Below are 243793 nucleotides of genomic sequence, written 5' to 3'. Positions count from 1 at the left end.
CGAAGTATCTTTACAAAATATGTTTAAAATCTCAAGGTAAGTGTTGATGTCCTTTTTGACATTAATTAACATTGGTTTCCTTGTTAGGAACAAGAAGCACCTTAGTTTTTCCCCACATTAAATAAGGAGACTGGATGTTAACAGTTCTTCCTGATGCAATCCGAATAGGGAGCCCCTGCACCTAGCAGGACACTGCATCGTATGTATTTTTAAAAACTTAATGCACCCTTCTTAATGGAAAATAATAATGAAAACAACAACAAACCTTTGGTGGTTTTAAATTGAATGCTACTCCTATTTGTTTCCTTTAAATGGAAAATAAACACTTAAATAATTAAGAGTCGCTGCTTTTAATTTACTGCAGGCTCACCAGTTAAAAAAGAACCGATCACACCCTGTAATTTTCCAATGACCAAATCCAAACCTAGATGGGGGACATGAGGCATCTGATAAACTGGTCTGTATAATAAAATGAGTTAATGACTATATTTGCTTTTTTCCCCCGTCCTGTCACTTCACAGTGTAAGTGAAGCCTTTGAGTAACTAGGATTTTTGCTTTAGCATTTGAATGAAATTAAAATGACAAGACCCGTAAGTATGTGTAATGGAAACATGCAACAACAAAGCCTTATTAGAATGGCCAAATAGTATTTTTAAATTCCTGTTCAGTATCAGCTGAGGAAATGGGAATACACAGAAAACAAACCCCAAAACCTTCAGCCTGTCTCCAGCCTATCTCACTTTGTATTAAAATACCCTTCAGGAAAAGATCTATACAGCAGTATTGCATATATTGCAGAAAAAATATGTAGTCTCATTGTAGAATGTAAACAACAGCTTTCAATTAATTCTACAATTAGTTACAATTTAGTAACTTACTAAAAGAGCATAATTTAAAGAGCTAAAGGAAAACACAAGGTACTCAATTTAGAATACTGTTGAGAAACCACTCTCTGTCCTTGTTTCCTTTAAATAAGTAAACATCTTTTTACATGCAAAATAAAAAGCTGTCTACTTATGAGGTAATTTGTTCCTCTTGCTACCGTGTTCCTCCTGAAATCCAGATGCATCATCACATTGTTTTTTTCAAAACCAGTTTCAATTTAATATTTCTATCCAATTGCAATTTATGCATTTTTTTTCATTGCATGAATAAAAGGAAAACAATCTTCCATATTTACCTTTTCCCCTCAAACTACCTCCTCCGGCAGCTCATTCAGTAGAAACACAAGATTTCTTGCGTACAAAAGGGAGATGGGTACAATACACTTGTATTGTTTGGATAAATATTTCATATAAACACAAAAGCATTACTCTGAAATCTTTATTATGGGAAGTGCAAACCCAATATACGAACAAGGTGCCTAAGCATCCTGCGCAGCCCCAGAGTGGAAGAGGAAGGCACCTGACCTACTCCTCTGACTTGCTTTGTGGAGACTGTCCGGGATACCTCCAGTCTGACGGCCTCCGCGTACCGTACACTCGGTAATGGTTTTGAAATGACAGAAAGTCCCATAGTATTGTACCATCAAATGAAAGAAAATGATGGCATTTCTCGGCACTCAGCCTCTTTCATAAGAGTCTGTGAACACCGCTGCTAACTTAGATAGTAAAGCGCGTTGGTTTGGCCTTTAATTCAGTTTCTTCAAATTGCCAACATTGCAAAAGAAAGGAGAAACAGCTCTGGGTACCCCACACAGCAGAACCGTAAGGAAATACGGATCTTCTCGTGTGCACCTTACGAGTTTGGTTTGGAAAGAACTTTAGCACTTATCCAATCTGCGCAGGAGGAACAAAACTCTCCTGGACTGCTACCAATTTCTATTAGCTTTGCAACAAACCCCACGCACCGCTCATGTTCCAGCTTTCTCTGAATTTCCCTTTTTCTTAGCTTGCTTTTTTAGCTGGCTACGTACACCATCGGAAAAGAAATGTGACTACAAGCATATTCAATGACGGAATCAAACAGTCGTTCCATTTTCTGTTATCTACTTACATTTTATTACAGATTAATATGAAACCATCTCATATTCATACCGGAATTATTTTAATTACTCGTGAGCAAACTTAAACCGGTCTTGAATGTTTATATTTATTGCAAGCAGATTCATGTCTCCTGCTTATATATTCTACATTAAGGATCCAAAATGTGACTGAATATAAACAAGTTGCATTTGGTTATCTACAGAAATAAAAGTTAAAAATAGCACTGAAAAGAAACTTTACAGTAATGTATTCACACACTGACTCTTCAAATCAAATAAATGAAGTGGTATAGGATAATCTAAACATCAGATTTGAAGGCTGATTTATTTTCAAATAAATGCACCTATAATTGTACAATTAAAAGTAAGTGTCAGTATTTGGTGCTGATGACTACAGACATCCTTAATGTGTAATGCACAGATAACTACCCCCCCAGCCCCCGTACAGCAACTTTCGCAGATTCTACTTTACATTAGGTCATGAAAAGCCATTTAAAATGCGATGTGTACGTAGCACAGAATTTATGTCAGAGACAACGCAGATTCAAATTCTGTGAATTTTCATAAGGTAGAAAATTAAAGCTAGAGAGACTGATTTTTTGATTATTCTGCAAAGTAGAATCACGTACTTTTTCACTTTCATAATACTTTCACAAATTTCCATTAAAGCTTTTTTAACAGAGACAGTAGCATGAGCACAATGATCCCACTGGCTTCCAAAAGAAAAGCAGTGCAGTCGCTCAGTTAAGCTAGTTTTTCCTTTTATATTTGCAAGCCAGTTGGGTCAAGACGAACAGGCTAATGCACGCAAGAAAGTGAACTGTAAGCTTCTACGTTAAGTGGCTGAAGAAACAATTATTGTACATGGTAAAACAAAAAAAGATCTTTTGCCACAAGCCACTGCAGGAATATATGAACTTCAGTGGCCAAAAAGCTTCAAATACTTTCTAAGTCTTCACATAGATTTGGTTAGCGCTTACCAGTTTCAAGACATTTACAGAAGCAGTTATGGAGACACTACGCTGTTAAAGCTGCAACGATTTAAACAAGGCAAGTTAGGAAGTTACATAGATTTTTATACTTTTCCACTTTAGTTCTTTTTTATTTTTTTACATACATAAAAATCTGTCTCCTTTCGGTGTCCCATCCATAATGAAACATTCTAATGCATTTTGATCTAACTTCTGCTTTTTTATCTTTGTACTGTTGATCCATTTACAGTGAAACTCCAAGTTCCCACCTCCTGCAGTGGACCAGATTTGCGTGGCAACAGTGCCAGGGACTGAAGCAAAAACACATCAAGTGAAACCGAGGTGATGTTTTGTGTTTTGTCCATTAAACGGTCTATCTTAACAAACAAACAGTACCAACTTTTAAAGGAAAAAGTATTGCTAAATCAAAGCAGAAACTTCCACTTAAATTCAAGCGTTCTTTCTCCTGAGAGATGTTTAACTACAATTTCCCAAGCGCTTCTATCGGTGTATCAGCCTGAATAACACCGTCAGTAATTCCTAAGTGCGGGGCTACGTGAAGTTTGCAATGAACTGCTTCGTTAGGAGGCGGAACGGGAATGCAGCATTTTCAAAAACATCACGCAAAAATCTCCTTATTTAAGGCTAAAAGATGGAACTCAGAAAAGTAAAAAAGCAGGAGGCTTTCTAGAGTAAAAAAGCCAGCAGTAATAGTATAGCACTGAAAGTACAGTGCTCTAATCGCCGCTATCACAAATACCAACAAAACATCAATAGTTCGGGTGAGACTGACAGAGCAATCGACCTAGATTTCTAATTTGACATTCATTAAATTTTAACATTCAGCCACAACTCCAGTCTAAGCTAAATTTAAGTGGCCAAAACTCATAGGTATAAAAAAAGCCTTCAAAACATATACTTAAAAAAAAATAGAAATGGTGTGTTAACAAATGTATGCATAAAACAGATTTATAAATAGCTACAGTATGAAAAATATTTCAGTGCAAAGGCAATTTTAAGATTTCTAAAAAATACATTACAAATAATTTGTTAACTACACACAAGAAATTTGTCACTGCTACTGGTATAAAATTTATACCCATATTAACTTTTTAAAAATATATACACCAGTGTTTTATGTAGGGGACGGTTCTAACTGACCAACATTCATGTCTGCAATGGCAAGTACGTGCACACACACCCACACACATGTGTATGTATTTCAAAATGTTACTGCTATGAGGACATTCTTGGAAACGTAAAAGTGCTACATGTTAAGTGGTCAAAGTAACTTTGTCAGTGGTGCTCACCGTTAAACTTTTTAAAATTCTCATATCTTTGGTATACTAAAAATTTCACAACTCACTTCACAATCTCTGCTCGTCCCAGGGCTTTTTAATAATATTTCACTGTTTGTTTGATGCGAAAATCACTCGGAATATTGTGAGGAACGTTTCTTAGTAAGTCGATTTTTCTTTTATTAAAAATAAATCGATAAGTAAACTATTTTGCCTCTGTTTCCTTTTTTTCTTTTAAACACGAAGAGGGAGATAATTTTTCTCTGCCACGCTAGTCCAATCCAAAGACAGCTAGCAACGTCTTGGACAGGTCTTCCAATAAAGGCCACAGCTCTGGTTCCAAATATTTTGTTTTCACATTGAAATAAATTTTTAGCTAATGTCCTCCCAGAGGTATTTAATGACTATGGTTATTAACCAGTTCTAACCACCAGGCTGAAATTGACTGAAATCGGATTACTCCTTCAGGTATTCCTGCACCCCAAAATAAAACACTGGACTAAAGAAACCAGACAAGGACACAGCTAATAGCTGAATTAGCGCAAGGTAACATAAATGTAGCAGAGAAAACAGAAGCGCAAGTTGGCTGTCATTCTTAAAGCAATTCAAACAGAATCCTTGCAGTCAAACTAGTTTCTACATCAGAGCTACGGTTCAACTCTTAGTAAAGAGCTGCCTGCCACCTCGTGGTTTGCTTGCAAAAGTTAACAGTTGTGTGCGTCCTAATACATCTCCCCAGCCAATTAGCCAGTATTTAACCATACACACACACAAAAAAAAATATCAAAATTAAGAGGGTGAATCCAGGTAGTAAATGACGCTTATGTGGAAAAAAGAGCCTTTCTTCTTTTAAGGAAAAAAAAAATGTGTCAAAAAAGCTTCATATATAATACTTTCTGCTATGCCTATTTTACAATCACGGGGTTAGGACGTGGGAACGCCGGGTAACCTGCACCTTTGACAAATTCACAAAGACCTTTTAGGCAAAATGCTTACATTCGGTTTTTGAGTAGATATTAACATTGACGATATTTACCTATTGAACAGCCAACTTGCCTTCGTATAGCGTGTACATAATTCTACGCAAGGATTGTTTTGCCTATCTTTCTACGGGGGAAAACTAACTGAAAACCAGACATAGCCCTGATTTGGCCACTTACAAGGAAGTGAACATTAGAGAGTGTTTCTTGAAAGCAGATTTGCACAGAGGAAACACCAGTTTGTTCTACAGAAAGAGCAAAGAAAGAAAAAGGACAGAGGAAAATCAGAACCAGCACTCGTTAAATACGCTTTAGGAGACTTTCACTGGAGATAACTGAGGTCATTGCTTCTGGCTGAAAATTAAAACTGTTGATCTCAAAATGTAGGTCACTGACTGAAACTATACAATTCAAGTAACAAAGAAAATGACTAGGGATGACAGAAGCAGTAAATGCACAAAAGTCTTGACACAGGATGAAGAGAATTTTTAGTGCTACCAGTCTCACAGTACCAGACTGTGCGGATTGTTCATTGCTCCAGTAGTTCAAAACATAAAAAGAGGCCTATTGGCCCGGAAGGGTTCATACTTCTAGCTCTTGTTCCTGTTTGTCTGAACATTACCTCAGACAGCAAAAGCCACGTAATAGTTTAATATATTTCTGTGACATGTTTGTTTCCTGAAAAAAGAAATAAACAAAAATACAGTTTTTAAAGGCTTGACTTGGTGTTCTGTCATACAGACGTTTCCAAACCTGACCCACTGTAGCGGTAGCCTGCACTGGAACGGCAATGCTTATTTGAATAGCCAAAGACAGATGGAAGTACTGAATAATCAACGCCTCTCCAGTGCGTAAACATCATTTTTTTAGAATGAGAATTAGACCTTCTTGCTGGGGAATTGCTGCAGTCGCTGCTCCTGTATCTTGGGCTTTTCAGACAGGCAAGAGGTGTGAATTCCGAGATGTGCTCCCGACAGTGCCTCGATGCATTCTGTTAAAAGGAAAAAAAACAAATACACAGTGAATAGATGATTTCGGAGCTAAAAGTCTACAATTGTCTTCTTTCATAGGGCCATTGTGCCCTTGGTATAACAACGCCTTTCACTAGATCACCACTCTGGGTATTGTTTCACGTAAAGGTATAAACCCTCATGTTGTTGAGCAATCAACCACTTTCAGCGTGATTAGTTTTATATTAAGACATACAGAACCAGGCATAATTTCACATATAACCCTAAACCCGATAAGGAGCTCTTTAGAGAAATCTAGATGAGGACACAGAGGACTGCATTCAAGTCGAATTGTTTACAATCGGGTTTATATTTCATTTTGCAATCTCTCCTGGTATGTTTTTTTATCTCTGAACTTTTTTAGCCAGGATTTCCTATGAGGAATTTTAAGACGGAACAGATTCAAGTACTTTGCCCTGTACTTCCAAAGAGAGGGAATTCTTTATGGTCAGTTTGTGCTAATAGATGAAAGTTCTAGAGGTTTAATGCACTTGCTTTGTACTTTTAAGCAGCATCTGATTTTGGACTTGCTTAGGTTACATGTAGCACCTGTACAGGCAATTTATACTACATATCACAATGCTATCTTGGTCTAATTGTCCATTAAAGTTTATCTGTACCACAGAATAACTCCATACTCTGGCAGAATCAGCACTTCCACTCAGGAAATTCTCAGGACTACAGTAACACCATGGTTGCATGACAAGACCCTGGAACGTGGGCACAAACTGAAAGACCACCAGGACAGCACCTTCCCTAATGAGTTTATCTAATTCTTCTCACTGAATGCACATATAATTTCCAGGTATAGAGGTATGGCGGTTATGTGACTTTATTTAAGATATAAATGCATTATAAGCATGATTCAAATCAATGTTATCAATCATTCTCTCCATAAATGCTATATAAACCAGTCAATCCTCTGTTTTTAATCACCCCCTTCCTCCTACCCTGTGTTAACACCACAGTAGCAAAAGGGACAAAATCACAAAATAAATATTAACGATGTAGTGTATAGAAGTTTGGCTGAGATTTAATATTACACTTTTAATGCCAATCACAAGCTTCAAACACTACTCTTGCATAACCAAGAGCAATCAGAAAGCTCTGTTACAACAGTTACTCTTGGAAAAGGCAGTGAACTGTACCAAACTGCTCACTAACAGTGAGGCCTGGGTTCTTTTAAACACACATATAGACCAAATACCAACATTAATACAGAAAAAAATGTAGATATTCAGGTAAAAGATTAGCGGACTTTGTTTTGCAAATATCAGAGGAAGTAGTCATACACTTTATTGTAACTATTTTTCCTGTTCTTCCAGCTAGAAAGTGAAGCGTTTAGTTACCATATGTATTTCTAAAAATAAAATCATGTTTTTTCTACATGTATCTCCAAGGCAAGTGCTTTCAATCTGCCATGCTTGAAGATACTCAAGAAAGTAGGGGTTTTCTACTACTACTTGTCTAGCAGTCAGGAAAAGTGAATTGAAAGCACCCCTCCACCACCTTGAAGCCCTACAGCCCACAGCAGCTCATTACATTGCAGGTGTCCTCCTTCACCTGTTGGTACTTGGCACCTTCACTTAGTTCTTCAGGTGCTGCTTTTGGGGTCAGGAGAGCATGATGAAAAGGGCAAGCAGATGATGTAAAGCAGAGAACTTCATTCTGCTGCCCTGATGTTTGGAGGATTTAGGAGCTCACCACTCATGCTGCTGTCTCAGGTGTTTGGCAAGGCTGCCACGCTCCTCTCTTGATCCCAGGCAGGGATGCAGCGATGCACTTATCCATACAGAGCACGTTGCTCTAGTAGATGCTGCCAGATACACAGCCCCAGTCTCCCAACCCAAGGTCCTACTCACAAGTAACTCGCTTCCTTGTGTATGGTTCTCTTCCTCTCTTACTGTCTGCATTTGGTCTACGTGTGTATTCAAGAGCAGGAGAGATGATGGATAAACTGCTAGCGTGTGAGAATTACTGCCGACTTTATGTATTGTACACCCTGGTGCCACGTGAGTACACTCTGCAATAATGACTGCAGTTCTCATAGAAGAAACGTCACACAACACCTATACATAACACAGTGTATTTATAGGACTCTGAGTATATTGATTCATTGTTTTGCCTTCCACGAGTAAGTGTTTGAGACAAAAAGATCTTACCTGTGGCATGGAACATCTCTTGCAAAAACTAGTCTCTCCGAGTAAAGCAGAATGATTTTGTATCAATATTAGTAAAGTACATCAAAAACTCTGGAGGAAACAGTTGATTTGTAAATAGCACAGTTCACCAATAGAAATTAATCCAAACTGGCAACACGTACAGTACTGTTACCTAGCTTTGATCTAATTATGGCTCGGAAGCTGAAAGAATTCCTTCAAGAAGTCGCCCATCGCTGTTCGCCAGTGCATTTAGGGCTGTTTTATGTCTCATACTCTTCTGCAAGGATGAGGAAAAACAGTGAGACTCTTGCTGAATATGAAAGGGAAAGGTGAACGAGTGGTACCATTTGGTACAATGTAACTATTGTAGCAAAGTCCTGTAAAAGTGAGGGATTTTCCGATAGGTTTAAAAAGGAAAGGTTATCCAGTGCAAAACAAGGTTTCTATTTCTTGATCCTGAGACTAAATCCTTTCAGCCACTCTGAGGACGTTTTTAATTCCATTTCAAACTCTGTTAAAAATACTTAATTACTCTCAAAAGCACTTAACTGTACCGTGACCGAGTACCATGGGCTGTGTGCCTTTACCCTCTGACAACAACCTGTACTGAATGGGAGAGGTCCTCCTGAGAAGACGAGGTCAGATCGATTCCAAATTAAGGAGCGGCCGTCCCGCTTCACTACTCCCCAGAACAACCGGCACGCTGAAGGGAGCGCTGCACCGGGAGGCGAAGGGGCCAGTGCTGATGAAGGCTGATTTACAACTTAGCCATTACACCACAGGGAGAGAGGGCAGGGCAGTTACCACGGTAACTTTTTCCAGGGGATTCAAATATTGCAACAGCAAGATCCATTTCTTTGTTTCCCACAGAAGAGGAGCCCGACACATGAGAAAGGCAACAGTTTGCTGGCGACCGGTTTTTTTACGAGCCCTGCGCAGTTGCTGAACAGCAGCTAAGCCCATTGAGGAAGAGAAGAATGACGAATCCCCAGAGAGGCTCCCCCAGGCAGAAGTACCACTCTGGGTTTCCCCAAGCGCAGCAAAGGGTAGAGGTCTCGTAACGTGGCTGATGGGCCCATCGTGTGACTGAAGTGAAAGTGAAGTAAACAAAAATGATCATTCAGAAGCAAAGTGAAAAGGAAAATTTTTCTTAAAAAGGAATGAAAGCACAGAAGTTATTTACAGCTCAGAATCTAAACACCTGGTATTTCAGCTGCAAAATATTTGGGATTGCTGAAACACGATCAAAGTGACAATTATAAAAATGAAAAGAGGATAATTTAAAGTGAATTCATATTTTCCTTAACAGAGCTGCTGAGCTTCTGCTATTGATGAAAAAAGAATAAAGAAAAAGAAAACATAATCAATTAACGTAGATTGGATATAGTAAAAAAATACCCTATTGCTTTTTAAAAATAGAGGCTGAAAGAAACGCCACAGCTGCGTAATTTCCAGTTAAAGCACAAAATTCAGCTTCTTTCATTGAGCCAAAGAGTCACTGGGACTGCATGTATGAGAGACATGAGCAGATTTTGTCCGACATTACTAAAAGACAACAGATTCCTCCAAAGCTTTTGCAGAATTAGTGTTTTAGCCCAAGACAGACAAGAGTTCATACGTGTGTGTATAAATATACATGCATATATATATACTTGTATGTACATATATGTATGTGTATACACACGTAAGTATTTGTGTGTGCATGTATATATCTCGCGCTCTCTCTCTCTCTCTATATATATGTATATCACTGAAAAGTTCTCTCAAACAAAACAGAACTACATCTGTAATGTGTAAAAACCTCTCCAATGATAATGATGGTAAACAATCACCCACCGCACACTGGAATGACTCTCAAATAATTGAAAAACTCAGAAGCATAAGAATTGCTTCAAAGGCTTTATGTGATCTTACTGCCTGAGCAGGCCTAACGTAGTAACCTGTGAGGTGGCTGCTGGTCCTATGTTAATCTTGTCAACCGTTCCAGAAGCCCCTTATTAGAAAGAAAGCAATATAGCTTGTAGGAATGCAGTAAGTTTAAAAATAATTGCTTACAAGCTCAGTTCAAACCAATCCTAAGGCACTTAAAGGCCAATTTTAGCCAGAATTTTCAATAGTGAAAAAAACTTTGTGTATTTTCCCTATGACTTACGTAATTACAGTAATTTTTATTGACTATATATTTTTGAGGGGGGGAAAGAAAGAGGGAATGTATATTTTATCTTAACCAGTTAAGAAATAAAGATATGAATCTGCAATGGAAACCAACAGTCTCCTAATACTAAGTCAAAACCAGTTTTCTTGCAGAAAAGGAAGCTAAGATTAACTAGCTTTTCTTTTACTTCTATATTATATTAAATGCCATATACTTCTGGATGTTGAGCTGTTTTCTTTCTAGAAAGAGCACAGAATTCCACAGAATATAAGGAAAGCTCAGTTTCAAAATGCATGCTGGAAATAACTTATTTAATTAAAAGCTGCATTTTCTTCTGTCACAGAAGAGCAGATATACTAATGTATTCCAAAGATCACTTAAATGGCTTCCAGTACCACATTTTCTGTATTCTGCTCGTAACATCAGCATAATCAGAATTATCACTTCTTTGCGTGTTAACTATTCCATTTACTAAGGTACAATGCAAGCATGCCATGCATTCACCTACAGACAGACCCATGATTAAAATGGGGATCTAGGAATCCTAGATTCTTGAGGAAGAAACACTATGTAAAATTCAGTAACAACAGTGACAAAAAATGATAGTGATAGTGACGGATTGTGACAACAACTCATACAATGTTTGAGATAAAAAAACAGGAGGAAAAAACTATACTAAAAAGTATTCTTCCGAATATAGTTGACGTGAATCAGAAATGGAGATAATGAGTACAGTAAATAACTTCTGATAAATTTTTTACTGTCCTTTGAATGAAATGGCCAAGCATGCAGAAAGGCAGAAAAAAGTCACCTTTTGTTCCATTAGAAACTTAGACTGCTTGAAGTCTGAGAAAGCATAAAGATGGTGGACTGCTCAACAGAAAGGCACTGATGTTTAGTCTGATTTCCCCAGAAGATTGTAGGAAGGAACCGTGCACATCATTTATGTTTAAAGCAAGGTAGCAGTTATTTAGACAAAGCACATTGGAAGACAGGAAGAAACAAAGAGAGGGAAGAAGAAACACAAGGGATATATCTGGTTAAAAGTCAAAGATTTTCTGCTAAACATTAAAAAATGAATATTGCCAGTGTTAAGCCCAAAGTTTGCTTTACAATTGATTCATTTTCCAGCACTAACATACAACGTCTGTAAGAAATGCTGTAATACCTTTGTTTGAGGCTTTTGTTTGTTAGCTTGTTTCTCTGCATTAACCCATCCTCAGTCTCTCTCTTTACACTTTTAAATCAAGCATGCAGAACCTAGACTGAGATCAACTTCTTCCACAAGTAGCACATACAGCAAAAGAGACATCTACATTCAAGATATCGAAATAGAAAACCACTAAATGCTGATCTACCTGGGAATGCTTTTCTGATATTCTTTATTCTGTCCTGTCCTCATGAAGTGGGGCATTTTCACAACTGTACATTCAAGGAATACAAAACAATGGCAAGGGGTTTTACTTTGCAGATATGAAAGACGACTTTTTTACCTTTGCCAGAAGGGAAATTTTACTTTCCTTGGAAATAATGTTCCTTTATTCCTTTCCTCTTAATGCAAAGTATCCTCTCAAATAAACATCAAAATGCTAACTAATCCCTACAAACACAGTCACTGGTAACTCATTAATATATGAAAGTTTGTTGGGATCAAAAATACAGGTAAAATTTTCTCCTGGGGCTGGTTTGATGGCCCCAGAGTAGTACCATGCATCCCACAGAACCTGACTTCCCTTTCAGCCTCATCAGAGCAAGTCTTTACGCAATAGTTTCTCCTTTTGGGCTTATCAAAAGAAAGGTGACAGTAGATTTTAAAATACTCTTGGGCACAGCAAGACACATTTACGTAGAGATAATGTATCAAAACAGGCAAAATGTAAGTTGAAATATAAAAGAGGAAAAAATTATTAATAGAATATGAATAAGTTTTAATAGAGGTGTTTTGTAACAGGCACAGCATCAGTATAAAATAGTTTGCTAAGGAAGTATTATATTGCACAGATCATGCAATATGAATTGTTGGCATGAGTTTCCTACATATTCCTTACCAACATGCTATATACTCATTGCATTTATTTTCAGTGTACAATTTCTAGATTTATTCAATAATAAACACACATGCACTTGTAGAGTCCCTTGGTATAGGATTGCAACTGCTGGTGCAAATCCCTACTTCAAAGGGGATTTCAATAAAATGACATGCTCCCTTCCTACTGGTTTTATGTTGAGCTTAGCTTATTTTAGCTGGTTTTCCATTTCAGATTACTATGCTCAGCTTCCACGGTAAATGCTAGAAGTTTCATTTCTGCAGTAGAATGACTTAGTATGAAAGAAAATTACTTTGATTCAGGGGTGTGGGCTCTGCCCCTGAATACTGCACAACAGCAGGAACAACTGCCACCCAGGCCAATGTAAGTACCCCTCCTACCTACCCTCACTAAGATCACAAGCCCCTTCCCCTTCTTATCTCTTCAAGTCAGGAATCATGTCGAGCCATATGTCTGTCTCCCACCATCCTCCTCAGCTGATTTCCCTGTGGTTGCTGGTAGGGAGGCCCAGGGGTCGCCCCAGGGTTCAGGTAAATGCCACCACGTAAATAATAGGCAGCGTCTTCCACCATACCGCTCAGAAGTGGCTGGTGTACGACCAGGGACAGGCACCACGTAGGGAACCTCTGTTCTAAACTTGTCTCTAACCTTACAAGAGGTCTAATTATTAGAGATTTGTGATACAAAAAACTAACTTCACAATAAAAAACATTTTTACCTGGATTCTTTCTGTTGCTGTAGGCCACAACTGTCTGCATAAGACCTTCTTGAGAACATCTGGAAGAAGGCTGACAGTTATGAGCAGAATTATGCCCAGCCACGCAGGACCACTAGACAGCATTTGCATGAACACGTAATACATCCTCTGATAATTGAGAAAAGGCCTAGTAGGGAAAAGATTAAATAGATATTACACTTCAGTACACAAAAAAAAGACTGGCAATGTTAAATATAAAAATTATGACAGTGATTAAATACTTCAGGTTCAACTTCATAGTTTGTGGCTGTTGATCCATCCCAGTTTTCTCAAAAGGAGACCTAAATAAACATTCACTGACTAGAGAGAGCTACCTTCCCTTTGTCTTCCACGCTGCAGAAAACACCATGATGTCCCCCACTTGCTGCCTCCCCTTTGCAAAAATAAACTAAGTTATATTCTTATCCCATCTATGCTTTTCCATCTACTCCTTATCTTGCCCCAGATATTTTCCATCTTTCCTCTCAGTGTCCCACCCATCACTTTCCTCCCCTTCCCAAACGCACACCTATTTGTATGTATCCTCAGAGTAAGGCTTGTTGATCATATCTTTCTCCATACCTCTCAAGCTCCCCTAAGCATCTCTGATGGTTTCCTGTTATGCTCCCTAAGCTATTCAGCACGTTTTTATCTGCCCCCACTTCACTGCCTTCACTTCCATGTTTCCCTGTATCTCCATGGCAGTGTGTGGTCATTAAAATGCCATCACTGAAGGGTTAATGGGAAACAGAGGCCATGTTTACTGACAGCAAAGATCAATAGACAGTTTGTATCAACACTGCAGTGTAAAGCCCCCCCTACCAGTACGGCATTCTCCTGCTGGTTTCCAAAATTTGATAGAAGGCATTGCATTCTAAAAAAGTAATCAAGTTAAAATAGTCATATCTCTAATACACAGCAAGGCTGGCTAGAAAATGCTAGCAGGGAAAATGGCACTTCTATAAACTGTTTTCATTCTGATGCTGAAGAAACTGAGATCTGATCTTACTGAAAAAAAAAAAAAAAAAGAGGCTACTGAAGATCCAAGGAGTTGACAGGTAGTTAGTAATTTGCAAAGGACACACTGAAATACAAATCCTTACTCCAAATTAAATGGCACCTTAATCACCATGCAACAGCTAGCCTCTGCTTTCTCTTTGGTCCCTCAAAATGTTTACTTCTGTATACAAAGTAGAACAGCTCCAGAAGAAGAGGTTAGAAAACATATCTGGGTACTATCTACAGGAGACAAATGCAAATTCAAGTTCCTGTTGGCAATCAGGCATAGTAAGAACTTGAACCTGTTTCAACTTGATCTCCTTCCCAAAAACTTCAGTTTCAAGTACACAGAATTTTTAATAGAAAAAACCCACCGCTTACTTTCAATCAGCTATGTACAAGAATTACACTAATTCTTAAAAAGCTTCTTACCAACAGTAGAATAAGTAGGTGTTCAGACATCTACAGTAAACCTACTTTGATAAAGAAGGGAGCAAATAAAACACAGGACTCCTGGTCATCCACACAGCTTCAATGTTAGTTCCACGCCCTAGCTGTAGTTTAGACTGCTGCAGCTAGTTCCCCCCAAGACAAGCTGACTAGATGGGTGTCTAACCCCGAGCTGCACAGACGTGACCTACTCGGTGACATTTTGCCTCAGGCAGCCAGCCTCAGCTACTTGATTTGAACCAACCCTTGACTGCTTTTGACTGATACTACTGAGATAGCCCCAGTAGCAGCCCGAGGTCTGATATTCTCCTCTTCACAGTCTTCTCTAAGAATATTTTAGCAGCCATTCAGTGAAAGGGGAGCTGAGTATTCTGTAATCTGTGTTTAAAATGTGACTGCCATTGGGGGTTCTGCAATACATAAAAGCTTAATTTCATTCTGTTTGGGACAAAAAAGTGAAATACATAACAACTTTATATTAACTTTTTGAAATAACATTTGTGATGCAATTTATATTAGGGTTCATACCAAATAATTCCTCCCCAGAGCAGAGAAAAGATAATGTAGAATGCCAGTGATCCCCAGATCATGAAGTGATTTATCCACGTCCAATAGTGTGTATCTAGTGCAAGCTGAAAAAAACCCAAATGAGATTATATGGTGTTATTACTATCTAGCAGCAACAGAATACTCAGCAGGAGATGAAATAAAATGAAACCCTTTGAAAAAAACGGAAGGGTTCTACACAGAATTAGCTAAAAAACGTTTTTCAATTTTGAGCACAGTTAAGGCAGCACAGATAACAAAATCTGTATTTAAACTAATATGACAATGTATGGTCATAGAAAGAAAGCAATATAAGTAAGCAGCAATCGGAAAACAAGCTCTAAGAAAGTTTCAACGGAAAAAAATACAGTATACCTTACCTTCAATGTAACCGTGAATACAAGCACAGTAAACACCAGTGTCCCAAAGGTCCAGTTTCCAAACATCTATAAAAAATGGTCCAAAGCAGTTGTAGGTAATACTGCCCACTACTTTGTGAATTGTCCAGAACAAACCTCTTAAAGCTATATATTGCTTTATATCAGGAACTGACACTTAAGCAACAACACTGAATTCATACATGATCTATCCAGGACAAATTGTTTTGATTTCTCGCCCTTGTGTGTACATATCTCAGATTTCATACAGACAGAAAAAACACAATCAATGCACTCAACCAAAAGTTCACAGGTATGTTTCTTAGTAAAAATGAAGTATAGCACAGTTAACAAATCACTGAGATTTACAAACGAACTGCAATAATTTCATCAATCTTCTTGAACATCATCTTTTCTCTGTCTCCTTCCTCTGCTGTCCTTGATGTTCCATGATTTCTTGGAGGTTCAACAGCATGTTATACAGATGAGTAACAGTACAAGAAAGAATGTGATAACCACCAAAGCCACGCGAGTACATAAATGTTCTACGTACATTTTAAGATAAAACGCTTTTGAATTGGGGTTGATTTTCTCCCCACCTGCATCATGAAATAAAAACACTTCAGCTTTTCAAGTGGGCAGAAAAGATCATTAATGCTGATGGAGGGAAGAATCAGTGGTGAATATGGTCACAGAGGATTGTGCGGACTGCAACAGCTATGAGACAACCAAGTTTAGGATCCAGAGAAATGCTGTATTAATTTCATTTTATTCAGAGCATTGCACCCATGAATGAGAAGGGTGCCCAAGAGAGCTGAATGATTTTGAAAGAGAAAAATGGCGAGATCTCATGAACCCTTTTTTGCAGGAAGACATGAAATTTCAGCAGAAGACGCAGTTGGCCAAGCAGGATGCCTCTCAATGAACAAGGCAAAATGGAAGCATACAAGAGATGACAATATGGGCAGGCAGCAAATGGGTAGCGTAAAAGCATTACCTGGGTACAGAGGAACAAAATCACGCAGGCTGAAGCTTAGCTCAAACTAAGATGGTTTGAGGTGTTGAGGGTAACAAAAAGGATATCTACAGGAATCCTAGTTTCAAAGGGAAAATGCAAGTCCACTGATGGAGTGGTAAGGCATCCTAGCGAAAGGTGTTAAATAAAATGCTGAAGTATTCAATTTTCTGGACATTAAGTCTTCAAGAGCATAGCCTGCTCCTTGCATTTAACAGCAAAGCTTGGGAAGGAAAGGAACAGCCAACAGCATGGGAACAACAGGTTAAGGAGCTGTTAAGGAGGGAGAGCAATGGATACGATCTATTTTGAATTTCACAAGGCATTTGACACTTGATTCAGACAGCCCAGCCTGGGTAAACAGACTACTACTTGAGTTGAAAAGTGTCTGAACCACTGGACTCAAAAGTTTAGTGATCAATGACTTGATTTTTGGTTGGCTGGTGGTACTCAGTGAACTACACCAGGGACTGAGACTGGGGCTGATATTGCTGAGTATCTCTGCCAGTGGCCTGGATGGTGACACAGAGAACATCATGAGCAAACTGCCAGGTGGTACAAAAACAGAGAATAGCTGCCATAACGAATGGCAGAGTCTCAGTCCAGAAGGACCTCTATTGATCTGAGAAGTGGGATAACAGATATCTTAGGAAGTTCAATAAGGAAAAGTGCAAAGTCTTACACCTATGCAGGAGTAACGCCATATATTGGAACTGACTGGCTGAGCAATGGCCCTGCTGAAAAGGAAGCTGCAGTAGACTCCAGCTTGAATACAAGCCTATACTGTGCTCTCTCTATAAATAAGGGAAACTGCAAACTGAGCTGTATTGGGAAGAACATGGCCACTGAATCAAGAAAGAGTATCACTCCCCTCTACTCAGCTACAGTGAGGTTGAACCTGGAACACCATGCCCTGTTTTGGGCCCCTCAGTTCAGGAGAGATGTGAAAAAAATTGGAAAGGATCACGTGGCAGGCAACCAAGATGGTTAGCAGTCTGGAGCTCTCCTGTGAAGAGAGCCTGAAGGACTTATTTAGTCTGGTGGAAGGGAGGTTAAGGAACAACCTAATAGCTGTCCACAAATATTTGAAGAACAATTACAAAGATGAAGAACTGTAACAGAACTCTCTGCAGCAACAAGAAAAATTCTGCTTAGGTATTAGGAAAAATTTTTTCACCATGAAAGCAGAAAAACCTTGCAACAGGTTGACCATGAAGGTTATGAAATCTCCATCCTCAGGGATATTCTAAACAAAGTTGTCTGTGAGTCTGTTTGTTAACATCTAGTTTATTAACAAAAAATTTTCTGTGCTCTGCTCCCAGCCTATCCAAGACTTCCTTGCCTCCTTCTGCAACTGTATTTGTTGTATCTTCCATATTCCTATTTAATCCACTCTGCATCAAATATTAAAATAAATCACACAGGATATACATTTTATTATATGGGTAAACTAAGATGACACTTAGAATCTGCAATCACTTCTACAGTGCCTTCTTTTCTTCTTACCTTCCTTGTGTAGCTAGTCTCTGACTATATGTTTTTACAACACCAACCATGTCATATCCAAAGCAGAATACCATACACAAAGCAGTATCACAAATAATAAGAGATAAATCTTTGACATCTTAATTTTTTTTACATGTAAGTTACATATAGGCAACAAAATTGTGCCCAGTTTATTTTCTCTCACTTTGAGGGTCTTTTCTAAAGCCATTCAAGCGCTTTCTAGCATAAACTGTAACACATTTTCTATAGCAGAGAGAGTAAGCAACAAAATGTAGGTTACAGAAAAGCATAGAACAAAATAACAAAACACAAGGAAGCAAAAAGCCTACTTATTTTTTAAAGTTCGTGGCTCTCTACCACACCTCATATACCTTGATGTACCTTATATTCTATATAAGTTCTTTATATTTTAAGTACTTATAAAGTAGCAATAAAGAACATTTCTATCTATAGGTTTAAGTGATATTTTGAAATAATTATAGGAAATATTTAACTGCTCTTTAACAGTTGAATTAAAGAACAGTGAAAGATGAAATGGATATCATGACAAATCCACAATAGTCTTACCATGTGAGTGCTGGTTGTCATTAGCTGAGGATAGGAAGAGAAGCAAGTAGCAAAAAGAAAAAAAGCACACAAATAAAATAGACCAAAATATCAATGGGTAAAATAAATAAAATGCAAAAGTTCTTAAAATTTGCATTCCTGTGACTGCAAAGCAAGTAGAGATAGATTATTTTAAGCTGCCATATGTGAAAAGTAATTAAAATATTAAAAAGCTTGTTATATTTAAGCTCTTTCGTGATCATTCATAACAACTCTACCAACAGTCTTTTGATATGTTAATCAGATATTCATCAGACTTAGGTTAGGCATGAAACAGAAAAGTTACTATGTAAATTCTGAAGGAATACTTGGAATTTACGATACATGTTTCTCCTAAATTGTATCTAGTCCTATGCTTCTGTTTACTGATACACAGAATTCCTGTTGCACAGTTCAGACTTTGCTAAACAAATAACCCATCTATCTCACCATAACTCATAAAACAGTTATCATCTGTACTGGTTGACATCTTGAAGGAAACAATTAAAACTATGTTCATAGCATACTTGACATTAAAAAAAAATTACCTTTGATTGACCAAATCCAACACTAACCTGTCCATTGCTGGTCACAATTGTGTTTTCAAACAAGAAATAGGCACCAAAGAAAAATACCACAGCATCAAACACTCCTAGGAATGTCCAATAAATAAATGCACGCCAGCGCAGCAAAGCATTCTTGGCAACATCTCTGTGTAAAACAAGATATACGCATTCATTATCAGCATGTTCAAAAAGCCTAGACAAATGATGTCACTCTCGTTGGTTTCTGAAGGGAAAACAATTAAGAGATTGCATGCAAAACCACCAATATTCCACGTGACAACTGTCTACCACTTCATATCCACATCCTTCCTGAATGTCTCCTCTTTAAGAGTTTTATTTATTTTTACTAAATCCTTTCAACTGTTGCCTGTATTTCTGCCTATTTCAACCGTATGGTAAATTCTCCTGTGCTGCACCCATTTACTTTTCAATCTTTTTACAGAAGGTATCTTTTTTCCACTATTTGCTGTGCATGTGATGATCCACTGTAGATTTTAAATGGAAACACTAGAGGTCTCTGGAGACTTTGCTTCATTCCCATGGGGTACTTTTATACAGAATATTGCAACAAAACAAGATATTAATTTTATGTGGAACATGCAAAACAAGGATTTTGCAGTTGAGCTGAAGCTTCAGGTTAAATTCAATTTCTTGAATGTTTTCCCACTTGGCATACATCATAAGACATCTCAGATCAGAACACAGTTAAATGAAAACCCTGAATTACATAAACATTTACTACCAACCAATACTTTCACCATATTCACTTTAAAACCTGTCAGATGACCATATGAAGTCATTTCTCACCACAGTTACCAACGTTACCAACATACAGTGAAAACCATATGGGGCTAACAGTAGCCTCACCTGGCCTAGAACAACTGTGCTATTGCCCCAAACAGCTTAGCAATAGACTATGTTAGATATCAAAACCCAGATGTTTTTGATCAAATAACCTCTGCTAGGTTTCAGAAACCAAAAAGGTCTTCTGAATGACCATCTCTAAACTGAAAACATTTAAAACATAGAAGAGAAAAATAAAAATGGGGGGGTTGGGTTTCAACAGTAGTACCTTGTATTCCTCTTCAATTTCATAGGTAAAAACACATACCACTGCATTGATTAACCTTTGGTTATCTAATATTATCTCTCTCAAATCTTAAATCATCTACTGTTACCACTCTGAAATGTACTGGTTTTGCAGCTACAAGAATCAAAACTGGCCACTGTTCCTAATTTAGATGGCCATGTGCAGTTAATTGGCAAGAACTGTATTTCAAATGGCTAAGAATCTAAACCAGTCACAGCTGCAATGCCCAGAAGTGAGTCAACAACACGCAGAGAGCAATGTTGGACACCACACAGAATACATCCTATGATATATCACTCTACAACTCACTCCTCTTTTCTTCCTGAATAAAAAAGTGTATATAGAAGAAACAGTATGTCTTCTCTTTTTAAAATACTTCCATTCCCCATTGCTGGAAGAAATAGAGTATATTGAAATATATCATATTTTCATTTGTAGAACAGTGATTTCTATATTGCTCTCACTCACTAATGCAGCAAATGAATGGTTTGGACTGCAGTATGTAAATATACATGTAAAAATACATGTGTATCTATTGTAGTTTATAGCCTGTGCACGTGGTCTTCAACCCTTCTTCTGCAGCGTATCTGATGTTCTACTGTAACCTTGTGGTACAGAAATACTGAGGACTTTGATTATAACAGAAAAAGATCTCACAATTGAACAGTCAAACCTTGAGGCACAATGTGTTAATTTTACCTGTATAGGGAAGGCTCTCTCTTGAGTGTGTCTGCACTGACATGTTGCTCCATTAGACCATACAAGAGGATAGGAAGGGAAGTGAAGCTGATATTGTACAGTGTTAGATATGCAGTATCGTATAAAGTCTGTAGATGGAAAAGAATTAAATCAGCTAATTTTAATTTTAAAGCATGATCCACTGCATGACACTTGATTTAAAATGAATGAGTCAACCTCTTCAGAAAAAAACAAAACTATATCCCTTCAGAATGGAGGCAAATATCCACAAATAGCTGCTAAGCGATGTAAGACAGAACTCTACACTTGCACCCCATTCATCTGGAGGGCAAAAGGTCAACTAAAAGATTCATGTAATAGCCTGGTCCATATATTGGGCCCTCCTATAATTTCAATTGTAAGACCAACTCCAAACTACCCAAACTGAACAACAGCAGATTCCTGTAGAGGCAGAAATTCCTCTCTGGCACATCCATCCCCCGCTTTATCTCTTCCACCTCTACAGAATACGGAAACATGCAGGGAGAAAGGGGGAGAACTCCAGAAGTTCAGCTGTGGGTGGCTGCAACGTGCTGTACGAAGAAACACCCCAATATGTCTTTGATTCTTTTTCCCGCTGAACTATTTTTCCATGTATGTCTCATCATTATAATTAGCCCTCAAACTTACCACATCACCCCATAAAAACAGTTGTTTATTTCCCAAAACCTATTTGGTGCTCATTTATGCCATAAAAATTGCTGTCAAACCCCCCTTTTGATTCAGAATTGTATTTAGCACTTAGGTAACAGGAAGTTAAATTAAATTTTCATCAACACGTGCTTTCATATCTAAATCCTAATAATGCTTGATAAAAACCTACGAAGTTTTCAGCAGTCACTTGAAATTAAAGCCAAAACAGACCAAAAAAATAGTTCTGTCAGTTTTACTCATCCTGGAGCTTTCTTTTGAGACATTCCACAAATTCAAAGCAACAGAACTATTTTCTCCCAATTAAATCCTCCTCTTGTCCAATTTAATCCTGAAAATGTAATCCTCCTTTTGTCTAAGTCCGGTCATTCGTTCCTTTGTTATTTACCCCCTCATTCAAAAGAATGAAGAGGTGCATTTTTCTGCACAATTTAGATGAGAGCAAGGAGGAAAAGTAAATAAACAAAAATTTAGAGAGAGGAATACTGGATCATCTCCTGAATGATGGCACTTTTCTGGTGAGCAGCAGCTCAGTTTTCCTCTACCTTTCTGTGGTTTTTTTTTGTTTTGTTTTGTTTTTTTTTTCAACTAATTGAATGCCACTATTTGTCTGAATTTTGCAATTCATACCTGTATACGCCAGAGAAGACTAGTTTATTCTTCCATTTTCATTCTGAATTCTAAAAATGATCAATTAGTTCAATTACTTATCTTTCAGGATTTCCTCTGTCCATGTTCAATAAGCTTAAACCTTACAGACTCTACATTTCCCACGGACATTTCACTTTGCATTGCTGTTTCCAAATTTTGGTTTCTTGTATTCTTTGACTTTGAAAATAACATTGCTTTCATGATAATTCATAAAATTAATTTCTGTAACTTAACTGCAATTGCCACTGAAAACCATATGAATTAAAAGTGACACCCTTCTTCTCACAATGTGTAAAGTAACCTAGAAATTTTCTCAGCTTAACAGGCACAGTGTTAAAGGATCCATTTAAAAAAAAAAAAAGCCAAACAGAAAATGTGTTAGTGAGGGGAAAAAGAACAACTAACCTGTTGTGAAAACCCACAGAAGAACTGATATAAAAACTGAGGAAAAATGAAGCAGACATTCTGAAAGACAAAGTGACACAAGTCGTTAAATGAAATATACGCACTAATTTATATGCTATAGTTATGTATATCATAGTTTTATAACACTAGTAATAGTAAACACTGCAGGAACAGTACAAGGAGCTGCATACGTTAAACATAAACATTCTCATCTATGGTAGTACTGTTAAGAAAAATACTTAAGATATTTTGAAAGCAAACTTGTAAGACTACAGTTTTAAAATTCAAGGCCAATGAATTTTGTGATCCAGGAGCACAGTTCAATTAAGGCAAGGCAAATATGGCATAATTCACAGTAGGACACAAAACGTCATAAGCGATCTTGATACTTTGCACGGTTCCCAGCAAAGTAATTTTAAGATGTTTCTAGGTGTGACCCCAAACTTCATCCTCCCCTAACTACACATAGAGCAAAACACTAAGACATTGAATTATCTTCTGAGGGTTCCTTTCTACAATCTTTCACTGCTTACTGGAAGAACTTTGATTGGATCCCAACATTTAGACATAACAGAACTGTCTAAACAAGGGGATGAGCATTATAAACTTTCTCTACCTACACTATCCTGATGAATTTAGAAACTAATGTAAATTAAGTTATGCTAAATTCTCAAATACTATTTCAATCCTGATTTAAAAGGCCACTGTAGAGAGAACCCAGAAGGTATTGAAAACAAGTAGAACAGTGTGTTGGAATTTGTAAGAGAGGAAAAAAAAAAAAGGAAAAAAAAGACAAGACAAATTTTGCTTCTAAACTGTAGACTACAGAATATATCTACATAAAAGCTATTTTGCTTTATGGTCTGGATAATAATCCCATTTCAGCTTTGCATCTGGCACTCAACAACATCTCTTTACAGAATTATTGCTTTTTTGTACCATGACTGTGTAAACTGTATATTATCATGTAAGTTTTTGAGATTTATGTAATTAGAATAAGCATTCTCCTACCTTATAAAAGAAGTATTGCACAAGTTCAGATATCCTAACATAATAAAAATGCCCATGAACAAGCAACATTTTTTTCAAATGTTTAAATTTAGGTATTGCATAGTCACTGTTTCTCGCTGCTTGACGACCTTCTTTGCCAATGATTCCTTTGGAAAAAAAGTGATAAAGCTGTTTAATAACTGAAGAACTATTTAAAAGATAGCATTATTATGTAATTGGACAAATAATTGTATGACATTGATCTAGTAGGAGAGAACCACTGTACCTCAAAATTCCTGGGGTAAATTCACTAAAAGTTGTCTATGAAATGCATAACCTGATTCTTTGAGACTGCCTATTTTTAAGAAGTCAATGTTTTTGTCGTTCCATTCAAATTAATATTCTAAAAAACACACTTACCTATACCAACATGTGCTTCTAGAATCATACTGACATCATTGGCTCCATCACCAATTGCTAACGTGATAGGATGCTCCTTTGATAATTTAATCAATTTTACAATCTGGAAAAAAATAGTGTTAAAAACTCTTCTCTGTAATCATTTGCTTATTTTGCATGAGCGTACAATTAATTAAAAATGACCAACACAGTTGGTTATAAGGAATTCTGTGAAGGGACACAAAAGCAATATCACCCAATGCAACTACTAAAATGCGTAGAGATCCCAGTACTTTCTATCCTGCCAAACTATTTTGAGAGATGGACAGGAGGAAGGAAGAGCAGAAGAAAGGAAGATGTTGAGATTGCTTAATGCTGTGTAAGTGCATTAATAATTTAAAAGGGTTCCAGAGAAAGAGTGTACAATTTCAAAGAAATCCTGAAACTAAAGACTGAAAGATTCTGCTTTCTTGACCGCGCTGAATTTTTTTCTTACTATTTAAGAAAAGATAATAGGACTCTGTATACATCTAAACACTGTTGACACATAAGCTATCCAAAAATTGACTTCAAATCTCTCAATTATAACTCATTGCTTCTGTAAACTTGATGTCGAGTCAGCTGCAACTAAGAACTTCTACAAACTTCCAGACAGTTTAAAGAGTGCTGGCTTAATACATTTGTTAAAATGAATAAGGGCTACACATGCTGTACCTGAGCACTGAGAAAAAGGCATGACAGTTTGAAAGGAAAAGCGTGTATTCCAATGTTTGTTTCCTTTAAAAGTTTTTCAGCTATATTGAGATGATTCAGTAATGGAAGGATGTGGTTTTACTTGATGCAAACTAGTATACAACAGTCAAGAAGTACTTAAAAATGATAATGCACACATTTTTCTGTCTGGATTCTTCTTTCTTGGCTTCCCACTTATGTTAAAAATAGAGAAGGAATATCATTCTACAGTAATAAATAATGCAGGTTCTTGTAGTATCAACAGATAGTAGACTATTCAAAGCTTGTTAGGTTAAAAAGGAAGCAATTAGTTCAGTTCATTAAATATGTTCATTTATCAGCATGTACCAACCATAAAATTTGCACAATATGTACATAAATCAAAGGCAGGTGCACAGCTGGGTGCCATTTTAGCATACCATTATCTAAATTGCTTGCCAGTAGAAATTTTTTTCCCCTCTCCCTTTTTTTTTTTCCTTTTTCCATTTTAGAAGATACAAGAGTGAATGGTAACATTCAAAGTTATCGTAAGTCATACAGAATATTAAATTTCAATATTGACATATGTGCACAGCTAACAATTATGAAATGAAATACAAACCTGTGCTTTTTGTAGAGGTGCCATTCGACAGCATAACACTGCACTGCAGTTCCTGCAAATTTCAAGAAAGAGCTCTCTGTAGTTAGCAGAGCTCCCATCTTGTCTTGGTTTCATTATTAATGATAAAGCTGCTCCATCAATAATTAAACCATAATCTTGCATATCAGTTGAAAGTCTGTTCAGGAATAAAATATAAACTAAGAGTCACTGTAAAATTCTCAGACATATTTTAAATTGGGCAATAGGTCTTTTGTGAAAGTTAATTAATGAAAAAATAATGAATATGGAATACTGCAAAATTAATATGCTTCTAAAGGAAATTCCTTGTTTAGGACTGTTACTCGTGACATTTTAAAATTCTCGATTATGTTGAAAATATTCAGTGCTTCACCAGTTCAAAGACAGAAATCTGATACCTCAGTGACTTCACCAGCGAGTATGAGCGTATAATTAATGACCTTTCAGTTTGGTTTGAAAGGACTCCAAGAACTGCAGTGAGGCAAAGTGAGTTGCCGGAATAAAGTTAATTTTGTGGCACGTTCCACAATACAGAGAAAAAAAGTTCAAGGGAAAGGCCTTTGGTACTCTGAAATCTACTTCGATGAGGAAAATAATATTCTTTTTCCCCCGAGGGTCTACATTTAAGGAAATAAACCACGCTTTGAAGAAAATGCCTAAATTAGACTTGTTGGCTCGGAGAGATAAGGCCACTGTCCACATTTACAGTATACTGTATACTACATATTTTGCATTTAGTGTGGTGGGTAAGTCTGATAGAGGTATACCTGCAATCATAATATTGAAATATAATAATTATATTTGTTATCTATAATACTACAATATTATTTTATATATATTAATCTATTAGTGGTATATCTGTAATAATTTGGGCATTGCTGGAAGTGTAACTGTAGTCACATGAAGCACAGTTTACCACAGTAACACATGCTGAACAATGGGGGAAGACGCTCCGTACAAGAGCGGTTTTCTGCAGCATCCAAACTAGCTATTTCCCAGTACCCTTGCATTTGCCTGCATTACACAGCAGCCTCAGGCTCCAGCTCAGCGGAGTGTTGTACAAACATACACTGGGGTTTATTTGTGCTCCAGTTTCAGTGCTCCAAGGTTATACTACTGTGCGTGGGTTTTCACCAAACATGGTTTCACCAGGACCAATGTTTGTCAGGAAAAAGCATCTTTGCCTTCACTACTAGAACACAAGCTATTTTTTACAAATATTAAAATGTACTGTAAACTATATTTAATAACAGTTCACAGATATTTTCAGCACTTTGTTACCATTGGCACAAAAATAGGGCAACGCCATTAGTATACAATGATAGTATACAAGGATATCAACCAAAAATGTATTATTATGAAGTTCAGGCAACGTACTGAATGTCTGACGTATTACAGTGAAAGATTTTCAGCCTCGATTTGAACACCAGGCAGAATCCTGATATTACTATCTTAGCGTATTCTCCAACTCTGGAGCCAAAGAAAATTCAACTTTTTCCTTACCCTGAGAAAGTATCCCTGGTTAAGCTGCCATTATGTCTTAGGACAGTTTTGCTTAGGTCAAAAAGCACATCGTGTAAACTCTGTTCCTCGATTTTCTTTGTGGTTAGCTCAAGTATTTGTGTATTTCTCCGGAAGAGTTTGCAGGCATAGCAAGTAGCTGCAGCAGTCTCCATTTTGTCTCCTGTCAGAACCCAAACTTTAATTCCAGCTTTCTGGAGTGCTTCAATAGTGTCAGCAGCTTTTTCTTGTAGTCTGTGGAAGTCAATTGACAACATACATTGATAGATTGCTCGGAAATTAGAAATTCAGACATCCTTATTGAAAGATTTCCAGAACCAAATAAAAAATGTCAATAGAAGTTATCAGATCCAAGAATTTTCCCAAAGGTGTGAATCTAAAAATGTTTAGGGGAGTAGTACATTATAAATAACTAGTTTTGTCACTTTCAAAATGCTCAAAGTTTCACCTTTCATTTACATAGCCTAAAAGACAAGATGCTTCATTCCCCAGCAAGTACTTCAATTAAAACATTTGCAGTGCTTTCAGCTAATGACATCAAACAGTCAAGTAGTGCTGAGTTATTAAAGCTACCTCCCACTTTTAACAGACAGTTTTTGATTTTTTTTAAGACCTAGAGATTCTCCTTTCATTTCCTCAATACCCACTTTGTAGTTCTTTCTTCCAAAACTTTTTCCTACAATTTGTTCAGTAAGGTATTACATGAACTGCATGTAATGAAGGTATTACATCAACTTCTGCCCAGGGAAGTGGTGGAATCGTCATCCCTGGAGGTATTTAGAAGACGGGCAGATGTAGTGCTTAGCGATAGGGTTTAGTGATGGTTTTTGTCAGTTAGGTTGATGATTGGACTAAATGATCTGTAAGGTCCCTTCCAACCTAGGCAATTCTATGATTCTAAATAGCTTGAATATACTGATTTTTGTACAATTAGCTACTGTTGCTAGCTTACTAAATTATAAATTTACCACATGTAACTTTAGTAAGCTAAGGCTATGGAATTAATTCGAATAAAGGGTTTTTCAAATAAATCTGTAATCTAGAAAAGAGTCTTCAACCACTTTGGTAACATCACTAAAAACATAAGAAACTAAGAAATGTACTAACCGATCTTCAACAGCTGTAGCACCAAGTAAAATAAAATCTCTTTCTATCTTCTCATACACTTCTGCCAATTTCTTTTCCCGGTCCTGGAGGGCCAACTTTGCATTCTGGAGTAACTTCTGTGCATTGCTATATTCTTCTGCTGTGAGCTTTTTATATGCAACACACAATGTTCGCAGTCCCTCCTAAAGAATGTAATCAAAATAAACAAGATGCCTCTTAGAAAACTCTTCTTAGACTTCTTATTGGTGTGTATGCTGGAATACTTGAAAATTTTGAATGATTTTACCATTAACATGAAGAGTCCCACTATTCACTTTTACAGTGAAGTCAGTATAGTATAGAATAGCACAGTATAATCCAGACTAGAATATGGGTCAGCTTGATTCTGTGCTGCCCTGGAAGCAGTTACAACCTGAGGTACAGAGCTCAGTCCTCCAAAAGAGAAACAGCTCAGTGACCTAACTGGGTGTATAAGATTACCAGGGAAAGGAGAGTCAAGGCAGAGGTTTCCTTCCCTATGCGTATAATTAGGCAGGATGAGTCAGAATAAATAACAATAATATAAATAGTAGCTCTGCAAAGTCTGATATTGATGCTGTGTTGCAGCAGAGACAGGAACAAAACACCACAGACAGTACTGAAAGTGAAAATCCAACCGTCCCATTTCAGTCAAGTGTGGGTGTTTCAGATTGGATCAAACTTCTGGACTGTGTGATGAATAAAAAAGGGAGTATATAGACTGTGTAAGGCAGGAAAAAGCTGCTATAACACAGACAGGAAGTTTTGCCACTCAAATATATTACCTCTCAACACTCTATCTTCATAAACTTTAATCCAGAAGGTCTTTGTATAGTTACTTATTATCAATCCAAGAAGAAGTAGTATTAAAAAAGCTCTCTGACCCTTGCTATTGAGAAGGGCAGGTGCCAGGTGGCTGCCTGTATCTCCTTGAAGCTTCTCTATGTAGGAGCCAGCCCTATTTCTAATTACCCACGATGATATGATAGCTGTTGGTCTGGATTTCTCTCTTGACAGACATCGGATAGATATGTAAACACTTACTTTAGTTTCATTAGCCTCCTTCACTTGTAATTACCAGACATCTGTTTCTTACAGTAAAGCTTAACAAAGCACTTTGGCAACGAGTTTTGAAGTTTCCCTTCAAAACAAAAGCCGGTAACACTACTTTTCACATATCAGTAATAATACTTTGTTTTCAGTTTGAGTACGGGATGCCAGCTATTTTTATCCTATTTATAAGACTGACAGACATATTCCATTGCAATGGGTTCTGCATATTTTTGGATACAGCAAAATTCAGTATTTTACAACTCCAAATACTACCTTTTAGCTAAAACCAAGTTCTGATATTTTCTAAAGGTGCTCAGGCAGTTCATAGCTCATCTTTAGCAAGCAAAAGTGTTAAGTATAAGGATGATCACTGCATTGTTTCCCCATAAGAAGCGCATTTGTTGCTACACTGTGCTCTAATGGATTTTTTCTTTTAAGAGCTTGTAAAGCAATCAAAGGCAGCAAATCACAATTACTAAGGTTGGGGACTAAAAGCAGGGATGAGGTTTTCAGCGAAGTTTTTCACTTTTCTTTCATTTACTAACTAATTCAAACCACCACAGTGCCATACTAAAAAGCTAACTGATGACCTCTGGTGTAACATACAGCTATACGTATCTAATGCACTCATATCTCACCACATCTACTATTTGGAAGACGAGATGGAAGATAGATCCAAATAAGGGAGTAACACAGACTGCCACCCACACAGCCTGTGTGCACTTTGGCACAGAGTAACCTCAGTGCCTGGGAAGACAAGTATGTTATCAGATCAAGCAGGAGGTCAGAGCAATCAATATTTTCTTTGACGCCAATATCACATGAACAGATCAATAAAATGGAATCTTACCACTGCATTGCGTTCAACTCTGGATCGTATTTGGTCAATTTTGCCTTCTTTAACTCTAGGAAATATGGAAGAATCTGCTCCCTTACAAAACAGAAATATATCACCTAAAAGAGACAGCATATGAAATTCAAAATGGTCAAGTATATCTTTCTTCAAAAAAACATCTAAATTACTAAGCCTTCAGAAAAATTTCTTCCAACTTTTTTTTTTTTTTTATAACATTTGCACTCACTCTGGTACCCAGCCCCCTTTTTTATAAAGAAAGGCACAGAGACTGTGATTAATACTTAACTCTTTGGTATCTGGCATAAATTCAAGTGAAACAGAAACATCTAAGATGAAACAGAATGTGACAGCCCTACCTGTTGAAGATTTAACAATTACACTCATTCGCCGTCTCACAGAATCAAAACTCAAAACCTCTAACAATTCAAACCTGAAACAGAAACAGAATATTTTTTAAACAACTCTACTTTTCCAGAAACCTAAACTAGTTATTATGACTTCAAGCATATCAAACAAAACATGACTTCTAACATGGAAAATTATGTTGAGTACTACGTAATATGGAACTAGTACAGAAAGAAACAACAAGTTACAAATAATAAAAAGGGGAGTCCCTCAGCTTCTAATTACTTGAAACAGAATTTGTCCGCATGACGTTCTTAAGTATCTTTGGATGTATAGTCAATATAATTTTTGTAATCAGAAGACTAGAAATCTTGCAGTAGAGCACTATATTGCTTATAAAGTAAGTAAATTCCTACCTACAACACCTAGGCATAGCCTTAGAACTTAAATGTGTAGGTGTTTACACGGAAGTATTTATTTAGTGTTTTTCTAATTTTGAATATTCCTATCTCCCAAAAGTGCCCACCTAATTTCATGAATCTTGGCTCAAGTGTTGACTGACAAGTTATTCGAGTGAAAAAAACATTTTATTAGTTTTATATTTTCCATTGGTTTTATGATTTGCTTTTATCCCATGTTTCTTTCCTTTCTAGGAGGAAAAATGAACACAAGCTCATGTTGTACTGTTTCTGTATAATTCATCAGTTTATATACTTTTATCATTTACTCTCTTACCTATTTCCTTTTATCTAAGAGACACCCCCTCCCCCCCGGCCTTTTCCCACCAAAACATAAGCATCCCAATCATTAATCCAAATCTCTTCAGGATTCATCTCTGTTAATATTTTGCTTATAAAATAGATCTGCTTATTTAATTAGATCATTCAGTTCTAAGTCCTTAACAACAGCCTGGAATTCAAACTTGGGCAAGGCCACCGTGTTGATTTCATTAAAAGTTACAACAGATTCTAACAAGGAATCATTGCCTAATAGGGCAATGAAGAAACATTTCAAGACCCTGGGACAACTGGTCAAGGGATCAGGAGCGCAAGTTGTGTTCTCCTCTATCCCCCCAGTTGCGGGGAACGATGAGGGGGTAAATAGGAGGAACCAGCAGATCAATGCCTGGCTCCAAGCCTGGTGCTGCCAGCAGGACTTTGGGTTCTTTGACCATGGCGTGATTTACAAAACGCCAGGCGTGCTGGTAAACAGGCGGGAATAGCTTATCTTGCAGGGGGAAAAGGGTTCTAGGACAAGAGTTATCGGGGCTCATTGAGAGAGCTTTAAACTAGATTCAAAGAGGGGTGGGGATGGTACCGGGCTTGCCGGTGAGGTGCCTAGGCATAGTTGCTCGGCACTTGTGGCAGAGTGTCCCAGTATTTCTGAGAGCCAGAAGGCACACCACATCTCAAGGGTGAAAACTACACGCACAACTCCCTCTCTGAAATGCTTATACACCAATGCACGCAGCATGGGGAATAAGCAGGAAGAACTGGAGATCTGTGTGCGGTCGCAGGGCCACAATCTCATTGCAATTACTGAGACATGGTGGGACAGCTCACATGACTAGAATGCTGTCATGGATGGCTATGTCCTTTTCAGGAAAGCCAGGCCAGCGAGGTGAGGTGGTGGAGTTGCTCTTTATGTGAGAGAGCAACTGGAATGCATCAAGCTCTCACTGGGGGCAAACGAAGAGAGGGTTGAGAGCTTATGGGTAAGGATTAAAGGGCAGGTGAATATGAGGAACACTGTTGTGGGCGTTTATTAGAGGCCACCTGATCAGGATGGGGAAGCTGATGAGGCCTTCTACAGACAGCTGAAGGCAGCCTCACAATTGCAGGCCTTGGTTATTCAAGTTATTCAAGTGAAAAAAACATTTTACTATTTCCCACCATTTTATGGGGGACTTCAATCACACTGATATCTTCTGGGAAGACCACACAGCCAGGCATGCACAGTCCAGGAGGCTCCTGCAGCAGACAACAAGGAGAGGAGCACTACTGGACCTAGTACTGACAAACACAGAGGGACTGGTGGAGGACGTTAAGGCTGGAGGCAGACTTGGCTGCAGTGATCACGAGAAGATAGAGTTCAGGATCATGGGCAGTATTCACAAAACAACGAGAAGTAAAATCACAACCTTGGACTTCAGGAGGGCTAACTTTGACCTCTTCAAGTAACAAGAGATCCCGTGGACTAGGGCTCTGGAAGGCAGCGGGGCTCAAGAAAGCTGGTTGGTATTCAAACACCACTTTCTCCAAGCTCAGGATCGGTGAATCCCTAAGAGCAAGAAATTGTGCAAGGGACACAGAAGACCTGCATGGCTGAGCAGGGAGCTTCTGAAAAAGCTCAAGTGGAAGAAGGGACTGACCACTTGGGAAGATTACAGGGAAACAGGAAGACTTCCCCTTGGTTGAGGAGGATCAAGTGAGAGATCAATTAGGTCAATTAGATATCCACAAGTCCATGGGTCCTGATGGCATGCACCCGAGAGTGCTGAGGGAGCTGGCGGAAGTCATTGCTGCACTGCTCTCCACCATCTTTGAAAGTTCCTGGAGAACAGGCGAGGTGCCTGAGGACTGGAGGAAGGCCAATGTCACTCCAGTCTTCCAAAAGGGCAAGAAGCAGGACCCAGGGAACTACAAGCCGGTCAGCCTCACCTCCATCCCTGGAAAGATGATGGAACAGCTTGTTCTGGGCGTCATCTCAAGGCATGTGGAGGAAAAGAAAGCTATCAGAAGTAGTCAACATGGATTCACCAAGGGGAAATCATGTCTGACTAATCTGATAGCCTTCTATGACGGAATGACTGGATGGATAGATGGGGGGAGGGCAGTGGATGTTGTCTACCTTGACTTCAGCAAGGCATTCAACATGGTCTCCCACAGCATCCTCATAGGGAAGCTTAGGAAGCGTGGGTTAGATGAATGGACAGTAAGGTGGATAGAAAACTGGCTGAAAGACAGAGCTCAGAGGGTCGTGATTAGGGGCACAGAGTCTAGTTGGAGGTCAGTGACAAGTGGTGTTCCCCAGGGGTCAGTACTGGGTCCAGTCCTCTTCAATATATTCATCAATGACCTGGATGAAGGGATACAGCACACCCTCGGCAAGTTTGCTGATGACACAAAGCTGGGAGGGGTGGCTGACACACTGGAAAGCTGTGCCCCCACGCAGAGAGACCTAGACAGGCTGGAGAGTTCAGCATAGAGAAACCTTATGAAATTCAATAAGGGCAAGTGTAGGGTGCTGCACCTGGGGAGGAATAATCCCATGCACCAGTACAGGTTGGGGGCTGACCTGCAGGAGAGCAGCTCGGTGGAAAGAGACCTGGGAGTCCTGGTGGACAACAGGATGACCACGAGCCAACAACGTGCCCTTGTGGCCAAGAAGGCCAATGGCATCCTGGGGTGCATCAAGAAGACTGTGGCAAGCAGGTCAAGGGAGGTCATCCTCCCCCTCTACTCTGCCTTGGTGAGGCCACACTGGGAGTACTGTGTCCAGTTCTAGGCTCCCCAGTTCAAGAAGGACAGGGAAGTGCTGGAGAGGGTACAGCAAAGGGCTACCAAGATGATTAGGGGATAGGAACACCTCTCTTATGAAGAAAGGTTGAAGGATTTGGGTCTCTTCAGTCTGGAAAAAAGACAACTGAGGGGGGATCTTATCAATGCTTATAAATACTTAAAGGGTGGGTGTCAGGAGGATGGGGCCAGGCTCTTTTCAGTGGTGCCTGGCAACAGGACAAGAGGTAACGGGCACAAACTTGAGCATCGGAAGTTCCATCTCAACATGAGGAGGAACTTCTTTCCTTTGAGGGTGGCAGAGCACTGGAACAGGCTGCCCAGAGAGGTGGTGGAGTCTCCTTCTCTGGAAACATTCAAAACCCGCCTGGACACGTTCCTGTGCAACCTGCTCTAGGTGACCCTGCTCTGGCAGGGGGGTTGGACTAGATGATCTCCAGAGGTCCCTTCCAAGCCTACCATTATGTGATTCTGTGAAGAAGCTGGATCAGGCCTATGTCTACAAACCATTATGCATTTTGGATAAAATTCCTAATAATTATAGTGCTTTTATAAATCACCAAGTTATATTGACTCCAGTTCTTATGAGTTGAGACTCAAAAGTCTGAAGTAAACTTTGAGAAAATCCCTCCATATTCCCCTTAAAGGGGTAAAAATAACAGCAGGGTTCCTATATTCATGTCCAAGAGTCCCTGTGTAGTTTGCACAGTACACATCCAGACACACAATAGACTTAATCAGGAAGGATCAACAAAAGCGTACAGTAACGTTTTCAAAAGTATGTACATCCCAACAACAAATGGGGTACATACCGTTTTCTATTAAGAAAAAAATATTTACCATATAACAAAGGAAAAATACGCATAGTTCCTGAAACTTAGGAACTATTAGATTGTCATGAACCACTACATCACACTTTTGTTGTCGTACTAATATTTCATGTTGCATATACTGTCAAACTAGCAGACTAAGTGAAAATATAAAACTACAGGGTCTATATAAAATTATCAATATTAGTAGCTCCTTTATTTTTCTACTAAAATGTACAATTTCTGAATTATCTGAATTAAAAATTAATGTACAGGGAAATAATGATTTATTAAACACAACAATAAAAATTCCTTGTCAGTCCATTTTGTATATTTTTAACCACTCACTTCTCTAGGTTATTTTCCCGATTTAAGATCTCCATAAAATTGTCCTTCAGCCTTAGATAGGTGTAACCAAGTCTGCAAAACGAGACACACATCAAGAGAATGAATACAACAAATAATTATCCAGTTTAAGCATGTCCTAAGGAGTTAAGACTGAGTTTATTTTCTGAAAGAAAAAAAAAAAAGCCCCAAACTGTTTTTTATTTGATTTATGAATATGAATAATCATGAATATATGTTAAGAAAAATTATCACCTCTATATGTTTTGGTGTTTGTTATTAGGATTTCTGTGCTGAAAACAATTTTGAACTTCAGTGATTGGGATCTCCAAATTTAAAAAAGTGTAGTACCTAATTACACACATACCTCTGTATTCCCTCAACTAAAGCAACTTCATCAGGTGATGATGATATATATATACAAGATCTTCTTGAGAGCTGATTTTTCTTCAATCCATCTACACTGTCATCATCTTTTACCTGAACTGTGTGGCAAAGACAAAGAGCTCGGAAAAATAGTTCTTCCCTTTCCTAAAAAATAAAAGAAACGGTCGTCATTATGTGTTATCACTTTCGAGTATTCCTTTGAAAAAAAATTTTTTTTGAAGGTTAGCAGTGTCATTGATTATGACTGTATTATCAGGTAAAGGCAGTGTCACCTGCCTTTCGGGGGAGCCAAGTCTTTCCCAGTGGTAACCACACAGCTGCTAGGCCGTGCAAGTCAAGCCACTGATGCTCAAAAAAGATCGTGCTTCTTTTGCCTCCTCTGAGTTCCCAGATGTAGCTAAAGGATTTTTGCTTTACTTTTGTTTAAACTTTAACAACATATATTAAATACTAGTCAAAGAACAATTTTAGGAGCCCTGAACCCAGACAGAGGGACGCAGCACCTGGAGCACACGTGTTTGCAGATTTCAATTTCTTACACAGTTTGAACACCTCTCAGAGCTACATAAAATAAAAAAATTGTGGGCGCTTTGGCAGCTGGAGCCAACAACTTCTATGAAGTTTCAGATTATTTGGTAATAACGGCTTATCCATTTCTTTTTTCTGGCTTAGGAATCGCACCAGAAAGAGATCTCTATTTCATGGATAATTGGCTGTGTTCTAACTGTATCTTTGCATTTGAATCTTATTCTTTGCTCTTCAATACAAACTGTGTCACTGTAATTCCAAGATAAAAATGCAGTATACCTTGGGACCATCTTCTGAGGGCCACAGGTGAGAGCCATAAGGCTGTTGAATTACACCAGCATATATTAAGAGGCGCCTTGTTTTGCTATATTGAAGGGTATGGCCAAAGTATGATTTGCAACATATTTAAAAAAATATTGGCCCTTGGCTAAGATTATCCTGCACATTTACACACTGCTCACTGGTTGACATTTGAGGTCTCTTTAACCTTCAACTAACTTATTTTGCTTTACATAGCAAAAGTGCCACAGCACATACATGCTGTCTGTAGCACATTTCAGATGTGGCTATATTCAGTCACATTTAAAAGTAAATTAATTTGATCAAAAACCATTCTCTGGCACCATCTTCACTTACTGATGACTAAATAAGTGTTTGTTTGCATTGAGCACTCATTTTCCCCCTCAAGGAGTTTCCTGCCTTGCTTTCTCAACTCTAGCTAATGTTAAATGGAAACCAGCTATTATATTTCTTTAGCTATTAACAGAGAAAGTTCTATTTTGGTTTTTTTTTATTTAATTCTGTTTTACAGCTGCACTAAGCTGGGAAATTTCCTATTCAGCATCAAAATCTTACTCTGAACTAGAAAAGGAAAACGTTTATGTCGTGATGCTTTTCTTGCAGGTATCTACTTTGATTAAATTGAAGGATGTTATATGTCTAATATTCCCTTCATTAGCATAGTTACATTTTCATGCTTCATTGTAAAAAACAAGAACCTAGAAAGTCATCATACCTTTCCACTTCCTCCTGGAGAAGAATCGATCATATCAATTCCTGTACAATTGTGGAGAATTTGGCCATTACAGATAACATGTGGTACATAAACATGCCCTTCAATGCAACATTCTACGAATTCCATGTTGTTCTCAGTTAATGTTCCTGTTTTATCTGTGAAGACATACTCAATCTGCAAACGAGCACAAATTAAAAACAGCAGGAATATGAACGGAGATTTTCCAAGGTCTCTTAATATAACTGAGATTATTACTGGGTTACACCTTCTTTTAAAGATCCTTATGCAGTCTCTTTCAGAAAAGGAACAACAATTTCTTTTGGGAATCATCTTCCATGGAAATGTGGTCACGGAAAGATTTTAGCATACAAGAGTATCAGCAAAGCTATCTTTTGCCTCGTAACATATATAAAATAACCTATTTTCACTCGTCTCAAGCTCCTTTCTGGTTTTTAATATCTTTCCATGAATATATGTCTTGCAGCAAGAAACAAAATGCAAGCAAATTCCATTTGCCAGGGATCATTATTTAATGTATGTGTCTGGATTCAGATCCATTACTGTCAGAACAGTCCTTGGGATAATATCAGAATTCCCCACTACAATTATGTTAGCGTAAATGAGGATTCTGGACTAATGGTCACAGTTATACACATACACACTGTGATTGCCCTGGAAACATTCCTTTTGTCTCAGTATTAAAGTTTTCATTAATTTTATCTTTTACAATGAGCCCCAGCATTTAAAGATAACAACATAAAAAATAAACCCAAAACCTGAACTATAAACCAGAACAGCTAGATCAGCATAAGCTCAATTTGGATATTTGATACAGCTATTGTGTACAGACTGCATGTATATATTTGATAAACTAGGAACATTATGTAAGGTTAGAAATTAAACACTGGAAGTAAGCTAATTATTTACTATTTATCAGGTTATTTAACAAACCTCATTTACCAAGTGAATCAAACAAAATAAAAAAAATAATTTTTGGTCTCAGTTGGAAAAAAGGTTATTAAATATTTGAACTTTCCTCCTAGACTGACTTTTCTAATATTCATTAATCTGAAAAGGCAATTTTCCAAATTTTCCAGTGGTTTGTTATCTATGGACACAATACCCTTATTTAAGTCTTTTCAAAGTAGACAGAATTTATATGGATTTTCTTTCACCTCAACTCCTATATTCTGTTCCATAATACATTTATAACAGATATAAAATGTTATCAAGCAAAGGTCTTTTATATTCATTCAGTGTGTTGTTTTGGGATCAACACCCATTACACACACAAAAAAAGAAATAAAGCGTCTATATGACACTATTTGCTACAAGCACAAATAATGATGCACCATCAAAAGCCTTAGAAATACAATACATAATATCTTTCAAAATGCAAATGCAAAACTTAGTTAATTGGATTGGTACTGATAATGCCAAGTACGATGAGGGTCCCATTCTTGGGAAGATGCTTAAATCAAGTACTAGGAAGTTATTTTTTATAACAGCACCGCAGAATGGTTGAGGTCGTAAGGGACCTCCAGAGGTCACGTCATCCAACCCCAAAGCTCAGGCAGGGACACCTAGAGCCAGCTGCCCAGAACCATGTTCCAACAGCTTTTGAATATCTCCAAGGAGGGAGACTCCACAGCCCCCCTAGGCAACTCAGTCACCGCCACAGTAAAATAGTGGTTCCTGATGTTCAGATAGATTCTCCTGTTTCAGGTTGTGCCCATTGCCTCTTGTCCTGTCACTGGGCACCACTAAAAAGAGCCTGTCTCTGTCCTCTTTGCACTCTCCAGGTGCTCTCTTCAGGTATTTATGTACATTGATGATATCCTCCCTGAGCCTTCTTTTCTCCAGTCCCCATCCTGTCATCACATGAGAGATGCTCGAGTCCTTTCATCATCTTTGTGGCCATTCAGTTGGACTCACTCCAGCATGTCCATGGCTCTCATGTACTGGGGAGCCTAGAACTGGACACAGTACACTCCAGATGTGGTCTCACCAGTCCACAGTAGAGGAGAAGGATCACCGCCCTCCACCTGCTGGCACTACTTTGTCTAATGCAGTCCAGCATACCATTCATCTTCTTTGCCCTAGGGGCACATTGCTGGCTCATGCTCAACTTGGTGTGCAGCAGGTCCCTGGGTCCTTTTATGCCAAGCTGCTTTCCATCTGGATGGCCACGAGGGTACCCTATGCCCCATCATTCAGATCATTAATGATGAGGACTGAACCCAGTACTGAACTCTGGTGTACACCACTAGTTACTGGCCTCCCACTAGACTTTGCACAGCTGACCACCACCCTCTGGGTGTGGCCATTCAGCCAGTTTTCAATCCACTTCACTGTCTGCTCATCCAGTCCATAATTCATCAGCTTGTCTATGAGGACTTTATGGGAGACAAGTGTTGACTTCCATAATAATAAAATACTTGGTACCTTGTTTTATCCAAATAGATATGTGCCCCTAAAAGCTTAATTACTAGTCTGGCTGTACAAAAATGAAGAAATATACCATCTTATTTATTTTATTTGAAAACCTATGAAAACATTTTTACTTTCTAGAGATCCTAAAGATTTTCTCAAAAATGTACGTCTGTATCATTGTCAAGGTGATGACTTTCTTAAGACTGAACACTAAAGATAGAATTTCTTTTGGAAAAGGAGAGGGACAGTCAATCATTTTACGTGGTATGGAAATTTGGTGTCAGTCTAGCCAGACAAAAAAGGGCTTTTTTCCTGACTTTTAATTTAAGGAAGTTAGATGCTTATATAATCTCCCTCTACAGTCAATGGAGAGAAATCGTTATCTTCCTAAGTGTTTATCTTTTACTAGTAAGCAAAGCTAATTGAATTCCACTGACTGGCTGAGAAACTAGAATTTTTGATTCTGAAAATCAGAAGATCTCAAATTTTATTTTAAAAATTCATCAGCACTAAAGAAAATGCACATTAAGCTGACAAAAAAAAATTTGAAGTGAAAATTTAAAATAAAAAATTATGGTAGAAACAGCTGAAAAATTTATCATTTGATGAAATTTACCTGTCCCAACTCTTCATTGAGGTCAGAAGTATTCACCAGTGGTCCTTCACCTGTGTCCTCATCAAACATTTCCTCATCCCATGTAAGGAAATAAGAACCAAGAAATTTCTGCATTTCCACAGTGACATACATGGATACAGGAATAATGTAGTTGAAAAGAACCATGAACGCAAGGAAGTCCGTAAAAGCTTGAAGAAACTGCCAAAGAAACAAGATGAAAATACTGATTTTTCATGTACCATCAAAACCCAAAGGTTAACTACATACATTTGCAGGTTTGTTTTTTTTTCTAGTAACGTTCAAACAGCAAGCAACACCTTACACAGCTCACAGTTTGGCACAGGATGGATATGTTCATGATTTATAACATCACAACTAATTCAGCATGAAGAAAAAAACCTTTTAAACTTTCTATTTTTCTTTACAGACGTACTGGTGTAGAGTACACGTACACATCCTTGTTGTAAAGTTCTAGAGCAAATAACGGAAGTGATTATATACGAATGGTGAACATTTGTAAGAGAACAAAGGAAAAGAATAAAATGTATGCTCGCAAATTACCAGAATACCATAGAACTACAGGCAGCATTTCATTAATAAAGGGTTTCCCTTCCTTTTCTCAAGACAAGTAGAATAACCTGGCTCGATTTTTTCACTGGTGGAGACTAGCTGGAGGTATAGTCAACCTGCCAAGCAGGTTGCGATAGCGTTACTGGTGGTGAGAGAAATATAGAATATGCCTGGCTAGTGTGTGCTCATCACTTAAGATAAAGAAGGAATTTTCCCCTAGGTGGATAAGAAGGTTTTAGTGAAATAACATTATGCTTTCTGTAGTGCTGGGTTCAGTTCATTGCTTTGGATGACCTGGGAATCCATTCTGGACTATGTCCTTGCTCCTGTAACGCCACTGGACACTGGCAACTCTGCTGCTGGTCCCTAGTGCTCATGGCAGAGTTACAGGGCTATACGAAACTAAACTTTTGAGGGGTATTTTTAGAGATCCCTACATCAGATTCTTTTGAAAACATCCATTATATAACTGCCAATAGTTATGGGACTCGTTTCAGTCCTATATTTCTCTGCAAGAGGTCAGTTCTTTCATAATTCACATCAATGACAAGAAACTCCAGAACACTTTCATGAGGCTTTCTAGACTAAGACAGATATTTTCTCATCATTTCACACATACAACTTAAGTGCAAAAATTTAATATACAATCTTTCTACAAATATACTATCACCATTGTTAGCAATAAAAGCAATAATTTTTCATTGGTAACTAAGCAGGCTGTATATACTTTTCTAGTAGGATTCTTATAAATTAAGTGTTTAGTGAAACTTTTTTGGTATTTTAATTTATTTCCATACCAAGTTTCTTTTCCTTTCTGGCTCTGTTTTCTGATTATACCATGGCTCATCACGAAATGGTTCACTCTGCCAGACATACTTCAGGACAGTATTTATTAGTGCTTTACTGATGAGAATGCAGAGGTATACAATAAGGAATACATTCATTGATCTAAAAAAAAAAAAGGCAATATAAAATTCCATTAGCATATTAACTACATAGTTTATTAAAAAATGTTATACTTGTGCTTCAGTCTAACGTTTTCTGCAAGTCTAACAATGCTATCATGTTAAATGACTATTCCACAGTGTTTTCCCAAAGAAGAAAAATATTATTGAGGACCATTTTCTATTTAAAATGTTAACTGCTATATTTGTTTCCAAAATGTGTGTGATACAGTACCAAACCTAGTACATTAGTGAAAACAACAGCATAGATGGAATCATAACAGAATAACCAGGCTTGTATCTGCAGACCTTTTTATGCCATTTTCCTGAACCAATATAAAAACACTGAAATAAGTACTTTTATAGAAATATAAATCTGTGCTATGTAGCTGTAATGGTTCAACTGTTTCTAGACAGATCTAAAAAAAAGCAAAGCAAGAAAATTTCACATTTAAAATTATATTTACATTAACGATAGGCATGAATTAAAAGCCATGGGTTATACATCGGTAACAATAGAAAGAGACACATCATCATTGCTCAGTCACTGTATAAGAGAAGGGCTGTCAGCTGGTCAGTACGTCTTGCCTTAATCAATGACACCTTTTTTTTTTTTTTCAAGGATGGACATTTTACTCGGACCTGATGATTTCAGATAGCAGAGTAGGACTAGAAAATAATCTCTATTTTAGAAAAGTAAGCAACCAATGTCAGCTGATCCCTTGAGGACAGCAGTGCCTTCCTTTCCCATCACCTATGCCTCTATGAAACTTTTAATTTTAACTAAACCACAGAAAACATGCCACAGCCAGGCTCTGTGTTACTGCAGTTGATCTGAGGTCAAGTGCATGAATAGAATTATTTTTACTGAATTCAAGACTTAATTGCAGCAAAAAGGAATGTTAGGATATTGAAGCACACGGTCTTGAAAAAAGCGTCAGTAGGTGTACTCCAACCAGTGAAAGAAGTGTCTTGCAGAACAGCAGCAAAACACAACATATCTTGCATAGGTAAGCATTACATTAAGCTGGCTTTTTTTTTTTAACACTTAACATTTAATAATAATTCAGTATTGAGAATATCATTTATATGACTCATTTTTATAAGTAAAAAATAACACACCAAAAAAGCAAATTTTAAGTCCCTCTATCTCTTTTTTTGATTTAAATCAATGGAACATACACTTTTTGCAAGAAAAAAACATCCCCTTTTTTTCCACCATTCAATCATGTGGTTTTCCACACACCCCCCTGCCCCCCCCCCCCCAAAAAAAAAAAAAAAAAAAAAAAGAGAAATTTTACTTTTCCACAGCAGATCGCTTCTGTGATTTTGCCTGGTAATTTAATGCCATCTTGGTTTCCATGCCAGTGTAGATAGCAACACCTAAAATTAGACGACTTGTTTTACTAAAGATTTCACAGTACAGTAACTTAATAAAAGTACAATTCACTAGATTATTATACTCTGTCATTTCTTAAGTCTCTGTAGTTTGAGGAAAAAGAACACAAATTTGCATGATACTCAAAAACTAGAAACGGCTTTAATACCTTGGTTCTTAGAGGGAAATTTTAAGCAGCATTTACATCCCGTTTCAGAGTCACAGTTTCCAATTTCTAACGTTTGCCATGTACTAAAGCCAAACCAAAGCTGGGTTTTGAATACATTCCCTTGTGGTTTAAAGGTTTTTTTTTTGGCTTTAATTGTAGAATCCAAGTCATACATTGTAAAAGAAAATCCAGATAGGGCTACTACAGGATACTTCCAAAAAGAATAAGAGGCAGCCATCAATTTTGTTTGCTTCATGAAAATTTAATAATTCATGAAAACAGTGATCTTTTGATGTTATCAATTTCCTATTAATAACACAGATTGAGAGACTAAACTTCAGAAGATTAAATACACCAATTGAAAGAAGCTGTAAACAAGAAGATGGGTTTAAAATACTTATTAAACCAGCACACCTGTACATTGCTAAAATAAAATAATTTAGGTTATGAATTGTACCGGGGTAATGGCAACCACTCCATGTATTCGGCAGAGCAGAAACAACCATTCCTATTAGGAACATCTCTGCCCAATATACAAGTTAACAGATATATTAAAACCATCCTCCAAAGTTTACAGAAATACTTACTATAAATTAATTATATTAGTTCATCTATTTTAGATTACAATTAAAAGCAAAGAGAGCAAGTTTTAATTAATACATACTTTTTACACTCTTTTTGTAGAAAAAGTTGCAAGATTTTTCTATTTTAGGCTAAGTAGTTCCTGGCTATCTATGATCTTTCTTGGGAACAGGGACGTTGTATATGATAGAGGATGACCTGTATCCCTTTCGTCACCAGCAAAAAGTGACTCGTAACAGAACTACACTCCCACTACATTTTCTCAAAGAATTTCCAAAAAATGTATCTCTGTTTCTGCTTTCTATTTCTGCTAAAATATTCAAAATATTCCAGGAACAAAGACAAGTCATATACACAAAATACACTGGCCAGCAGAAAGTCCAATTTTAACCAGGAACTGTTTAAGTGGATATTTTTTTTTTTTATAAGCTGTATTTCTATCTGGTTGGGTTATCTGTTCCAACAAATAAGCAAAACATATTTCATGTTTTTTAACAGCTCATTAACTGCTTTAAGACAACAACATTAATTCACAATGCTTGTTCAAAAGCCATATATTTACATGAAGAATTTGAGTCACCTTCACTAATCCTTGAAGACTAAACTAGAAAAATCCCCCTCCCAAAAATCTCTCTAGTCATTGTACACCACAACAACAGTTAATTTACTGCAATTATAGCCACAGTAAACCTTAAAAAAAAAGTTGTAAATCAAGTGATTTAATAGAAATCCTATGTTCAGTAGCAACTGCAGGGTTGTAACCTTGTTTGATGTTTGCTTATTACTTCAGCACCTGTTTAAATAATCAATAGAAATATTTACCAAAGATTTTTTCTGTGTTCTTTAAAGTAGCTCCTCTAAGAAGCAGATTTTCAGATCCTAATGGCCTGGAAAAGATAAGTATTACAATATAAACATTTAAAGAGAAACAGCAGGCCTTAGTGGAAGCCACATAAACCACAAGCAATTAGTTTTACTCAATTATTTTTGTGTAACAAAATTACTAAGCAGAATTCAAAGCGAAAATAAATAAAGTAAAAATAAAAAAATAAAAAATAGATACCTAAAATTAAGCTCATAATTTCACAATCCAAGTCTTAAACCCATCTAAACCCCAAATACATAGGTAACTAAATAAAGATTCATCATCTGGATTGTAAGGTGCTTATTTTTAAAAATACTGATGCCAGTCTTTTTTAGGCTTATATAAACTATAGTGTCCTGCATGTTAAGATTACTTACTAAGGACAATACATCCTTCCATTTTATTTTAGGTATAAATGGCATACAGATTTCTTTGATACTTACCATATACTTTTCAAAGCACAAAGATGAATATAGGTAAAAAAAATTATTGAGAAGTAGGGGGAATTAACATAAGTATCCCCATGCAGTTTAAAAATAGTATTTTGGAGCATGATATGTAATACAAACGACTACACGAGCGAAAAATCAAAGACTACTTTACAGACAGTCGGAACGCACTTTATAGACAGTCAGAACACAAAATTGTCAGACTCTTATTTATACAGCTATGGAAAAAAACCCAAGCAGTAAATTCAGTATTTCTGAATGTTATTCAACATGTTGTTGTGGCATGAAACCCGCCCAAAAATCAAGAAACCCCAAACAAACAAAAACCCCAGGGCCATAACTCTGATGTAAAACCTGAAACTAGTTCCATTTAAACCACTGGAGTGATGTTATATGAATGATTTGGGTTACTATACTCCAAAATAGCAAAAAATACCAATTGTTCTAATAGTGTTGTCCAAGGAATACAGTGTTATACACAAATCAATATCATGCTGTTGAGATTAAAAAGGTATTTTCTGCTTATTTTCCTTTCGTCTCCCACCTAAGTCCATTTCCAACCAATATTATTAGTCAAAAGAATCCTTAAAGTGAAAGAAGCAAAAAAGACTGTTCTCGCAGCAGACTGTAGCAATCTACTATTAAATGATACATCACTCAACGAGGAAAGGAGAGTAGGATCCTCAGGAAATGATGCATACTCCCTGAAAGTACAGCTCACATGGCCAATGCTCTGCCTGACCCTCTTATCTGAGGAACCCCAGGAAGAATACAGCCCAGAACAGCTGAGAGATGTTCACTGTGGATGGTGACAGAGATTTTTGCACTGCATTGCAGTGCAGTTAATACAGGTATTTCCTGGGAGCTATGATGCTGACACAGCCAGCAGCCAGATTTCCCCTCCTCTTTGCTTATTGAGATAGAAAATCACATCTCTACAGACACATTGAGGTTAGGAAGGCACTTATAGCCAGAATGGAGTAAGTTCCCAAATGCTGGGTTCTAGGACATCACCTGAGCAAGAAGCCTTTCTCTCCTATTGCTTTGCCTCTTTGTGGCAAGGTCCTGAACAAAATCAGGTACAGCAAGTCCTTGCTGGGTAGACAGAAGATCCGAGGCAGAAAAGACAGAAAGACTCGTGCCTCTTTTGTACTGCTTCATTTTGATTCTCTATTTGCTGGACAAGGAACGTCCTGGGCTACAGACTGCTCCTTGAGCAGAATGCACCACATTCACTTCAGGATGGATTTGCAGAGCCAGCAGATCCTTCTAGGTGCCAGACCCAAGGTAATAGACCACCATTTCCTACACCACAGACAAAATGCATTTCCTTGGACCTTGCCTTTCTGAATACACACAGCATTGTGGACATTTTAGACAAATGTAAAAACATCTCTAGTAAAACTAAACATGATGTTTGACATGCTCATTCTCCTCTAAGATGAAGAAGAAAAATAAGCAATACACAAATGATACTATTCATACCGTTTGGGGCAATACCAAGACCCCATGATAATGGAGCAGTATTATCTAAGTACTGTCAAAATCCTATCAACATAATTTACAAACTAAATACATATCAAATAAAAACTGAAGTTGAATGAAGACATAAAATAAGCGAAATGTAACCCATCAAAAGATGAAATATTTATGATAATGAAATTACAGTCTGTAAACGTTTAAGAGAAAAATAGTCTATCAATAAGATAATGCAGCACAATGTTGGTGAAACAAAGGTAATTCTCACTGTTGATACTTACTTAACTCTAAAAATCAATAAATGAGTAGAAAACTCTGGATTTTTCCTACCTTGCAGTAGGCTCATTCCTATCGTGGTAAACATTTATTCGACCAACAAATCTGCAAGGAAAATACACAAGTAGTTTAACAGCACTGCTAATTTGTGTATTTTTATGTACGTGTGTCACAGTATTTCAGTTTTTCAAATGTACACTACAAGGACATGTCACTCTCTCTATACACAGATGTATATATACCACACACATACTTAAAAAAGCAAATTACTCTCACTTTTAAAAATCTTTAAAAGGTATATGTGAGAATAGTTTATTTTAGAAGCATTTTGTAGAAAGTATTTATTACACCGAGCAAACAGCTTCCAATTAAACATGCTCTGATTATTCAGGAAGTAAACAAGAATAGAGAGACACCTATGGATACATTTAGAACATGTAGATAAAAAAATACACAGAAGAGTAAGTCAGTGTAAAGTCTGCATACAAAAAGATATAAAAGGTTATAAAACTATTAATAAATCTTCTAATTACACAAGAAATCTTATTCTCTGTGCTACCTGAGATAAGTAACGGTGTGATTACTATCCTTTACAAAACTTAAAACCTACAACTGAGTTAAAAACAAAACAAAAGTATAAAGCCAGTAAGAAATTTTCCCTCTGAAAATCTCCAAGTACATTTTATCTATATTTGGTGGATTCATCCTGGATAGCAACTAAGCACCCACAAGGCCCCCTCAGCAGGACAGGGGAGACAATCAGAAGAGCAAAAGCCAGATAATGACAATTTAATAAATAAAGGAAAAAACCAAGCGATGCAAAGGCAACCACTCACCACCTCTCATAAGCCAAGTCTGGGCAACTGCAGCTGCCCTCCAAGTAACAGCTACTTTGGAAAGACTACACACCCAGTTTTATTGCTGAGCATGACATTATATGGCACAGAATAGCTCTCTGGTCAGCTGTCCCTGCCTGCGTCAACTCCCAGCCTCTTGCCCGCCCCCAGCCTACTTGCTGGGGGGGCAAAGTGAGAAGCAGAGAAAGCCTTGACACTGTGCAAGCACTGCTCAGCAATAACTAAAACATCATGTGTTATTAGCACCGTTTTACTCACAAATCAAAAACACCACACTGCATGGGTTGCTATGAAGAAAATTCACCTCCTTCCAGGCAGATTCAGTACACTGTATTTGCAATACCACTGTCCAAGTGGGTAACCTCAAACCAAACTGGACATTAGCATTCTGGATAGCAGAGGAAAATATGGGGAATTGGTGGGTCTGCTTCCCTGGAAGGGTAATGATGTAAGTGATGTAAAATGACCATGTGCCTTTGGAAAGAAAGATTCACCACTGTGCTTTGTTGAGAGGTAAAGTGCCAAGTCAAAATTAGCAAAGATAGAAGCTGTCTACTGATAAGTGTTCTCATTATTTCATTGGTCATCAGTTGTCCCAATAAATTCCACCATCTCTAGTAGCACGAGCTTCAACTTCCGGCCCTTCAATTTGTGAGCCAGGTATTTAAAAAATGATCAAGCCATTCATGGAATTGGTTTTCTAAAGAATCTGTTCCCTTGCAGATTTCTAGACCAGTTCCTTGTCACTGAGATCAGGGAAAACAGATACCTCCACACCTCAGAAATAAGCAATGTTTTCTATGCATCTTCCAACAGTATTTGCCCACAAAAGCGTGCATTTTAGTTTGTAACCATATTGGCTTTTGTGTATTATTTCACCTATTTTTACTGTAGCAGGAAGAACAAGTGTTTCCCCATAGTATGTGGGTTTTTGTCTTTCACTATTAAGAAAGAAACCTCAAAAGAGGCTTCTAAAGATTTATCATTAAGTTTAGTGAAATCTCGTACAGTACTTTTGTAAAATACTGTGTACTGCAAGACTTTAAACATTGCTAAAAAATTGTAGGGGCTTTTCTTCATGTTCTAAATGCTTAGTTTTTAAATGTCTTGCTAATAATAATGGCATCATACTATCATTAGCTAATATCTCAAAGCACGTAGGGTGAGGTTGATTGTTAATGATAACAGACGTAAATCTGTATTTCAAATAGTCTTGATATTTTCAAATTTTTTTAGCTGACTTCTTGTCACATCTGATTAAATTGGCATTGTTTTTACCTCGTAATGTGGCTGATGAAGAGCTCATATGAGGAGAAGAGTTTGCCTTTTTCTTGTTGTTCACCTGTGCTTGCATTATTAGTATCTTCAATCTGTGGTTTCTTTGCAGGCATCTTTTTAAGCCACTTGACCATTTTGTGACGGTTACTTTAGTTAGAACTAGATAATACAATCTGTAAATCCACTTAACTGGGCACACAAACTGCAATGCTTTGCAATACATTGTAAGCAAAGGAACAAGTGAGGACGCCACTGGCAACCTCTCCGCGTTGTAGAATGCCTTTTATTCCCCCAGGCACTCCTTGCAAACTGCATGTGACATGGGACACTGACATACAGACTGAGTAAGGGTGTCAGTGTCAAGAAATATATTAAATATTAGTAAAGCTTACTTTTTCCGTATTTTTTAGATTAAAAAAATAAATAGAAGTCCTAAAATTTTTGTCACGCACCCCAATGGATCATCTTGTGCACCCCCCCTTTGTAGACCACTGGCCCCTACGGCAGACCAGTGAGCTACTTGCAGGAAAAGAGCATGGATGGAAGACTAACCTGACTTCCAAGCTCACTCTGGGGCCCACCCTAACCAAACAGATGTAGCCAGTGTCTTTTCATTATGATACTTTTATAATTTATTGCTAGGGTACCTTAAGTGAAACAGGTAAGAATTATTTTCTTACTTATAAAGGTCAGGCTGAGGTTGTTCACATTCAATGGTAGCATGTAGTGCATCGATTTCTTGTTCATTGTGAAATGCCTTTGTATCTTGAACAGCATAGTAAGTCTGGAATAAATAAAAAGGTGTAAATAAAATCAAAGAGAGTAAGGACAGATATACAAGACGTTAATCCACAAATCAGTTCAACACAAAATAGATTTACTATCCTTTACAAAGCTCAAATAAGATGTACTTTAAATGCTCCTAATTGGGCACCTTCTTACATTATATGCAAGTACCTTGCAGTGTACTCACAAATCAGGTCACTATGAAAGCAGTTAAGTACAAAAAAGTTTGTGTATTATCACTATAATCTGCACATCTATAACTGGACACAAACAAAATCACAAATAAATACATTTAAAACTTTCCATAAAATAATGATACTTTAAGAGAAATGAAGTCAACTTGCAGAAATGTTAAGTTACACGAGTTAGTATATCTGCTCAGACATATAACATGAAGTCATATTGCAATCTGTAAAAAAATTAAATGCAAATTTTGCCTTAAGAAGAAAACATAAAACATTTTATTACTTTATGACTGGATTCACCATCCAAACTAGCTGTTGTAACAAAACATGTTCCATCTCCTCTACTACTTGATAGAAATATTAAGTCACATGGGAATGTTTCATCTTCTTTTACCATTACGATATCTCCAACCTAGGGAAAAAACAAAACAAAATAAAATGCATTTATCATTTATGTAGCAGCCCAAATTTCAGGTTTCAAACCCAAAACCCAGGTTCACTGCAATATCTTGAAAATGTATCATTTTTTATTTACACCAGGATTTTACTACAGGAGTAAAAACTACAGAAATATCCCTGAAAAATTGAACTACACCTTGTGGAAAGACCGAGGTCCACTGTGTACTACCTTTCCTCTCAGGATAACCATTCTGCACGTACTCTCTTACTAAGTTTTGCAACATTATTTGAGAGATGGAAGATACTGTAACTGTTTTAAGACTAAGTACAACAAAAAATTGTTTCATAACCAGCTCATAAAGACAAAAGAGTCCTCTTACTTTTGATTTTCACAGATCACAGTGTTGAATGATCCTTATTGTTTACAAATTATTATTAATTATCTAGAAAGAGTCTCTCTGTAACCAATGGCATACAAAACACCCTGCAAGCCAGGAACAATCTATAATACAACAGCCTATTAAAACAAAAGTTAACAACACAAACAATTTGCAGAAGAAAAAAAAGGCAGGAATAAGAAAAAAAAAAAACCCAAACAATTAGAAGTACTAGCAAAGAGCATCTTCTGAATAAAATTTAAAAGATGTTCTGACAACATTTGCCACTGTGTCAGCTAAAGGTACAAAAAACCCAATGGAGCCAGGCTCCATTGTGCAGTGGTGCTCAGTGACAGGACCAGAGGCAATGGGCACAACCTGAAACATGGGAGGCTCCACCCCATTTTCACTGTGGGATGACCGAGCACTGGCACAGGTTACTCGGGGAGGCTGTGGAGTCTCCATCCTTGGAGACAGTCAAAACCTGCCTAGACATGGTCCTGGGCAACAAGCTCCAGGTGATCCTGCTTGAGAAGGCAGTTGGACCAGGTGACATCCTGAAAGGCCTGCCAACCTCAACCATTCTGTGATTCTGTGAAAAATAAGTTTCTTTTAGCAATTTTCTTTTTCCTTTCTTTAATCAATGTCCACAGCCTTTAGGTGCAGAACAGTCTACCTTTATAGGAGCTAGTCTTGTTTTCTTGCATAATGCACGTCAGAGAATTTTACCTGTTTACCCATACATACAGATATCCCTTTACATGCAAATATTTCCTATGCCTGTTTCTCCTATCACTTAGTTGGTCAAAATACAACCTCTGAAAGGCAAAGAATAGGGGAGAAATTGAAAAAAAATATAAGCAATAGATTAATTAATTGCATACAAATTCCAGCTATTTCGTACTTTATTGTTTTTTATTTGGAATATTCAACTGTTTAGTTGCACACATGGAATACTCAGCATGTGATATCTTCATTATTTTTATTAACAGGAAGCCCTAGGCAGAAGCTATCACACTCAAAGGGAGGGAAGGTCACAGCAGAAAGCCTGTGAATACTGTAGAGCCATTTATGTCCAGACAAGGCAGACAGAAAAAGGCATCCCTCACAAAGATACTAGAAACAAAGAAATTCCAAACAAATATCTATCAAATTGTCTGAGTTCTAAAGAGAATAATGACGAAAAGTTAATCTGCTCACAAGCAAAAAAAAAAATTAAAAAAAAGAAAAAAGCAGCAGAAATTAATTTCTGAAAATAATCTTCAAAAAACCACGAAGGGAATGTAGCAGCATTCAGAAGGCCAATGAAGAGGCTGCAATTTGATGAGTAACGAAGAAAGTATTCTGAATGCATTATATATGTATGTATGCATATATACATGTCGTACACATAGGAGAAATCAGCAGCATTGACTATCATCATCAGGCTTAAATAAATTACAAATGTGCATAACCACAGAGGAATAAAAAATGGAGAAAATAAAAAAGACAAATCAGAGTGAAATTCTATGATAAAAAATGAAAACTGAAAGGAACAGATATGAGAGGGGTTAACAAAGCAAAGATAAAGCAGAAGCATGTCTAGGTTCTAAAAATACTTTATTCAGAGGCATTAAATTAAAAATCAGTGTATTGTAGGTCTAATCTCCATTAAATGTAATAAGTGCTACAACATCGTCACACTACATTTCCGTATAATTTGTTTTACAAGAAGTGTGAAGTAAAGCCTGACTCCTAAAATCTGTTCAGTCGTAGTTACTTACTCTTAATTTTCGGCTTTGCTTTCTAACCAGTTTACCATGTTGAATGAAATGAACAGGGCATTGGTTCATTGCATTGTCAGCTTTATGTCGAAGCCAATCTTCATAACCCTAGAAAACAGTGAAATGGAATGACACACTGATGCACATTTGGCTATAAAGACACAAAACAGCTCTAGCTTGCAACAAAAATTTTAAAAATTATCCTTGATCAAAATAAGGAGAAAAAAAAAAGAAAATATTCTCACTAGAACAAATGAAATTGTGACACATGTCAGTAATACAGTCATGGGTGACCTATACAAAAAAGAGCATTCAAGTTTATAATTAGTCAACAAAAATATATATTTTAATCAAGACATTTTGATGAATAGGCATGTTTACAATGTGTAGAACAACTTCTGATGTTTAAGTGATCATCTCTTGCTCATACTGTATTGGGTCTTGAGTAAGTATTATAGACTGAGAAGATAAAAGCATAGAAAATATATTTTGGAAGACTGGGACTCCATATTGAATGATAAGGTGATGACATGACTGAAGGTGGTCATATTTCCTGATTGTCATACAATTACGTCAAACTTCTTAACATTATATGCAATATATATAGTCCTCACAAATTTTGTTTCAAGAGACTTTGCAGAGTAACCTATTTTGATTGCTCAATTATCCTATGCATTTGTGTTTTATACAAAGAGATAAAGTAAAGGACAGGGAATCTGCAACTTTCCATCCAAAAGGTCCCACCGTGGGATAAAGACTGGGACTGACAAAGACACCAGTGGTTAAGAGATGGAAAATACCACTTGTATTCCATAGCATTTTTACATCTAACTCTCTTGAGCACATTTGAAAAGTCAATGGAGAACAAACGCATCACTACCTTGGATGCTCTCAGAGACAACATGGGACCTCACAGAGTCTTTATAACTTTAACGTAATATACTTCCAAGGGCTGTTACAACTCCTCAAGCAGGTCCCAAAGTCTACACCAGTTGTCGAAGAGATAGATAGAACTGCAGTGCTAGGTACAGCACATCATAATCCAGACTTTGGTAGACCACTACCAATTATAGTAAGCCTCTAAAGTGTAACATTTAATATCTTAAGAGTGGGAAAGCCACGCATAAAATACTAGCTATTGCACGTATCACAACTTCCGCTCACCAGCAGGAGCTGAATTCTACTATAGAATATACTCAATTGTGTATAGTTTACACTGTAAAGAAATGGAAACACTGCTTTCCATAGTTTATTTGAAAAGTAATGAAAGAAAAGTCTGCATTTAGCATAAAGACTGCAAAGGTCTTATCTGCAAAGTTATCCTATTAAGGGACCATCAAAATCACGGGGCCTGGCTGGGATGAAGTTAATGTACTTCACAGCAGCCCATGTGCTGCTGTGCTTTGTACTTGGGGCTAAACCAGTGTTGTTTACACCCCAGTGTTTCAGCTATTGCTGAACAGTGTTTGCACAGCATCAAGGCTTTCTCTCCAATCTTCCCCCACCCCAAAAAAAGGCCAGTAGGCTGGGGGTGGGCAAGAGGCTGGGAGGGGACACTGCCTGGACAGCACACCCAAACTGACCAAGGTGATATTCCACACTGTAAGACATCATACTCAGCAAGAAAAGCTCAGAGAAAGCAGGCAGAAAGGGGTCATTTGTGGTGCTGGCATTTGTCCTCCTAAGCAAGTGTTACATGTGCTGAGGCCTTGCATGTGCCCAGGCCTGGGCATCTGCCTGACAATGGGAAGTAGTGAACGAATTCCTTACTTTGCTTGGCTTACATGAATAGCTGTTGCTTTCCCTATTGAAGTGTCACTAACACGATACACAAGTCTTTTCACCTTCTCTGATAACACGTAGATCTGATCATAACATCCCCATATGAATTAAAACATTCTATATTAATCTGAGATTCCATTAATTTCAATAAAATCTCATCTACATTTTAAGTGCTCACGTCAACTGTGGCACTGCAGCATTTAGGGTGGCAGGCAAAAAAAACCCACCTTAATCTTTTCCTTTTGGTAGTACTAACTTAAAAGTGAAATGGCAAACCTGTACAATTCCATACCTGTATTAGGCAGTTCTATTTTGACAGAACAACTTCTATTAGGATCTGTTATACTCAATCATGTAGAAAAAAAACTAATTCCGAAAAAATACTTCAATTTTATGGATTAATTTTCACATTAAAAAAATCAAGAGAATACAGTAACACCTGTTCAATGCTAACCTGAAGAAAGCACTGCAGCAACCGTTATGAACTGCAGATTATAATTAACATATACTGAAGGCTAAGGAAACCTCAAAGGTAAGAGCAGATTTATCTTGAAAGTTTTTATAGTTCTTACTAAACTCATTTTCAGTCATTACAGAAAAACATAATAGGATGTGTACAGCTATTTAGAGAGAAACAAACAGAAGTTGAACTGTGTTGAGTTAACACAAGAATGTAAATGATTCCTTGGAACACAAGGACATAAAAATTAGAAAATAATTCAGAAGCTAGTGTTGAATTGGTGAGACATCACCACAGAGCAACTAATTAAACTACAGAAACAAAAGTAAAATTACTTTGTCAAAATTCATCGCAGTCATTCTTTAGGCATTGCCCTAAGACAGTCTAACACAAAAAGGCAGGGAAAATTGAAATGCAAACCAAATAATAATGTTCTCATTAGTTTTAATTTTGCTCGCTAAATTACTCACCTGTTTGATAGCAGTTACGGTGATGACAAATAAAAGTGGAAGTCCACTTGTAACTGGACTAGTAGGTGTATCAATAATTAACTGCAACAAAAGGAACAAATATTTCTTGTTGTATTTTTGAGAATGTAAGCAGTCAATTTTTCAAGCAAGATGCTTCAAGAAATCATATCACCAACATGTTACAAAGCATCAAGGAACTTTAATTAAAAAGAACAGTACTTTAATACAGTTTTAAGAATATATACTATACAAACAAAATTTTAAAAGTATCTATATGCTACATTAAGACACAATACTATATTTAGATCACATTAACATTCAGATGTTAATGCCTAGTAAAAATATACACTTGCAAAAGGTTTAAGTACCAGACTGGAAAGTTGCAGCTTTGGAGGGAAAATTACTGAGCAGCATTAGAAATTAGCATGGCACTACTTTCACACGTTATACAATACAGCTGCTCTTATGCATGCAAGGAGTAAATACTGAAATATGGAGCTGTGGCTTCTGCAATTCTAAACAAAGAGGCAGAATCCAGAGCGTGAGTTCAAATGATAAGAAAATCTAAATTGTCCTGGAAATCTACATAGCTTTTTTTTCCTACACAATCTGGTGTGCAAAGTAATATAGCTTTTCACTTAAGTTTGTAAGATTTTTACTGTTTAATACATTTAAGTGATTGAGAAAGATTCAGAATGAAGACAGCCAGAAAGCAGCAAATTAGTTATCTGAAATAGTAATTAAAAAACCAAATATTTATGTATTGCCCTAAGCAAGCATGGTGTAAGCACCTATATTTCAGTTTTTCTACAGACTTTGATAACAGTGTGTCATGGTTTAGGCCTGACTGACCACTGAAACGAACGGCATCATTCTGTTACAAGAAATATAATATTTAGCAAAACTAACAGAAATTTATCATCAACATAATCAATAAGAATGGCTTTACTGATCTGGATGTTTGTTTATTACAAAATAAAAATAAAAGTTACACTCATTCTTTTCAATTTTATCAAGAGACATCTTGCCACCAAACCACTGATTATGTCAATTTCTCTTTAGTTTAGATTCAGGTTTACAACATGGACATGAAATAAAACTCTTTTTGTCACATCATTAGTGTAAAAGGCTGTCCACGCTCAACCATTTACCTCATCAGTCATCAAAACCACTGCATTTTTAAAACTTTGTCAACTCCTTTTTTTTTAGGACGAGTCCAGAAGTGTACTGAAAAATGGGGATAGCTTACCTGAACAAGGAAAATGATGAGAAAATAGAAGTTAGCTATTCTTCTGAATTGCTCAAACAAATTTTTCGGTATAAAGTTCCAAAACGTGTACTGAAAACAAATGTACAGATTATCAGTGTTCGCAAGAGAACTATTATACAGATCTGTGTTCTAAAAATCAAATAAATCCATAATTCACAATTCAAAATTAAATTATAGAAGAAGCAGGAGTATTTTCGTTACTTTGTTTAATATTTGACTGAAATGGAATTTTAAATTGGCAATCATGTATTCTTGGAATCATATCAATTCCCTGAACTGTGATAATCTTGGTATGAGGGACTGACATAATTTTTGACTAGCAACAATGCTGGTTGTTCATTCAGAGATTTATTACAGAACAGTTTATTTAAAGCCATCAATGGACTTTAAAAACATCTTAGCCACTTCAAACAGCACTTTTAAACCACTTCCATTTTGTATGCATGGCTTGAGGAGGTAGGTGGCACTCTAGGAGTTAACTATGCAGTCACAGCAAAGTTGACCAAATAAAAGTTGTCGGTGCTTCTTCTGTTCCTTGGCTTGGACACAAACATGCTCCTCAAAATAAACTATAGCAGTGTATAAGAGTAAACGGCTACATATTTGGTGGTGCCCGGGGACAGGACAAGAGGTAATGGGCAAAAACTTGAGCATAAGAAGTTCCATCTCAACATGAGGAGGAACGTCTTTACTTTGAGGGTGTCAGAGCACTGGCACAGGCTGCCCAGAGAGGTGGTGGAGTCTGTGTCTCTGGAGACATTCAAAACCCGCCTGGACGCGTTCCTGTGCAACCTGCTCTGGGTGACCCTGCTCTGGCAGGGGGGTTGGACTAGATGATCTCCAGAGGTCCCTTCCAACCCTATGATTCTATGATTTCTCTACTGATCTTACAAATTATCTAAAGATTAATAAAATTACATAGGAAAGAGTATATAAAAGTGCAAACAAAAAATGCAAAAACTTCAAAGAAAAAAAAATCATATAAAAGTGAGAGAGAAAGGACCTTATGCCACCTAGCCCCTTCCCTGCAGCAGATTCAACCATACTCTCTTTACACAGCTCACTCTGTAGCTCTCTAAAAAATTGCAAGGACTGCTTATTGGAATGCATGTAAAAACATCAGCTAAAAATGTGTGAAAAGGTGAAAAAAATGGCTTGAGAAAACTAACACTGTATCATTTTTTTATCGAAATCATCATTTGACACATAATAAAATGACAACTCCAATGTAATTTTCATTTCAAAAAAGATGGGCTAAGAAGCTTCTCCTCATTTATTTGCTCTGCTACAAATATGCCTTGTCTCTTCTTGGCAGGTTACACTGATACTTGCTGATATGCAAATTATGCCATGAGTTAGACATCTTCTGCATTTGGCCCTGAAAGCAAAGGCACACAGAGATCTAAAAGAAAAATACTACTGCTACAACTACAGATGAAGAGGATCCTGAGGAAGCATGGCTTAGTTGTATATGAGACCCCTATTACGTAGAGCAACTTTTTTACCTGCTGGGGGTTAAAGCCTGGACATGCGTAAGACAAAAGAATGAGATGTTCTTGTACTATCATGTGCCAAAAATCAGTATCTACTCTAAATATGGCCTAAGCAAACACTTATCCTGCTTAATAGTTACCTCAATATTAAATCACCTCTGAGCAAGCCAAAACTCAGGCAGGCACACATGCAACAGCTGGAAAGTCAAGTGCTCTCGTCTTGCAATCAGAATACTTTTCATCAGACTGGAATGCTGCTTGCACTCCCTGCTACCCAGCTACTTAGCTTGGAATTTTGAAAGAGAACTGGTTAGACTGGATTATTTTTCCTCACACAACAGTCCTGATCATTCAAAACTGCTGTTGTGATATATGACGATACAGATTGTATTCTATGATAATAATTTTGTATTTTCATCATTAACTTTGTTTATCAGGCAAATTATCCCTGTTTTCTAATCTTACGCGCTTATTTTTATTAATCTCTGCCTGCTGAGAAGGAAAAATGAATAGAGGTTTCAGTGAAAAGCTTTTGCTTACATTTTTCTGTTTATCTTTTTTGATAGAACAAGTGTTTATTCCATGTTAAAGGGTTTTTTTGCCTGTTAACGTCTGATGATTTATACAAGCTCCCCAAATCACCATTCATAATATAAAAATGTAATCTCTTACGCAGTAACTTCTTGCTTAATCTCCTAGAGGGTTATTTGACTGAAAGTGTGGTGACAGCATGTTGTTGCCAGACTAACTAGATATTTTAAACATTTGGTTGAGGAAGTCAAGTAAATTAGTTAAAACAACAGCCTATATAAAGGTCGAATGTTCATCTTTACCCTTAGTATCTGATTCTCCTCGTATTCCAACCTCAGTTCACTGCTTTCCCTGTCAAGCAGTGGTCTTTCCCACAGCTCCACCTCTGGTCAGCAACTCTTCTTACCTGAACAAAAATGAGTAACCTGGGAGCAGATCACTTTCATGGTCTGAGAGGTGTCACTTAAAATGGATGCTTCTTTAACACAAAGAACTTCTTAAAACTTTATTTTCAAAAAACCAGACAGACTTTTAGCACTTTATTACACTGGGTTTCAGACATACAAAGTACATCTTTATTCTGCCCATTCTTCTTCAAAGTAGTAACAATTTTTGAAGGAGTTTAGGCATGAAATAAAGACCACTAAGATGTCTAGACAGACTTCCTCCTGCCCCAGCCATCAGTAGCTCAGAGCAGTATCTACAAATGGATGATTAATATTTAACCACCATAATCACTCCCAGGAGAAACAACAGAGTGGCAGCCACTCAACAAAATTTATCTCAGGACTGCATTCAAGGCAGTTTCTCTACTCTAGTTAGCTTGGAACAAAATAAAAGTCTTCAAAGAGAAGACATTAAAAATGAAGATATTAATTACATCAGATTACCATGCCCAGATAGAGAGTTAATACCACCTCTCTTCCTCAGATAATTTCTACTCATGCTCTTTGTAAACTCTGAAAAGCAGTTTGTGTACATTTAACTACCTTTTGTCACTGTACCTCACTTGAAGGAAAATAAGGTTATCCAAATAGTTATGCATTTGAAGCTTTTAAGTTGGGAGAGGCTTAACTGATCTTTTTCAATTGCTGCAAAAGACTTAGAGGCCAGAGCACGTACATACATTTTGCATACAGGAGATAATACATCAGACAGCAAGTAGTAGTTACGTATTCATCCAAGAGATGAACACGTTGTGCGAACAGATGCATCTGAAGCACTGCGCAAAGAACTGTAAAATCAGTCTGTCTCAAGTCAAAACAGCATAACTCAAGTATACCAGAATGCTCACGTTTCAGGCTTCTCTTTCCGTCCTAAGAGGCAGATATTTTCTTAAGTAAAAGGAGAGTTTCTTAAGTAATCACTTGACATCAAAAGCTGGAGCTATAAGAAAAAAGCACTCCATATTGCATTACTGAGTTCTGTCAACACCTCAGTTTCTTACAGTTTATTTGTTTTAAACAGTGACCTTGCTTCTAACCTGCTCTGATTTCATTCCTTGCCCTCAACCTTTTCCACTGTTTCTTTTAAATGCTTAAAATGCTATTCTGACAAAAATATCTACTATATTGCTATCTTGCTATGCTTATTCTCATCCCATGTGGAAAACAGAATCCATCTTGAGGATAATAAACTCAGGGAAGAACAGATAAAAGCTGAACAATAACCTTGTAGTCACTTCTTAAAAGTTTTTCCATGTTTTTCTTTTAACAGATCAAGACACACATACACACAAAACTTGAACAGTCCACAGTGATTTTAGTATTTTTAATATACAGATTTCTATAGTACCTATCAATTGCCAAGAGACAATATATTCTTAAAGCTGCCAGCTTAACTGGACTGTATGTATACGCACATAATATTATATATATAAAAATACCTTATTATACTATTAAAACAACCTAACTATTGCATATATTACACACATATAGTTATCCCTCAGATAACAGAATAGCTAAAAAAGGTCTGATCAAAAGTTTGACAATTTCTTTAAAATTCGTTTTATTTATAAATATTTTTTTAAACCACAATTTGCCGAACTCCAAAAGAGAGCTGCCAGAGAAAACCATAGTAAGGGGGTGAAAAAAGGAAATCAATAATTCACTCAAATCCTAAGAGCTGAGTTGAGAGTATGGCTTATCTATCTCAAGCAACTTGCTTATAACCACATAGGATGTTTGTAGCTGAACTGATCTGATCTATGTTCTTTGATGTATTAAATCAGTCTCCACTAACTTCTTCAAGCAAAAAGCTTCAGAATTCTTTGCTTATATATGACTCAATAAAATTGTAATAGTAATATCCATGAAATTTTGAAAAGCACTTTGCAACATTTAGGACAATTTGGAATTAATGTAGAAATACAGAATTAACTATGATTTGATGAAAATATTACCATGTACACCACCTGCACTCCATTGAGGACGAGACCCCTGTTTCTCCACACCACATGATGTAGGGTGGTTCACATGACAGGGATCACTGTAAACTCTGTTATGCATGGGGCTTTTGCACATGACTCAGAGCCACTTGTATGCTCAGAGTGCAAAAATGAAACTGATTTGGCAAAATTAGTTCAAATGGTGCCTACACATTTGAATGCATATGTATTTTGTCATAGGGTTTCTTAAAAATAATTGCAGGTAAAACAGAATTTCCACTACAAACAAAGCAACCTATCTTTTTATCAGCCCTTGTTCAGCAACCCTCAGTTTTATCAAATAGGGGCTATATCTACAGGAACTCCTCTGACAAAGACAACCCCCAGCATCTGGAAGATTATCTAATTACAATTAAAAAAAAAAATTACAGCAAGGATGACTGACTACAGACAAAAGTTGCAGAGAGCATTAGGAAAACAGAAGCAAGTCTGTACAAGAGTGAGCGAGTAATGTGAGGAGAATTATGCTTTTCCTCCCTGGTGTTGAGTTTGGACCTGCTTGCTTTCCTTCCACTTTTCTCTCACTCCATGCAGACTCCATACTGATATGAAATACTTAAAGGCTCCGTTAGGGGCAGTACCGGCAGAGAATAGAAGATCGCTAATAATCCTGGTCTAAGTCAGGAGAATGGTAAATGGCTTCTCCTGGGAGCACAAGAGAGGCTGCAGAGCACTTTTGTCCTGGAAATCCCACCCTGAGCAGGATCATCAAGAGCTAACAGTTCTTCCTTGTTCTCTCTAGGCACTGGCAGATGTCCACAGAAGGAAATTGTATTATCATGCCTGGAAGGAGAACTGCATGCTCATGCACTCTCATCCCATCGCAGGTATTGCTGTCCCTGAGCTGGCACCAGGCACACTCCAATTGATTCAGAAGCATTTGAGTTTGACTGCTGATCAGGCTCATTTACTCTTCTTCATTACTAACATCTCCTGTCCCTTTGACATGGATGGGCAGGCCTGACTATTTAACACTTGCAGTGTCAGATCTGACCTTCTGCTTCAGCCAGTATGGCTGTGAGTCAGTGGACTACCTGGGCAGAAGCTAGGAGCTCCATGTTTCGGCTGCTTTTAGAGCAGATCAATATGTACACACTAAAAGGCACACACAACATTCCCTGTATTGGTACCTGTCCCATATGCATTTGTGTCTACCCATCCTCTCTGCCCCCACACGGCACGCTACACAAACATTGATCAGCTTCACAAACACACGACCATGATGGTTCCCACTGTGGGCTCTGGATGCTTTTTGACTTTCAAATGTCATTGCTTAGAGCTGTGTTTGAACTCCTCTTCTTGAAACTGTTACAGTCCTAGAGAGGCCAGACAAATCCTTACAGTTATGAAGCATCACCTTGGAGAGGTGTGGGTTCCAAGTGGCTCATCTTGGTGGAGGCGTTTTAGTTCCTTAAGCTTCAGTATTAACATTACTTCGAAAGGTGGCAATGAAATGAGAAATCAGAACGCCTCAGTCTTTGTGTTTTTATAATGACACTAAGAGTGAGTGCTGCAGGGAAGAGGTACAGCACAAGGGCATGAACTTCTGCTGGAAGAAAGGAACATTTCAACAACATCCACTGAAACATGTCAAAATTACTTAGTTTTATTTAACGATTAGTCACTGCAATTGAGATGACTCACAATTAATCGGATTAGCACTGAAGGTAGCTAAGGTCTCCCTTGCAATTTATAGGATTCTCAACATGCAGCATTATTGTTTCAGGCCATTCTCATACAAATCAATGTTTGTATCAGTATTTGATGAGAAGTCAGAGTCATAGAATGTGTTGGGTTGGAAGGGACCTTTAAAGGTCATCTAGTCCAACCTCCCTGCAGTAAGCAGGGACATCTTCAGCTAGATCAGGTTGCTCAGAGCCTCATCAAGCCTGGCCTTGAATGTCTCTAGGGATGGGGCCTCCACCACCTCACTGGACAACCTGTTCCAGTGTCTCGCCACCCTCATTGTAAAGAACTTCTTCCTAATGTCTAATCTAAACCAACCCTGCTCTAGTTTAAAACCATTGCCCCTCCTCCTATCACTACATGACCTTGCAAACAGCCCCTCCCCAGCTTTCTTTTACCCTTCAATACCTTCAGGTACTGGAAGGCCACTATAAGGTCTCCCCGGAGCCTTCCCTTCTCCAGGCTGAACAACCCCACAAATGATACTATCTTCTGCTTGTTTCCTTGGGACTACCAGCTGATATTTTGCCGTGCTGCATCACTGTCGTATGATAAACTCAGTGATGGGCACACAACAGCTACTTTAAAGGCTAACACCCTGGGCAGCTGAAGTAGCTAAAAGTTAGATCATCATAAGGATCCACCTTACAAAGGTCACTACCCTCTAGAACGTAAGCAAACTGCATGCACAATCCAAAAGACATAAATTTTTGTCCCTTATTTTTTCAACGCAGCTTTTTTTGTAATGCATTGTTAAAATCATTAATTGAATTAACACATCAAATCAAAACAGCATTTTTGTCTGGCCAAGGTCTGTTTAGATATAATTTTTCATGACCAGGGATATGTCATTAAGCACACAGAGCATTAACCACATTTCATAGTGACACTGCAATATACAAGAAATATCCCTCTGTACTGGAATCAAATTACTATCTTGCTGACACCAGAAAACCTCTGGTAAAGCACACTAAAGTTTACCTTTGTAAGGAAATAATGTGAAGCTTAGACTTTCCTAGTTATTTCAAGCTGCCATCTTTTTTCAGGGCTTTATGACAGGACATTTGTTAGTATAGCAGAATACAGATATCTAATTGATAAGGTAGCCTCATGGTTTTAAACTACCTTTTTTAGAAACTCAGTTTGTCTTAAATTGGTAAAATCTGTACTTGGAAGATCAGAGTTCCTCATCCTTGAAGAGCAATCATATACTTTCTTATATAAGCATTAAAGACCTATAAAAGCATAGCTGAAAGTTACTGTCTGTCTTACTGATGAAAGATGAAGGAAATATCCTTCATGGTTGAGGTAACATTACACAGCGTGCTTGCATGCATGTGTCTTTATTTTACTCTTGACAATTATGGATTTTCCATCTTAATTTTATACATTCGATCATTTTTCAGGAAGCTTACATCCATGTTTCCTAAGCTATGGCAGGTGACCCTCCAGAGCATTCATAAGGCAGCAAGTGACAAGGACAAAGTGGAAGGTTAACAGCTAGCTAGCTTACGGAACCAGAAGGAATGCAAGTCCTTGCATAAAATGTATTTACTCTTCAATAATCCAAAAGGCAATACAAATTAATGCGTAGAGCAAAGGATTTCCCACTGTACTAGTGTGACTGTATTCCATCTGGACTATTTACTGCATTACCTTTTGAATATTCTATCTAATTAAAGATGCCTAGATAGTGTGCTGTTTGTTATTATACTGTCTTTGAACAAAGTACAGAAAGAATGTAGTAAAAACGGTAGTGAAGGAAGATAGTAAAATACAAAAATTTCACATAAGTGAGACACGGTTTAAAAAAAGCGTGGGTTTTATTACAGCTTTGCCATTATATATAATGGATGGCAAGTGTTCAGATAGATGAAGAGGAGCTATTCTTTTGAATTTATTATTTCTTAATTGGTTGAAGGTGCGTGCTCATGAAGATCAAAATCTAAGCACATTAAACATTTGTATGTTCTTGGGGTGTTAGCCATACAATAAGCTGTAAATGTTCAGTTTTCCATGCCATTGCAGTACAAACCTTTGGCTAAAGCAAGCCAGTCAGTCTAAACAGGTGGAGAGTACCAACAGCCCAACTGCTCACAGAAAGTTCCTGAAGCTTACAGAAAGATTTACTAGTTAGAGATAACTGGAAGGTTTCTAAAGGGCACGAATGCATCACAATACGAAGAGTTCAAGAATGATCCACTTGTACGTGGATAAAAAGAATATTATTTCTATGGGAATTTGTCAACATGAGCTTCTGAGGGGAATGGCACTGTTATTGTGGAGATGCTTCATTTGTTGAGCACTTCTATCGATCATGCCATTTTATAGTACTTTGAGGTATTGCTTTAGACTATAAAGGACGCAGTCTTTCCTTGGGAAGATTTTCTTTACTCCAGGGTTGCCCCAAATGAAAACTGCTTTCTTTATGATAGTAAACATTGGAGCAGTCATTCTATTCCTATTTATGGTGGAGGCAATTTGGCAATTAGTTTTTGTGGAAGAAACTTGAGATACCTTCATTTTACCTTTGCCAGTCATGGTAAAGGAGAAATATATAAGAAGTATAGGAAGAAAATCTTGAAGAAAATAAACAAAAGCACAAAGAATAACTTACTCTGATTTATGGAAATAAATAAAAGAAAATACTACTACCTTTGATGAGACTATTCGGTTATCTGGAAACCTCTGTGGAATGTACGCTTCCGTGCCTGGAGGTGGTTCACGATGCCCAACATAAATAGTCCGACTGTCCACCCAATTTTCTTCTCCAGCGCACTATGGGGAGAAAGAACAGCCATCATGTCAGTTCACTCAGTATTTCCGCAGTAAGATGAGCCACACACTGAATTAACTAATCATGTGTCTGATCATCAACACATATATAGGCATCACTGCATGACCCCACACACTTCTCTCTATAATCTCAAGAGCAGTAAAACAAATAAAACTAAGTAAATAGTCAAAACTTTGCCTAAACTACACCGCACTTTCCCTTAAGACAAAAAAAAAAAAAGAGGAATCCATGAAAATTACTATTCTGACTTTTTAGTTTTATAACTTAAAAAAGAAGAATGGCTTAAGATTTTCTCAGTCAAATTAGATATTCAGTAAGTGTTGTATGTAAGTTTAGTATGTGGTTGCTATTCATCTTACCACTGACAAAAATCAGTGCTAATTAAAACATTTATATATATGACAAGTACATCTCATTTTTAAGACCAGCCAGCCATAACTTGGTACTTCATTCGCAGCAAAGTGAAACTCTGTGTTCTCTGAAATACTAGTAATAACAATTTCCCCAAACACAAACAAGTTTAGGAACTCTTAAGATTGCCAGGAAAAGACCTCAGCTTATCAACTCAGATCCCTTGCTCTTCTATGAAACCTATGTCTGCAAGTAGAAAACAAGTAGGTGAGCCAAAGCAAAACATTCATGTATTTACATCATGAAACTCCACCACACCTACAGCTTGTCCAAATTTAGCACTTCTATGCTTTCAGTTAAAAAAAAAGTCCAAATCACTGTACAAAAGTATTTAAATAAAAACAAAATGACAGATTTTTTTATTATTATCATTTAGAAGTTAGTGCTTTTTCAGGGACTTGGATTACAAAATGCTCATCCCTTAGTCAACAGTCTTCTCAATTCCCATCTACCATATGAAAAATACTTCTCAGGTACATCATACATTCCTAATACTTTGTCCTACATAGCGAAGCCCAGGCACCAGCTCTTCTAACATAATCGTTAGGTCAAGTCTGGAGTAATTTAAATATTTAAATATGTAATCAATTTAAACTCAAAAATTCTGCTTTATGTTGTAATGATGCATTTACATATACTTCCATTAAGCATATTAAAGGGAAGCTTCTTTTCTGCATTTTCAACAGCTACATCTATTTAGTATATTAAACATGTCCTGAAAGCGCACCTGGGCACTGATGCTTGATTGTCTGTCTCTAAGGGTAAACTGTCAGCCTGTTACTTAGCAAACTAACACTAAATAAATACCAGGGGCGGTTTGGTAGTGAACACAACCAAAGCATCACTTCCCAAAGCAGCTGGATGTAGCTGTGCAGTTCCTGACAATAAGAGGGAGTTTAATCATATAGACATGGTATGTTCTTTTCTAGCTAGTCTTGCTGTCAATAGTTCTGGGCCCATTTACTTTACTAGTACAGCAATGGCTAATAAGTCTAAAATAAAATTTAGTTCTCAAAAATATGTGTACCCTAGCATTTCCTTCATTGGTTCATTTCATGTGATTATTCTACAGCCTTAAGTGCAACCCATAAGTGAAGAACAAACTTTCAACATACATTGTTGTTGAAATGTATGTATAAAATCTTGCAATACTCTGAAAATATGGATTGGTTAAGCTTATAGAACAATTATTTATGTGATGTGCATGACTTTCTTGGGGGTGGGTGGGAACATGAAAAAATATAGAAAGAAAACCTACTGGACTCAGACTATTAACTACAGAATAGCTGGGTAGTCATGAAGTAAAATGTAAAGCAAAGTAAGAGGCTTAAAAAAAAGCAATTTTTGCTGTCCCAAACATTTATACTAGAACTAGTTAAAAAGGATCCTAAATCATTACTAATTCTTGCACAATACAGAAAAATGAAGGTATTATGTTCAGAAGCTACCAAAGGCTAAAATTACAAAACTAGGCATAAAACTAAAAATAAAGGTAAAACCAAAGTTTTTCTTAGCCATTTTAATGTGGTATTCTATATTCAATAATTTGAAAGAACCACTTAATTATTATCATAGAATCATAGAAAGACAAGCTCCTTATAAAGGAAGTAAAAGTGACAGCCATTCATAAGACACACCAACAGCCAAATCACAGCTTATGCTAAGCTCCGTAACTATCCTGACTTAGCGGGAGTGCACATACAACATTTCTCACACGTCAGATCCCTCCAATATGGACCTGAAATTAGGACATGGGTTAGTTTAAAAATTACACTGATTTTCCAGGCAGACAACTTCCTCCCATATCATTGATTATACTTGTCACAACCCAAAAAGCAAACTGCCATTCAGCCCACTTCTGAAGAACAGGTAGGATTCTTTCAGCAAGCAAAATATTTTGGAAGGAAGTAAAGCAATGAAAATTCTTCCATATTCCACCTTCCTTCTATGCCAAGAACAAAATGTGGTATCTTTTACCATTTTATTGGAACACAATATATTTTTACCTTGTCAGTGCACTTGAATGTACAATGCAAAGAAATGATTTATTGAGACTTGTGCCAAGTAATACTCTTAGAAATGCAAGAGAGTGAGATATTCTCTAGTAGGTAAAATTGTACACTGTTTATTAATTTTTCCTTAGGAAGGACATTCCAGAAATAAAAGCAACACAAAGATTACTCCTGATACAGTTAAGTGTCTGAATTCAAAGACGATTGCATAAAGGGCTAATGGGAATTCAACACATGAATGTTAAAGAATATTTAAACATAAACATCAAGAAGAAATCCCTCGGCTACTCCTTCCCTCTAACACAGGCCCATTCTGACAATTTATCTCTTATATTTATTATGAGACAATCTAAGACAGCTTGACAAGGATATTATTAGTTAAAAAAAAGCATTTTTTTTAGATTTCACAGTATAAACTGATTTTTATCATGACTCAGTTAAAACAGTCCTCTGTGAAATTACTTATCAAGCTAGGAAGTACAAAAGTCAGAGCTCTAAACAGCATTCTCCTGTACTACTACCAGTTTTTAAAGGTCTGATGGCCCTGGAGTATTGTGTTAACACACTAAGTAAACCAACTTAATGTCACAACCTGGAATTTGTATCCCTAAATAAAGGCTCTATAAAATGTACTTTAAGTATGGATATAAAATCAAGATGATCTTATCTGTTACCTTAATTGGATCTGGTCTTATCATAAATTGATAAATTTGCCACAAAAATACAAAATCATATCTAACATTTTTAACTATCTGCTAGCACAGAACATTTTGTTTGTTTGTTTTCAATATGTTAATAGAGACTAGAAAATAAATGCGCCTGACCTAATTCAACAGCTTCAGAACCCCAAAACATTCACAGTCCAAATATAAAAATTTAGCAGGGAAGAGTAAGGTTATGCTTTTCCATGAAGTAAAAGCACAATGCAAAAAGTAGCATGCCTTATTCAGTACCACCACAAGGAAACTCACTCGCATGAAGCTTCTGCACGAGTTGCAGAAAAAGATGCTCTTAGAAAAATAGCAGTAGAAGTCAGGACACATGCCACAGAGAAATCAAAACACACCAATTGAACGTCTGGTAACACTAACCTACAAAGCCAAATACATTGATCCAGAAATCTTTTAATGTTCAGGTATTGCACATGAGAGATCATTAACAGAATGACATCAGGGTAACTGAAAAAAAGCAATCTGATGCTGCTGCCAGAACAAGGAACTATATTCACTTTTTTTTTTTAAGTTCTATTACTTAAGCCCATTAAGGATATGTCCAAGAAACCATAAATAAACCTTAGCATTATCTGCTTCTATTTATAGTATAAAGCTCAATGTACTGAGACCTAGTTTCATTGGCACATCAATGAAGAAGCATTACTTAGTTTTCAGTCTTTCAAGTAGGGTCAGCAATACAGAAAGCAAAGACCAGCAAAAGACTAAGTCATCTTTACGTAACACTAAATAGAGCCAGTTAACAGGATTATACTTTATAAGCTCAAATGTTCATGCAGCTTATTTTTCTGATTGAAAAAAAATCAAACTGAAACTAGCTTGAGATTCACCTTCATGCTACTGTGCTAATTTTTCTCTAAATTTAATTTAAATAAAAATATATTATCTAAAAAGACAAGGGGGTATTGTATTCAACAGGTGACAGCAAAAGGATGATAGGAAGATCCTAGCAGTAGGCTCCTGGAAAGGTAGCTGACCTTAAAAGCATCCAAGTCTTTCCAAGTATTTTTAGTAAAGAGATTTGACTTATGGTTTGGAACTCAATGGAAACAATGAATGACATTTCCTGAGTCTCCAACTGAGCTGGTAATTTGGGCATAATAACTAGCAACAATCTTCAGTTCCAAATTATATTCTCTCACCAAACAATGTAAACACAAACTCTACTAAAATAAGTTAATATATCATTAAGTACAGCTGAAAACTTGGATACAATCTGGCCAGGGCAGATTTTAAGTACGCTTTGTTGAACGATATTCTCTTCTACTTTTTTGTTAAATGCTTTCTCAGAAAGAGTCATAAACGGACAGTATACTCTAACCACAGATTGACAGCAATGAATTCTCAGCATCAGCTATAGCCTTATTCATCCAGGCTGTAACTCAAGTTCTTTCACGCTGAAATACTTCACACATGTAGAGGCAGGCTGTGGCAACAGCCTGGTGTTTCAAGAAAACACTACTATTTGATCTCAATAAACCAATTATCACCATTGTTAAAAATGCACACCAAACACACAGCTGCTCAATCACTTTGGAGTTTTAGGATAACAGATGCTGAGAAGCTATTATCACTCAAAATCTGCATGAAGAACTAATGGTGCATAGTGTGGAAGAAAAGCTTTTGCATGTAGAATATTTTGCTCATATTTAATTGGATACATTACAACAGCTCTGCACTAAAAAAATGCTCTCAGTTTCTAATTTTTCATTCAGTGGAAAGAAACAACCTCAATATCTCAGGAAGCTGTAATTCACCAAAGTGAAAAAAGGAACTAATTTTCCTTTCTAATATCTTAAGAAAACTGTCTCCTTTATTTGTCATACACTTTTTACCAAACCATGAGATCATATAATCTCATCTCTGTCTTCATTTGTCAAATGTACTGAGTACCTCCTCTTCTATACTTACTCAGCATCATTCTGCAGGTAAATGTGCTGCCTTCCCCCTGTGCAAACCCTGGCGCAGTGTGCAAATTTTTACCCAGCCTTTCCAAATACAATCAAATCCCAGTCTCCTTTCAAAGGCAGATCTGACCTATGAATCATAAAAGGCAGAATCTCTCTAAAGAAATAAAAAAATGAATAATCTACATTCCTGTCATAATCTACATTTCCTGCCAGTAAAAGACATTAAGAATTGAAATAGCCCACGTTGCAAAAAAAAACCGCATGAATTTACATTTATTTCTTTGTGGAGATAAAGGGTGAAATTCTTATCCACTCACTTAGGCAAACTCACTAAGACCTCTACAAAGCACTTAAGATTTACGTTTTGTTCACAGCATTATATCAGCCCTCCATATGAATGAACCAAGTTCAGAATGAAATATAACTTTAAAAGCTATTAAGATTGTTTTTAGAATTTTCACATGAATATAGAATGGCACAGACAAAATAACTCCAACATATCATTATCAGATAAATTCTTTATCAAGTTTTATAATCTGAAAAAGGATTACCTCAATATTAGGCACTGTAAACAGGAAGTAAATTATTTCATGCACCTATAAGCCATATGGATATACACCATTAAACCACTAACTTAATGGAATAGCAAAATGCAGTACTTCAGAAGCAAACATATAAAAAAATATAAAAAACCAGAAGAACTCTCTCCAATAAACTCCTAATTAACCCATTTCCTATGGGAGATGCCACTGTCATGGGATCTGTCGCCTTATACTGTTGCTACAGAATATTTACTACCGTATTTCTTTACTGCAAATGCATTTTAAATCCTTGCATGGTGATTTTCATCAGAAATAACATTTGAAATTAAAACTCTCAATACAATTGCCTAATAAATCACACAATGTTGGACATAAGTATATACAGAGGGAGAAAAAAGAGAACATAATAAACATCTTTTGACTTCAAATAGGTTATTTTATTTACGAATCTCAGGTATGGGATGTGATTAGAAGCAAACCTGGGTATACATTAACTACAGAAAACAGTGCTAGGTCCACAAGTAAATTTCCTGACCAAGCCATACCCATACCATTTGGTGGATCCTGGTTTTCTGATCTTTCTTGCCATCTCCTGCAAGGGTCTTGTGCACATGGGCAAAAGGGGAAGCAGCTTCATAGCAATAGGCTGCATAAAGTTTTGTGAAATTGTTGGAAATTGTGAAAGAGTTGGAAAGAGGAAATGCAGAAATATGATGATGATGATGGAATCATGTAACGTTCTGTAATTCACGGTGCGTTCTGATGCACTAGCAAATATTCTGTAAAATAACAAACATTTCTGCATGTGTACTTAATATAAATTTATCTCAGCCTTCCAGTTCATGCCTTCTTGAGCACTGCACTTCAAATAAAAGGTTTCTGAAGCTATCCTAATACAGCTATATTCCAACCATGTCACATCAGTTTGCACAGGGACATTCCAATATAGCACTTTGTGGGCAGTCCAATTCTCCTCACTGATTTCCAGTTTAGAACATCACCTTTAACTGAATTTCACACACTCAAGTGGTTGAATCATTTGACTTTTTGGATGACAAGGCCAGTGATTTGTGTTCCTCCTAAAAAGAGTTACAGTAATTCTTTGTTTCAAATACATAAAACCTAACCTAATTTATTCAAACAAGACTAAGGTCTTTCATAAATGGTCAATTTAAACTCCAAATATTGCTGACATACTGGCTCATTAGGTATACCTATTTGTGATGCTTGCAATTTCTCTTCAAGAGAGAGAATCTCGTTTAGTCTCCCTGTTTATTTTCATGAAAAGTAGCAATAAAAATGATACAGATAAAAGTCTCCTATTCTTCTCACAGATGCAATCTTCAACCAATTCCAAGGAATCACTGGGATGATGGTAAAAAGGTGGATCTGTGAAATAGGTAAATTACTGGACAGCTAGAAAAACGTTTTTGCTTCATTTTTTTTCCCTTCCTCCCACTGTACTGGTTCTGACACATTTTGCTCCTTGCTGCCAGCGGGACAGGGAGACAGTGTGCCTCCTTGCATGTCTCCCCAGCCCCAGTCAAGAAGAACTGCTACACGGAAATCCTTTCAAGTGTCTCACTTGCAATTAGAAAGGCAAATGAGAAAAACTATACTGCAAATAGAAGTGATAACAGAAGCTAGAAGGGAAAGTGTCACATTAAGACACATGATATTTGACATCCTTAGCACTTAAATCAATTATAAATCAAGTTTATATCTCAAGTTTATATCTCAGTATCTCCAGACCAACAGTGAAAATTAGGGTTTGTGGAGAAAATTTACAGCTTCCTTAGGTGCTAACAAAAGCTGCAATAGAACAAGAGCAATTTTATTTTTTGCAAGGCAACTAAACACCACTAAGATTTGCATGCAGTGCCAAACTCAGAAAGTATCTGTAAAGATACTTTTTAAAGAGTGTTACTTTAAAAAAAAAAAAAAAAAGAGCTATACAGATACTTCAGGATGCAGGGGTTTTTTGTTGGTTTTTTTTTTTTTTTTTTTACTCAGTTGCCAGGAAATACTTCTATTTGTAGTAATTCATCAAGAACATTTCTAAAGAGATCAAAATTTTTAGGTCAGAAAAGTAATTAAAATTTTTGAAAAATAGTATTTTTACAGACTCCAAAAGAAACAGGAGGATGGAGGGAGGTAAGCAGCATATTGTCTTCATTCATGAAGAAAAAGTAATAAAAAACAGATACACCATACTATTTGTTTTGTTTTATATGAAGATACTAAATGATTAAGAAAAACTAAGAAGAAATACCTGCTGTCAACATTTTCAAAAGCACAAGTTAATGCATATGGAAACAATATGCACTGGCAAGATTGACAAGATCAGATGCAACTAAAAGTCATTCCTAAGTGGTGTTCTTACAGGAGCTTCAGGTTATTCAAAAGGAGACATATTCCAAAATTAACCTTTAAATTTAGAGTGGTAAATCACGCTACCGTCAGCCTTCATGTGGTCATAATCAGAACGTGCAAGAGTGACAACACCTTCGATAAGGATTTTAGCAAACAATGAACCTAATATTCAATTTATTGCCTATCTTCTGTTCACTCTCTTTGCTACTCTTCTTTAAGCAAGCACTAAACAAAACTTTTTTTTTTTTTTACTATACCTACCATAGCTGCAACATGGTGGCAGTCTTGCCAGACCCTCAGGCCAAAATTGTGCTATAACTACACCTAAATAAAAAAAGCAAGGGGAAGAGTCAAAATTCTGGCCTGGATTACAGAAGAAAGATAATTATCCTTCTTTACACTTACTTAGTACAAGGGCTGTCAAAATGCCTCATCGATGTTAGCCAGTTTATAAATTGTTCAGGTGAACTATTTTGTTATTTACTTTTTTTTGTCCATAGCTAACTCTATCACTCTGCAGTCCACCGACACACAGCTGAGAGAGAGAGACCTCTCTATTCGTACTTTCGCTAGAGAAATATAATGCAGTTTTCCTGCCAGGAAAATATCTTCTTTCTTCCTTGTTATCCCTTGTCATCACGTTTATATCTATAACACAAGTTCACCACAAGCAGTAACTACTCACTGTCCTGGCAGTTGTTGTTCACATTTAAAAGGATTTTCATTCCTAAGTGAATACAGAGCTAGTGAAACTATGATTCTAGCAGAGAGAAGGTGGGGCTACTCTGTGGTATCATCATATATTCTAACAAGTCTAACAATGTGTAAAACGCTGGTATGCAGGCCACTGAGTCAGTGGCCAAAGAACATCCAAACATTATTACATGAACTGTTCCATCCATAACAATCTAGGGCTCTAGTCCTCATGTTATGTGTTTGTACTGGAGATTTACAAAAGTATTTATTGTAAACTCATGTATATCCCTATATATCTTTACATATTGATCTATTTATACTTACCTGATACTGTACTGAACTACAGCTTCTTAATGAACAGTGACTTACTATTTAACACCTTTTTGGGTTTTTTGCACGAAGACTAGTTTAAAAAATAAGCTTCCCAGCATATGTCTGTAGCTATGCTACAATAGTACTTGAGGTCAGGCTGTAACCTTACCAGAAGCAAATACCCCAAGAAAAGTGAGAGAGAGAAAACAAACTATCACATGGGTGCTGCAGAAGGCAGTACAACTAATGTAGTTACTACCTGTTAGTCTTCTACACCTACAAGGAAAAACTGTCTCTAGCAAAATTAGCAGGTGTCATGTTTTGAGAAATTTTCAATTTAAGATATTGCTCGCTTACTCCAGTCCTCAACTTATTCCCCCTGACTAATGGCAGACATAACTACACACAGAAGTAAACAGGTAAGATACAAATGGCAAGCTTTCCCTGTGTTACTAAAAAATTTGTCAACAGCCTGGAAGCCCTGGCATTAGTCAATATTAATAATCGACAGTAGACAATAAAATACACAATATTAACAGCCAAATTTCTACTGTCAGTAATTATATTTTGCCATATTCCTTGCAGCATAACTGACAAATTATATACCTCACTTTCTTTTATATGTTATTGGTTTTGAGAGCTATTTAAAAAGCCACATCATAACCCCAGCATACCTACGCTTCATCTTGAAGAAATCTTGTATTTATAGTTCAAAAATAATTTGGCTTTTCAAAATAACAGATTTACTATATATCATTAGAAGCTACCTAGCATTTTCCTTCGTCTCCGTATTTTTTTCTGCACACCAGCACCAAATCCCATGTTATACAAATTCATTTGGTAAGCACCACCACACAGACACACACACTTTGCTAAGAGAAAGGACCCTAACTACAGATGGTTATAAAAGTCAATGAAACATTTCTTTGGAGCTATTTGAAAAACATACTTTCAAACTCTTATATAATTATACAATGGTATTCCAGTACAGCTCTGGCACACTAAAGGAATATAAAAGATCAATCTATTAGTTCTTCCAACACTGCAAAGTTGACTGTTGAAGGATTTGAGGTAAAAGGTCAGATACCAATTCAAATAAGAGCTCACAAATTGTATTTTACAGCTTTACCTGTAAAATATCATATACAGGTGTTGCTGTATGATATCACATTCAATCCCCATGCATAATAGTGAAGATCTTTTAAATGTTCCCAAAGTAGCAGGCATCAGGATCATAAATATGACTTCAGATAAAATCAATACTGACAAAACCCAAGACTTTTAAACTTACAAAATGGCACGAAGGACATTCATCACCTTTGGGTATTCATGGCAATAGTATGAGTAAGCCTACTCATGATGCATAAAAAAAACTTTATGACACCAATAACCACAAGATTTTAGAAACCCTTTTGTTTTCACTGCACTTGAGGAACCTGAATTCCACAAAGATTAAGTATTACTTGACAATTCCTTTGATGTACTGAGCTTTTTAATATTTACTTTTACTCTGAAAGAACAACTCTAAGGATTTCCAACTGAACAATATGAAATACAGTAAATATTTCACAACTCCTTCCTTTTACAGACATCAAAAAGTTTATTTCAAGAACAAACACTTCTACAGTAACCAGTCAAATATTTATAAAAAGTAAACTCCAACAGTATTTGCTACTATTCATGGTATTTTAAAAGTTAGATATTCATACCAAATGATTATTTTACATTACAGCTATTTCATTTGTCCTATATAGTCTCAGAAAAAAGTAAGTAACATTTCAAAAAATTAATCACAACACAAAATAATGGAAATTGAGTTGACTAGTCAGTTGGAAGCTAGTACCAGTTGCTGTTAAAAAAAAAATCTAAAGAGTCCAGGACATATATTAGACAGTAATTAAATAGCAAACTTCAGAAAACAAGACAGCCAGTGCACAGTAGTCAAAACTGTGAAAAGGCAATACTGTAACTAAACTCTTTGGTAACTAAATTCAGAGAAACTCCAATACCTAACTTAAATAGTTCAGTGAAGACTAGGTAAAGTTTAAACCAAAGCATCATTAATAACGCAGAGGGAACTTCTGATATAACAAAGGTCAGGAACATTTAAATAAAACACTCTTTTTTCCAACATATATTCAATAACCTGTAAGGTACTAGTTGTTGATCCACAAAGACTGGCCATCCTGAGTAGACATTCCATGTTTGTAAACTACTACTAATAAAAGTATTAACAATAGTGAGGGAGCTCATAGTAAAGTCAACAAGTTCCAGTATACTCAGTACAGTGTCAATGACCATCTCTTGATCAAAAGTAGAGAAGCTACAAATGCTTTTAGTAAAAACTGTAGCTACTTCACACTTTAAAATGCAAATCACACACTCTAGTGTTTATCTATAGCTCATCAAGCAAGGTCCTAAATAATGCTGGTATCAATGTAATCTTAGAACACAGGGAACATGCTTTTGAAAGCTTTCAATGCTCCATGTAACTTCCTTTTATTTATACGTGGAAGAAAAAATGTCCACATTCCACTTTAAAGCATCAAAACTGTTCTGTCTCCTTCATGCAGGAAAGAACAGATATTTTTAAAGAAAGATCTGTATAGCAACTCTAGAACTGTATTGTACGTTAAGATTAATATATTCTGAGCTGCAATGATTTTGATAATAAAGGCAAAGGAGGTTACGTAGCTTTGTCTGGGATGAGATGATAAGTGTAATCTCATCCTCCACATGCCTGCCATTCAGTGATACAGAAAAGGTTAAACAACCTTTTGATGTTGTGAGTTTCTATTCAGCAGCAAAAGCAGACATAAAAACACAAGAGAAGGCATCTACTTCCAGGCTTTGATTTACTGCTGTGATTTCTTTGATGTGGGAAGGGATGGAGGTTAGTAGTTACAATACATCACCCTCTGAAAACAGCTTGTGATGGGACAGTCTCTTTTTCTCTGTCAGGACTCTAGCAATCTAAAAAAATACACCCCACATTTGTGGGGGTCAAACATACCCCACAGCATTAACTCACATCTTTAACAAGTTGGTGAACTACTCCCGACAGAAATCTTTCTCAGACTTCGAAGACTGATCTGCCATCCCTTCCCTTTGTCAACAATAAGCAAACAAAAAATAAGAAAAAAACCAAAACACTAAACGTATTTTCTTCTCAATAGAAGACCACAAAGGAAACCATTAGCCAAAAGTAGCTGACAGAAGGCTGACAGTCTCACACACCCCACATATTGGGAACCCCTACCATACGTAAATTCCCAGTACAAAGTACGTGCTGTCAGGAAACACCTTTATTTAGCAAACTTGAAAAATATGCACTTGAGGACATCGCAGGCCCTACGGGCCCTTCAAGAACGAAGTCAAGAGTATCAGGCTCATGGCAGGCTCTATGTGATTTTTCCTTTTGCAACATTTTGTTGTATGTAAAATGTATACACATACTTAAGAAATGGAGTTATTACAAGACCAAAGAAAATATTTTTAATAGTATTTTTTTATTTCTTTGTGTTACCTTTTTTATATCAGTCCAACAGATAGATTTAAAAAAAAAAAAAAAGAAGATTCAGCTTTTATGCTCAATAAAACTCATATATTCCCAGAAAACAGTGTGCCCCCCATGTGTCTCTTCCTGTTTGACTAGGAATTTCTGGGACCAGTCCAAGGAAGAAAAAACAAAACTGCAAATCCTCAGTTGCTGCAAAATTGGGTTAGGAAAAGCAGTGAGGAACTTTGAACTAACTTGTCATGCTATTTTTTTTACATCCCTGTGTCCACAAAATAAATGAAGTCTAAAGTGAATATCCAATATTCTTATTATACTGTAGCATATATTCCAAATATTGCTTATTTGGAAAATACATGACCATAACAATTCTGTACTTTGATTCACACTTCCTTATTCATGGATCTTCTCAAATGACTACATATTTACTGAGCAATCTGATCCTAGGTCAAAGTTCAAACTGTAAAACTGTCCATATTCTGAGCAGAGGGTTGGACCAAACAACTTGCACAGGTAAGTTTAATTGGTTGCATAAAGTGCCAGACAAATGCCTACAACTCAGTGATTTTTAGGAGATGTAATTTTATGCTATGTCTAAAACCAGCTAACATGATTTTATCTCTACCAGGCCAATTTCAATAACAATTGTGTCTGTAAACACAAGCCTGAGTATTCAAGACATTTATTCTATCACGTAATTTTTTACCTTACCCCTTCAAGAACATTGAAAGCCAAAGGCAAAACCCAAATCAAGACAGAAACCATAGTTCTAGACTCATTTTTTTTTTGTTCTCCCCACAATGCAAAATCGCAGAGGATAATACAAATCCTACTTCAGCCATATCACAAATATACATTCATAATGAATGAGACATATTTGGCTCCTGCAGAAGAGCGCATTATCAGTTTTGTAAAATCTGCATGTCTCCAAGTGGTTTTGGCGACATGCTGCACACTTCAGGACATGTATCCTACAGGCAGGATCAGCTGTCCCAAAGGCAGAGAAGACACGTCAAGATACCAAAATTATAGTGCCAAAAATAAAACTTCAGGCAATAGCCCAAGAAGCATTACTACAAATGAGATAACTAATCCTTGGCAGTGCCCTGGTTGGTAGCACAATGTCTTACTGGAGTTATTTCTGTCTGCTTCCTAATACTTTCCTTCCCCCATCCCCAAATATAAGAAGATTTAACCCATAAATAAGACAGGTAATTTCAAGTGTGGAAAGTCATCCACTTTTGCCTTCTAGAAACAATTACTCTTCCTTGGCTTTAGGAAGCATTCCTTAGAAATACAATTCCTTGGAAATTCACCATTTGGTCTTATAAATAAGCAGCTATAACTAAAACCAAGGAAAGCAGAAGATATCTTCACACTTATTTTACTTTTTAGGATACGACTGCATCTGAGGCCTTGCCACAGCAAAAATATCAGTTACCATAGTCCAACAACCATGTCCCTGGAAGTGGATAGCTGCTGAACGTCTAGTGCAGAGGAAGATCATGAGGTCTACCAGTCATCCTGCTAAATTTTCTAGTCCACATGGCTCCTAAGGGGTGAATTATACACTGTAAGTTGAATTCAAATGGAGTATGTATGCTGATTGTAAAAGATAATTACTTTGTTTCTTAATGTAAGTTGATTATGTGCTTATGCAAGAGGCTATCCAGTGGCAGCTGGAACATTTTACTTCAGCTGAGCCACTGCTTCTAGTCAACAGGGCACTGTGAGGTGGAAATGGCACTGGACATTCCTTCTAATGGTAGGTTAAGTCATGTTCACACCAGTTTGACGAGTTCTGGCACACACAAGGAATAAGGATATTATGTGGCAAGTTCTATCACAAGTGAGTTAAATATGCTATTGTTTTGAATAAAAATGAAAGCTTATAGCTCTCAGGGAGATGTATTACAGACAACATTCAAATAGTCAAAGAACATTGGGTTTTGTGTGGTTTTTGTGCTTTGGTTTTTTTCGGGGTGGTTTTTTTTGCTAAGCTTATTGGCTTAGCAGACTGAAGTACTTTCAAGGACAGAATTATTTTATACCAAAGCCTGAAACTATTTCACTGTTGAAAACATTTTGAATAGATTAATAGTCAGCATATAAACAGGCTATAATATTTTTCAAAAATAACAAATATTACGAAGATTGATTTTAACTCTCAAGGTATTTAAATCTCATATAACACATTAATACAGAACACTCAGATAATACTCAGATCTGGATCTAAAGATGGCACATAAATTTTACTCTTGTCATAACTGTGATGCTACTTGCTTTAGGTCATGCATTATACGGACTGTACACTGCTTCAGCAGCCTGTGGTTCCATGGCATGAAATATTAGTGTTTATGCTTTTCTCAATTTAATCAGTGTAATGTAATCCTTCTAATTCTCAGATGCTATCTTTGGCTTTTTATTGCAGTCTCTCCAACATTTAAACAGATTTCTTACAATGTAGATACCAGAACAAGGAACAAATAGCATACCAATTTCATCCTTAATAGTATAGAAATCTGCCTACTCCTAATGTTTCCATTTTAATGTTACACACTTATTGGAGGTAAGTGAAATATTATTTATAAATCCTTTTGTGCTTTGTTTATACATCTGCACAGATATGAAACTGGACAGATGGAAAAGGATTTTCCTCAAGTGTAATGCTAGCTAGAAACCTTATGGGTAAAAAACAAAAACAAATTCCATCTGCTAATAAATATTTTGGTTTCAAGATGAAACTGAGCATTTTTTCCCTTTTAATCCCCTACCTTAATATCAGCCTCCTTACTGATATCTCCACTCTGGAAGTCTAGGCATTTCTAAATATTGTCAAGATTAATACAGCTTTTCATTTGCCAAATATTCAATAGTTAGGAATGACAAATCTCATGACAAATACATAGTTTTGTCTCAATGTCTTGTGAGGTACACAGTCTTGGCTTACCTCAGGTACACGTCAAAGAGAAAAGGCCATGGAGAGGCCACCCACGCTGGTGAGCTTTTCAAGCTCTCCAGTTCAAAGAAAGGGAAATACCTACACTTCATACTTCTTCCTAGCCCCGTATTGCTACCCTGTTAGTCTCTCACACTTCTATTAGTGTTTTCAGTTCTAAGCTTTCTAAATACCGTGGATCTGTTCATACCACTGAATCAGTTAAACTATCAATATTGTAATAGATAACAAGAAACAACGCAGTCCCTCTCTCAGCATCTGAAAAAGGTGATGCCAATAGTAGATGTGATTTCATCACTTTCTACTTCACATGGTAAACCTGGAAAAAAAAATAAAAAAATCAGTAACTGCTACTCTTCGAGAGTCCTTTCCTTTAAGCAGAATCACAGTTAAGTCAACTGACAACTGGACAATTTGGTTTGTGTTTTTAAAGCAACATATTTAACCTGTATTCACGTTCTTTTAAAACTTATTTACACTGTTCTTAGATTACCTTTGTTTTTTGTACTGGTACTCAAATTGCCACAAGCCAATGAACTCCCTAAATTAAAGTTTGAAGGTATTCTGATATTGTATTTCACTTTGAAGTACTATATACCTAACTGCAGATAGTAGCTTTGATCATCTTGCAAAAATCTTAGATCTCTCCTATTTCATATAGAGCCTACATTTAGCCAGCTTTCTGTTTTGGTCTATTCAACATTAGTTAAGTAGTTCCAGTGTCTCTGAAATGATCACACACCAAAAGATCTAAGAACACTGTTATTCTTTTGAAATCTCTCCAAAAAGACTGTTCCTCTTTTATTGCTAGCTTGTCATTATTGGTTGGTGCCATTTCCTTCAAAAATAAGTAGCACTAAAACCTATTGATTTGAGAAGTTCCGCTCCAGGGAGCTCACATTAAATTCAGAAAAATGATGAAATTTATTGGATTGTCCCATCGCCTTAGTTAAAAAAAATCTCTAGGTTACAGGACAAGGCTAGGCTAAGAAAGTTAATTACACTGGTGATTCCTTAGAATTAATAAGTGAAAAGGCCCATATTAAACACTCCTTCAAGTCACAGCAAGTAACAGGAATCAATACACATCAAATCTATTACTTTCATTATTTTTTCCCATTCTCCTATATTGCACTATATTGCAATCACGGTTTTTGCAAGTTAGCTCTAATTACAACAACTGCTTCCAGTGATGCAAATAACAAAGTTATGCAAGGCTGGTTTAAAGGGACTATTACTACTTGTCCAAGCCCCAAAACTGAAAAAATGACTAGCAGATGTCCATTTTGGGACATTTTGAAACACACACCCTCTCCAGACACTTTCCTGTCCTTGCCAAAGCCCTCTAGAGGTGTTCAAGATTTCTCTTTAGACATCCCTAGATGGACATTAAATACCAATACACCAAGATTACAGATCACCACTGCCTCGTGTAGTCCAAATATGATAACATACAGGTGCTTCCACACACAAGCTCTCTGTTGCTGCTTCTTCCCTTCAGAGAAATGGAAAAGAAAAGCACTAAAAGGTTCGATTTGCTTAAAACTACACCCATACCCAAGGTAAGGTTTTACAGGTGTTTTCTGAGTTTTAGTAATTACTGTGACTGTGGCAAACACAATACCTTTTTTGTCCTCAGAAAAAACTCACCAATTTCATCACTTACATTTGGCTAAATGTACTTTCCTGTGTTTCTTCCGTTACCAGACATAGCCAAGAACCAACACTGCATATCCACTTTCTGTTAAAAAGTGCCTATAATAACCACATCAGCCGGCATCTAAAACAAAAAATAACTTGGTCAGCTCTGCCTGTTACATAGGTTTCCTTAGCTACATCCAATATGAAACCAAACAGTCAACTAAAGAGAAATGAAAAGTCAAAACAACACAGAAAAAGAACTATACATGCTGAGCAATGAAACCTCACATCAGGATATAAAGGTTCCCCAGCTCAGGCTCTAGAGAATTCAAGTGGATCAATTTCCAAGGTCAGAGGACCTTCAATATCCAACCTTCAAGCACAAACAGAAGTCCAGCAGAAACCAGGAAAGGAAATCATGTCTGGGGGAAAGGTTATTTCGCCAAAAATTCTTATAAAAACACAGCTAACCTTTTAAATCCAGCAGGTTGTGAGACTTGCCGAAGTACTATGCTGTCATGCAAATCCTGTCTGCTCAGTGACTCTGTTTCTACTTAAGGTTTTGAAGGTTCTGAAGCATGTTAGGCATGATAACAAATGTATTTGAAGTTGACAAAATGTGGGCAACACAAGAATAAAGACCTACCATACACAGATGGACGGATGTGTTAGTTCATGCTTCCCTAAGGTCCTTGTATTTGGCTTGTTATGATAAACCCAGAAAAAACTACAAAGAAACACCCAAAACACAAGTAGTCTCAAGCACAGATAAAGAACTTCAGTCTTCTGAAGGTCCTCACACTTACCAGCACCACTTCTACGTTCTACTAGGGATCCATATACTGCTGTACAAAATTAAATCTGGTATCATTCTTCACTGAGAATTACTGTAAAGCCAGTCAGTGACACAATATTAATTCTCATTCCTTATTGGACCAGAGGTCATGAGAACAACTTACCTACGTAATGTCATTTTCACAAATCAAATCAACATAGACAGCTTTTCACTGCACATCACCAAAGGCATAAAACAAGCAGTGTAACAGATATGATTTTTATGCCATATCATATCTAAGTCTATAAGCTAAAGAGACAGAAATCAAATCATTTTAGGATGAACAGTGACTTGGCAACCACTTCCTTTATCACCAATGCCTTCCTTTCATGTAAGAAACATACCAATCAGCAAAAATACTTCACTCTTCAGTGAAGTATTCTACTCAAGAACATCAGAAGTCTTACATATCTCAGGTCATTTATATAGAATAAAAAAAGACCCCATCAACTTTTTCCCCCCATCATCACTTTTCTCTCCATAACGCACAATCTCTAAGTGTAGCAATCTTCATTTAAACATGGCATGAACAAACAAACAAAAGGATTCTAGAAGAGTAAATGACTGCCTCAGTGTGCCTAACTTTACCTGGACTGATGAAAAGCAACTTGCATCTCAGATTTCTGGTTTTAGCTTTTGTGTTATGTATATGAATAGTTTCCTCCCTCAACAGTTAAACTACTAAGCCTGAAGCACCAAAAGGAAAAGATTTAATTCACAACAAAAAAATTTAAGTGTAGTAACTGATTTTCATATATATGATGATACTATAGAAAAAGCAACATTCTTTCCCTGGCAGGCTTTGCCACCATCCCATGCAAATTCATCCTTCACTCATAAGACTTGTTATTGTCCACATGACACTTCAATTGGTTGCCTTGCAGTTAAAAAGGCACAAGCTCATGGACGCTCTGTTTCAAGATACATGCAGTGTTATTTTATTGTGTATAGACTCTTTCCTAAATATTGCTCCATTTAGAAATCTAAAAGAAGCTTTCTACCCCTTCACTCTATGTTAATACAAACAAAATAAAAATGCTTCATTACAGAACTATGCTGACGTTTTTCTTCTTTGGAAAGCAAAGCACCTGGAATTTCAAACTTCAGTTTCTGTGTTCTGTTAGTAATCGCATAATAAGAGATTAGAGGTTAACAATACACCAGTTGTTACAGATAATAAGACTTACTTGTTGGAACAAACAAGGTATCTACTAATATTAATGCATAAATCCATAACAAACATTTGCAAAAGGAGAAAAAGCAATCTATTTACTTGCACGGACAAATTGCAAATACTGCAGGTTTTGCTCTAGACATCAGAAAGGAAAACTTTTGACTTGGACCATCATATTAAATATAATGCTACACCGTTTCAAGTTAAAAAAGAAAGAGAGGGGTTTATGTTTCCAATACAGCTTCACTCCTAATTGTGTTCAAAGCAACATGATCTAAGCAGCTGTGGGAATTATTCAGGATTATTCTAGAAGAAAAAGCTTTTATTAATAAAAATGATTCCTCTTTCATGAAGGAAAAGTAAGCCATAGCATAAGCTGTTAAGTCACCCATACATAATACAATAAGCAGCATCCTCTTATGTAATGTGTCACTTGCTCAATCTTTAATATAGTTTAAATTGCCATAACCTAGATACATGGAAAGGGAAATAAAGCATACAACACATCCTGAACAGAAAACCAGTTTCTTTTATAAAGACATATGAAAAGATCTCTAAACATTTTTTGTAGTTTCATCTCTACATTTTTGTTCTGTCAAGTCTGCCACACAAGAGATCTCTTTTTCCCTAAAGAGTATCAGCATTTTAATAAAATCCTCCTCTGCTTTTCCACTGTTTATATTACTCATTTCAGTTATTAGAAGTTTCTTTCTATTGTCATCCTCTTGTGAAAGCATTTTTCCACATCCACACTGATGAAAGGCTTCCATTGAGAAGTCAGTTGCACACTATGTTCTTCCAACTAAGCGGGCTCATCCCGTTCTTTACTGATATGCAACTATAATAAAAGACCCAAAAAAATCTGACCATATGAACAGTTTCACCTTGAGAATCTTTGCACTAGAGATTAGAGTGAGTCAACACAAGAAAGCAGCCTTTAGGATATCATTTAATAAAGAGTAACAGAACCACCAGCTACGTCCAAGATCAGACCAGCAGGAGGACCACACGCTGCACTGTAGCATGTGTTATTTTTGTATCAGTCCCCCCAAAATGATTAAGAGTGCTGCATGAACTGTGTGTGTGGTCACAAATAAAGAATCTCAAGTCTGTTATCTTTTCTTCTGAACCACAGCAAGAAAAGAAATACGGCCTTATAGTCCTGTATTTTACTACAGCAAACCAAATGAAATTCAGAGCAGAACAACAAATTCACTTTTTTGTGGAGAACCGCTTGATAATGAAAGCCTGGAAGCTGTGATGTGTCTGGCGGATGCTCAGCATAGCAAGCACACAGACTGGCCAGCAAAACAAAGGCTACATCTATAGTCGTGCACTAAACAGGGCTAGGGCCTGGGTAAAATCCACACCATCATTCATGAATAGCTGTGGAACTACCTTACAGAGGAGCGGTAAATTTTGATGAAAACAGAAGTTGGGCATCAAAAGAGGACTGGGATATTGTACCAGGACACCTTGAAGACCATAGAAAACAAAAGCAGTAAAATTTAATCATACAGAGTACAAGCTGAAGCACTTCTGATGACTAAAAGCAAAAGTTGTGGCTATAAACTGGCAGTTCAATAGTTAGGAAAGAGCCAGAGGATGAGATGTTGCCTGTAGAGAAAGTACTGTATTGATGTCATTACACAAGGCATGGGTGAGATCTAAAAGACATTTATGATTTTGGTCCTCCTTATTAAAAAAAAAAAATCAATGCAAACTAAACAGCAGGCTTATATTAATAACAACAGAGCCTTTTTAATGAGAAGAAACTAACCTATCTTCGTCTAGGAAGATCTAGGGAACCCAGGAATCTAGGAAATTAAAGTGTGAAAAAGGTGTAGCTGTCCTCTAAAATACACTGGAGTAAGAAGTAATCAACACTAAGTAACAGTAAAAGTTTGGTTTATGAACAGATGTGTATAAATTAGGTGGTGAAACACTGGCACAGTTTGCCCAGAGAGGTAGCAGATGCCTCATCCTTGGCAACATTCGAGGTCAGGTCGGACAGGGCTCTGAGTAACCTGACCTAGCGGAAGATGTCCCTGCTCATTGCAGGGGGGTTGGACTAGATGACCTTTAAAGGTCCCTTCCAACACAAACTATTCTCTGATTCTAAATTGTCCATTAAGTTTTATTAGAAACCAAAAGAAGGCTTCCAAATGAAGTGAAGTTTGGTAGGTTTGGGGTTTTTGGGGGGAGGGAGATTGATTGGTTTTTTGGAGGGGAGGGGAGGAATCAAAAAGCTCATTCCCACAGGGGGGAAAAGTTCTAACAATTCTTAAGCTTCAGCTTGATAAATTGATGACAAAAATGCCTGGATAATTCACAAACAAATGCTGTCTGTCTAAATTATGACACTTTATAATCTGAAAGAATAAAAGTAAAAAGGCATCTAAGGGGGGGAAGGTACTGCAAATCATTCACCCACAGACACATGCCCTCTCATTGAGAACTTTTTTAAGCCACCACCAATCTGCATATTTTTTTCCACAGGAAAAATGTTAATCTTCTAAAATATTTTTCATTACAGAAACATATTCACTAGAAATAGCGACACTTTCATTAAATCAGTCTTTGGAGAATATTTCAGAACAGAGCTTAGAAAAAAACCCACCTGACACATCTGTTTTACTACAAAATTCCTACCAAACCTAACATCCCAAATGGCTCGTTTAGTCTATACTTAAAATGTTCTTCCATCCTAGAAAACTTTCTGCTGACAAACACGACTAGACACATGACTACACCTATATATCTGTATTTACTGGATATACCTATTGTGCAGTCAACAGAACTGGAAATAAGTCAGAATTGAAAACTAACGCACTACTGAAACAAATGTAAGCAGCTCAGACTTTGCTTATTTCTATTATCTAAGCCTAGCAGGGTGCAGCCTCAAAGTTGAAGAGCAGTACACTTACTTACATTCTCAAAACCATTTCAACACTAAGAAGTAGTACGGCCTTTTCTAATTGCTATGGAACAGCTTTGGATACCAAGCAAGACAGCAAAACACATTAAGAGAATAGCACAATCCCAGAATTTCAAATTTTCAAGCTGCAGAACAATAACTACAGTTATTAAAATACCACTGCCTATCAGTGAGGATACTCCATTTGTGATGAGGGCCACCATAGCTAAATTTAACCTTTCTATAGAAATGATTTTTAAGTTCCTGGACAAGTGGCAATATTCAACTGAACAATAAAGCCCAGGGTTAAAAACAAGTGCAAGTGACGTGGCCTTTCTTTGCTTAAATAAAAAGCTGTCCATAAGGTACCAGTGGATTTCTGTCCAAGAAAACAGTGCCTCAGACTGGGAGTATCCCCATAGTATCATATGGGGATGACGTGGGATGTCAGAAGTCTCATAAACATCTTCCTGTAATTATACTCATGTTGTAATTACATTAGTTTTGCAATACGATTTCTGCAGAACATTTTCAGGGCTAAAAAGGTGATGAACCAGAAGAGCCCTGAAAACAGTCATCACTCTGTAAGTCAATCTGTTCTTCCCTCCCAATTCCTTGTGAAAGCATTCATAGCCTGCAACACAGATAAATGAAGCAACTTCTGTTCTTGCTCCTGCATGATCAAGTCAACATTGCGTCATGGAGTCAGTACAGACAGAAAAAGTGCTCCTGCTGCTGACTACACAGCCGCTGCCCCGATATACAGACAAGGAATGAGAGGCCAAGGGCAATTCCATAGAAGTTTCTTCTGCCTCAGAAGGTGACGGTGCCTCTTGGAGGAGACATTTTGCATGTGCTGGAGTCACTGAATTTAAGTGTAGCAGGTTAATCTGGTGAAGGAAACCAGAGCAAAAAATGGCATACCTGTCTAAACTTGCTCAGCTATAGCTAATGGAAAGCTACCTACTTCAGCCTTGGAAAGACCTACAGGTAACGTTTTGGGGGGTTGTCATATCAAGATTAACACGTTCAATGTCCCACAAGCCTCCACTGTAACAACGGCCTACCTGTAAATAACAGGTGTAACCAGTGTACTTAAAATCAATAGCTGGCTTCTAACAGTATTCGATTCACAGGCCACCAAACCCTAGTGGTGTTACAGGCAACAACAACTAAAGTTTTAGTGCTCCCTGAACTTTTAACAGTTACCGAATATGGTACTAATGGTATTACACAGATAGGCATCCTCGATGGCTCCCTGGGTATAGCAAGCCATGTACTGCAGAAATTGAACTGTGTTCAAAACTGAAAGGCAGACTATTCTTGGGTCATAGGAAATGAGTGGAAAAAGGGCAAGAAGATTAAGAAATGTGGGTTTACACTAAAGGATTACCTAACATGAGTTTGACTGCACATCCTCTCTACAAAGTGTCTGGGTCAGAACTTGCCCTGAAGTGTAAAGGAGGCTTTAAACTGTATCTTAACTGCACACGTAAAGCACCCAAAAGCAAGGCATAATATCAGCATGTATGACAAAGGGAGCTGGAAAGACAGTAAGAATGCACGGAAAGTTTGTGGTGAGGACACAGAAATAAATATAAAAATTATCTTTTAGAATTTTCACAAAAGCTTATTTAGTACTCAACGGAGACAAAGTTTACGAAATGCTGCCTGATGTTATTAGCACAGTTAAGTACTCTTTAGACATGACCATTCACTAGAGATAGCCATCAGGGAGAAGAATTTCAGTCTTCTGAAACAAGAAGAAACAGACTGACATTCAAACCAAGCTTCAACAAAATATATTCTGAACAAAGAAAATAGGTTAGCATGGGCATAGGAACAAAAGTACATCGTGCATAGAATGAGCCAAAAGAATTAATGTCGAAGAAGGGAATCATCTCAAGAGATAAAGTGTGCTCTGATCATATGAAGACCAGTAGGCACAGTATTCTCATTTCCCTAAGCCCTTCCAGGCAACAGTAATATTTGTGAGATAGCACCATATTACTGAATACCAGAAGCAATAGAGGCTGGAATGAAGAGAAAAAATTGCTGAAGGAAAGGAGGGGTCATGAAAAGCAAAATGGAAAATAGGTAGAAGTCCTTTGAGAAATGGCGTTTCTTCTGATTTAGATCTGGCGTATTTAGATGTAACTGAAATAAAGTTCTTTGTAAATATGATGCTATACTAAAAAGAGAATTGATACACAACACAAATAGAGAAGCTATTCTATTCCTGACAGAAATCCATTTAAGAGAGATGTGCTCTACTAGCAAATTGCTAAGTGGCACTGACAAATGATATGCAGAAAAAAGTATTTACTTCACACTCCATAAGCACCTATAAAATTATCTGTCATTTTCCAAGGACTTTTTTTTGTTCTGTGGTAGTAAATAGATAGCAACATTTCTGCCGCAAAGGAATAGATTTTCTGTTTATAAGGACTGCTACAAATACCGTAATCCACTTGCACTGATGTTTCCATATCTTGATTTTAAAAAGGGGCCCTAGAAGTTATCTCAAAATAATATGAACACACATTATTTCCACACATTAAATGAGAGAATAATGACGACTTCAGCTTTGAGAGGATATTCTCTCACTGTGAAATACTAATCCTTCTGTGAACCACACAATTTTCCAGATAATTTTCACTGCACTGGCATGAGCAGAAAGTCATGCAAACCTACTTGCTCCAATAATAATACAGCTACATAAACTGACAGAATCACCAAGACTTATTCAGAGTTGAAGAAAAAGAGAACACTCCTAACCCTGTCTTTATAGGAAGGTATTTTGAGTTTAAATCTCAACTATTCAATGCATCCAATACCTTAAGGTAAGGAAAAAAACCCAAGCACAAAGAATGCAAAAACTGTTGAAAACCTGCTTTTCAGGAAGTATACCAACCTTCCCCTCTTCATACATCATTCCTCCTGTTCAGATAATAATTAAGCTGTATACATCATTTTAGCCAGTGACCCATATCACACAGTATTAGCTGCTCTAACAATACTTAAATAGGAAAAGGGATTAAGTAGTTTACTGTGTAAATGGTAAACCACAAATAAAAAAAGACAAAAGTAACAGAGCAATTTAGTGGTCATGTTTCAGTATAGTGTTAGACTTTGCAAACAAAACAGAAATAATAAGATTTTTAATTATTTAAAGAGACACATTTTGGCATTTCAAACAAATAAGGAATTACCAGGGGTTGATTTCATGAAGCATTTTGCCTAGAGATAAGACTGGCACACACGCAAACAGCAAATGAAGCCAAACATTTTTACCTTTAAATAAATGATTTCCAACAGTCATAGCCCCTAAAGGCAAACCTGTTCCAGCCCTCTGCAATCTTAATCCTGTCATAACCAATTTCCACACGAATTCTTGCACAAACTAACAAAATCTTCATATAGGAAGAATCTTTTAAAGTTGCAACAGCAGAATAGCAATTAATATTTGAACTTACAACTCAGAAGCTTTTGTAGAAAGCTTCTGCAGAAAACATAACCATTACAAAGACAACCATTTTTTTCTTCAAAAAAATACGGACCTCATATGGATTAGGCTATGTTTTAAACTGGAGTTTAATTTCCCCCTAGCAGAAAGCCTTGAAGAAATTCTACACATTCAAAGGCTTAAGAGCAGTGCTGTGCCATTACCGTTCTTGCAACTGCTCTGAAAGTCCAATCATGATTACCAACAGAGGAAACATTTGGAGGCTTTTGTAAAAGCTGAGTTTTCTTTAAACGGATAAAAATAGAATAAACTCCAGAAGAGTTCACAAGAATTTTAATTTTAGAGATAGCTGTGTCTAGCTTTCTTAGCATTTAGGTAGCTTTTCACTATTGGGGTATAAAATCCAGTGTATCAGTCGTTAAAAGGGGAGAGTGGCTAATTCTCACCTCCATATACAAAAATTGACTATTGTCTCAGTTGAATAAAAATTAAAGTGAAAAAATAAGTTTACAACAATAAACAGACATCCAATTCAATGAAGTTAGATCAGGAAATTATACCAAGTTATTTTATTGTTAAGTAATTTACTCCATATGGAAAAAAGCTAGTATTTCATAGAACTACAGATTATCCTCAGTTGTAATAGATTCAAGCATATCAGAAGTCTCAACCAGAACTTTAATTTCTTTCACAGATTTTAATTTAAGAGAGAAAAACCATAATCTTGTAGAAGTAGTCCTCTTAGGATACAATTTCTAATGCAGTAAACAAAAATCCTCAATTTGTAACAGTTTCTCCCTTTCTGAGTTTGTGGCTCTAAACATAGCATAACATTTTAACCAGACTATCCCCGATTATGTCAAACTTTGTTTGTTGTGGGTTTGTTTGGGTATTTTTCACTAAAAAAAAAAAGTGACCTCCATTTTATTTCCCTTAGTGCATTTCACTAAAGACTGTGTTCAGAAATCTCCTTCATTAGGTTAACTATTTAAGTGCATCTGCTTTAAATAATCAGTTGCAGAAAGCATTGAAAATAAGATCTCTTCCACATTTCCAGCCCATTAAAATTATGTAAATTCAAAGTATAACTCCCTCCATTTTTTGCTGCCCTCTCTGCTCCTCCCTGTTCGTAAAAGCAGGCCATAAAAAAAAAGAACAAGATTTTGAAAGATGAGGGGTTTTAAAACAGAACATTTACTATAAATGTAACTTTATATCCTGCAAAAAGTGAGGAGCACTAAATTGCTATCAGACAAGAAACAACCCTAAACAATTCCCTCAGAAACGATATAATGGTGAAAACAAAGAGGAGAAATAACCTCAAGCCAAAGGGTCTAAAAGCAGTTGCCTCCAGCTGTCTCTACAGCAGCCTACACCTCGGCATTTATCAGTTTTCACCCTCTCTCTGTATGGTTCTGATGTTTATGTACAACAGCTACTGGATAACTTCTCTTTTGTTTGTATTACTCACACACTCCAGCCTTGTGCTTTATAAGGTATTCCCCCTTGTGCTTGTTGTGCCCCTTGTGCTCCAAAATGTTTTTCTTTCAATCCTAAATCAATTAGAAAGTAGTGAGAGAGATACAGCAGAAATATCTATTTATATACTTAATGTTCTCAGGTTGTCTTACTTACCAGAAACAGTTACTCTCAATGAGCAAACAATATAGTCAAATGAAAGCAGATCAGTAGAAAGTTCTATTCTTATGTTAAGAGCAGCGTGCATACACATTACTTTTCACATTAGCTGCAAAAAACCAATTATCCTCCTTCCCATAACTAATACATTCCAAGTTATTTTAAAACTTACATCTCCACTTCTGACCCCAGCTGACGTTGGGAAAGAAGGTGACAAACAGAACCACTCATGTATGTGACAAAGAAGAACAGGTCAGACAAACAAAGAGGAAGGGCTCAGTTAAAGGATGTCTGAAGTGGAGAAGTTACATCAGAGGGGGAAGTGTGAAATAGAGATTAATTGATAAAAATGTAAACAGAGAAAATCGACAGTTTCAGAGCTGGTTTTGAAATATGAGAAAACTAACCTACCCCATTTCAAAACTCACACTATCTTGTTAGATTATGGAATTACATACTGTCAGTGGGCTTCCCATTCTGCTCAGAAAAGACTGAATATGTGAGAAAAGAAAAAAGCTTAATACGCACACTTACACAGCTCAATACAGAAAAAAAAATCATTTCCATCAGTTTGAATTTGCATGAGATACTGATGTGTTTTAAAAAAAAATCAACACATTTTTCTTTAAAGTGAATCATCTTGGGAAGAAAAAGAGTTTTGAGAACTGTGTTGGTACCTTGTAACGTTTACTCAATCGCTCATATGACCTTTTTTATTTGACCTTTTTTGTTCGGAATAATATAAAAAAAATGGGAGGTCTATCTGCCCCTTTTTTTGTAATGCATAAGCTACAGTTTATTCTATGTTGCATGGCACTTAAATGCAATTACAGACAACATTAAGTAGAAAATCCAGAACTTTAAACAGCATTCCAGTCCATAAGAGAAGAGTTGCCTAATTTTTTTTTTTTCACTCAGCTTGCAGAGGTAGACAAAAAATAAAAATAATATCCATGAAGTTGTGGTAGTTTTCTGATAGTGTTTTTGGGAAATGAAAGGAAGCGTTAATATCCTCACTTCCTTACATCAAATTTAAAAGGAAAATTAGTTTCTGGCAGTTTACATTAGATGATCAGCTTTCTCTTCTACTACCCATAATACGCGACAGCAACCTATGGCGGATGCTCATCAACCACCACAACGTACAGGGAGGAGACTATCCAGCTTGTCCATTTGATGAGCCATTCAATGTAACAATACAGAAAAATCTCCGTAAGTGAAGTTGTAACACATGTATTCCTCTTCACAAAAGCAACAGTGCTTAGCCATAAACCTGACACAGAAACACTCACCTAAGGTCTCTGAACAGAAAACAGTATCATCCCCTTTGTGAAGGTGAAAGTTATGGCCAAAGTTGTCACTTCAGGCCTGAAGGAAGGTGACTAAATTGAAGCTGCTCTGGTTTTAAAGAGTTTTCACTACGGCTTCTGCTGTTGTAGATAGTCACGGCTGTGGGTGATTAATACCTCTATTAAGAATGCTGGTTTTCAGGTTTCAAAGTTCACAAGCCCGGGTTAGGCCACATTTGTATTCCTGTGTGTAGATAATTGAAACCAAAACTTTCAAAGTTTTACAGAGGAGACAATTGTTCACAGACAACAGAGCCTTGAAAAGCTGGCTATTTTTGCAGTGCTTTATTTTTTATATTTAGCATCAATTCTTAAACTGATCGGGACTTTTCTCTAAGATCTTCTGTAACCCCCTCCATAAAATCCACTCTGGAAAGTATCCTTCTGTACTCATACAGCAACCTATGTATTGGAAATTCCCTTGCAATAAAGTGGTGGGACTTGCTAGTAAAAAGCATGGAAGCACACCCACCCTTTGGGCCCCTTTTCCAGGAGAACCTCCTGTTTAAGTTTCACCCACAAACTTTCCTTTCACCACTCAATACTGTTTAGCTTTCCCTCAAATGCAAGTCATGCCACAGTGATTATGCCAGCCGCCATTACTAGATTTACTCATGGTCTGAGGCAGTGACCAAAGATGCATACAGTATCCAGTACGTTAAGGAGTAACAGCAACGATGTTTTCTGTTCCATCTTCTATTACTTTCCTAAACACTTCTGCCTCAGTTTCCATTTTTTACAGCTACTGAGCAGAAAGCTTATGCCTTCAAAGAGTGACCCACAATAATAACAAAATTTCTCCCAAAGCATCACAACTAGGACTCCATTAAGGCAGCCACATAAGTAGAACTGTTTTCATTCTCTTCTGCAGTAGGCATTACTTTGCATTTAGCAATGTCCCATCTCAGCAGCTACTTATTGTCCAGTTTATCTGTATTTTTAAATTCTTCTTGAACATCTCACAATTAATTTTGCATTGCGTGATTTTGCATTCCTAGCTGAACATCAGCACAACTCTGTTCCTTTGTCTAGAACATGTATGAATTTGCTGAGGGCACATATCCTTGAAGATTCCACTAGAAAGATCTCTGTGGAAACTGATCATTTAGTCTTACCCTTTTCTCATCTTCTGGCCAGTTATTAATACAACAGGAGGCTGTTCCTCTTAATCCACAACAGCTGATTTCCTTTAAAAGCCTTTGGCAGGAGGCCTTGTCAAATGCTTTTTATAAATCGAAGTGCATTATAACAGCCATATACTGTTCTCCCCTCAAAGGATTCTAACTGCTTTGTGAAGTACAACTTCTAGCTAAAAAAAGCCATAGTGTCTTTACTGTATTTATGTGTTTACAGAATTTTTATGATACTTTACTTCCTTGAAACTCCCAGTTCCACTTCTTTCCTAGGCCCCTGTGGTGCCATGCTTGCATCTTCCATTCCTCCAGCACGCACAACCCAATGTAAGGGATTGATTATATTACTTACGACAAAAAATCTGACACTTCCATATCTGACGTATTTTACAACTTGAATGAATCTCATCTGGTCTGCATGATGTCCTCCTAATCATTTTACTGATTCACTCTTAACACATTAATTAAAAGACAGTTCCTCTTGTCCACACCTGCAAAACTCTTCAGTATGAGAATTTCTCTACAATCCTCCAAAGCAAACACTACTGCAAAGAATTCCTGTGGCTTGTCTATTGTAGCAGAACATTCCTTGAGAATTCCCTGACATGCTGGACACTTAGTCAACTACAGCCTTCCTCACATGCTTCCCACTGTCAGTGACAGGGATATTACCTTAGGGTTTTAAGTTTGCCACTCTCTTCCTCCTATTTTCTTAGATAAGAGTTCTGCTCTTTGAAGGATTACTATCACCAGCTTTCTTCACTCTACTTAACCAGTAGATTCTTTTATTTTTTTAAGTGTTGTTTTTTTTTTTTTATACATGTTATTTCCAAGGTCCAATTTGCTGTCTTTATCTGGTCTGTGACATATGCAAGACTCACCTTCACAGCTGCACCTCTTCATTGCATCCTATTTGCCTTCACTGAGTCTATGAAGCCTGCCTATGTTTTCAGGAAGGGAGAGGCTAAATCTTATTAAAAAAATTTGGGGGGGTGTTTGTTCATACAGGAATTCCAAAAAACAGTAAAACACAGGTAATGTTTACAAGATAATTGCTGAGTAACATCTTAAACCAGACCTCCTGCATTGCTTAAGAATAAAATTTCCTCTTTCAACATTGAAGCAGATGATCGAAGAGCATCCTTGACAGTCTCTTCATCACTTTTGGTTGTGAGATTTGTTCCTCCTCCTTCCTCTTGAGAGCAAATGAAGTTTACTTTTTTTAGCTATATATGAAGCTATTACCATAACTTTTTCCTTATGTTTTTTCATGTCTTCTGGCATTTTACAAAATTTTCAGTACCCCAATTATGTGGTCAACAGCATAGCTACAATCTCTATCTCCTACAAGGCATATTTCAATCCACATCAATTAACACATCTTACTTTATCCCACTTTTCTTAATCATAAAGCACCTTTCTACTAAAGCAACTCATCCGTAATGCAAGTCCTTCACATTTGCACCCAGATACTGCAGTCTCATTGATTATCTTCCTTCCATCAAGTTTCTCAAATGCTTATAGGATCAGCATGCTCATTTTAAAACAGGTAATTCAGTCAATTACTACTACCTGTTTTAAAAGGCACACAGCATTTTGATAAAAGCACACAAAGACTTTGCGCTTTATCAGCTTGCCTATTTTTATATGCACCATTTAAGAGGACTTAATTTGCTGGTACATTAAAATTCAGGAAAGAGGCAACGAGGGAAAAAAAGGGACAAAAGTTTTTTCCTTGGGCTTTCGTCACTCAGTGAAATATCCAAAGCAACTTTTCATCTACAGCTTTCAATTTTCTGTTTAAGAAATGATAAGAAATTATTACAATAAAGCCAGAATTCTTTTTATATTTTATTACAGCAGATTTTGACAATAGGTAGAGTGCATCTCCAATCCCAGGGACTAAAAAGGAATCCTTGCATTTTTCATTCACCTGATCATTCACTGCCTGCTCCTACACTTCCCAGTAGTTCCTCACTGAAAAACAATTCAGCTCCTTTGCAAGTTCCTGGAAAGTCTAACAGCTCAGCGCACCTTCACTTAGCAATAGTGTCTCTCAAACACTGCCTTACCAGCTCCCTCTCAGCCAAACGTTTTTCATTAACCACTTCAGTGTCTCCACCAGCATGCTACACCCGAGCACTCTACATTCATCTTCTCCAATACTACTAGACTGCTCCTGAGGATGCCTGAAGAGCTTATTTCTTACCCGGGGCTTGTCTTTTCCTCAATTTTGGCTCCTGTTCAGGATTTTTTTTTTAATTCCCCTTTTCTGTCATCATTGCTTAACCCTTCTCAACTGCAAGCTGAGACACCTGTTTGCACACTGGTCTGTCTTATTTAAGGTCTGTTTGAACTTTTCTGTCTCTTGAAATTACTAACACCATGGCATTAATACAAACACTCCTACTTTGTCTTAGCATAACAGTGCAGAGAAAACTAGACTTGCTTAAAACAAATCAGCAGACAAATAACTAACCACACTAACAGCCAGTGTTCGCAAATGCCTAAGGACGAGCGAGAATATGGCAAACAACAATCCTCACTTTGTCTCAAACTAATTTCAGCTCAGATGTTCTCTGGAACATATTTCTACATATTTAGATGTATGCTTCCATAAAAAAAAATGTTACCATACAACGAAATACTGACATTCCATTTATTATCACATCAAATTGAACTACAGTGCAACCTTTCAATTCTGTTTGGCATTTTTGATGTAGTTCACTAGCTGTCAAAGTCTCTTGGTGCCTTTTGTTGCATCCTCTTGAAACGTCAAAGTTTTATAACCTGCAGCTACTCTGTCACTTCAACTGACTTTGTATATGAAATAATGTAGTGGCCATCAGATCACTGAATTCGGTGTGCTTGAAGGGTGAAAAATTTAAGTCACAGCTCAAACTAGGTAATATAATGTGGCAGCCTTTTATTAGTAGCATGAAAGCAAGTAGAGCATGGAATGGCTTTCTTATTACACTAAGAATGACATATTGGATTACAGTATGCTCATTTTTTTCAGATTATACATCATTGCTTCTAGAAGGACAGAGAATTACAATCTTTGTCTGGCTTTTTAAGCATGAAAATTTTTTTCAAGAGGTTGGAGACTTCTTGGTTGTGGTTTTAAGAACTACCACAAGTAACAAACTACCTCTAATAAATACACTGCTAAACTAAATTGCTTAATCATAATTTTTTATTCTTGTTCTATTTCAGCTTTCTGTTGTGACTAGAAGAGTTATTTGAGTATTTAAAGGTTTAGGAAGCAACCAAACAGAGCCTTCAACTTCAAAATTACAAGAGTTTCATCGTTCTTGTGACATTGTGCTCAACCCTGACAGTTTCTGCTTTCCTCAAAGTACTGTTTTCCTCCCTGCTCCTTTAGAAAAAACACCTTTGCAAGCACAGGTGGTGCCATAGACACCTCAGCACACCCCAATATATAAAACCTGCACCTGAGCCTGTGAAATCATGCGGAGCCACAAGAGAAAGAGTGAAGTCTGAATATAACTACCTAGCAGGTAAGCAAAGTCAGACTGCTCACCAACTCTGCATGGCGACTGTAGCAGAGAGGAAGCAAAGGACTGCTCCCCTGCTCACACAGACTCCTCTACCGTAGATATTAAAATCAAAGCAAATCAGATGAACCTCATGTGCTCACCCAGGAAGGAGGTCTCTTAAGGAAACCTATAAACCCAAAGTTACCCCCACTCCCACAAATAAAAACAGAGCGAAAAAAATAGCTTGAAATTGCTTTAATTTGCTTATTTAAATCAACTAGTAGATTTTGGAGAAGGGAAAACATAGTTATTTTCTATATAAGCATTCACTGCATTTCGCAGTTTCTTTTTCTGCTTCAAGCTACAGTTGAGCTGCTAAGACTAAGTGCTCAACACTTATTAAAATGAAATACTTTACTCTGTGCATTATCACACCACCAAGTGTAATAGGTGCACATACTGCCAAGCATAATAGGTACCACACCACAGAGAACTGAGTACAGTTTAAGGACACAAACAGACAAATCAGGAAGATGTCTAAGGTCCTAGATTTACATCTTGTGAGCGTATCTTCTCTTCTTGTCCATTAGTCAACATAACCTGGTTTTGGTTTGTTGTTCTAATAATATGCGAGTCATTGGCATGAATATGAACCAAAATATGAAGAAGGAAAAGTGCCAGGCAAATGCTAAAAGGATACTTCAGAAAAAAGTGCACCTAGAGTAACACATCCATTAGGTAGTAGACCAAGCCTGAAGAATCTCTAAATTAAGTTATTTCAAGTACATAATTTTGCATGGTGGCACTTTGGGTTTCACTCATTGACCAGTGCTACTCAGCTACACTATGAAAGTCAGTTTCTTGCAAGGGCAAATTTGATTTGTTATCTCTTGCTACACAAATTTTAAAAATAATACTATGGGGGTTTTGTCAAAGTTGTCATTATTGACAGCTCTCTCTACAACAGTGAGGAAAAAATCCAAGATTACTAAAGACTCTGGAAGGGACTTCTCTAAGAGGCTTTTCAGACAAAAGCACCCTCAGAATAAAGGCCAACTTGGATGATGTTAATTTATCTCCTTAAGTAACATCTCACTTAAACTCAGTACATAAATTCTCAACATGGATGCAGCGTTCCCTTCAGAAGACTGCAGTTAAGTTTAAAAATAGTTTTATTTCATAGGACTACATTCATACACTTGACTGGACATAGCTTTAAAACAAGTAATAATAGAGTATGAGTTTCAGTGAGCCACGGTAAAAGCCATGCAGATGCAGAATTCTGTCTGTGACATTTCTCACTACTTACTAGTTTACAATAACAATTTAACAGATGTTGCATAGCATTATACTTCCCATCTTTGCATTAGTGAGGGGGTTGAATCTGGCAGCTCAGTAGAGGGGAGGCTGCTGCAGCTCCAAGTCCCCAGGTTTAACCAGGAGCAAGGCTCAGCTCACACTCCCTGTTGGCACACACACAACACATGTACAAATTATATGCCATGGTCAGCCAGACAGATCAACACACTGAACACTTGAACACACACACACAGGCAGCACCACAGCCTCATCCTGCTCCCCTTTCCAGTCTGAACAAGATGAAGGTCCACTAGTGAGGATGTGTATATATATATATATAGGTACAATGCAGAACCCTCCAGCAGTCTGCCCAGTAGCCAGCCCCTGGCTTGCCATCTCTCCAGTTGTTGCCACCTGGATATAAGAGCCCCCAAGACCATAGTCCTGCTCCAGTTACTGGTACAGACTGCCTCTCACGTGCCTGCGCACACAGCTGGCTGGAACCCCCTGGTCCCCCGGTAGCCAAACACCCATTGTTTCCCCTTAGAGACAAACATACCAAAGTGTAGGTCTCAATCCTAAACACCTTCAGATCTCACCAACTCTCTGGCAGCTGGTATGACTCCCCTGGTCCCACCAATAGCAAACTTCTCTTGTCTCAACCATAGAAACAGAGACAGACCTGCCTTCCAGGCTTGATCTTTGCTAGTGCTCACACACTCCCTGGCACACCCACACTCTCTGCATCTACTGGCACCACAGACACAGGGGCCACTGCGACCTGAGGTCTGCTGGCACTTACATCCTCTCACTGCAGTGTCTGCAGGTGCTAGCACCATGGGCACATGGGCCCTTCCAGCTGTGATCCCACTCCAGTCGCGGCACTCAGATACCCATCACACACACCCAAGCAAAGAATAATTTAACAGAGACAAGACAGGCTGCACTGATTAGGTGAAGGGCATGGACAGACTACCATACAAACCAATACATGCAACCAGCCTTTTTTTATCCCTTTATCCCTCTATTTTCCCACACACTTGTCCTCCCCAAATGACCTAGATCCCTCCCTCTCTGCACATCTCTCCCATCACTGGATGTTAGGTTCACCCCCTAAACATCCCGTACCAACCCCTGTCCTATCCTGAAATGCTCTTTTCCCCTCTCAGTCCAAACGGTGCTCAGGCAGTGACCCACCTTGCTGGCTTTCACTTGTGGACATTAGGGCTGAGGATCTCCTGGGACAGCCCTGGGAGGGACCTGGGCAACGTTTTCCTTTCCTCCAAGTCCCTAATTTGGGTTATGCCTGCGCACCATTTAATCTCTGTGCTCCTCCACTGGCTTGTGGACATGGGCCTTTGAGGGGCCAATGCCTCCTGGAATGGACCTCCAAATATAGCCAGGCAAGGTGCTATTCAGGCACCTCCAATTGCCATCGTCTCTCTGCACTCCCCCGTCTGCATGCAGACAAGCATTTATCACATAAGATAGCTCTTTGTTCACCTTTTGAACACTTAATCTGAAAGCTCCCGGAACATGCAAGATTAGAGTAGTAGAGTAGTGTTGATACATTGATGCAATTGCTAATAAGAGTATCGCATCATTTATCTTTTAAAACCTTACAATTCAAAATTAGGCATCCTAAGCTTGAGCTGTGTAATTCGCCAGCCCCTTTTAAAGTAAGCAACAGTGGTAAATAGGAAAAATTAAGTTACTTGCAGCTGATCTGAAACCTCAGTGGGAACACAGGTTAAGAGTCATTTTAAAACATCAGGGAAATGTGTTTCCTCTTAACTTGTCTTCGAAGTACAGACTTCCCAGTGCTAACTCCTGGGTAATGGTTAAATGGAAGTCAGGTAGGGAGAAAGTGGTAGCAGCCAAATAACTCTGCAGTGCTTTGACTGCCATCACCGACTTCACCCACCCTGCAGCACACTGGGCCACTTCTGCCAGTCCTGACAATGGACATATAACTTGCTGGTGCCCTGCAGAACAGATGGTGCTGAAAGATTAGAACCTTCATTCTAGTTGACCAGTTTTATCAAAAAGCCCAATCTACTGGGATCATTCACTAGGGAAATTCTAGGTTTCACTGTTGCCACTAAGTTCGAGGGAGCCTGGCCAAGTTGCTTATCCTGTCTAGAACTCAGCTTTCACATTGCACGTGCAATAAACTTGTCCAGCTCACACAGATCTGGAAACAGAGACACCAGTTCCCTAGTACTTAATTCCTTGGTAAGTCTTCAAGCATGCCCAGTACTGACCTTACTGATTTCCCAAGGTCAAAATTACAAGAATTCTTGAATGTATTAAATGAGTTACAAATTTGAATGTATTTGAGGGGAGGGAAGGGTGTCTGTTTCTAAAAAGCTTTAATTCATCTGATAGTAATTGTATATATGACAGCTTATCCTCTCAAGAACCAGGCATATGAATAGCTACCTTCTTACAATTCAGCCTACAAACTGTGACACAACCAGAATACCAAATTGAAGAAGATTAATAATCTTGTTTTATAACAAAACTATTTGCCTCATAATTGCTAATTAAATGTCTAACAGTTTGTTCTTTTAGTTATCCTACTCACCAGTTTTTCATTGGGAATGTAAAACTATTAGTTGTATGCAATTTTCAGCTTTAAGATACTCAGACGACCTGATGTGATACCTCAATCTTTGTTTTTGTCATTTACTCTTAAGGATTAAACCAGTACAAACTTGTTCTTGAAAAGTCTAAACTGCATGCCAGACCCCACTGAGTGCCCTTCATTCATTTTTGGTGGTTTAGACTTGTCTTTGCTAAAAAGAAATTGAAAAGATAAAATAAAGAACAATTCAGATACAAACCCAAAAATTTCAATGAACAAATGTTTATTTGTCATTGAGAGACATTTGTCAAGCTCCACTTTCTCAGTTACAGGCCTGATGACTGGAGAAATGAGACCACCACTTTTCTCTTGAAGCAAACTTAGATAGTGTATAATACTAGTTAAAAGGAAGGATGCTTTGAAGACTGTATCGCTGCTGGAGAACAGAAAGGGAAGGCCATTCCATAAAACATTAGAAAGCTGTACCAATAATGTAGAGAATGAAGTTACTTATCCACAATACATAACAGCAGCATACAGGATGGATTACAACATAAAAGCTTCCAACATGCACACACGAGGAGCAGAGATTACATTAGAGGCACATCCTGAGATATCTCTACAGTAAAAGGTGTTTGTTTTTTTTTTTCCTTTTTAATACATAGAAGTAGGGTAACATCTATATGTACCACCAGAATACGTTGTGAGGGTTTTATTCTCTAAGATTAAACACAACTTTTTGAACAGTGCAATACTGAATAAAGGGCAGTAACTGCCAAGAAAATGAACAAAGCTTCATTCTAAGTTCAAACAATTTACTTAACCATACTTGAGTGAATCTACCTTTTATGAAATAGCACAGTAGTACGCAATACCACCAGATTCAGAAAATACAAAGAGCCTTAAACCGATTTTAGAAAATATTTTTTAATTCTTTATGCAGGCGACAACTTTCTCCTCCATTTATTTCTACCTCTACTGCAGCAGTATCAGATCAAGAGTCACATTACTCTAGGTCAATGTTATAAATATGACACTGTAGGAAAGAGTCATTACTATCTGAGCAGTTGCCTCTACTGATTAGGCTTTTTATCAATATCTCTGTAGTAGCAGATGACTCTAATGTTAGCACTGCAGTACACAGTAATATTGCTAATCAAGAGAACAAAACATACTTTACAGTGTATTCATCAGGGAGACATCTTTCAAACAATCTGTGCTGCAACAGAAGCCTTCAGGGACTTCGGCAGAAACAACCAGAAAAGCACTACTTACTTCTCTTAGTTTCTCACACTTCTTGACTCCTGATATCTTCCAGATTCCTAGATATCAGAAAGAGTTCTCTTCATGAAGGGAACCACATTTTTCAATAACTGTCCTAAAAATAAACAAACTGTGGAGCCTAAGCATTCGCTTGGGTTTAATTTTTAAGTTTACACTTAAACTGATTAACACTGACAAGAGTTTTATTCTTCAAACATTTTAAATAGTTGCAGTATAAAATTAAAGTCCCAGTCCACAACATGATATGCTCTGACCGTTTTATATCACTTTTACAGTTTTACTCTCTCCCTGCTTCTCCTCCAAAGCTAACTGCAGCTCTTCACTTGCCTACCACTTTTCCATGAGAATTGTTTTTATTATATTAGAATTGGAAAAGTACATGACCCACAGCCACATTAGACCACTGAAAGCATGGAGAGAGTTAAAGGACAACACAGAAGTTTGCATGTGCCTGCAACTAATCAACCAAGAAATATTCAAGAGTATTAAGACCTTCTTCAAGAAAAGCATTTGCTCAATGGACAAATGGACAACCTATGTCTAGCTTGTCTGTCTTCTCTTGAAAGCACAGCTTTGATGATCATGGACCATTTTGGAAGAATCTGCTTCATCACCCCTTCTCTAGGATACTTTTTTTAATCAGAAAGCTAGGCTAGTAATTTTCCCCTCTTACTTTTCTCCCTCCGTATTTTGAGGAGTTAAACATAGCATGAACAGTACTTTATTTCAATGTTCCTTTCTTACATCAGTCTCCTTAAAAAAAAAAAAAAAAAGGAACAGCTCCACTAAAAGAGGAGCATATTCTGAAGTTACTCTGCATACAAACAGAGTAAAACTCCTGGAATTTATGTTTGGCTCAATCTTATGAGAGAGTTTCAATACTTCGTTCCCTAACAACCACCCCTTTTTAGCACTTCAAAGAATCACAAGTATACTCAAGGTTAAAACTCAAAACTTGACAAAGAGAGTGCAGGCCACTTCAGAGCTGAAGTCAGATCAATTCTGCTGTTAGCTTACCAAGTGATAAATGGGCTTTGAAGACAGCCCTGGACAGGGAGGCTCCTACATAAGATACAGGATTTTCTTCCAACCTGGAGGAAATAACAAGCCTTCCTACAAAAGAGCAAACTAAGCAGAGCATAATAAAAGAACTTCCAGGAGGAGGTCTCAAAATGCAGACAGGAAAGGACAGCAGAGATCTACAAGCATTTGCTTATAAAAGGCTCTTGAGCATGAAATCCAGGAAAGAAACAGGTTTCTCAGAAGGTCAGACACAGAGGCAGGAAAACCCAAGTGTGTATGCAACCAGACTGGAGTCAGAAATTGGCTGTTTGTTTTGTTAAGCCATTTGCCTTTTCTGCAGTGGACATGGGAGGTAGCATTAAAAAAAAGCAACCACACAAAGCAAAACCAAACACATTTTGTTATTTGGCAGAAGGACAAATTATTGTAGAAGCACAAGAACTGGGGCATTCAAATAAGCGAGGTGGGAAAGGCTACTCGAAGGAGGAATATGAAGACTTGAAATGGTGATGCATCTCTCTTTTGGTCACATTTCATTTCCTGCTCTGAACATCTATATCCTTGGTATCCACAACACACAATTTGTTTTCATAAAAATATTTTTATATGTATATGTGTGTAGACATATACATACACACACAGTATACAATTATATACTTATTCCCCCCAAAAAGAGACAGCTTCAAACAAATTGTCAAGTCTATTCCATGGGATGTTTCAGAACACAAAATAGTCCTGTAACTTCTTCCAGGTCCAGAAATATTAACACACAAATCTGCTATCACCTCTTTTATTAAGGATACGGCATGCACAACAACTGTTAGAAAGTTAACTAGCAGGCTCTATTTCAGTCCCCCAAGAGACATCAGAAGTTGGCAGAAAGATTGCATATCATTGGCAAAAGTTGCTTTCAGGCCTCTTCTATTGAAGGATTACCACGATAAAAAGGTGAGTTCAATTTAATCATATTTTTTGCATCTAATAATATCGACCACTTAAATGCACCCCACCACCATATTCTGAAGCAAACCACAGTAGACTTAAGTCAAACCTAACTACCAATTAAAAAAGGAAATAATTAAAATATTTTTAATGTTGTTATAACATATTTCATGGTATTCCCGTGTTTTTATTAGGACTGGGTTATACTCTAAAATGTAAAAAAAAACCAAAACAAAACTCAATAGCAAGGATTTTATCTTCCCATCTTACCTAAAATAGAAATATAACAGGCTCATAAAACAGAGTAACTATCAGCATTTTTAGAGGTGGCATTACTTGAAGAGCAACGTCATGTCTGTGCCTTGAACTACCATTTTGAAAGCTCACTTCTGTAGAAGTAGAAAACAGCCTGATATACACACACACTCTAATGGCTTTAGAATGGCTTGATTTTAAAGGAAAACAAAGGAAGACAGTACTGCAATTCCACTGAGATGCAACATAAAGCAGGAACTTCATTTTTATGGAGCTTAACTTCCATGGGTGTACTTTGTATCTGTCTTTCCTCATTTGCAAAAAAGTGAATTTGGATAATTTATGTTAGAAGTTGCTAGACACATTCATGTATTTTTAAAGAGAATAATGTGGTTTCACTCTAGATACACTCAAACTTATAAAAGGCAACTTATATTCTTGTTTGGGGCATAATAAGCAAGAAAAAATTAATACTAGTACACAAAGTAAATCCCAACATCAAAAGTAAACTGCAGAGCTGAGGCACGTTTGAGCTTTTTACTTAAAAAAGGACTATTCTTCCCAGGCATATTCCTTATTTGTTTGCCAGGCAGTCTTGCTCATTCTCTTTTTTAATGCTCTAAAAACTACAGTGGCTTCTCACCAGACCAGGATTACATTTAAAAGCCTACAGTGAGCTGGGTAAAGACCATTTCAGTACATTTCTCCCATCGCTAGCACAGACTCAGTTTTGAAATAAAGATTTATTATCCCTGATGAGAGCTGTGGTTCCCAGGAAAAAAAAAAGAAAAAAAAAGAAAGAGGGGCCAGGTAAGGGTCGTCCCAACCAATTAAACATCCAAGGGTTTGTGCTTCAAGTTTTGTGTCTCAGGACAGAGCGGTACCCACACCTGTTTTGGTTTTCTTCTGTAACAGCTTTGGTCTCCTTTACCTTATATACTTCACAATTTCTGTTCACCCCTTTCCCAGTCTCAAACAGCCCGCATACTTTACTTTTGCATTTGAACAAAGAGGAAAGAGGAGTTTTCACATGCTCAGTTGCACACCCAAAACATCAACACACTTGCTTTATGCACCTTCCACTTCCATTGAAGTTGTAGTTACATCAATAATTATTGTCATCTTTAAATACTAGTAAATCGCAAGGCAAATTCATGTTCCCATGCTAGTTGATAGCCATGTATACCATCTTAAATAAATTTTAAAAAGACAGTTCCATTCTTCAGATTTTCAAGCAACCAGTCCATGCTTTTCAGAAAAACAATTACATAGCAAGCTCTCCTAAAATTGAGTCAGCTCAAGTATGGAACAACAGGAGAATTTCCAAAATCCAACTTCTACCACAGCTACCATCCTGGATGAAAATATCACCCTCAGACATAAAAGTGGGATTACTTAGGTTTTTATTGTGTTATAAACCTACCTAAACCATTTATGTCTTAACTAAACTCAGACCATTACTCCTGCCATCTATATATCATAAACCAAACAAACCCAATCTCGTTATGTGCAGCATTTCATAAATAATTTAGAATGGCATTTTCATTTCCTTTAGATCAGGACTTCAGCCTGTTGAGAACAAGAAATCTTTACTACTCTTATTAAATATTTACTATATGGCTGTTCTGGCATCATCACAAGAAACACTGCATACAAATGTTATGCATTAGAAAAATACAAAAGCTACATTTAAAACATTTAAAAGATGCTGGCAAGCGGACAATAGCTCAGAAAGGCAAATAAAGCTGACAGCCTGACTTTCACTGCTGATTCTTTCCAGGACAAAAAGCAGCCACACAAGACAGCTTAACCCTTTGCTTTAAGGTCAACATGTGTCAAGTAGTTTTCCATAATGTAGACATTTGTAACTACCCAAAAGAAATTAAGTAAAAACATTTTTAGTGAAGCAAAAAGACCATCAACTTGTTTCCCCATGCAGCTTTCCATCAGTGTGTTATACACTTAGAAAGGTCACAAGTGTGCACCAAATTCATGTATGCAATAAAAGTATATCCACCCCCTCTGCCTGCAACATTTCTGCCTTCAGAAAAGCAAATCTAATGGATGTAACTAAGAGTGTAACATCCACAAGTCAACCCATAAGATGATGCAGAATACAGGGTCCTTAAAGTAACACACTATCTTCAGTATGCCATCCCCTGTCAAAGAAAAGCTTCAACATTACATTAAACATACTGTTTTAGACTGTTTCACCAAGCTTTTACACAGCTGTCATAACAGTAGTCATATAACCATATATCAAAGCAACAGGCAGACAGCACAATTAGGAGACTTCACAATCCCATTGCAACTTTCAGATTTAAAAGCACAACTGCCTATCCCAATCCACAGACCTACAGCTTGCACTGCAGCAATAACCACCACAATTCCTGGTTTCTGGCAGGACTCAGCACACCCTAATACAACAATTTTTCCAAGTGAGTCTCCAGTAAGACGCCAAAGGAACATGCTGCCCTCAGCCACCTGCTCTCTCGACACAACTGTTACAAGAGAACATTAAGTACCACAGTCTCCTGCAAACCACTGCCCGTGATAGCAAGCTTCCAGACTTTGTTTGAAGTGAAGCAGTAGCAACCAGTGCCCCCACAAAAACTTCTCAGCCTAAGCACCAGAGCATTATTTAGATAAACAAAAATCTTCTGAAACAGATCTGGACAAAACTAAAATAATGCTGGCTGGGAATGTTTTCAGGTGAATCTCCCACGTATAAAGCTTGCTTTCTAGTTAGTAGGCCTGACTAAAGTTCCAAGGCCTTCAGTCTCAGGACAGCAAGGCACCTATTCCAAAAGATGCCTTTATTTTGTAACCCCTTTCCTAGCAACAAGCAACCAGGCTGCAACACTGACCATTCTGCAATCCACTTCTCTGAGAGCAGAGTGTGAACACACTAACATTTCCCCATTGTAAAGAATGCAGTCGCCCTGAGCTACCCTAAGCTAATTGCTGCTGTGCTCAGCACCAGCTTCCTTTTGCTGCCAGTCTGAACTGCCACTTTCAAATGCATCAAATCAGACAGATACCCACTAAATTAGGAACTGCACTTCTTCCTAGCACAGCCTGCCAAGACAGCTGCACTGGCTTCTGTACTAATGACTTGAGAAGGTACTAAAATAAAGTATTGGCACTGATGTCCACCAAAAGAAGGTACTCCCATCATTACTAGAGATGGCTATCATTGTGTTTTTCTTTTTAGTATAAGAGAGTCATACAAAAATATATTTAGTAACCTAGTACGGCATAATCCGTTCGATCATATGCTTCAGCTCAGTTTGAGAGTGATAACAAAAACATGTTTTGTTGGCTGTAGTTTTCCAAGCACCAAAGGCAGTTAGATTCTTCAAAGGAAGTGAGGGTCAATTTATCCCTCCTGCATGAGGCCCACCGCACAGCAACAGCTGATTTGGCTCAGCTGGGGATCAGATGACTCAGATGAGACTGTTGGGAAGGAGGGAGACAATTTCTCTGTTAGGCTAGGAGAACTCATTTGGAGTTCACTATGCCATTTCCTGTAACTTCTTAAAAGAGATGCATATGAGAAAATAGCCAAGCTAGGGCAAAGAACCACAGAGAAACCCTACTGGTCTAAGAACACAGGCTCAAGGAGGATAACTGTGGAACTATGCACCAGGAGACCTGAGCAGAAAAAGACCTATATGAAAGGCTTTTCAGAAGAGACAGGAACCATAGTAAGATTAGGTGAGGCACTGGAATAGGATGCGTTTGGGCTTAAAGTCCAGTATATTATTCTGAAGTAGTGCACAGAAGAACAGAGCATCCTGAACCACCTGCAGATGACGGAAAGCTGGACAAGTAGTGGTTTAGCAAGCCATGTAAGGCTGTTAAGATACCATCCAGAGCAAGGGTTGTATACTTTCTGGTATTCATTACAGCTAGAGCCAGACTCAGAATTGAAGCCTTTTCACAAATGTCTCCAGTGTTTTAAAGGGCTGCTGCAAACAGACTGCATATCCATCAACTGTGCAAGGTGAGACCAGATGTTTTAACACATTTGCTAAAGAAAAAAAATTTTGTTTGAAGAGCAACAGCTCAGTTGTTTTATGTAAATGGATGGAAAGGCTGAGGCTGGTATGGAAGGAGTATCATTAATCCCCTCAGTAGACTTCTTCAGAGAGACAAAGAAAAATCTTCCTCATGGAGTAGTCTGTCAAAGCTTACAGATCCTCTTTTTAGAACGTGCACCTTTTAAGAGCACATCCCACAATTTAAACCACTGCAGCTGGTAGATTCAATTCCCCCCCCCCTTTTTTTTAATCTAAAGAGCACATACCAATCAGAAGCAGGAAAGCTGGCCTAATTTGCTAATTTAGTGGTCAAGTTCTAAATAAAAGTTCAAGCAAACTTCAATTAACCACATAAGTGGAGAACAGAGAAACATTTATAGCTTGCTCTCCCTCAGCCACCAGCTCAGAAATCACAGAACACATTACAACACATGACTTCAGGCATGTGATATCAAGTGTAAGCTTCTCTTCCCACCAAGGACTCTTTCTCTTCTATGGAATATTCTTTCACCTTCCTTCTCTCTTTGCTATTTTAAAACAGATATAAATCCATTGCATTAACATGCCCCAAACTATTTTAAGAAAACATAAGTCAGGTACACTGAGACCAAAGGTGGTTTTACTTCCACACTTACCTTCCAAACAGTCAAATAATCTCTACCACCTTTTACTCAACTTAAGGCCTCAGAACCTTTCCAGAACTCTTGTCAGCCTTAGCCCAATAAGAAGTCCCTCAAGAATAGCTTATAGACCATTATCATGATAATATTTTTTTATGGTAATGACATTGAATAAATAAGTCTGTTCACATAGACATCCAGACTTGATGATATCTTTTATCTTCTTTCTCTCAGTCACACACTCCCCAAACTGAACACATATGTAGTTTCAACACCTAAATGCAGCTCCATAATAACTTCTCAGAGCACGTGCACCCAGCAGTCAGTGCTCCATGGTGACACGACTATCTTGTCATGAAAGCTGAGACCAGCCAGCTTAAGTCTCAAGGGCACAAGCGTTTTCACGCTTTTTGTTACTAATTAAAGTCTAGTAGCTTTTCTATTCCAGTCTCTCAGGTCACACTTACACATCAGCAGCTTCCAAATTAAGTTATAGGCATGTAGGGTCCTTTAGGCTCCGGAATAGTTCCCCATCCACAGCTCCCTACCCACCTAGCTACTCACTACCATCCTCTTTCAAAAAGGGTAGGGCTTCCTCAGATGTTATGAATATCTGAATTAAGGAACACAGATCAGTCAAGCTTAACAAATTACTCAGCAGTTTGAAAGTATGTGTTTTTTTAATGGAAAAAGATGTCAGAATAGTTACATGAGCCATTAAAGCCACTAGGGAGCGATCGCAATAACTGGGTATGGGCTGACTGCAATAACTTTTCTTTAACTGGAACAACAGGAGCCAGGAGAAATACTTTAAACTGGACAGATCCACAGCTATTAAAGCCTCAGCTCCACCTACAGTAGTTTTTACTGAGCAGATGTACACAGGGAAGTTGCTGTGAAACTCTGTTATGGCAATCTTAAAGCATGAATGAACAAATGCACCACGCAGTATAATTACTACTCACGATAACAACCTGTTGAGTCTGTAGGTTATCACTTTAAGATGTTATGTAGCTTTATCCACAGAGCCTGTTTTAAATTAGAATGTTATTGTTACCATCTGCTCAGAGATGAAAACCAAGATGGCTGCAAAACAGGCAAGAGAATATCTTCTCCTTTAAATTAACATTAAGCAGAAGTCAACAGTTCTTATTGTAGAATCAGAATAATGCAGGTTAGAAGGCATGTCTCCAGATCATCTCGTCACTTCTTACAGAAAGAGTTAAGAAGCATGAAGCATTTTCAGACTAGTCTGACATTATCAAATGTTTTGTTGCTTATTTTAGAAGTACCAAATTTAAAAAATTATTTTCAGAACAAATTAATTCCAAATACCCTTAGTGAAACAGACCATGTACACCTTGTCTTCATGTAGAGAAAACATTGGGTTTTAAGCATTTGACACTGGCCTTCACACTAGAACAAAGAAACTTTCCGTTACCAGTCTCCTACAGTTGCCTGTGAAAGGGTTAAAGGTGCTACAGGCTTCCACAATCTTAAAGGATTCCTGTGCTGGCTAGCATCCTTATTTCAATAAAACATGTTCTAATACACAGATGGGAGGAAACGCTAAGCATATAATGGCTGTTCCATTTTCCCCTCAAGTCACTTTCTTTGATTGCACTTAGAACTTTGGGAAGATTGAGCTACATGACATGCGAGTGCTACAAGAGAGTGCACATCACAAGGTTAGTTTAGGGAGGAAAGGCTGGAGTTACTTCCTGGTTGGTTGGTTTATTTTTAAGTAACATTCCCTCCAGTATATAGTCCCCCAAATGCTTCTCTTCATTCCCTAAATTGTTAGGCTTCCTGACATATATGTAGAAGTTTTAACTCCCACCCCTCTCACAATTACTCCTTTTCTGATGCCCAGATGCTACTCACAAAACAAGCCAGTGTTCCATGGATGTCAGCAACTTGTTAAATCAGCCCTGACTCATCAGTCATCACTCTGGGATATCACTGCATCCCAGTTAGAAGCGCTATCTAGAACTCGGGTGTTTGGCAGCATTCTTTCCCTCACAGTGAAACTTGCTACTACTTTACCCATTTCAGTTTAGAACCCAGAGCAACAGTTAACCTTTTAGGAATGCATTCACATATACTCATTGCCCAAAGGTTTGTCACTCAGAGTGAAGTAAAAGAGATATTTTACTCTATCAACAAGCCAACAGCACATCCAAAAAAAGAAGGGGGGGAAAAAAAACAGCAAACTGGTCATCACTGCCAGAGTCCCTTCTGACAGCTCCTCTAAGATTACAAGAGCTGCATGCCGCTGCATCAGCCTGCTGCACATTTCTACTTTGGTCTTTCTACATACTACAAACTGAAGAGAAGATCATACCTTTAATCAGTTTAAGGAAGAAGTGACATGATGCGGCTGCCTGCGGCCAGCAGCAGCACCACAAACATGCTTTTCCACTCCTGTGCTGATCTAACCACCCAACGCCAGGCAGGAAGTTCCCTATGCTCCAGTCCGGGAGCTGCAAAAACCAAGTTTCTGCTTTTCTCTTGTGCATCTCCAAGACACAGATGTGAATTGGACAGGGAAGACTGCAGTGGCACTTTTTCCCTTCATCATAACACTCTTCAGCTAGAAGCCACATAACCAAGCATCTGCTATTCTGCAGTAGAAAGAAGTCATTATAAGCAAAATTAAGTGGTGCAACTGGGGGCAGAGGGAGAAGGCAATAAGAAAAACTAATGCTACAGTCTTACCAGCCTTAAAGGTTTAGAAATATTTGCAGTTGTCTCACTTAGTGACTCAACTACAACCATGACTCAACGAAACTTTATTGGCTATTGTCATCATTTTTAACACAGAAAAAAGCAAATGCATGTGTAAAAGCATTATTGTTTTCAGTCTAAAATACTTTATAATTTATTATATGCAGGAAAATAGCAAAGGAATACTGATATTTTAATTCTACATGTCCAGCAAAAATCTAACCTCAAGTCACCTTTTTAACATATTTTTTTAAAAAAAACTTATTTTATATATATGCTGACATAAAAGCTCTTTGAACAACTTATAGCAGATACCATTAACAGAGTAAAAATGCTTATGGTAACCTTTTCACTTCTTAGGAAGCAAGTCAGAGGCTTCAGAACCTTCCTTAAAAAAAAAAAAAAAAAAAAAGATAGGCCTTTCAAATTTGAAAGAGACCGCAGATGCAAGACCACAATCCAGATTGCCCCTTATAAACCTGTGTTTATACCTGCCTGTGTTCGCTGTGCGCTGCTTCACAAAAGCATGTGAAGCTTTCCTATTGCTTCTACGTCATTACAGACATTAAGTATGGAAGCTTAACTTCTTTATGTCAGACAAAAACTTATAGCATAAAGAAGTCAACATATTCATGAATCATGTTAAAGTGATCATGCAGTTCAGGGCTGAGGACAGACTTCCCCCCCCCCCCCATTTCTCCCCTCCCAGTGACAATACCCAGGCACCTCCTACCAAATTAGGCCATCTGGTCACCTGACAGCTATAAATAGTAAACAGTCAGATAACACTGTTTAAGAGATTAACAATACTCCAGCATTCACAGGTTTTGTTTGGTTTTTTTTTTAAATCTTAGAAGCTGAAAGAATGTTGTAGTTGTGCCCAATGACAATTAAACAAAATTCCTATCTCAGATTTAACCCACCTGCACCCATCCTCCGCACTATGATATTAAAAGACCAGCCATATATTTAAGTGGCTATATATCTGTTGTATAGAGAATATACATTCCTGTGAAAGAGCTTAAAGTCAACAAGAAAGAGTGGATTTGTTTAGAACCCCTAGAACTGCTTTAGGTCAAGACAGTCAGGAATTGATTGAAAATCTGGTACAAAAGGATAAAAATACTAAACATTCTTAAAAATGAGACAGTATAAAACATTTTAAAATCCATATATTGGATTTCAAACATTAGATTAACTCGGCAATGTTTGTAATAATTGAAGTTACCTGAGAAATCTGATTTTTTTTTTTTTTATACCTAGATGAAAGGAGGTTTTCATTAGAATTAAGCTTTCCAGAGTTCATACTGGTGGTCAGGAGGCTAGAATGTGAAAGATTTTTAAGATGACTTAAGATCACACTTACTGTTAAGGTAATTCCACTGATAAATCAAAGAAAAGGAAACTATACGTAATTTACTATAAAGGAGTTGCAACTATTCTGTAACACACACAGAACACCAATGAGTAACAACAGTATTTCAATACATTCCATGTTTACAGAGAAAATGCTGAGTATTAAACTAAAGAAAAGCACTAACAATCCATCAAAATCTGCTTATAGTGTAAGGAGTCTTTTTGACCAAAGCAAGATGTCCAGCCTGAACTTACTTACATTATATTTCTGATAACATCAGCATAAAAGTTAAATATTCTTTTAGTTATGACTTGGTCAATAAACTGTTTTGAGCCTACCTTTGCAGTATTCTCTCTCATACATATCATATTTCACATAATGAAAGAGTCTGTTTCTACATAGGCACATTTTATAGTAAGACTGAATGGCAGCCTGGTTTTTAAGAGCTTTCATGGCAGTTAAATTCTAAATAATGTCCTCTCCCTCTGAACAACAAAAAAAATAACCGCAGAATAAGCAGGACGTGAACTTTCCCAACATTTCCTCCACATTTGTTATACTCTACCCAAAATGCATCCAGTGACTGATATGCCATTTCTGTTACTGACCAGCAAAGTTTGATACTTGGCCCATCTATACAGCTAAAGTCATAATGACAGCCTAAGATGTACCAGGATTAAGACATCTGAAGATAGGAGGCATGCAAAGGCATAACATCAAGCCAAAGTCACGGGCAAAGACACCAGATGTATTTTAACAGAAGACCACAACTCTCCTTGAAGTCAGCTTTGGGATCCCAGAGCCAAACACTCCACTCATTCAGGAAATAGTGTTTATGCCAGTTTGAGAAATTACAGTTTATTCAACTCCAAGTCACCTCATGAATAAGATGAAATAAATAGACTTCAGCTTTTTCTGGACCACCCTTCTTCAGGTGTATTATCATCCAAAAATAATATTAGCTTAAACTTTCTAGACTAGTGTTCTGCAGGAAACAAAGCTAAAGAAACTATGATAATCAGTAACCTACCCACAACTGATAGTAATAAACTTACGACTCCAAGAGCAATTTCTCAGAGGCAAGTGTAATTCAACTATCATCTTTGTAGCTTCACAGCATACTACCCATACTTCATGGAACTCAGTCAGTTCTATTATTTACAGGATGAATTTAGCTGCCCAACTTTCTCCAAAATACCGACAGCCTTTTTTTCACCTCATGTTAATCATTATGGCATCTTACACACACCATTATGTCTCAATAGCAGTAGTATTTTTCGCGATTTTATTTTGTAATGACCTCCTGACAAGTATAGCAGTTTAATGTTAGCTATCAAATGCCATTGCTGATTTAGATCCACCTCGAGAGGGGCCACTTATATTCATTACAAGTGGCATAAGTTATACAAGCACAGATAATGGATACTAGTATTTATACTTCATTATAATCATTTGTGCAAACAACTCATTAGTAGTATTTGAAAAGATGTGAAGGGCTATGTAAAATGCTAAGCATGAACTGCAAGCTGATAATGCAATTCAGATAAGAAATCCATTTCAGTTCATCTACACGTCTACTTCACAATCTAAATTGGAAGCATTAGACATAAAAAACTACTCGGTAAACAGTTCAATTCCTTCCCTCTCCCCAGTTCATCCACACAATTCTTTCCAGACAAGTACTTCACACACTGTTTTTTTCTATTTTGATTATTAACATTAATTTTGCAAAACTTTACTGGATCATCATCAGATGTACTTTTCAGAGGATTTTGCAACATGCTACCTTAGTGGTAAAGTAGAGGAAGAGCCTAATTGTCCTTAATCCTCTATTTAAAATAGGTTAGATGAAATCCTCTTTCGACTGAAGCAAAGAGATTAGTCAGTGCCACCAGGAAAAAGAAACACTATTCCCCCCTCACCCTGACCAGTATCTAGATGAGTTTAATGATTAATGAAGGAAACAAGTTAGCCAGTCTCCTATTTCAAAAAGGGAAATGAGCCTGCAAGGAAGAGCAGAATAAATGGAAAAGTGTTCCTATGAAGTCTCCAAATTCTAAGTTTTCATGCTTGTAGTAACTTCCGTGACAACATAAATAAGAATAAGCATCCCAGAACACAGCTTCACAGCATACCTCAGTAACCAGACAGAAGAGCTAGTATGACATCCTTTTAAAAAAAAATACCAATACACATCTGGATCCCTAGTAAATCTTGGCATAATTCTTGACACTGACAAATGAAGCACATACAATTTCAGGAAGTACATGTGCACACATCAACATGTGAACGCATGTGCCTGTAAGCAGGTGGAGGAATAAAGGGGGGAATTGGTGTAGCAGAAGGAGCAGCAGTGTAGAATACTGTTAAGTAACAAGAAAAAAAAACAACGCTAAGACACAGTCATTATAGCCTTATGTCCACACCCAGTTTTCTTCCTGTGACATAGTAATTTTATTACCTGAAAGCATTAAACTGCCCTTACAACATCTCTCTATGGAAGAGCTGGGTAATACTCTCATCCCTGTCCTAAGGAAAGACGAATGCACAAAGACATTAACATCCAGATCTGCAAAGATATTTAGGCGCTTTAACAGCCTGTGGTCTTCTGTGATGTTCCAAACAAACTCCCCAGCCACTGTCTCATCTCAGTCTCTTAGAAAAATCCAGGCTAGGCTGCCAGTTTCTTCCTAGAAAGAGTGCATTTTTAATATAGCGTCACAAATACTCAATGCTTACAAAATTAAAAACAAAGTTAAATTGAAAAAAACCAACCAAACCAAAACACTTTTCATGATGACTCAGAGCACGTTTGTGCCACAGGCTTCTCAGAGTCATTACTGAGAGGGAATTAAAGAAACAACTGGTGTCTGTGTGATACAGAAAAAGAATCCTTGGTTTGCCTTGCCTACCTGCAGCTGTTGCCATGGCAATTATAGCAGAGAAGATAATAGCATTCCAGTGTCATTCTACCTCATAGCTCAGGATGAACTTCAACTGAAATGTCCCTTGACAATTATACAAATAGAAATACTACATTATCCTCTGTAATGGTAAACCAGTTGAATAAGAAGCATTATTCTGTAAAAATATAATCTGACTAAAAGACTTACATGAGGAGAGGCAGGCTATTTTGCCCAATAAAAACCCAGTAAAGTTGAATCTAGTTGCATAACAGGTGCTAAAACATCTGCTCAGTCTTTTCTGTGGCGCAGTTCAGCCTTGGTTTCCTCTCCCTGCCATACCTGCACGTGACATGGAGGATGCATCTCACTGTCAATTAGATTGCAGCTCCTCAAAAAACACAACTGTTTTCTAGTCACACTTAAACCTAGTTAGGTTAAACAAGTTTATTACCCCCATCTTGATAACACAAACAGTAGCCACCTATGATATTCGTGGAATGTTTTACTTGTCAGCTCAGTTACTGTTTTCTAAGCGTTTCAGGTTTAGAAAGCAGATACATTAGAAAATCCCATTCCACCTTGCCACTTTTCTTGTTTCAAGTACTACTGCAAAGAACGAATGAGAAATGATGATCAGGGATGTTAAGCTATAAATGCACTACGCTGTACGTTGCCCTCTTCCATTCCCAAAAACGATTTTGAAAAGGCTTCCTGCTATCAGTATTGATACTCTGGTGCTTTAGAAAAGGCATAAAGGCAGAACAATATTAAATCATTTAAAAAAAAATAATCAAAACACATGCTATCAAAAGACAAAAGCAACTATGCAATTCTCGTCTCAGAAGACAGGCATTTTTGATGCTAAAAATGTCAAGGTTAAGAGTTCTTGATCTATTTTAAGTCACTGAAATACTTCTACAATTTAGATGCTCCAAAAGCAATGTTTTCTACTATCAGAGCGCATCTGATGAGTGCAGATGAGCAATATTTTGTAGTCAATAGCAACCAGCATGTATTATGTACTCTGGCTTCCTTTAAGTGAGCTGTTTTACATACACAATGTCCTATTTTCATTTGTTTATTCTCAAAAGAAAAAGGAAATAATGTTTTTCTTTTGTAAATCAGTTAATCGATGGGGTAGGGGGAAGGGACAAACAAAGCCCATGCAATTCTCCATGTTTATTGCCCCTCAGCAATAAATAATTGATGGGGGAAGGGAAAGCGTCTGGGGGTTTTTTTTGGCCTCAAATTATACTGAAACATCTTAAGAGTATGTTACAAAACCAGAATGAACACAAGAAGAGTCACTACTAGCACACAAGAGCTAGTTAGATTTGCAGAAGTGACAAACCCTGACAGCCACGCTCGATGTTCAGCAGAATTAACTTCCAAGGGGAGCTTTCAAACTTTGCCTTTTTTAAATGACAAGCTGAAATGTATGAAGGCAGCACACCATACAGACTCCCCTCCCCACCCCCCCCCACCCCCAAAAAAAAAGGCAATTAGGAGAATAACAAAGCAATGGTGCTTGAGGAAACAGGAATTCAGAAGCTACCCATGCTATTAGACAAACTCTGTCACATCTTCCATACCAGAAAGAACTGGTGCCCACAGCGAAGCAGATATGCGAGAATGGAAGCATCTCAGGTTTCAAGAAAACATTGTGACACACTGACTTCCACAAGAGATAACAAAAATGCATTACATATCAGGTATAGACACAAACACTTCAGAAATGCAAGTTACCAATTGCTGACCTGTGAATACAGGCATAGCCCCTATTGGGAACATCTTTTGTACAGTCAGAACGGTTTGCAGACAAAGAGTCAGTATATAAACGTATTTGCATGATATTTAAAAACAGCTTAATATTTTGTCAAATTATATTCCTGGAATTAAAAACAAACAAAAAAAACCCCACAAACTGACTTACAAAAAGTGACAGCTAGGAAGAAAACGGTGTTCATTTTAGCAGGCACCCTAAGAAACATCTAGACAGTACCAGTTTGATACCAGTCAGCAAGGGTGCAGAGAAAGCTGAATGACTACAAGCAAGAACTGGAATGCAAGGGTATCCTCATATGTATTAACTGAACTTAGATTAAAAACAGTAAGTCATTCAAAACACTTGATAAATAGACTGTTGTTTTAGACACAAATAATTCCAGACTACCAACATTTACCAAGTCTCCAACTTTCAGGTCAAAGCAGTTATCAACCTTTGCTGTATCAAAGCTAGGTAAATGGAGAAAAAAAAACCCTAAAACTCAAAATTTATTTATTTAAACTAAGACTATATACACAAGTAAAATAATACTTAGGAAATCTAATTAGAAAACAGTTTTAGAATTATACTGCCAATAGAAATGACAAAAATGTCTAAAGAGATAACCAAAAGCCGCAGGCTGCCATGAAATTTAACAGAGAACTTGCTAAAAACTCCTAACATAACTTCCTGCTAAGGCCAATCACCTTCTCAAACTATCATCAAAGTTGACCCACTTCTATAAAAGTGAAAATAAAGCATCCATTTGTAAACTCATTTATTTCAACCTCCCAAAAAAGATTTTTTCAGAAACATCTGAAGAACTAATAGGCCAGAAGTTTCCCAGAGGCCAGAGCTGTAATAAATCACCGTTCCTTCTGGAAGCGAATCTTATCTGCTGCTGCACACATTTAGAGATATTTACACTAGCAACAAATACTTAACATCCAGATTTGTAATCCTGAAGTAATAGAAGAACATAAAAGAGAAGGGGCAATAAAGTGACAAGATCTCTAAATATAATACAGGCAAAACTGTTCATTAATACAGACCTCTGACCCACTAGTATTTGTTGTACAACCCAAAGCTATCAACCTGGGCAGGAGCATTTACTGATGAGGGCCAGCTGTCTTACAAATACAGAACAGACTGTCACCATAGGCTGCAAGATGTTTAGCAACCATTTAGTGTCCAAACAAACATATGCTAAAGAGTGACATTTTTCCATATTGCCCAGATATACTCAAATCCATGATATTCAGGAATATCCAAATCCATATTCAGCCATAAACAGCCATCGTGAAAAGACACATGCACCTGTTTTATTAAGGAAAGTAAATTTTCATTTAATGAAAGATGTAATCAAGACTTGTTTTAAGAATATTAGCCATCTCTTGACTATAAAGAGGAAGAACTTCAGAAGTCTGGCAAGAAATAAGCTACCAGAGAAAAATAATGCAACCGCAGCTATATGGGCAAAACACATTGCTTAATGATATCCACACAGTGTCCCAAATAATGTCACTACAAAACAGATGCTAATCTTGTATGGACACAGTTTTAATTATCATTGTATGTTTGTTTTTTCCCTAAATAGCGTACTGCTTAACATTACGCTAACAAGTTCCTCTCATTACTGAGCACACAGCAGGCTCTGCATGACACTTACAGGACAGTACACACCAATTCTGTATTCTCAGGCTGTGCAGCTGCCCTCCCGCGGGTAGCACACATCCTCTGGGGAACGCATAAACAATCCAAGGAGAAGACAGAGAAAAGCATGTTGTCTGATGCAAAAACAACATCCAGAAAAAGAGGTTATATTTTCACAGAGTATGTGTCAAACAGTATAGCCCTCCCAAGGCAATTTTCATGCTACCCCACATAGCTATTATTTCCATTCTCTGAGAAAGTAAATTAAACAATACAGTTGTCAAAATTGACCTTATTTATCTTATTGTAGAAGGCTTATTTAGATTCTGTGGTTACACATAATGGAAAAGTTGTATATAAAGATGTTTCTATTTCATTACTTAAAGATACCTCTTACTATAGCTCATGCTATAGTTTTAGGCAGTTAAATATAAAGAATAATCTCATTAGATGCAGTTAAAAAAAGTTACGTTGCTATATTTCAGCTTGAAGGATCACAAAGCATTTAGAATACTACACAGAACTTCATGTCAGCTGCTCTGCAGTGAAACAAACCCCTTTTATATAGAAAGTTATTCTTTACCAACAGTCCTAAAAATTGTGTATGGCTGCAGTAATGGTAAGGGGAAATAAAAGCTGAAGTGAAAAAAAAAAAAAAAAAAAAGAGACATTTGCAGGGTGTGTATAAAGAGGCAGAACAACAGACAGTCAAATTAGAAATTTAGTAAGAAAAATATCACCACCTCTGTCCTTCTAAGAGGCTACACCATCTCTTGGTGAAGAGATACGAACTACAATGTAAGTAGCATGCTGAACATGCATCTTATTCAATGCACATCAATGAACTGTTCCAACGCCTGGAAGATATAAAGACAACACTCAATGCAGGTAAAACAGCAGACAAATATTTGAAAATGCTGACCAGGAAACTGACTTCAATATGAACTGACAGCACCCAGTCATCATTACACTTCCATAGGACCTTGGAGATACGTGCTATTTTGCATTTCTTCAGGACAATGACTTCAACAACTGTAAGGTAAATGGGGAAAGGACAAGAACTTATGCTTTTTATAGTACAGGGAAAGGAAAACTACGCAGAACTCTTAGAAACCATTGGAAGTCTCCATTCATACAACACATACCAACCATTTTTTATCCCAAGATCATACCATACCACTGGCAGCTCCCAGCTACCTAAAGAGTATCTCCAGCCTGCATCGGCCAGGGTTCTGAGGATAATCCAGGGACCAGTCTACTCTGGGAAGGTCCTGCAGCTGAACAAGTCCAGGACACAACTTGCAGAACAAAAACTCATAGTTCTAGGACCCTGAACATTGAATAGTTTCAGTATAAATTTTAACTGAACCCAAGCTTGAGCTAACTTTGATATAAGCACAAGATGGACTTATCCTCTCTGACTCTCCTGCAGAAGTGTCATTGCCTTGTCTCCCTTATTGAAAAGCAGCTTGGGAAGAGGGAAGCACTGGTGAGGCATAGTTGGTGTGCAAACAACTACAGAGTGATACTGCTGATGTGTGTGTGCTGCTCATATACAGCAGTCAGTTTCGGGCCCAGCATTCAAACCATTAATGTTCATTTTCACTGCTGTAGCTGTATAAAAATATCTGAACCATGCAGATAAAAAAACAAAACAACAAAAACCAAAAAACACACAACACACACAAGCATCAGCTTGTCAGATCTTAATGGCCTTACTCAAATGATAAGCACAAATTTACTTACAGCAGCTTTTTTCAAAATGATCTTCCCTTGGAAGAAAGGATTCAAAAATGATCTTCCCTTGGAAGAAAGGATTCAAAAATGATCTTCCCTTGGAAGAAAGGATTCAAAATTAAGAAACCAAAAGAATGCAAAAGAACAAGAAGTAACAGGTGAAAATATACAAGGCAGCCTGGAACAGCTAGGCAATTATCTAGACATAGCCTATTGGCATACATACAATACAGAAAGTAGTGTGATCTAGGAAATAGGAACAATTCCTCACATGGGATATAATAATGTTTCATTTAGCTATTAGCCCGCTGAATTACTCTCATCAGCAGTGCAGGAGGGTGATGACAGCCCACAACTTAAAAGCTCAAGTGCCTTATTTTCAGCATACTGTCTTCTCATGTACATCGTCATCTTGTAAAATAACCTTCGTAGTTACTCTCGAGACTGTTTCTTTCATATTTGACGGTTAAACCTACTTTGAAAGAGAAGTTAGCAATCATGTTATGCAGAAGAGATATGGAGACCACAGTATGCTCTGTGCGCAATGAATGTGCTATTTTGTACAGACTCCACATGCAAGCACAAAGAATATCTTAAACTGAATCCAACAGTTAGATCAGCGCTGACAGATCACTACACCCAAACTGATCCTGCCTGCTTCCAAACAGAGCTCAGCACAGTTTGCCTGAGCTTTCCATATCCACAAAGACTTCTGCTTCTCTTATACCTCATTATATTCTGAGCATTCTCCTCCTTTCCTCAGGGCCACTTTCTAAGGATCCATATACCCACAGCTGCTTTCAGTACTCACCTCTCCAGTCTCTCCTCAACCCACAGAATACTCTAATGTGAGCAAACAAAAAAATCCAGTCATTTTTTACCTCTGCCGTTTTTCTTTGCCTGTACTTAAAGAAGAAAGTTCACCCTGTATTACCTGGCGATAGCTCTTGACACACACAAAACTAAGTGTATTTACTTTTGCTTGGTCAGAGCACAAAAGTTTCCTCACTTACAGTATTTCCTCACTCACAGTACTTCCTGCATGGGAAGAAAAGGTATATCAATTTGGAAATTCCAACTATCCTTCCCCACCTTTTTAAGATTCCTTCTACACTCAAAAGCAGAAATTTGCAGTTTCCTGGTATTGGTGGTCCCCAACCCTTATATTGTGCAACCCTGCACTTACTGACATACCACCTATTTACTAAAGCCATTATCCTGAACACTTGTTAGGGATTCAACGAAACCAGATTTGCATTGACACACCTCACCCTACACTTGGCTCCACTCTAACGCACTACTGATTTGCTTTTTCAGGCGGTACGTGTGGGAGGAAACATGCTGACCAACAAGCAACATCAACTCTCTTTTCCCAAAGTACACCAAGTTTAGCGTGCTTGAATCTTACCATGCACACCTACAAAAAACTTGGGACTATTCCAACCATTCGTCAGTGTATTTAAATTGTGGCAATTCCACAAAGCGCAGCTTGACTGACACAATATAAGAAGGAGAAAGAAGAGGAAAAAATAAAAAAAACCCTAGAGGTTTTATCCGCCCTGATAACTACGTATCTCAGCACACTGTAAATTACAGTGTTTTGAACTTAGGTCAACCCGTTCTGGTTTCGCGAAGGACAGCCCCGCAGCTGCCTACACGAGGAGGGGGCTGCAGGGAACCCATTAACAACCGCTCCGTTTACACGGAAAATCACGAGCCCCCCAGCCCTCCCCGGGCCGCTGTGCCAGTCACGGGACCGCCAAACTCCTGACCGAGTCCTTTCTGCAAGCCCGGGGGCCACAAGGCGCTGCGGAGCCTCACACGACTCCCCCTCGTTCGCAGCCCCCGAGCTTCCCCTCCGCCTCACAGGGCGGCGGGGGGCTCTCCCACCCTCCGGGGGACGAGCTGCACTTGGAGGGGTAGCCCCGGAGAGACGGCTCTGGGGTCAGGGGGCCCCGCCGGGACGGGCCCGGCCAGCGGTACTCACGTATCGGCTCACGAGGGTCCGGAGGAGGCTGCAATCCATGGCGGGCGGGCGGCCGCCACTGCCCGGGCCCTCAGGACCGCGCCGCCGGGTGCTCGCCGGTGCCGCCGGGCTCCCTGGCTCGCCTCACTTTCCACATGCAGGGAGCCGCGCTCGCCCCGCCGGACGGCTGTCACCCCGCCCCGGCGCTCGCCGCTGTCCCTCCGGCTATGCCATGTGCCCGCCGCCGCCGCTGCGGCGCGGCGCCCCGCGGCCCCTCATGCCCCCCCACCCGGCGGCGTCGCCGCCGCCGCCACAACACTTTCACGGAGGGGAGCCGGAGAAGGAAGCCGGCCGGTTCCGTGAAGGGCTCGCCCAGCTCCCGCCCCCCGCGCGGGACCGCACAGGGATTTATCCCAGCGGGCGGGAAGGAAGGAAGAGCGGGGGGGGGGGGGGGGGGGGGTCGCCCTCGTGGCCGCTCCCCCTCACGCGCGCGCGGACCCGCCCGGTACCGGCCCGGCTCGCGCCGCTCCCGCTTTGATCTCGCCGGGCGGCCCCGGCAGCCCACGTCACGCGCGGGGCGGGCGGGCATGCGCGCGCCGATACCACCTCCCTCTCCCTCCACTTCCCCTCCCCCCGTCTTTTTTGCACATGGGGCGCCGCGCGAGGCTGCCTGCAGCTGTTAACGGCTCCCCGGTTGGGTACCGTCCGCGCTGGTGGCTGGCTGAGGGGTGAGCGGAGGGAAGGGGGAGGATAAAACCTGATGAGAGGAGAAAAGCGTTTAAAAACTTCCTTTCCCCCGCTCCTCCCTGCTGCTGCCTGCCCATGTTGACCCCCTGTCCCCGTCCCGCCCGGCCCCGTTGCCTGCCGCGGGATGGGAGAAGGGAGGCGGGCGCCCCACGCCAGGGAAAAAGGGGGAAGGTGAGGAGGCAAAGAGCAACAGGGAGCGGCCGCCGTGCCCTTCCGGGGAGCTCCGGGGTGGAGGTGTTGGCGCCCCGCCGGCGCCTAGCCCGCCGCCGGTCCCGGGCACCGTCGGGGCGAGAGGCGGCCTCCCGCGGATGACCCGGGTGAGGGGGCGCTCGGTCTGCTCGGGCGGCCCGGCGTTAGGCGTTCCTCGTGTTAGACCGCAAATACCTTTAAATAAACTGTTACCGGCAGGTCAAAATTGTATTAAAGGTAAAATCTCCTTCGCACGGCCCTGCCCGTTTTATTTTTTAAGTTACCTGAAAGAAGACCTTTAAAGGCCTTTGTTTTCCTCAGCTGTTGTGTTTTCCTGCCATTCATACCGAAGGACTCGCTCAAGTTTGCAAGGATCTTGTAGGTAGCCTCTGATAATTTGTGTATGACTCTGTATGACTTAATAGAAAACCAAGACTTTAAGCTAAATACGTTCTCCACAGTTAATCGGAACTTAGTAATGTCATAAAATTCAATATTTTACTAAAAGAGTTAAGTTTAACAAAAGCAAACAAAATCTAAAGCGTTTTACACTTATGAAAATCCATTCCCTCATTTAGCAGCACTCACATAAGCTGTTCTTTATCACCTAGCTCATGGCCAAGACTATGTAATTTTTGCTCCTTTGTTTTTTGTGTTGACACAGTTCAGTTGTTCTCTGGACAACATAAAATCTTCTAACCTAAAGAGTATCTGAATTTCTAATACAACTAACATACATGGAAAAAACAGATTACGCTATTTGAGATCGTCACATAAATGCTAAGGGAAAGGACATGTGACTGACTCTTTACAGGTCACCTTTAATTTAGATGCATTATATATGTTCAGCATTTTTTATTACTGGTTAGATTGCAAAATGTATAATTTAATGTGCAGTAAGTGCAGTGTGGTCAAGCTAATGTTGCTGTTCAAACCCTAAAGTGATGTTGGTCTAAAACCCAGTTTTCTTCATCTCAGTTACTACTTATAATTTATATTCATTTTGCAGCACCTTCCATTTTCATGCTCCTATTTACAGACGTAACACTTCTGTAACATAGGGGTTTGTAGTTACATTTTGCTTTCAAGAAACTATCACTGAAACTGAAAGGGAAAAATGAATTAAAAGAGCTAGGAAACAACACGATTTTTTTCTCAGAATTTGCATTTCTGCATGAGTTAATAGAAAACTACTCTCTTATCTGTTTATTTACATGAACAATTAAATACTAAAATTACATTCTGTGTGCATATCATTACTCTTTAGGGAATTTGTTTATTATAAAAGCCATAAAGGAACCTCATTCATGAACATAAAGTGATAATATTATATCAAAATACACAGATTGTGAAGCTGAAACAAGAAATTTTTTCAGTTGCTTTTTAGTATAGTTCTCTGTCTAGCCATTCCATTTTCAAAGAATTTATGGAATATTCATACTTTGTAATATTTTTATGAGTTATTCCACTTTTAGTCAAACTTTGCCGTTTAATCAATCCAATGTCTTCAATGACATTGCTTCTTACCCAGACTTTGAATGAAAGCAAATTTTCAAATTATGCAGGAAACTGCTTTTCAAAGTTTTCTTTCTTTTAATGCTTTCAGTAGTTTCTTTCACCCAAATACTGCAGTATGTTTTCCACATAATTAAGTGTCATTTCTTCACAGAAGCAGGTAATGACTCCTGGAGGTTAAAACCTGCAGTGTCTGTACACTGTTTCCACTAGAGAAACTGCGCGAGGTGCCCACACTGCTCAGTGCAACGCACAGAGCATTCCTGAAGGGAAGGACATTCACTTGATGAGTCGGTGACAGTCAACAGCAGCTCAGCACTGAGTGTGATCATCACAGGGATATTTCTGAGCTCCTTGAAGCTCCGGTAACAAAGATGGGGCTGCAAGAACTGTTTTCTTCGGATCCAGAGCCTGGAGCCTGCTGGTAGGTGTAGGTCCCACCTGGATGCAAAGGTTGGCTGTGTTCCCTGAGGTGACAAGGAGACCACGGCTTCCGCTCTCACTGACTTTTTTAGTCAAGGGCAGGAGGAAGGGACACACAAGCTCAGATTCGCATTTGCCATTTCCAGGCTGCTGCTCAAGCTAAGCTGAGCAACATCTTTCTGCCCTTCCCGTTGAGCCTGTGGCACTGTGCTGCCGAGAAAAGGAGCACAGCTGGATCCTGGGCACATATCGAGGTAAAATCCCAGTTGTCCTTTATGCCTGTATTTCCACAAAAAGGAAATCTAAATGTGCAGCCCAGGAAAGAGCACTGGTAAGCCCCTGAAAGTTAGCACAGCACATCCTTTGCTGACAGAGCGGTGTTTGTGCAGTGAGAACTGAGTGGCAGATATATATGGCTTTTTGGAGTGACAGGTTCCTCCAGGGTTAGTATGCAACTGAGCAGGGTGTTTCGGTCATACATTTAGACTTAGGTACCTCAAATCTGCCTAAATCAGGCTTAAGGTGCCTGAGTCCTTCATTGGATCTAGCCTGAAGTGACTTGCCAAAGGTCACATTGTGACTTAAGAGTCAAGCCAAAAGAGGAGCCTTGATCATATCGGCGTGGATCTGTTCTGCCTATTATGCAATGTTTCACTTTTAAGCAATTTATTAAACTAATCGTCTTCATCTTTGAATATGCCATCGCATTTATTTAACTCCTCATTTCTTGTTTTAAAAGTAAATTCCTAAAATTACCTGTATGCTGTCTCTACCTTGCATGACCTCGTTGTCTTTTCTAAATTTCTTGCATCTTTTCTGACTGCAGATTAAACCCCCTGTTCTCTTGCTCTCCGTTTCTCCTTCCTATTGTTACGGAATGATTCCTTCTGATCCATTACTGGCCTCTCAGCCTACCCCTACCTGCCCAGCTGAATTACCAAATGCTCTAGATCTTGCTACTTACCACAGAGTCTCATGTCCCTTCTGATTTACTTACTGTATCAATACAGCTCTGCTTGAAACATCCTGCTCGTTGTTTAAAATAGCATTAGACATCGAGGTGAATACGTTAGTGTGGAAGAGATTTACTCTTCTTGTGTACAGGTGTATTTTCTGCTACTTTGCAATGCTTATTGAGTTAACCTGTTTCATAATTGCAGTGAAAATGTTGAGAGACTGGTCCAAGGGCAGCAGCTCACGGAGGCAGTGATGCTCTGTGGTTTAGTCCACCTCAGCTTTGGAAGGTGGGAAGGCAGGATTTAAAGCTGGGCCCCAATAAAGTTATCATAGGCACAACGCAATAGAGTATACATTTATAATTCAGTTGACATCAGAGGCACTAGAGTTCTAGATTTTAAGATGTTTAACATCTATTTAGATTCCTGCTTCCTATTGCATTAGTGACTATGTACCTCTAGTAGTTCTGGTCAAAGTGACTAAATACTTCTTGAAAAAACTGTAAGTGGTTAGAGTTGACTCGAGCACATGTGAGAACAATGTGAGGAGAGGGAAACGACAGAGATAGATTGAAAAGCCATTAGTTGTGTGCAGGTCATCTGCTTGAGAAACTGCTCTATGCTTTGAGTGAAATCGCTTATCCTGCAGCGTTCCTGGCTTTTCCCCTACAAATATATCACTTCTTAATTGTGTCTCTCCCTCTGTTATATTTCTGAAAAGCTAATAAAAAGAACAACTTATCTTTCTTGCATCCACACCATATATTTGAACTAGTTAATTTCTATTAACAAGAGAAATTATTCCCTCAGTGGAACAGATGTTTGTGCTTTGATCTATTGCAAATAATATTTCCCCAGATCCTTCTGAATATTGTTTGTCAAAAGAGATACCATCACTAGTTTTGAAGTCTTTGTTTCATGTTAAAAACATTTCACTGCCTGGTGTTTATGACAGATGTACTTCATTTGAAGAAGAATGTAATTAATGGTTATTGTGGTACTCGGAGGACTTACCTGCCCGGGACAGTTAACAAATTGAAGGTGAAGCCTAAGTGTGAAGCCAAAACAAGTAAAATGGCTGGCATCAAACCACCGTGATGATGATTTCATTGGAAGTAGAGTGGCCAAAAGGACGGAGGATTAAGCACTGGAGATTGAAGATCACTTCACTCTTGCTTGACATTCTTTGTCTAGGTCTGTTTTTTTCCCAGAAAGTACATGTGAAACTAAGACATATTTCTGACTCTTTGACCTCTCTGTTTCTGACCGCTGGCGATAATGCATATCTTCTCTTATACTCAAAAGCTAAATGCACTGTCATTATGACAAAATGTAATGCCCACATCCTTGCTAGCGAAGGTGACCTTTGTTGTATAGTTTCTTAACAAAGTCTTCTAAAAGAACAGAGTTTGGCTTCTAGGTACCCAAGACGATCAAATAGATGTACGTCAGTTAAAATAATTTGGCTGCAATCTTCTGCCAGCTCAGGCAGTTCTCTGCAATTACAACCAAGATTTGTTCCTCTGCATTACCTGTGTATGTGTAACTTAATGAATCACAGGCAATTTTGGTCATTAGCAAATACATCTTTGCGAGAGATCCAGTCCCTGGCTGCTGAAAAGTAATCCTTTTCATCAGGAAAGGCACGGCATTCAGGAAGGTCTTACTAGTGACACAAAGCAGTAGAAGGTCCAGTCACGTGGACCCTTTGGAAGACTTGCCCCATCCCTGCGAAACAGTGTATTAAACTCATTAAAAGGAAACCCAGCCCCCACCAGAGGAAGCTTCTCTTGGGATGAAATGCTGCTGGCTGCCATGGTTACTAATGTGATCTTCCATTTACTCCCTTGTTCACTCACCTGCTTTCCCATTGAAACACCACAAACAAGTACCTTCAGAGATATTTGTTGTTGGAACAGTGACAAACCTCATTAGTGGCAGCCATGCATAACCAAAGAGAAAAAAAAAGATACAAATGAGCAGCGAATAAACAGAAGAAAGGGAAGTGCTGGAATCTATAGGTATCGTGAATAATATTCTGTCCTTGCTGCCACGTGAACTTTGTGTTCTCTTTGCTTTGGATTTGCATTTATGTTAGTCTTGCCTTATGTCTCTATTTTACACTTCAGTGCCTCGACCTGGCGATGAAGTCCCCACAGTCAGACTCCTGTGACTATAGAGCTGAGTGCAGTAGCAGGATCTAGATAAGGAGAGTATTCTGGTTTATTTTTGGTATCTTAAAGGGACAGAACATTATTTTGCTATTTCATTTTATTTTTGGTAGCACTTTGCAGTCTGGTTCCCACCTTTACATACAATTTTTTAATCTTTTTCATTGTTCTGATCAGCCTGCCTAACTGTTTAATGAGTTAGAACTCATTTAACATGGTGAAGCTGTCAAATTTAAAATAAATCACATGTCTTGGGGCTACTTTTTTTTTTTTTAAATATCAAGGAATGGAGAAACAAGAGATTACTTTTTAAAAAATCACATGAAAATTCCTGTCATATTTCATGATAATAACCAGATGGACTCTTAGTACAACTAGTATTCACCATAACGTACTTCCAGGTTAGGCAATACTTTTGGACAATATTTTCTAGTGATAAAGGCAAGCATCTGATCCTCAAAAAGGATAGTAAATAAAAAGGATATCACTTTCTGGCTACTTTAATGTCATCTGTAAAATTACTTTTGTTCTGATGTAGCATTCAATCGAAGCTGAAAGAAATCTTTTAGTGGTTTGTTCTTTCCCACCAAATAAAGCTCTAAATATAGCAGTATCAGCATTCTGGGCTTCAAAAAAGCTGTGGTTCAGGTTTCTCAAGAATATCTGCTTTTTCTCATGACTGTGTCCAATTTGTTTTATAACTGTTTATTTAGGAAGCATGAGTAGTTACAAATCAATACATAAAGTACCAGAAATATTAAACACTACCAAAATGAACTTTTTGCTTAGATAAAAATGCTGCAGTGATACAGTCATCAGATTTTCCAGTTTGAAAGGTACAACCAGCTGGAGGACAAATGCCTAGGAAAGGGACACAGCGCTGCAGTCTCGGGCAACCTCACTTGTCCCACAGAGCATGGCCCGGGTACCTTTGCATCGTTCTGCTTTTCCCCTCAGTCCCGGTTATTCTTAGAAGCTGCATTCTCAGGCACTGGGAGTGGACACAGCAGGGGTAGAGTGGTGGGTAGGAGGAGGGTGTCCAGGCGGAGGTCCTTTCTTCACCCCTCCAGGCCTCCTGACGGCCCCCCGCAGGCGGTAGGGATGGAAGTAGGATGGATACGGTCCATATTCTTTTCTTTCCTGTAGGCGAATCCCAGGTGACAGTGACACAGGCTGCACCTCTTTCATTTCCTCTGTCCAAAAGACATCAGCATTTTCTCTCAGATTAGCAAAACTACCAATATTCCAAGAAATGTTTTCAAAATAATTTTTGGTGATGTTTTAAATATTAATGCTTGGCTTTTTCAACTGTATGTAGCTAGTATTAAAACCGGCTTCTACGGCCACAGCTTATTCGATTGTGAAGTGGTTCTTTAAGATGCTGCTATGTTTTCCCTTACTGCAGCTCTGTCTGCCTGATCTTCTTGAGCACTGCAGAGGCTTGGCGTGATGAGCATCATGTGGCCTGGGAATCTTGCTGTGAGGGGACATGGTGAGACTTAGCGTTTTGTAGACAGAGTCAATGAAGTGTATGAGATCCCTGAAGCTTTCAACCATGACAACATTCAATTCCATCATGTCACTTGCTGTGAAATGTGTAATGGTCACAGTCATTGCTATTTTTTTCCTGTGGGAGTTTGCCTGTAGTTTCAGTAAAGTTGCTGTTACAAGTTTGTTTCAACTTGTCATTTGTATATTACCAGAAATTGTTTTAGTGAAGTAGGTAATAATAACAGGAAGAATGTTTCCTCCTGACAGAGATGTGCTAACACAAACTTTTACATCCTTACAAAGGGGCTTATAAAAATAAAAATTAGAGTTGCATAAAAAGCCAAAAATAAAAATTATATTAGGGTTTCCATTGTCTTACCTTTCCTCTCCAGACTACAGCCTACATCTCTATATTATATATAATTACAAAAGTTTGAATTCCATGTTCTCCCATAACATTCCGCTCATTTAAGTCCTGTGGAGGGGAGCAGGAAGGGGAGCCAGGCTGGTATAGAGGCTGGTGTTCTCTGTGGACAGAAGTATTAATTGGTGAATCTGGGAAGGAACAGAGATCTTCTGGTCTCTTCACAGATTTTATAAGCAAGAGGAAATTTGTGTAGCTTGCTGAGAGTGCAGAGGTAGATTTGTATGACTACAAAAGTAGCTTGCTCCCACACAGTGTGTGTGCTTTTGTTGTACTGGGAATTTGGTTTTTTACCATGTCTGTCTATTTCATGTAATGGGCATACGGATTCCATGCTAATTGGAAAAGGATTAATAAACCATGGAGACAGCATTCATGCCTTTGTCATGATACTTCCCAAAGCTGTCAGTTCTGAAAGCAGGAAACCCACCTGAGTTACAGCTGAGTAGGAAGGACAGCTGCTCAACAACATCTACAGGGTGCGAAAAGCCTGGTGAGGGACAGATTTTGTCAAGAGTCTGTGGTTTGCAAAGCACCCGTCTCTTCTGAGATGTTAAGCCTGTGCAGACTGAGATGACTTGTTCTGAGGAAGCTCATGTTTCCATGTAACTGGGCTTAAGTTCTGGTTAAGCAAAATGAAGCTTTTCCTCACTTTGTGTTTACTCTGATTCTAACCTGAGATGTCTGTTTGCCGGAGCAGGCTGTCCTGGCAAAGGAAATCAGTTACCATCCTGTCAGTGGGTGAAAGTCTCTGCTGGACTCAGGCAGCGGCTACTGAAAGAGATTTGACTTTCTAGTGTCCAGAAATGTGGGACAGAATAAAATACCCTTAGCTGGGAATTATTTGAGGGGAATTGATGCTTAATAGCAGTGAACTTACAGTGGAGGTAGATAATACTGCCAGAAACCATTTAAGAGGGATGTATCTGGTAGTAAGCTAAATACTATGATTAAGTGCCACCAACAGTATTTGATGCTCTATAAATAGAGACATATACTAGGGCAGTCCTGCAGCAGCCATTCAGTGTTGACTGATTTTAAGACAGTCAAGGCAACTGTTGTTTTACCCCTTTTTGATACTACTGCTTCTGCAAAGCTGGCTGGTGCTGGAAGAAAGGGCCGAAGTGCGTCAAGTGCATGATTTGTATCCTCCACAACTAATGCCTTAACAGCCCCAGGTGAAAGGAGAGAACACAAACTATCTTATTTCTTGAGTATGCCTCTTTCTTTGGTTTCCTGAAATAATTGTTTACTGGCAGTTTACTGCCTCAAATTAGGCCACCATTACAAATATAGACCAACACAGCTGTAGTCACTCCTGATCTCCAGTGAGGCAACAGTCGTATTATTATAGCATCATCACACAAAAACCTGGGTTCACTTTTCTGTAATCACAGAATCACAGAATGGTTCGGGTTGGAAGGGACCCTAAAGATCACCTAGTTCCAACCCCCTGCCATGGGCAGGGACACCTCCCACTAGGCCAGGCTGCTCAAAGCCCCATCCAGGGATGGGGCATCCACAACTTCTCTGGGCAACCTATTCCAGTGCCTCACTACCCTTACAGTAAAGAATTTTTTCCTGATATCCAATCTAAATCTACCCTCTCTCAACTTCAGGCTGTTACCCCGTGTGCTATCATAACACTCCCTGATAAAGAGTCCCTCCCCATCCTTCCTGTAGGCCCTCTTTAGGTACTGGAAGGCTGCTATAAGGTCTCCCCGGAGCCTTCTCTTCTCCAGGCTGAACAACCCCAACTCTCTCAGCCTGTCCTCATAGCATAGGTGCTCCGGCCCTCTGACCATCTTCATGGCCCTCCTCTCAACCCGCTCCAACAGGTCCATGTCCTTCTTGTGGTGAGGACTCCAGAGCTGGACGCAGTACTCCAGGTGGGGTCTCACCAGAGCAGAGCAGAGGGGCAGAATCACCTCCCTCGACCTGCTGGCCACACTTCTTTTAATGCAGCCCAGGATGCGGTTGGCTTTCTGGGCTGCAAGTGGGCATTGCCTGCTCATGTTGAGCTTCTCATCCACGAGCACCGCCAAGTCCTTCTCCTCAGGGCTGCTCTCAAGCCATTGTCCGCCCAACCTGTATTTTTGCCTGGGATTGTCATGACCCAGGTGCAGGACCTTGCACTTGGCCTGGTTGAACTTCATGAGGTTCGTACAGGCCCACCTCTCAAGCCTGTCAAGGTCCCTCTGGATGGCATCCCTTCCCTTCAGTGCGTCGAGTGTGCCACACTGCTTGGTGTCATTGGCAAGCTTGCTGAGGGTGCACTCGATCTCACTGTCCATGTCACCGACAAAGATGTTAAACAGCACTGGTCCCAGTACTGACCCCTGAGGAACGCGACTCCTCACCGGTTTCCATGTGGACATTGAGCCATTGACTGCAACCCTTTGAGTGCGGCCATCTAGCCAGTTCCTTATCCACCAAGTGGTCCATCCATCAAATCCATGCTTTTCCAATTTAGAGACCAGGATGTGGTGCGGAACAGTGTCGAACAATTTGCATAAGTCCAGGTAGATGATGTCAGTTGCTCTCGCCTTATCTACCAATGCTGGGGCAACACCATAGAAGGCCACCAAATTTGTCAGGCATGATTTGCCTTTGGTGAAGCCATGTTGGCTGTCACCAATCACCTCCTTATTTTCCATGTGCTTTAGCAGAGTTTCCAGGAGGATCTGCTCCATGATCTTGCCAGGCACAGAGGTGAGACTGACCGGCCTGTAGTTCCCTGGGTCATCCTTTTTTCCCTTTTTGAAAATGGGGATTATGTTTCCCCTTTTCCAATCAGCGGGAACTTCACCAGACTACCACAACTTTTCAAATATAATGGAAAGCGGCTTGGCGACTTCATCTGCCAGCTCCCTCAGGACCCGTGGATGGATTTCATCTGGTCCCATGGACTTATGCACCTCCAGGTTCCTCAGATGGTCCCGAACCTGATCTTCTCCTACAGTGGGCGGTTCTTCATTCTCATAGACCCTGCCTTTGCATCCTGCAACTTGGGTGGTGAGGTTGGAGCCCTTGCCGGTGAAGATGGAGGCAAAAAAGTCATTCAGCACCTCAGCCTTCTCCATATCCTGGGTGACCAGGTCTCCTGTCTCCTTCCTGAGAGGGCCCACATCTTCCCTAGTCTTGCCTTTGCCCTGACATACTTATAGAAGTTTTTCTTGTTATCCTTGATGCCCCTAGCCAGATTTAATTCTATCTAGGCTTTAGCTTGCCTAATCTGGTTCCTGGTCGCTCGGACAGGATCTTCAGTATCGCCGCAGAAAGAAGAATGTAGCTGAATTTTCCTGTACATGGAGATACAGCTGTGATTCAAAGCCACATGAGGTATGAGTGCTGTCCTGAATTGTGCAGGCCTGCCCTGACGTATCTGATCTGGGAAGTGTATGTGCATGTGTAACATTTCCAGAACTAATCATCCTGGCAGAATGAGTTGTATAATGGATATTGATTTATAACTGGATGCGGGAGAGTTTGTTCGCGTTTTCATACTGCTGTTGGAATTGAATTCTATCAATTAGTGACCACTTTGCCTCCTTTATACTGAGAAGTACATGAGCAAAGAGCAATTTCAAATTTTTGCCTTAGTTTTCCGTATTGCTTAGAGAAGAGAGTAAGGGAAATGTCAGCTTGTTCCACTCTTCCCTGCTGTGCCCTTCCTCCCCCTTTGGAAAGAGGAGGTGGCTCAGGCTACTCATCAAAGGCAAGATATTAAGGGGAGAATCCAGTAGCGGGAGAAGTGATTTATGAGGGCTTCCATGCTTTAAGGTCATGAGTCAGGGATTCCTTCCTGGCAATACTTCACCCTTAGGCTCCCTTCCCATCTTTGCCTGCTACTGTGTAGCCCCATTGACGTCAGCGGGCTGGCATGGGTGTAACTGAAATGAATTTGCTCCTAATGTTCAGCACAGGTTATCAGCCTGAGCGGCTTCTTGGATTCCTGAGGAGCTGCTTCGAGGGTGAAGGGTGGTGGCGGTAGAGACAGAAACAAAGCCTTATGAAAAAATTTGACCCAGACTTGGGTAACTGCTAGCCAAAGAGAAGAGAGATGAGGGGAAGGGAGGAGATGAAACAGAAGAGGGATGGGTATTTGATATAGCTCTTTATTTTACCAATTAATTCCTGACCTAATTATTTCTAAATGTGTACACAGTCACATGCATACAAACTCCTTTTTTATGTTTAACATTTTGATTACAGTGAGTCTCTTTAGTACTAGCCACAACATATACGCACATGGTGATACAAAATAATGGCAGCTTTCTAATAATGCATAACCCAGTGGCTGAGGCATTACATATGTGTATATATAGCATATATTCAGGATGATGAAATGCATATGCATATGCATTACACTATTCAGAAAGCAGAACTTGCTGCTAAAAAAGAATTGGAATACAGCGGTAGCCGAAACCGTGTTACTACATTAGGTTACATATCCCTTAAGTGTTAGAGTTATGGGACATATAAGCTAATTTTAGTCAAGCAGCAGCATATGTTGTCTGAGTTCCATGACTAGAGTGCTGCCAGTACCCAAGCTAGTGAGTGTAAAGAGAATTTGGATGGCCCCATTACAGCTCTGTAGTTTTTAGACAAGCCCTTAATGGCACCGAAACCCTGGATAATAAAAGCATTTGTTAAGTCATCGTACTTTCTATTCAGTCTCACAGTCAGCGGGCAAAAAAAGGCTGTGGGAATACTATGTTACACGCAGAAAATTTTAAAAAGCAAACAAACAAAATTTTATCTCACGTCTGTGCATCTGTTGGTATCAGCAGGACCTATTTAGCTGTGTTTATACAGAAAGTAAACATGTAATTGGACTTCAGCAGTAGTCAGTGAAGTACTCTGATGGGATTTTTTTTAAGACATTTTATTTTTCAGTGAAAGCATGGTTGGTTATTCTTACTGCAAGAAACTGGAAACTGCTAGAAATATGAGTATTGAGTTGGTTTATTCTTATGTTCATCACATAAACAAAATACTGTAAAAATAACCTCACTGAATAATGCAAGAAAATAGTAATAAAACTATAGTCATGTTCAAAGGCCTAAAGAAGTATTGTGATGTGGTATATGCCAATAATGTTATACAACTGCATTAGAAAGCCTAGTTTAGAAGCCTGGATTTTTAGTTTGTGTTAATTAATGGTCAAAGAATAGCAAAGAGCAGATACCATGAGACCACCCTACTTTTATTACACTTCTAAAGATGCTCTTATTCCAAATACACAATCATTATTACTTGAAATAGATACTAGTTATTGCTGCTTTTACTGAAGTATTATTTTCAATGAGAAAAGCCTAACTGTGCTTCCTTTTTGCCCACCAATTTTCTTCCTTTTGAGACACAGTGATATGGTTCTGCATAACGTCCTCCACTACGTATGGTTTCCAGGTGTTCCAGCCACTACTGACAAAATGTAACATGTCTCTTTTTTCAATGTAGCCTGCTGAGTTTGCTAGGAAAAGGTGAAGACAATGAACTTCCCTCTATGACTAAGGTAAAAAACGTGCTTTCTGAGGAAATATCATTTCCTTTTTCAATAAGCTCGCCTGTTATTCTTCCTATACTGATAGGCTGCCAAGGCTTTTTTATTAAAAGCTAGAAAATTTGGCAAGGTTTCCTTTCAGAGCTCAGTGGATTGTTCATGCATCTGATGTAGGCACATGTGAGGCAACTGATTTATCATGCTTGAGGTTTTGTGTCCTTGACATTTATACCTTAAAATCCAAATGGCCTGGAATTGCACAGCACTTCACTGCAAACAGGGAGGGGTGTCCCTGCAGGCTTCAGTTACTTAGCGTGGGCTTAATGATAACGGGCAAATAGCTGTAAAGCAGCATAATAGCACTCTTCTCACTTATGTGTTGTATTTAAAACTCTGGGGATGTATTGCTTCTGATAGGTAGGTATCAACAATATCATAATCTGATGTCAATCACACTCAGATTACTTTTTTTATGATCTGTTTCAGGGCAGGATTCAGCACCAACCTGACAAGGGGGAGGTAGGAGACTCCAGTTGTAGCAGCTGCAGAAGATGTCAAATACTATGCTACATTATTTCTTAGCTTCTATTCAACAGGTGAAGAAACTCTTAGTCTGTCCCAATCTACAGTGGTAAACTGAAATGGGAGGGGAAGGGAAAGCAGGGGCCATCAGATATCTCAAAATGGCCTGACTTCCCTAAATCTGTCCAGTAAAAGTCATCTTTTGTACTAGCGAAATCATCTCAATTGTTAGGTAATGAGAAAGGATGCTCCATAAATGCTCCAAAAGACCATTTTTGTCCTATTTGTGAAAAAGGATTATAAAAAAAATCTGTCTCCACACTAGAAAAAGGAACAGAGTGACTTTCTAGGATGCTCTTAGTTTGAGATCACAGCGCCGAGAAGCATTACAGAGCCAGGAATACAAGTTCAACAAAACTTTAAAGGACTTGGCCAGATTTACAGTATCACTTACTGAAAGTAAATCTCTGACGGAAGGAAGCACTAAGAAGGCAAAACAGTCTCCTGACATCTAATAGGCACTACAGTCCTTGGAAAAAATGTTCTTTGTGCTAATATGGTTTATAGTATACCATCAGAATTGATATTGCATGCTAAAAAATCTGATGCTAAAGTTGTGATGATTCTTATGTGACAGGCAGAGGCCAAATGCAGATTAAAAATGCATCTATATATTAGGGCCAATAAAATGAGAAAGAGTCAGTTCTATAGTAATATTCTAGGGACACATGGAATTTTATTAATCCTGCATGATGTTGCCAGTGCAGAAATATCACTGGAAAATACTACCGTGCTTTGTCTAGAATGAATATGCTAGTCCTGTTTAGAAGAGACAGGTGTAATGATAAGCAGTTAAACAGCATACTGGCTGTCAGATAAGAATATTACAGCATACAGTCAAGAGACAAACAAAATTTCCTTGCTTTTACAATCTTTTACCTTGCTTCCATATGGGATGCTACCAAGGTTTTGCCTTTGATTGGAGCTAGAGATACCAAGAGCTGTAAGTAACTTGTTCTATGAAGAGTGGTCAATCTTGAAGAAGACAGGAGGAACAGGAATAGACGTGTTTTTTCAGCCTCTGAACTCACTTCCATTATGGTGAGGTTTTGTCTGCTGTCTTATTTGAGGACCTTTCCTTTGTGAACATATCTGGATCAGGGAAGATTTCAGAGAATAGAGAAAGCAATCATAAAAGCAATTATTTTTCCAGAGGAAATATATTTAAAAATAATTGTTCTACATAAGAACATAGTGAATGTATAAGTGTAAAGGACAGTTCTTTTCCTCTCTGTGCAACTTCAGAAAACATGCCTATTTCTGCTCATCTTTCTCTGCCAGTGTTTCCATTGTTCTGGAAATACTTGCATCCAGTTTTGTTCCTACTGTTTCTACATATTTCAGACTAAGTACATAGCTGCAAATTTCACATATTCTGTGTTCTCTAATACCCTAGATATTAGGGTTCAAGAAAGAATTATTAGGGGACCATTTCCTTTAAGGTAACTCATTTTGTAATGTCTCATGTTGAATCCTCAATTCCAGCTGTATCAAAAATTTTGGCTGTGTTTCATGTATATGGCTTGATTTCAACCACGTTTTACTAAAATTAGATCACTGAATTAGATCAGAAACTTCTGCTTCTTCAGCCAAATGACAGCTTAGTGAAACCAATTTAAAAATATGCTGGTACTGCCAGCAAAATGAGTGTATCTTCACTGCTCTACATACTATATATACTATTCAGGCTTTTCCCCTTTTTTTTTTTTGGCTGTAAATTAAACTTTTGTGACCTTTCCACATCATTCTCTCTCAGTTAGGGATGATTTTATATGTTTACTGGGTTTAAATTGATATCATGCAGGACAGAGAGACTTCAAGAAACACAGGGTAACAATCCTTGCCTGGAATTTCATCAGATTTGTATGTCTGTTTGCACTTTGGCTTAAACACGTAACAGTTGAACAAGTATTCTTTGCATAACTAAATATGCCTAGATTTAATAAAGGAAAACAAAAGAGCTACTAGTGCAGTTACTAACTTTGTTGTGGGTTAGTGCTCTTCCAGTGCCCTGTTGGTCTACATTGATAGGGAGGTAATTGGATTATGTGCTAAGAAAGCTGATTATGTTGTCCAGACCCTTAGGGATCTAAGCAGGGGGAGGGACTGAAAGATGTAGAAAAGATGTGGCCGAGAAGGATCCCCAGGTGGGAAGATACCTATGACCTGTACAAAATCTTCATTAGTTTCAAATCTACTTTTCTCATACATACTTCCATTCCCACCATGCTCCATTACCTATAAATGCCAAAGATGATGTGTACTGCTGTCTTATCTTCCAGGGAAAAGCAAATCAGAGGAACTAAATACATGTTAGAAAGGCTGAAGTCACTGGGGTTGAGCATGGGACCCAGCAGCCTGAAGCGCAGACAGAGAGAGGGGAAAATCATGGACTGTAGCCAGTGAAGGCTACACGAAATCAGGAGGGGTCACAGTTGTGTCAGATAGAGTCTCTTGTTTTCTTGATCTCTCTCTTCTCACACAGACAATTTGGAAAAGAGTGATTCTGTAAATGGTTGCCTGAAAAAGCAGGCCTGGGAACTGCTATTCCCAGCAAAGCTCCAGTGTAACGCAGAAGGAAGCCAGGCACACCTCTGCCTGCTAATTCAGGTAAGGCCCCGCTGGGAGGAATTCTTAAAGCCAATCAGGCCAGATGCTCCAAGCACAAAGAAGAGGAGGACATCTAATACACTTATATCCTAACCATTGCCCTGCTGTGACAGATAGACTTTAGTCTGTCAGTTCGTATCTAGTTAAACTGTGAAAAAAAATTCAAATCCTGTTGCTTCAAAGGCAGAGTGAACTTGATACTGTCTGATATGCCATGCTGGAATAGCTGACATGCAAATCAGGAGCCGAAACATTTGCTCTTTTATGCTTAGCCAGGTGCAGGCAAGATCAAAGAGGCCCCTAAAACCTTTGATTTTATTGAGGGGAAATTGGGAAATTTGTCCCGAGCTTATAGAAGAGCAGAGAGGATCCTGAGTAAAGAGATGGGCAAGAATGTTATAAGATGCAAAAATCATAGTGAGTAAAAAAAATTAGACACCTTTTTCCTCACCCAAATGATATCTCTGATTCAACATTGCATTACTGAAATTCTGAAGAATCTTTGATCTCACAACTTCAAAATTATTCACAAAGTATGAAGGACTGGGATATGAGGGTCTTTGGATAACATAGGCTGTAGGCTCTTTCGTTTGGTTGATACTAGATGTCCCAGAGAGTCAGAATACTAAGTCTGAAAGTTGCCTAACACTGTGTCTTTCATTGATAGACCACCAAGAGAAAGACACAGGGAAGCAAGATAAATGTCTTTGTGTTATAAATTATCCAAACTTTTAATCACCTGCTCAGTTGTTATGGAGCTCAGATAGGTATATTTTGCTTACTGTTCCTTCTAAACTAACAAGATTTTCAGTCTTTTAATAAGCGTTCTCTTGAGCAAACCATTTGAATCACACTCTTGGATTTACAAGTAGAACAGTTTCAGGAGTGAAACAGCACTTGATTTCTAACAGGATCAGACCTTAAAACTTTGAATCTCAAAACCTTAGATGCTAAGCCTTGGTGCCTCCCACCTGGCAACAGGCAAAAAAGTGCTCTCTCTTCAGTATCTTGTTACAAGAGCATGGGCTAAAGGACATTAATAAGGGTTTAACCATCACTAACACAGGATATTATACTAAAAATACTTTCAAGAATACTTTGATGTTTCCTAGACTGTTAGCTTTGTCTCTCCTAGCAGTGACAAGCAAGAACACTATATTTGGTTCTATGGCAGCTGCCTAAGAATAGGCTAATGGAAAAATCGATAAATGGTAACCAACAGTGTTCATTCAAATCTGTATTATATCAGCTTTTATTTAACATGCAATGACTGAGAAAATAAACTAGAAATTTCTACGACTTCTTAAAATATTCGTCCCTTTTATATATAAAGATGTACTTCAATGGTCTACAATAATTTTATCTTTTTGTATCACTGCCTGGAATGTACTTTGTCTTAGAACAGCACTGTGAGGCAAAGAAAGAAAGTACTTTTCTCCTCACTTATCAAAGGAAACGGAGAACAGACATCCATGGTGCATTTCATGTGTCATCCAATGTCTTGATTTTAGCCCATACTTTCCAAATTATTTAAATGCATGTACACCATGGCATGAAATCTAGGGGTGCAATTAGACTTGCTCTAAGTGTCTGCTTAAGCATCTGCTAAGTTTAAGTGTCTCTGTAAGAATCTCCACCTGAACAAAATGCTCTAAACTCTTACTATAGTCAACGGAGAGCTGGTCAGTACAGGCAGGGAACTCAGAGAGGCTTTTAGTTGACCAAATGTACTTCCTTTAGGATGAGATAAATTCTCTTCTGCGTGTGTTTGACCATACCGGCTTGTTGACATAACAGAACTATAGACATCTGTTTATATGCAGACATTTCTACTGTAGAAACCTAAAGTCTGATCAAGCTGAATCCTGCCCCACGTAAAATGTAGGGCAGACTGGGGAAAAAGGTACAACTAGGCTAGGCCTTAACGCAACCCCAAGTGCAGTTGGATATGCTGGCATCACTGAGTCTTGGTGAATCCATCACAATATTCAGCAACAGCTCTTTTCAGGGCATCGTGTGGCTGATCGACAATGGGCACATCAGCCAACAAGTCAGTGGCTCCCGTGGGAGTTGTGGTGGCCCTACACCACACGTGGTACAGACAGGTGGGGTTTGTAGGTGGCCAGAGCTCTGGTGAACAAGACGGTCACAGGCCAAGCACCAGGCTGGGTAGATAAAGGAATGAAACTCCATCAGGAAGTATTCTGGCCATTACCCCACTCTCTGCCCTATGGGGTAATATAAAGAGTGTGATTCAGACCAGACCCCACAGGAGGCAGGCCCTAAACTCCTTTGGGACTTTGTCTCCACATGAATTACTACAGGGTACGTAGGAAGTCTTTGAGGCAAAATGTAAACAAACTCTGGCATCTCAAATCTTAGGCTAATGTTTTGATACCTAGATCATCCATGTTGAACTGTCTCATAACTATTTTTTATTTTCCTGAAGTATATTAATTTCATACACTAACATGAGACTAAGAAACAAAACTTGAACTGGCCATTAACTCTCTACCTCTGTTTTCATTGAACCAGGAATCATTTTGAATGCTGCCATTTTGTTAAGGAGCACTGATCTGCCACAAAAAGAAAATACTGGGTGACGGAGGGGGAAGAGAGACAAAATTATTGGCAGTTTCAGTTTAATTTCTACTTGAAAAATCTCTTTTATATTGTGCCTAAACAGGAGACTATTAGAATATACCCAAAACTTTAGAAGAGATTAAGAAAGGTGGAATTACTGATTTGTTCTCAGTGATGTTTGTACCTTTTCCTACTTACCTGATCAAGTCTGGAAGTGTATTTTAAATGTGTATTTATGTATTTCTGGTTCCTTCATCTCAAAAAGGGTATAGTGGAATTAGAAAAGGTACAGAGAAGGATGACAGGGTTGATCCAAGGTGTGGAAGAGGTTGTGAAAATGGATTAAGACACTTCAGCTTGCATGACAGATGACTGAGTAGTAAAAATAAAAAAAAAATTCATGCATGACAGCAATAATTTTGTACTTATCTTCTCACGACACAAGAACAAGGTGAAAGCAGATGACATTACCCAATAGCAAGTTCAAAACAATGCTCAAAATGCACTTTTTCACAAGGCATACAATTTAAGTGTGGAAATTATCATGATAGGCTGAAGCAAAGACCAAAAGTTCAGATTCAAAAAGTGATGCAAGAAGAATTAAGAAAGCGTATAGAAAAATGATGGAAGAAAATCCCACGAACACCTCCTAAACAAAAAGATGGAGTCTCTGATTCAAGAGGTAGGAAACATAGGGTAGGAGTCTTGCCGTATGTTTGCTGTGTACACCATGGATGGTGTTTGCATCAAGGATATTGCTTGAGTTTAAATCGGGTACAGAATTGCATAGAAGAGACAGACAGGTGTTAGGTGTTCTTTATGCCTCTGAGGAAAGATGCTAAGTTTGATCAATCTCGGGGAAAAAAGGCAACATGTTGCGGTATCCTGGTTGTAGCGTAGGTAGACAGAAAGAGCGTATGCCTCTGGCTTAGGTTGGGAGGGGCATGGAAAAATCATTGTGAACGGACCTTGGGAATTCAGGTCAGTAGAGGATGCCGTGGGTGGTTTGTGAAGAGTTCATACTTCTTGTATCATGTAAGGCAGATGTAAAAAAGTTTCATGCTCATAGCCCTAGAATGAGCAGCAAGGTGGAGAGAGACTTTGTAAGTAATTTGTGTTATTTGATATGATGTGTGTTCCCTAGTGTGGCACAATGCCTTAGGTGCCTTCCCCTTTCTATTGCTAAGGGTCTCCTGATGGCCCTTCTGGACGCCGTCTTTCCCTCCCAGCTGTGTGCTCCTGCCCCAGGCTGCCCCAATGCTTCCGTCCTTTTCCCTTGGTGCCCCCACACGGTTGGTGGTGTCCCTGCCCATGGCAGGGGGTTTGGAACGAGATGATCTTTAAGGTCCCTTCCAACCTAAACCATTCTATGATTCTACGATTCTCATGCTGTTATTCCCACGGCCTCACCCCAGCAAACCCACTCCTGTGGTGGTGGCAGGTTCTCCTGGGGAGCGACCAGCACTGGCCAAGACTGACCCCTTCACGCCCCGTCTCCCGCCCCTCGGTTGTAGTGGCTGGCTGAGCCCAGGAGACCCATGACTGACTGCACAAAGCTTACCAACTGGTCAGCACACAGCACTCAGTGCGCATCCTAATCAGCGCTGACACCTTCATATGCAGAAACAACCGACAGGGCCCGGGGCAGGTCCTGAGGTCACCTGGAGCATTACTGCAGGGAAAGCGGGATGGTGGGCGGTACCAGCTGTCCAGGGGAGGATGCTCATCGGAGGATCTGCCATCCCTGCTTTTCTCAGCTGGCCAGTGGGAACTATTTTTCTCCCTCTCCTCCACTCTCCTCTTTCCAAAAAGTAACATTCAATGTGATGTGCATGTGAGCCTGTCTCAGCATCCTCTGTGCAACAGACTTAATCTTTGGCAGTTTAAGGGCATTTTAGGTCAACATTATTAACAGCCTTTGGCTTTGTGTTTGGTAAATACATTTAATGATATATTGATGCCCTAATTACTGAGAGGGAAAAGTATTGCTTTTAAACCTCTCATCATATCTATTTTTTTTTTTTGTTCTGCACTTTTACATAAATGTATGACTGCTCTCACAATCACGTCTAATTGTCTTCTAGTTTTTCTACAGGAAGAAACATTGTCTTCCCTTAGCACTAGGAACACGGAGTTCCCTGTCTTCAGTTACAGAAGAAAGAAATGTAAAAACTCTTATTTCCTGGGTTGGTTGCCTGGCTGGGATTAGAAGACCAAGTCTATTACATTTGCCCTGGCATTGCCTTGGAAGAAGCTAAATCCCAAAGAGGTGTAAACCTACAGGGTAAGTGCAGGTTAAATCCATTTTCAAAGTAACTTCATGCTGTCAGCACTGAGTTTTCTATTTACTTCAGAAGTCAATAGATGTTTAGGTCACTGCAGATTGGATTTCAAATCAGTTTCACATCACAGAAGCTCTATATTGTGCATAACAGGGTATAGAGTCTTGGACCAAGGCATCTTGATTTTATCTGCTATGTTAATCATGAATCTTTTTCTATAGAGAGCATTTATACTGTTGCTGTAGGAATGTATAAGTTGTGCCATTGTAAAGGCTGAAACGAGCCACGTTTCAGATGGATAAACTTATTTTATTAATATTTGAAAAGGATTATATTTGAAAAGCTATGATATATAAAAGAGTAGGAAATAATCATATCAATTGTTATGTAATGTGCAATCATTTTTGTATCTAATATCAAATATAATTCTTCATTAAAGTCAGGTCAGTGCTGTATTATCAAATATAAACTGACACTTGAGAGAGGGGTGTTGGCTTTTTTTAAGCACAAGTAAACATGATTATTTGGAATACTGTTTTTAACAAGATAAAAAGATTGAATTCCTCATCCATGAGAGCAAGAAGGTATTATTTTTCTTTTATTGGATATATTTTTCTGAAAACTGGTCATACCCATAAAAAATACTTGAAATCCAACACAATGGCAAATGCAACAAAATTAATTAATTTTAAGAATATGACTTTAATACAGTAAAATTGTTTAAGTTTTTGTCCTGTCTACTGCAGCTGATATGCAACTGCCCAGCATGAATAATATTCTATAGACATCTGTGGCAGTTAAAAAAAACTAGGGATTACGAAAGCTATGCCAAAGTGGTGAAATTAATGGAGCCTGCTAATTCATTTTATCTAATAATGCAATGACAAGTGACAATTTGACCATGCATTTTAACTGAGTACTCATTTTTACTTGTACTTTCATGTGAATATCCATTCAAGTTTAGTTTAAAGGAGAGGACTACATAGAACAGCCTTGAAAATATTTGCTTTGCTCTAACTATATTTTAAGGAGAAGTTTTTATCTTGCATTTTAATTCATGCTGAATGTCAGACATGATGTTTTACCTGATATTTGCCACTTTTTCCTAATATACATCTTGTTTTCCTGTGTATCATAAAAGTATATATTCTATACCATTGGGCTGCATACAATCAAACAGCTTCAAGTTATTGCCCGGATTTAAGGCATTCCATTTATGACACAATTCTGCACAAGTTAGTGCTCCTTCCTGACAGCCCAGGGCAACTTTTATTTCTTTGCGCTGTGAAACTCTTCAAATCTTGGTTAGCTTAAACACCAACACAACCCAAGAAAATTGCTGTAAATCCGTAAATCCTAGAGGTAAGTTTGAGCCACCCTCGAATGGTACTAGCTGTAATCAAGTCATAGAATCATGGAATCACTTAGGTTGGAAAAGACCCTTAAGATCATCAAGTCCAACTGTTAACCTAACACTACCAAGTCCACCACTAAACCATGTCCCTAAGTGCCACATCTACACTTCTTTTAAATACAAGTTATTGAAATCTTGATTAAAAGTGAAATACAAATAATGTTAGAGTTACAATAGCAAACCAGTTTTTGACACACCATGTCAAAGAGGCACCTCAACTGACCCTTGCAACGCCTTCGTGTGAAGGTGGTTAGGAAATCATAAATGTAATATAGAGGAGGAATTAAATTAGTGTTTAATTAGGAATTAAATAAGTATTCAAGACATAGCTCCACTTAGAATTATTTAACATGTGCTACTAGTGGCAGCCACCACTAACATAACAGGTGAATCTTGGTATTAATTTAATATTAATATCATATGGTTCTCTTTTCCTCTCTTACACATTTTCCCCGTTTAGTACATGAGTAAATCCAATTAACATAATTTAGCACTCAGATAGCACTTCGCAGGATCAGAAGGCCTTTGCAAGAAATGTTGACTTTCTATGGCAACAGGGCCAAAAAGGGGTTCCCTCTCCTTGCTAAAACCTTTAGGCACAACAGTTAGGATAGTAACAGTTACGGTGACCTTCATTTGACTTCAATAAACTCAATGACGTGCATTCAATTTGCTGATACGGAACTGTTGAACTATTAGGACTATAAAATAATCCCATATATTGAATTTGTGGATTTTCTTCTTTGAAATATGGATACTTTGCTACTGGTTTATTGGCAGTTAGATCCAATATAAAGAACTGAATCTCAAGATGCTATGAAGGACTAACTGGACAGGAATTGCATAAGTGACTAAATCTAGTTTTTCAAAGTCCAGATTAACTCCTTAAATTGATCTATATTTGGAAAAAAAAAATCATGGGAGTGTGGTTTTAGAGGAGAAAAAGAATTTGTTTCACCTTGTTCTTGGTACACAGTGGAGAATGGTCCAGAAAATTACCATATGCTGCATTTTTTTCCTTTGATACCTTTTCCACACTGGGAACTTTTTAAAGGCATGCAGTTATGCAGGTACCTGTAAGTGGATAGCTGGTACTTTTAACTGTGTTTCTAGGTAGGAGTAGATGAGTAACAGGAAGGCTTATAGCTCTTGCAAAGGTGCAGGATCTCCGTGGGATTCCACAGACTCCTGTGGAAACTCAGAGCTGGAACCTCATGTTCTTACCTGCAGTACTGCTATTCCTCCAGAAAAGGGTATAAAGTGTTTAACTTGGGAAACTCCTACAGGCACTGACTCCCATGACAGAATTTTTCCTTTAGTGGAAAAGAACAATATGGTCCTTTGGGGAGTTTCCACCTTGGCTTATGAGTCATCTGGGCTAAGTTGGCAACTTGTTTCACTACATTTACAGTGCCGTTAAATAAGGTCATTCAGAAAATGTAATTGTACTGGTGTTAAGGTAAGTTAACCCTAATATTCCAGATTTAAGAATTTATGTTACTTATATCTTTACATTTAAGGACGGAAAAATAAAATCTCTGCTAAAATCATCATACAGGAAGAACTCTGCTAGATTGTCATATAAGAAGAACTGTGTAAGTTCTTCTTACATTTTTCTTCTAGATTTTAATCATAAAATGCAGTTATTCTCAATGCTAGGCTTTTTTGTGTGTATTTTCATAGGGAGGTAAATATTTCCGAGCAATGTAACTGCCTTAGTGTAGGAATGTGTCTGAGAGAAAATGGTCACGTGAGCCAGCCTCCCTACTATGAGAGATTAGATTAAGAGCAAAACAGGTGGTAGAAGATGGAATTAGTACATGGGAAAAACGGGAACTGAGAAGGTAGAAAACATGTTGTGCTAATGACTAAGTAATTTACTATGTGAATTCTTGTAACCAATCTGATCTGTGAATGAACTGCATGGACAGTGCGTGAACAGAGACTGTAAGCCAATCCTATAGCTGCCGCTAGCGCGTGCTCTTATTGCCTGTCTATATATACTCTGTGAAAACTTGAATAAAGGGAGAACAATCATACTCATATTGAGATTCCATCGTTACTCCGGGTCCGTCTCCCACTCCGACATCCTCCAACACCTTAGAGTAGCGGGTGTGGGTGCGTGTGCGTGTGGCCAGGGCAGGAAGCAAGACCTACTTCAGAAGACGATTTAACACATCTTCTTCCAAAATATATAAAATAGATATATGTTGTTTCAAAAGCCTATAATCATAATCATGGGAAGACGTTCAGAATTAATTTAATGCAAAATCTTTCTTATTAGTTGCAGACTTCTAGCAGCTGGAGTTGGACATTTTCATTTTATATGAGCAATTCTCATTCTAAATGAACGGAATGTGGATCAGTGCTTCCATATTAAGAGATGGTTCTGCCACAGCTCATCTCTTCCATCAATAATAGATACCTGCCACCCCTGGGAGTTAAGAAATCCTAGCTGGTACTGGCTGCTTTCAGATGTGTTTCAAAGACTCAAGCAAAGGTTCTTCTGTTGGCAGTTTGAATCATTATTTGACTTTACTCAGTTTGCAGACGCAAGCAGGGCATGTTGTAAATACACAAGCATTTTTACACTGTACTTTATTAATTCTTTAAGTTAGAGATCGTCTGTCAGACTCTGTCAGAGGCAGACTTATTGGGATGGGCTAAAGGACTTTCTTCTCACAGCCTACCTCATTAGCACTGTCAGCCTTCATCATGATGGTAAAAAAAATACCTGTACAACAATGTTTCTCCCACAGTCACATCATGACAGTTAAAGCTGTCTATAATAATGCTTTGATTTACTCAAAACACTTTCAGTTTTCCGTTAAAACCTAATGATACTTCTTCCAGTCTTTTCTTAGCTCTGACAACGCACAAAGCATGACTATAGTGTATCAGCTAAGCAGTTTGTAGGAATCCCAGAAATACACTCATATATTTGGTTGGCATTGTGTGACACTGCTTTCATAATGCTGGGGAGGATGGGGGTGTACTTCCGACCACTCTAAGCTTGTTTTCTAAAGGATTCCCAGCAAATACAAGCACACATACAATTCAGAATCAGTTTTGCAAGTGTTTTCACTTTCCTTGGAGTAACCATGGTGTTGTTTTACCAGTGACTTGTCCCTAATCAGTACCATCAGGCAATAGCAAGTGCCAAGCTGCAGAAGACAAACATCTCTAGGGGCCAGAATGGAAGTGGAGACTCCAGGACACGTGTATATCTTCAGAGGTGTTCCTTAGAGGAGGACTAGGTCACAGCAGAATTCCAATCAAACGGAATGAGCCATATCCATCCATGGCATGAGTGAGAAAAACCATGCTGAAGTCCATGGAGTTCATTCAGGATTAAATGTAGACACTGAAACAAAATGAGGTAGAGTCCCAGTGCCGTAAAAAGTTAAAACAGACTTGTGTGGTATGTACCTACAGTCTTTATGGCAGCAGCTGTACATTCCCAGGAAAATGACCAAGGACTTTATAAGGACATCTCTCAACTATGCAAAATGCATGCGAACCTCTTCCTAGCTGTAAATAAACTTGCTCATCTTGTCTCTGAGTCATCAAAACCTGTCTGTCAGCAACCTCCAATTAAAGGTCTTTGAACTCTTTGTCCTTATTCTTGCCTACTTTTCCTATTAGTGAAATGTAACAAGCATATATAAATAAAATAATAAAATAATACATATCCAGAAAAATGTATTCCTATTCTTACAGGGATGATCTGACAAAAGAATTCCTTCCTGAGCTTTTATCTGCAATGGTATTGTTATCGGTCAGCTTTTTTGCTTTTTCTCATGCGTGCACACAACTGCTCTTCAGAACATGATCATTTCAGATCTTCAGAAAACATTTCACCTACTTTATCCAGCATGCAGTCTGAAAATTCACATGAGAAGAAGTACGTTTCTAGTGATGTTGGTTGCTGAGATATTTACACTATGGGTTAGCAAGCATGTCAAAAGAAAGGTTTGGGAAAGACAAACGGCTGCTCTTGTGCCTTTAGATTTCTGAAAAATTTAATTATTTTTTTAACTTGTCCACCATTTTTATATACTGATATGTGTGAAAGGTTAACACTATTTCAATTGTAGAGATGAAGGGGAAAGAACAGAAATCTTGTGATGGAGAAGGACATATTCTCCAATTACTTTGCAGATCTCAAGACTAACACAAGGACATGGTATGTTACAAAAGGGAACTAAAATGTTCCTCTCCTTCCTGCCTCCTTCTCCAATTGGCAGCCAGGGAGGTTTTTTCAGCCAGAAAGTCTTTACCTGCAGGGGAACATAAGATCATGAATCTGTTTTGTCATGAAAAGCCTATGGGAACATGACTTTGCTAAAAGTTCTGAAAACGGTAGTGGATTATCCTAACTGTTCATTTAAATTTGTTTCATCCTGATCACGTCACAAACAACAGAACATTTCAGCAGAAACATACACATGGCAGATTGTCCAGATATATAGTGGGTTTGTTGAATGTAAAGGAAGTTTGCTTGACCATATCAACAGTTTGGGACGCGACTACCGCTTCACCTGTGAGAAGCCTGAGTGTTGCTGCAGAAGCTCACTGTGATAATGACAGATACAGACCAACTACACGTCTCTGTGATCGCTACTGAGATGCATGTAGCTGTTTCTCAATGCATAAAATGCATACAATGCATACCCTGCCTTGCACAACTCTGTTAGCACGGAGCTGAGCCTGGCATGATGGCTACAGAGGCTTCTCCGGCCAGAATTCCTGGCAAAAATTTTAAGGAAGGGTTTGCTTGCAATTAGTGGGTAGAAGGATGTAATCAATGATTACTTGCAGCAGAGCAATCCACTGTCAAACTGTAATGGGAAAAGAAGATGGTATTTGTGAAGAGAAACTAAATGTTGCCGAGGGAGGTTGTGGATGCCCCATCCCTGGAAGTGTTCAAGGCCAGGCTGGATGGGGCTTTGAGCAACCTGGTCCAGTGGGAGGCGTCCCTGCCCATGGCAGGGGGTTGGAACTAGATGGTCTTTAAGGTCCCTTCCAAGCCGAACCATTCTCTGATCCTATGATTCTATGATTGTGACTGTTCTTTATTCTCAAATGTTTACAAAATTAAAGCAAAATACAAATGCTGTGGGTGGTGGTGTTGCCCTTGACTTTCAGTTAGCATTAAGCTATGTCTTTTAACAAATGTATAGGAAATATAGGTAAAATATTGTTTAAAACTATTCTAAATTTCATTTTGGGCATCACCGTGATGAAAGTCTGGATCTATCTCTCCAAAGAGGCAGTTTGTTAGTAAAGACTCATGGTATGAAAATAATCGCTTCTGGATGCATCATTTTTTAAAAGTACTTGGCAAATCAGATATCACAGAGAGTTAGATAAAAAGTACATAGCGAGGCCTCTGGTCTGGGCTGCATCAGAAACATGTGCCCACACTCTGGAGCTCTGAGTTCAGATACCATTGGATGTGGGCACATTATGGTAAGATAACTAAATAGTTTGTGCCCATATCTGTCTGTTCTACTTCTTTCCTGCAAGCTTGTATTTCCCTGATAAGGGGAGGTGAAGAGCCTAAAAGTGCCTTTAAAATTGCATGGGCTGAAGGTGGAGAAGGTGTCTGAGGTGTCTGTGTTCCTTTGTGAAATGCGTGTCACTAGACAAAAGGGAGGAGGCAACTGAAAACCAAACAAGGTCTGAAGTTCTGCACAGCCTTCGCTTCCCCTCTGGTACAGGCCAGATAGATCTTATTTCATTTATTATTAAAACTCCTGCTGAACCTCTGGAAATTGATATCAGGGAAGAACATATTTTCCGTGGAAAAGCGCTGTAGGATACCAGTGAGGAGCATGTGACTGCGAATGACAGTGGGAGTGTTTTTATTTCCTCTAAGTTTGAAATAGGAGAAGAGGATAGGCTGCTGAAAGCAACTCCAGCAATGCAATATCCAGTATCGGGAGAACAAAATCCTTTTGTTTCCTGACCTCGGCCTCATCAAACAAACCAAGAGAAAAGTGTTATTGAGCTGGAGGAATCTGTTTACTGGAAAGAATACTGAGGCTCTACGATGGCATCTTACAAAACTACAGATGCTGGAACAGAACAGACCTACTCTGGAAAAGTGAAGCAGCAACGATGCACAGATGACAGCAAAGTCAATGGAAAATGAACTGGCGTGAACTACAAAGTAAACCCTGTCAATAATTTTGATTCCTTTATTTAGCTGACAGCTGTACCTAAAATTGATCTCAGTTACACTGGTGTAAGATGTTTTAAGGACTGTTTAATTGACATGTGCATTTAATTCTCTGTGAAATGTCCCAGTTAAATATGCTTGTGCCTTCAAAAATGCATGATGCGATTGAGTGAATAATGGTGAAAAATATCAAAAATTAATGGTAATTTTCTACATTGTAGGGCTAATGAAGCTGTTTCTTAGTGCTTTCCTGCAATGAGCTCTGGAAACTCCCAATGATCTTTCTGTAATATCAAAGCTTTCTTTAGTGTTTGTGCCTTGTTTTCCCTACCAAACAGGCTTTAGTATATGAAAATTCTTATACTCTTTATCTTGATGTCCATTCTTTGGTATATGCAATTAATCATTTAAGCTACATACTCTGGCTCTTGAGTAGATGATACGCTTTCAAAACAGGAAAAATATAGTGTATCATAAATAATGCATTTTCACATTATGTTCGTGTATTAATTTCCTTATTTGTATTAAGCTTTACGACTTTTTTGGTATCTGTGACTATTTTTGAATACTTATGGATTAGTGTAAGTAACAGCAGCCAAGTGAATTCTCTGCTTTTTTTCAAACTCACGTCTATTATTAGTGAAAATATAAATATATTAATTTTAATATGATTCTACAAATTCTATTCCAATATATTATCAAGACGTTTCCATTATTTTATTCATGTTTCTAAGAAATATGTAGAAAAAGACGTAAGACAAAAAGAAATTTTTGAATAATAGCACAAAATTTATAAAATGCACTTCTGATTTACCTTTAGTGAAAACAAATTGCTATAAATTACAAGATGGAAGCCTTTGCCTGGAAGCAACGATACATGTTGACTTTTCATAGACCCATTTCATCCTGCGGGTGAGCTACACACACCAAAAAAAAAAAATCACCAACTTCAACAAAACGCATGCAATAAATCTTACGACCCTTCCTCACACCTGCAGAAAAGAGCTGGGTAAGCAGTTGAGTCTTGCAGAATGTCCTGAAGGTCACCATCTCAACCTCAGGCTCTCGAGCACCAGAGCAGTGAAAGCAAGTGTCCTGCATAGCTCGTCTTATTCACCTGAATGTGACATTGTGCCTTTTTGATTTGATATAGCTCCTTTGGCATGCCTGACAGCATCCTGTCCTCTCATACACTTGGGGAATTTGTCGATCTAGGAGAAAAAAAAAAAAAAGATCAGTTATCTGCAGCTCCCCTGCATATCCCCAAACGTCTGGGACATGACGCGCTGATAGACTCAGGGGCTCAATCCAGTCTAAGCAGCATGTCATTTTATCAGGCATCTAAGTAAACAGGTGTAGGAGGTGTACAGTTTTATATTTTCTATAGTTAGATCTGTCTTCTGCAAGCCCTTTGCTAGTGTCTGAAACTGAACATCCTCTTGATATTTAAATTCTAAATGTTATTGTCTCTCCTGACCAGCACAGATGATTCTTTGGATTCTGAACAAATCTTAATCCTCCAAATTTGTTTTTTGTGCTCGCTCTCTTTCCACAACCTGTTCTCCTCCTCCACTGCTACAGAGTCCTGTTATTCTGGGTTATACATGGCAAAAGAATGGAATGGCAGATGGGACTGCTCCATATTTAATGCCTTCGGGGAGAAGAAGGCGGCAAGGCCATGCGGAGCACACGTGTGGTCCAGCAGCATTCTGTCAAGTCAAACCCTCAGAAATGTGGGAGGCTGGTGCCCCAAGAATGAGAGTCACATAGACACAACACCTCAAAGAGCCACACTCCTGGTGAAAGAAAACTCACTATTCTCTTATGAATTTACGAAGTATTCAATCTGATGATTGTAAATCAGTGATTTTGCTCAGAAGGCTTGGGAAGGTTTGGAAGAAGAGGCATGTGAAGAGGGATACCATCACCTCCCTGTTTCTCCCATGCTGGGGGGTGATACCGTGCATGGGCAATAACAATACATAAACTAGATCACAGCTACATTGAACCTTTGAAGCTGTACTTCAATGTGACTATCTACTCATTTACAGAGACACTGAAAGCAACACACTTTGTATAATGACCTGTTTTATTACGTTCATATATCCCTTGTCCATGAGTGTTGTTGCCCTGTTTAGCATTCATCACAAAATTGGTCTTTTGCCTTAAAAGCAGTGATTTGGCTGGTGACCCAGGGTAATGCAGAGCCTTGAGCAAGCTGTAGAGAGGGAAGACCTTTTCCCCTTCCAACTGCAGGCACCGTAAGCAGAACTTCTCCTAGTCTTCAGTCTGCTCTCTCTGCCTAGCTTCACTTGCTGGGAGAAAACAAAGGAACTTAGCTTCTGGGCCAGTCATGAAGGGATGACCCGTATTCCTCCCTTAGATGAACAACAGTAGAAAGGAAAGGCAGGCATCTGTCTGCTGCACCACACTTTATTTCTTTTTAACAGCTGAGACGATTAAGCGCAAACCTGCAGAGCTAAGCTGCTGCTGTGGTGTTTGCCTGAGCAGAAGTGGAAAAGCTTTGGGAAGAGCCCATGCCCTGGGGCGTGCGTAGGGAGGTTAGTTTGGTGTCTGGACAAGTCTGAGCTGTCTCTAGAGTACGCACAAACAGCGGCAGTCTCAGACAGTGGGCAGAAACCAGGAATATGCGGTGAACAGTTAATGCATCCTGTAACAGCAAAGCAAAACTGAGCAGCCCTCTTCTTCCCAGGGAGAGATACAGTCTGCATTAAAAAAAGAATAAAATATATATATATATTAAATAAATCACATAGGCCCTTTATTAACTAGTACGTGATGTGCAACAGCCACTTGAGATAAGTGATACGGTAAGTGCCGATGGCCCCCCGCAGGGCAGTGCCGCTAAGGCAGTGGCCCCGCGGGTGGCGGAGGATCCCTCCCGCGGGTGCTGGCGCAGGCTGCCTGAGCCAGCACCAGCGTTTTGACAACGGCTAAATCCTCTCGGCCTTCCCTAGTGCCACCTGGCGTCGGCTTCTTGAACGGGGATGAACTTCCAACACGCTTTTTTTAGAAGACCCTGTGATCTTCTGCGTGTAGATCTTTTGACGGCGCAAAAGAGCGGCCCTGCCCGGCCTTTTGGACGGATGCAGGCATCGTTTATTTCCCTCTGCCGCTGCAGACACACGATGAGTGATCTCCGGTGTTCGGGGGAAAAGCACATGGTCCTGCAAACTGAAGCTCTCCTCCTTTCTGCCGGCCAGGTAACTTCAGCTAAATATTCCAAATAAACCAGCTCTTACGTTCTTACACCATCCTCCTTATAACGTTACCAATTTCACTGTTTCATGCTGATAAGCAGCAGCAGGTTTGTAACGCCGATTACCAATAAATTGCCACGTCAAACAGAGAAAAGGTCTCTGTGTGCTCAGACAGGAGCTGGGATCTGGTTTAGCATTGTTCTGTTTTCTACAGCAGGAGAATATTAGATGCGGAGCCTGATGCTTGTTTTACCAAATGTCATGTCTCAGCGTTTGTGTTTTACTTGTCCCATTTCTCTCTCTGCTCTGGTACTCTTCTGTTCTCGGGTTGCAGTTGTTCAGCTGCATCTTCTAAAGCTAGCTGCTAGAGAAACATAACGTGGAGAGCTCACCAGGAGAGATCTCTCCCAGCCATCTATAACTTGTTCTTAACATGCGGCCAAGTGGCCTCATGTTTTTATGAAATTACATTCTAGAAGACCAACTCAGGTTTACACATCAGAAATGCAGAGTTTGCTGATTATGTGCTTTTTCCATCATTTCCAGCTGAGAGTTCTATTTTTAAAATGTTACCTTTCTCTGGACAACTTTGCCCATTTCCAAACAATGATTAATTTATCCTTAAAATGTAATAGGTGATTAAAAGGAAAGAGAATTTATGATTAGCAGATGTCCACAATATATAAGCTGAGCCAGTACTTATTAACATAGATAGTTCCCTTACTAAATTAATTTTTTCAAACAGCCCCCTCAGAACTTCTTTCCACTACTCTGCGTGAAGACGTGGAGTCCGTCATCTGGAATTACAGTTACATTGACGTGTAAGACTCAGAGTCACTTCTCACAAGCATTAGCCTCCAAGTTCCCAACTCCGTGCTGGAACAAGCCTTGGGCACCCAGTAGCCTCCTCCCTATGCCTGGCTTTCCACGTAGGAGCTGGCAATGTGCGGGACCCAGATGTGAGCGATGCTGCACTCCCGAGTAACCAGCACTGCCTATAGATGCTCTATAGGCGTGCTGCAGCAAATGTCAATGGATAAGCACAGGTAAGGCTGTAATGCTGTGGTACATCATGAGGAAACACCTATTTTCTCATACTTATCTAACCTTTTAGAGAGGCAACACCAGTGCCACACAGGTAATAGGTATGGGCTAGACAGATGCAGTGGTGGTGTTGTATTGTCTTTGTTAAAGAATCGCTATAGCTCCCCATAACATAGGGCCTTACATAGTCACAGCAAACGGAGACAGAGAACCCTGAGCCAAGGTTGCATGTGTAGCGGTGCTCCTGCCTCACATATGCTGGATAGTCTATAATTCCACAGCTACAGACTTTCTTTTTTTCCCAACAGCTTCAGATACTGTGAAGTCCTCCCACGATAAACATGGCTAGCTTTCTCTTAGGCAAACATAACCAGGCACTTGGAATCCTAAGGTGCCCATAGCTGAATGCAGATGCCTCATGTTGTATTAGACAACTCAGGAAAATGTCTGCTTTTCAGCTAACACTGATTTTTCAAGTATTAGCTCATACAGGGTTTGTTGTTGAAATTCTTGCTCCATTCAGTAAAGCAGACTGTGTTGGAATTACTCAGTGTAATGTTTCGGTTTTAACTGCTTGATGAACACTTCTGTCTGGTTTCTGTTGTGTTTCTGACCAGCAGAGGAAGCGACTGGGAAATGAAATGAACCTGCACAGTATCCTGGACTGGACTCTGCTTTGTCTGATTATTTGATCACAGATTTAGCTGTCTCAGAGTGTCTGTATAAGGCAGGACAATAATCCTTGCTATTCTGTTCTGTAAGAAATCAGAAACAACTGAAGGCAAATCTCATTTCTTCGAATTACCAGCCAACTCACTTTGGAGAAAAGGTATTCCTGAACAAGATTATTAGAAGTCTTTTACACAAGGATTATGCCACTGTTATTATACTCTCTCCCTCATAAAGCAGTAATGATCACTGTAGTCATAATCCAGTGAATTCCAGTCTTCTGGAACTGTATAAAAACTATTCTTTCTAAATTATTTGGAATACCACGTTCACTATTTTTTCTTATGCTGAGGAGAAGAGAGTTCTGACTTTTAAAATGCTTTTGGCATTAGAAAGCTAATAATGACTTCTTTCTTCTGGTTTAGGAAACCTGAACAATCTGTTCACAACAAATGCATGCTGCTGGTGTGCCTTCTAGAGATGTGCTGAGTACATATCCCCGTCTTTAAATAGAAAGCAGTCAAAGGATAATTGCAGCATTTAAAAACAGTGAAAGCATTCGAAGTAGGAAGGAAAGATGCTTCTGTGGTTAAAGTATAAGGAAAAGAGAATATCTGGGCTATATTCCCGGGCTGGACAGATATTTCCTTTATAACCTTGAGCAAAATGCTTCATCTGTGTCTGTCCGCATTTCCATATTATATTCCGTGTAAAATGGGGATTCTAACTCTTTTCTGCCTCAGAGAATACTAAATTTTTTTGTGCAGGGACGGACATCCTGAGATGGAAGGCGTTATCTGACTGTTATTATAAATGGAAACACGGGATATGTCTACATAGGCTCTCAGTTAAGAGCTGATCTAATTACACACAGGAAACCCAAGAAACAGAGTTAACAAACCTCATTCTCAGAGGCTCCAGTTACTATCTGATTGTATCTCTCATGCGTATTTATGTCTGCCTCTGGGACCCTGACTCTCCTAGAATATGCTTTTAACTGCCTCAGATTTTCAGGAGGGAGGAAGTGTTGAGATTAGTTTGTAATCCACCAGCTATCATATTTAAGAAACCTTTGAACAGCGTAACACAAAAGAAGTTACCTGCAGAAAAACTACCCTGCCACAGGGCAAGAAAACGTTCCTGCAGTTAGGAACCAAACTTGGTTCCCCTGCTAAATCACACACCTAAGAACTGGCAAATCTTTGTAGCTCCAGTGCTGCTCTTTCTGTCTATAGCCCCTCTGTTTGCTACTGGTGCAACAGCAGTGATAATAAGCCGTACTTTGAAATTCTACAGCATCCTCTAATCTGAGCATCTGGGAGCAGGTAACGTAGGCTTTGATTCACAACGACATTTACAAGCCTAAAACCCACCTATGTTTTTAACAGCCATGGGCACATGCATTCCTACGTCCCTTTGTAAATTCAGGTCTTAAAAGTCACTGTGTTAGACCAAATTATTGCACCTCTTAACTTTAAAGAATACGGGAGCTTTTTAACCAGGCAGAGCAAAATGATTCAATAGTTTAATGCAGGAAGCAGAGAAAAATACCGGATTCACTAATTTAGATACACGGGATATTAATCATCGGGCCAGAATGTGGAAGCAGGAACACTAGGAATTGTTCTGATTCTCTTAAGAAGGCTATGGAATGAAGTTTGTTTATGTCTTTCCTTACAAATACACAGTAATACGCACAGGCTCCTCCAAACACTGCGAATTAAACCAGTAATCTTCAAGAATGGTAATGGAAAAAGGCTCGGGCTGGTATGAAGTGGACTTTAGGACATGGATGATCACTTAATGAATAGGAATTGTTCACTAAAGTGAATAGCAATTTTTCTTCCAATATTTTTAGGAAGATGAAGCTCAAGATGTATTCTGCTGGGCATATTGTTACTTTGACAGTCATTTTTGTCTGGAAGTATGGCACATATTGTTGCAAAGTGACTAATTACTGTACTCAAAATAAACCTGCAGGAAAGAAAATGAAAATGTTTTCCTCTATTTTTCAAATTGTTTAGCCTATACATTTAACACAGTTAGAGATATAGCTAGTTTCATAATTTTCTTGACCAGTTCATTGCAAAGGAAAAAATGAGTATCAGAAAAACTCTTCAAACATTGAGAGGAGAGCAGAAAAATCAATAAACACTTTAAAAAGCATTAGAGTGAAATCTTCAGACTGACCTCCTGAAGAGTACACTGTCAGAAAACCGCCTAAATACACCCAGTTTAAATACAATCACAAGATGACATTTGCTTATCAGTTTATGAATATTTTTGACATTTATAACAAAAGCATGGGAAGAATTACCAACCGGTTGCTGTCTCTTCTCCCCTGTGAGATAAGGACAAACCCAAACCTTGACCTTGAGGCTTTCAGCTCACACAGATGTGGGGGTTGCTACTGGCATGAGAAATGTGCACCTGGGGAAATGAGTAAACCAAGTAAGGCTAATAAAATAAAATACAAGAAAAAATCTCTTTGTTGCTTTATAGTGAAATGAGCTAAAAATTAGCTTGTCATTCCTGCTTGAACAGTATTGCAGTGCTCTGCAGAGCTTTGTTATTGACTTATGCTAGATTTAATGAGTTACTTTTGCCTAGTGATATTATCACATTTATAGAAATAATCTTCTTACAAATACATTAGTACATCTTTTTTGATTGGTCTGCTACATACCATTTTTGTATTCAGTGTCTTAATTTGATAGTTTCTCCCCCTCCTTTGTCTAGGGCTGAGAAAGATCAAAAGCCTTTGCTCTAAAATACTGATGCCAGATATGGTCAAAGCTCCTGTTGAAAAGCTGTTGTTGTATACAAAAATAAACATATATTTGGAAATATTAACTCGGTTTTATTACAGAGCTTCATTCTCCAGGCTCCCTTCCAAAATTATTGCTCTGCTTTTTAAAATGAAATAGTTGTCACAAAGTGTCTTTAGCTTTCAAAAATATTTTGACAGCATTTTGGGGGGTTTCGACAGCATCGAAGTGTTCTTTCAAAACATTTTCAACGAATCACTTTCTGGTAGAAGATGATTTGATGTGTATTCTTTACTTCAGCTCCATATATGTAACATGACTGTGATACTACGGGCAGCACAGGAACTTAGAAAACGTCAGGCAGTTTTACGGAGCTTGTTGGAATGCCTGCCTGCCGGCTGCAGTTATACTATTCATTAGAAAGATACATAATGCTGTCTGTCCCTGTGTGATCAATAACATTTAATATTGAGTGGGCTTCAATATGTGTGTCTGTATATCTTCATGTTGGAAAGGAAATCTGTTTATGGCTAAGAAGTATTCGACTGATAAAAATGAAACTTATCGGACAGTGGAGGCACCACAGGAAGAAAGACAACTGTTCTGAGAAGCAAAACATTAGTACTGCTTCCAGTTTATAGGATAGCCAGTATTAGTCATCTAAAATTGTTATTTTACCGCAAATGCTGAAAAAAATCCAAAATAAAAAATGAAAACGTCCTTAGTTGAGCCCTTATATATCTTAAAGCATAGTTTCTGGCATCTCTTAAGTATGTCAACACACAGGTTTATTTTTTGATATACATGTCAATTCAGTGGCCTATCTGTAGGGACATGGCGTTATGGAACACACTTCAGGCTCCTCAGTCAACAGAAGAACAGCTTAAGTCAAGAGTTTTGAAAATGGTGAGGTGGTAGTAATTTTGTGAAAGTTACAAGATGTAGGCCCCAATGCAGAACTAACACACTCAGTAGGGTTAAACTGTTATAAACTGTTTGGATGAAACTCCCTCTTCATGTGAGCCCTACGCGTGCACAGGCAAAACCTCTGTCTGCAATCAGGTCACAACCCCTCATCCTAAAATATATGGCCTTTCCAAAGTTAGATCTGTGGGCACCTTTAATAGCCTTTTAATACTGCAGACTCAGCACAGCAGGGCTCTAGGCCATTATAGGGTTGCCTATGCGGAAAAGAGATGCTTAGGTACAGAAGCCAAATGGTGCTGGAGCCAGAAGAGATCCAGCTGCTGCTCCTCCAGGGCTGCCATATGCTAAGTAAGGCACAGACAGTATCCTCTGCTGTCTCCAGCCACTATAATTCTTGACATTGGTTATATGACACAACGAAATATGTCTATCTGGCACAGTGAAACGCTGGAGGCGTCAGCGTGATGCTCTACTGATTTCGGTGTATCCCGCCAACAGCTAGAGCTATCTAAGGTATTGAGCCCTGTAGACAGAACCACAAAGGAGTTAAGAAAACCAGGGCAGTTAACCCTCAGGGTTTTTATAAGGGTAAGAATCTTTCCTTAGTGTTATTGCTTAGATTTAAAAGCTTAAGACTGAAAGGGACTACCGTGCCCTCCAGTCTGATCTAGTGCACAACATACACACAGCTCAATAGCTTCTGTGTCAGTTTGTATCTGGTCACTAAGCCTGTAACAAACGGCTGGTTTAAAATGTTGGAGATATGGAGAAAGTGTCAGGCCCTTAAACATATCTCTCTACTGATTGAATATCCTTATTGAATTAAACCCGTATTTTTTTCTAGCCTTATTTTGCCAAGCTTCAGCTTCCATCTCCCGCTGGATCTCATTGTACGTTCTTCTGTTATAAAGCTATTTACCACCAGAAATATGTTCTTTATGTAGCGGCTCCGAACGCAAGTCTCTCTAAGCTTCTGTGAATAAACTAAATTCCTTGAAAGTCACTGTCATATTTTTAAAAGCATGCATTTAACTATGCTAACTGATGGATGTTCTGCACTGTGAAAAATCTGAATGGCAATTATTGTTTTTTTTATTGTCCAATGCTCAGAGGCCAAGCACCAAGGTGAACTGAGCTTATAGCTATACAGTAAGAAAAAACAGTTGATATCTTTTCTTTCTCGCTTTTCAAAAATGAAAGAAATTAAGACATGATTCTGCATGCCCATTAAAAAGCAGGGGGATATTTTAGGCTGATTTATGTGATCATAGCTGTACTGCAGCTGGTAGAGCTACGATAACCTGCATACTCTAGTAACCTGCCTTACCAGAATTAGCATTTCTAAGAGAGGATTGCAGGATTAAGTCTTTTCATTGAGAAAAAAGCAAGGAGTTCTGTGAGCAGCAGAACTAATGAAGCTTAATTTCCTGCATTTCCCAGCAATTTGCAATTTCCCTCCTGCCTCTTTCTGACTGCTTCCCACATTACTCCCAGAGCTCTGTGTCCCTTACGCCTTCAGTTCCTGCATCCTCCATCCGTCAGGCTGGGCAAGAAGTAGCCGGTACTGTAGGTGGTTCAGAGCTAGGTATAGCGTGCTATCCAGTGTGTGTACACCGATTAGCTGGTTTGCTAATAGCAAACACAATAGGGAGAACTAAGTTCTTTTCAAGGGGCCACTAACTTGGACCTTAGGACACTCAGCCACTGAATTCCATAATTTTTTTATTAAGTCATTATCTTTAAGAACTCTATGCCTCTATTAAACTTGGTTGAAATTGACCAAGAGATCCAAAAGCTATGAGGAGGTGCTGACACACAGAATAACTGTATAAGCCTCATTTCCTTAGGAAAAAGAAGCTAGAAACGAAAGGACACATTCCCAGTAATGTAACAGAATGAACGGCTTATTACAGTACTTCAGACGCATAACGTAGGATGTGGTTTTGCTGAAGCTGAAAAGCTTAGATTAGTAATTGTACTTTTGCTTGCAGGCACACACGCATGAGCCCATTTTAACGACATGTTCTTATTGTGCTGCTCCGTAATGTGTTCTGATTCCAGAACGGTGACACAATTGCCACAGGTAAAACAGCCAGCATGACCAGAAAGAATGAGTAATATCCACAGTAACAGGATATTTGTGAGTGACTGGATTCCCTTGGAATTTAAAGATACTGTAAAGCAGCACCACTTCCTGATGTTATTGCCAAAGTTTTCTTCTCCTGTGTGAGCAACCATATGTGCTGCTTGATAGATTAACACCTTCCATGATGGAATCTAAACCTGAAGTGACCGTCAGCAGCAGAGAGTCACTGGCTCTTTGTAGAAAAACAACTGCATTTGCTTTAGGTGGAGAATGGAACAGAGATTCTTCTGATGCTCAGTACAAAAAAAAAGTCACACCATCTTTGAAGTCTTTCCTTCAGAATTATTAGAGATGCAGTTTACACCCACATGAGATAAAGTTACTTACTTACTCACATGAGATAAAGTTCTGATAACTTTATTAATTTTGGGTTCTACCTTGCTTCTCAAAAGACTGTAAAGAGAGCATGACTAGGATTTGAAGAGCTATAATGGGAGTAGTAGGACTATGATGGTCCTACTACAATATTCCAAGTAACAAAAAACCATACATCCTCAATGAATTTCAGTTCTTGGCTTGCCATCATTAGTTTCTATCAGTAATGCTAGTGATGAGCCATTGTTTACATCTATAATGTTCCCATAATGAAAGGCCTGCATGTATGTGTCTGTAGACGTCATACACACAAAATTGTGACTACCCATAGATAATGAAGCCAAAACAGGCTGCCAAGAAGAAATGGGTTGCACAGCAGAAATGTATTTGTTTACAGGCAATGGTGCACCAAGCCCATGTGCCTGCTGCAGCATTTCAAAGCACTTTGTATGGGACAGAGCAGAGGTGGATCAGACAGAAAGCTCCCGCAGCACAGGGAGAACAATTATTCCCTAATTATGTATTTTGGACTGGACCAAGCATGAATTTATCATAGAATCATAGAATGGTTGGAGTTGGAAGGGACCATGAAGACCATCTAGTTCCAACCCCCCTGCCATAGGCAGGGACGCCTCCCACTAGACCAGGCTGCTCAAAGCCCCATCCAGCCTGGCCTTGAACACTTCCAGGGGTGGTGCATCCACAGCTTCTCTGGGCAACCTGTTCCAGTGCCTCACCACCCTCACAGGAAAGAATTCCTTCCTGATATGTAATCTAAATCTCCCCTCTTTCAGTTTAAAACTGTTTCCCCCATCCTATAGCTACACTCCCTGATAAAGAGTTCCTCCCCATCTCTCCTGTAGGTCCTCTTTGACTACTGGAAGCCTGCTACAAGGTGTCCCTGGAGTCTTCTCCAGGCTGAACAACCCCAACTCTCTCAGCCTGTCTTCACAGGAGAAGTGCTGCAGCCCTCTGATTATCTTTGTGGCCCTCCTGTGGACCCACTCCGACAGGTCCATGTCCTTCCTATGCTGGGGACTCCAGATTTACCAAAGAAAAGAAACGGAAGACGTACACCTTGGAAAGTCGATGCCGGTGCTGTGGGGTGATAAGCCTGAGGAGCAGCTCAGTGGGAGCAGCACGGACCAACCATGCGCCTGCCATGCCCCGCAGCCCGCTCTGCCTGGACAGATGGAGGCCAAGACCTCACCAGGGGAGCGGGGCTGAGCGGCGCAGGGAGGTTGTGGGTTGAGGATATTCACACATTTTTCCCGATCTGCATTGATTTGTAACTACTTGGTGTGGAAAAGTTACCGACATCACAGCCAGGGCAGCCACCCCACGGCTGCGCTTGGCTTGTTCTTCTCTGGGGAGAAACGAGTGAGCCTAATCTCCCCGGCGTTTTGAGGGACGGATGGGAGGGCATTTTCCAAAAGCAGAAGGCTGTTGCCAAACGGGAATTTTCTATTTCCATTTTGGGGGACATTTTTGGCCTGGGCTGGCACGCATCACCCACCTCACCAGCGGTGGCCGAGGCCCGGTCCCCACCGCATTGCCTCAGGCCACCCTGGGGCCCTGCGTGCCGCCTCCCCGGGGTGTACCGGGCCCGGCGGCACCTCGGCTCCGGGCCCGGCCCCGGCCCCGGCCCCGGCCCCGGCGGGAGCTCTGTGTGTGGGGGGTCCGGCGCTTCCCCCGGAACCTCTGTTCGGCGGCGGCGGCGGCGCGGCGGAGCGTGTTGGTGGCGGCGCGCAGGGGCATTGTGGGTGCGGGGCTGCCGCCGCTGCGGCTTTCGGCGGGTTCTGTTAAAATGGCGCCCTAGGCGGTGGCGGGAGGTGTCGCCGGGTCCTTGCGCCGCTGAGCCGGGGGGGCGCCTCTTCTCCTCCCTCCTTTCCTCCCTCATCCTGCCGTGCCCCCACCCCCGACCTCCTGCCTCACGGGCGGCCATGGCGACTCCGGACCAAAAATCCCCCAACGTTTTGCTGCAGAACCTCTGCTGCCGCATCCTGGGCAAAAGCGAAGGTAACGGCTTTCTCCCGCCATTCCCTCCACCGACAGCCATTGGAGCCCCCGAGGGTGGAGGGGGGGAAGGGAGGCAGGAGGGGGCGATGAGGGTGTGCGAGCCCGGAGGGGGTGAAGAGATGCCGGGGCGGGCGGGTGCCGGCCCCTCCAGGGCGGCCCCCTCAGCCCACTCGCCGGGGATCGATCGTGTTGGTGCCCGCCCCGGCCCGGCGGGGCTTACGGCGAGGGGTGGGGGGCTAGCAGCCCGGGCCATCCGCCCTGGGCCTCCGGGCGGCTCCGGGCATGGCAGCGGTGCCGTCAGCCGGAGCCGCGGGCGGCTGGGTGGCGGGAGGTGGGCGGGGGGAAGGGGGATCGTGTCCTCCTCGTTTTCCTCCTCCCCCAGAGCGCTTCGCTGGCTGCGAACGGTGCTCGCCTCTTTGGGGAGGGGGGGGGTGGGGGCACCGCTCCCGGGGTGTTTGGGGCGAAAGGTGTCTGTTCAGGAATCTCCACCTTCCTCCGATGCCTGGTCAAGTCCAGCCATTGACATCCGCTAGGTCCTCTACAGCTCCTCTGCATCTTGGTGCTGCTGCTGTCATCCTCCAGCAAGGGAATTAATCTCTTTGCCCGTTTGCGTAAGTTTCTATCTGTTGCAACCAAGGCAAAGACTCTGTTTTTAGTAAGCAGTTGGAGAGTGGAAAGGAAGAGGTGCATCTGCTAAGTCTCCTTTTTGAATTGCTCTGTTTATAAGCATTGCTCACCAGACAAATTCATGACATAGCTTTTGTTCTATTTTCTTGAATGAGAGATGGCTTTCTTCCTTATTAGCAGTGGCTGTAAAGTCTTTTATTTGTTCTTTTCTGGTTCCATGCCACTCTCTTCTGACAGGTCACTCCTGGTTACCTTTAGGTGTTTCCATGACAGCAACTAATAATTCCGAGTATTGAGTTGTCGCAAAGAATTGGGGTCAAACCAACTAAAACACAGCCTTTAAGTGAATTGCTGCTATCTTAGAAGTCTCAAAAATTAGTGACAAGGTGCAAATATACTTGTTGTCTCTCTCAGACTTTGTTTACACCTCTTGGAGACAGCACCTCACGGTCTCACACACCATCCTTGTCTCTAAATGGGAAAGATACAGGTTTAATGGATGAAGTATTTGATGGATAAGGAACTGGCTGGATGGCCACATCCAAAGACTTGCAATCAATGTCTCAATGTTGAAATGGAGATCAGTAACAAGTGGTGGTCCCTCAGGGGTCTGTATTGTGACTGATGCTGGTCAATATTTCTATTAATGACACAGTGAGATTGAGTGCACCCTTGGTAAATTTGCAGGTGACACCAAGCTGAGAGGTGCAATTGGTATGCTTGAGGGAAGGTATGCAACTAGAGGGACCTTGACAGGCTTGAGGTGTGGGTCCACGTGAACCTTATGAAGTTCAGGTAGGCTGAGTGTTCCTGCATATGGGTTGGGGCAACCCCCAGTATCAGTACAGACTGGGGGATAAATGGATTGAGAGCAGCATTGCAGAGAAGGACCTGGGGATATGGGTGGCTGAAAAATTGGACACAAGCCAGCAATGTGCATTTGCAGCCCAGAAAGCCAACCATATCCCAGGCTACATAAAAAGAAGCGTGGCCAGCAGGTGGCGGGAGGTGATTCTGCTCTGCTCTGGTTAGACCCCACCTGGAGTACTGTGTGCAGCTCTGGGGTCTCCAGTACAAGAAAGACGTGGACCTATTGGAGTGGGTCCAGAGGAGGGCTGTGAAGATGATCAGAGGGCTGGAGCACCTCTCCTATGAAGACAGGCTGAGAGAGTTGGGGTTGTTCAGCCTGGAGAAGAGAAGGCTCCAGGGAGACCTTATAGCGTCCTTCCAGTACTTAAAGGGAGCTTATAAGAATGACAGAAAGACTTTTTACGAAGGCCTGAAGTGACAAGACAAGGGGTAATAGTTTTAAAGAGGGTACGTTTAGATTGGACATAAGTAAGAATTTTTTTACTTTGAGGGCAGTGAGACACTGTAACAGGTTGCCCAGAGAAGTTGTGGATGCCCCAGCATTGGAAGTTTTCAAGGTCAGGTTGCACAGAACTTCAATCAGACTGATCTAGTGGGAGGTGTCCCTGCCCATGGCAGGGGGCTTGCACGAGAAGGTCTTTGAAGGTCCCTTCCAACCCGAACCATTTTGTCATTCTGTGATTCATCTGAGAAGCTTGAAGAGCTCATAAGAAGTTGGAATTTTTTTGTCTTCACTGAAATGTTGAGTAGAGACTTCTTCACAAAAACACTTACGTTGATCAGTTGAACTCTATAATCTTAAGGGTCTTTTCCAACCTAAATGATTATATGATTCTATAGTCAACAGCTCTTAACTGCTGTGTTTTGTTTTGTTTTCGAAAATCCTTTCCCTCTCCATTGCATGTCTTCTGCAAGGCCATATATTTCCCATTTCCGGAATTGTCAATCTGTAGTAATTCTGTGACAGGGATTCCTGGTATGAGATTTTAGCAGGATGTGGCAACTTCCTACTCTTCCCCTGTATTCCCCAAATGAATGGTAGCTTCTAAACTGTTTAATACCTCTTGTGTTTTTATGTAACCACACGTTTCTTTTAGCAACTGGTTTAATTGTATATTAAAGGGTATTTCACATCAGCTTACAACTCTTAGGTGCTATTATAACTTTGCTTTTATAGCTGTTTATTGCTTTTTAACATCCCTTGGAAACTTCTTCTAAAACCATTGGTATATGTTCTTATTTAAGAGCATTTCAAACTTTTTGCTACCAGAAATGTCAAATTATTATGCTAGTTCTTCTTCAAACAGAAACAAGAGGGGGAAAAAAAGGTTGAAAAAGAGATTGTCTTGCTTTATTGCAGTAGTGGAGGCCTCTGTGAGGACATTATTTCTATATTGCCTAATCCTGTTTTCTTCGTGACTCCCTTTCTTAGATTTGAAAGGGACTGCAAATTAAACTGAAGCTAAGCTTGTTGTTTGGTATTGAGTATCTTATCCACGTCTGTGACATTTGTTAAACTTAAGCAGAGCATGGGAAGAAACCTCTGCATTTATCAATGCGGGTATGAGTATTGAGGAGAGGTGGCTCACTTCCTTTTTGAAGCCTATACATCTCCATCTCCATACATCTCCATCTCCTCTGACTGGAATAATAAGTTTATTTGCAAACAGTATGCGTGAAAACATGGAGGAGAACTATGATTTGTGTTATTTTTTTAATTAAATGTTAAACCTATTCCTGTATGCTGGGATTCTACTTGTGTAACTAAAATCTCATGTCTGTGTGACTAATGAAGGGGGAAATTTTGAACCACATCATGGTAAGCTGCTGTGTGCAACCTGTAGCCCACTACATCTGTTCACTTGTGGGTTGTCTGAGGGCTTCTTTCAAGAAGCAACTTAAAAAAAAAATAAAAATAGTGTGGCTTGTCTGCCATGTTTATCATCACCTATATTTTTATGTGTGTGACAGATAGGAAGCCCATCATTACACTACTCTCTATTCCTGTGTTAAGAGGGACTCTAGCATTGAAGGCTCAGCCCTCTAACGTGAGACTTCTCTTGAAACACTCAGCTGTAGTGTGTGTGTTAGTTTGTCATCGGCTCAGCTATTGATTCAAAGGGCATAGAGACTGATAAATCAAAAAGTCCATGAAAGAAATCTCAGTTGTGACAGGTGTGTGTGGTGATTGTTTCCCCTCCCCTGGTTTCTATGTCCAAAGAACAAATGAAGACAATAAGGGAATTTTGTTAGTACCAGCCTCCTCTGTGTTGAGGCAGATGCATATGTCCCTGGGTGGTAAGGAAACTACCAGACAAGTTATTTAGCATCTCACTTGTTTTCAGGCTTGTAACTCTAATTTCCTTTCAGCACAGGATAAGTTTGAAGTACAGTATTGGTGTGTCGTTAGTGGTCTACATGCAGCTTCTCCCCTCCTTGTGTACTGATGAAGTGAGGCTGCTTTGTGTATGCACATTCTATTTTTTGAAGCAAACTTTACAAGTATTATCACTTTAGTCTTTGGTAAGTAATTTATGATGTTCAACTACTTTTACAGAGTTTAGGGAAAAAAGCTTAGATACTTAAGAGATCTTTAAATTTATTTGAGAAATTATTAGTAAATTTTAGTAAAAAGAAGCTGAAGCTAGGTACAGACAGCCATCTTTAACATCTGTTTGTGTAGTTAGCCTGCTGTGAATTCTTGAAATCCTAGCTTTTGATATCTTCCTGGAATAAGTAAAATCTAGTAAAATACAAGGTACAAATGTAATTGGGTGAAATGTAATGGTTAAATAATAGAAAGGAGTTGAGATTTGCGGATCTAATTGTTCTTCCTGCCCATGTGTTCCCTGAGTTTGTACTTCAGAAGGTTTGGTGTACTTGGCTACATTCCTTCTCAGCACTTGTGTTTTATTATGTTTGTGAGGAAGCTATGGCTTCAGAAGGAGCTGAAGGATTCAGTTTATATAATGTGTGTATCATAATAGTGCACTTACAGCTAATGCGGGATGAGTGGTCTTACTCATCTGTGTCTATGTTCTGCGATCCCATGCCTGAAATACTCTGCAAACGTGATGGAGCCTGTCGTCTGCTGGGGATTCCTCTGCTTCTGCCTGTGATGGCCTTAGAAGGCCTCCACCTTCCCTGCTTGTTAAAGATTGATGTTGAAGTGAATTTGTGCTATGGTGGAATGTGACTGCAGAGGCTCCCAGTGATAGAGCTGTCCTCTCTTCCCACTTTTTTGAGACTATCCGCTAAGTAGATGGCTTGCTTAGTTTCCAAAATCAGTCAGCTGCATAGGCCTAGTTACTGTTGTTTGGTTTTTTTTGCAAACAGCTCTGCCGCTGCAAAATTCATTACAAGGTCTGCTGAGTTATGTGGAAGAACTCTGTTTAAGATAATAATAAAAAAAAAAAAAGTCTACATCAACTTTTTTTTTGGTAGAACTAAGGTTTAAAAGCTCTTTGTTCCTGTGCTTTAGTGAATTCTCAAGTAGGGGCTCAAAGCTCGCTTTCCATGGCGCTGTGTGCGTGCAGGCACCCACTGTGGTTCGTCGGGAAACTCTGCAGTTGGAGCCATTGCTCTCTCTTCATTTTGTCCTCACAGTGTCTAAGAACTAGTGTACTAGTGTTGCGTTATCAATCTTTCTATGTTTATCCAGGCTATCCACCTCACTTTTACACTAATATCTGGTCTTGCAGAGAGCTTGCCTGCCTGTGCAGTAATTTCCATGACTTTTCTTTTCTCCCTTATTTGTGGACTCCAGGAGTTATACAGGGTTGTGTGCCTCTATTTGAACAGTGAATTTCGTCCTTCTGACAAAAAGCTTCTTGTTCTTAGCTGGCTTTCGCAAACCTCTGGTAATCTTAGTCAGAGACTTTGCAGAGTGCTGTACAAGCTTGTCAGTTGTAAGAGCTCTTAGTGCATCCAATGGAATCAAATGGTTTTGCTGTAGATATTCAAGCTACATCTATTTGTTTTTGAATTCTAAATAGATTTTTATGTGACAGAGTGCTGCTGGACGTGCATGCACTCTAGAAAGTGATATTTCAGTCTTCAGAGAGCGGTTTGCTACATAAAGTCCATAGTATGGCCATAACTTAATCTATGTAATGTCAGTGGGGCTTTTGTTACTGGTGTTTGTTTTGGCTTTTTTTTAAGCTCTGAACTATATGTTAAGATTTCATGTTGGGGGGTAAGCATAATGTTCATTCAAAAGGTGATATGGAGGGGTTTTTACATATGTTAGTAACAGAAGCAAGTGCAAATTGTCAAGTTAGGCAGAAATTCACAGTGCAGGGGAATGTTCCGAGAAGGTTGTGTGACCATGTTGCTGATAGTCCAGTGGGACATTCCTTAAAAAAAATGTCTTTACTGACAATACAACCAGAGCTAGCAACTTTAACAGAATTAAAGAATAGTTATGTGTCCTGTGCTGTGCTTCAAAATTTGTGGACAACTTTTAAGTAAGGGAAGGCATGGGAATCTCTGTGGTTTGGGTTTTGTCCTTTGTTGGAGAGGAGTGTGGAGACTGGAAAGATGGCTAATTAAAAATAAACTTATAATGCTTCAAATAAAAACTTGCATGAACAGAATATTTTTACGTTGACACTTTATAATTTGTTTTTACTGTTATTTTTCCTTCTGAGTGAAATGAACTTACAACTGAGAAGTTTAAGATAGTTGACTAATGAGGAAGACTGATGCAAAATTAATTTTTTTCAGGAATTCTTCATAACTGGGCTGGTCCTAAAATTAGACTTCTCAAAACCAATGTTTTCTACAGGAACAGGCGGTTTTGCTTACGTGTGTAGATTTTTCTTAAAAAACAAAACAGGAACTCTAATGGCATTCTAGACTAGTATTTTAGTTTATCAGTATGTGACATCATGTTAATGCAATTGCTTTTCCTGCTTGTAATAATTCATACTGACGTAGAAGTTTTGATATAGTTAAAACAGAGAAGATACAGCAGCATTACTGTGTTGATAAACTCGGTATCTGCTCGTGGTATATGTGAAAAGGTTGTCAGCTCTTACAGCTTTTCTTCCAGGCTTAGTTTTACAACAGTAGCATGTTAGGTGTTTAGCAAACACTTTGCTACAGTAAAGAAGTCTGGGTTTGTGTTGGTTTTTGTTGTGTGTTTGGGTTTTTTTGCTTTTTTTTTTTTCTTCAGCATGTGTTAGATGGCAGCATCTGTGTCTGAGTAGTTTGCGGCAATAGTTGTTAGCCGGTCAGTGCCACACATAGAGCGTTGAACGCAGTTCAGTGTGTAACTGTTTTACAATTATTTTGAATCTGCATTTGAGCAAAACTGTTTCCTGGGATAACAGACAGCTGACTGCAAGAAGAGATAGTGGAGAGAGTTTGCTGGTCTCTGAAGTCTTTCAAGAAAGAAAGTGTTTGCTGTCTGGTTGAGATAAGCTTTCTTGAGAATTGTCCTATAGTTTAGAAATTATACTTACAGACAAATTAAAATAATGTGTCTTATTTCCAGGAAACCAGGTTTATCACAATTATGATACATTAATGTTTGGAAACAATGTTTCAATGGGTACTTTTAGGACTCGGTTTTTATTTTCCTCTGTAAATTTAAATAGATCCATAGCTGATGGTGTTTGCAGAAATGTATAAGACTGTAAAGTGAATTTCAGTTCACTTCCTAAAATTATAGATAATGTCAGAAGCTTATTTTTAGCAAAAGACTTGCTGAATTTCAGCATTTCCTCTGAAATACTGGCTTCTTGGAAGTACGTTGGCCAAGTGTCTCTTTGTCATCTGAACTTTTCCTTTAAACTTCACCTTTTGTCCTGTTTCTGCCTGCATTCTTTACAACCAAATTCTTCCTGTGCATTGCTCCTGTATTTTTTGCATGTGCTACACTTGTATTTTCTTCAGCTTTAAAATGCTGTTACCTGCCTTCTGAAGTGGTTCAGTTTTAATACTGCATTGTTCATAGGAAAGTGTGAATGGCTACGTGGAGTATAGATCTTTGAATTATTGATAGACTGCTCTACTCAAAGGAGAGGGTTTTAAAAATTTTTTTCTTGGGGATTTCACCAGTGCCGTTTCTTTGTTCAGTTGTATGGCTGCTTACCAATATCATTAATTGTATATGTATGTGTGCAGTACTTAAGATATATAGTCTGAGGGGGAGTGTCTGTCTTTATCTGCATTCACTGCTCTGATCAGACTCTGTAAAACAAATGATGACCAGTGTTATTTCCCCTCTTACCCTGCAAACAGCTGCATTGATTTCACGCATCAGATATGTTGAGCTTGCTGTTACATAATAAATGCATGCTGTAATCACTTTTTGATGAAGAAGGATGTACACATATATATCCGTGTATTTTAAGCCTGTCTGCTGTCATAATGGCTGTTCTGTGAGGAGGGAAGCAATTAAATATGTCTGTTAGTTATAAACTGTGTGAATCTTTATTTTACTGACAGATATCCGTATTAAGTTATATTTAATCGCTTTAGGTACTGAAGTTATTTTACAGACTTACAAGAAATAATCTGCTGAAGAAACTCCCCCAGCAGGGAGTTTTGTTTGTAAAAGAGAAGCTGGACTTGATATGAATAAAACATGAAAATCTGAATAAAATATAATATGGAAGCAGTCTTGCTATGATGCTATTGAATTGCCAGTATAAATCTGTATGTGTAAAGGCCAGGTAACTTTATTCCATGTCATTAGTAGTATAACAGGTTTGATAATCAGAATTTTTTTGATGGAATCGCAGTCTTTCAGCTAGAGATCATTTTCAGATGCCTTGTTAGGGCAGTATGGAAAGGACTATACTAAGATTCTGTGCTTTAACTAGTCTTGCTGTGGATGGGGTTGAATTAGAAGGTTATTATAGAAGGTTATATACCTATCTTAAAATTTTCCCATTACACGAAAAAACCCTGTTACTTACTGTTAATAATGTATCTGTTGTGGTTTTTTTATTAGATTGAGGACTTTTATTTAAATCTTCAAGGTTTCTGTCCAGAAACCTTCATGTGTGTTTCTTTGACTGTCAGTCTTGCCATCAATACTCCCTTGTACCACAGAACTGGAAGCATAGGTAGTCTTTTAAAAGCTGTAGTGTCAGAGGCAGGTTGGAAAGCACACAAATGGCAAAGTCCATGATTTTTTTCTTTTATTTTGAGGTAAATGCTTATTTCAGCATCAGCAACCAAAATAAACCCACCCAAACCTGTGGCAACATATAGCCAGTTCTTCTGGAGAAATGAAGTTCCAGAGAGTGTCTAGAGACTTTGTACACATCTTGCTGGATTTTGTAATTATCTCCAGTTGACTAAAGACAATAAACCCACTTGACTTCTCATTATGGATTTTGGTTCACTTGAATTTAATCTAAACCCCCCAAAACACAGGGGGAAATAGAGAGGAAGCATAGCCCTCAAATCTTTTTTTGTTATGAAACGTTTTGTTCAGAAACCGAAGAATTTTTTAAAAATTAATAAACACAGTAAGTACAACATTGCTTACATGAAGAACTGCGCATTGTCGTTCAGTGTAAATAAATAAAATGTAATGCTCTGATTTTTAAATTTTTCTTCAAGTGTTAAGCTTACTGATAATCATAGTATAAATCATAGCATGAAAAGTTAGCAGAAGCAGCTGAATGAACAATGGTCAGTTGTCCAGACATAGCAGAATTATTATTATTTTTAATCAACTAGATATTTTCTTATTCAACGCTCTTATTGAGATAAGCATACTGTGATACACTGCACAGTCATAACTGCATAGGAAACAAGTTAATTCAGTAGAGTTAAATATGTCTTTATTTCCTGCGGATTTGTGTCACAAGTCTTCTCTTCGGTAAACCCCCTGCATTCCTCAGCTGTAATACTGTCAGCTTTACTCTCGTTCCCTGTAGCTCTCTTCAGAAATCCCTCTTCATTTATCCTCCAGGTCTCTCTTCCTCCGTGTGTGCTGGCTGCTGTTGGGGCAGGATGCAGTACCTGATGCTGCTAATTCTGTGCTGGCAGACCAGAGGGAATGCTTAACCACTGAACTTTCCCTGCAGTCTCTCCTCCAGGGAGAGCTGTTTGGATGTTTGTTCTACCAGTCCCCAGTTTCTATGAAACCTGTTTAACTTGGTATTCCTGAGATGTCTATGAAATTTGTGTGTTTTTTTTTTAAAAAAAAAAAAGAAAAAAGTTAAAGGGCAATTTCTAAGGAATAGGGTGAGGCAGGTGGACATAAAAGTTAATTTCAGAACACAATTTTCCTTGGAAAACAAGGGTAATGTATCTAATGAGCGAGGAGGAACTGTAGGGGGAGGTTCTCGTGGCTTTGTTGTGGTTGGGGGCTGTGTTTCTGTCTGTTTGTTGTGGTTTTGTTGTGGATCGTTGTTTGTTTTTTTTTTCAAGATGACATCTATGTATGTGGTGTTTTTTAATTGCTTCTTTCTTTTTATATTTTTCTATAACTTGTTTTGAACTAGTTTACTGGAGATCCATTTTCTCCTGCTTTTTAGTGGATAATCAGTGAGGGAGTTTATTATTTAATCTAGATATATGTCATAATTGGTAAAGTACTTTTGGTATCAACCCTCAATCTTTCTCCTGACTTTAGTTCATCCAAGGTGCTTGACCTGGAACTCCTTTAGCAATTTTATTTTTAATTTGCAGCCCACGTTAAATCATTATAACAACATGCCAAAAATATGTAAGAATTACTAGAAAAGCCTAGCTTTTGCCTCACTGCTGCTAGGTACGCAGTTGAGAAATTAACAAAAGATAAAACTATTACTATTGTCTGGGATAACTTGGTGCCAATATTTGACTTTAATTGGCCTCTCAGAATCCTCTTGGAAGTCTTGAATTGTTCTGTAATGCCATGCATTATACTTAAGAATTACTCAGAAACACTTTCTCATACTTAGCTCTTCTCACCTGGTTCACCAGTTCGGTTTAAGCTGCCAGTATCTGCACTATTATTTTACATTTGTATTTACAAGTCCTTATTGCAAATGAAAGATTGCACAGTCTAACAGTAGAACTATTCTTTCTGGGAGGTGTTTAAGTTAAGCAGATTTGTGGCCTTACAGTAGTCTGGATGTTGGCATTTTCTTCCCTGAAAGCAGAACGATACTGTTGCTCCTTTTGTAGTCCAATATTTTGAAATACTGTTAAATACTAATGATTCTGTCTGAGCAAACTTTTTTCCTGCTTGTGTGAAGTACTGCTTTGTAGCAGTTGGCTAATGTTTGGTGGTCTACAGTTGTATTCTAGTAGACTAGGACCAGTGGGTGGCACTTATATCGTGAGACAGTAGTCGTGCATTCTGATTTCAGATTTCTCCTTTCCATAAATTTCTGGAGATTTTCATATGTGTAATCAATAATTGACTCCTAGTATCTCCCAGGTGATTTTTTTCAATTGTAAATATTAGTTAATTTAAGAGATGATTTAACTCTTAAAATATTTCTGCTTCTAGCAGACCTTTAGCCTATTCCGTTTTCCTGTTCCTTTTGTATGTATTTGTCCAGGCCAGCATCCTTTCTTTTTCCCTCAGCTGAACCGTTGCTGCATTTACTCTACAATTTTCTCTGAAAATTGGCTGCTTAACTGACTAAATAAAACACACGAGGAGTCTGATGCATTTGCACACAAATCGTTACATACAAAACAGACTTAACGTACAGAATTGCTTGGTTGTGGTGGGTTTTTTCCTTAAGTCAGGAAATGCAAGGATTCAAGTAGCTGACACAACGCGTTTACACTGTTTCTTATGTACCTTTCCATTCATGTTATTACAATTATTCCTATATGAGGAGTAGAAACTTATCTGACACTTTGTAAGGGCCCTCGGCATGTCTGTAGGGTTATTGCTTGATTGATTTTTTTTTTTCAGGTGAATAAATGGGAACATGACTATGCTGTAGAGGCATTAATACTGAGCTGGCCCTAACTCAGCGTTACCAGACTATTAATCTTCCTAGAAAGCAGAGATTCTTGCACTAAAACAATACAGTTCAGCAACAATAGTAAAAACAGAATTATTGCATGATGGAGCAGCGGAGGGAGGTCAGTGGCTTGTGACCTCTCTATTAGTATCTCTATTATGCATTGGTATATGATGCAGGTACCTCTCAGCAAGCTTTGAACATAAGTAGTGAAACCATGTAAACAGATTTAAAAACAAAACACCTAAAACAACGTGCAAACTGGTGAAACCACTGTTGTGGATATCTGAATAAAGATTCACAGGTAGGATAATCCAGTTTTAATGCCTGGTGAGAGTGTGCCTGGTGGACGCGGCTATATTGTTCTGTGTGTGAGCTGAACTGCATGACTTTGTGCCAAGTCCCGCAGCATTTCAGTCTGTGGAGAAGGGCAGAGCCAGTTGAAGTGTGCTGATGCTCTCTCATAACTGGGTAGGCCTAAGTGTCTCTTCTGTCAGCACAGAATAGGAGCTTGTTCACAAATTTAAGTGCACGCACAAATTATTTTGTGGAGTGTATACAGGTGAGTGTTTTGAGGATTATAGTGTAACATTATTTGATCTAAGCCAGGTACGTTTATGCCGGATTCAGCCATAGCAATGCAATCTCATGTCTAACTTTTATTTATTTTAATGGAACTTTAACACTCTGCTTAACTTAGAGTTTTCCTTTTTTCTTTCAGCTGATGCAGCCCAACAGTTTCAGTATGCAGTTAGAGTTATTGGAAGCAACTTCGCTCCCACCGTTGAACGGGATGAATTTCTTGTAGCGGAGAAAATCAAGAAAGAACGTAAGTGAATCTTTGTTTCTTTCTTAGAAATAGGAATGGAAGTTTTTCAAGAAGTTACATGATCAGTTTATTTCTTGAAAATGGGACAACTCTGCCTCACAGGTAGTTTTCTAATCTGTTATTATTGCTCACCCCCAGAAATCTCATGATGGAAATTCCATTAATTCCCCAGTTAATATTCCTGAGTGGCTGTTTGTGTTCTCAGCTCAGATTTTTCTGAATGCTTAGCTTAGACTTCCCTTACTGCCACTTTCTTCATGTTTTAGCCACCAAGAAAATAAGAGACAATTAATATTGCACTTCTTTCACTCTAATAGTACTCAGGCTTCATGAATTCATAGTTCTTTTTTGAAGACTGATATTTTTGTGATGTGCACTTTAGAAAGATTACACTTTGACACAATTAACTTAATGAGCACCTGTGTGAAATTTGGTGAATGAGTGTCCTGGGAATTGATGGAATTGTTTATGTGACTTACCTGATACTTTTTGCCTTCAGTTTCTCTACAAGTTTATCTGCAACCACCTTCTCAAAACCAAAACATTAGACCATAACAGTGTAAGTTATGTTGCAGTTACATTCCATTGTGCTCTGTGCTGCTCCGAGTCAAGTGCTGCACCGTATGAATCCAAGGTGGATTGATACATTCTTCTTGAAAAGCCAAATACTGCTTTCAGCAGATTATCGGCTTTACAGTAGAATGTCCAGAAACAATTACCTGAAGTATGCTAATTAAATTAAAGCTTCATAATTGAGCTTTGAATGTTCAGCCAGGGAGATTGAATTAGGGTAACTCAAGTCAGTGGTTGTAACTGTTTTAAGGTACGTGTGTATTTCTTGCTGACGTAGAGCTTCCATGACTTGCTGAAAGGCAAATAAGCCCATCAGAATTTCTCTAGATGCCACTCCAAAACACTGTTCTACAGCATACACTTTTTGCGTGATGAATTTCTATGTGCTTTGGCTAGTACTAGCCAGCACAGCATATATTCTTTGGGTCTATTGCCAGGAGTTTTAAAGAGGGTTATCTCCCTCATCTTCTTTCTCCACAGCTTCAGCTCATAGGCTAATGTTAGCGGTCACGTAACAAGTGACTGGATATATCCTTCTAACTTTACACTTATTTTGGAGTTACCAGGCAGGAAGTGACTTACTTGGCAAAATGCACTTAGCAGTGGCTCTTGATGCTAATTAACACTTCTAACATTTAACAGCAATTTTTTTTTTAATTATTAAGGTTTCTTCAGAGGTTTGTTGTTGTTTTTTTTCTAACCATGACTCTTTCTTATGTAACATGGCTTTTCTGAAGACATTTGAAAGCTTGAAGATTTTTTTCCTGTTAGCAAAGACTGCTGTTGTGAAACTGTCAGTGATTGAGACTGTTATTTTTCTTAGTATTTAAAAGTTGTGTGACCCTGAATTCAGCTTGACTTTGAGCAAGTGGCATTACTACTTTTGTTTCTTGCTTTTATTGCTTAAAATAGGAACAATTACACTTAGTTTTGTGAAGGGCTTTGTAGCATTCTTTAACCCGTACCTGCTTTCAGTTACATTTTAATTCCCTAAACCTAGAGAATGGCAGACTAGTCTTTAAAAGGGCACATATTGAGGTGTATATTTTTATTGCCCTAAGAAAAACAGGTACTTACATTGCATCACTTTTGATGCAAGAGTTTTCAGGGCTGGAATGCAACATAACGTGAAAACAGATTAAACTGTATGAGTAGAGTGAAATAGTTAAGCATCATTATACTTTCTTGGGTACATTTTCTGATTTACCACAAATATGTAGTTTCAGATATGACTATTATACTTCCTTCAATTTTTTTAATCTATATTTCTTCTTTTTTTAATAGTTGTGCGACAAAGAAGGGAGGCAGATGCTGCTTTGTTTTCAGAACTCTACAGAAAACTCAGTTCACAGGTAGTGTAATAAATGTATAAAGAGTGAAGAAACTGAAAGCACACATAAGCATCCTTCTGACATTATAGAGTTGTTTTGGAGAGTGCTTGGGTCATTAACAATACTTTTCCTGAGAGGATGGCTGAATACTGGAACAGGTTGCCCAGGAAAGTTGTAGAGTCTCCATCTGTGGGGACAACCAAGGCCTGACTGAACACAGTCATGGGCAGCCTGCTGTAGATGACCCTGCTTTGAGCAGAGGGGTTGGACTAGGTGATCCTGAGAGATGCCTTCCAACCTCAACAATTTGTAATTTTTGTGAAAAAGTTTATAAGTTACTTTTTTTTTATACTATGAGCTGTTTGCTATTAATTAGAAATTCATTTGGATTTAATTGTAAATCAGAAGAGAATAAAGGATACATTTTTTTTTTTAGTCCAGTCCACGAATTGGCACTTAATCCAGTCCATGAAGGGACCCTGCTTTGAGCAGAGGGGTTGAACTAGGCGATCCTGAGGGGTGCCTTCCAACCTCAACAATTTGTAATTTTTGTGAAAAAGTTTATAAGTTACTTTTTTTTTTACTATGAGCTGTTTGCTATTAATTAGAAATTAATTTAGATTTAATTGTAAATCAGAAGAGTAGAAAGGATACATTTTTTCAGTCCAGTTGCGTGAAGGGGCACTTCGTATGAAGTAAGGAACTCTGTAAAAATAAAGTGTTCATTTTTTGATTATGTAAAACCTGTGAATTTTCTTATTGTGATTTATTTTACAGCAACACCTTGCAAGTATGTTAATTTTATTAATCTAGGGTTTAAACAGTCTTCATGCTTCTTAATTTTTTTAAGTGCTCCAGGTCTTTAGTGTTGAAAGTTAAGAGTTTGCTGACTTTGATTCTGCTAACACCAGTGTTACTGGTGTTGGTAATACTGCATTGGTTTGTACCGTGAAGCAAGTGTCACTGGTTTGCAGACATCTGTTCCGATAACCTCAGCCGTTGGTTTCAGCCTCTTACCTGTATTATACTATGTGATCTTGCTCTTTTAATACAGATTTTGTGTAATGTGTTTCTGTAGCTTATGTACTATGTTGCCATAGTGTTGCATTTGGCAAGCATCGTAGCTGCAGAGCATGGTAGCTGTAAGCTTTGAAACAAAATGCCTTATCTGTGTTAGTAGCAGTTTGGTTATTCTTCTGAATGTAATACAAAGTTCCATATCAGCTATCTCCTCCTATTTTGCTGCCTGCTCAAATGTTTGAGGTTCTTTTAACCTGCTGTTTCTTTTTTTTTTCTTTTTCTTTTTTTTTCCTGTGCAAGCGTCTTGTGTACTTGAAATGGTGTCATCTGAATACTGCCTTCTTTAAAATTCACTCTAGCAATTCTTATTCAATCTGCTGTTTGGTTTATTACTAATGGTGGACAATCATTTCTTTTCCCTGTGAGCTTAGGGAAGGGCACAGAAGGAATATGTGTCTTCTGAATCAATGTGCCTTTTTCTTCCTCTGGCAATTATCTTGAAAGCGAATAGGAGAAAGAAAACAGCTTGTGTGAATCTGTTTTAACTTTGTTTCATCCATTACTCTAAGGAGGGAAGGAGGTCAGTGCTTATTTTAGCGGCAGCTTGCCAGTTGAGCAAAGCCATCCTTCTTGAGGCACTTAGACTTATTCTGTCCTGGACAGTAGAAGAAGAGGCGATGTTGCTGCTCCTTCTTCACCAGTTGTTAATGAGTTGTTGGATTAGTTATGCAGCAGAAGATAATAGACTTCTGCTCTACATAATAACATAGAGTGTCTCTTTCTAGACCTTTGGTAGGTTTGGTTAGTGGGCTCTGTCCCGAGGAAAGAAATGTTCTATGCCAAAATTCTTATACCATGTAACATATACACACAAAAGGCATAATTTGCGGAGAAACAGGAAAAACAAAAAAAGGTGAGAATGATAATGTGTTTAAAAAAGAATTTCAAAGTGACCTTGAAAGTGCTTTTTGCAAGACTGATAGCACTGAATTACACTGCTTCATAAGGGATGCAATCTTTGAATCTTGGTATGACTAAACTTTCCTTTATATTCACTGCTGCTTAGTATTTCAGACCATAGCTTGATCAATATTGTGAGGGAACTTGTATGTCAAGTCAAAGAAACTTACTCCACTACTTAATCTCCTTGATCAATTCAGGTGCAAGCATTAGTGTCACAGAACTACAGAGTAACATATCTAGAAACATCTGCGTATCTAAAATTAAACATTTAAATGTTTGCCATAACTCTTCTCTTCAAAGCATGCTTTTTGTAGCTGGGGCTTTAGCATTGTTCTGTCTTCTGCTGGTAAGCTTTTTGCTGAGATCTAAGGCTACTGAGAGTGTTATTCTAACAGTCTGTATGTATCTGCATATCTGTCTGTTTGCTAGAGACTATATTGCATATCTCTCAAGTTTCCTGTTAACAATGTCTCTATAAAGCTGTAGAAGTTTTGGTAGCTCTCTTGATGGCTTTTAAAGCAATAGAAATTGAAACCCTCAAACTTTTGAAGCCTCACTGTAAAGGAGAGTGAAGGGAAAAGTGGAGAAAAGTTGCTTAAAGTTGTACCATAAGTTTTCCTTCTTCAACTTTAGGTTAGAGTTGCACCTGTGTCTGAGGTGTTTTAAATGGTGAGAGTGTGGGGGAATGCTGGTAAAAGTTCAGTTCTGTATAAACATCTTTCTTAGTAGGTATGAATTTTAAATTGAGTGTATTTGGTGATCTTAGAGCAGGTGAGAGTTGATGGTTTGAACGTAGTGGAGAAAATTCATAAAAATTAGCAATACAGAGGCTGCATTTCGTGTTCCCAGTTTACTCAAGACTGTGGCTCTGAGTTGGTCTTATTTGTGTGGAAAATTGATTTGTATGTGTACGTGTTAGTAGGCTGGATAATTAAAAAAAAATCCATTATTATCAAGAGTTGAAACAAACTCATTTCTGTTTGTCTTCATCTTTTTTAAAGGGCATTTTGAAAAACAAATGGTCAATACTCTACCTCCTGCTTAACCTTAGTGAAGATCCACGTAAGCAGTCTAACAAGGTAGGTGAGATCCTTGTTACTTCTGAGAAACAGTAAATGTGTGTCAGTTATTTTAGATGCTATTCAGACTCACTATCCAAACTTAACCAACACTTCAGGTTGTGTTTGTGGTGGTTGTGTGTGAGGCTGAAAGGAAGAACACACCTGAAAGAAGTGTCTGCAATTTTTTTGTGTAACTTTTTAATTCTAAGTAAATGTGAAATTATGAGTTGTCTAACATTTGAGGCCGAAGTTGTGACTTTATTAGATGGGTGGGGTTTTTGTTTGCTGTCTGCTTGGTGGTGTAATATCTGCTCATGTGCTAAGTTACATTGCTAAAAGTACTTTTGCTCGCTGTAAGGGACTTGCTTTTTTGTCATTATAGTTGTAACAACAGATCTTTCTTTGCATAAACATGGTCTTCAGTTATTTCTTGCGTTCTTGAATATTACATTCCTGTTAAGTAAAGACATGACTTGAAGCAACTCACAAATCTTTTCTTTTTATTCTCTCCTTTTCAGGTGTCAAGTTATGCCACGCTTTTTGCTCAAGCGTTGCCACGGGATGCTCACTCAACCCCTTATTACTATGCTCGGCCTCAAAGCCTTCCATTGAATTACCAAGACCGCAGTGCTCAGTCTGCCCAGAGTTCTGGCAGCATGGGGAGCAGTGGAATCAGCAGCATCAGCCTGTATGCCCTGAATGGGCCAACGCCAACTCCGCAATCGCTCCTTCCAGGGTAAATTAAACTTTTACCTTAAAAATAGGTTTGGAGAAGATTAGACAGGATCTGCTTTTTTTTTTTCTTCTTCTTTTTCTTTCCCACACCCTCCCCATTTGTATACCATTGGAAATCCCACTATAGTTGCATAGAAACCGTGTTCCTTAGCTGAACAGTTCTGAATATCAAGTGCTGTCATATGACCATATGAAACCATAAATGGCTGGCCAGGTGTGTCCATTCTTAAACTTAATCTTGGCTATCTGTTGAATAGCTGATATTTTACTGGATCCTCTCTTTTGGATTCTAGTGCCAAGTCCTTTTACAAATTTTTCAGTTCTCTGAAATACAAATAGTTTTTATTTTTCTTCTGTAAACACAGTGGATTTAGAGTCACTCAGGTTCCTTTTATGAAGCATTCCTCAGCCAGCATCAAATTAGTAGACTTAATATCCTCTATTGTCAAATGGGTGACCTTTCTTGCATGGCCTGACTTTCTTTTAAGTGTGTTCACAGCAGGTTGACGGTTATATTAGAGCAGTCTTGCATCTTGAGTGGGCAGGGTTGTTTTTTTTTTTTGAGGGGGGGAAATATACAAGAGTTGATTTAAAAAAAGTAAATTACCTATTAGAAAAAAAATCCTAAAACACTTACTGTTCAACAGTGGTTTAATTGTCTGTTCATACCAAGATGAATCTACATTTGAAACTGAAACATTCATTTACCAAATACTTCAGACTTTTGATGATTAAAAGCTGGCCATTGGAAGCCGTAAGATGATTACCTGAGTATTGACTTTGTTAAATAAGCCAACACAGACAGTTACGTGCTCAAAATCTGAGCTCTTCTTGTGCCATTGGGTATCGTGTTATATTACCCCAGCAGCTCTTCAAAACCAGACAGAGATGCACTGCACAGAATCTGTGTTCTGTGGAGGGAAAATGGACGTCTTCAGTCTGTGAGAGGGAGTGGTTCAATGGTCATTCTGTAGTGTATACCTGGAAATACGTTGCTTCATAGAAGTTGAGCATGGAAGAGTAAACAGAATGTTACAGAACATATAATAGTGAAGACTGTGCTTATTTATGTGCTTATTTGTTTAGCCTTGAATGGAGAAGCCTGGAAATAAAGCCTTTGTCCGAAAGCAATGGGAACATTGCTTTTCAAAAAACTGTGGTTAATGTCAGAAAAATTCAAGAGACTATAATAAAAGAAAAAAATCATCTAAAGGAATGCAGAAATGAGCAAAGCCCTATTATTTTGTCCTAACAGGAGCTCCTTAGGTTATGATTTGACCAAATTCCTAATATAAGGCTAATTTACGGAAATTTTTATTAATTTCTTTCCTTTCTCATAATCGGAAAAGAGAAAGACACCATATTCTTGTCTCTTAATTCTTCTCCCCGCCTCCAACAATCACAGAACAAACACAAAATTGGAACAGCTTTATTTTGAGATATTTTTCTTTTTAATACAGTGTACTTGACATGATGCATACAATTCATATTATGGAACTACTAACCAGTGCTGACACAAATGGATTTTATTGTTATAAAAGGCTTTACAATATAAATACTTACTTGACTTTGTCGGTACTAGATTTGTACGGTGTATCTTGGATGCACAAGTAGAGGATACCATTAAGCTAGGAACACTGGGGGAGGATTATGCCCCACAATTGACTGAGGAGATGGCAGACCAGCTAGTAAGCAAAAGGTACAGGGTGAGGTACTCAAGAGAGACCTTGAAACCAACAGAGCAGGGCAGAAGGGTGTCCACCCAAGTGTGTGCACACAAATGAGGAATGGGGAGAGGACGGCCTTATAAGGGAAGTTCTCATACCTTTTCTGGGACACCACATTTGCTGGAGTGCCTACACGCTAACACACGCAGCATGGGTAACAGACAGGAGAACTTAAGAGGTCTGTGTGCAGTACCAGGGCTATGATCTCATTGGGATCGCAAAAACATGGTGGGATAGTTCGTACCACTACAGTGCTGCAGAGGGTGGATCCAGGCTCTGTGGAAAGGACAGGCAAGGAGAGGAAATTGCTGTTTACATGAGAGAGCAGCAAGAATGTATGGAGCTTTGCCTAGGGACAGGTGAGGTGCTAGCTAAGACTTTATGGGTTAGGATTAAAGGGCAGACCAACATGGGTGATGCTGTAGTGGGCATCTGCTGTACACTGTGTTATCAGGAAGAAGTAGATGAGGTCTTGAGATAACTGGAAGAAGCCTTACGTTTGCAGGCCCTGGCGCTCATGGGGGGCGTTAGAATCATAGAATGGTTTAGGTTGGAAGGGACCTTAAAGATCATCTTGTTCCAACCCTTGGCCCTGCCATGGGCAGAGACACTCCCACTAGAACTGGTTGCTCAAAGCCCCATCCACCCTGGCCTTTAATCACACTATATTTGCTGGAGGGGGAGTGCTGCAGGGTACAAGCAATCCAGAAGGTTTCTGAAGTGCACTGATGATAATTTTCTGACACAGGTGATTGAGGACATGATGAGGAGAGGTGTTTTGCTGGACTTGACTTTTTTTTACAGACAAGGAAGAACTGATTGGGAAGTCAAAGGTTGGGGGCAGCCTTGGCTGCATGGATCATGAGATGGTGCAGTTCAGGATTCTGAAAGAAGGAAGCAGGGCAAAAAGCAGGATCCCATCTCTGGTCCTCAGGAGAGGAGACTTGGGCTTCTTGTGGTATCTGCTTGGAGGAATCCCACGAGAGACTTCCCTGGAGAAAGGAGGACTTGAGGAGATAATAGAATAGTTCAGTTTGAAGGGACCTACAATGATCATTTAGTACAACTGCCTGATCTAAGAGCTGGTTGATACTGAAGGGTCACCTCCTTCAAGATCAAGAGCAGTCCACCCTGACAAGCAGAAATTCAAGGAAAAGTGGCAGGAGGCCTGCATGGATGAACATTCTCCTGACAAAACTCAGACATAAGAAAGCATACAAAAGATGGAAGTAGGAGAAGGTGCAGAGGGACATCCACGGTGCAGGGAAAGCCCAAACTCACCTAGAGTTAAATCTATCAAGGGACATGAAGGGCAACAAGAAAGAATTCTACAAGTACCTAAGCAGTAAAGGAAGGCTAGGGAAAACATGGGTCTGCTGCTCAAGGGGCAGGGGCTGTGGTGATAGATGACGCGGAAAATGCTGAGGTACTCGGTGCTTTCTTTGTCTTGGTCTGTGCTGCTAAGACCAGCTCAGAACCCCGAGACCCTTGGGAAAATCTTCATTGCTCCCCATTTACCCTTGGCAGAGAATGATCAGGGCCCATGGGACGTGAGGGAGCTGACCACTGTCATTGTGAGGCTATTCTTCATAATGTTTGAAACAGGGCAACTGCGCGACGTTCCTGAGGACTGGAAGAAATCGAATGTTGCTACTTTGTTCAGGAAGAAGGAGCCAGGAACTACAGGCTGGTTAGCCTCACCTCAACACCTGGGAAGGTGTTGGAGGAGCACCTAATCATGGAAATCATTTCCAGACAGATGAAGGACAAGAAGGGGACTACAAGTAGTCAGCACAGACTTAAAAAAGGGAAGACGTATCTTACAACCTTCTATGATGAGATCACTGACTTGGTGGACAAGGGGAGAGCAGTTAATGTTGTTTGTTACAACTTTAGTAAGATTTTTGACACTGTCTGCTTGTAATGTCCTTATTGACAAACTTAATAAAATATGGACTAGATAAGGTGACAGTAAGGTGGACTGAAAACTGACTCACCTGCTAGGCCCAAAGGATTATGATGAGTGATACAAAGTCCACTGAGAGCCCGATCACTAATGGTGTAGCCTGGGAGCTGGATCCTGTACACCTTCATCTCACTTTATGAGACAGAGCAATTTTGCAGATGATACAAAACAGGGAGGAGTGGTTGATAAAGCAGGTGCTTTAGCTGCTTTTTAGAAGGACCTCAGTAGGCTCCAGAAATGTGCTGACAGGAGTCTGAAGTTCAACAAAGTCCTGGACCTGGGGAGGAATAACCCCAGGCACCAGTACATACCGGGGACTGACTGGTTGCAAAGCAGCTCTGCAGAAAGGGTCCTGGAGTTCCTGGTAGGCACCAAGTTGAACGTGAGTGTGCAAAGTGTGGCAGAGGCGGCCAACAGCCTCCTGGGCTGCATTAGGTAGAACATCACCAGGAGGCTGAAGGAGGTAAACCTTCATCTCTGCTCACTACTGGTGAGAACACATCTGAAGTGCTAGGTCCAGTTATGGTACAAAAAAAGACACAGACAGACTAAAGAGAGCCTGGAGAAGGAATGACAAAACTAGTTAAGGGGTTGGAGCATCTGATATATGAGGGGAGGCTGGGAGAGCTGGGACTATTTAGCCTGGAGAAGGAAAGGCTCGGGGGATCTTAGCTGTGTGATTATACCTGACCAGGGGAGTAGAGAAGACTGAGCCAGACTTTTCTTCGTAGTGCCCAGGGAAAGATAAAGAGGTAACTGGCAAAACTTTTAAGGCTGGGAATACCAGTTAAACGTAAGGGAAAAAAAAAACTTATGTGGTGATGTCAAAAGAATATGGATAAAAAGTTACATAAGCACTTTGTATAAAATTGTAATTGAACTTCAGCTGAACTCCTGAAATTAAAACTTAAGTGGGCCTTTTGCACCTGGACTACATGCAGAAATGATTAAATTAAACTTAATTGTGTCCTTGCACATCCACCTGGACTACATGTAAAAACAATTAACCAAAACTTAGATCAAAGAAATTGAATTGTTGAAGGATTACCATACCGAGAGCTTACTGAAGGCGAACAAGACCCACAGAGGGACCACCTTCCTCGCCTCTGATCTAGGTATAGGATGACGAGACGTATAGTCTTTGGAGCGGAGTCTAGATAAGAGTGTGTCCGAGAGGACTCTTAGGAGATTATAATGCTAAAACACATGCCCACTTGTAAATAATGACCACTCTAATTAGGGGGATCTCACAAAATGTTTAAAACATTGACTTGAATGCGTATGTATGATGAGGGGTGGTAAAGGAACTGTAGCTCACCGATCAGCTGTATCTTATAGAATGGTTGGTTTGGAAAGGACCTTAAAGATCACCTAGTTCCAACCCCCTGCCATGAGCAGGAACACCTCCCACTAGACCAGGCTGCTCAAAGCCCCATTCAGCCTGGCCTCGAACACTTCCAGGGATGGGGCATCCACAACTTCTCTGGGCAACCTGTTCCAGTGTCTCATCACCCTTACAGGAAAGAATTTCGTCCTAATATCTAATCTAAATCTCCCTTCTTTCAGTTTAAAACCGTTACCCCTCGTCCTGTCGTTCCACTCCCTGATGAAGAGTCCCTCCCCATCTTTTCTGTAGGCCCCCTTTAAGTACTGGCAGGCTGCTATAAGGTTTCCCTGGAGCCTTCTCTTCTCCAGGCTGAACAACCCCAACTCTCTCAGCCTGTCTTCACAGGAGAGGTGCTCCAGCACTCTGAGCATCTTTGTGACCCTCCTCTGGACCCGTTCCAACAGGTCCATGTCCTTCCTGTGCGGAGGACTCCAGAGCTGGACACAATACTCCAGGTGGGGTCTCATGAGAGCAGAGTAGAGGGGCAGAATCACCTCCCTCGACCTGCTGGCCACGCTTCTTTTGATGCAGCCCAGGATGTGATTGGCTTTCTCACCACTATAAATATTGGACTGTCAGAAATGTGTACTGTGCTGGCTGTTAAATGCCTGACGCCTAATTCGGCAGAACCGAAGACAAATAACTCAGTGTGTTGATTGGTTTTTGCATACTGGGTGAAGTATCCTCATTTAGGGAAAACAGCGGGATGTGTGTTTGGGGGCAGGGGGGATGTTGTGAAACACTGAAAGGGGTTGCCCAGAGAGGCTATGCTTGAAAATAGTCAAAACATGACTGGACAATGCACTGGGGAACCTTCTCTAGTTAAGCCTGCTTTAAGCAGGAGGGTTGGAGAAGGTGATCTCCGGAGGTGCCTTCGAACCTCAACCATTATATAATCCTGATACAGTATAGAAAGGTATGTCAGTGAGGTTATTTCATATATCTGCTTGCTTAAAAATATCACCCTGTTCCTGAAATATTCTTGGTCTGACCTGTTCAGACTGTTCCATTTTATAGCAATTCCACTGCTCTTTAGTCCTGCAGACTATGAGCTGGGCAACCCAAATTAGATCTTTTTGTGTGCTTCGTTCCTCCTGAACTTCTCTTTGTACATGTTTCCCTTTGTTTCTAGGGTACATTCTTCTTGAAGGGCAACAGCCTAAATTCAGTGTTTTATTCTAGTTGAGGTGTTACAAATGCTAAGCATAAGAGGGTTGCTCTGTCTTGCAGGCTGTGTTCTTGTTCATTAGCTACGGTCATGTAAGTACGATGTGTGACCATCCCATGAGTTATGATGTGGTGGTTGAGAGAGGAGAGGCGTTCCTCAACTTTTTTTTCCATGGAGAGTTCCATCTCTCCCTGCAACTGTGCTTTCACAGCTTTGTGGAATTAATTTATTTTTTAAAAAATATGTGTCTGTTTCCAAATGTTTATGTTCAGCTGGGGGAGGAAGGAGGAATGGTCAGAAGCAAAAATCCCTTGCAAATTTTTCTTTGCTTTATTTTTCACTGTCATGATAAGGAAATAATCAGAAAGTTAACTTCTAGTCTTAACGTTTTTCACATTTAAGGCTATTTTTGTGAGAAGAATTGACAAATTTGAGAAGGAGTGAAATTGGAACTTGTCTAGATGTCCCTCCTTGATCACATCTTCAGGCACTTCATACAAACTATCCTAAACAGTAGACTGGCAGGAAAATGAACTTTCTCCTCTTTCTCTGTTTTCCTTTAGTTGTTTGGCATGTAACTACAGTTTCAAGTAATAACAAAACTTAAATATTTGTTGCTTATTATGACTGTTGTTTATTATTATTATTATAGTTGACTTCACTTTTAATCCATTTCAGCATATCTACACATTTCAGTGGGAACAAAGTCAGTCTTTGGTATGAAATTGTATCTGTCAAAATTGTATCTCCTTTCTTTTCTACAGCTGGGTTTTTTTTGAAAGTGTAGCCTTATGGGAAACAATAAGTTGCTTGTATGTTCTGCACCCTTTTTTAAGGTCCCTTCATAAACAAAACCCACAAATGAAACATCCACAAAAACCAAACTCAAGCTTGGGGCATTTTTCAAAATTTGCATACCCCAAACCAGGTGATGTGTATAGAATCGAAGTTTTTAAAGGTGTTTCGTCCTTTTGTCTTTTTAGACAATCCTATCAAGCTCCAGGCGTTGGAGATTGCCTCCGTCAGCAATTAGGGTCCCGTCTCGCGTGGACTCTGACTGCAAGCCAGCCTTCTTTACAAAGCGCTACCTCAAAAGGCTTTTCAAATGCTGTCTCCCGTGGTGTACCAAGGTCAAGGCGAGAAGGAGATACAAGTGGTGAGCAAAGATGCTTTTGTTAAAGATAACTTTTTACAATTGTCATTTGTATGCTCCTTTTTTTTTAATGATTTTGAAATGGTTTTATAGTATGTTGAATTTTTAGAGGAGCATTTTGCTAGAATGTATTCGATAGAAGGATAGAGGCAAATATGCAAGAGTAATATATTTGGCCACAATCTCTTTGGCTGGTTGTTAATTTCTTTTTGCAGTGATTGGTTTGGTAATGTGTTCTGGTCCTCTTAAAAGACTGACTTCATTGCAGTGTTTGTCAAAATCAAGTGATTGTGGTTTGTGAGTAATGATCACTTTTTCGTTGATCAGAAGATGCTGCTGCTTTTAGGAAGTCAGAAAGTGAGCTCAATGAATAGAACTTGTTGATATAGACACCCGCTTGTGATTCTGTCTTTTAAAGCTTGGAAATGTGCACTGGAATACAGAGCTCTTAAAACTATTTTTTCTTAAAGTTAGCGCACTGTTTACGGTGGTTGTATTTAGAGCAATTGACATAAAATACTGTCAATAAAATAAAAAAGATATAAATATTACTGCTTTATTTCCTTCATTAAATGGCTGTAGACTTGAAACTGCTGCCTGGAGGATCTGAATTTACACAAGTGTAACTAAGGAGAAATTGTTAAACATATGATCTCTGCGGCAACTGTGCAAGTTTCAGCCCACTCTACTTTTACTGTAAAAGTGGCAGACTTTTCTAAATAAGAGAGCTAACGGCAGATGATGTCATCCTACAGTCCTGTTACTCTCTGGCAAAGAAAGTTAAGAGAATTTTTTTTTAAATAACTCCTATATAAAGAAGCGTGGATACCCAGAAGCTAAAATAAAGTCTATCTGCCAGCCCCTGCATCTTTGAGTAACAGTGCACGAAGCAACAGTTTACAGACCAGAGTTGTACTGGTATATCTGAGGGCAGCATTTGGCATTTAGAACCTAATTAACAATACTGCTGATGTGCAAGAGGACTGTGTATGTGTATGTGTGTATATATATAGAATACATATAAATATCTATTATTTTTATATATGATATATATAGTATATATAAATACAGAAAAATATATAAAATTATATAAAATCTAGCACTGCCTCTTATTTTTGTTGTACTAATTGCCATAAAGAACAGTATAAATTTGTTTCATTCAGTCAGCCAGCAGCTGTGATCCTGATTCTTATGTGGCTGGGTATAAGGACTGACAGTTATCTTAAATGTAGTCACTTGTTGATGTAGAAATAGAAGTAGGAGTGCATTCAGAATATAAAAGGCTATTGTCAAGAAGATACATTTCTATGAATATGAAATTCTTTTAACTAATTAAAAGTGGGGGTTTTTCTTCTAAAGTTGGTTGCTGTTAATTGGAGCTTTCTTATTGCTGCACCTACACAGACAGTATAATCAGGAGCATTGTATGGTTGATATTAAAACCTGTTGTATTATTTACCAATTAAAGAAACGTGCACTTGAGTCTTTTGCCATTTCACTAAGAGCCCCTAAAAGGGGCCAGCTACTCTCATGCACGTCTTGGTATTATAAGGGGAGTCTGAGTTTTAAACAGCATCTTGAGGTGATGGCTACTTTTGTCAAAATAAGAAGAGAATTTTTTTCTTGTATTTATTCTGGGAAAGTGAATTGTTGGGGAGGAAAGCAGTTAAGAGAGTGCTGTCAAATTTGGGAGAAGCAAGTTGTAGCATCTCAGTTTCTGGATAGTCGTCGTTGAAATTGTTTCATTCTTGATAAGTTACAAAAGCAGATGGTGCTCTTTCACTCTTAAAAGGTGGGAGTAGTTTCAGTGACCCCCACAGCACGTTTTTCAGTCTTCTGTTTCCTTTAAATCAGTGAATATCCTAAATCTCAAACATAATCTAACCTCTAACTAGAGATATGAGCCAGAACCAAACTGTATGCTGCAATAGCAAAAGCTTTACTAAATAAAAAGTATATCTGTCTTCAGAAATGTAATTTACGCTTTTCTGTTTGCCAGCTCTATAGCTGTTCCGCAGCTGTCAGTCTGGTTTTGATCGATCTTTTCATTGAGCAGTAGCATATGTGATTGAAAACCAATTTTAAACAAGCAGCTCTTCCTGCAGGATTAACTCTTGTTTTCCTAGCTGAATGTTGAAGAGATTGTTCTGTAAGTCCCATTTAACAACTTCAGCTGTTTGTTCAAAGAAAGGTAAAGTTATGATGATGCTTGTTTCAGAACTTACACTGGTGATTGAATCAGAAAAGATAACAAGTTTAAGAACTGGCTGAAGTGTTGGATAAAATAGAACATGCCCTGTATCATACAAGCAGACCTGATCTGAGAGTATCCCAGGTATCAGTAGAGGCCGGTAAAATGAATTCTTGGCTTTCAGGTTGTTAAGAGGACTTAAAACATTTCTTTATAGGTTATAAACACAGGCTTTCTGTTTTCTTTTTTTTGGCTAGGCTTCTAAATAGCTTTTTGAAGTTGTAACCAAAACTAATTGTCCCAACAAATCTAAACACTGGTTGTCTTTTTTTTTTCTTCTTCTTTCTAGGCTCTGTTGAAATAACTGAAGCAAACCTTGTAAGAGATGTTTTGTATGTCTTCCAGGGAATAGATGGCAAAAACATCAAAATGTGCAATTCTGAAAATTGCTATAAAGTGGAGGGAAAGGTACAGTATGGTGACTTGTATTTCATTTACACTTCCCTGTAATTTTACGATGACTTTAGGGATGCGTTGTGGAGGGGAAAATAGAAAACTTAAATCTTGTTAAATCAGTTACCTCTTAAAATTTTTAAGGATGTCATCTTCTGCCCCTGTAGATGCTGCAGAGTTTGTAATTCCTCAACACCTGCACTGAGCTAATTATGTTCCATATATATAGGTTAGATTACATATGGCAAAGGAAAGGTAGCATAATATATTTTTCGAGGTGTATGTGGAGGAAACTTAATCAGTGATTGCAAAATTGCACTATGAGTTTCAGTAGTTTGCTGTGTAGTTTTCATATCAAGTAGGTGAAAACCTGTTTTAGTTTGTACTCCTAATTCTGTTAATACAGTGAGTTTGATTATTCACATGGCTTGTGGATAGTATGCTTTTTCCTGAGAACTTTATGTCTTCAGTTATTCTTGTGAAGTCAGTTGTCTTCCGTCCTTTTTCCTTATTGCCACTTGTCCTGAGATACTGGACCCAGTGAAGATGAAGTTATTTGACTGCCTAGAGCTGCAGCTTTTTCTGAGGAACAAGGAGGACCAAGGTCATACCTCCTCTAGCTGTGTTGACTGCATATTAGGCAGAAAAGTAGCCAAAATATGTAGTTTTCCCTCAGCTGCACAAAGAAGATGTCATTGTACACAGTCTGCTTTTTCCAGAAAGAAACACACTTTCCAAGCTCTTACTCCTGCCAGAATGTGTTCTAATGTCAACATTAATATTAGGCCTGTTGGTGACATTCAGCACTGTATAAGCTAGCGGCTTCTGATTTGATCTAGGAGATACAGGTGTAATAACACTAAGCCAATTTTGCTTGTTCCTCATTTGATTCCAGCGGATGTGTATTGTACTTAATGCTTGCCAAGCACTCTGTAGTTGCAGAATTCTAAATAGTTCTTATGTCATCTCTTTAGTTGCGGGCAGAGTTTCTGTGTCCAATTGTGCTTCTTTGGGCTAGAATTTATCCTATAGAAGTTGTTCAAGAAGTTAAAGCTGTGCCCGTGTATCTAAACAGGAGGGCCAGGGACTGAACTCTGGTCTTACAACCAATTGGTGGGGCTGGTTCAAGCCCACACTGCTGTGGCTGACACACTCTGTAGCTGATTTTTATCTTGGAGAATGCCTGGACTGCTAACTAGAAGGCTGAATGAATGAGCTTGATTTCTCGTTCTTTGGCAATCTGTTTAGCTTGTTAATGCACTTCCTTGCTCTGGTTTGGAAGGTTCCAGCTGGCTCTCCAAGTTAAAATTGTCTGTAGAGATGGAATAGGACCAGTTGCTGTGGGCAAGAGTCAATCTCTGCCGCTTGGCCTAATGTATCAGTCAGATTGTTTGTTTTATCAGTCGGATTGTTTTGTCTTTGCCCAATAAAATTTTGAAAACTTGATGGTGGTTGTCTTGGGTAATGTGACAACATGTTGTAGAAGCAAATCTCAAGTAAGAACAAGAGGAACAAGATGAATGTGTTGGTAATTTAAAGGAAGAAAAATGCTGATTCAGATTAAAATTGTAGTAGTAGTTAAGTAGGGTGTTGGGACTAAGGCAGGCTTGACGGGTGAAGTGAGATACCTGGCACAAAAAAAGGTAGAAACGGACTAGAAGAGCTCAGAGGGACATGTGATTAAATAGCTTATAAAAGCTGTTACTGGTGGATTGGATTTAAACTTGGAATTTGGATTCTGTAAGTTTTGTTTCCTGATACCTAGTCTGGCATTGTCTTCTGTTAAAGGTTTGTTTCACTTGTAGTAGTAACCATTTTCTTTAGGTCTCTTCATTAGTTTCAGTCCCTGACTCCCATAGCTCTGTTGTTTTCAGTCTTCCTGATTATCAGGATAAGATGAAGTGTGATTCTACGTCATAAAATTTCAGATTGCTTCCTCTTTTTTGAAGACTTTTTTGTTACTGACATAATTGCCAAATGTAAAAATGTATAGGTCAAATGCCAAATGTATAAATACTTTTACATGAAGATTTCCAAAAGGGAAGGTCACAAAGTTTCCAGGAGTTTGTTGCTGCTTCCTTTTCAGTGCTTACGTGTATAAATTTAATGACAGGTGCATGGTTGTCTGCTTTTTTGGTACTGTCTCCGCTGTAGAACGTAAAATGATTATTTCCTGAACTGGCTTGTTTTATGAGAAAGAGGGGCTTTCATGAAGAAACAAGTATTGGCATGGTAGATTTGACTTAATTGCAAGTTATTGTTTCTGTTAACTTTGTAGGTGAGCTTGTCCAAATCTCTCAGAGATACTACAAGTAGACTTGCAGAATTGGGATGGCTACATAATAAAATAAGAAAATACACAGACCAGAGGAGTTTGGATCGTGCATTTGGACTTGTGGGACAGGTAGGTCAGCTAAAAAATTGGTTTTGCTACAATGTTTTGGTCTTGTTTCCCTTAGAAACTACTGAGTAAAATGCAGTACTAGAATGGTGCATAAACTTTTGAGCTTGGATCATTCATCCTTTGATTTACTCCTTTTATGGACTGCCTCTTTTGGTATGGGTCATAGTCTGAAGGCAAGGGAAAGGAATTTGCTCTTTTTGGTCATAAGAAGGAGTTGCCCCCATCATTTGTTGCTCAAAAGTCTCATGTATAGCTTCCTTTTCTTAATCTCCTTTTTTTTTAATTATTTTTTTTTTTAAGTACTCATGCATGTTAGTAAATAAAAATATTGCTTAAATGGGATGGTGACATCCCTGAGCTAATTAATCCCAATTCGGTTGTTAGTGACCTCTACAGGAGACACTCATGTTAGCTGATGTTGATGTTCATGTGTTAATACTGCACTAACTTACATAAAATGCAAATAGCCCATTATCTTCTGCACTTTCTTTTGAATACAGCATGAAAAGAATATTAATTTTTGTTTTTATAGGTTTCATCATCATGATTTGTAGTCTACAGTAACTTCACAGCTGCTGTAATACCCAAAACCACATTTACTGCTAAGGCATTCCCGTTTCCTCTCACTTGCTCCCTCTGTAAAACTGGATATTATCCCTTCTGAGTCGACAGAAATGTTATCCTTGCCTCTAGCCATAACATTCTACCTAATCTGCCAAGAAATTGAAGTGCTTCTCCCTTCAATCTTATTTTTCTTAAGAGGTCAGTAGAGACACTGTAGTGCTTCCTACTTTTCTAATGTTTTATTCTGTTCCCTTCTGTCTCTTATTCTAAGTAACCCTTTTAGTTACATATAAATAATTACTTTTATAGTAATCCAATGCTAATTTCCATGTTTTATATGGTAGTGCTACTGTATATGCGTTTTCTTCAGACTCTCCCCCTTATATCTGGGTGAAGTGTCCTATTCTTTATCTAGTAGTTTCCTGCTTATGCTTATTTTTACTGTTCTCTGGCTTTAATCTCCAAGTTTACTGCAAGGGGAGAACTTTAATTCTTCAGTGAATTTAAATGTGCAATATCTCAGCTACCCTATGCAGGTTTTGGATCCTGTGCAGAAGGCTGTGCAGTTAGTTAGCTGAATCTGCATAGCTCTAATGCTGTTAATTTTGCTTGTGGCAAGCACTTACTGTATTTCTAGGATGTAAGCGTACAAATAAAACCATATATTCTCCTCCTGCTGTCAGTATCTGGGCGAAAAGAGTATATACCATTGGTCTTCATGGCTTTAATAGCTGACAATTTCAGGTGCTACACACTGCATTAAGAATTTAGCACAAGCTGCATTCTAAGGCAACTTTCGCTTAATGTTTTTAAAGAATGCTTGCATAAACCCTTGTTCAAACTACAGGTAGGATAAACTGTCTGTCACCTTTTTTATTATGATTCTGGTGACTGTTTTCACCATGCAAAATGTCAGGTATTGACAATCATTAGGAGTAGAGATACTACACTTTAACATTATATTCTTCTACCTTTGCTGCTTAGTATTGAAGGTCTACTTTGTTCTCAGAAAGGAAAAAGTCTCAGAAATCAGCTGCGAAATATAAGTTGCCTTATAGTTTGACATTTTGCCCATTTAGATCCAGTTGAGGTAGTGGGCACTTTACTTTTTTTCTCTTAAACAAGCATTCTGTTTCCTTCCTGAATTCTCTTTTGCTGTAGACCAAATCAGAATTCTAGGATAATGTCCAGTTTTCTGTAACAGTTTGGGAAACAAAGGATCTGTAGTTTGTGATGCAGGAATTGGCACTGGTTGTAAATTTTAACTTCTAAAGCTGCTCTGAAAAGTTGATGATCATTTAGATCCTAAATCCTTTTGGCTACTAAAGTCAGTGATTGCTGTTCTAACTTTTTGAGTAGATGTATAGTGCCTTTGAATGTTTTTTTGGAGGCTCTACTCTGCCTACTGTCTTGGCAAGTGCTACTTTAATAGATTCGAAAATGTACTGAAGAAGCAAGTGAGAAGAAATGAAAAGTGGCATTACATGCAAGGTTTTTTGATTCTTTTTTTCCCTTCAGTATCCTCTGGAATAAAATGAATTTCAAATTTCTTTCTAACGTATAATGTTGAGTTGAAGAAAGGAACCCTCTTTCTTTATAAAGGATACAATGGCAAGATTAATGATTTTTTTTTTTTCTTCTAGGCTTCTTAGCCTCTTAACAGGTAGGCCTCTTAGCAGAAAGAAGATTTAATTTCTCCTTGTGCTTGTAGTAATGGTTTCTCCCTTGTACGTACTCCAGTGAATCAATATTTTACTTTAAGCTCTTGGGTTCTTTTTGTGAAGTTTTCCATATTTTTTCCAAATTGCTTTGACTGTGATGATTTTAAAAGGCGTTGAGAGGAAAGTCCTGGGGAATTTCCTATTAAAAAAAAGCCTGTTGAAGTAGATAGCAAAATCATTAGCTTAGAATTGATTAAGAGATCAGTTCTGAAGAATTTGTTTGTGTGCAGGGAATACTTTTCAAAAAACCAACGAAACAATTTAAAAAAACCCTAAAAGTGCCTACAGTTCAAATTTTTCAACTCAGTCCAAAACTATTGAGCCATATTTTTAATCCTGTTTTATAAAATGTGTTGCACGATTTATTTTTTTTTCCAGTCTGTATGTTAGGTTAACAACATTACAAAAACAAAGTAAACCCCCAGAACCTCAAACCGTGGAAAACTATCTGTTACTGAACAAGTATTCTTTCAGGAACTGTTTTTAAAATATACCTTTATTTATTTAATTTTAAACAGCCCAAAGTAGCTGTGCTTAGAATTGTTTTACAAAGAAGAATTTTTGCTTTAGTTCAGGCCTTTTAACTTCTGCACATTTTACAGATTTCTTAGGATATACTTAAGTATTATTGATTTCTTCCAAGTCAAGTGAAGAATCATATATGACTGTCAATTGATAAAATGCCAAAAATGTAGAGTACTTAATCCAGCAGCACTTACTGGGAGTAATCTTTTATGAGCATTGTGTTTTCTTGTTCATGTCATCCAGTCTATACTGTAAATACAATGATGGTTGCTTAACTTCTGTGTTCGGTTATTAGAGGCCTTCTTGAAAATGAAGCTCTATTACTTTATTACATACTGTATTTTACATAATTATTAAAGAAAATTTCTTCTGGGTCACGTTATGATTTGCACATCCCTATATTAATGTCTTTATTGAGATGATATATTTATTTTGAGAGTTAAGCTTCTCATAGTTTAATCTGTTGATAGAAATGAGACAGCAAGAAACAAAGTTACTTGACAACGTGTATATATTCTTGGAAAAGGTCTGTGCATCTCTTAGGGAAGCACTTATACATTGGCCAGTTTTCTAAGAGTTTGCCTTTGTGCGGAAACTTGTAGCTTGATCCTTTTAGGAAATTTTTAACTACCTTCACGGTGTGGCGATAGGATAGAAGTTATTCTAGATTAAACCAGAAAGCTTTTCCTGATTTTTTTTCCCTTTTGTTCTCTTTTTTTCTCCTTGTACAGAGTTTTTGTGCAGCCTTACATCAGGAACTTAAAGAATACTACAGGCTTCTGTCTGTTTTACATTCTCAGGTAAGTTAAGTGATTTTTATTTAACTTTCTTATTTTGCTTTACATTATCTGAATATCTCCTAAAAGATATGCCTAGGTACCCTGTTAGAAAGGGAAGAACGTACAGCAGTTTATTGACAGTGGGCACAATTCTCTGTAACTTGTACATTTCTTACTCTTGGATATATGTACCAATTAATATTTTTCCTTTAGAAATTCACCATTGTTTGGTGTATTACATAAGCAAGGAATAGAATGTGTATTTCTAAGCCTCTGTCCCTTTTTTGCATCCTTTTTCTCAGTTTTATGTTGTGTGGTATCTTTATCATTCAAATCCCAAACAGTATGACACATCTTTGGAGGGAGAAAAAAAAAAATCTTTCTGTATTTCAAGCAATGTGTGGTTCAGCAGCTAGTAACAACAGTTCCAACTTTTTGTTCTGTGTGGGACAGTGTATTTTCCTTGTCCCTTCCATTGTATTGAAAGAATAAGGTCTTTCAGTGTTTTATTGTTTTTCTGTGATGTGTAGACCAACTTAGTGCTGATAATCTTGCAGTTTGTCTGCTAGATGCTATCTTTAAAATAAAAATTAGATATGTTTTTCTCCTGCTTATTTTTTTTTATATGGGACTTTTGAGGAGTTCATTATTTGTAATTGATTGAAATTTATTCTGAGAATTGGCCTAAAGTTAAATTAAAATGTCATTTAAAATTCTGACTTAAAAAAATCTGTAGTTTAAGTCATAGGCTTCTCAAAGTATTTTCAGAGCATCTATTTCTTTTGACTCACCTTGCTGTTCTTTAACATTCCTGACTTTTGGAACGTCTGACATACTAAATTTTGCTTGTTTTTCCTGGCTACTATCCAGTTACTCTTTTATAATTATTTCCTACTCAGTCCAAAATAGGTTTGCTCTCTTAGTTTGCTGGAGCTTTGAATTCTTATAAAACTTCTTGACTATGGAAATATTTATGACTTCTTTGAAATGCAGCTTCCTCTACCTTTCCTGCTCCGCTAAACCTTTCAAAAGAAGAGATGAGTCTGGTGGGAGGGGAAGCATGTAAGGGGAAAATGAAAGGAAAGTTCTGGCATCACTTATTTTCAAACTGCTTTTGCCTTTGTGGTTGGCCCTGGCCAGCAGCCAAACACCCACCCAGCCTCTCGCTCTCTCATTCCCTGTCTCTTGGGGAATGGGGAGAAAAGAGAAGGAAGGCAAAAAGACGAGTCAATCAAGTTAGTGACAGTTTAATAGGGAAAGCAAAAGCTGTGCGTGCAAGCAAAGCAAAGTACGGAATTCATTCATGACTTCCCATCAGCAGGCAGATGTCCAGTCACTTCCTGGCAAGCAGTGCATCAGGACTTAACACTTGCTTGGGAAGACAAACTCCATCACCACAAATGTTCCTCCTTCTTTTCCTGAGCTTTTCTTCCTGGGAAATGTTTTTTGTCCTCTGTGTGTTTGGAAATGGTTTCCAGGATTAGTTGCTCTGTCAGCATCCCAGGGAATGAGGTGAGTGTTACTGGTGTGTAGTTCTACGTATCCTCCGTCTTGAAGAGAGGAGTGACATTTGCTTTTTCCCGGTTGTCAGGAACCTCCTGTAATTGCTATGATGTTGCAAAGATAATCAAGAGTGGTCTTGCACTGACATTGGCCAGCTCCCTCAGCACTTTTGGGTGCATCCCATCAGGTCTCATAGACTTAGGTACATCCAATTTTTTTAATGTTCCCTAACTTGATCTTTCTCCACTCGGAGTACCTCTCTTGTTCCAGACTTCCCGTCTGATCTGAGGTGACTTCTGGTATTCCCAAAGGCAAGTCTTACCAAAAACAAGGCATAGAAGGCACTGAGCACCTCGGCCTTTTCCACTTTTCCCGTCACCGCTTTCACAGCACTACTCAGTATTTGGATCCACGTTTTTCCCACTCTTCCTTTTACTGCTTTCCTTGTTGCTCTTCATGTTCCTTGCCAGATTAATCTCTGGTGTTAGAGTTCATGAGTGTATTGAGCACGTTGATTAAATGCATTCTGGTAGGGAACAGTCAATACAGTGTCTGTAATGTAAAGTTTTACTGCACTAGTGGACTGGAGTTTCTGGGGATGTCTCTCAGCACCTGACTGAAGGACGTCCCAGAGGATTTTCAAGAAGTCCCTGGCAAGATTCCTCCCCAAAGTCTGTGAAAGAAAGGAAGGAGGCCCAACAGTGGAGGAGAGACTCTCTTGTGACATGAAGGCTGGGAAGCACAATTTCACGTTGCAGGAAGGAGAAGGGTCAGTAGTGTGTACCAAAGACAAGTGCTGACACTGGTTTTAATTGATGTTGTTGACAAGGGTAAGGCAGAGTGAAATGTCCCAGGCAAGAGACAGTCTCAACAGGTTGAAAAAGGAGTAATACAAATTCATGGAAGGCAGGTCTTAAACTGCTATTAGAAGGGCTGAGCATCCTCTGACATCCTGAATGCTGCAACTGGGCTGCAAGGAGCCCAAGGGGGACAGGCTGCAGAGAGGGATCAGCTTTGCTTGTCTTCTTGTATAGGACTTCCTTTTGTCATTATTGGAGATAGAGTAGTAGTTCATCTAGCCAGGGTTCTGACAGAGGGTGGCATTTCTTATGTTCATAACTGATGGAGCAGAAATCTTAAAGAAGTTAGCATTCTGAAGACTTGTGCCAGATTATCCCAGAGGTGAGCTTGGTGTCTCATCAATTTTAAAATAAAAAGCGATGGAAAAAGTCTACTTTTTTGAAAGACACTTTCTTTACAAAACTGTAACTTTCAGTTGCATGAAAACATGTAGAAAATTATGTCTTGGAATTGAGTGCATTCTGCATTCTTGTATTCAGGAGATCGTACAGGCTGCCAGGTTAGGAGTTGTTAGCTGCAGTTCCAGTTAGCAGTTCAGGCATAGTAGTATGTAACAAGAATCTCATCAAAGGGTTCTGTGTCGTCTTTCTCTCTATAACTTCATATTATGTCTTCAGAGCTTCCCCCAAACATGTTTCTGCCTCTGAAAGAGTGTTCCTGAGTGTACTGTGTACTATTCCGTAAGCTTTTCAGGTCTTTTCCTTCTGGACTGTTTTCAAATTGTCAACCTCTTTAAAACTTTCATGATGAAGATGTAAGTTTATAATCTCTTCCTTAAAGACAAATGGCAGTTCTTCCTTATATATCTTTCTTGTCATTGCCAATTTCCATCTTTTTCCAAGATGAGCTTAAAAAAACAAAGAAACAACCCCCCCCAAAACATGGATATGCAGGAGCGTCAAGAAGCTTATGAATTTTACTGTCTTTAAGGTTGAGCTAATGTGGATGACACTAGTCTTAAGTTTAATTGATACATTGTATTTGGCAAAAAAATGTGCTAGACCTGGAAGCATGGAGTGGTGGCATACAGGAAGAAATAGAGCATCTTTTGTAAGAGTTTGTCTGCTTGGACTGCTCTAGGAACTTGCTTCTGTATTCTTAGGTTGTGTTCTTGTGTTCTTGCCCATCTGTACTTGTATGAGATGTGCATCTCAGATACAAATATTTGGCTTTCATTTCCTGTCATATTGGAAGATTCATGGTAGTCACATTGTGACAGATTTTTCTTATCATAGCTTTTGATGGTTTATTCAATGGTAGCAATTCCTTAATCTTGCTATATACCTAACTTAAGTTCTGATGGCTTCTGGAGGAAGGTATTGAACAGAATTTGTCCCATGTTGAACTAAAGTAAGCTGGCTGTGCAGTAATAGAAATTTTACTTCCTACACCCCTCCTTTCCTTTAGATGTTTTTCTTTACTCTTTTCTGACCATTTCTCTGGCGAGTATTTGCTGTCTTTCAGGTTCTCTGCTCTTTTTTCCTTTGCCCTTCTCTCCTTTTGTGACTATCTCTCTGTCACCTTGCTTTCTTTAACTTTCTTGTCATTTGTGCTCTGTCTGACGTGTTACACTTCTGTTTGTCCTTTCACCAGCACTTGTTTCTGTATTTCCACTTGTGGGGCTCCAGGGTTTTGGCCCAATGATTTAATGCAAGAACATATAATACTTGCTATTTCAAGTGTATTAATAAAAAGCTAGCTTCAGAGCAAAAACTATGAAGCAGCAGTTCTGCCTCTGTTTTGCCATTTTTATTCTTTGATATGTCTTTCTGTTTCTAATTTGATCAGTTGCAATTGGAAGATGATCAGGGAGTGAATTTGGGACTTGAGAGCAGTTTAACACTTCGCCGTCTTCTAGTCTGGACGTATGATCCTAAAATAAGATTAAAGACCCTTGCAGCACTTGTTGATCACTGTCAAGGTCTGTTTAACATTCGTTTAACATTTCTGGAGAAGTTGTGTAGCTTTGAGTGGTTGTGCATGCCAAAAGTGGATCTCAGTAATATTACTGTTACGTTTTAGAAATTTTTGAGCAGCTAATCCACACAATTCTCTCCCTGTTAGTTTAAGCAAAAATGTGATGAATTATAGGACTTTTTTGATATACTTACACTTTCTGGATTTTTTTTTTTTAAACCTGAATGTACTTGAGAAATCCTTCAAATTTTAGGCACACACTTTTTGCAGTTTCCAGTTATTCAATTTTAGTCATCTTTCCAATAATGCTACACTGGAAAACTCCCACTGATACAGTGTGAAATTTTTGAGTCAGTTCTCTTCACTGTGTATGAGTATTGCCCTATTCCTCTCTATATGATGGCATATAGGAGTGATTTGCAACTTGTCTGCAGATTCATGTGAAGCACTGAAACTTTACAAATCTGCAAATAGTGTGTGGCTGTGTTGAGAATCCCCAAGAAAGGGCTGAGGAGTGGTGTCGGAGTTAGCCAAAACTTTGGCCAGTAACCAGCCTGTAGGCTATGCTCCTCCTTGAGGCATGCTTCAGCTTTGCTGTCTTTGAAAAGTAATGGAGATTGTGGCCCTTTGGAAAGAGTATCTTGAACAAGAAAAACATGCAACATCTGTTTTATGTTGATTATTGGAATTGGTAACTATTTTGAAAAACAAATGTGTATGTATGCACACAGAGCATCTGAGAGAGAGAGTCAAGTACAGGAGAGAAGGAAAACATACTGAGACTCCTTTAATGCTATTCTGGTGCGGGCGGTGGGGAAGAAAAGAAGCATAAAGTCAAACTTTTGTGTGTGAACTGATATCTTGAAATTTGCATTCCTCCAAGCTACCTTAAAGTAGACAGAATAGAATGTCAGAGAACTGCGTTTAGTACTTCGGTGAGATTAATGATTCATGTCTTAAAACCTAGGAATCCCCTGTCAACGTTAAAAAAAATGTGCTTTTGCTACATTTTAGAATATGACTAATTAAAATCGATGGCTGCTGAATTTAAGTGTGGTGTATATACTTTTCCTTCATACATTTCTGTTCCCCTCCCTTATGATCTTACAGGGAGAAAAGGGGGTGAACTAGCCTCAGCAGTTCATGCCTATACTAAAACAGGAGATCCCTACATGAGATCTCTGGTTCAGCACATTCTTGGCCTAGTATCCCATCCTGTACTGAATTTCCTTTATCGCTGGATTTATGATGGAGAGCTGGAGGATACATACCATGAGGTAATGTATCTCATACAATAAATATTTTATCTCTGTTTGTTTGCTTTGTGGGAGTATAATCTGTGGGAAGATTGGAGAAGAATTTGAAAAGTAGACTGTGATGGAAACATATAACATATGAGTGAGTAATGTATACAATACCAACATGAAATGTGACTCTCTTCATGGATTCAGTCAGTGTGATGTCTGGAGGTTGCAATGATGCAGTATATTGTCTTCAATGAATCATATCCTGGGTCTGTTTAGTAGAGGCAGAATAGTGGACTAACGATAGATTCTTGCTTCTGAAGAGAGACAAAATCATCTCTGTCTTTTCTTGCTTAGTGTAACCATAGTAATGTATGCAGAGTTATTTGCAAGGCTTGTATTTGGAATAAAGTTCAGAATATTCTACTTTACAGACTATCTACTGTTATCCTCAGCTTCATAAATAACTTCAGTTTGTCACAGTGGGTAGAAGAGGTTTATGGTTCCAGTGTTCCTCTAGAAACTCTACAGAGTTATTGGTTCTGACTTCTGTAACAGCAAGTTCTAGTAACTCCCTTTTCTTCTTAGAAATGTTTTTACGCCTTTTTAAGTCCTCCCAACTCTTTTTCCTGTCTCCAATCGGTACAGTCTTGTTAAAGTGACTTTTTTTCTGGTTCCCAGAAGCCAAAGAATCATTTTTTAAGATGAATTGAGCACTTCTGAGACATGTCTGAGTAACTTCACTCGAGTGTGAAATGTGCTGATTTCTGTAACTGTTTACCTGAGTCAAAATTAAAGTGAGTACAAATATCACCCACAGCTGATCTTTAAGGTCAGCATTAGGAGACTTGGGTGAAATGTCTATGAACCTTTATGGCTGGAAGTGTAAAACAGACTTTACATTTTTTTCCAGCTATACCTCAGACATGCGAGGTGTTGTCTTTTTTCATTTTTAAATCATTCATTAGCTTTCAACTCTTTGTTTAAAAATGTACATGTGGGCTGTAAGAGCATTCTTAATACTGAAAATCGCTGTTGGATGTGGTATACTGAAAGCTACAATTTTCATACCATAGACACAGGTTTTGAACAAAAGACAGCTGACCATTCTTGGTGAAAATGATATTGGAGGCAGTGAAGAAAGTTCTTGTCCAAAAAATGGTTATCTTGTTTGACAGGATGAGGACAGAATCCATCCACAAGTCATTTTAACAGAACTAATCCTGAAGTTTTAGTTTCTTACAAATGCAAGTATTCTCTTGCGTGGAGTTGAGAGACCTTAGCATTTGATCGCCAGTTCAATTGCAGGATTTCTTGGGTTTGGTGGTTTTTTTGGTTGTTTTTTCTTCCTGCAATTCTGCATCTGTTAAAATAGGAGGAAATCCAAAGGGGCTTGAGTAAAAATAGAACCAGTAAAATAAAAGCATATTTTACTTATATTCTGAGCTTTATCTCCTAACTGTATAATTAATTGCTGGAAAATGCTATTTGTATCTGTATTTCATAGTGGATATTTTACAGATAGTACACTTTACCCTGAGGTAGTCAAGGTTTCCTAACATACAGAGCAGATTAAATTATGTGAGCTGTTCTTTAACTTTTTTCTTCAGAGTTCATATTGGTCAACATACAATTTACATATCAATTGCCAGGATAACTCTGCGTGTTATCTATGAACATTTTTTTTTCCTTTTTTAGTTAAAATAACAACTCAGAAATACTTTTACAGTTTTCTGAATACAGAAATGAAGCACAGTGGGAGAAAGTTTACATTCATCTCTTGGTTTTAATATTTATTTCAATCTGCAGTTTTTTGTAGCTTCAGACCCTACAGTTAAAACTGATCGGTTGTGGCATGACAAATACACTTTGAGGAAATCAATGATCCCTTCTTTTATTACAATGGAGCAATCAAAAAAGGTATGAATTCAAAAGTTAAACTTCTGATGATTTGTTGGCCCTATACTGCTGTTTAGATTTCCACTAATAAAATAGAGACCAAATTTAACAATAAATCATCTTAAGAATAGCTATATTAATAAAATTGCTTGCTGAGGAAGACTATAAGACTGTTTCTCCTTTCCATTCTCTAACTGATAAACTTTGTTTAGGGAGATGTCATGAGAGAAAAAGAAGGTTATGTTTAAAACCTTTCTATGTTTGTATTGAATTTCTGGATTGCTGTGGTTGGGATTGTGAAAGTAAGAGCACAGAAAGATGACAAAATATCCTGTCCTGGTGTTTGTGTGTGGCTTTGTTTGTTTTTGCTTTTTTTTCTTATATGCAAATCACTTACAAAACATTAAGAATAATCCTTTTGTGTTCAGGTCCTCCTAATAGGAAAATCCATAAACTTCTTGCATCAAGTTTGTCACGATCAAACTCCATCCACAAAGATGATTGCTGTAGCAAAGTCTGCAGAGTCTTCAAAAGATGGTAGAGTATCTGTGTTAGTCAACTTCTTCCCTTTGAACTGAGCTTTGTACAACATGTGGTTTAGACTGTAAACTGACATTTTGGATAGTGGGGTGGAAAGGGATAGAAAAGTCCCATTTGCCCTAAAATGTAGGTGTTTAATGGATGCTTGCATTTTACAAAAGATGTATGAAAATGCACATGTGTGGTTTTCTTTTCTTAATTTGATAGGTTTGCTGGATGGTTGTTAATGTGCTGGATTTCTGAATGAAACTAGTTACGATCAACCTGCTTTCAGCTGACTTTTGTTGGGAGGGACAGGGTGGGAGAAGGGATATTCTTGCGTGCTGCAGTAAGAACTTAATGCTTGTGACTTCTCATCAGATATACTTCATCATACGATTCCATAATAATACTGAATTAATTCTGTGATTAAAAATTAATAAATAAGCCATTAGTTGTAAATAAAAGAATGAGCAGTAAAAACAGGCGGGACAGAAGCCTTTCTGTAAATGCACTCTACCAGTGTAGTATGTCGGAAGAAAATTGAGTGTGGAAGGTTAGCAAAATTCTTTTTGAAGATTACTTAAAAGTGGGGTTGCCAGCTGTTGAACTTTAAAACAAAGCTAGACTATTAGAATTCCTTTAGATTATTTCTTTCTCTTTAGAAGAGATTTCAGTTTTAATGAATTAGAGCTTATATACCATTTGGGTTTATTCTTTGGTGGCATACTCTTTGCAATTAAGTTAGCACTGTTGTGATGAAAGACAGCAAAGAATAAACATCTAAAACAAGGAGTCTTTATGTGTAAATATTTAGCAAAGAAGGTAAGGTTTTTAAAAGTATAATGATGTCCTGCTAGTATATTCAGCTTTTGCTAAGGGAAGAATTGTCTAAACATTTGGTTTTCTGACAAGTTCTTTACTTAGTTTTCTAAGAACATCCTTCTTTGTACTTTTTCACATTTTGTATAATATCTTTTCTGTTATTCTTGTTCTCAAATATGACTTTATTATATGTAACTTCGAAGCTTGGTTTGTAGGATTGTCTTTTGGTGTTTTTCTTTTTTTTCCCCCTCCAAATTAACCTTGGATTAGTTTTTATATTAACTCTTCACAGCATGGACTTTTAGCATGAGTACCTCCATGAAAGGTGTTCTAATAATAAAATTCCATTAACATCTGCAAGAATATGTCATCTAATAATGTGATTTTTGTACCCTGCACACTGCTTGCCTAGTCAAAGATGTGTTTAAAGTGCAGAGAGGGGTCAGGGTTAAGTGAATAAGGGCTGTAAATGCATTTGAACCATCATCTTGCCGGCTACTCATGAAAAAGGTGAAAACATCCTTTGGCTACAGTGCTTTCACCACTTTACACAGTATTTATGGCCATGCTTTTCCAATATTTTTTTTTTAATTTGCACTTGTGTTTCTCTCTCCTTGATTGAATGGAAGGTCTGCACAAATACAGGTTCCCTATTATGTAGGGGATGAGAGCTGCAAAGCAAGTACATTATTTTAAGTGCTGAGAATACCAGTTCACGTAGAAGTCTAGTTTCGGAAATGGTGCGCTATATCTGCAGCGTGCTGAAGGCGTGCTGAGCTTATAGTCTGTAGCCTAAATACCTCGTAGTATTGCACTGCCTTAATTCTGCATGAAACTGCATTTGTATTTAGGGCATTTTACCCATTCAATCCAGAAAGAACGTTCCGTGTCTATGATTTTGGAAATGCATCCTGTCCTCCTTGTTTTTGCCATTTGACAATATCCTCAAAGTTCCTTCAGATAATTGCTTAGTGTAAGACGATGGAAAGCTAGAATGCTAGCCCGAATTCTGGATGCTTTTTTCTCATTATAGATCTGTAAGTTTCATTGGTTTGGTGGTATTTTTTATGTCATTAATTTGCTTTGGAACCTTGGCTGTCGCGTTTCCCCAATTTCCTTTTGATGCTGAAGTAATCAAGATGTAAAAAAACTGTCTGAATGGGTATTAAAACAGGAAGTCAGAGAGGTAGAACGGTGTAGAAGTTGGTCATCTTGTCTGACGCAGGACTGTAGCAGACATTTGGGGAAGAAGGACGGTAAAGAAGGCAGATGGAGTGATCCCAGCTCCAGCCTCTAGCTGTCCACTGTATGGGAACTTCTGAACCAGGAATTACGTGACACTACTACGTTCAGTAGCAACTCATGGATCTGTCTGTCAGTGCTTTTTGCCTGATCCTTTCTTCATCCGTTTCTAGCTTTCACAGTGTCCTGAGATAATTTTGCACAGCTTTAAAAACTTGTGCCTAGACCTCTTGTTTGTTGATGCAAGCAGCCCTTTTTAGTAGTTTTGAATGTTAAAACAGGGATGGTGCATGTATGCAGAGATGATGCGTTACAGGTACACATGTACACTTGAATTTTCCTTTCTCAGAGATGAAGGGCTGTGGCCAGGTCACTTCCCTCAAGGCAAGGGGCAGTACTAAGGAGAGAGGAAAGGCTTTTTTTCTGCTTGGGTTAACAATAATTTGAGGCTGGTTCGTGTGTCTTCAGGCATAGGTACTGCCTTACACACGCTCACACCTACTTGAGTGGAGGCAGGACCAGCATGTGGGACTTGGTAGGCTTGCCATGGGGAAACTAGGCAATTGCCTGCTGCCTGTTGGCTTTGCCTGTGCCTTCAGCCAATCCTAGGCCAAACCTCTGTGGCCAGCCACTGAAGGTATTAGCTCATAACTCTTTTTGGGCTGGCTTGTTCCCGCTTTTGCTTTGCCCATTAGGCTCACAGCATCTTGTGGAAAGACACTTGCAGGAACAGACCACTGAGGTGTTGTAACTTACTGTGTTCTGTCTGTGAAACTCCTCTTTTAGTTCTTCTTCCCCTGCTGGAAGTTCTTCCTTCTTCCTCTAAAGCCAGCAGTGAAGCCACGTGGCAGATCTGATAGCTGGTACCGCTATGCATGCAAGCAGCCACACTTGAACCCATCTTTTGAAGACAGCAGTTAAGAGGACAGGATCTGCTGACTGGGAAAGACTACATGAAAGTCACAATTGATTGGACATTCTCACTGCCCTGTTGCCCTATACCAGAGTGCATTTACACAATCTGATGTTTTTCCCAGCAGCGGGAACGCTGCTGTGTGCTTCGTTGCCTGAGCAGTGCAAGAATTGCTTTATCAGATCACACCAGATCTCTGCCTTGACCAGAGTGAGCAGAGACCTTGGTGAGTTGTCTCTCCTGGTTTGCTGTCAGTGACTGGAAAGGACACTTTGAGGATTCCTTACTACAGGCTGTATTACTACAGGCTGTATTAATTTTCACATCTCCTAAGTGCGATGCGTGTTACTTGACTAAGTAGTATTTTCCTAGTGTAGGGATTTTGAGCACAGCAATACATTACAATAATGTCATCTCTTAGATATCTCTTCATATGCTTGCACTTCATGTCTTATGGAGAGCTTCACAGGTTGCTGAATGAGAGTTTGGAAACCTCAGGGAATATCATTGAACCAGGCATTGTGAGGTTTCCCTCATTAAGGAGTGACTTCTTTGTTAGAAGCACTGTTTATTTCTTCAATGTAAAACCATTTTATTAATTGAGGCTGAATCTCGTCAGAACAACATGAAGCTTGGTTTTAATCTTTCCTGTCTACAGTACAAGTTGAAACTAATCCTACACTAGTTTGGTACCTGGATCTTTATTTTTTTGCTTTTAGAACAATAGTTGCATAATTAAAAATTGTTGAAAGTGGAGTGTATCCTTTAATGCTGAGGAAGGTCTGAATCTCATGATAGTTCGCAGTCCAGTATTTGGAGTTTTGCTCCATGTTGCCTGAAAAGGCCACACTTCTTGCTGTCTTGTAACAGCCTTATGGCAGTTCCTTTCTTAATAAGCTTGTAGTTGTACAAAAGAGTGAAATACGCTTCCCACTAAAGGGCAATGTCCTACTTTCTGCCCCCAAATTGCCATGCGTTAAAGGTGGAGAAGAAAACATCAGGTTAATGTCTGTCCCCCAGATAATGCAAGCATATTCCCTCTCTCATTCTGACTTCTAGGTAGGAACTCTTTTCTGTTGAATGTTCTGACTGATGTTTTGATTTCTCTTCCCCCCCCCCCCCCTTAGAGTGACTTCTGATTTAGATCCCCCCCAACAAAGCCTTTCCCTAACTCTGAGCTTTTAGGTCTCCTTCAAATTATTTGATTCTGTAAACTGCAGTATTTCAGCAAGCAAAAAAACCTTCACTTTCTATGTAAAAGTGATGAAATAATGTGAGCTCTTACTGGAAAGTACAAGCTGGGCACAGATTGAAATAATACTGTTGAAGTATGGGCTGGTTTAGACTTGCTTTCACTTTGGCTGTGCCAAATGTGTAACATAGTGGACCAGAATAAATAGCAATTTATCTGCTTGTGTATTTCAATTCCAAAGCTTGTTTGCCTCAATTTTTGAAAAATACTTATTTAATTTTACCTTTTTTCTCTCTCTCTCTCTCTTTTTTTTTTTTTTTTTTTTTTTTTTTTGGTTTAGCTGCTGATTTGTTCACAGATCTGGAAAATGCATTTCAAGAGAAAATTGATGCAGCTTATTTTGAGACCAGCAAATACCTGCTGGATGTTCTCAATAAGAAGTACAATTTACTAGAACACATGCAGGCCATGAGGCGCTACTTACTGCTTGGTCAAGGAGACTTTATCAGGCATTTAATGGACTTACTCAAGTAAGAGAGTAGGAAGGGTAATTATGTTGAATTTGTGATGCTTGCAAATGTGCATGATCAGCACAGAAAGTGTTTTGCTTTCGGAAGAGGACCCTTTAAGTATCTTGTTACTCAAAGGTTTAATTGACCAACTTTAAAATTCTATTTCAGGTTTAATTCCTTTGACCCCGAGGCTTAAACTTTGTTCTTCTTTTGGTGGGAAGTATATACAGTACCATTTCACGATGTCTTGAAAAGTTGCATTAATATAGGTATCTTTACACTTGACTCTGTGACGACCTTGAGGATGTTAGCGCTTCTGTTGCTTCTGTCAGCAAGTTCAAGCAGAAAAGTTCTGCTGCTCTTGATGCTGCTAATTAGCATTATTGTGAATGTTAGGCTTCTATATTTTGGAGGTGTTTGGTCCAAAACATTGTGTCAAAACTCCTCAATGCATTTTAAAAAATTTAATTGATGCCTCACCAGCCTCTGTTTTAAGCACTCAGGTGCACCTACAAGTATCAGTTTCAATGCTTAAAGTTTATTTGCAAGCTCACTGCTTTTACATGCTGGTCCTACTGATGAAACTTAGTCTACCAAAAATGTCCTTTACAAAGCGTTCCTTTGGTCTAGAAGGGAGGCTTTGTAATAGAGCTTCCATGAAGTTGTTTGTACATCAAAATCAGCATTGTCTGGTGATGATTGTATGTGACCATGCTTTTTAAAGTGAAAATCAGTGTGAAGCAGAACAAGGTTGTTTTGGGGAGTCAGTATCATGTTTAAGGCAGAAGTAGTGAGGGGCTTTCCAGTACTGATCATGGGGGAGAGGAGCAGTGCAAGGTGCTCGTTACTTGCATGTTGCAACTCCTTGGAAAGTTTAAGTTACATAGAGGGTATGGGTTTGTGAGCTTTTGCCAGCACTTCCAAGCTTGTGAGATGGCTATCAGTAAGTCTCTCAAAGCTGAAATGAAATTACTGGTTTGATGTGTTAATGATGTAATCTGTCTCATTTTAGATACAAATGCAACTCAAATTACATAATAGTTACGCTAGGGATCCTGGTAATTTCAAATTACTGGCATTAAAGGAGGATAGTTACTCCTCATGCTGATGTTCAAGTGTATAGCTGCCCATGAATAGACATTTGAAATATTTTGCTCATTGATTTTCTTTGTGGTTAAGACTGAAAGAGTAATATGAGAGGATTTGAAAGCCTGTGAGAAAAGTGTTTCACTGTGTGCTGCAGTTACTACTGAATTTCTGATGAATATCTCAGTAATATACCATGACTGTTTGTTTCATAACCGCCAGGCCAGAGCTTGCACGACCAGCTACAACCTTATATCAGCATAATCTAACTGGAATCCTTGAAACAGCGGTGAGGGCAACTAACGCCCAGTTTGATAATCCTGAGATTCTTAAACGATTGGATGTTCGACTTCTGGAGGTCTGTTGCGTCATGGTGACTCTGACCTGAAACATACCTTTTTGTTTGTATATATACATGTAGAGATCTATATGAAAGAAAATTTTCATATGTGTGTGTAGTAACACATTCTCCCCCATTGAAATCTACTTTGAATTGTGTAAACCTCATTTAATAAGTCTCCTCTTCTTTTCCCATTTCTTGCCTATTGTCTATTTGTATTTCAGGCCCTGGGTTTACAGCCATTTAATTGACAATAGTTGAGTATTTGGGCTCTAACAGTAGTTGACATTGGTGGCCCTGATTTGAGGTTCTGCAAACACCTCCTACTGCTGTTGCTCTTACAAGAATCTGGGGGGTGGTCCCTTTGTTGCCAGTAGTTAAAAAGAGTGAAGCAATGAAAGTGCGTTTCATGAAGGAGACCTCTGGTAAGAAACTCGAGTTAATGAGAAAGCTCCAGTCCCAGAGGTGGGAGTTAACTGATGTACTGTAGCATCTGAAATAAGTCTATACCTTAGGCTGAGTCCTGCCTAAGAAGTTTTTCCTTCCCTTTATTTCCTTTACTAGCTCCAATGGAAAAATATTGACATTACAAACATCAACATTTGGGCGAGATGAATCCCACCCTTGTGTCAGACTTTGGTTCATTTTTGCTTAGTCTACTACTTTTGACAAGGAGCTCCTGTATCCTGTATGGATGTGGATGCTTGTTTTTTCATATGCTGTGGAGAATGGAAGAGTAAGCAAGAGCTGCTCCTTAGCGCTAGTGTGCTCTGGTCATACACTGAAAGTAGCATATCTTTTTGATACAGGTATCTCCTGGGGACACTGGATGGGATGTCTTCAGCTTAGACTATCACGTTGATGGGCCAATAGCAACGGTAATGTCATATACTGTCAGCTGTGAAAGTGTCTCAGATACTGAATTGAATTGCCAAATATTTTTTTATTGAAATAGCCCTTTTTTATTCTGGAGTGTAAGATCAGAGAGACTTCTCTTTTTTGGCATCTAGGATGCACTGTATAAACAGTTGAGCCAGAATCTCAATTCTTCTAAATTAACTGTGAGTGCTGAAAAGCTACATTTAAACCATTCATTACTGAAAATCAGTAATTCATTTGTTCCAGCAGCAGAGGTTTTAGCAAGTACTTAATAAATGGAGTGCTCCTCTTCTTCCATTATTACTAGTCTGTAGCTGATAATTTGCAAGGAGATGAAGAATGTATTTGAGGAGAACCTGTTTGTACTGTCTAAATGAAATTTGATAGGTAGTGTTCATTAGAACTACTGAGAAAATAGCTGCACTGTGGATCAGAATGCATTTAGCCTCTATAAAGAACTTGTAAAGAAATTTTTTTTTTAAACAGGACATAAAAATGTGAGTCTGACGAGCCGAAGGAATTTTCATGTACATATATAGTTTGAAAAGACTGAAATGTTTAGGCTTTGTCATATTCACCCCTTCTTCCACTTCCTTCAGTGCCCTGTGCCTACTTGAATGTTGGGTAACTCAGTTCAGGCCTTGAGGGGAGGATCTTTGCAAAAGCTCTGGGCTTTCCAGGGATTTTGTTTTGACAATATTTACAATAAACTGCATGGGTCAGATAAGAGGGACTGTGAAGAGGTTCTTGGTTCTTCAGAACACATGGTATGTCTGTTAAATTTGTGCTGATATTTTTTTTGTTTTGTAGGTATTTACACGTGAGTGCATGAGCCACTATCTAAGAGTATTTAATTTCCTTTGGAGAGCGAAGCGAATGGAGTATATTCTTACTGATATATGGAAAGGGCACATGTGCAATGCAAAGCTTCTGAAAAGTATGCCAGGTGAGAGAGGCCCAAATGAATGACATACTTGTAAACTGGATTTAAATGACTGCATCTTATTTTAAACTGTATTAAGAGGGAGGAAAAAGAGCCTGTTGGGACAGATGAATTTTATATTTTGTTGCTTCTCTTGACTGACTGTTTAATGGTAGATGATGATGAAGATAAAATAACATCATTGGAAATGGAAGTCTCCTGCTTGTTTTAATTAATCCTTGGTTATGAGTTTTTGTAGCAGTGAGCAAATGAAACATCTCTTGTCTCTGGAAAAGACCATTACTCTTCCATATCCTTTTACTCATCTTTGTTGATGCCTTCCGATACCTTGTGTCTCCCTCTTTCTCATGCTGGAAGTAGTAAGTCTCATACGTGTGCACTTCTGAATTTGCTTGTTTTACCTTCTCTCAATCCCTGTGCTTTTGTTTAGCTAAGAACACAAGAGGCTAAGGTAAGACAAACATGTTTGAGAAGAAATAGGAAAGCTCTTAAGTGTAGTGGCCCTGATGTATGTTCAATGGACTGAGACTTTTTGATCCTACTTCTCAGCTGAGAATAGTCATATTTGTGAGCATCTGTACTGGCTCAATCTTGACTTTTTTTACCTATCTACATTTCTCTCAGTAAAGAATAGCTATTGAGGGCTTTGCTTCTTTGTGGCGTAGTAATATTTACAAAGATATATTTCACAGAATCACAGAATGGTCGGGGTTGGAGGGGACCTCTGGAGATCATCTAGTCCAGCCCCCCTGCCAGAGCAGGGTCACCCAGAGCAGGTTGCACAGGAACGCGTCCAGGCGGGTTTTGAATGTCTCCAGAGACGGAGACTCCACCACCTCTCTGGGCAGCCTGTGCCAGTGCTCTGCCACCCTCAAAGTAAAGAAGTTCCTCCTCATGTTTAGGTGGAACTTCCTATGCTTGAGTTTGTGCCCATTACCTCTTGTCCTGTTGCTGGGCACCACTGAGAAGAGCGTGGCCCCATCCTCCTGACACCCGCCCTTTCAGTATTCATAAGTGTTGATAAGATCCCCCCTCAGTCATCTTTTTTCCAGACTGAAGAGACCCAAATCCTTCAACCTTTCTTCATAAGAGAAGTGTTCCAATTCCGGTTTTGTAATTAGGAACTGTTTGGTGGGTGAGAGTGGACACTTCGGCCTCAGAAGGTCGCTGGGAAACAAGCTCTTGTAAAGTCTGCTCCAGTGCACAAGGCCGATCTCTGGAACTGTACAGGATGACTAGGTTTCCTTTCTGTTTCTGTGAGATAGGCTTTAATTTACTGTCATTACCCTGTTCCAGATAAGTGCTTGTTTGACTCAAAACCAATGGTCTATTGCATTCTTGCTTTCCGTTCCCTTTGAGACTAAGGTGCACTTAACACATTTTATTCTCATCATCTGAGGGTCTTCAGGCTGGAGGTGTCTCTCGTTGCTAGGGTTTTGTTTGGTCTTTTGTTCTCAGAAGGAAGTTTGGGGTTTCTTCCTTCCAACCCCCCCCCTTCCCCACCCCCATCCCATTTTGCGAGGCCTTTCTTATGCTTTGCCATGGAACAGTCATCTGTAAGTAAAAGCTCAGTTGCTTGTCGCCTTTAGGTTTGGCTGTGTTTTAAGTAACACAGACATTTAGACATTTAAAATGCTGGCCAAGCTCTTATAGCTATTGTTGGCAGAAGGAGTCGTGTTGTATTTCTCAGTTTGTGCCTCTGACAAAGGAGAGTGTGCTTACAAAGACCTGTACTGACTTGTGCTTGGAGGGACAGGAGTCTTTCTTGCTCAGTGGCATGTCTAAGTCGAAAGCTGCAAGTAGAATTTTTTTCTGAAATACATGGAGAGTCCACCCCAGCACTGATTTATGAAGTAGTAGAACTTGCTTTTATTTCCTCTCTCTCCTTCCAAAATAGTGCCTTGCCCTTCCAGTCACAGAGCACCAAATGGAAGACAGTAACTATAAGAGGAAGCAGCTGCAGGGTCTTTTGGTTTTCAGCCACAAAGAGGTAGCTTTGACTTTCAAGGATAGCTTTATTCACAATTCCCAAAAAGTCTTAACAGCCAGGGATATTAATGCTTTAAAGGAGTACTTCTAGACAGTAGTGTCAAACTTGCTCTTTTCCTGTCAGTAATTTGAAGAAGAACCATAGATGTACCCAACTCACCAATGTTGAGGAGTTTCTGTTGTTTAGCCGACCCTGAAGGTTTTTTTCCATTGATCCTACTTAAAGTAGATGCAACATAATGCGTTAGAGATAGTCTTCCAGCAAAGGTATAAGAAATAAGGAACACAGTAGCTTGTGATATCTTTCAGATCATTGGATAGTTCTGTAACATCCCAAGATACAAAAATGTAGGATTCCTTTTGTAGTAGTCTCATAGCTTGTCTGCGGTGCCAAATTACTTTGGCAGCTTTTTAGAAGTTACTTCCTCTGTCTGGATATCTGCCTGATTCCGCAAGGCTGAGTGTCTTCATTCCAGAGAATTTTTGCAGTTGATGGTAATCTTGATAATACCCTTCTGCAACAGAGATACCTTCTCTTACAAGTGAGCAGCTGAGGCTATTAATGACTTACCTGTGGGTCTCTGGTTGATCAGGGAGTTGAACCTGGACCACATGAGCCACAAATTCCCTACCTCTGTCACAACCAACCTCTCTTTTGGTCTCAGTGTAGCTAAGTAATGTAAAATACGCTATCTGTCGTTTGAAGGCTAATGGTAAGAAGTGAGAGGTCCCAGAAGCAGCTGTAGATCTGTGGCCTCAGATTTTCAACCAAAAGAACACATGGGACATTGAAGGTATTTTGGTCCCTTGGGATTAAGAGGGTCTTTTTTACCTGTGATACTCAGCAAGTTTCTAGCACTGTCTGAACACACAGTCTTTGGCTCACATTTTCTAGGAGTTAATTGTGCAATGTTCTTTGCTCATCTGTTGCCAGCCAATAAATATTGCTGCTGTCATCCAAGATTAGTGTCTGTTTTATGAAGTATTCAATTTTGTAGAAAAAGTTTACCAGGCTGGTTTGATGGCTTTGCCTGTCCTTGTGGTCTTTAACATGCCATCTCTTTGGATTTTTTTACAGAGCTTTCTGGGGTGCTGCATCAGTGTCACGTTCTGGCATCAGAAATGGTCCATTTCATTCATCAAATGCAGTATTACATTACATTTGAGGTATACTCTATCCACCCAATTAGCTGCTTAAAAATGAAGTACTTTTAATATTCTGTATGTGTTGTGTGTCTTAAATTTCAAAGAGCTTGTCATCTAGCAAATCAAAACAGCCCAATCCTGAATCATTGCTCCAGGTGCTTGAATGTTCGTGGGATGAACTCTGGAACAAGGTCCAACAAGCACAGGACTTGGATCACATCATTGCAGCTCATGAAGTTTTTCTAGACACAATCATAGCTCGGTGCTTGCTGGATAGTGATTCCAGGGTAAGTCTTCTCCTTTGCATTAAATTGTAGCTTTGTGATCTTGGCTTGTGTGTTAGGAACCATTTTCTCTTATGCTGTAGGAGCAAGGGGAAAAGTAATTTTTCTTCCTCTGATGTAAGACCTTATTATGGTAGGGTCTGGACATATTCCCCACTCACTGTGACAGATGCTGATGATAAAACTTGTTACAGTGTGGGCCAGTTGCTTTTGGTCCTAAGAAGCTGGGTGATCATGCAACAACTGACTTAGGGCTTTGCAAAACAGTCTCTCCAGCTGTGTGTAAAAAGATTTAATTTACTCATGTTCTGAAGAGTAGTAGTAACTTAAAACTCCTGCTATACAACTCTTTCATTGTTTTGTTGCTTAACTGTCTCACAGGTACTTCTCAACCAGCTTCGAGCTGTTTTTGATCAGATCATTGAGCTCCAGAATGCCCAAGATGCAATGTACAGAGCTGCTTTGGAGGAGCTGCAGCTGAGGTTGCAATTTGAAGAGAGGAAAAAACAGCGTGAGCTTGAGGTACAGTAAGGATATTGCTAAACCATGGAAATTAATTGAGGCAGATATATTTGCCTTTTGATATACGGAGGATTTTAGGTATGATGTAGAGGTACGGCAAAAATGAGAACCGTAGTTGGGACAAATGTAAAAGTCATCATCAGTAGCTAGCGAATTCAAACAAAACTGCTAAATGGTGTTTTTTCATTTCTGTCTTGCCCAAAACCTCTAGGTGAATAGATTCTGCAGTGGGTTTTGGAGGATGAGAAATTTCAGGCTGTTTTAGGTGAAGGAAATGGGAAAGGCTGTTAGTATTCTGAGCCCTTCTGTAAAAAATGCCATAGCTCCATGACTACCTCCCTGCTGTCAGTCTGTGGGATGTGCAGTGCTGGTGTGAGACTCACCTTCTTTGCTAACCTCAGATTTCTTTCATGTGCTGTACAATCACCAAGGGGACTGATAGTTTCGATATTAGAGGCTCCATGTTTGGCTTTCTGTAGCAATTGTTGGTTTGTATAAACACGGTGGTTTAGCCAGGCAGACGGTGGCTCAATTAGCAACTTTCATCACTTGACCTCTTAACTCATTTGGTCTCTGTGTAGGGCAAGTGGGGTGTAACTGCAGCAGAAGATGAAGAAGAGAGCAAGAGGATGAAAGAATTTCAAGACTCAATACCCAAAATGTGCTCACAGCTGCGAATACTCACTCACTTCTACCAGGTGCCCCTTAGATTTTGGTTTTTTTCAATATGGATGCTGAGCTTTGATATGTAGAAATCAATTTTAAATGTGGAGTAGGTGTAACTTCTGTATTTTTGTGTGCGGTTTGTGCATCTAGGTTTTCATTTTTTGCTTCTCTATGTAGAAGTCTATATTTGCTTTTCCTCAGTAGACAGTACATTTTGTGATCGTGCTGGGGCTGTTTAAAAGACCGAGGTGTTCACACTGGAGACTCTAAAGTACATGGCAAACGTTTGAAAAATTAAACTTCGTAAAAACCCAGAGCTTATCTAGTGTAACTCATTTGCTAACAATTGGGTATAAATGCTTGTGCTTGCCCTTTCCCGGATTCCCTCTGCCTTCTTGCCAGGCCTGGGCACCACCTGGTGTCCCTGTGCAAACCACACCACTGATGTCGTCTTATTGTCTCTTGGGTTTCTCTTTTTCCTTCAGGGAATCGTCCAGCAGTTCTTGGTCCTGCTGACAACCAGTTCTGACGAAAGCCTTCGGTTTCTTAGCTTTAGATTGGACTTCAATGAACATTATAAAGCAAGAGAGCCAAGGCTTCGTGTGTCCTTGGGCACGAGAAGCAGACGAAGCTCACATATGTGAAACAACCACTAAGGACTGCACCTCGGTATCCGAAGGACGTTGAACCTCTTGTTGGACAAGGCAATCAGTGTTGACGTAATACAACCAAATCGTGTGTGATCGCTGTCTACCATTTCTGCAGGCAACATGTTTTCAGTTGTGTGATTGTGTGACGCTGTATAGCGGCAAGCAAAAAAAAAGAAGTAGGGTTTTTTACACTGACATTTCTAGAATTACCAGACTAAATGGGCTGATTGAACCTCTTCCAATCAACTTCTTAAATCATCCTTTTAAACAGATGCCAGTTTTGTTTGAAGCTTTCTGAGCTCTCTCCACTGTAACTTATATCTGTGTCAAGGAAATCGCATCTTTTGTTTATAGAAAGCACCATTTCCTTTTTTAACAAGAAAATAAGAAGGTTATTTTTTCTATATGTACTTGTTCTATTTGAAGAGAGCTTTTGTTAAAGCCAACAGATTAGGACCCAAACCTGATGTCTTTGTTAAGAAGCTACACAGCATTTCATTATGCTGATTTTCAGTGTTGTGATGTGTTTGACTGTGTGAGAAACTTTGTATCAGGAGACATAAACTTATATTTAATTTTTTTGTTGTTTTCAAAGTTAACAGACTGAAATAAAAATAATTAGTAGGGAAATTCTATGGTTACTGTACAGGAGAAAACTATAGAAGCAGAGCAGGACTGTATCTGTTGCACATAAGATCTAAAAAATGAAGTTAAAGCCTCAGTACTGTGAAAGGAAAGTGTTGGTTAAGATTGAATTGAATGAAATAATTGATGTTCAAAATCAGATGTGTAGAAACAAACTGACTTGGCTAATGTTGACTTCATTCTCTTCCCTTCCCTATTTTTTCATTGTAAATATTTATATATTGCTGTTCAGATGTTGGGGAGAGGGGGATTCTTCTTTTGCAAAGTTGTCATTATTATCAGGTCATTTATTATGTTCCACAAGTGCAAGCTTAGAAAAATAAAAACACAATTATCTTTCAGACAAGTGGTTTGCTTTTTATAATTGGAAGATTATGATTTTTCCACAGGGTTAGAAAGGAGAAGCTTCCAGTTAGGAGTGTATTGATTTGCAGATCCCTACCCGTAACAGGATTTTGGTACTAGTCTGTACTTTTGCCTTTACTCCACTTGAACCCCTGGGAAGCAGAGGCACCTGCCAGGCCATGCAGCCGAGGCTGCCGTGAGTCATGACAGAGGTTGAACTCACATGGGGACGATGCTTTCTGGACACCGGCATTCCTGTTACTGTGCACAGGCCTTGGAGTCCTTGCTTTTTTAAAATAAAACATGCAAAGCTTTTAACCCTGTGCCCTTAAAAGGCCTGCCGGTGCAGCTACCCTCATGGGAGTACTTGCAGGCAGCATTTCACCTGTAAGAAAATATGCATCCTGAAGCCAGTGACGTTCTGTGTGCCAAAGGAAAGCTGAAGGTTGCCGAGCTTGGCATCACAAAATCGCAAGTCACTCCATAGGCAGGAGGACTCTGTGTTTGTGGGTGTGATGGGTTTCTTTTAAAGTCTGAAAGAACTTCAAAGCTTATGTGATTGTATTTTGACCAAAAGCTCTCCTCCAGCTGAAACTGTTGGCAAAAAAAGTTTAGCCACATGGGCGCTCTTTTGGCCACTTCTTTGAGAGACACGTTACGTGATCCCATGTGTCATTAGACAATCCCCAGGCCAGAGGCGTTGCATCAATGTCAGAACTGGAGGACAAGTTTCGGAAGAATTTTTGCTCAAACCAGAGCAGAACATTGAGACTCGATGCATCTATGAATACTTAAAAGGCAAAGCACAGAATAACCCGATTAGCTCTGCAGGAAAGTCGCCTGGAAGTGGATGGGAACTGTTCCTGAGATCTTCAGTTTCTTTGGCAATGGCATCCAGTCTTCTCTCTTCCTCGGAGATTGCTTTACCCACGCCTCTACCTGGGGAAGAGCCATCGCCACTCTCAGACCCCCTCTGACCACCAGGCCGTGGGGAAGGTTCTGAATGCCTGCCATGGAGTACCTGGACCAGGTCTGCTGGAAGATCCCTTGGAAGTGGATGGGAGTTAGCTATGTCATATTTTATTTTTATGGCAATTTCAGCCATTTTTTTTCGCCTTTTGCTGATTTTTGCTTTGCCTTCACCTGCAGCTGGGCCTTCCCTCTTTGGGGCTCTGTGAGCATTACCCAGTGCTGCTTTTCTGGAACACGAAGCATGGCTTTTGTGAAACAAATCTTCATCAGTATGAAGGAGGAGACTGATTTTTATAAAGCGCTCACAACAGAAATGCTCACAGTGCTGCCCACAGTGAACTGCACTCCAGGATGCTGCCACTGGAAACGCTTTGCTGCGTGGAGCAGCCATCCAACCCAAAATGCTGGGAAAACCGACTCACCCTTTTCTCTTCTTCAGCAGAAGTTTAACCAGGTTGGCCCAAAGATGGTTTTGGAAGGAGAAAATGTGGGGAAAGTAGTGGGGTAAGCAGATAAAAAGGGCTGGTTGTGTGTTTTTCCAGCCTTGCCCTTTACCTGATCAGTGCAGCGCAGCCTGTCCTGTCTCCTTATATAAATCCCTTTCCCTTTTCCTGAGTGTGTACGATGGGGGTCTGAGTGCAGCGACTGGAGTGGGATGGCGGGTGGGAGGTGTGCCTGTGGTGCCAGCAACTGCAAACACGGCAGCAAGAGGAGGTACATGGAGGCAAGAGGGTCCAGGGGTGAGCTGCTGCTGGGCTGTGTCTGAGCCCGGCTCCCCAAGGCATCCGCGTTTGGACTGTGAGCCTTGCAGGAGGTGGTGTTTTCAAGGAGGTGGTGATGTTGAACAGAAGCTTCTGCTGTGTTGAGTACCTGGCACTCGAGCAGCCTGAATGTCAGCACAAGCAGCTGCCATATTGGAGCCTGAGGAGCTCCCTGTGCCAGCGCGTCCTGCGTGCCAGGGCGTGGGAAGAAGGAAACCCTCCACGGATGAGACCGGCACAGTGCACCACGGGAAAATCCATGAAGGCTCTGTCCAGTGCCACACAAATGTGGGGTGCCCAGCATCTGACAGGGCATAAGTTTGGCTTGCTACCTGTGTTCCTCTTTTTATCCTATTTATGTTCTTGCTTTTATTCTGTTGCATTAAAACAGCTCTTTTGTTAAGCCATTTGTTGTCAGAACTTCTATTGAGATCCAGAAAGAACCCTGCATCCTCTCTCTCTCTCTCACTGACCTCCTGATGCAAAACAACATTCTACTTGTATATATATAAAAAACAGTTATTTTTATATATTAGTGGAAGATATCTCCCACTAATACAGAATATATCTGTATCTCCCACTAATGGATCTCCATCCTGCTCAGCCAGAGAGGGGAGCAGGATGGAGCCGTAGGTGCTGCCTGTGGTCACGTGAGCGCTCTGTGCGTCCGTCTGGGCTGTCCTGTGCGTCCAGCCGTGTATGTACACATCGGTGGTGTGTACGTGTGCTCCCTGGGCGTGTGCCTATGGGGGATGCATCCTCAGCCCTCCTACCGGTTGGACCTGCGGCCTTGGAGCTGTGGCAGCTTCGCCTCTGTCAGGCTGCTGGGATTCAGCAATTCCTAACAAAAGTGAGAGAGGAATGATCTTACATTCCATTTGTGCCTGGAGACCAATATTGAATTCTACATAAATCATAGCATCGTAGGATGCGTTGGGTTGGAAGGGACGTTTAAAGATCATCTAGTCCAACCCCAATGTGCGTACTTTGTGTAAAAGTTGACAACCTCCTTCTGCTGGGACTGCAGGAGTGGCTTACCTTTCAGTGGGTGGCAGCAGCACCGCTCAGGTACATTTCTAAAGAGAAACATAGCAGTCTTACCTTTTTACGTTATTTATTTTTTTACCACTGAACTGCTTATCTGCTATAATCCATGTTAAAGATGATCATTATAAACAACACGTTTCCTCTTTCAGGGCTATTTTTTATTTTGTAAGGTATGTATTGCAGGCTTCTGGCTGGTGATTTCAATGTTTTTGTGTTGGAGCTACAGTGCCTGAAAATAGAAGGATGTCATACAATATGCAGAACTCTGCTAGGGTGAAGGTCTATCCACGTGGTGCTACCACCACCATAAATACATTTAAGGGAACAGAAATGGAAAGTATTTGTGTCTTATTCTTTTAAACTACAAGGGAAATTTGTCATGGGAAGTGACATGGAAATTATATCTTAACCAATATGAACTCTGAAGAAGAAAAAGTTAAAAATCAGCCCCTGAAAATTTAATCTTTCTCTGTAAGTTGCAACAGCTCGTCTGCCTCAGGGTACAGTATGATGCAATTTAATATCTTAGAAACATCCACTAGGAAATGCAGAAGCCCATGACAGAATGTGTTTTTCAGTGAATTAGTTATAGGGTTTGTGTAGGAGATCAAGGACAGAATACAATCTTAATTTGGTTTTGTTTTAGTGATTCTGTTTTTCACTCAAGGCCCTGTGGATTTTCTCCTCTTATACCAAATGCAGTGAGCAAATGCCAAGGTCTCTCAAGTCTTCATAGGAGGATATTTTTCTTTATAAAACCCCCTAAATCCACATGATTTATTTTGTTAAAATTGGTTGCGGAAGGATTCTGTCTTCCTCCTGTCATGTGAGATGTACAATTTTTGGACAACTTTTTTCAACCCTTCAAAATAGCACTTCTATCAACAATGGCCAATTACCTTTGGTCAGTGTGAAAACTGTAGCTTCTGGTATGCCACGTCTAATAATGATTTTAAGTGCACATGTAGATTTTTAAATGCAGTAAGAGCGGAAAGTTAATGAAGGATTGAAAAAAAAAGAGAGGATATCCGGACCGAAAATCGAGGCTTATTTAAAAACCTCTAGACTTAAAAGATTGGAGTCTTCTGTGAAATTTCATGCATGTTTCCTAATGCTGACCTTAGAAACCAGCTGTGGCTGTACACACATTTGTACTTATTTCAATTTTCACCTGAACGAGCAGCCTCAGAAATGGCGGAGCGTATTTCACACACCAGTAAAGGTGCTCGGGGACTTCTCAGAAGAGTCTAATTCCTTTTGAAAATCATCTTTTGGCTGCTCAAAACCCAAAATATTGTTGCAATTTCTAATGAGATTCTCCTGATTGGAGAGAGGAAAAAAGAGTTGGGAGAGCTGAGAGAGATGTGCAAACCTCTGTAGGTAGAGCAGGGACAGATAAAAGAACTTGCTGTTTCAGAAGTCGGAGGAAATAATTCTGTGTGGTTTCTAGAAGGGCGTTGTAATCATCACCTGTTCTATCCAATATAACAAACCAAAATTACAGTAGACAGCCAAAGTAAGATATTCTCTTTCTCTCTGTAGTAGTTCAGAGTGCAACATCTCTGCAGCCATTGATTTAACTAGTCGTTTGTCAGTCTAAAGGGCTTGCTGAACTGCGATTTTAAAACATAATGAATGTACGTTAGTTTTATGTTGAGAGGGAATACTACAAATTTAAAATATAAGGCACTCAGTCTCTCTAAAATATTAAGACAGGCTCCCTGACATAGTATTTTAACTACTTTATGTTAGCGTGGAGCAATGCAGTCTTTAAGGCGTCAGAATCACTTGCGAGGATTAACTTGATACTTCCTCTGTTTCACCGGAAGAGCAGCAAAGGTGCCCTCAACAGTATCTGTTTTCTTTCTTTTTATTCCATAAAGTTAGCTTTTTGCTAATGCATTTTAACTACCCAACGTTGAACATTCTCTCTTAAAATCGCCAGGCCAAAACCTGAGCTCCACACAAGTGGATACAGAGACTCGAGTGCAGGTGAAAGGACAGAGACCAGCAGAGGTGTACGGCAACGGAGAGAATCCAGAGGTCAGGAAAGTTAAAGAAACTGAGATGATGGATCATCGCTCACAAAAGGAGAGATGAGAAGACAAGAAGAGAGCGGGGATCCTGTAAGACAGCAAATGGTGACCGAAGAGATGCTCAGGAAAGAGTAGAGAAAGAAAAACATTTTAAAAAAATGATCTGAGGAGTGTAGGAGGTGAAATTTCTATCACTGCGCGCTTAATTTACTTTAGGTCTTTGTGGAACAAATTCTGCTAAATGTTTTCCTCTAGAAGTCGTCAGAACAGCGATTAAGTTAGCTAAACGTTTAAGTATGGAAAATGCAGTTGGAGTGATTGTTACCATCAGTCTGAATATTAAAAGGTACGACAGGAAAAAGCTGTCACAAGGTGATTACCCCGTGTATGACATTTTCCAGTGCCCAACTGTTTGCGTTTGAGATACATGCCACAGGAACAAGGTAGTTAGGCATCTAGGATCCCTCTCACTTCTACCATGGGAACGTTCCCAAAACTAGTCAAGGCGGCTTCATGGCCCTTTGAAGATTTTCCAAAAATTGCCAAGAGCGAGGCAACGAACACAGTCTTCTGCTCTGCTTTCTAACAAGGCACCGCATTCAGTCTTTAAAAGAGGGTGTTTGTGCTGAGTTTTACCTCTTGTTTCTAATGAACGGTGCTGATGGGCGTAAAGAAACAGAGGGAAATTACAGGCGGGCTTACAACAGCAATTAAAAAGGCAAATGGGAACTTCTCTTTAACAATCTGGTATGTAAAAATAAGAATTAGGGCATATTACAATGGTTAGAAAATGAAGGAAAAAAAATTCTTCAGAAAACAAGCAACTTAACCATCAGATGGATAGAGGTAAAATTGCACCGTTTAGTGGAGAACGGAAAGCATAAAGAGAGTATAAAACGTGGGGTGAAAATAGTATTTGATAAATGAGGAAAACAGGAGAATTCCCACTCATTGTGACTTTATTAACACAGCTAAAGTTTAAGACAAAAACGGAGGATCTTTTTGACAGTTGTGATCCAGGTTATTAAAACATCCATAAATAAACTGAAATACTTCGTTTCTTACCCTGTAAAAGAGATTAATACGGTATAAATTTATACTCGTTGTGTACATATATATGTATGCACATAATACATGCACATAACTAATAAAAGTGTCAGTAGAGTGCTATGAATATAATTATTATGTCATTTTATGTGCTAAGGAAAAAGACAGGATACAGATTTTGCAGCTACAACGGAATGGATGAGCCGACACTATTTCTCTCCGAAGCGCCAGACGGGGCATTAGGTGCTACAGAAAATGGGTTTCGTAAGCGCTGCAGACAATCCAAGTGCTGCCCTTCTGCAAGGGCCATTTGCCACCGAGCTGCAAGAACCACTGGAGATCAGAGTTTCCCAAAACAACTGAGGAGGAAACACATAGTGACTTTACTGCCTAAACCTCTCATCATTCTTGTTTTAAACAAAAACTGAGAAATCAAGGAAGGGACCTTCAAGATCACCTAGTTCCAATCCCCTGCCATGGGCAGGGACACCTCCCACTAGACCAGGCTGCTCAAAGCCCCATCCAGCCTGGCCTTGAACACTTCCAGGGATGGGGCAGCCACAGCTTCTCTGGGCAACCTGTTCCAGTGCCTCACCACCCTCACAGGAAAGAATTTCTTCCCAATATCTAATCTAAATCTCCCCTCTTTCAGTTTAAAACCGTTATCCCTTGTCCTATCGCCACCCTCCCTGATAAAGAGTTCCTCCCCATCCTTCCTGTAGGCCCCATTTAGGTACTGGAAGGTTGCTGTAAGGTCTCGTTGGAGCCTTCTCTTCTCCAAGAAGATGGATACATTCTGAAGATAAGTGGTATCACAACTTCCCTTTCATCTTCTTTTCCCTTCCCACCAGCCTCACTTCTCCCTTTCAGAGGTCATGGGGAGCGCTGGGATCCTTGATACATTTGGGAAGGAGTGTTTAAAAGGATGTTATAAATGCAGGTCTTGACAGATGAAGTTAGTCAAGTGTTGCAAGGAAGGTGGATCCTTTAGAAAGCTGTAAATGAACGAATAATCATAACTGTGGCATTACACAAACACCCCCTCTGAATTGCCCAGGGCACCCTCCTAACAGCACTCAGACGCTGAAGAGCCCTGCACTCCGATTTCCCTTGTACTCCAGCAATATATGGTACAGGCTTTACAAGCCACATACTTTTATAATTCTTTTATATGTCTTTTATATTTCTGTCAACCATGTTACCTCATTGCTCACAGGAGCAATTAGTTGATCAGATCTATGTTATAAGCCCCTGTGGGCAAAAGAAGCAGACATGCATTTTCCAAAACACCAAAGAAACAAGCAAAAAACAGGTTTGGCACCATGAAGAGACACCGTTACCAGCAAGATGTCCCATCGTCTAAGAGAAAAGTGGCAGAGCAGCTGTGAGAGGTGGAGCAGCAGAAGAATGGTATCTGCCAGATCCAGACTTATCCTAGAGTTAGAGCATGGGCACAGACTCCAGCATTTCCCAGACAAAAAGCTTTGGAAATTGAAATAAATCAAAGCTCCTGCAAACCAAAAGAGCAAACCAAACATCAATAACAGAATAGGAAATAACTATAAAAAAGAGTAATTGGATGGTAGCCAGGAAGCAAAAGACAAGAATAAATGTTACCATTTCCTTAATTAAGACCATTAAAGGGCAATACTGTAAATGACTCAGAAGGAACAGCTGTGTAGAAGAAGTTTACAGACTTAAACTATAGGGTTTCTTAATGGGCAATTATGTAATTGTAGGCTTATTTTAAGGCTTGACCTTTCTCCGTTATAAATAAAGAACTCCTCAAGAGCACCTTATAAAGGCATAGGTAGGTACTAAGCAAGATCAAATTTTTAAGTTCATCGTGGCAAAGCTGATTTGGATGTGCATTACTACTTGCAGCGGGTGCCTAGACACACTGAGGGACTTCCAGGCCTCAGCAGCAGCGTGAGCTGGATGTATTGGGATGCAGAATAATAAAAATCCTGCTGATCCCATCCCTTGCCAGAGACAGGGATGATGCCAGAGCAGCCTCACGCACCCCGCAGCCGTGGTCTCTCTGTGTCTCTGGTCAGACACGGTCTCTTTTAGCGGCTTGAAGAGCTCCAGTCTGCATAAACCTCCCACTTTTCTTCAACCCGCTGGCCTGTGCTCTAACTAGTACACAGACACAGAGCAGAAGCAATTTGCTGCTCAAACTCCGAGGCTGAAATTCCTGAAACAGCCTTTAGAGGACAGCGGAGAATTGCAAATGACACATTTTCAGCTCTGGCCTCATAGTCCGGGATCCCGCAGTGTTTTGATATGGATTATGAATTCTGATTCAAAGTGCAGACAAAGTGTAACTTCTGTATTAACATGTGCTATTTATGTACTGTGGCTTTCTAAGATAAGATTGGGGCTCGTAACAGCCATGTATTTTTAATTATATTGTAGCCTTTTCTATCATTAAAAATTCCAGTTTCTACCTGGCTAAACTATAACCTTGCTGAATAAACTGCTGCACTGTCAGAAGGAGCTCAGTGCTTCATGTTCAGGTCTAATGGAAGAGAGAACAGTGTCGCCAGATAAAAAATACTGATGACCGTCGTTGGAGGCTGTAGCGATCCTGGACTTTGACTTGGAGACTTTAAATCTGTGAAAAATTTGCCACCTGGGTCAAAATATTGCACTTCTCACTCCCTGGGAAAAGTTGGGCCAAATTTTTTAAGAGCTGTTAGCAATACCCAAGTGTAGTTGGGTTTTCCTCTTAAATTGGTAGAAGTTGGTTGGGTCAGCAGCACCGACTGCCCTACTGGGCAGACGCTCTGCTGTGCTGGGTCCTACTTGCTGCTGGGTAACCTATATTAGATAAGTATTTTTGAAGCAAGCAATGCTCTAAAGCTGGCCTGGCCTGCATGCTACACGTAACATGGAAACAAGGTGAGGCCTCCTGTTTGAAGATAAAACTTGCTGACAACCAGTTCTGACGAAAGCCTTCGGTTTCTTAGCTTTAGATTGGACTTCAATGAACATTATAAAGCAAGAGAGCCAAGGCTTCGTGTGTCCTTGGGCACGAGAAGCAGACGAAGCTCACATATGTGAAACAACCGCTAAGGACTGCACCTCGGTATCCGAAGGACGTTGAACCTCTTGTTGGACAAGGCAATCAGTGTTGATGTAATACAACCAAATTGTGTGTGATCGCTGTCTACCATTTCTGCAGGCAACATGTTTTCAGTTGCGTGATTGTGTGACGCTGTATAGCGGCAAGCAAAAAAAGAAGTAGGGTTTTTTACACTGACATTTCTAGAATTACCAGACAAAATGGGCTGATTGAACCTCTTCCAATCAACTTCTTAAATCATCCTTTTAATGAATGCGATACTTAATTTGGAGCTTTCTGAGCTCTCCCCACTATAACTTGGGTCTGTGTCCAGGAAATCACATGTTCTTTTGTTTAAGAAGGCGCACTTCCCTTTTTTAACAAGAAAATAGGATTCTTTTTCTATATATACTTGTTCTATTTGAAATCCTTTTGGTTAAAGCGAGAGTTTTGGACTCAGACATAATGTTTTGTTAAGAAGCTATATAAAACATGTAGTTATTCTCATTTTCAGTACTGTGATATATTTATGACAAGCTTCCATACTTTTTCTGTGTTTGTTTTCAAGGTGAATATTACAAATAAAAATAATTTGATAGGCAAATTCTACAGCTACTGTACAGGAGCAAACTGTAGAAGCAGAGCAGGAGTGACCTTATTGTGTATGAAATATCCCAAGAACTGAAGTTAAAACCTCAATACTGTCAAAGGAAAGTGTAGTTTCTTTTCAAAATCAGATGTGTTAGAAAGAAAATGGCTTGGGTAATCAAGACTACTTTATTTCTCCTTCCATGCCTAATTTTCTGTTGTAAATATTTGTATATTACTGTCCAGATAGTGGGGGAGGGAATCCTTTTTTTTTTTTGGTTTGCAAGGATGTCATTATATCGGGTAGTTGAAGTATCTGTATATTGTGTTCCAGAAGTACAAGCTTAGAAAAAGAAAAACACAGTTACCTTTCAAACACTGGTTTTGCCTTTTTCAACTGAAAGACACTATTTTTTTGTGCAGGGTAAGCAAAGAGAAGCCTCCAGTTTGGAGTGCGGTTGGTTTACAGATCTCTCTAGCAAACAAACCCATTACAAGGCTTTGGTGCTAGTATTAACTATAATTACAGTTGCATGCAATTCATCAATTAACCATTGCCCTCAAATAAACTAAGTCTGTGGCCTTTTTTTGCCCTTTCCTTTATTCTGCTTGAACAGCAGAGGCCCCTGCCAGGCTGTGCAGGTGAGGCTGCGGTGAGGCATGATGGAGGCGAACTCCCGTGGGGAGCATGCTTCAAACCCGCAGGTCCAGACTGAGGGTTTTTTGTCCTCTGGACATCCAGACACTGCTGATGGTGGAAGCGGTGCTCCCCACCACGTTATCCTGCAGGATAACCTGCCTTTCCCAGGTGGGACAGACACAGACAGTTACACTGTGTGGTGTCAGATGGACAGACCCCTAGAGAAGAGCGAAAGTTCAGGCGGTGAGCGAGTCCTGGGAATGGGGGTGGCAGAGGGCGAGGGAGGTGGGGATTCAGCCGCTATGTCATTTTCTTTCTGAACAATTAGTTATATCGCTCTCAAGAGGAAGCCTTTTAAATTGAAATCAAAAGGGGCAGATTAACTTCTTAGCAGGCTGCCAATCCCTTGAAACTAATCTGCTGACCAAGACGTTACAGATTCTGTAGTTGAAGCAAAGACACTGTTTTGCCTCCTCCCAGCTCCAATATAACGTGCCCTGTATTTTTCACCAGGAGAAGCTGGGTGATGCGACCTGCAATTTGCACGGCCAGTCTGTTTGATGTGTCTGTCATTTTGCTGTCTCACAGAGGAGGGTAATCTCTCAGCACCGAGGAGCTGACTGAGGCCAGGGAGGAGCAGCTCCTGGGTGATGCAAAGGTCTGGAGTGGTACAGACTTAGGCCAAATTGGCATTAGGCTTCTGAAGCAGTCGGAGGGCAACCTCTAAGGTTAAGTAAGCAGCTTTACTACCGGGAGAGTGACCTGCCCTACATCAGCCTGCTCACTCTGCCCATAGGGGTAGCTTCTTCCTCACCTGCATTACAGGATGGCTGAGCTCTGTCCTGACCTAGGTAAGCTCTGCTGAGATTCTGACCTTTGCTTGGAAGCGGTTATTTTTAGCAAGATAAAATGTAAATCTCCAAGTTTTGCCACAGAAACATCCATTATGGCAATGTATTTAATAGGACTAACGTGACCTATGTAGAGGATGGAGACCTGCAATAACAAACCATTGTGTCTGTCAGTGTCGCTTGCAAATGTTGTGCTACTTTAATGAAGAGAGTTTGTCTCATCTTTTTTCCTACTCCCTTACCTTTGTTTTGCCCCTTCTTCACTTCACTGAGCTACCTTTAACTGAGTTGTTGCCATGTGCTCCCTCCGGCAGCAGCGCAGCCCTCTGCTCTTCCCCTGCTCCTTGGAGATCTCCTGCAATGAGCTCCTGGGACTTGCTTGGTGCTTAGCTGAGCCTTTTGGCTGAGATCTGGGGATGGACTTCAGAAAGCCTTACTTCCCGTTCTCTTCTGGGGGTCTAGTTTTGTTCCTTTTAACTATAGTTAGAGCTATGTTTCTCCCTTAAACCAGAAGTCAGGCTTTTTGCTGCTGCCTTCTCACTCTTCTCTTCTCCCAACTAACTAAACCCATGCATTTTTAAGCCATTTCAGCAACTCTCTGGCTTCACCAATCACAGTTGTGAGTTCAGACATGTTTTAGGGATTGAAACTCCAGTGCAATAAAACATATAAAGTTTTTATTTCTGTTCCGCTTAAGGGGCCTGCCAGTGCAGCTTCATGGGAGCACTTGCAGGCATCATTTCAGCCAAAAGAAAATTTGGTCCATGAGGCAAGTGTTGTTTGGTGTACAAAGGGAAAGCTGAAGGATTCAGAGGATTCTGGTTTAAAGAACTGCCAAAGTAAGTTGCCTCTGGAAATCAAAGTGCACTTACAGACCTCTGGCAAACATCCTTAAGTGACTGTCTCACTCTCCAGTAAAAGCAATTTCTGTGTATCGCAGTTACAGTAATTGTGTTGCCACATCAGCTCTGGCCATTTGTAAAAACTCAATATTCATTCACAGGCACGTTTAAGTAATTTAATGGTCTCTGTATGTGCTAATGTAACTGTTGCAGAAGTGCCTCTGGAGCCCCAAATATTTATTCCCTGCCAACTGATCCCATATAGCCAATGCTTGCAACAAGTTCTATGTTGGTGGACCCAAATACCCAAACAGAAACCACTGCAGACACCGAGAATGTGCTCTATTTTAGCCAGAGGAGTTTATTTTGGAGAGGAAAAGGGGAATTTAGTTAGTTCATTCCTCACTGCTACTTAAGATGCTCTTAATATGCAATTAGTTCTAATATCAGCAAGTACCCAAGCCTAGCAGAAAACCCTTTTTTTTTCATTAGTATGATTAGAAAAGAAAACTTGACATTCAGCAATTGTAGGACCATGCTGCAATCACACCAGGTAAAATTATGGATGCTGAGCTCTCATGGTATGTACTGGTACTAGTACTAGTACTAAAATGATCAAGCAAGACTGCAACTTCACTGTTGTGAGGCAGGCACTGTGGTCCGTGCAAGTTTTCAGCTGTGGATTAGAGGTATTTGTGAAAGCTGCTCATGGTTTTGGGGTACAGTAGAACTGCAGAAGTTCTGGTCTTCTCATCATTTGTTTTTGGTGCTGAGTTAGCGTTGGACATCTCATGAGCAGGCTGCTCTTCAGAACCTGCTGAGTCCATACCTTTGCTCTAGGATTCCTCTGCTGGCAGTCACGGACAGTTTTGTCTGTGCTTTTCTGCTTTTGATCCTTTTCTTTTATAGGCAGTGTCAGTATTAGTTAATATTCATAATAGTAAAAATGTTTCAGAAAAGGACACTCACTGGTATGCATTAGGAGGTCAATTTAAAAAAAAACACCCGTCTTTACAACAAAGACCTCAGTAGATTATTGTTAACAACTTACGTCGCACTCCAGAATTCAGTAGTGAATGTTATGACTATAAACACTTCATTGCTAATACCAACCATCTAATAAATAATTACGTGCATGGGGGGGTGGGAATCAACTGCTTTCTCTTCTCCATCAGTGAAGTAACTACTGAAGTCAACAATGTCCCAACCAATATGAAACCAGAGACTGCTGCAGAGACTATCATACGGTGTTTTCATACAACTTTATGATCTGCAGCTTCGCGTTCCTCCTGCCTGGAGGAAATCATGCAATCCATATGTTAGAGGAGGAGATCCTGCATTGCTGATAATCTCACAGTGTTTGACATTCTTGTATAATCTTGTGTAACCTGTCTTGACATTGACAGGAAATTTTCTTTTTCACTTTGTTGGTGTCTCTGAATGAGTGAAAATCCTGGAAGAGCAACGTTTTCGTGGTTTCAGTAGCAACAAAGGGGACTTCCGAGTGATTGCAAATTAATGTGCTGTGGAGCCTCTCTGTAGACTGTCTCTAGAAATGCTTCTATTGCTATAGCAGTTTTGACTGTTTTAATGATCTGATTCAGTGAGATACAGCCACATTCCCTCTTGTCCTTACGGCCTATCCAAGCACTTACAGAGAGGGTCAAACATCACTGTCTTCCTACATACCTCATTCCTGTGTCAGGTGCTAAAAGCTTTCCTACTTAGCAGGGAGGAACTGGGCCCTTAATAAGCACTGGTTTGGAGAGCCGTAATTTCAACATTCAAGGGATACTTGCCAAGCTTTGCTAACAATTTAAATTTGCTGTTGTTTTTGATGGTTTTTATCTCCGCACATGCAGTCTGGGCTCTGGAGCGCAGGCCTGGGCTCAAAGCTGGTACCTTATCATCTAGATTGGGAGGCTGTAGGAGGAAAGAACTTGCTGGTGCATCCATCCTATTGATACTGCAGTGTTAAAGGATCTTTATTTTTATTTTTTCTTTATTTTTTTTTTATAAATTGTATTTAATTATTTATTATATTTAATCAATTAATTAATTTTATTTATTAGTTTAAATTCCATCAGCGGACTCAAGAGTTCAAGGAGCATCCAGACAATGCTTTTAGTCATATGCTTTAGTTTTAGGTAGTTCTGAGAGGAGCAGGGAGTTGGACTCGACGATCCATATGGATCCCTTCAACTTGAGATATTCTGTGATTTTATGACCCTATGAGCTTGACCCTCAGAGCAGTGAATGCCATTTCTCCCCACCGCTCCCACTGGAAGACCCATCTGCCACTGAATTACTTTCATGGTTACACATCACAGGTGTTAAATTTTTCCATGGACAATCTATACATATGGGTTCCTATGCCAACATCAGCCTAAAGGATAAGTTTCTCTTCTTCCCTCATTGTGTTCATGCAGGACCACATGAAGCCACAATTACCCTTGGCCCACATTTGGCCCTTAAAGCATTTTTGGACAATTGTAAATAAGGAAATATCTTTCTTTTCATGCCCAGGTTGGTACAACTTCCATTCCTTCAATGCAGCATTACCCTTGCTTTGCAAATCCAGAGACTACAGTAACAAATTCCCTCATTTCCACTTTCATGTTAATTCATTCTTCTTTCCGTATCTGTTGTTTCCTGCTTTCTTGTTCCTTTCTATGCCATCTGTTATTTTGGTATTGCCTTCCTGCCCCTTTTCAACACTTTTTAAAAGCAAAAGAAGTGAGAGACCTTATAATACTCTTTTTCTTGGGTTGATGTGTTTCTTAAAGAATAATTACTATCCTTAAGAACTTGCTACAACAGACCTAAAGCACTCACTTTTTTGCAGGATCTTCCCTGCTGAATTAGGCATCCTCGGAAATAATCCCTGTGTATGGAAGTTGAGACACTAACTCTGGCTTACAGAAAAAAAAAAATAATTGCTTGGGTCTCTTAGGCTAATTCCGGTGCGAAAACCATATGTGGCGGGATAGCCACGGCTAACAAACAAACTCCCACCCAGCCGCTCCCTCACACGCCGCCTCAGCAGGATGGAGGGGGAGCAAATAGGAAGAACGGAAATTAGGAAGCTCATGGGACAGGAAAAAAACAGGGCCATCACCTGCCGATTACTGCTGCAGGCAAAACAAGCTCGAGTGGGGGAAAATTAATTTATTGCCAAGGAAAATAAATATTTAATTACTGAACCAGGTGGTGAGAAACAAAATGTCAAGAACTAAAGCAATGCCTTTCCTTCCCCCTTTCCCATGCTCAGGTTCACTCTTTCACTGCAGACTCCTCTCCTCCCGCCCTTGATACCACTGTGGAAACACTCCGTCCTTTCAGCGAAGCAATGAGCGGTGCAAGGCAGGTGGTTATAGTCAGTACGTGGTGGTTTCTCTCTGCCGCTCCTTTCCTCCCACATCTTTCTGCTTCAGTGTGGGCTCCCCATGGGCTGCAGCTTCCTTCAGGAATATCCAGCTGCTCTGGTGTGGGGTCCTCCCTCCACGGGCTGCAGCGTGGATACCTGCTTTTGTGCCTGGAGCGCATCCTCCTCCTCCTCCTCCTCCTCCTCCTCCTCCTCCTCCTCCTCCTCCTTCTCTGACCTTGATGTTTGCACTGCTGTTTCAGACCTTTTTTTTTTTTACTCCTCTGCCTGTTCAGCGGTTTTTGCCCTTTCTTAAATATATTGTCACCAAGGCACCACCAGCCTCACCAACAGGCTCGGCTGTGGACAGCAGTGGGACCACTAGAGCTGGCTGGAAACGGCTGTGTCTGGCATGGGGTAGCCCCTCGCAGAGGCCACCCCTGCAGCCCCCCCGGCTGCCAGCCCCTTGTCATTTATACCCAACGCACCGTTTTACTTTGGCATCCAAAAATCAGCTTCAAAATGTATCTCTATGGGGGGAAAAAAAAGGAGTATAAAAAAAGATATCTCAATGCAGTAGAGGGAGACTTCTGGGATAAGCAGCATTTCCACTGGGCTCTTCCTCCCTCTGTCCAAAAAATGCTGTTCCTGCCCATCTCTCCATAGTCTACTACCTACAGAGAAAAAAATGTAGGCTTCCCACTGAAGTTGTGCTGCATGAGGAAATCATGTATCATATGCTTTTACTGCATTATTATTATTATTATAAGAGCATTACTGCACTTACTTAACTTTCTTTGTTCTGTAGAATACATTTCAGCTGAAAAATATTGCTCAGCCAGACCCATTAGTGAGCTTTAATTTGTAAAGTGTTTTCTTAGGGTCTGTTTGATGAATTCTCCAACCAAATTTGCACAGCTGGATTTCAAAATTAATGCAGCAAATAGACCATCAGTTTTGTGCAGTGTCTCATTCTGAATTCTCACGTCTTGTCTTACTGGAGTTTTTCCTTGTATTCTAAATGACTCAATAACAACAACAAAATCTGCCCTCGTATTTCTGTAGCTGAGGTCATATAGCAATAGAAAAATGCTTGCTGTTGTTCAGCCGAATAAAACCCCAAAACTTTAAGCCCCAAAGCAAGGGTTCAAAACCAGCATAAGGATAGCTGTATTTTGCTAAATTAAGAAATACAGGGCCACAAGGCCAAAAAGATACCTCTCTTGTATTAGACAAAACTCAGTTTAACTACACAACCCTACATTACGGAGAGATGGTCAGGAAGAGCAAACTGAAGTTCACCAACTCAGTCTATTCATTAGTCTGCGTGCCAGTATGCAAGCAGTCTTGACTGGATGACCTTGGGGAATACTCTGCCTGGTGAAATGCAAGGAGTATCTCAAGCAGAAAGACCTTGAAAAAAGAAGGAAGATGAATAACTTTAGTATTTTAGCTGGGGTGAATTGCACTTGGAGGTGTCTCTGGTGACCAGTTAGCTGGGACAGCACAGCTGAAAACCTGAAATGAGGTTGGACACCAGAATGGGCAAGAGGTGTTGAGGAGCAGAGGGTGCCTAGCGCTATGCTAGGGCTCCAGAGTCTTTCTTACTGAAACTTCACCTGGGCTGCTGTATTGGAATTGGCATTTTTGGGTGTGTGTTTGGGTGCTGTTTGGGTGCTGCTGCTCCTTGCACTGAAGTGATCTAATTGCTTTTATTTAGGACTAGGCAGAGCTAGTTAGAAGCTCCCAGCAGCCCCTTTCTTCCCCCTATCATACTGAGGTAGAGGCTTCTGGCGGGCAACAGAGAAGGAGTTCTCTGTGTTCTTCAAAATGCTCGGAGAACCAGAGGGTAGATCTCTCCTCTCAGGCCTGTCGGGGGAAAAGGAGCAAAGAGGGTAGGTCGCCCTAGTTCTTTCTCCTCCTGTCTCGGACAGATGGTTTAGGTGCAGCTGCTTTGCTAACATTTGGCCTCCATCCACTGCTGAAGTTTCCATCAGAGAAGTGCACCATCATGTGCCCATGTACAACTTACTGCCGTTTTCTCTAGTGGGAAGATCCATTTGGAAAGATTTTGTCTGGCGTGAATTTAACTGACACCAAGTCAAAGACTTCTGTAAGAACACAAATCATCGTTTCACTTTATGCAATGGTGCTTTAAAACACAAATCAAAGGACAAAACATTACTTGTGCAAACGATGCTGCTTCTGCAAGTACCCCTTAAAACCCGTATGTAGTATCCAGTCTGCTGGGAAAGCATATATTGCCCTTAAATCCAACAGAGATGGGGATAAATAACCACCAGTCCATGTCGCTGCAGTAAGCCACAAATCACGCTCCAAGTCCGCGCTAAACTTTGCTTTCAAGGGACATCAGCAAACCATCCCTTGGAGCATTACAACCACCACCTGCACCACAAACAGTGATGTCAGGCAGTGACATCTCTTCCCCAGACACCGATGAGTGACAGAGGCTGCAACTCTGCAACTAAGAGTCAATGTGTTAGTACCATCTGGATTGGGGATCTGTTTTAACAGATTTCTTCCTATGTAACAAAAAAAAAAAAGTCTTTGAGAAATCATGTGATACGAATGGATGACTTGCATCAGTAAATCTCGAAAGAAGAAATAGTTGAAAATACTGGAAAATTACTTGGTGCTTATTATTTTGGCTGCGCTTTGGAAGCCATGGTGGAAAAATAAATCTTGTTGGCAGTAGGTTTCAGCAGTCAAGAACTACTGTAATTCCATGCTTGCTAAAATGTAGGTCAATTTTTCCTCAGTTGTACCATGAGTTTATATTTCCCTTAACTTTATCAGGTTTTAAATGCTCACATTTCCCAGGGACAAGGCTAAAAGCTAAAAGGAGAACAAGGCTAACATGCACGGGGACAGGACGTGGAACAGGACCCAGCCTGGCAAGCCAGCTCCTGGCTCCGTGTGCTGCCTCTCTTGCTTGTACTAGACCCTCACACTGGGGCAATGGGTGGGACAATTCCTTCTAGCAACCACTGCTTGCTGGCAACCACGCATCTGAGAAGTATGAAGGCCCCTGCAAATGCAAAAGCAGATAAAAGCCAAAAAAGCAGTAGGGGATCACACATCTTTGACATGGCAGGCTTCTTTAACCTGGGCCACCCAGTGCAGGCGCACTGGTAGCATCCTGCTCTGATGTGTTGATGAAGGTCCTCAGAGGCAGTGGAGAAGAAGGGGGCTGGGCCGGCCTGGCTCGCTCCAGTTCAGGCTGGGAGACTGCCGGCAGGCCAGGCAAAGTCTGCCAGTCTCAGCAACCCAAACCTGGTTGTGCATCTTCTTCGAGGCCCAAGGGCATTCTCCCTTTGGGCAACTGGAAGGCTGCTTGTCCTGTGACAGCTAAGAAGGAGCTAGCCCCTCATCAAGTCCCCGGTGCACCTCAGTGTAAGCACCATCCAGAGCCACATTTGTCCCACTGCAATTATAGAATCACAGAATCATAGAAAGGTTTGGGTTGGAGGGGACCTTCAAAGTTCATCTAATCCAACCCCCTGCCATGGGCAGGGACATCTTTCACTGGACCAGGTTGCTCAAAGCCCCATCCAGCCTGGCCTTGAACACTTCCAGGGATGGGGCGTATGACAGTCTGCAGACTGAAAATTAAGCACTGATAGCAATGCCTGCAGAGTCAGCAGCCTCACCCGATTTCCTGCATTGGGAAAGGGCAGCCAGTATTGTTTTCAACATCATTCCTGCCTTGAACTTGCAGGACTCATGCATGAGCTGAAGACACTCACCAGTTCCGGACAGTTGGATACCAATGTCTGCAGAGCTCAACTCTGAGCAGTAATTGTAAAACCGGGGTAGGAACAGCCTCTGGGGCTCAGCTTGGACTGGAACTGGTAGAAGAGGCTCTGGACCAGCTCTGTGCCTCGCCAGCAAATGCAAAGTGTGACACTGGGTGTCACTGCAGTGTGTCTCCGATTGATCCCTTCCCACTGCGTAAGCTGTTTATCCACACGTGCTTCTAACCTACAGTTCACACAGACTGAAGCAGACCCATCGCACTTTCTCCGATTCCTACAGTAGTTTCTCTGCCCTTTCAGGTGGCACATTGCTTTTATACCTTCATCATTTGCACTTTGAGTGTCTTAAGAGAATATTTTAAGTTAAATCTCACCTTAATAAAATGTTTAAAAGTAAATTTTTATTCTTTTGAATAAATAGGTTTTTATTACTTTACTATGGAATTGCCCCAAGGCAAGTAAGTACAGAAATTATTCCCAATGTAATTTTACTTTGGTGAATTGTACAGCATTAAACATGCCTTTGCAACACTGAAATGGAGAAGACTGCACCTTCACATAGTGATGTGTTGAGGCTATTTTAGAATACCTTTGAATAAATTGATGGTCCTGTACTGGTTTCCTCAGTTATAGGAATAACATGACACAAGTGTGGACACTGACAGCAGCAGGGATGTGCGTGAGGTATGTTATGGGTCTCTTACACATCTAGAAGACCTCTGTGACAGAGAAGCAAATCCTAAAATATGTTACTTAATGAAACTGCAAGGGCATGCGGTAGTTATTACCAATGAAAATACTTGCATTGGAATGGCAAGACGGCCCAAAACTCCCTGTAAATAATTCTGAAGTGGGTATTTGGGAGCCTAAGCAAAATGCAACCTTGTGACAAGAAATAGGTCTGTGTAGGAGGTCAAAAAGGAAGAACCGCAAAGGTCTGACATCTGACGTAGCATGTCCTCAGTGCTACAGGGCCACGTGGTACCACCTACTCTGCAAGCAACAGAGAATGTGGGAGGCAACACACCCAGCTGGAAAAGAAGCTGGGACATCGAGACACGGGAGATCTTGCTATTCAACACCACCGAGGGCAGATCACTTCCACAACTTCTGCTCTGCGTAGTGTCAGAATTACTGTGACCAGCCTATACTTTCTCACTGACCAGAACATCCCGAGTTTCCAGCATTATCGTATTGTATTATTCCTAGCATAATGAGCGATGACTTCTTCAGCCTTTGCAGTATTTTATGAGCATGTGCCCATTTTGGTTAATTTCTCCTTGAGGGAATGAGAAGAGAATCTCTCCAGACAGAATCTCTATGGTGAATGGGCATCTGGACTAGTGCGTGTAGGAATGTAGCCTTCTCCTTAAGTAATGCTGTACTTTTTCAGGGGACACTTGGAGGTGATTTCCAACTCCAGGAGTGTATTTCCATTAAGTCACTTTCAATGGCTGTTTATTTGCCTAACTTAGATTTTTTGCATAGTTTACATTCTACTTTGCCATTACTGTTGTGGAAACCATAGAAATTACAGAAAAGTCTGGGTTTGAAGAGGGTTCTCTAGATCATAGAATCATAGAATTGCTAGGGTTGGAAGGGACCTTAAAAATCATCTAGTTCCAACCCTCCTGCCATGGGCAGGGACACCTCCCACTAGATCAGGTTGCTCAGAGCCCCATCCAGCCTGGCCTTAAAAACTTCCAGGGATGTGTTCCAGATCATCTG

At 39.2% G+C, this 243793-nt stretch overlaps 2 protein-coding genes across 6 annotated transcripts; one reads left to right on the top strand and one right to left on the bottom strand.

The window, feature by feature from the left end:
- Positions 1–1379: 1379 nt before the first annotated feature.
- On the bottom strand, positions 1380–125193 carry ATP11A (ATPase phospholipid transporting 11A). 5 transcript variants are annotated; one of them, XM_063337917.1, is made up of 31 exons: positions 124809–125193; positions 65366–65488; positions 56534–56623; positions 55285–55365; positions 52573–52680; positions 50317–50445; positions 49743–49846; positions 46982–47032; positions 44681–44745; positions 43031–43112; positions 41583–41733; positions 40216–40413; positions 37167–37340; positions 35604–35767; positions 35240–35311; positions 30576–30649; positions 30214–30317; positions 28293–28474; positions 27168–27419; positions 25647–25821; positions 24335–24437; positions 23936–24081; positions 22925–22984; positions 21179–21306; positions 19399–19534; positions 18806–18829; positions 15721–15786; positions 15323–15426; positions 13328–13493; positions 11373–11461; positions 6106–6225 (listed from the first exon to the last, which is right to left on the bottom strand). In XM_063337917.1, the coding sequence occupies exons 1-30, from the start codon at positions 124845–124847 to the stop codon at positions 11384–11386; spliced, it is 3429 nt and encodes a 1142-aa protein (XP_063193987.1). In that variant the 5' UTR covers positions 124848–125193; the 3' UTR covers positions 6106–6225; positions 11373–11383. The 5 variants fall into 5 exon arrangements, with proteins under 5 accessions (XP_063193970.1, XP_063193978.1, XP_063193996.1 ...); XM_063337900.1 differs by lacking the exon at positions 11373–11461 and having other exon boundaries at positions 1380–6225; XM_063337926.1 differs by lacking the exons at positions 11373–11461; positions 18806–18829 and adding an exon at positions 8568–8683 and having other exon boundaries at positions 6091–6225.
- Positions 125194–166698: 41505 nt separating this feature from the next.
- On the top strand, positions 166699–223051 carry TUBGCP3 (tubulin gamma complex component 3). Its single transcript, XM_063337887.1, has 22 exons — positions 166699–166973; positions 179124–179231; positions 181089–181156; positions 184120–184197; positions 184698–184915; positions 192146–192318; positions 194856–194974; positions 197238–197363; positions 200905–200973; positions 205105–205237; positions 206344–206510; positions 208287–208397; positions 208805–208913; positions 213408–213597; positions 214888–215023; positions 215815–215883; positions 216695–216830; positions 219895–219983; positions 220118–220249; positions 220628–220768; positions 221350–221466; positions 221920–223051. Exons 1-22 carry the CDS (start codon positions 166898–166900, stop codon positions 222076–222078), a joined length of 2724 nt encoding a protein of 907 aa, XP_063193957.1. The 5' UTR covers positions 166699–166897; the 3' UTR covers positions 222079–223051.
- Positions 223052–243793: the final 20742 nt, after the last annotated feature.

This window comes from Chroicocephalus ridibundus, chromosome 1 (genome assembly GCF_963924245.1).
Source record: "Chroicocephalus ridibundus chromosome 1, bChrRid1.1, whole genome shotgun sequence".
Taxonomy (NCBI): Eukaryota; Metazoa; Chordata; class Aves; order Charadriiformes; family Laridae; genus Chroicocephalus; species Chroicocephalus ridibundus.
Note: the sequence above shows the minus strand (reverse complement) of the source record. Positions and strands in the feature narration are given on the sequence as shown.

Coding starts and splice junctions, on each gene's coding strand:
- TUBGCP3 (XM_063337887.1), top strand. CDS start 166,898: ATGGCGACTCCGGACCAAAAATCCCCCAACGTTTTGCTGCAGAACCTC. Junction 200,974..205,104: donor TGTCTGTTTTACATTCTCAG/GTAAGTTAAGTG, acceptor TAATTTGATCAG/TTGCAATTGGAAGATGATCA. Junction 215,884..216,694: donor TTGATGGGCCAATAGCAACG/GTAATGTCATAT, acceptor TTTGTTTTGTAG/GTATTTACACGTGAGTGCAT.
- ATP11A (XM_063337900.1), bottom strand. CDS start 124,847: ATGGATTGCAGCCTCCTCCGGACCCTCGTGAGCCGATAC. Junction 27,420..28,292: donor GCTACAGCTGTTGAAGATCG/GTTAGTACATTT, acceptor TGACTTCCACAG/ACTACAAGAAAAAGCTGCTG. Junction 19,535..21,178: donor AGAGAGCCTTCCCTATACAG/GTAAAATTAACA, acceptor TGTTTTACACAG/AGATGTTGCCAAGAATGCTT.